The sequence below is a fragment of the Rhinopithecus roxellana genome, chromosome 20, assembly GCF_007565055.1.
Source record: "Rhinopithecus roxellana isolate Shanxi Qingling chromosome 20, ASM756505v1, whole genome shotgun sequence".
NCBI classification, from domain to species: Eukaryota; Metazoa; Chordata; class Mammalia; order Primates; family Cercopithecidae; genus Rhinopithecus; species Rhinopithecus roxellana.
In genome coordinates, this window is record NC_044568.1 from 62,737,040 (window position 1) to 62,979,910 (window position 242,871).

General features: G+C 46.7%; 3 protein-coding genes and 1 non-coding gene across 9 annotated transcripts; 3 read left to right on the forward strand and 1 right to left on the reverse strand.

The window, feature by feature from the left end:
• The first annotated feature begins 11,997 nt into the window (after window positions 1-11,997).
• Window positions 11,998-166,448, forward strand: CFDP1 (craniofacial development protein 1). Of its 3 annotated transcripts, XM_010382975.1 has the most exons (7): window positions 11,998-12,237; window positions 33,252-33,369; window positions 35,272-35,491; window positions 36,078-36,205; window positions 60,667-60,786; window positions 156,383-156,541; window positions 165,637-165,969. In XM_010382975.1, the coding sequence occupies exons 1-7, from the start codon at window positions 12,174-12,176 to the stop codon at window positions 165,725-165,727; spliced, it is 900 nt and encodes a 299-aa protein (XP_010381277.1). In that variant the 5' UTR covers window positions 11,998-12,173; the 3' UTR covers window positions 165,728-165,969. The 3 variants fall into 3 exon arrangements, with proteins under 3 accessions (XP_010381277.1, XP_030780267.1, XP_030780268.1); XM_030924407.1 differs by lacking the exon at window positions 156,383-156,541 and having other exon boundaries at window positions 165,637-166,448; XM_030924408.1 differs by lacking the exons at window positions 156,383-156,541; window positions 165,637-165,969 and adding an exon at window positions 89,359-89,446.
• A 7,388-nt stretch (window positions 166,449-173,836) lies between these two features.
• On the forward strand, window positions 173,837-173,940 carry LOC115895320. Its single transcript, XR_004055531.1, has one exon. It is a non-coding gene; the product is annotated as a U6 spliceosomal RNA (small nuclear RNA).
• A 22,227-nt stretch (window positions 173,941-196,167) lies between these two features.
• BCAR1 (BCAR1 scaffold protein, Cas family member) lies at window positions 196,168-233,549 on the forward strand. 4 transcript variants are annotated; one of them, XM_030925063.1, is made up of 7 exons: window positions 196,168-196,352; window positions 219,152-219,772; window positions 225,474-225,635; window positions 225,811-225,927; window positions 226,678-227,775; window positions 228,702-228,791; window positions 232,553-233,546. In XM_030925063.1, exons 1-7 carry the CDS (start codon window positions 196,341-196,343, stop codon window positions 233,063-233,065), a joined length of 2,613 nt encoding a protein of 870 aa, XP_030780923.1. In that variant the 5' UTR covers window positions 196,168-196,340; the 3' UTR covers window positions 233,066-233,546. The 4 variants fall into 4 exon arrangements, with proteins under 4 accessions (XP_030780923.1, XP_030780925.1, XP_010381275.1 ...); XM_030925065.1 differs by lacking the exon at window positions 196,168-196,352 and adding an exon at window positions 197,559-197,810 and having other exon boundaries at window positions 232,553-233,549; XM_010382973.2 differs by lacking the exon at window positions 196,168-196,352 and adding an exon at window positions 210,610-210,790.
• Window positions 233,550-237,313: 3,764 nt separating this feature from the next.
• LOC104677859 (chymotrypsinogen B-like) lies at window positions 237,314-242,431 on the reverse strand. Its single transcript, XM_030924453.1, has 10 exons — window positions 242,359-242,431; window positions 242,176-242,206; window positions 241,928-241,977; window positions 240,354-240,504; window positions 239,367-239,472; window positions 239,190-239,269; window positions 239,014-239,092; window positions 238,601-238,781; window positions 238,045-238,178; window positions 237,314-237,533 (listed from the first exon to the last, which is right to left on the reverse strand). Exons 1-10 carry the CDS (start codon window positions 242,429-242,431, stop codon window positions 237,372-237,374), a joined length of 1,047 nt encoding a protein of 348 aa, XP_030780313.1. The 3' UTR covers window positions 237,314-237,371.
• Window positions 242,432-242,871: the final 440 nt, after the last annotated feature.

Genomic DNA, 242,871 nt, shown 5'->3' on the forward strand with positions numbered 1-242,871 from the left:
GCACTCTGGCTTCTGATTAAAAATAGCCAGTAGGAGAGTCTCCGAATCTACTGTGATTCTGGAGTCTGCCCAATTTGGAAAAAAAAAAAAAAAGAAAGAAAGAAAAAGTCAGGAGGACCAATTTGCCAGGGAAACTCACAGAAAAGAATTACAAAGAGATCACAAAAACTGGATATTTTCTTTTGACTAATTAGACCACTTATGGCTGGGCACAGTGGCTCACACATGTAATCCCAACACTTTGGGAGGTCGATGTGGGAGGACTGCTTGAGCCCAAGAGTTCAAGATTGGCCTGGGCAACATAGCGAGACCTTGACTCTACTGAAAAATAAAAAAAAATTAGCTGGGTGTGGTCCCAACTGCTCAGGAGGCCAAAGTGGGAGGATCACTTGTGCCTGGGAGGTTCAGGCTGCTGTGAGCCGAGACCACGCCACTGAACTCCAGCTTAGGCCACAGGGCAAAACCCTGTCTTCAAATAATATTATTGGCCAGGCACGGTGGCTCAAGCTTGTAATCCTAGCACTTTAGGAGGCCGAGACAGGAGGATCACGAGGTCGGGAGATCAAGACCATCCTGGCTAACACGGTGAAACCCCGTCTCTACTAAGAAATACAAAAAAACTAGCTGGGCGAGGTGGCGGGCACCTGTAGTCACAGCTACTCGGGAGGCTGAGGCAGGAGAATGGTGTGAACCCGGGAGGCGGAGCTTGCAGTGAGCTGAGATCGTGCCACTGCACTCCAGCCTGGGTGACAGAGCGAGACTCCGTCTCAAAATAAATAAATAAATAATAATATTGATTTTGACAATTAACTTATCAAAACTATAGTGACATATACACAGACAGAAACTTATGAGTTACAATGCAGCCAAATATTCTTAACAGATACCCTAACAAGGAGCTCAAATCTTTCTTCCAAGCAAATTGTAAAAAATTCTGGTTTTCTGTTTAAAGAGCTATGATTTTCAAAAGTATCCCTTCAGTTTAAGAAATCTGGGGAATTGGTATCTTTTCTTATGGGAAACGATTTCCGTCATCTCTACTGAAGGATGCCTCTTACTGAAAAACGCCTGTTGAAGGAGTTCTTGCCTAAAACATTCTTTGGGTATAATTTCATACGCTACATATATGGGCCAGTAGTTAGTGGGCCCCTCCTCTTAAGTGCTAAGTTTTGAAATACTGATACATGATTAAAATGTTAGACATTTTTCACTGGAGGTAAGACCAAAAATTAGGGCATTTTGAAATGTGTCTTTGTTTCTGTTTCTTGTTTGATATATTTTGATTATCTACTCTTTTTAAAAACTTCACATATAAAAGGTATCTTCAAATTACTGAATGTTTCATCCATCCCAGTAAGTGAAGTATTCTCTAGTGAATAAATATATATATGGACTTTAAATAGATTGAGTGGTGTAGCTTGAAATGTTTTCAGGGAGAGACTATTTGAATGATAGGGAATCTCTTTGATTTTTTCTTTTTTATGTCTCAAATATATAATTATTTGGGGGTGGTCACTCAGATGGGAGAATATCGGCAATTGTGTTGAACATTTTACCTTACATAGTTTTGAAAATTTTTGCCAAAAACTGATTTCTTAGAAACATCCTCCCCCACCAGCTATGCTTTTTGTTTGTTTTGTTTTGTTTTGTTTTGGGAGACAGAGTCTTGCTGTGTCGCCCAGGCTGGATGGAGTGCAGTGGCACGATCTTGGCTCACGGCAAGCTCTGCCTCCCGGGTTCACGCCATTCTCCTGCCTCAGCCTCCCGAGCAGCTGGGACTACAGGCACGTGCCACCATGCCCAGCTAATTTTTTGTAGTTTTAGTAAAGACGGGGTTTCACCGTGTTAGCCAGGATGATCTCGATCTCCTGACCTCGTGATCCGCCTGCCTCAGCCTCCCAAAGTGGTGGGATTACAGGCGTGAGCCACCACGCCCAGCCTATGCTTTGTTTTTTAAAAAATAAATGCAAGAGAGGGAGGGAGGCAGCCTCCTAACCATAAAAGCTGATTTCTTGATTGGTTTTTTTTGAGATACAGTCTTGCTCTGTCTCCAAGGCTGGAGTGCAGTGGCTTGGTCTCGGCTCACTGCAGCCTCCGTTTCCCTGGTTCAAATGATTCTCCTGCCTTGGCCTCCAAGTAGCTAGGATTACTGGCACCCATCCCAAGACTCAGCTAATTTTTGTATTTTTAGTAGAGACAGGGTTTCATCATGTTGAACAGGCTGGTCTTGAACTCCTGACTTCAAGTGATCCACCTGCCTCGGCCTCCCAAAGTGATGGGACTACAAACATGAGCCATCGCGCTTGGCCTTCTTGATTCATGAATGTGGGATTTTGTAGTGAAAACATTTATGAAAACTTAAGTTCATACACAAGAGCATCATGAATATTTTAAGAGAGGTGTCTGTGCTTTTTTTTGGCCACAAAATATTACTTCTTATGAAATGTTTACACTAGGTGAGGAAAAGTTCATTAATTACCTTTAAACCATTCCTTATTTTTTTTAAGATTTTAAATTGTATTTTGGCTTTTGCCTCCAGTATCCTTTCTGGTTGCTCTGGTTTGAATTAAGTTCCTATTATGCTGCAGCACACATCAACCTTCCCTAAGTAACCATTTCCTGGAATGTGAAACGTTGGTACCATTAGCAGACCATACACAGAAATGTCCTGTACTTGCATTTATTTTTTGTGCACTCTGTAAGGCTGGTTGTGACTAAATTCAGCTTAACTTTTTATATTATGTTATTTCACTAATTGCTACAGTCAAAATGATCAAATCTTTGTACAATAGAAAATTATTTAAATTTTATTTTTCTACTGACATTTCTAATTCTAGTGTAAATGTTTATCAATAAAAAATTACTTTCAATTCTGAGTTGGAATTATATTTCTTTTTTGATGGCTAATGAGTTTAATCTTTTGTAATAAAATTGCCTTCAGTTTTCATTTTTTAAATAATGTCTAACATGTGTAACTTTTTTTATGTTCTACTTCTTATTTATGATAAAATTCTTATTCAAAGTTGTGATTAAACAGTACTTACACATGAATGTGAAATTCTTATTAACTGCTTCCTGGGCCGTATATTCCCATCCAGAAGCTTTTGTTTGATTCTATGCAGGAATAGGTGAGTATTGATACAGGTTGTGAAAATGTATTTAATAGTCAGTCCGCATGAAGAGAAGCTTCATGTTTGGTTAATTTAACACCCTTGGTGACATCATAAATCTCACTATTATGTCCATTTTCAACAAATGGGACTAAGTTGGGTAGTTTACCTCGTGGTCACAAGATTGCTGCAGTTGCAGCCATTGCAGACACACACAGTGAATGTCTGGCAGGAGATTGCCCATTCATTCCTTCTGATTTTCTAAAATTGAGGTTTAACATGCAGTAAAGTGTACAAACCTTAAAATGTATAGCTTAATGTATTTTACATATATATATGCTTACGTGACTAACAGATCAAGAGACAGAATGTTTGTAGCACCCAGAAAGATACATGCAGAGTTCAGCCAGAAGCCCCCAAGACTGTATATGTATCTGGGACCCAAAAGGGGAGGAATTTGTCTTCAAAAAATGGTGATACCCTAAGGTTGGACAGTGGAAAGAGACAGTGGAAGATGGGGACCATAGGTGCTGAGCTTGGCAGGGAGGAACCCTAAATTATTGCCAAGAAAACAGAACAGTGAGCCAGGAATCTTTAGGGAGCTGGAGGGATTTGTGCTGTGGCCAAGTGGAGAGCTCTGTCCGAGGGAGTCAGCTGTTGCTTGGCTCCAGCCTGTTTCTGCTTTGTTCAGTGATTAACCCAATCTTGCCAGATACTCATTTTCAAGAGAAGCTGGAAATCTAGGTTACTGTTTGAAATCTCTCCATTTTTAAGTGTTAGCAACTAATTTAAACTTGTGTAAAACACTTTTATTATTTATTTATTTATTTAGAGACACAGTCTCGCTCTGTTGCCCAGGCCGGAGTATAGTGGTACTATCTTGGCTCACTGCAACCTTCACCTCCCAGGTTCAAGTGATTCTCCTGCCTCAGCCTCCCGAGGAGCTGGGATTACAGATGTGCGCCTGCACACCTGGCTAATTTTTGTATTTTTAGTAGAGACGAGGTTTCACTGTGTTGGCCAGGATGGTCTCGAACTCCTGACCTCAAATGATCCACCCACCTTGGCCTCCTAAAGTGCTGGGATTACAGCTGGGAGCCACCTGTAATTGTGCGCCTGGCCATAAAACACATAAGTCAAACAATACATGATTTTAAGCTGGATTTTATCTGGTCACCAGCATTTTTTTTTTTCATCTCAACTTTTAGAAAGTAATTCCCACTCTGATTACCCTTAAAGTGGTCTGAAACTCTAGTTGTAAATCTGAACAATCACATGGAGTGCTAGGAGAAATGGGGGCTGGGGAGTGTCTGCCAGAGAACGTAATGGCTCCTGTTCCCCAGACTCACAGTGACGGGGCAAAAGGCTACATTCTGATTTGTTGCTGTAGGACACCATTTATGCTGTCCAAGGTAAATGAGGCCAAGAATGGTCAACTCCCAAATACTGGGTTCAAATTTTACATCTATTTTTCTATTACTCTACCATAAGAAAAGTGTGCTTAGGCCAGGTGCGGTGGCTCATGCCTGTAATCCCAGTACTTTGGGAGGCCGAGGCAGGTGGATCACCTGAGGCCAGGAGTTCAAGACCAGCCTGACCAACATGGAGAAACCTGGTCTATACTAAAAATACAAAATTAGCCACATGTAGTGGCGTATGCCTGTAATCGCAGCTACTTGGGAGGCTGAGGCAGGAAAATCGCTTGAACCCAGGAGGTGGAGGTTGTGGTGAGCCGAGATCACACTATTGCACTCCAGCCTGGACAACAAGAGTGAAACTCTGTCTCAAAAAAAAAAAAAAAAAAAAAAAAAAAAGTGTGCTTAAATGGATCATAAACCTAAATGCAAGAACTAAAACTCTTAGAAGAAAACAAGTGTAAATTTTATGATCTTGGCTTAGGTAAAGCTTTCTTAGATACAATTCCAAAAGCAGAAGGGAAAATAAACAAAAATAGATAAATTGGACTTCATCAAAATTAAAAACGACTTTGAAGGACCCTTCAAGAAAGTGTGAATAGCCAGACACAGTGGCTCATGCCTGTAATCCCAGCAATTTGGGAATCCCTGGTGGGAGGACTGGTTTAGGTCATGAGTTTGAGACCAGCCTGGGTAACATGGCAGGATTCTTTTTTTTTTTTCTTGTGGTGAGACAGAGATTGACTCTTGTTGGCTCACCGCATCCTCCGCCTCCCAGGTTCAAGCGATTCTCCTGCCTCAGCCTCCCAAGTAGCTGGGATTACAGGCATGTGTCACCACGCCCGGCTAATTTTGTATTTTTAGTAGAGATGGGGTTTCACCCTGTTGCCCAGGCTGATCTTGAACTTCTGACCTCAGGTAATCTGCTCGCCTCAGGCTCCCAAAGTGCTGGCATTACAGGCATGAGCCACTGCGCCCGGCAGCAAGACCCTATCTTTACAAAACATATATATTTTTAAAAGTTAGCTGGGTGTGGCTGTGTGCACCTGAAGTTCTAGCTACTCAGGAGGCTGAGGTGGGAGGATTGCTTGAACCCAGAAGTTGGAGGCTTCAGTGGGGCTATGTACCACTGCTCTCCAGCCTGGGCAATACAGCAGGATGCTGTCTTTCAAAAAAAGTTCAAACCTCACAAAATAGGAGGAAATATGTTCAAGTCACAAAGGACTGGACCAGCCTGGTGGTGGACCAACTGGACCAACATAGTGAAACCCCGTCTTTACAAAAGGTATAAAAATTAGCTAGGCGTGGCCAGGCACAGTGGTTCACACCTGTAATCCCAGCACTTTGGGAGGCTGAGGCGGGCAAATCACAAGGTCAGGAGTTCGAGACCAGCCTGGCCAAGATGGTGAAAGCCCGTCTCTACTAATAATACAAAAATTAGCCAGGCATGGTGGCGCATGCCTGTAATCCCAGCTACTCGGAAGGCTGAGGCAGGAGAATCGCTTGAACCTGGGAGGCGGAGGTTGTGGTGAGCCAAGATCACGCCATTGCACTCCAGCCTGGGCGACAAGAGCAAGACTCTGTCTCAAAAAAAAAAAAAAAAAAAAAAAATATTAGGCGTGATGATGTGCACCTGTCGTCCCAGCTACTCAGGAGGCTGAGGTGGGAGGATTGCCTGAGACCAGGGAGGTCGAGGCTGCAGTGAGCCATGATGGCACTGCTAGACTCCAGTGTGAGTGACAGTGAGCCACCATTGAAAAAAAAAAATCAACAAAAAGACAACGCCATTTTAAAATGGGCAAAACAGGCATGGTGGCTCATGCCTGTAATTCCAGCACTTTGGGAGGCTGAGGTGGGTAGATCACTTGAGGTCAGGAGTTCGAGACTAGCCTGACCAATATGATGAAACCCCATCTCTACTAAAAATACAAAAATTAGCCGTATGTGGTGGCTCACACCTGTGGTCCCAGCTACGTGGGAGGCTGAGGCAGGTGAATTGCTGGAACCCAGGAGGCAGAGCTTATAATGAGCTGAGATCACACCACTGTACTCCAGCCTGGGCAGCAGAGCAAGACTCTGTCTCAAAAAAATAAATACGAATAAAAAGGGCAAAACATCTCAAAAGATATTTCTCCAACGAACATATACAATGGTCAATTAGGACATGCAAGGATGCTTAACTCCATTAGTCATCAGGGAAGTACAAATCAAAACTACAGTGAGATGCCACTTCATACCCACTAGGATGGCTAGAATAAAAGAGGGCATTGGCAAGGGGATAGAGAAATTGTAACCCTCACATGCTGCTGATGAGAATATAAAATGGTACAACTGCTTTGGAAAACACTTTGGCAGTTCTTCAAAAGGTTTTTTTTTGTTTTGAGACGGAGTGTTGCTCTGTTGCCCAGGCTTGAGTGCAGTGGCGCAATCTCAGCTCACTGCAGCCTCTGCCTCCTAGGTTCCAGCAATTCTCCTACCTCAGCCTCCCAGGTAGATGGGATTACAGGTGCATGCCACCACACCCGGCTAATTTTTGTATTTTTAGTAGAGACGGGGTTTCACCATGTTGACCAGGCTGGTTTTGAACTCCTGACCTCAGGTGATCCACCTTGGCCTCCCAAAGTGCTGGCATTACAGGCGTGAGGCACCACACCCGGCCTCAAAAGTTTTTTTTTTTTAAGTTATTATATGATCAGGCAATCCCACTTACGATATACCTAAGAAAAATGAACTTTGAAAATGTCATGCTAAGTGAAAGAAATGAGGCCTCAAAGACCACATATTGTCTGATTCCATTTATATGAAATAAATGTTCGGAATAAGCAAATCTATAGAGGCTGGTCTTTGAGGAGAAGAATGAGCATGAATGGGGAGTGAGAAACGGTTTATTTTTGGGGCAATGAAAATGTTCTAAATGGATTTAGTGATGATTGTGCAAGTCTGAATATACCAAAAACGCTTGAATTGTGCACTTTCAAATTTTATTTTATTTTATTGAGTCGAAGTCTCACTCTGTCACCCAGGCTAGAGTGCCACTGCGCCTGGCCTGAATTGTGCACTTTAAATGGGTACATTTTATGGTGTGTGAATTGTGTCTCAATAAGGCGATTTTTAAAAGTTTGCTGGTATAGAGCCATTGTAATGTCTTACTAATCACACGCATGTCTCGTCTATTCCTTGATTCACAAAAGATTTATTTCTTGATTTCCTGGATTTACAGACCCAGTTTAGTCCAGAGTATCAATAAGGAGCAATTTCAGCTGACAAAAACTCATATCTGTATATAGGATAAACAAATAGTTACTGGGCACGGTGGCTCACGCCTGTAATCCCAGCACTTTGGGAGGTCGAGGCAGGCGGATTGCCTGAGGTCAGGAGTTTGAGACCAGTCTAGCTAACATGGTGAAACCCCATCTCTACTAAAAATACAAGAAAATTAGCCAGGTGTGGTGGCGTGTGCCTGTAATTCCAGCTACTTGGGAGGCTGAGGCAGGGAAATTGCTTGAACCAGGGAGCGAGACTCCATCTCAAAAACAAACAAACAAAACCAAATAGTGTGGTAGTCATTGATGTCTCTTCTGAATTTGCTTCTGATTGTTACCTCATAAATAGATCATTAAAATGTTTTAATCTGAAGAAATAGTAAAGATTATATATGGTTGCACTTCCATATGGTTTAACTTGAAGGGGTTCGTGTGGATGATAACTGCATTCCTGAATAGTCAATTCTTTGTATTCACAGTTGTTATATCTATAAAGTTGTCGAGAACATTGAATTAGCAAAAACTGAACCATGGCTCCTGGGTGAAATACAGGGTTAGGCTCCTGTGAACTTCTGGTCAACATTTGTGTCAACTGATCAGTATGTAACTTTGTTTTATGTGTGTTTCTGTTCAAAGACACCTTATTTAATATGTATTTCTTAGAAATAATCTGCAGTATTTACAATAAAATTTCAATGACAGTAGTTTGGTGTAATGTACTCTAGTGTACTGAGACTGTACTACTTTTTTTATTTTTTTTTATTTTTTTTTTGAGTCAGAGTCTTGCCCTTTTGTCCAGGCTGGAGTGCAATGACATGATCTCAGCTCACTGCAACCTCTGACTCCCAGGTTCAAATGATTCTCCTGCTTCAGTCTCCCTGGTAGCTGGGATTACAGGCGCCTGCCACCACGCCCAACTAATTTTTGTATTTTTAGTAGAGACAGGGTTTCACCATGTTGGCCAGGATGGTCTTGAACTCCTGACCTTGTGATCTGCCCACCTCAGCCTCCCAAAGTGCTGTGATTACAGGTGTGAGCCACCACACCCGGCCTGTACTACCTTTTCATTGTCACACACAGAGTATACACATATAGTACCCATATAAACAGCATAACACACCGTACAGTTCCCACAGTAAACATGTACACTACTTTGCACACATACTGTATACCCTACAGTACAGCAATACAAATAAAGTGAAAAAGGTGGAGCACCCTAAGTTTTATAAAAATGTCAACTAAAATCTTATGGTTGATGGAGCTGCACAATGTGGTTAAACCTCTCGACCTTGGCTTGTGCCACAGAAACCAGGGGAGGGGTGAGTGAAATTTATTCTGCAGAAGAGGAAGAGGGTGGCAGGTGAAACACTGGCATTTCTACCTTAGGAGTCGGCTCTTGACACTTGTTGAAGGAGTGGGCAATCTTCTCTCCCAAACTGGCTTGGGAAATTGCATTAACCTTGCCTGCTTGGCTTTTCTGCCTGAAATCTTGAAGCATCTCGGTATAAGGGGCAAACGCAGTGGAGGCCAGGCGCTTAAATTTGAGGCTTCGATAAAGCATAGGGTCACACTCTTCCATGTCGATAAAAGCTTTTTCCAAGGCAGAACTCCATTCCAGTATTTTGGCTGCTGTGAGAGGGACAATTCTGGAGGTCTCCGGCGGACTTTCATGGCCATCCTCTTTATCAACTCCAATGCCTTGTTTTGCCATCTCATCCAGGTCTTCGTTGGTTCCACTGCCTTCTCTGCCAAAATCTCCTCCGTATCTCCTTCATGTCATCAAAGCCCTCTCCACTTATCTGCTGTGCCATAAGCATTATGTCTCTGACACTGTTCTCTCTCTCTCTCTCTCTCTCTCTCTCTCTCTCTCTATATATATATATATATATATATTTTTTTTTTTTTTTTTTTTTTTTTTGAGATGGAGTCTTGCTCTGTCGCCCGGGCTGGAGTGCAGTGGCCGGATCTCAGCTCACTGCAAGCTCCGCCTCCCGGGTTTACGCCATTCTCCCGCCTCAGCCTCCCGAGTAGCTGGGATTACAGGCGCCCGCCACCTCGCCCGGCTAGTTTTTTGTATTTTTTTAGTAGAGACGGGGTTTCACCGTGTTAGCCAGGATGGTCTCGATCTCCTGACCTCGTGATTCGCCCGTCTCGGCCTCCCAAAGTGCTGGGATTACAGGCTTGAGCCACCGCGCCCGGCCTGTTCTTTATATTTTCTGTAACACCTTAAAAGCCTTCAAAATTCTCCACGCAGTCTGGCCAAACATTTTCCCAAGTTATTGACAGTAGCCTGACCAGTGCTCCCAGGTTGTGCCGACATAATCAATAACGTTGAGTATAGTGACCGACTTCCAATATTCCAGCATGGCAGTTTCCTTGTTGGTCCTGAGAGCCTCACAGGCCTTCGTATAAAGCTCCCTTGTGTAGTGTGCCTTGAACGCTTTTATTATGCCCTGACTGAGTGGTTGAATGACAGACTTAGTGTTTGGGGGCATAAAAAGAACTATGTTGGGTTGTGCATTTTCAAGTTCTTTGCAGCAATGGATTGTCGCATTATCCAAAATTAATAAAACCTTGAAGGCACCGGGCGCGGATTACAGGTTTATGCCTGTAATCCCAGCACTTTGGGAGGCCAAGGTGGGCGGATCAGGAGGTCAGGAGATGGAGACCATCCTGGCTAACACGGTGAAACCCCGTCTCTACTGAAAATACAAAAATTAGCCGGGCATGCTGGTGGGCGCCTGTAGTTCCAGCTACTCGGGAGGCTGAGGCAGGAGAATGGTGTGAACCCGGGAGGCGGAGCTTGCAGTGAGCCGAGATCGCGCCGCTGCACTCCAGCCTGGGTGACAGAGCGAAACTCCGTTAAAAAACAAACAAACAAACAAAACCTTGAAGGCAAGGTTTCTGCCCTGGAGATAGTGTTCAACTTCTGGGATGAAGCAGCTGTGGAACCAATCGGACATCATCCACACTTTTCTGTTCCAACTCCAGTGGACTGGTTCCCGTATTTCCCGTTAAGTGCTTGTGGATTTGGGGTTTTGTACACCATTAGGGGTTTGCACTTAAAGTCGCCCTTGGCATTGGAGCACAATAACAAGGGTGCATGATCCTGGCATGATTTAAAGCCAGGGGCTTTGGAGGCCGTTTGCATTATGTAGATTCGTTTGCCAACATCCTTGTAAAATAAGCTAGTCTCATCCTCATTGAAAACCTGCTCTTCCACATAACCCTTTTCCTATATAACACTTAGCAAGTATTTTTAAAATTCTTCCGCAGCCTTCTGATCTGCAGAACTCGCCTCACCAGCAAGTTTAACATTTTTTACCCGTATCGCCTTTTGAAACGCGCGAGCCAGCCAGCACTCGCCGAGAAAGGTTTAGCATTTCTCTGGCCCTGGGTAACGTGACCATAGATATCTTTGGCTTTCAGCCTCACAACAGTGCTGTCCACTACGTTTTTTTTTAAATCGGTCGACATCTCATGAATCCACAAATTTAGCCGCTTTTCCATCTTTTCCATAGCTTCATCACGCACGATGTAGGTCACTTCAGCACTATCCGGAGCGGCCTCACGGACAGATCGGTGAATTTCCTTTTCCTTTTTCTTGATGTACCGGATTGTCGACTCGTTAACATTGAGCTCATTGCCAACAGCACAGTAACTCATTCCTGATCGGAGCTTATCCAACACGCGGACTTTCTCCGTAAGGCACGTCACTGTCTTCCTTTCGCTTAGGAACACCGGCCAGAGCTTCAGCACCACACTTGGGGGCCATTTTAAACAGCAAAAGCACCCACAAAAAGCAGAAAAAAAAAGTGTCAGTAAACAGACTGCGGAAAGGACTCTGTTTACAGCACGGGAGGTGCAATTAGAAGGCGGGGCTTCTGCATAGTTCAAACCTCAGCTGCGAACCTGTACCTCCGCCAACTCCAAATTTTCACCCTCTGCGCATGCCCGGGAAGAACCCCAGAAAGTACCGTGATGATTGATTTTAGGGTTACAAATACATTTTAGCAAATAAGTGAATTTGACATTACGAACTAATGATTAATGAAGGTCACCTGTATTTCCACAGATATGTAATTTTAAGCAGATTTAGTAAATGAAGGCGGCGAGGCAGCGCCGAAGACTACAAGTCCCAGCATGCACCACGTCCGGGCGGGTTCGGGCTCCCAGTGAGGGCCTCAGGGACGCCAGCCCGCAGGCATCGGCCGGAAGTGTCGTAAGGAAACCACGTAGTACTCTCTGCGCATGTGCAAAGCGCTGTCGGGGCCGCCCTAGCTGCCGTCGTCGCTGCTGGGACTCTATGGTCTCTCCCTAGAGCTTTGCCGTTGGAGGCAGCTGCTGCGGTCCTGCGAGTTTGACCGGCATCGAGCGGCAGCACCATGGAGGAATTCGACTCCGAAGACTTCTCCACGTCGGAGGAGGACGAGGACTACGTGCCGTCGGGTGAGCGATTCCGCCTGAGGCGAGAAGGGGATTGCCCCGCCCCTCGCCTCACGTGAGGCGCGCTCTGCCCCCACGGGCGTCGTCCCCGTGGCCCAGGTGGTCCCGGGGGCGCCCGTTCTCGAGCGTCCGCTCCGTCAGGCCCCTCATCCTCGGCCGCCCCGGCCCGAGGCGTGTGCGCGTGGCGGTTCCGTGCCGCCCTCCCCGTGGGCCAGCTCCGGCCGCCGCCCCCTCTTGCAGCGCGGGAACCGGCACATGAACACGGCCCTGTCTCTAGGGATGCTCGTCGGTCAGCCCCGAACGACACCGCTGCTTCGGAAGTCGGGGAGGCAGTCCGATCGGTGGAGGTTTTCTTCAGCCCTGGCCGGAGAGAGCTGCTGGCCACCACCCCGTCCAAGATAGAGCTGTCTGCTCTCCCCCTAATTGTTAGAAAGTTCTGATACGAAGTTCCCCCTGTGATGCTTTTTGCCTTATTGTGACGTCCACCCATGCTCCTCTCTCAGAACTTTCTTTTCTTAGGGATCTCAACCCGAACGGGGCGACAATGAATCTTAACTGAAGAAACCTACTTGTTACCCCTTCTTGGTCTGCCCCAGACATACCCATCTCATTGAAAGTATCTTCACCCATTCAGATCCTCAGTTGAAAGACTCAACAAACCAGAAACAGACTAACAAAACCCAACCCAAGAGTCGTCCCTATTCTCTTTGTTTAATTTCGTTCTGTTCTGTTTTATTTAGTTTTTAAAGACAGGGTCTTGCTGTTGACCAGGCTGGAGTGCAGTGACGCGATCTTGGCTCACTGCAACCTCAGACTCCTGGGCTCAAGCGATCCTCGCGTCTCAGCCTCTGGAGTAGCTGGGACTACAGGTGCAGGCTGCCACGCCCGGCTAATTTTTTGAAGTTTTTCTTTTTGTAGAAATGGCATCTTGCTATGTTGCCCAGCTAGTCTCGAACTCCTGGGCTCAAGTGATCCTCCCACCTCGGCCACCCAAAGTGTTGGGATTACAGGCTTGAGACACCGCGCCCCGGCTAGTGAAGTAGTTCTTTTTTTTTTTTTTGAGACGAGTCTCGCTCTGTCGCCCAGGCTGCAGTGCAGTGGCCGGATCTCAGCTCACTGCAAGCTCCGCCTCCCGGGTTTACGCCATTCTCCTGTCTCAGCCTCCCGAGTAGCTGGGACTACAGGCGCCCGCCACCTTGCCCGGCTAGTTTGTTTGTATTTTTTAGTAGAGACGGGGTTTCACCGTGTTAGCCAGGATGGTCTCGATCTCTTGACCTCATGATCCGCCCGTCTCGGCCTCCCAAAGTGCTGGGATTACAGGCTTGAGTCACCGCGCCCGGCAGTATTTCTAAAAGGCACGTTGAAAACTAGCCATTCCATGCCTGGCGCGGTGGCTCACGCCTATAATCCCAGCACTTTGGGAGGCCGAGGCGGGCGGATCACGAGGTCAAGAGATCGAGACAACATGGTAAATTTACCCCGTGTGTACCAAAAACACAAAAATTAGCTGGGCGTTGTGGTGGCATGCGCCTGTAGTCCCAGCTTCTCAGGAGGCTGGGGCAGGAGAATCGCTTGAACCCGAGGGGCGGAGTTGCAGTGAGCCGAGATCACGCCACTGCGCTACAGCCTGGGTGACATGACAGGGTAAGACTCTATCTCAAAAAAAAAAAAAAAAAAAAAAAAAAAGCTATGCATTCCCATCACCCCTCATCCCTATTTAATTTAATATTCCTCAGGAGAAACTTCTTTCCACTTTGTGAATTTGGTGTTGTACTATTGTGGTCTATTGATTTAACCTATGTATAGTAGGTATCATTTTTATTACCTCGTGACCTCCTTCCCCTCACCCCTAACACACCCACAAGCTTCCACCTTCGGGGCCTCCCCAACTCCCTAGTCTGCCATTGTACCTGTGTTCAATTTTGGTTAGATCAGTATTCAGTGTTTTTTTTTTTTTTCTTTTTCTTTTTTCTTTTTTTGTTTTTGAGACAGTGTCTCTCTGTTGCTCAGGCGGGAGTGCAGTAGCGCGCTCTCTGCTTAATGCAACCTCCACCTCGCCAGTTCAAGCAGTTCTGCTTCAGCTTCCTAAGTAGCTGGGCTTACAGGTGCCCACCAGGACACCCGACTGATGTTTTTTTTGTTTGTTTGTTTTGTTTTTTTGAGACAAGAGTCTCTCTCTGTCTCCCAGGCCGAGTGCAGTGGCGGGATCTTGTCTCACTGCAAACTCTGCCTCCCGGGTTCACGCCATTCTCCTGCCTCAGCCACCCGAGTAGCAGGGAATACAGGCGCCCGCCAGCACACCCGACTGATTTTTTTGTTTGTTTGTTTGTTTGTTTTTGAGACGGAGTCTCGCTCTGTCGCCCAGGCTGGAGTGCAGTGGCCGGATCTCGCCGCACTGCAAGCTCTGCCTCCTGGGTTTACGCCATTCTCCTGCCTCAGCCTCCCGAGTAGCTGGGACTACAGGCACCCGCCACCTCGCCCGGCTAGTTTTTTGTATTTTCTGGTAGAGACGGGGTTTCACCGTGTTAGCCAGGATGGTCTCGATCTCCTGACCTCGTGATCCGCCCGTCTCGGCCTCCCAAAGTGCTGGGATTACAGGCTTGAGCCACCGCGCCCGGCCGATTTTTTTGTATTTTTAGTAGAGACGGGGTTTCACCATGTTGGACAGGCTTCATTCAAACTCCTGACCTCAAGTGATCCGCCCACCTCGGCCTCCCTAAGTGCTGGGATTACAGGCGTGAGCCACCGCGCCAGGGCCAGTGTTTTTTTTTTCTAATGACAGTGTGAATAAACATCCTGTTATAGCTGAACCGTATGTTATACAGATTACTTTTCCTGCACTTCTTGTTTTCTCTGGTGCTAATAATTGCCATTTTTTGTTGTTACGTAGCTGTCTATGTACTTACTGCTGTAAACCAAAAATAAAATTCTAAGGCCCCCCAACCATCTGAATGGGCTTCCTCCCTAGCCAGGGCTCTTAACATTTAACCTCAGAGGCTGTTTTGGGCCATAATGGGAAGTGAGGGCTGAACCTGCCTCATTATACATCTCGAACATTAACATCGACACAGACTTTAAGGCTGATAAGAAACATTTTGCAACCTATTCTCTCTGAAGCCTGCCAGCTAAAAGCTTCATCTGTATGATAAAACTCTGTTCTCAGCCGAGCAGTGGCTCAAGCCTATAATCCCATCACTTAGGTAGGCAGAGGCTGGTGGATCATTTGAGGTCAGGAGTTCAAGACCAGCCTGGCCAACATGGTGTAACCCCGTGTCTACTGAAAATATAAAAATTAGCCAGGTGTAGTGACAGGCACCTGTAATCCTAACTACTGGGGAGGCTGAGGCACGAGAATCTCTTGAACCCAACAGGCGGGGGTTGCAGTGAGCCAAGATGGTGCTTCTGCACTCCAGCCTGGGTAACACAGTGAGACTCTATTTTAAAAAAAAAAGTGGCCCAGTGCGGTGGCTCACCCCTTTAATCCCAGCACTTTGGGAGGCTGAGGTGGTTGGATTGCCTGAGGTCAGGAGTTCGAGACCAGTCTGGCCAACATAGTGAAGCCCCGTCTCAACTAAAGATATAAAAAAATTAGCCGGGTATGGTGGCATGCGCCTGTAATCCCAGCTACTTGGGAGGGGAAGGGGAATTGCTGGAACCAGCGGGGTGGGGGTTGCAGGGAGGTGAGACTGCACCACTGCACTCCATCCTGGGCAACAGAGTGAAACTCTATCTCGAAAACAACAATAACAACAACAACAACTCTCCACAACCTCCATCTTAACCCAGATATTCTTTTCTGTTTAGGCAAACTCAACCTGTTGCCAACAAAAAAATGTTTAAATTTACCTATAGCCTGGAAGCACTCCCACCCCCAGTTGTTCCGTCTTAATGGACCAAACCACTGTATTTCTCAAATGTATTTGATTGATGTCTCATGCCTCCCTAAAATGTATAAAACCAAGCTGCACCCCTACCACCTTGGGCACATGCTCTCAGGACCTCTTGAGGGCTGTGTCACGGGCTTGGTTACTCATATTTGGCTCAGAATAAGTCTCTTAATATATTTTACAGAGTTTGACTCTTTTCGTCAAACTCTACTAATTTGACTCTAAACTTTTAGAATTGTCTAAATCATCTCCCAAAATATTTACATTCATTAGATTTTCACTTTAATCTTTTGAAACAGTCTTTGCCTTCTGGCCTCCACTTTGTCTTGGTTACCTTCTATGAGTGCTCCAGTGTATTTATTTATTTATTTAGAGATGGAGTCTTGCTCTTGTTGCCCAGGCTGGAGTGCAGTAGCGTGATCTCGGCTCACTGCAACCTCCACCTCCCGGGTTCGAGCGATTCTCTTGCCTTAGCCTCCTAAGTAGTGGGATACAGGTGCCTGCCACCACACGTGGCTAATTTTTGTGTTTTTAGTAGAGACAGGGTTTCACCATGTTGGCGAGCCTGGTCTTGAACTCTTGACCTCAAGTGATCTGCCCTCCTTAGCCTCCCAAAGTGCTGGGATTACAGGCGTGAGCCACCATGCCTGGTCAGGAACATTTTTCTGGGACCTTGAATGTCTAAAAGTAACCATGCCCCTCAGGCTTGATTGATTGTCTGTTTAGTACAGAATTCTAGGCTGGAAATAATTTTCCATCAGAACTTTAAAGGTGTTGCTTCATTACTTTCTAGATTCCCATGTTGCTGTTAATAAATGTTTTATTACTGATTTCTGCTCAATGTATAAGATCTGTTTGTCTCTGGAAGCTGGTAGAATATTCTCTTTATTCCCATTTTCTTTTTTCTTTGTTTTTTGAGATGAACTCTGGCTCTGTTGTCCAGGCTAGAGTGCAGTGGCAGCATCTAGGCTCCCTGCAACCTGCACCTCCCAGGTTTAAGCGACTCTCCCGCCTCAGCCTCCCGAGTGGCAGGGACTACAAGTGCATGCCACCACGTCTGGCTAATTTTTGTATTTTTGTAGTAGTGATGGGGTTTCACCACGTTAGCCAGCCTGGTCTCGAACCCCTGACCTCAGATGATTGATCCGCCTGCCTCGGCCTCCCAAAGTACTGGGATTACAGGCGTGAGCCTCTATGCCTGGCCTGTTCCCATTTTCTAATATATCACCATGATATATCTTGGTATGAGTGTTTTCAGCCATTTTGCCGAGCCTTCTGAGAACTTTTTTTCCTAGAATTTTTTTTCTTTTCCTTTCTTTCCTCTCTCTTTTTCTTTTCTTTTCTTTTCTTTCCTTCCTTTTCTTTTTTTTTTCTTTCTGTCTCTGTCTCCCTCTCCGCCCTTCTTTTTCTCTCTTATTTTATTTTATATATTTATTTTTGAGACGGAATATAGCTCTGTCACCCAGGCTGGAGTGCAGTGGCACGATCTTGGCTCACTGAAACTTTCATCTTCCGGATTCAAGTGATTCCCCTGCCTCAGCCTCTCGAGTAGCTGGGATTACAGGCGTGCGCCACCACACCTGGCTAATTTTTTTTTGTGTGTGTGTTTTAGTGGAGACGGGGCTTCACCTTGTTGGTCAAGATGGTCTCGATCTCCTAACCTCGTGATCCACCTGCCTCGCCCTCCCAAAGTGCTGGAATTACAGGTGTGAGCCACCAAGCCCAGCCAACTTTGAATATTTTTATAGCATTATGTTCTTTCTTCTTTTGGAAATGCAGTATCAGCATTTCACATACAATTTTTAACTTACATACAATAAAATGTACTGTTTTCAATGTAATATTCTCTGATTTTTGTCAAACGCCTAGAATTGTGTAACCACCACCAAAATGAACAGTTTCAAGCCTCCAACCCTCTAAAAAAAAAATTCCCTCTGCTACTCTTTGTGGTGGAACAACTCTCCCTCACCCCTGGCCTCAGCCATTAGCAACCGCTGGTCTGTTTTCCATCTTCATAGTTTTGCCTTTTTCAGAATATAATCTAAATGGAACCATAACAGTAGGTAGCTTTTCGTGTCTGGCTTCTTCCGTTTAGCATAATGCATTTGAGATTCACCTGTGTTGTTGCACACGTCAATAATTAGCTCCTTCTGCTGTTGTGTGGTAGTCCATTATATGAATATACCACAGTTTATTCTGTATTTGAAGGACACTGGGTTGTTTCCTGGTTTTTTTTTTTTTTATGATTACAAATAAAGTTGTTTATAAATATTTACACACAGCTTTTTCTGTGAACATGGATTTTCATTTCACTTGGGTCAATATCTATGAGTGGGATTACTGGGTTTTGTAGTATGTGTATGTTTAACTTTACAAGAAAGTGCTAAAATTTTTGTGGTGTGATTACTGTTGGCAACATGTTTGAGAGTTCGAGTAGCAACTCTTGAACTCTTGAAGTGCTTCATCCTCAACAGCACTTGGGGTGGTCAGGTTTTTTTTTTTTTTTTTCTAGCTAATTTCGGGCCAGGTGCAGTGGCTCACGCCTGTAATCCCAGCACTTTGGGAGGCTGAGGGGGTGGGTCACAGGGTCGGGAGTCGAGACCAGCCTGGCCAATATGTTGAAACCCCGTCTTTACTAAAAAATACAAAGAATTAGCTGGGCGTGGTGGTGTGCGCCGGTAGTCTCAGCTACTCGGGAGGCTGAGGAAGGAGAATCACTCAAACCCAGGAGGCGGAGGTTGCAATGAGCCAAGATCGCGCCACTGCACTCCAGCCTGGGCAAGAGAGTGAGACACTGTCTTGGAAAAAAAAAAAAGAAGAAAAAAATTAGCTAATTTTTCCTTTAGTTTGCATTTCCCTAAGGATGTTGATTCTCTTTTCATGTGCCTATTTGCCATCATTTTATCTTCTTTGGTGATGTGTCTTTTGAATTATTTGTTCATTTAAAACATTGGGTTGTTTTCAGTTTTGGAATTATATATTCTGGATATAGTCCTTTGTCAGATATTTGTTTTGTTTTGAGACAGAGTCTCACTGTTCCCCAGGCTAGAGTACAGTGGCATAATCTTGGCTCACCACATCCTCTACCTGCCAGGTTCAAGCGATTCTCTTGCCTCAGCCTCCCGAGTAGCTGGGATTAGGTGCTTGCCACCACACCCAGCTAATTTTTGTATTTTTATTTATTTATTTATTTATTTTTGAGATGGAGTCTCGCTCTGTCGCCCAGGCTGGAGTGCAGTGGCCGGATCTCGGCTCACCGCAAGCTCTGCCTCCCAGGTTTACGCCATTATCCTGCCTCAGCCTCCCGAGTAACTGGGACTACAGGCGCCCGCCACCTCACCAGGCTAGTTTTTTGTGTTTTTTAGTAGAGACGGGGTTTCACTGTGTTAGCCAGAATGGTCTCGATCTCCTGACCTCGTGATCCGCCCACCTTGGCCTCCCAAAGTGCTGGGATTACAGGCTTGAGCCACCGCGCTCGGCCAATTTTTGTATTTTTAGTAGAGACAGGGTTTCACCATGTTTGTCAGGCTGGTCTCAAACTCCCAACCTCAAGTGATCCAACCACCTTGGCCTCCCAAAGTGCTGTGAGTACAGGTGTGAGCCACCGCGGCTGGCTGCTTTGTCAGATATTTGTTTTGTAGTGTTTTGTCTCTGTGCTTGTCTTTTCATTCTTTTAATAGTGTTTGCAGAGCAATTTTTGTTAGTGGTTTTTTGGAAACAGAGTCTTGCTCTCTTGCCCAGGCTGGAGTGCAGTGGCATGATTTCAGCTCACTGCAACCTTTACTTCCTGGGCTTAAGCAATTTTCCTGCCTCAGCCTCTGTAGTAGCTGGGACTACAGGCATGAGCCACCATGCGTGGCCTGCAGAGCAAAAATTTTAAACTTTGATAAAATCCAGTTTGTCAAATTTTTCTATTATGGACTGTGCTTTTGGAATCATGTCTTAGAACTCCTTTTTGCCTAACTCTATTTTCCTATGTAAAAGTTATATAGTTTTACTTTTTTATTTATTTTTTAAGACGGAATTTTGCTCTTGTTGCCCAGGCTGGAGTGCAATGGCATGATTTTGGCTCACTGCAACCTCTGCCTCCTGAGTTCAAGCGATTCTCCTGCCTCAGCCTCCTGAGTAGCTGGGATTGCAGGCATGTGCCACCGCGCCTGGCCACCATATACATTGTAGAATCACTTTGTTCATCTCTCCAAAAAGTATCCTACTTGGATTTTGTTTGGAATTCCATTGAATCTGTAGACCATTTAGGGAAGAATTGACAGTTTAACAATCTTACATTTTACACTATGAATACAGTATGTATCTTTTTTTTTTTTTGTCTAAAAAGTTTTTATTTCCAGTTGTTTGTAACTAGTATATGGAAATACAATACAGGTTCTGCATACTAACCTTGTATTCTGCAACCTTGCTAAACTCATTTACCAGTTCTGGAGGTTTTTGTAGATTCTGGGATTTTCCACACAGACAGTGATGTCAAATGTGAATAGAAACAGTTTTATTTCTTCCTTTCCAATATGTTTACTTTTTATATTTATTTTGCTTGCCTTGTTATACTTTATACTTCCAGTATGATGTTGAATAGGAGTTGCGAGAGGGGACATCTTTGCCTTTTTCCCAATATTAAGGGGGAAAAGAAATTAGTGTTTTACACTGGATGTGGTGTTAGCTATAGGTTTTTCACAGATGGTGTGTGTGTCTGTCTGCCTGCCGTTTAAGCGCTTTAGCATTGAGTAACTTATTACTAACTCAGTCACCTAACACTATGTGGTATGTGCCAATTGTGCTCTGCATTTTACTGATGAAAAAACTGAGGCACAAAGTCTAAGCAAATTGCTGGAATTCATCCAGTTAGATAGTAACTGAGCTGGAATGTTAACCTTGGCAGTCTGCATATATTGTCCCTCAGGATTCCTTATCATGTTAAATAAGTTCCCCTCTGTTCCCCATTTTCAGAGAGGTGAATTTTGTCAGATGCTTTTTCTCTATCTATTGATTTAATTACGTGTGGTTTTCCTTTTTTGTGTCTGTTAATATGGTGGATTATAATGATTGATTTTCAAATTTCTGACATACTTATTTCTGGGAGACAGCTCACTTGGTTAGGATATATTTATACATAGCTGGATTTGGTTTGCTAATGTAGTCAGCCTTCTGTATCTGTGGTTTCCACAGCCATGGATTCAACCGACTGCAGGTAGAAAATATTTGGAAAAAAGCTGGCTGCAGTTGCTCACCCCTGTAATCCCAGCGCTTTTGGGGGCCAAGAAGTGTGGATCACTTGAAGCCAGGAGTTAAAGACAAACCTGGCCAACATGGTGAAACCTAGTTTCTACTAAAAATACAAAAATTAGTCCCAGCTACTGGGCTGAGGCACGAGAATCGCTTGATTACCCAGACTGGAGTGCGGTGGTGCAATCACAGTTCACTGCAGCCTAAAACTCCTGGGCTCAAGTGATCCTCCCACCTCAGCCTCCCGAGTACCTGGGACTACCGATACACACCATCATACTCACCTAATTTTTTATTTTTTGTAGAGACGAGGTCTCTTACCATGTTGCCCAGGCTGGTCTGAAACATCTGGCTTTGAGCCATCTTCCTGCCTTAGCCTGCCAAAGTGCTGGGATTACAGGTGTAAGAAAAACATGGATTTGTTTGTTTTTAAAAGAAACAGGGTTTTGCTCTGTCACCCAGACTGGAGAACAGTGTCAAGATCACAGCTCAGCGAAGCCTTGAACTCCTGGCCTCGAGCGATCCTCCTGCCTTAACTGCCGAAAACGTGTTTTTTTTTTATTCACAGTTTTAAGACTCTCTAAGAGGATGGGTGCGGTGGCTCAGACTTGTAATCCCAGCACTTTGGGAGGCTGAGGTGGGTGGATCACTTGAGGCCAGGAGTTCAAGACTAGTCTCACCAACATGGCGAAACCCCGTCTCTACCAAAAATACAAAAATTAGCTGGGAGTGGTGGTGCATACCTGTAGTCTCAGCTATTGGTGAGACTGAGGCAGGAGAATCACTCAAACCCGGGAGGATCGTAGTGAGCCAAGATCGTTCCACTGCACTCCAGCTTGGGCAACAGAGTGAGACTCCGTCTCAAAAAAAAAAAAGAGGCCGGGCGCGGTGGCTCATGCCTGTAATCCCAGCACTTTGGGAGGCCGAGGTGAGTGGATCATGAGGTCAAGAGATCGAAACCATCCTGGCCAACATGGTGAAACCCCGTCTCTACTAAAAATACAAAAAATTAGCTGGGCATGGTGGCAAGTACCTGTAATCCCAACTGCTTGGGAGGCTGAGGCAGGAGAATTGCTTGAACCAGGGAGGCGGAGGTTGCAGTGACCTGAGATCGCACCATTGCATTCCAGCCTGGGTAAAAAGAGCGAAACTCCGTCTCAAAAAAAAAAAAAGAAGAAAATATTTGGGAAAAAAATGGGTGGTTATATCTGTACTGAATGTGTACAGACTTTTCCTTGTCATTGTTTCCTAAACAATGCAGTATAACAGCTATTCATATAGCACTTATATTAGGTGTTGTAGGTAATCTAGAGATGACTTAAAATATGCTAGATTATATGTAAATATGACATCATTTTATATCAGGGACTTGAACATCTGTGGGTTTTGATTTGGGGTGGGGGAGATCTTGGAACCAATTCCCCAGAAATGTGGAGGGACAGCTGTATTTTGTTGAGGATTTTTACATCTATGTTTATGAGGGATTTTGATTGTAGTTTTTTGGTAATTTCCTTGTGTGGTTTTAGTATCAGATAATGCAAGCCTCATAAAATGAAGAAATACAGTCTTTGTTTCTTCTAGGGTGATTTTTTATTCACCCTGTATGCTTGTTTAGGGTTTTATTATGTAAGAGGCTTTCTCAGATTTATAGTGATTCTTAGCTGGTTTGGCTCATATTTACGCTTGGGGCACTAAAAAGGTGATTGGAAGTGCTGAGTCTTTGGATAAGATTTGTTCCTTTTGTGCCTACATTGTCTACAGGGATGTTATTCTGCTTCTTACTGTCTTTTTTTCCCTCATAGTAACTGCATGGAATTTGATCTTGAGTTTTTGGGGGGTTTTGTGTGTATAATTTAAAATTTGCTTATCTCTTACTGTTGCAGGACTTTTCCATAGTTTAGCTAAAGACGGAGTCCTTGTCTCACAGCCACGATAATTTAGGCTCGCAGATAATTTGAAGCGTGAGTAAAACAGGGTTTTATTGGGTGACAAGGGAAAAAAGGGGGAACAGGGACTCTGCGAGGCTAGAGTTCCTGCTGCTGCGCTTCCTGCCTCACAGCTTTGAATCCCAGGTTCCACACAGGAAGAAGAGGGGCCAGGCTCCTTCCCGCTACAAAGAGCAGGAACCTCTGTGGCTCCACCCCAGGGTGCATTCCTCCCAGTCCGCTGGCTGGCTGGAGCTTCTCCCGGAACCCCCTCCCACATGGCTGTCTCACTATTGAGATTAAGCATCTTTTTACATGTTTAAGATCCAGAGCCATGTGCATCTACTTGTCTGAACTGTCTACAACATTTGCCTGTTTTTATGATGAAAACAGGCAAAAGTTTTCAAAAATAGTGCAGAGCTTTGTACAAAATTAGAAAATGCGTATATAAAAATAATTACAGTTGAATTACCTAGAGACCATCAGTGTCAATCTCTTAGCGAATACTCTGATTTTCTTTGTACACCTAGGTGTAGATATTTGTATTTTTTTCCTCAGCCTGCAATTGTGTTTACTTACATCACTTTTCAACCTGCTCTTTTCAGTGTACAGTCTCTACCCATTTATTTTAGTAAATGTTTTATCTTACATACAGATCATACTCAAATTTTCCAAAATGGTTATAGCTTGTGTGTTCAAATCACAGTTGAGTTCAAGACTACACATATTATCCAGTTGTTCCATCCTTGAGTCTCTTTTAATCTAGCACACTCCCCTGTCTATAATGACATAGATTGCTGAAAAAGATCAAGCCATACGTCCTGCAGCATGTTTCACCTCTTGGATTTGTCTGGTTATTCCCTCATGGCATTGTTTTAGTTGTTCCTTTGTTCCTTTAGTTCTCTATAAATCTGAAGTTAGATCTAAATGCTCGATGGGTTCCAATGAAATATTTTGGCTAGAATGCATTATCAATGGATGTCTGATGTTTGGATAGCATCAGAAGATATAATATCAGGTTGATAACTATAGTGGTGACTACTAAATCAGGGTGATGACAGTCTGATCCCTATGTTGTATACTTGTTTTTTCCTTTGGAACTTTTAGAACTGGAAAGTATTCCATGTGACAGTATACTTAATGGTTAAAACTTAAATTGCTTTTTAATTTTTTTTTTTTTTAGATGGAGGTCTCACTGTGTTGTTCAGTCTGGACTCAAATTCCTGAGCTTAAGAGAGCTTCTCAGGCAGCTGAGACTACCTGTTACCTGAAAGGGGGTCCAGATCCAGACCCCAAGAGAGGGTTCTTAGATCTTGAACAAGAAAGAATTCGAGGGAAATCCATACAGAAAAGTAAACAAGTTTATTAAGAAAGTAGAGGAATAAAGAATGTCTACTCCATAGACAGAGCAGACCCAAGGGCTGCTGGTTGTCCATTTTTATGGTTATTTCTTGATTATATGCTAAACAAGGGGTAGCTTATTCATGCCTCCCCTTTTCAGCCCATTTAGAGTAACTTCATGACATTGCCATGGCATTTGTAAGCTGTCATGGCGCTGGTTTTGGTGGGTTTTAGCCGGCTTCTTTACAGCAGGCTGTTATATCAGCAAGGTCTTCATGACCTGTATCTTGTGCCAACCTTCTAGCTTACCCTATGACTTAGAATGCCTTAACCTCCTGGGAATGCATCCCAGCAGGTTTCAACCTCATTTTATCCGGTCGCTATTGAGGATAGAGTTGCTCTGGTTCACACACCTCTGGCACACCCAGCTTCTTAAATTGCTTTTGACATCACTTGATAACCCTTGCCTAAACTACTACTGTCATTAGAGTTTGAGAAGTGATGTTTTTCTAATTCTTTGTTCTTCTATATTTATTAGTTGACATTTTTCTGTAAAGTGTAGCTTTCCTTTATCAATTGGAACAGTATAAATGTTTAATTCTTTTCCCTTAATTACAATTTTCAAAATAGGTAGTAATTTTAAATAGCAGTCTAAAATGGTACAATTTTTTTTTCTGTCTTTTTTTTTTTTTTTTTTTTTGAGACAGAGTCTTGCTCTGCCGCCCAGGCTGGAGTGCAGTGGCCGGCTCTCAGCTCACTGCAAGCTCCGCCTCCCGGGTTGACGCCATTCTCCTGTCTCAGCCTCCCGAGTAGCTGGGACTACAGGCGCCCGCCTCGTCGCCCGGCTGGTTTTTTGTATTTTTTAGTAGAGACGGGGTTTCACCGTATTAGCCAGGATGGTCTCGATCTCCTGACCTCGTGATCCGCCCGTCTCGGCCTCCCAAAGTGCTGGGATTACAGGCTTGAGCCACCGCGCCCGGCTTTTCTGTCTTTTAATATCATGAGGGGCTCACAGATTTTTTTTTTTTTTGAGACGGAGTCTCGCTGTGTCGCCCAGGCTGGAGTGCAGTGACGCGATCTCGGCTCACTGCAAGCTCTGCCTACAGGGTTCATGCCATTCTCCTGCCTCAGCATCCCGACTAGCTGGGACTACAGGCGCCCGCCACCTCGCCCGGCTAGTTTTTTTGTATTTTTTAGTAGGGACGGGGTTTCACTGTGTTAGCCAGGATGGTCTCGATCTCCTGACCTCGTGATCCGCCCGTCTCGGCCTCCCAAAGTGCTGGGATTACAGGCGTGAGCCACCGCGCCCGGCCTATGGCTCACAGATTTTTATTGATTCAGTGTGTTTTCATTTTCTAACAATTACCTGTTTTAATGTTCAAGTCTTCACTGCTTTGGCCAGTAGGAGCTCTTTCAAGCTGGATCCTGTATCCTTTTAATTTGATCTTTTTTATTATTATTTATTTTTTATGAGTCAGCATCTTGCTTACTGTAGCCTTCAGTTCCTGGGCTCAAGAGATCCTCCTGCCTCAGGCTCCCCAATAGATGGGAACTACAGGTGTGTGCCACTATGCCTGGCTAATTTTTTAAAAATCTTCTGTAGAAACAGGCTCTTCCTCTGTTGCCCAGCCTGGTCTCGAACTCATGGGCTCAAGCATTCCCCCGCCCCATACTCACTCACCTTGGCCTCCTAAAGTTGTGAGATTACAGGCGTGAGCCACTGCACCTGGCCTTGATCTATTATTTTTAAATAGCTTCCTGGCTTTCTGGCACAGAAAAATGTCTGGTTTTACCTTGTGCTTTCTTTGCCTCAGACCTGAAATGAGTTTTTTTTTCCTCAGGGAGCCTTTCTGTGGTAAATGGCCTCAACTTTGAACTTTAGAGATGCTTGATGTTACCAGAATGATGTAGTTTGTGTGCCATTTGTCTAGTGGACAAAACTAGGAAATACTTATCTTAAAAAGGGTTCGAATTCATATTGATATTTTTAATTCTTTTTTTTTTTTTTTTTTTTTGAGATGGAGTTTCACTCTTGTTGTCCAGGCTGGAGTGCAATGATGTGTCTCAGCTCATTGCAACCTCTGTCTCCCAGGTTCAAGTGATGTTCCTGCCTCAGCCCCCCCGAGTAGCTGGAATTACAAGCATGTATCACCACACCCAGCTAATTGTGTATTTGTAGTAGAGATGGGGTTTCACCATGTTGGCCAGGCTGGTCTTGAATTCCTGACCTCAGACCATCTGCCAGCCTTGGCCTCCCGAAGTGCTGGGATTACAGGCATGAACCACCATGCCCAGCCTTTAATTTAACATCTGCGTTTTCACTTATTTAATTTTATTTATTTTTGAGATGGAGTCTTGCTCTGTTGCCCAGGTTGGAGTGCAGTGGTGTGATCTAGACTCACTGCAACCTCCGTCTCATGGGTTCAAGCAGTTCTCTTGCCTCAGCCTCCTGAGTAGCTGGGATTACAGGTGTGCACCACCATGCCTGGTAATTTTTTTTTTTTTTTTTTTTTGAGGTGGAGTTTCGCTCTTGTTGCCCAGGCTAGAGTGCAATGGCGCAATCTCAGCTTGCCGCCACCTCCATCTCCTAAGTTCAAGCGATTCTCCTACCTCAGCCTTCCAAGTAGCTGAGATTACAGACACGCCACCACGTCCAGCTAATTTTTTTTTTTTTTTTTTGTATTTTTAGTAGAGTTGGGGTTTCACCATGCTGACCAGGCTGGTCTCAAACTCCTGACCTTGTGATCCGCCCGCCTATGCCTCCCAAAGTACTGGGATTACAGGCATGAGCCACTGTAATTTTTGTATTTTTAGTAGAGATGGGGTTTTGCCATGTTGGCCAGGCTGGTCTAGAACTCCTGACCTCAAGTGATCCACCCACCTCAGCCTCCCAAAGTGCTGGGATTACAGGCGTGAGCCACCGCTCCTGGCCAATTTCTTTGATTTTATAATTGTGTCATTTCTCTTATTCTGAAGATCTGGATTCTTAACATGATTGATTACTTGCTTTAACCTATGATATAAAGGAAATAGTTTCAAAATACCAACATTGATGTTACTACACAGAGTAGAACTTTTTTTTGTCTTTGGAATGCATCTTGATGAAGATGTGTAGTCAGAATACTGTTTTCAAAGTCCTGGGAATCTTTTGTTTATGTTGTTATTTTATCATTTTGGTATACAGTTATGTTTATTTATTCAAACTTTTGAATTTAAGGGATTTTCAAAGTTCTGTAGAGAGATAAACATAGTGAACTCTTGCTTCTACTCTGTTTTATCTTGACCCTTATAAGGAGCTGTTTTCATTAGTTTCTTGTTTATCCTTCTAGTGTCGCTTTTTCCGTATACAAACAAATATAAGCATATTCTTAATTCTTCCTTTTTCCTCATCCAAAGCTGGCATATTTCACACACTGTTCTTTTGCTTTTCCTCTCCTTTTTTTTCTCTTTAACTTAAGAGTATATCTTGGAGGTAAATACATAGAAATTCTACACATTGCATTGTAATGACTATGTGGTATTCCATTCTTTAGATGGACCATAGTCTTTTCAGCCAGTCACTTACTGTGAGACAACTTGAGCTGTTTCTAATTTTTTGCTATTACAAACAGTGCTGAGTGAATAACCTATTATATATTCTGGGATAAAAGTGGGACTGCTGGATAAAAAGGTAAATACATTTGTGTTTCTTTGTATTTTGGGGTGGTTTTTGTTTTTGTTTTTGTTTTTGAGACAGGGTCTCATTCTGTCACCCAGGCTGGAATGCAGTAGCATGTTCATGGCTCACTTCAGCCTTGACCTCCTGGGTTCAAGTGATCCTCCGTTCAGCCTCCCAAGTAGTGGGAACCAGAGGCGTGCCCACCGTGCCTGGCTAATGTTTAAAAATTTTTTGTAGTTACGGGGTCTCACTGTGTTGCCCAGCCTGGTCTCAAACTGCGGGGCTCAAGCAATCCTTCCACCTCAGCCTCCCAGAGTGTTGGAATTACAGGCATGAGCCACTGTGCCTGGCCCTGAGTTATTTCTTTATTTTTATTTATGTATTTATTTATGTATTTATTTATGTATTTATTTATTTATTTACTTATTTATATTTTGAGACAGGGTTTCATTTTGTCACCCAGGCCGGAGTAGAGTGATGAAAACATGGCTCACTGCTACCTCAGCCTCCCGGGCTTAATCAGTCCTTCCACTTCAGCCTTCCAGGTAGCTGGAACTACAGGCACAGTTCAGCAGGCCTGGCTAATTTTTGTATTTTTTGTGGAGACAGGGTTTCACCATGTTGCCCTGGCTGGTCTCCAACTCCGGAGCTCAAGAAATCCTCCTATCTTGGCCCCACAAAGTGCTGGGATTACAGGCATGAGCCACTTTGCCCAGCTCTGAGCTTTCCTTATATTTACAAAAATCTGAAATACATATATATATAATATATATATATGGCAGAGTATCACATGTACAGTTTAAAGAATACTAATCAAATGATACTTATGTACCCACCACCCAGTTTAATAACTAGAATATTTGTACCGTTGACATTGACATGTGCCTTGCTTTTCCTTTTTTTTTTTTTTTTTTTTGAGACGGGGTCTCCCTCTGTCGCCCAGGCTGGAGTGCAGTGGTGCGATCTCGGCTCACTGCAAGCTCCGCCTCCCAGGTTCATGCCATTCTCCTGCCTCAGCCACCCGAGTAGCTGGGACTACAGGTGTCCACCACCATGCCCAGCTAATTTTTTGTATTTTTTAGTATAGACAGGGTTTCATCATGTTAGCCAGGATGGTCTCGATCTCCTGACCTCGTGATCCGCCTGCCTCGGCCTCCCAAAGTGCTGGGATTACAGGCGTGAGCCTCCGTGCCTGGCTGCCTTGCTTTTCTTTATAGATTTACGACCTACCTAAATACAGTTTCAAAATATGAGTAGCAAGCAAAACTAGCTATGTAAGGAAAGGGTAGTAGTGCTGGGTATCTTAGTATTTAGCCTTAGTATTTATGTTGGTCGCTTAATATTCCTGATTTCCTTAAAGTATCTATATGTTCTCCAGCTATGCTTGGCATTCCGTAATCCACACTCCTCCAGGATACAACCTTCAGATTTTGCTTGGGTGTTGGGTGCTAGGGGTGGGTGCTGTGGTAGAACTAGTTGCCCATCGCTTAGACCTGTGGAGAGCCAATTGCCTCTCTTACAGCTTTCCCCTGGTTTGGGGGAACTCACCTTTACCTCTGGTCCCAGTGCCTTTTGAGGATTTTGCGTTGCATATCAACTTAGGCTTTTTCTTTTCCTAAGTCTGCAAGCAATTGCTGCTTACTCTCCAGGTTCTGGAAATGTGTTGCTGTTGTCTCCTTACCATTTCTTACCAGTATTGTAGGTTTACGTGTTTCAAAAGTCCTTTTGTGCTGCTGATTTTTTTTTTTTTAAGACAGAATCTCACTCTGTTGCCCAGGCTGGAGTGCAGTGGTGCCATCTTGGCTTACTGCACACTCTGCTTCCTGGGTTCAAGCAATTCTCCTGCCTCAGCCTCCTGAGTTGCTGGGATTACAGGAACACGCCACCGTGCCTGGCCAGTTTTTTGTATTTTTGGTAGAGATGGAATTTCAGCATGTTGCCCAGGCTGGTGTTGAACTCCTGACCTCAAGTGATCCGCTCTCCTTGGATTCCCAAAATGCTGGGATTACAGGTGTGAGCCACTGTGCCCGGCCTTGTGCTGATGATTTTACTTGAGGTTCAGGAGGAAGTAAAATTAACATTTGTGTGTTCAGACTGCTGTCTTAACCAGGAACTCACTGCTCTCTTCATGAAACACTGTCACTTAGTCCTTGGTGTTTAGGATACCAAACAGAATTCCATTTTGGATATTGATTGTTTCCACCTCAGCCCCAAATGCTTATTCTCCAGATTTTCACACAGCTGGCTCCTTCTGATCGCTTTTTAAAAAATTTTAATTTATGGCCGGGCGTGGTGGCTCAAGCCTGTAATCCCAGCACTTTGGGAGGCCGAGACGGGCGGATCACGAGGTCAGGAGATCAAGACCATCCTGGATAACACGGTGAAACCCCGTCTCTACTAAAAAAAAAACTACAAAAAACTAGCCGGGCGAGGTGGCGGGCGGCTGTAGTCCCAGCTACTCGGGAGGCTGAGGCAGGAGAATGGCGTGAACCCGGGAGGCGGAGCTTGCAGTGAGCTGAGATCCGGCCACTGCACTCCAGCCTGGGCAAGAGAGCGAGACTCCTTCTCAAAAAGAAAAAAAAAAATTTAATTTATGTATTTATGTTTTTGAGACAGGATCTTGCTTTATTACCCAGACTGGAGTTCAGTGGTGTGATCTTGACTCACTCCAGCCTTGACCTCCCAGGCTCGAGTGATCTTTCTACCTCAGCCTCCTGAGTAGCTTAGACTAGAGGTGTGTACCACCAAGCCCAGCTAATTTTTGTAGTTTTTGTAGAGAGAGGGTTTCATAGTTGGCCAGGCTGGTCTTGAACTCCTGGGCTCAGGTGAACCACCTGCCTCGGCCTACCAAAAGGCTGAGATTATAGGCGTGAGCCACTGGTCTATCTTTTTTTTTTTTTTTAATCTCTTTTATCATTGCTTTAGTTTTCATGAGCTTTTTTATTTGTTTTGTTGTTTTTCTGAATTATTTTAAAAGTCTTATTTTTATTCCATGGACACCACAGTTTCTCTTATCTCTTTGAGGATAGTAATTACAAAGCCTTTTTCCTTAAGTTTTTAGTCTGTCCTCCTCCCCACCCCCTCTTTCTGCACTAATTTTGTTTCCTCTGAATTCCTTTCTGTTTATCTTGGATCTTGCCTTTCATGTTGGAGGCTTTTCTCACGTGTTTGGTGGTCCTTGGTACATTATGAGTGAAGTATTTAAAAGTTGATTGTAGGACATGTGTGGTGGCTTATGTCTGTAATCCCAGCACTTTGGGAGGCCAAGGCGGGCGGATCACCTGAGGTCAGGAGTTCCAGACCAGCCTGGCCAACATGGTAAAACCCCATCTCTACTAAAAATATAAAAATCAGCTGGATGTGGTGGTGCACTCCTGTTATCTCAGCTGCTCAGGAGGCCAAGACAGGAGAATCACTTGAACCTGGAAGACAGAGGTTGCGGTGAGCCGAGATCTCGCCAGTGCACTCCAGCCTGGGTGACAGAGCGTCTCAATAAACAAATAAATAAAGCTGATTGGATGTACAGGAGTATCAAAACAGTACTGTTTGTAATGACCAAACTGGAAACAACCTAGTTGTGCATCAACAGGAGAATGAATAAACAGATGGTGGTATAGTCATACAATGAAATACTATTTACTATTTAGGAGTGAGAATGAATAAACTACAGCTACATTGCAACAATGTGGATGACTTTCACAAACAAAATGTTGAATAAAAGAAGCCAGACACAGAAGAGTACACACTGCAGGCTCCTGTTGAAAGTTCAGAAGCAGGCAAAACTAACCCATGACGTTAGAAGTCAGGATATTGGTTCCCTTTAAGGGTAGTTTAGTGATTAATGACTGGAAGGGAGCACAGGGGGCCTTCTGGGATGCTGGTAATGTTCAGTTCCTCAAGCTGGGGCCCTGGTTATGCAAGCGTGTTCACTGTGTGTCATTCCATTGAACTGCATATTAGATTTATGTGCTTTTTGGTGTGTACACTTCAAATGAAAGTTTATATGAAGTAAAAGAGGAAAAAAGTAGTGGAATCTCTGTGTGGGCAGGGCTGGTTTATTGACTGGTACCACAGCATGTGGTCAGACATCCAAGCAACACTCTTTTGTTGGGGACCCTTGAATGTCAGTGTCTGAAGATGGGACATGGGTGTTTTTGTTCTTTCTGCTATGTTTAACTGGAAGTCTTTAGGTTTCCTTTTAAACCTCTTTTATTGAGAAGACAAAGTGTTTTTTAAATTAGATTTGAAAGATACCCAAGATGAAGTAGTACATCTTGTTTGAGAAACACATTAGTAGAATTGGAATTTCTGTTCATTCACTCATTCATTCAGCAAATACTTAAAAGTCAAGTTGAACAGGGTTTATGTCCTCTTGGAGTATATAGAGCATAGCAGAAATTACCAACATTAAATATAAGTGGGATGAGTTATGGAGCGGAAATAGAGACTGCCATACAAGCCTAGGATAGAAGAACATAGGGTAGTCTTCAGGGGCAGAGAAGACTTCCCCAAGGAAATGATGTTTTCGTTAGGTGAAGAATGGAAGAATAGGGGAAAATTCACTTTTTTTTTCTTTATTTGAGGCGGAGTCTTGCTCTGTCCCCCTGGCTGGAGTGCAGTGGCGCGATCTTGGCTCACTGCAAGCTCTGCCTCCTGGGTTCACGCCATTCTCCTGCCTCAGCCACCCGAGTAGCTGGGACTACAGGCGCCAGCCACCGCGCCCGGCTAGTTTTTTGTATTTTTAGTAGAGACGGGGTTTCACCGTGGTCTTGATCTCCTGACCTTGTGATCCGCCAGTCTCGGCCTCCCAAAGTGCTGGGATTACAGGTGTGAGCCACCTCGCCCGGCGGAAAATTCACTTTTTCTTAATGAAAATGTCTTGGTGTGAAAGCTTGTATTAATGAAAGTGTCTCATCTTGATGTGAAAACCTTTATTCCTGTCTGATCACCCTGTTAATGTGATTTCAGGTGGAGAGTATAGTGAAGATGATGTAAATGAATTAGTGAAGGAAGATGAAGTGGATGGTGAAGAGCAGACACAGAAAACCCAAGGGAAAAAAAGAAAGGCCCAGAGCATTCCAGCCAGGTGATGCTGCCCTCAAGGCCCTTAGAAGTTAGGGGCTATTGTCACAACCATCCTGATTGCTAAGATTTATCTGATGATAGATTTAATGAAGCCAGAGTTTCTAATCCTTTTCTCTTTGAGGGAAACATTTGCTGTTATTTTAGGATTAACTTCTTGGTCTCTGGAAAGCTTTAAAAATTTTGAACTTTAATGTAAAAAAAAGTTTATAGGTAATATGTATATATGGTTAAAACAGAAAATTCAGTCCCTAAAAAGATGTTTACCCTGTTCCTAGCCCTTGTTGCTTTGCCTCTGAAGAACTATGCTACCAGAGATAGTCTGTGCATGTAAAAGCATATATGTCTATATTTTCTTTCTTCCTTTCTTTTTAAGAAAAAAATATAAATAGTAGCATACTCTTTTTCTCATTTTCATTTCTCTTTATTTCACATCTCGGAGATGGTACCATGGCAGTATCTCCTCTTTTTCATAGTATTACAGTATATGAATAGGCCTTACTTTATTTAGGCTTTCCTGTATTGAGGTATGTTTAGATTGTATCTAGTCTTTACTACAACAAACAAGACTGCAGTGAATATTCTTTTTATACATGTATACAAAGTATACATAAATACATAAATGTATATAATGTATACATGTATAAATATATCTGTAAATGAAACATTTAGAAGTGGAATTGTTTGATCTAAGGTTATATATGCAAGTAAATTTAAAAAATACAGATATTAGCAAATTGCCTCACATAGGCCTGGTATAGGCTTATGTTCCCATGAAAATTATGAAAATTCTGACAGGCTATTTAACTTAGATAAGGGCATCTTCCATAGAAGTCTTTTACCTCACTTGGGTGTTTCTGTCTTCCTGGGCATTGAAGCAAAAAGCAGATTATCATTTATGAAAAGGCAAAAAGAATTCTAGGTATTAGATGGATTCGCCTAAAGTCAAAATAGTCTAAGAAGCAATGTACTCTTATAAGTCTTGGGCCCAGTTTTTTTGGTTTTGAATTTTTTTTTTTTTTTTTTGGAGACAGAACCTCACTCTGTTGCCCAGGCTGGAGTGCAGTGGCGTGATCTCTGTTCACTGCAACCTCCGCCTCCTGGATTCAATTCCCTGCCTCAGCCGCAGAGTAGCTGGGATTATAGGCACCTGCGAACACGTCTGGCTAATTTTTGTATTTTTAGTAGAGACGGAGTTTCACCATGTTGGCCAGGCTGGTCTTGAAGTGCTGACCTTGTCTCATCTTGATGTGATGAAAGTTTATATGAAGAAAAAGAGAAAAAAGGTAGTGGAATATCTGTGTGGGCCTTGGCCTCCCAGAGTGCTGGGATTACAGGCGTGAGCCACCTCGCCTGGCCTGTCCTTGAAGTTTTCTGTATTGCAGCTCTCATGTGTTCCGAAAGTGGGAAGAAACATGGATTTTTTTCTTTTTCCTTGAGAACTCTTGGAAGAAATAGTGGAAATAAAGTTGAGGCTCTTCTCAATAGAACTTGTTCTACAAATGGAGTAGCTTTAAAAAGTCACCAATGTCTGGCACATAAAGTATGTTCTTAGAATATTCCTCCTGGGCAGATTAATTCTGTGATTAGGTGATTTGGATGGTTTCTTTGTGAAAACAGCTGGTCCTGATTTAGAAGGAGAACGCCATACTTTGATTTTAAGTGACTGGAGAAAAGTTAGCAGTAAGAGCTCAGTTCTTTTTTTTTTTTTTTCCTCAATTCTTTTTTTTCCTTCTACAAAATTTCAGCTTACCTCTTCTATTCACCTCTTCTACTCATTAATCAGTAGTCCCAGAATTTAAAATGTTCTCGGGTTTACAAGATTGTGTTTGGGATTGGGAGAGGGATAACTGAAATCATTTTGCGCTGTCTGTCTTTCCTTTTCCCTGTGACTGCTGGTAATTAGGAAGAGAAAACAAGGTGGCCTCTCATTAGAAGAAGAGGAAGAGGAGGATGCCAATTCAGAATCTGAGGGAAGCAGTAGTGAGGAGGAAGATGAAGCTGCAGAGCAGGAAAAAGGCATTGGATCAGAGGATGCAAGGAAAAAGAAGGAGGATGAACTCTGGGCCAGCTTCCTCAATGATGTGGGACCAAAATCAAAAGCGCCCCCAACTACACAAGTTAAGGTAAGTTGAGAGATTAATAAGGTGAATGCCTCTCCAGAAACACCCTACATTACTGACATTTGAAGCCTACGGAAATCGACCAGATGCCTTTTGCTAACAGTTGTACTAAGTGAAAAGCAAAGCATTTCCTATGGTAGGAGAATAAGCTTCTCTAATCATATAAATTTCCAATAGGCCTTTAACTAATTAGAGATGAGACATTTAAGAGTAGCTATAGGCTGAGTGCAGTGGCACACGCCAACAATCCCAGCACTTTGGGAGGCTGAGGCAGGCGGATCATTTGAGGTCAGGAGTTTGAGACCAGCCTGGTCAACATGGCAAAACCCTGTCTCTACTAAAAATACAAAAATTAGTTGGATGTGGTGGTGGTTGCCTGTAATCCCCTACTTTGGACACTGAGGCAAGGAGAATCACTTTAACCTGGGAGGTGGGAAGGTTGCAGTGAGCCAAGATTGTGTTACTGCACTCCAGCTTGGGCAACAGAGTGAGACGCTGTCTCAAAGAAAAAAATAATAAAAAGTAGCTATAAACAATATGGTTCATCTTTTGGTGAAACTGATTACATTTCTTGTTTTTTTTTTTGTAGAAAGGAGAGGAGACTGAAGAGACAAGTTCAAGTAAATTGTTGGTAAAAGCAGAAGAGCTAGAGAAACCTAAAGAAACAGAAAAAGTTAAAATCACCAAGGTGTTTGATTTTGCTGGTGAAGAAGTACGGTAAGTTTCACAAACTTTGAAACTAGTGTTTTTAAAAATGAGCGTCTCTCTCTAACTGGTTTTAGCCATCTATCCTCATTTCAATCCATCATAATATTTTGGGAGAGTTATATTTGAACTCAAGGAAAACTGACTCTATAAATTATCAGGGAGCATGAGAAAGGTCCTTTCACATATAGCAGTGTAGTTTTTGAGCTTTACAAAGTGGTCAGCTGAACAGAAGCAAGGGAATATAAGAGTTAAGTATTTTGTTCCACTTGATCATTGCCATGTTTTGTGACTTTTGTTAAGTCATGTTTCCCTTTATTACTTTCCTTGACTGCAGTCTGAGCCCCATTGAAGTCTCTGAAATCAGATAAGAAAATACAAGGAGACAAATTTGGTTTCAGTATTATTTTCTTTTTCTGAGACGGAGTCTTGCTCTGTAGCCCAGGCTAGAATGCAGTGGCATGATCTCAGCTCACTGCAATCTCCCCCTCCTATATCCCATTTCAAGCAATTCTCCTGCCTCAGCCTCCTGAGTAGCTGGGATTACAGGCACACGCCACCATACCTAGCTAATGTTTTTGTAGTTTTTTTGTTTTGTTTTGTTTTTGTTTTTGTGTTTTTTTAGATGGAGTTTCACTTCCGTTGCCCAGGCTGGAGTGCAGGGTGTAATCTCGGCTCATTGCAACCTCCACCTCCCAGATTCAAGCAGTTCTCCTTCCTCAGCCTCTCGAGTAGCTGGGATTGCAGGCGTGTGCCACCACGCCCAGCTAATTTTTGTGTTTTTGGTAGAGATGGGGTTTCGCCATGTTGGGCAGGCTGGTCTTGAACCCCTGACCTCAGGTGATCCACCTGCCTCGGCCTCCTGAAGTGCTAGGATTACAGGCATGAGCCGCTACGCCTGGCCTTTTCTTTTTTTTTTTTTTTTGAGACAGAGTCTTGCTCCGTCGCCCAAGCTGGAGTGCAGTGGTGCGATCTTGGCTCACTGCAAGCTTCACCTCCTGGGTTCACACCATTATCCTGCCTCAGCCTCCCAAGTAGCTGGGACTACAGGTGCTTGTCACCACGCCCTGCTAATTTTTTTATATTTTTAGTAGAGACGGGGTTTTACTGTGTTAGCCAGGATGATCTCGGATCTCCTGACCTCAAGTGATCCGCCCGCCTCGGCCTCCCGAAGTGCTGGGATTACAGGCGTGAGCCACAGTGCCTAGCCATGTTTTTGTAGTTTTAGTAGAGACAGGGTTTCACCATGTTGGCCAGGCTGGTCTTGAACTCCTGACCTCGTGATCCACCTGCCTCGGCCTCACAAAGTGCTGAGATTATAGGCGTGAACCACCGTGCCCTGCCTCAATATTATTTTCTTACCTTAATAATATTTTTCCGATTGATTAATAAGGTTTATTTACCATAGGTTAAGTAGGGGCTTAATGCCTTGACCGGGTTAGTCTCCTGGTTGTTAGGTAAGAGCCACATACCTGTAATTTCCCCTCCCCCATTTATTTCAATTTTATTATGTGAAAATAGCAGATTTGTAATTTAGAACTAAATGAGAATAGAGAAAGTACCAATCAATAAATTTATGGGCGGTCACATTGATTTTCATTGGCAGTAATTAATTAGACCTGTAGGCTCTCTGAAAATACAATTTTCCCTAAAATTGTTATTCTTAAAAATAATGGTTTCAATGATTATTTATCTAGTGAGGGTATATTTATGAAAAAATTGACATTATCAGTGTTTTTGTTTTGTGTTTGTTTTTGTTTTGTTTTTTGTTTTTTTTTTTGAGAAAGGGTTGTTTTTGAGAAAGGCTGTGTTGACTAGGCTGGTCTTGAACACCTGGGCTCAAGCAATCCTCCAGCCTCGGCCTCCTAAGTAGCTGGGACTTCAGGGTTGTACTACTCTCCCTGGCCATTATCACTTTTATAAATGGTATGGAACAAAACTTTTTATTATTAAAAATTTCTCTCTAACTTCTTCTGAAAAAATGTCACACTTACAGAAGTGTTGCAAGAATAGTGTTAAAACAAACACCTACATACCTATCATCCAGATTCACCACTGGTTAATGTATTGCCTCTCTCTCACCATTTGTATCTGGGTTTTTCTTTTGTTTTGGCTGAACCATTTGAGATTTACTTGTAGACACTGTGACACATCAGCCTTTAATACTTTAGCACGTGTCTCCTACAACCAAGGGCATTCTCCATTGTAACACAATATAGCTCTCTAAAGTTAACATTAGAGCAGATTGCTATCTATAGTGAAGGACCCCAACTTAAAATTTTCAATCTATTGCAGATCAGTACTTTTCTAAAAACACAATACAAAGGAATTACTAGAAAAACAAATATAAAAGATAACTAACGTTTTACTAAGATTCAGCAGATACCCTACTACCTCTTTTTGTGGCCGTGGGGCTCAGGCTGCAGCACCACAGCACTGTGTGCGTATAACTGGGGCCACCTGCCCCCTCCAAGTGTGGGCCTTTTAACCTCTATCGACAGGTGTGGGGGGAAAAAAAGGATTTAATAGATATAACATTACATTTCAATGCATGTGGTCAAAACGAACTGCAGACAAGAAAAAGGAAAGAATTACATAACTATGCAGGCTGTTCATGGAAAGTGTTAATATACGGGGAATGACTGTTACCTTTCATTCTGTTATCAAGACAAAAAGCTGGCCTGGCATGGTGGCTCATGCCTATAATCCCAGCACTTTGGGAGGCCAAGGTGGGTGGATCGCTTGAGGTCAGGAGTTTGAGACCAGCCTGAGCAACATGGTGAAACACTGTCTCTACTAAAAATACAAAAATTAGCCGGGTGTGGTGGTGCACATCTGTAATCCCAGCTACTTGGGAGGCTGAGACAGGAGAATCGCTTGAATCCGGTAGGCGGAGGTTGCAGTAAGCCGAGATCGCACCACTGCACCCCAGCCTGGGCAACAGAGCGAGACTCTGTCTCAAAACAAAAAATCAAAAAGCTGAGTAAAATATCAATTCTCAGTATTAAATGTCAGACGCACACTTTGAATAAGCATTATTTTGTTTTTATTACTATTATTTTTTTGAGATTTATTACTATTATTTTTTTAGAGTCTTGATCTGTCACCTAGGCTAGAGTACAGTGGCATGATCTCGGCTATCTGCAACCTCCGCCTCCCCAGTTCAAGTGATTCTCTTGCCTCAGCCTCCAGAGTGGCTGGGTTTACAGGTGCCTGCCACCATGCCTGGCTAATTTTTGTGTTTTTAGTAGAGATGGAGTTTCACCGAGTTGACCAGGCTGATCTTGAAATCTTGACCTTATGATCCACCCTCCTCGGCCTCCCAAAGTGCTGGAATTACAGACGTTAGCCACTGCACCCGGCCCACTGTTTATATTAATATTTAAAGTTTTAATTGTGATGAAAGACCTTATTTCTTTATTGTTAATCTAAATTGTATTGATGACTCTGCTCCTCCTGGTGGATAATTTATATGTAAATTATTTCTTTGTTGGTTTTCTCCTTCCTGCCTTCCATCCACCATTCCATCTTTCACACACACAAAAATTTTTTTTTTTAACATGAAATCTGCCAGGGTGTAACACAGAGATACTTTCATGGGATCAGAAGTATACATTTTAAAGCAGTTTCATTTAGTTCAGAGTTTTCGTTTTTGCCTTTATCCAGAATGAATCTGGATAAAAGTAAAAAATGTACTGTGTTTCGTTTCCTTTCCCTTCCTTCCCTTCCTTCCCTTCCTTCGCTTCCTTCCCTTCTTTCCCTTCCTTCCCTTCCTTCCTTTCTTCCTTCCTTCTGTCTCCTTCCCTCCCTCCCTTCCTTTGTTTCTTTCTTTTTTTTTTTTTTTGAGACAGAGTCTCTGTTTATCACCCAGGCTGGAATGCAGTGACACAGTCTCAGCTCACTACGGCCTCAATCTTTAGGACTCAAGTCATTCTCCCACCTCAGCCTCCCGAGTGGGTAAGACTACGGGCATATATCACCACGCTTGGCTAATTTTTGTATTTTCTGTAGAGATGGGTTTCACCATTTTGCCTAGGCTGGTCTCGAACTTCTGGGCTAAAGTGATCCTTCTGCCTTCGCCTCCCAAAGTGCTAGGATTGCAGGTGTGAGCCACCAGCACCCTGCCTGTGATAGTGTTTTCAAAGTTTATATTAAATGCTTCATTAGTAGCCATTTTCAATAATTTATCCCATCAAGTTATAATTAAATTTAAGTTATATTTTAGTGAAAGAAAAAAGGAATTCTGGAAGCCCGAATTTCCTATACATGAATTCTTTTTTTTTTTTTTTTTTTTTGAGACAGGGTCTTGCTCTATTGTTCACGCTAGCCTCAACCAACTACAAGGCTCAATTGACTTCCCCCGACCTCAGCCTCCTGAGTAACTGGGGCTACAGGCATATGCCACCCGTGCCCATCTAACTTTTAAAATTGTTTTGTAGCAATGTCGTCTCACTGTGTTGCCCAGGCTGCTCTTGAACTCCTGGGCTCAAGCGATCCTGCTGCCTTGGCGCCCCAAAGTGCTGGGATTACAGATGTGAGCCACCACACCCAGCCATGTGTGAATTTTTTTTTAATAGAAAGTACAATTCAAAACATTCTATGAAACATGTTACTTTATAGAAACACCACTTTTCTAGGCTTCTATCTTTCATTATTACCCGTATAATTTATTTGCTACTGAAAAACATGTTAAATTACTTTCTTGCCTGGAACTACTAGGATTATTTTTTGTTTTTTAGAGACAGGAGCTGTCTCACTCTGTCACCCAGGTTGGAGTGTGGTTGTGCAATCATTGCCTACTGTAACCTTGAACTCACGGACTCAAGTGATCCTTCCATTTCAGCCTCCCACCACACCCTTCCAAGTGAACATCACCACAACTAGCTAATTATTTTATTTCATTTATTTGTTTGCTTGTTTATCTATCTATCTGTCTGTCTGTCTGTCTGTCTATCTATCTATCTATCTGAGACGGAGTCTTTGTCATCCAAGCTGGAGTGCAGTGGTATGATCTCGGCTCACTACAACCTCTGCCTCCCAGGTTCAGGTGGTTCTCCTGCCTCAGTCTCTCGAGGAGTTGGGATTACAGGCATCTGCCACCACACCTGGCTAATTTTTGTATTTTTAGTACAGATGGTCACCATGTTGACCAGGCTGGTTTTGAAATCCTGACCTCAAGTGATGCTCCCGCCTCAGCCTCCCAAAGTGCTGGGATTACAGGCGTGAGCTATCACGCCCGGCTTATTTGTTTATTTTTATTTATTTATTTTTTTTTTATTTTTTGAGATGGAGTCTTGCTCTGTCACCCAGGCTGGAGTGTAGTGGTGTGATCTCGGCTCACCACAACCTATACCTCCCGGGTTCAGGCTGTTCTCCTGCCTCAGCCTCCCGGGTATTTGGAATTACAGGTGCGTGCCACCACGCCCAACTAATTTTTGTATTTTGAGTAGAAATGGGTTTCACCATGTTGGCTAGGCTGATCTTGAACTCCTGACCTTGTGATCCACCCGGCTTGGCCTCCCAAAGTGCTGGAATTACAGGCGTGAGCCACTGTGCCTGGCCTATTTGTTTATTTGTTTATTTTTAATATTGTATTTAATTTTTTTGAGACAGGGTCTCACTCTGTTGCCCAGGCTGGAGTGTAGTGGTACCATCATGGCCCACTACAGCTGTGATCTCCCAGGCTCAAGAGATCCTTTCACCTCAGCCTCTCTGATACCTGCAAGACCAGCTTGGTCGGGGAGACCCTAACCCGGTGACACTGGAGGAATTAAAGACACACATACAGAAATACAGAGGTGTGAAGTGGGAAATCAGGGGTCTCACAGCCTTCAGAGCTGAGAGCCCTGAACAGAGATTTACCCACATATTTATTAACAGCAAGCCAGTGATTAGCATTGTTTCTATAGATACTTGATTAACTAAAAGTATGCCTTATGGGAAACGAAGGGATGGGCCTAATTAAAGGAATAGATTGGGCTAGTTAACTGTAGCAGGAGCATGTCCTTAAGGCACAGATCACTCATGCTATTGTTTGTGATTTAAGAATGCCTTTAAGTGGTTTTCCACCCTGGGCGGGCCAGGTGTTCCTTGCCCTCATTCCTGTAAACCCACAACCTTCCAGCTTGGGCGTTAGGGCCATTATGAACATGTTACAGTGCTGCAGAGATTTTGTTTATGGCCAGTTTTGGGGCCAGTTTATGGCCAGATTTTGGGGGGAGGGCTGCTCCCAACATGTCCCCCTTCTTTTTTTTTTTTTTTTTTTTTTTTTGAGACGGAGTCTTGCTCTGCCGCCCAGGCTGGAGTGCAGTGGCCGGCTCTCAGCTCACTGCAAGCTCCGCCTCCCGGGTTTACGCCATTCTCCTGTCTCAGCCTCCCGAGTAGCTGAGGCCCCGAGTACAGGCGCCCGCCTTGTCGCCCGGCTAGTATGTCCCCCTTCTTTGATTTGCAAATCGAATAAAAGCAAAGGCAGCTTTGTCAGGGTGAGCTACTTCTCACAGGAGTCAGGATCCACATCTGCAGACTGTACAAAGACAAACAGCATAGATTAAAAACACATCATTGAAATCACAGAGCTTCCAAGTGTTTTTATCCATTTTCAGCTCCTTTAAGCACTCCAGTTCCTGGCATTAAGGTCAAGTGTGCCTGGGATGCTTTAAATATTTTTTCTTTAATTTTGCAATATCCAAAGACAAGTTTGCAGAGTGTCCTTCTAGAGGCTTTTTTATTTCTTCCCTAATTTTGATCTTTTTTTTTTTTTTTTTCTGAAACGGAGTCTCGCTCTGTCCCTCTGGCTGGAGTGCAGTGGCGCAATCTCGGCTCACTGCAAGCTCCGCCTCCTGGGTTCCCACCATTCTCCTGCCTCGGCCTCCTGAGTAGCTGGGACTACAGGCGCCCGCCACTGCGCCTGGCTAATTTTTTGTATTTTTAGTAGAGACGGGATTTCACCGTGGTCTCCATCTTCTGACCTTGTGATCCTCCCACCTCGGCCTCCCAAAGTGCTGGGATTACAGGCGTGAGCCACCGCACCCGGCCAAATTTTGATCTTATTAAGAGCATTTAATAGTTTCCACAAATCCTTATGTTAAGCTCCTAGAGTGGACCATATCATTTGAGGTTGAGGTGCCACTATACCGCCATGTTTCCAGATAATAGGAACTTCTGCTGTACTTCTTATCATTTCTGCAATCTTACCGTTTTGTTCAGATCATCTTAACGTAGTGTGACCGAGGCACGCAGACTGAGAGGTGCAATTTAAGCTAAACATCTCCTTAGGGGACCAATTAATGATTCCATAGGAATTGTTGTGCAGCACCTCTGCCTGTTCTGCAGTGCAATCTTCCTAAACAAGTACATTCATTTTTTTCTTTTTTTTTTTTTGAGAAGGAGTCTCGCTCTGTCACCCAGGCTGGAGTGCAGTGGCTGGATCTCAGCTCACTGCAAGCTCCGCCTCCCGGGTTTATGCCATTCTCCTGCCTCAGCCTCCCGAGTAGCTGGGACTACAGGCGCCCGCCACCTCGCCCGGCTAGTTTTTTGTATTTTTTAGCAGAGACGGGGTTTCACCGTGTTAGCCAGGATGGTCTCGATCTCCTGACCTCGTGATCCGCCCGTCTCGCCCTCCCAAAGTGCTGGGATTACAGACGTGAGCCACCGCGCCCGGCCTACATTCATTTTTTTCTAACTGAGTGTAATCCTGTTTACAAATAGGTTTTTGAGGGTGGTATGCCTTAATTATAGGAGCAGATTTATTATGGTAAATACTGAGATCAGAAAGCATGTGTAACTGTGTCATAGAATGATTGCATTCAGGCATTACTGCTAGCCAAGATTGATAAATATACCCAATAAGTGTAATTGTTCTCTTCAGTCCTTATTGAAGGAATATTCACGACAGTGGTGATAACCGCTATCATAGCTACCATTAAATTACTCGTTGTGACTGGTTATCCCACTTTCCTCAGGTTTTCTTCCACCATCTGTGACAGCTTCTTGATCTGTCCCCAGGTGGGTGGCTATGTTCGATGGGTGTTGCTCATGACAGTTGGGGCCGTCGTCAGCATCACTCTCGACATGGCTGCAACCGGGTGGTCCTCGGGATCCACCCGGAGTCTCTTCCTCGGCATCTGTCTCATGATAAGGTTTCAGGTGTCTTGATGGTATCCAAATCGGCTGTTGATTTTTGCCTGGAGAAATACAAGCATAACCTCTACCCCAAGTTATTATTTTACCTATTTCCCAACTTTTTGTTATTGGATCTCGCCACCAAATCAGTTGTTCTGTTTCTGTCTTTGCAGGTGGTTTCTGTAGATGCTGTTCATGTGCTGATAACATCTGGCCTTTGGGCAGGCTCAAAAAATTTTAAGTTAATAATGCTGGGTTCAGTTGCATCTGTGGGGTTCTATATACTCTGTCTCCCGATTTCTGCTTTTGCAACTGCTGTTTTAGGGAGAGATTCATTCTTTCCACTATGGCTTGTCCTTGAGAATTGTATGGGATACCAGTAATGTGTTTAATATTCCACATAGAGAAAAATGTAGCTAGAGCTTGGCTAGTATAGCCTGAGCATTATTTGTTTTAATAGAAGCTGGAATGCCCGTCACCACAAAACACTGCAAAAGATGACATTTAACACAGGCAGAAGACTCTCCTGATTGGTATGTAGCCCGGACAAAGTGAGAAAAGGTGTCCCCACATGCATGTACATAAGCTAGTCTCCCAAACGAGGGAACATGTGTGACATCCATTTGCCAAAGAGAGTTAGGTTCCAGTCCTCGAGGATTAACTCCTCCTGTAAAAGGTGAGGAATGTACCATTTGGCAAGTTGGGCATCGCTGGATAATAGCTTTAGCTTCCTTCCAGGTAATGCTGCATCTACATTTGAGACTAGAGGCATTAACATGGGTTAAATTGTGAAAATGTCTAGCATTAGATATTGCCTTAGCAACTAGGTGATCAGCCATTTGATTCCCTTCAGTCAAAGGTCCTGGAAGAGGTGTATGAGCCCTAATGTGAGTGATGTAAAAAGGGTGCATTCTACTCCTAACTGCTGTTTGCAGCTGGGTAAATAAAGTCATTAGTTGTTCATCTGTATGAAATTGTAGCTGAGCATTTTCTTTTTTTTTTGAGATGGAGTCTGGCTCTGTCACCCAGGCTGAAGTGCAGTGGCGCAATCTCAGCTCACTGCAAGCTCTGCCTCCCGGGTTTACACCATTCTCCTGCCTCAGCCTCCCGAGTAGCTGGGACTACAGGTGCCCGCCACCACGCCTGGCTAATTTTTTTGTATTTTTAGTAGAGATGGGGTTTCACTGTGTTAGCCAGGATGGTCTCAATCTCCTGACCTCGTGATCCACCCAACTCAACCTTCCAAAGTGCTGGGATTACAGGCTTGAGCCAGCATGCCCGGCCGAGCATTTTCAATTAACTGTGTGGAATGAACCACGTATGAAGAATCAGAAATCACATTAAGAGGCATATCAAAAGCAGTCAATACCTCAGTTACTGCTACAAGCCCTGCTTTTTGAGCTGAAGTATAGGGCGTCTGGAAAACTTTACTTTTCGAGCCAGAATAAGAAGCTTTACCATTACTAGACCCATCTGTAAGACAATGAAAATGCTTAGCAGGCTGCAGGTTGTTTACTGCAGGAATTGTAAATGCAAACTGTTGACAGTCTTGCTCAGCTAAGGGGACACTAAAGAAATAGTCTTTTAAATCTGTGACTATTAAAGCCCAGTTTTTTTTGAATTATAGCAGGAGAAGGCAATCCTGGCTGTACTGCTCCCATAGGTTGTGTAACTGAATCGATGACTCTTAAGTAAGTTAACATTCTCTGTTTACCTGATTTATTCTTAATTACGAAAACTGGAGAATTCCTAGGGGAAAATGTTGGAGCTATGTGCCCATTTTTTAATTGTTTATTTAAATGTCTCTAAAGCCTCCAGTTTCTCTTTACTTAGAGGCCATTGTTCTATCCAAATTGGCTTATCTGTTAACCATTTTAAAGGTATAGGTTCTGGAGGCTTAAACAATGGCCGCCATCAAAAATTATTTCCTAATCTTTGGCGGGAACTTTGTTTTTCTACTTTAAGTGGCTCTTTCAAACCTTGCAAATTTTTTTCTAGTCCCATAACAGGGACATACCCCATTTCATGTATCGTATGTTGACTTTGAGGGCTATCTAATTGTTCTAGAATTAGAACTTGTGCTCCCCATTGTTGTAATAAGTCTCTTCCCCGTGAATTTATAGGTACAGAAGTTATAATTGGTTGAATAGTCCCAGATTGTCCATTGGGCCCTTTACAATGCAAAATATAACTACTTTGAAATACTTCAGAGGCTTTACCAACTCCAACTATGTTAAATTGAGTGGCTTGAATTGGCTACACAGACGGCCAGTGCCGTAGAGAAATGATTGAAATGTCTGCTCCTGTATCTACCAAACTTTTAAATTTCTTTCCTTGAATAGTTATTTCACAGATAGGACGTTTATCAGTAATTTGATTTACCCAAAAAGCTACTTTGCCTTGTTTATTTGTGCTTCCAAATCCTCCTGTTGGTTTAATTTCACTTTTCTCTGTTCCTACATATGGCACAGTCAGGAGCTGTGCTATGTGCTCTCCTGTCTGCTTTCCAGGGAACAGGTAGATAAAAAAATTTGAATTTCCGCATTGTAATCTGAATCAGTGACTCCTGTATGTATTTGTATCCCTTTTAAACCTAAACTCGATCTTCCCAAAAGTAATCCTATTGTCCCTGCTGGCAAGGGTCCACAGACTCCTGTTGGAACCTTTTGCGGTGGTTCCCCAGGCAGAAGGCTCAGAGCTCTTGTGCAGCATAAATCTACTGTGGCACTACCGGCTGTGACGGGGGACAGACATTGTACAGGGGTGAGGGAATGGCCTGAGCTGGAATTGCCCCGGTTTAGAATGGGGCCCAGGATGGGCCCCTCATGATGTTTCCTGAAATCGGGTTCCCATGTTTATCAAACTTAGAGTGACAATGATTAGCCCATGTTTTCCTTTTTTACATTTTGTACATATTTCAGGATCAGTAGTTTTCTTTTTTCCCCTGTCTGGCAGCCTGACTTGCTGATTTTTTCTACATTCTTTTTTAATATGACCATGCTTCCCACAGTTAAAACAAGCTTCAGGAAATGGAGTATTTCCTTTATCCACTCTCAGTCCTGCCATTGCTTGTGCCAACAAAGTAGCTTTATGCAGATTACCTCCAATACCATCACAGGCCTTGATATAATCAACTAAATGTGCTTTCCCTCTAATAGGTCACAGAGCAGCCTGGCAATTGGAATTAGCATTGTCAAAAGCTAATAACTGCAACACTATATCCTGAGCAGCCAAATCTGCAATCATCTTTTTGAGGGACTTCTGTAATTGAGCTGTAAAATCAACATATGGTTCTCTTGGTCCCTGTTTTATAGCACTAAAGGAAGGGTATTGTTCTCCACCTGAAGTGATTTTTTCCCCAAGCTCTAATGCACACTCCTCTAAGCGGTTCTATGGCATCATCCTGCAGGACCACTTGTGCATCTAAACCAGCCCAGCCGCCAACCCCCAAAAGTTGGTCTGCAGTTATATTAATTTGAGGTTGGGCCTGGGCATTGCGAGCAGCCTGAATGGAAGCTTCATCTGCCAACCAAGTTTTAAATTGTAAGCCGGAGCTAGACAAGCTCGAATAAGAGCATCCCAGTCAGTAGGAATCATCCAACTGGAAACAGCAACATTCTTTAACAGTCCCTTTAAAGGAGAACCTAGTCCATACTGATTTATAGCTTGTTTAAATTCTTTGAGCAATTTAATGTAAGGCTCAAATGTAGCTATAATGTTTCCCTGTTGATCAGGGGGGTGTATTCTAACAGGGAACTGCCAAGCCTCTATATCACTCTCTCGTCTAGCTTGCTGAATTCCTGCCTGAATAGAACTAAGAGCGGTTGCTCGAGGTGCTGCTTGAACAGTCACTGGGGCAACTACTTTTTGCCCAGTGTCCTCCAGGAAAGAAAAATCTTGAGGGTCTTTTTCTTCAAAATAATAATGAGGGAGTGCAGAAGGGTAGGGATGAACCTCTCCTTCCTTTGCCACTTTAGCTTTAGTTGATAAACATGCTCTGTAACCTCTTCTGTTACTTCACTATACTCTCGTTCCTCCTCATCATCAGTGTGAAAAAGTTCCAAGGTGAAACAAACCAGACCCCACACCTGTCCGATTGTTACCCTGACGCTTCCGAGCTCCCCTTCTTACTCACTACGGTGATTGCTTTAAGAGTACTTGGGTGTCCTCCAGCTAGTTTTCTGTTCCAACCGTCGCTCTGGTGACCCTTCGACCTGGATTCGTGCCCCATGTTGGGCGCCACTTGCCGAGACCAGCTCGGTCGGGGAGACCCTAACCCAGTGGCACTGGAAGAATTAAAGACACACACACAGAAATATAGAGGTGTGAAGTAGGAAATCAGGGGTCTCACAGCCTTCAGAGCTGAGAGGCCCGAACAGAGATTTACCCACATATTTATTAACAGCAAGTCAGTCATTAGCATTGTTTCTGTAGATAACTTGATTAACTAAAAGTATCCCTTATGCGAAATGAAGGGATGGGCCAAATTAAAGGAATAGGTTTGGCTAGTTAACTGCAGCAGTTCTGTGCTTAAGGCACAGATTGCTCATGCTGTTGTTTGTGGCTTAAGAATGCCTTTAAGTGGTTTTCCACCCTGGGTGGGCCAGGTGTTCCTTGCCCTCATTCCAGTACACCCACAACCTTCCAGCTTGGGCATTCGAGTCATTATGAATATGCTACAGTGCTGCAGAGATTTTGTTTATGGCCAGTTTTGGGGCCAGTTTATGGCCAGATTTTGGGGGACCTGCTCCCAACACCTGGGAATATAGGTATTGGCCACCATGCCTAGCTAATTTGTTTTTATTTTTTTGAGACAAGGTCTCCCTATGTTGCTTAGGCTTGTCTTGAACTCCTGGGCTCAAGTGATCCTCCTGCCTTAGCCTCCCAAAGTGTTGGGATTACAAGCATGAGCCACTGCACCTGGCCTATTTTATTTTTTTGTAGAGATGGGGTCTTGCTGTGTTGCCCAAGGTGGTCTTGACCTCTTGTCCTCAAGTGATCGTCCTGCTTTGGCCTCCCAAAGTGCTGGGATTACAGGTGTGAGCCATCACGCTCAGCTGACCATCTGCATAAATTTTCTTTTCTTTTCTTTTCCTTTTTTTGTGAGACAGGGTTTTGCTCTATCACCCAGGCTGGAGTGCAGTGGTGCAGTCTTGGCTCACTGCAGCCCATGCCTCCTGGGCTCAGGCAATCCTCTCACCTCAGCCTCCTGAGTACCTAGCACTGTAGATGCATAGCACCACGCCTGGCTCATTTGCTTTTTTTTTGAGATGGAGTCTAACTCTGTCACCCAGGCTGAAGTGCAATGGCACAATCTCAGCCCACTGCAACTTTACCTCCTGGGTTCAAGCAATTCTCCTGCCTCAGCCTCCTGAGTAGCTGGACTACAGGCATGTACCACCATGCCTGGTTAAATTTTTTTTTGTATTTTTAGTAGAGAAGAGGTTTCACCTTGTTGGTCGGGCTGGTCTGGAACTCCTGACCTCAAATGATCTGCCTGCCTCATTCTCCCAAAGCGCCAGGATTGCAGGCATGGGCCACCATGCCCAGCCTGTTGTGTTTTTTGTATAGCTGGGTTTACCCAGGCTGGTCTCAAACTCCTGGGCTCAAGCCGTCTCTGCCTGCCTCGGCCTCCCAAAGTGTTGGAGTTAACAGGCATTAGCCACCATGCCTGGCACCTGTATAAATTTTAAAAATTACAATTGATTAACAATTGAAATGATTGTAAAAAGTTATAAAAATAAATGCTTACATTTTATTACATTTTTAGGCTTTAGTTGACAAAATAATTCTAAAATATCACACACATTGTAATGTCCTACTGCATGTGACTGATAATTCATATCACATGTGACTCACCTTGCAAATGTGACATAACTGAATTTGTACTCTGTTTAATGGAAGGGCCGACTGCTCATGTCTTGAGTATTGTGACATTGTCAAATTGCTGTACAAGTTTCTAAATACTCACAGTTTCTGTGCCCATCTCATCTTGGACCAATAACAGGTAGTTTTGCAGTCAAAACTTGAATAGCACTGTATGCAAATGATTCCATTCAGTTTTTCCCCAGTTATCCCAATAATGTACTTTATAGCTGTATTTCTTGTGCAATCCAAGATCCAATCTAGAAGTCCAGTGCGCTGTCCGTTGCACTGTGGAGCCACCTCTAAGATCCAATCTAAGATGAAAACCATAAGTGGTCTTTTGTTGTTGTGATTGTTTTTGCATTTGGTCTTTTTAAACTCCTTGTACTTAGAACTGTTTTTCATGCCTTTTCTGTATTTCACAGCCTTGGTTTTAAACTTTTTGTTTTTTGTTTTTTAAGAGTCGAGGCCATTTGTATTGCATAATGTCCCTCAATTTGGATTGCTGCATTGTTTATGATGAGCTTCAGATTAATTATGTTAGACAAAAATACTACATTGATGATGCTTCTCATCCATCAAGAGACTCAACATTGATGGGGATAAGTTAGGCCACCAGTATCTTAAGACAGTACCTTCCAGAATTCTTCATTGTAAGGCACCCTTTTCCTTGGTAATTAGTTGTTTTCGTGATCCATAAATATTAATAATAATGATTATTTTGAGACAAGGTCTTTGTTGCCCAGACTGGAGTGCAGTGGTGTGATCTTGGCTCACTGCAACCTCCGCCTCCTGGGTTCAAGTGATTCTCCTGCCTCAGCCTCATGAGTAGCTGGGATTACAGACACCTGCCACCACGCCTGGCTAAATTTTGTAATTTTAGTAGAGACAGGGTTTCATCATGTTGGCCAGGCTGGTCTCGAACTCCTGACCTCAAATGATCCGCCCACTTTGGCCCCCCAAAGTGCTGGGATTACAGGCGTGAGCCACCATGCCTGGCCCCATAAATAATTATTGATGATATGAATTAGTAATGTATTTTACTGCCTGAAATCATTCTGGAAGCTATTGAGTTGTCCATCCAGTAGGGGACCAACAGAACACTGACAGTATAAACTTTTAATAGTCTGAAAGTCCTATAAACATAATATAGAAAGTATATTAATGTATCATTAGGAATATAGATTTAAAAGTTTTTTTGAAGTCTTTTTTGGCTTGAATTATTTTCTATGTGTTATGTAGACTATCTAAGAAAGATTTATTTATAACTTCACCAGTGGCCCTCACACAGAGTGTACAAAAAGCTGGTGAATAACTGTTGCTGTAAGAAGTCGTTAGGCTGGGTGCAGTGGCACATGCCTGTAATCCCAGCACTTTGGGAGGCTGGGGAGGGAGGATTGCTTGAGTCCAGTAGTTGAAGACCAGCCTGGGCAACATGGAGAAACTCCATTTGTACAAAAAATATAAAAATGGGCCGGGCGCGGTGGCTCAAGCCTGTAATCCCAGCACTTTGGGAGGCCGAGACGGGCGGATCACGAGGTCAGGAGATCAAGACCATCCTGGCTAACATGGTGAAACCCCGTCTCTACTAAAAATACAAAAAACTAGCCGGGCGACCTGGCGGGCGCCTGTAGTCCCAGCTACTCGGGAGGCTGAGGCAGGAGAATGGCGTGAACTTGGGAGGCGGAGCTTGCAGTGAGCTGAGATCCGGCCACTGCACTCCAGCCTGGGTGACAGAGCAAGACTCCGTCTCAAAAAAAAAAAAATATATATATATATATATAAATTAGCCAGTCATTGTGGTGTGTGTCTATAGTCTCAGCTACTTGGGAGGCTGAAGTAGAAGGATCCCTTGAGACCAGGAGGCAGAGGTTGCTGTGTGCCAAGATCGTGCCACTGAACTCCAGCCTGGGTGACAGAGTGAGACCCTGTCTCAAAAAAAGTCATAAATTTTCAGTCAAATTAAATATTGTGGACTTGTTAATAAATACTAAGATAGTTTTGTGCCATAAATTTCCTATTTCAGGTTTGAAAACAAGTGGATGGTAATTTTTTTTAAATGTACTTGATGGGTATTCAGGGAGTCTGCTGTTTTCATAATTTGCCAGGAGAGGGCAGCACCATGTCTATAAAAAACAAATGAGTATGGAAGCACTTTTTTCATATAAATTACATTATATTTCAAAATGATGCATGCTTATTACTTTAAAATTCATACGTTACAGAGATATATAACATGAAAAGTGAAAGTTCTGTAACTCCCTTCCCCTAAAGAAAACAAAAACCCTGTTAATAGTGGGCATGTTGACAGGATTTTTTTTTAACTTAAATTATTCACACTTAAATTTAGGCATTATAAGGAATTCTCATGAGGGGACTTACGAGATCTGAATTTTCATTGATAACCAGATACAAATTTGTTGTATGGATTTGAGCATACGTTTTAATTTCTTCATGTAATTATTTTTGTCTCTGTATCAAGTTAAGAGCATTACTATATCTTTAAGAAATGTGAGAAGAGCTAGTGATGATGGGAAGGAATTTGTAGGTCTAAGTGTAAGGTAGTGTTAGCACAAAGTTAGTCTTGGGTTTTCTAACTGTATTTTAATGTTAAATTTTGGACTTTGGTCATTTCATTTTGTTTTTGTCCCCACTTGAAAAATGTTTAGCTTATTAACCTAGGGGAATGGGGGAATATAGTGTTTTGTATTCTGCCCTATCACATAACCAGCTGAGCCAGTTAGCTCAGACTTTCCTAAATGATTCACCTTTTGGAAAAAGCCAGTCATGGAAAGTTTCTGCCCAAATAAAGACTTTCAGGGAGTTCTGAGTAAGTAAAAATAAAGTTAAAATGGAATTTCTGCTGAGAACACTTGAATTAACTATTGCTAATAATAGGCCTTTTCCTGTCAGGGTTCCCTCTTGTGCATTACAAGTGGTCTATAATAATTTAACTGTTCACAGTTATAAAATAACTGTGAAGATATTTTGATAGTTGAATCCCTTATTGCATCCCTTATTGCTTGTTAAAAGTGGAGTTGTTCTAGGCATACTATCAATGAAGAGTAATCTGCTAGTATTACTTGGTGTCAGTTACTGAAGTTCCTGAAATATATATACCAGTGTTTCCTAGTGAATATAGATGGGACTTTGGCACTAAGAAATTATGAGAGATACTCCCACAGTTTATACTTTTTCCATGCTGCTTTTATGCCACTTACTATATACCATGTGTTACCATGACTTGCTTTCATGGTTGACTGTTCTGCTGAACTGTGAGCTCCTTAAGAACAAAAGTCATGCGGTATTTTTTTATGTGTTCAACATCTAACAGTGCTTGGAGCTAGGTCACTTTTCAGAAAATGTTGACCTGATTGTCTTAGGTGACTCTTTCCAGTTTTGTCATTTCTATAAAGGTAGTAAAAAACAAAAGCAAACATGAATTACATAGAAGCTACTTTTCCTTAAGCTATCACTTAGGTCATTTGATTTCATCTTCTCTATCACCAACATTCTAAAACTTCACAGTGATTTGCCTTAATGTGAATCTTTTTATTTTTTATTTTTTTGAGATGGAGTCGCGCCCTGTCACACCCAGACTGGAGTGCAATGGCATGATCTCAGCTTACTGCAACCTCTGCCTTCCGGGTTCAAACACATCTCCTGGCTTAGCCTCCCGAGAACCTGGGATTACAGGCACCTTCCACCACCCTCAGCTAATTTTTGTTTGTTTGTTTGTTTGTTTTTGAGACGGAGTGTTGCTCTGTTGCCCAGGCTGGAGTGCAGTGGCGTGATCTTGGCTCACTGTAAGCTCCACCTCCCAGGTTCACGCCATTCTCCTGCCTCAGCCTCCCCAGTAGCTAGGACTACAGGCGCCCGCCACCTAATTAGCCCGCCTGGCTAATATTTTATATTTTTAGTAGAGACAGTGTTTCACTGTGTTAGCCAGGATGGTGTCGATCTCCTGACCTCGTGATCCACCAGCCTCGGTCTCCCAAAGTGCTGAGATTACAGGCGTGAGCCACCATGCCCAGCCAATTTTTGTGTGTTTTAATAGAGACAGGGTTTCACCATGTTGCCAGGCTGGTCTGGAACTCCTGACCTCATGATCCGCCCACCTCGGCCTCCCAAAGTGCTGGGATTACAGGTGTGAGCCACCATGTCCAGCCGGATGCTTTTAAATTGGCTGCATCCAGTGTTCTATGGCTCTTTTTATAGAAGCTCATCCTTCACTTCTAGGACGTTTTCTTTTTTTTTTTTTTTTTTTTTTGAGATGGAGTCTCGCTCTGTCGCCCAGGCTGGAGTGCAGTGGTGCGATCTTGGCTCACTGCAAGCTCCGCCTCCCAGGTTCACACCATTCTCCTGCCTTAGCCTCCCAAGTAGCTGGGACTACAGGTGCCCGCCACCACGCCCGAGTCATTTTTTTGTACTTGAGACGGGGTTTCACCGTGTTAGCCAGGATGGTCTCAATCTCCTGACCTTGTGATCCACCTGCCTCGGTCTCCCAAAGTGCTGGGATTACAGGCGTGAGCCACTGCGCCCGGCCATAGGACGTTTTCTTTTATTGTTTTTAACTTCCCCCTATTTTCTGTTTTTGTGAAATTCATATTAGTAGATTTGATATGACAGGCCAGGGCAGGCTAGGCTGAGGTAACAAACTCAGCAACTCAGTAGCATAATACAGTACATTATTTCTTACTGGTGTAAAGTCCAATGTGAGTTGGGTAGCATTCTATCTTGTAACTCAGTTGTATAGAACACCTAGGCTTCAGGGTTGCTCTGGCAAAGGAAGAATGAATACATAGATTTTCATGTAATTCCTCTGTTTTCAGAATGGACTTCAGCCATGCCTTTTGAGTCTGGAACTTCTGTGGTTTTCATTTCTCCAGAGTAATGGGTTCTGCTGAATTGGGGATGGGGTAGAGCAGTAGCCTGTGGTATGAGGTGCTGCTGAAGGAGATCTGGGACCTAGTTGCTCCTGATGGAGAATTCCAACTGGTTTTAGCCCTATTCCTTTCCTCTGCCTCGAAAGGTTCCTGGTATCTCAATTTAATGAGCCTTTCTAGGGTACTGTAGTACACATTGGCTTGCCTGTTTTTGGCCATTCCACATACCTATAGGCTTAGGAGATCAGAGAAAACAAAAACCAAAGCCAGTTATTACTTGTCTACTTGCTTTCTACTTTCTTTCTTTTTTTTTTTTTTTTGAGACAGGGTCTCACTCTGTTGCCCAGGCTATATATAGTACCACGATAATAGCCAACTGTAACCTTGAACTCCTGGCTTCAAGCGATCCTCTTGCCTCAGCCTCCCAAGCAGCTGGGACTACAGGCGCACACCATGATGCCTGGCTTTTTTTTTTTTTTTTTTTTTTTTGAGATGGAGTTTTGCTCTTGTTGCCGAGGCTGGGGTGCAGTGGCACAATCTTGGCTCACTGCAACCTCTGCCTCCTGGGTTCAAGCAATTCTCCTGCCTCAGCCTCCTAAGCGGCTGGGATTACAGGCATGTGCCACCACGGTGGCATGGATAATTTTGTATTTTTAGTAGAGACGGGGTTTCTCCATGTTGATCAGGCTGATCTCGAACTCCTGACCTCAGGTGATCCACCCGCCTCAGCTTCCCAAAGTGCTGGGATTACAGGCGTGAGCCACTGCGCACAGCCGATTTTTAAAAAATTTTTGTAGAGACAGGGTCTTGCTGTGTTGCCCAGGGCTCAGGTAATCCTCCTGCCCTTGGCCTCCCAAAGTGCTGGAATTACAGGCCCGAGCTACTGCACCTGGCTGCTTTCTACTGTCAGAAAATTTGGGCTGGGCACAGTGGCTCACGCCTGTAATCCCAGCACTGGGAGGCCAAGGCAAGAGGACCGTTTGAGCCCAAGAGTTTGAATCCAGCCCAGGCAACATGGTGAGACCCTGTCTTTAAAACATAAAAAAAGAAGATAATTCTGTTGGCATCCCTTTTCTATTACACTTCTTCTCATTATCCTTGTGTAGTTTCATCTTTTTAAACTTTACCACTATTTAGTAGGGTTTTGGCAGGATTGGAATAAAGCATGTGTTCAGATTACTATATGTAAGTGGCAGCTTCTGCTTGTTCTTCACTAGCTGATCTGCCCCAGATTCTACCCAGAGCAAGGAAATTTAAAGCTACCCTTTCTAGTTTAGTACTCTGGAACCCTGCATTAAGCCTGAGATTTGGATGTGGGTTTATTTTGTAATTTTTAAAACAGTGTAAGAAAGCACCTCAAAACTTAGTGACTTTAAAAAATAATTGTTTTATTTTAATTTCTCTTGATTCCAGGGGTAGCTGGGCTCAGCTAGGCTGTTCTTCCTCAGGGTCTCTTGTACAGTTGTAATCAGATAGTGGCTAAGTGTGGAACCACTTCACAGGTTTCCTTACTCCCATGTCTGATGCCAGAGCTAGGAAGGCTCAAACACCTGGGGGTTGGTACAGGCTTCTCAGACGTCTGCCTCTGTGTGATCTTCCTATATGATCTCTCCAACATAGTGGCTACAGAGTAACCAGATTTGTTTTGTGGTAGCTTGGAATTTCTTTTTTTTTTTTTTTTTTTTGAGACGGAGTCTCGCTCTGTCGCCCAGGCTGGAGTGCAGTGGTGCGATCTCGGCTCACTGCAAGCTCCGCCTCCTGGGTTCACACCATTCTCCTGCCTCAGCCTCCCAAGTAGCTGGGACTAGAGGCGCCCGCCACTGCGCCCGGCTAATTTTTTGTATTTTTAGTAGAGACGGGGTTTCACCGTGGTCTCGATCTCCTGACCTTGTGATCCGGCCGCCTCGGCCCCCCAAAGTGCTGGGATTACAGGCGTGAGCCACTGTGCCTGGCTTGGAGTTTCAAAGGTACATTCTTGAGAAGGACGGAGACAGGGACAGACAGACAGAGCGTGCCAGGTGAAAACTGTATCTTTTATTCGCTAGCCTCAGAAGTCATGTCGTGCCACTTCCACAGAACTCTTTGAGTTGAGACAGCCACAAAGGCCTATTCACTCTCAAGGGGTGATGACACAGACTTCCCCTCTAACTGGGGTAGTATCAGGTTTCTAGAAGAGCATATGGGGATGGGAAATTTGTGGCAACCATCTTTGGAATATACTATCTGCTATAGGGTTCTCTATAGTATTTGCTGCTTAATCTCAGGATAGCCTTGAATAAGTAACATAACCTTATATTTCAGTTTTCTTACTCACAAAATGTAAATGTGTCAGTCAGCTCTTGCTACACTAGTGCTGCGTAGCATACCATTCCAAAACTCAGTGATATACAATGATAAGCGTTTACTTGTTGCCTGTGTTCCTCTGAGTATCTGAGATTGAGTAATTTAGACTCAGCTCAGCTCAGCTCCAAGTTGCTTGTTTGTTGGATTCAGGTCTGCAGCATGTCTTTCTGCCATTTTGGACCAGCAGCCCGTTGAGGTGTATTCTCCTTATGACTCAAGGGACGAATTCAAGGGGCAGGAGAAACAGCACAAACATGTTTAAACTTCTCTTCCTCTCAGATCAGCTAATACTTCATTGGCCTTTGAAGCAAGTCATGTATCCAAGCTCAGCATCAGTGGAGTAGGGAAATATTTTGTTTTGTTTTGTTTTGGCTTTGTCCTTTTATTTTTATTTATTTATTTATTTATTTGAGATGTAGTGTTGCTCTGTCGCCTGGGCTGGAGTGTGGTGGCGGGATCTTGGCTCACTGCAACCTCTGCCTCCCGGGTTCATGCGGTTCTCCTGCCTCAGCCTCCCGAGTAGCTGGGATTACAGGCGCCTGCCACTATGCCCGGCTAATTTTTTGTACTTTTTTTGGTAAAGACAGGGTTTCACCATGTTGGCCAGGCTGGTCTTGAACTCCTGACCTCATGATCTGCCCGCCTTGACCTCCCAAAGTGCTGAGATTACAGGCGTGAGCCACTGTGCCCGGCCCGTTTTTTTCTTTTTGAGACGAAGTGTTGCTGTGTTGTCCAGGTTGGAATGCAGTGATGCTGTCTCAGCTCACTGCAACCTCTACCTCCCAGGTTCAAGTGATTCAGCCTCCAAAGTAGCTGGGATTACAGGCACGCACCACCACACCCAGTTAATTTTTGTATTTTTAGTAGAGATGGGATTTCATCATGTTGACCAGGCTGGTCTTGAACTCCTGACCTCAAATGATCTGCCCACTTCGGCCTCCCAAAGTGCTGGAATTACAGGCGTGAGCCACCATGCCTGGCCCTGGGCTCACTATTATAGCACATCCCAAAGTTCTGGTATTACAGGCATGAGCCACTGTACCTGACCTGGTTTTAAAACAAAAAAACACCGGGCACATTGCCTCACGCCTGTAATCTCAGCACTTTGGGAGGCCTAGGCGGGTGGATCACGAGGTCAGAAGATCAAGACCATCCTGGCTAACGTGGTGAAACCCCGTCTCTACTAAAAATACAAAATAATTAGCCGGGTGTGGTGGCGGGCACATGTAATCCCAGCTACTCGGGAGGCTTAGGCAGAAGAATGGCGCGAACCCAGGAGGTGGAGGTTGCAGTGAGCCGAGATCGCGCCACTGCATTCCAGCCTAGGAGACAGAACAAGACTCCATCTCAAACAAAAACAAACAAACAAAAAAAAAACAAGAAAAAACTTATCAGAGGGCTACAAAAGAAGCCACTGCTGCCGGCCATAATAGATTGCATTTAAACAAAATTCCTCAGGTGTTTTTGTTAACCTGGAAAGCCTAGGCAGGGATTAAACATTTCTCCTTCTCTCTTTATCTGAATTCTCAGGTACCATAAATACCTTTATTTGAGCCGTTAGGACTCAGTTTTAGTGAAGATAATTTTTTCAGATTTGAAATTAGACAAAATTCTCAGTCATGTTGCTTTCGTCCATTCTCAAATTATTGCTACTTTAGCCAGTTTTAAGGTATTTTGTTTCATCTTTGGGTTGTTTTGGATATGAAACAGGAGCCTTCTGCAGAGTCTTCTCTATTTATTTGTTTATTTTTGAGACACAGTCTCGCTCTGTTGCCCAGGCTGAAGTGTAGTGGCGTGGTCTCAGCTCACTGCAACTTCCACCTCCTGGATTCAAGCAATTCTCCTGCCTCAGCCTCCCGAGTAGCTGGGATTACAGGCGCCTGCTACCATGCCTGGTTAATTTTTTGTATTTTTAGTAGAGACAGGGTTTCACCATGTTGGCCAGGCTAGTCTCGAATTCCTGACCTCATGTTCCGCCTGCCTTGGCCTCCCAAAGTGCTGGGATTACAGGCATGAGCCACCGTGCCTGGTGGCCTCTTTTTTTTTTTTTTTTTTAACTCTTGTTTTTCTCCTTGAAATAGTGCCAGCCTAGGCATTATTTCCCAGTTCTATCACCCATATTCCATCTCCCCATCTCAGCTTTCACTGGGCCTTTAAGTCTGAGTGCTAATCTGCATGTGGGGTGCAGTGTGAGGGTGTTTTTCAGCCTTCACATCAGTAACCCAGCATGGAGATTTAGTATTTTTTTTTTTTTTGAGACAGAGTCTCGCTCTGTCGCCCAGGCTGGAGTGCAATGGCGTGATCTCGGCTCACTGCAACCTCCGCCTCCTGGGTTCAAGCGATTCTCCTGCCTCAGCCTCCCTAGTAACTGGGACTACAGGCTCCCACCACCACGCCCACCAAGATTTAGTATTGACTGCTACAGTATTTCATGCTGAGAAGTCATGGAGGGGAGATAGACTGCATTTAAACAACATTCCTCAGGTGTTTTTGTTAACTGGAAAGCCTAGGCAGGGATTAAACATTTCTCCTTCTCTCTTTATCTGAATTCTCAGGTACCATAAATACCTTTATTTGATCCTTTAGGACTCAGTTTTAGTGAAGATAATTGTTTCAGATTTGAAATTAGACAAAATTCTCAGTCATGTTGCTTTCGTCCATTCCCAAATTATTGCTACTTTAGCCAGTTTTAAGGGATTTTGTTTCATCTTTGGGTTGTTTTAGGGAGATACAATTTATACACATTCTTGTTTCATTTGTTAATTTTAGTGAGGGAGAGTGTCTTTTTTTTTTTTTTTTTTTTTTGAGATGGCGCCTTGCTCTGTCGCCCAGGCTGGAGTGCAATGACGTGATCTCGGCTCACTGCAACCTCCGCCTCCTGGGTTCAAGCGATTCTCCTGCCTCAGCCTCCTGAGTAACTGGGACTACAGGCTCCCACCACCACGCCCGGCTAATTTTTATATTTTTAATAGAGACAGGGTTTCACCATGTTGGCCAGGATGGTCTCGATCTCTTGACCGCGTGATCCGCCTGCCTCGCCCTCGCAAAGTACTAGGATTACAAGCATGAGCCACCGCACCCAGCCGGGAAAATGTCTTTATTGAAAGTTATTGTAGTAAACTTTTATCATAACGCTGAGCATCCAGAATTTATTGAAAGCCCAGTGGATCTTTTTCTAATTGTCTTTATTCCCTTTTCTAGCTTGTTTCTTTGTATTTATTCTTCTTGTAAGCTTGATGTCTTTTTTCCTTGGCACAGGGTGACTAAGGAAGTGGATGCTACATCTAAAGAGGCCAAATCCTTCTTCAAGCAGAATGAGAAAGAAAAACCACCGGCTAATGTCCCTTCAGCTCTGCCGTCACTCCCTGCTGGGTCAGGGTGAGTATTTGAGTCTCAGTCCCTGATGTACTTGGCACGTTAGAGAAGCTTTCAGTGCAAATACCTGCTTTCGCTGCAGATCAGACTCCTTGCCTGAGAGAGAGAGAATTATGATGCTGCTTTGCCTTTGCTGCAATGTTTACCAGAATGGAAGATGCAAAGGAAAATTAGCCATAACTTTCTCAGGAGGATTGCTTGAGCCCAGGAGTTTGTGACTAGCCTGGGCAATACATTAAGACCCTGTATCTTAGAAAAAAAATTAGCTGGGCATGGTGGCTTGCACTTGTGTCCCAGCTACTGTGGAGGCTGAAGCAGGAAGATCACTTGAGCCCAGAAGGTTGAGACTGCAGTGAGCTGTGATTGTGCCACTGCACTCCAGCCTGGGTGACAGAGAGAGATCGTGTCTCTTAAAAAAAAAAAAAAAGAAGAAGGAAGAAAATTAGCTGTAGCTTTCTTATTTGTTGCCAGCCTTAAAGAAGTCCTAGTTTATAGGATTGAACACAAAGCTGAACATGTAAATTTTACATTTAAAAATAATACTTTTCAAATGAACATATCAGCCGCCTTCAGAACTTTTCATGAAGATTTGGGTTGAACACTCACTCCCATCCTCTATGATTTCAGAGGAACATAAAAAGATCAAAGATGATTTACAAATAATTTTCTTAACACATTGTCAGGAACTTAATAGTTTTTCTCCTTTCATATTTTTCATATTACTTGATTTATTTTTAGCTGAAGGCTAGAATTATTTCTTTTTGGCAGAAGTAAAAATTTTTTTCTTAACCTAAATGTGAGAAGTAAAGTATTACACTAAATCAGAGAGACTTAAGACTTACCACAGGGAAGTGAACATAGACCCATACTATGGATAGCCCTGACTACCTATCTGACTCCTGTAGAGAGTTCTGCATAGTCTCTTACACTGGCTTCTGTGGCCCTTCAGTCAGATATTGTCCCCTCTTCCTTCCCTCCTTGAGCATACCTGTCATTGCTATGAGCAGTAAAGTTTTGTTTCACGTTTTGTTTTTTTTTTTTTTTTTTTTTGAGTTGGAGTCTTGCTCTGTCGCCCAGGCTGGAGTGCAGTGGCGCAGTCTTGGCTTACTGCAAGCTTTGCCTCCTGGGTTCTTGCCATTCTTCTGCCTCAGCCTCCCGAGTGTGGTGGCGGGCCCCCACACCCGGCTTATTTTCACTAGAGATTAGGTTTCACCATGTTAGCCAGGATGGTCTCAATCTCCTGACCTCGTGATCTGCCTGCCTTGGCCTCCCAAAGTGCTGGGATTACAGGCGTGAGCCACTGCACCCGGCCCCACATTTTTAAAAAGAGCGTTGATTTTCCTATTGGACCGTGAGCTTTTTTAGGGCGGGCCTTCCCCATCTTTGCAGCCCTGGCTCTAAACAACAGAGTAATACTAGTGTACTCTCTTAGGTTGCATATACCCAGAAATAGACCCTGAGATAAAGGTTTAAGTGCATGCCATTTATATGAGAGGTGATTCCAGGAAGCCCCAGTAGAGAGGTACAAGAGAGGAAAGAAGCCAGTAAATGTTGAGTTATCAAGCAGGTGACTGCTGGTGGTGGCTGGCACTCATTCCTGCTGGGAAACTTAGAGATTGGGAAGAACACAGTGAGGGCTGAGGAGGGTGGGATGTTTAACCTCCACTGCCCATCGGACATTGGCTCAGAGCTGCTTCCTCACATTCCTTGCCCTGTGTCCTCAGGCTGGGAGCTGCAGGTGCTCGCAGTAAGATGCTGCTCTCAGCATTTACCATGGCACTGAATGCCAGGACATGTGGATGGGGCTAGTTCCTCAACTGTTACATCTTTATCTGCTTCATACTCAAGATATTTCTCTCCCACTGAGCAGAAGTCATGTAGTAGTTACACAGAAACCTAAGGAGGAAGAGGATTTGATTGCTTGCTACCACAATAGAAATGACATAAAATCAGATGAAGGCAGCTGTAGAACAGAATTCTACAGACCTGCCCTGTTAATACTCTAGGCAAGTACTTTGTACGCTGTGGTTTGGAATCATCAATTAAGAGAAAATATCAGAGCACATCACATGTAGTAAGAGTAAATACTGTTTTCCAGCTTGGCCAACATGGTGAAACCCCATGCCTACTCAAAATACAAAAATTAGCTGGGCATTGGTGGCACTTGCCCATAATCCCAGCTACTTGGGAGGCCAAGACAGCAGAATCGCTTGAACCCAGGAGGCAGAGGTTGAAGTGAGCTGAGACTGCACCACTGCACTCCCGTCTGGGCGACAGAGGGAGACCTTATCTCAAAAGAAAATAAATAAATAAATAAATACTGTTTTATAGAACTTTTTTTTTTTTTTTTTTTTTTTTTTGAGACGGAGTCTTGCTCTGTCGCCCAAACTGGAGTGCAGTGGCCAGATCTCAGCTCACTGCAAGCTCCACCTTTTGGGTTCACGCCATTCTCCTACCTCAGCCTCCCGAGTAGCTGGGACTACAGGTGCCCGCCACCTTGCCCGGCTAGTTTTTTGTATTTTTTAGTAGAGATGGGGTTTCACCAGGTTAGCCAGGATGGTCTCGATCTCCTGACCTTGTGATCCGCCCGTCTCGGCCTCCCAAAGTGCTGGGATTACAGGCTTGAGCCACCGCGCCCGGCTTTTATAGAACTTTTATTTCAGTTATTGATATGCTTATGTTTGGCAACAAGCTGTATTTATTTTTTGTTTTTTTGAATTGGAATCTCACACCGTCGCCTGGACTGGAGTACAGTGGTGCAATCTTGGCTCACTGCAACCTCTGCCTCCCGGGTTCAGGTGATTCTCCTGCCTCAGCCTCCCGAGTAGCTGGGATTACAGGCGCGTGCCGCCACGCCTGGCTAATTTTTTGTATTTTTAGTAGAGATGGGGTTTCACCATGTTGACCAGGCTGGTCTCGAACCCCTGACTTCGTGATCCACCCCCCCCCCCCCCGACCTCCCAAAGTGCTGGCATTACAGTCCTGAGCCACCGTGCCCATCCAGCAAGCTGTATTTTTAATGAAGATTCGGATTTTTAAAATTTGAAGCTATAGGCTGAAACAGGTTTTTAGCTTTATATTTATTGTATTGTTTGAAGGGGGTTCTCTTCAGACCAGTAACTTTATTTATTTACTTTTTTTTCGAGGCAGAGTCTTGCTCTGTCGTCCAAGCTGGAATGCAGTGGCGTGATCTCGGCTCACTGCGACCTTCGCCTCCCGGGTTCAAGTAGTTCCCTGCTTCAGCCTCCCGAGTAGCTGGGATTGCAGGCGCCCGCCACCATGCCCGACTAATTTTTGTAATTTTAGTAGAGACGGGGTTTCACCATGTTGGCCAGGCTGATCTTGAACTCCTGACCTCGGCCACCTGCCTCGGCCTCCCAAAGTGCTGGCATTACGGGTGTGAGCCACCACGACTGGCCGCCCAGCCAGTAGCTTTCAAACTTTCTTGACTGCCACCCATCATAAGGAATACATTTTACATTATGCACTTGTACAGCTATAAAAATAGGCATGTAAAAAGGTGAGATAAAAATTTGGTGAAATATTTATGCTTACTGTGTATAATATGCTCTGATTTTCTGTTTTACATTATTGTGTATAGAGATGTCATTTTTTTTTTTTTGAGACGGAGTCTCACTCTATCGCCCAGGCTGGAGTGCAGTGGCCGGATCTCAGCTCACTGCAAGCTCCGCCTCCCGGGTTTACGCCATTCTCCTGCCTCAGCCTCCCAAGTAGCTGGGACTACAAGCGCCCGCCACCTCACCCGGCTAGTTTTTTGTATTTTTTAGTAGAGACGGGGTTCACCGTGTTAGCCAGGATGGTCTCGATCTGCTGACCTCGTGATCCACCCATCTCGGCCTCCCAAAGTGCTGGGATTACAGGCTGGAGCCACCGTGCCCGGCCAGAGATGTCATTTAAAAAACTGTTATGACCTGCTGAATTGATTTCACAATCAACTACAACCTGAATTTGACAAATACTGCTCTAGATTAAGTATGGAATTAGCCTTCAGCAGGTGATTAACAGTTGCCAGGTTTGTATATGGTATTATTACAGTGTTTCTTGCACTTATTAAAAGTGTTACTATGAACGTTACCTCTGGGTATAACCACCAGATGGAAATAAAGGCAAAGAAGCTCTTCTTAGGTTTCTGGTTAGTTTCAGCTAACACAGTTTTTACTTCTAGTTTCCTTGGATATTTCTTCTTAAAATAATCCCTGTTGATGCTTAGAGATTCTACTTGGAAACTATATGTTTTAGAAAATACTCTGCTACTATAATTACAAAAATAACTAGAGAATGGAGAAATGGCAGCTTAAAATCAGCTTATTTGAGTCACTCATGTAGAAATCTCACTGCTTGTCATATCTGTGCCTGCCTTTCTTAGAGCTAATAGCCTTTTTAGAATAAGAAATCTGCTGAAATGATATCTGTATTAGGGAGATCCAGCAGGAAACAGATGGCATTCTCAAATACCATACTTTGAGGCGAGTTTAATAACTCACAAAGTGGTGGAAAACCACGGGGATACAAATATTGGTGTGGCCTCCCTGGGGCTGGTAATAATGAGACTCTATTACTACTCCTAGGCCTGAAAGGGCAAGAATGGGAGCAGTTAATGGCAGGGGAAGACAGAGTTAGGTGGAATGGACCTCCTAACAGGAGCTGAGACCTTCTGTTAAGTAATGGACTTCCCCCAGAGGGAAGCCAAGGGAATAAATACCCAGATCTGTTTCTTCTCTCTCTGCAGCCTCTTAGGGAGCTCCATTGCCCACTGAGACTTATTAAAGAATATTCCGATACTTGTTGAAACTGTGAGAACACTTTATCCAAAACTATTGCAATGGTGTCAAGACTATCTCTAGGGGAGAGAGAGAGGGCTCAACTCTGAATACAGCAAAAATAGCTGGGGATTTTTAGCAGAATCCGGAGGCAGGTGGTCAGTGGATGGAAAATTACTAAGAGGAGACATCAAGGATAGGGGTATTCTTGCTTAAGGCACGCTAGTGTGATCAGATGTCAAGGGTAGGGGATTCTTTCTAAACTGACAGCACAGAATTCTTTCTAAAACTGGGCTCTGCAGGCCCAGCAAGGGCAGGGGCCAATTTCAAGCCTTAGTTGAGAAGAGGGCTTAGTTGAGTCTGCCTAAAGTTTGGTTTAAGGAGAGTCTTCATCAGGCTATCCTTACAGAACAGCTCCTAGAGCAGAGAGCCATGTGGGGAAGGGTATAGAGGGAATCTAGGGGCCAACCAGGAGCTATCTCAGGAGCTATACAAGTGAAATATTTTCAGTAAAGAATGCTGACTCCCTTATAAACAGGGTAAAGTGAAATTTGACCAAAATCAGTTTCTTTGAAAGCCCTGATGGAACATAACACATTACAAAGGTATGTCTGCCAAGTGCCTGAGTAAAAGTCCTCAGAGTTGTACATGAAAATGTACATGTTTAATTATGATACTGTGAACCTTGGATTTCCGAGTAAATCCAGAATGACCTTCAAGGTTGGTATGCTCATTTTTATGAAATGCATCTCAGAAAGCTTTACAATTACAATTGTGCTTGGGAAGAGACGGGGCCAAGAGGAATTCAGCTGATCTGGGGTAACTGAGTGGGCACATTTTATCAGTGTAAATATTAGTATCTGTCAACACACTCCACATGCAGGGTATAGAAAGTCTTTTCAAGGGAAGGATCTACAGGAATAATCTAGTATATTAAAAGAAAATTATCTTAATGCAGTCAAATTTTTTTCCCACAGAGTTTTTTTCATTTTGGGAGCTGCTTCAGTTTATAGAAATTGTCCTAAAGAAACACTTAATTTGTTTATTTTCCTCTAAACAGATTTAAGCAATACAGGAAAACCAGAGCAGGAGAGTAAAACATCCTGTCCCACATCTTTTGCTAACATAAGCACAGATTCAGAAATAAGAACAGATTTAGAGGAGCAAATGTTTGTAACTGAAAATGCATTTCCTCCATGTGTTTAAAATAGCACACTGCTTAGGCTATAAAAAGCCAAAGTTTATGTTTTGGGAATGGAATAAGCCCAATTTTAATTAGAGGCAGGAATCAGACTACTAAAATTACTCTCCTACATTTGGTAGTAAAGCACAAAGCTTAGTGTGTCTAAATTCCCATGGTCTTGTCATTCCATGCTCTTGATCCGCCTCTTCCCTCAGTCCCCAGTCCTTACTACCAGTACTGTTAGCTACTTGCATCTAGTTTTCTCAACATTTGCTGGTATCTGGCTGGCCAGGCTTCAACCCCACATTTGCTATCTATTTTCAAGCCAACATTTACTATTTACTTTATTCCACCAGCGGGCCACCATCAGTGTCATTAAAATTTGTAATCCTACCCTTAGGCATTGACTTGTTTAATTAAGGGCCTGCTGTTTAGCTGCCTCTTTATAGATTGAGAATGACCTAAAGCAATATAACTTAAGAGGGAAAGATATCATTTTCCCATGTAGTTTTAGCCTTCTTGATCTATGGAGTGAAAAAAAAAGAAGGCCTTCATGTTGAGTCTCAAACAACATCATAGGTGATGTCAGTGTAGCGATGTTTTCCCCAAAGATAGAAGACACAGAATCCCTCACAGTACCATCCTGAAGATACAAGACCCAGACTAAGGACTGAGAAGACAGTAATGCTGACCATTGTGGTTTGCCAAAATTCAGTATATGTAATCAGTCACCAGAAATCTTTGGTTTTTGAGCAGAGTCTTCCTGTCTGAGCAGCTAACGGTGTGATCTCTCCCAGTCTCCACATTTGACCAATATTTTAAACTCTAGAAAGTTGACATAAAAATCTGGATTACTGGCTTTTCTTGAGAATTGAAAATTTCTGCCACTAACTTCCCTCTTCACCTGTGGTAACACTGGGTTGGCACAGAGTAGATGGGATTTGCCCTTTTGTAGTCCCTACTCAGTGGCTTTACTCATTTATATTACCTGCATAGTTCCTGTAGGCAACTGTTTTTCCCACTCTAGAGTAATATGTTTCCCTTTGATGACCATGTTAATTTCGTTTTGGAAACACTTTGTTCTCTGGATTAAATACCAAACATACTGTCTTCTCAGATTGCAGGTTAAATATTCTTTACCTTTATTGAAAGAATAAATAACTCCTATTTATTGACTGCTTCACCACATTTAAGGCAGAATTCTAAATGTTTTACATATATTATTTCACTTAACCCACATAAACATTCCAAGATGTAGGCACTAACTTTGTGCCCATTTCACAGATCAGGACACTGAGGTTCAGAGAGGCACCCTTCACTCGTTGAAGTTACATAGTTGATGATTGGTCGAGCTTGGATTTCAGCCCAAATCTATTTGAGACCAAAGCCTGGGCTCTCAGCCACTTTGCCATTGCCACTGCTCTTTCTTATCCTCCTGATAGATTTTTTGTTGTTGTTGTTGTTAAAAAGAATCTCTCCTCAATTGCATAACTGATGAGGGACTCTTTGAAAGCTATTTTGTTATTTTTGAAGAAAGTGAGAGGACTGTTTCCCCCCTTTTCCTTTGTAAGCTTTTCCTCATTAATATAACCATTTTCTATACTTTTGTTTCATTCCTGTCTCAAGAAAGTGAAGGTCTAGCACATTTAAAAAAATGAGTTCCAGGTGTGTTTGTACATTGATACCTGTCAGCAGCAACAGTGAAGCTGTGGACAAGATGTGATGTGGGGAATAGTGGCTATTACTGTTTCTAGAGGGTGATCATCTCCTACTGAGGTATGAATCCTACGTTGTGGGCAACTTATATGTTGATGGAGAGCCAGGTAGGAGTATCTTTGCCCAGCTTGTGTCAAGTGCATTTCTTCTGGTGGTCATTTGTTCCAGGATAGGACTAGCTAGAGATAGCTTTTAATAGGATGTTACAGGAACTAGTGGTGACAATGGAAATGATTGATTTTAGCAGCTCTGGTGGTACTGTTGTTATCTTACTTATCGACTCCAGAATGACGTGGTTTGTGTAGAAGTAAGAATACCCTGTACCTAACTTTCGCCTTCATGTTCTTCAGTGGATGTTAATACCCTGCTTCATTTGTTTTTAACTTATTCTTGATTTGTTTTAAAATAAGCCTTTATAGGTATTGCAGGTACAGAGTAAATAGATTAGGAATTGAATAAGGAAAATAATTTTTTAAAGATTTTCCCGTGAATATCTGGAGTATTTTGAATCTTTTAAAGGCAATTTCATTCACATTGTTGATTCAAAGCTCTTATTCCAGGCTAAACTAATAACTGAGGTAAGTATGAATGGAGACTCAAGTGATATCCTTTTGGGAGGGAAGAGGATATCTGACAATTCGTATCATGAAATAAAGTCCTTGCCAATCTGAGCATCTAAATGAGACTACAAACGTAGAAAAGTTTCTCTCTTTTTTTTGAGATGGAGTCTTGCTCTGTTGCCCAGGCTGGAGTGCAGTGTCTGGATCTCGGCTCACTGCAGCCTTCATCTCCCAAGTTCAAGTGATTTTCCTGCCTCAGCCTCCCAAGTAGCTGGAGTTACAGGAGTCTGCCACCATGCCTGACTAATTTACTAATTTTTGTATTTTCAGTAGAGACGGGGTTTCACCATGTTGGCCAGGCTGGTCTCAAACTCCTGACCTCAAGCAGTCCACTTGCCTCGGCCTCCCAAAGTGCTGGGATTACAGGCGTGAGCCACTGTGCCCGGCCAAAAAGTTTTCAAAGCTAAAGCTTTTTTCATTTGTGGTCACCAGGATGATGTAACCTCTGTCAGTTTGGATTGAATACCTACAGCAAATACTCTGAACCTAGGAATTATCTGTAGTGATTTTCAAGGTTGCCTGGAGTTAAATAAATTCTAGTGTTCTTAGAAAATTCTATGAAGAGATGAAATTTATTACACATAGCAGCCTTTTTCCTTTGCTCTTAGCCTCAAATTATAGTGCCAATAAGTTTCAAACATCTATGGTTTTAAGACCCAGATGTCTATCAGGATCACAAACTTTTTTTTTGTTTTTTTAAATTTTACTTTAGGTTCCGGGATACATGTACAGAACGTGCAGGTTTGTTACATAGGAATACATATGCCATGGTGGTTTGCTAGGATCACAGACTTTTAAAACTTTATTTTGTCATATTCCTGTACCCTTGGTTGTGCCGAATTGTCTTGGTGAGAAAAATGAGTCAGTTAAATGCTTTAGGTGCTTCTTGGATGTGTAGGGAAGAATAGGTATGTGAAGTTACGATAGTCATACAGTTTACTTAGTATGATAATATAAATTGATTTGGGAACAAGAAAATGAAGACCTTCATTTAAGAAGATGATTATGGTACTGTAAGAATGAAGTGAAAATATTTTGGTTAACTTTTAAAACAGTGATTTATTATTGTTTCATAGGACTTTAACTTCTTTTAGTGTACACTAGAGGGCAGAATTCCACCTGAAACGATAGCTCGTCTTGGCCAAGATCCCAGGAAGCTTTAAGCAGCATTCTTAAGATTGGGTAAAAGAGTGTTGTACATTTTTCTTTGCCTAATTAGATTAGTCTCTTGGTATGAGATTTCTATGTACTCTGCAGTTTCTATTTTTTTCTTTTATTGGAATTTATTTTTTTCAACTCTACCATTGTGCTTAGAAAATGAGAAATGATTTTTCTTCTTTCATTTTTTTCTTTGGAATACAAAAACTCTTTTGTTGTTTTGAGTTTTTTTTTTTTTTAATTACAAATAAGAAAGTAAAAATGACCTGTAGTCCCACCACTTAAATTTTTTCAGAGAGAAAGCAGTGAAAGTTCCTTTCTGCCTGTCCAATTGTTAATTGTCATCCCTAGAAGCTGATAGCTGTTAACTGATGATCAGTTTTGTGCAGATCCTTCCCTGTGCTATGATAATATATTGTATTCATATATATTAATGTTAGTCACAAGACTCTCCATTCATACTTATCTCAGTTACTAGCTAGCTTGGCCTGGAATAATATCTTTGAATCAAGAATGTGAATGAAATTCCCTTTAATAGATTCAAAATATTCCAAGTATTCATGGGAAAATCTTTTAAAAATTATTTTCTTTATTCAATTTCTAATCTGTTTACTCTGTACCTGCAATACCTATCAAGGTTTATTTAAAAATAAATTAAGAAGTTAAAATCAATGATCAGGAAAAATAATATATACATATATATTGTATACATACATATGTATTGCATTCATATATACTTAAAACAAAAGTGGACTTGCCCTGTCTGTACTGGTCTGCAGTATATATATATATATACACATATATTTAGTTTCTTCTTGCAACTTATATTTTTACCTAACAGTCTATCTTGGGCATCTCTACAGGTTCAGTATAAACATCTATATTTGTTTATGCCTGCCTGGTACTCTATTTTGTGACTGTTCCATAATTTGAGTGCCCCTTCTCTTATTGATGAACATTTACTAGTTTTCCAAATTTTACAGTTATTGATAATTCTGTGGTAATTCTTAACACGTAAGTTTTTCATGTTCTCAGGCTGTTATTTCTGAAGGACAGAATTTTCGAAGTGGGATTGCTGGGTCATTGGATATGTGCATCTTAAATTCTAATTGCTGCTGAATAGGCAGTAACAATTTGAAGTCATGCCAGTATTATGTGAGAAGACCAGTTTCCGTACAATTACCAATATGTATTTATTTGCATTTCTCTACAATAATTGTAGTAACTGTATCTTTATAACCTTTTGGTTTGTGTGGTGGTTAAATTTTTTTTTTTTTTTTTTTTTTGAGATGGAGTCTCGTCTGTCAGCCAGGCTGGAGTGCAGTGGTGTGATCTCGGCTCACTGCATCCTCTGCCTCCTGGGTTCAAGGAATTCTCCTGCCTTAGCCTCCCAAGTAGCTGGGATTACAGGCATGTGCCACTACGCCTGGCTAATTTTTGTATTTTTAGTAGAGATGTGGTTTCGCCCATGTTGGCCAGGCTGCTCTCCTGACCTCAGGTGATCCACCCGCCTCAGCCTCCCAAAGTGCTAGGACTACAGGTGTGAGCCACCATACCCAGCCAAAATTTTTCTTCTTTTGAAAACGCGGGCTCGGTGGCTCAAACCAATCCAGCACTTGGGAGCCGACGGCGTATACGAGTCAGGGATCGAGACATCCTGGTAAAAGAACCCCACTCTACCAAAAATACAAAAACACTCGGCGAGGTGGCGGGCCCTGTAGTTACTTGATGCGACCCAGAGGCGGAGTTGTCAGTGAGCTGGATTGCCACTGCCTCCATCGGCGACGAGCGAGACTCGCCTCAAAAAAAAAAAAAAAAAAAAAAAAAAGAAAACTGTACAAACAGACTTTTTATTAAAGTAATACTATTTTGTGCATTTGTCAAATGTTACGGAATGAATAAATTAAGGTTTGCATATTACCTGTAGGTAGTTTCCATATTGTATCAAATGATCAAGGTTAATTAATCCTCAGTCATTTAAGAGATCAGGTTAAAAAAATCTAAATTTTATAAACACAGGTAAATTGTGAGCCAAATTTGGGGCTGTATCTTGGTTTTTTTTAAGACGGAGTCTTGCTCTTTTGCCAGGCTGGAGTGCAGTGGCACGATCTCGGCTCATTGCAACCTCCACCTCCCAGGTTCAAGCAATTCTCCTGCCTCAGCCTCCCAAGTATCTGGGACTACAGGTGCCTGCCACCACGCCTGGCTAATTTTTGTATTTTTAGTAGAGACAAGGTTTCACCATGTTGACTAGGATGGTCTCAATCACTTGATCTCATGATCCGCTCGCCTCAGCCTCCCAAAGTGTTGGGATTACAGGCGTGAGCCACCGCGCCCAGCCGGGGCTGTATCTTATTGATCCTTTGCAAATGCTATGTGCTGCTTCACTCTTAGGTTCTTTGTGTTGGAAGGTACTATTTCAAAATGTTTCAACATCAGGGAAGAATGTCATTCATCCTAATCATAGCAATCAGTGATTTTTATGTTCTGATTAAGGTTCTTATAAAGGCAACTTGCTGCCATTTCCTGAATGGTTCTGATTGTACAGAAAGATTCATATTAGATAAATAATTTGGATTGAGGAATTCTTCTTTTGGGAGAGGCTGAGCAGCTGTGTTTTAATTATTTTGGTCAAGGACTGAAAATCAGGCTAATCTGAAGTCCAGCACTTGACTATATTCAGTTACTTGAATTTTGGATTCTGCCACAACCCTATTACCCAAGCGAACTTACGATAAATTTAAGCTGAAATAATTTAAAGCCAGGCTAATATTTTCCCATCATTGAGGAAATGGAAGATTCTAATCAAACACTCGTCTTTAGACCTAGTAATTCTGGATGCTTAAGACCGTAAAACATAACCTTTTGATTATTAGCATTTCCTTGAATTTGAAATGTAGTACAATTTTAACAGTTGCTAATTTGAGAATGCACAGGAAAAACTCATGCTTTGCATTGGCTTCTGCTTTAAACTGAGATCCTGTAGTCCTAGCTGCTTGTGAGATGATGTGCCTGTAGGAAGTGGAAACAAAAGGAGAAGAGTTTTCCCTACAGTCAGGTACAACATGACATGACTTGTTTGGCCAGAAGAGAGAATTAGGAAGGTCCAAGAAATATCATGTACAAAACGCTCTTGATCTTGGTCTCTTGTATAGTGTTATTTGCTTCAAAGCAAAAGTTGGAGGACGTTTCCTTTAGAACAGTAACCACAAGTATCACGTCTGCTTTTCAGCCATGTTTCTGTGTTGCGCGGTGGGGTTAACTAAATCCAAGTTTTTGATACTATTTCAGAAGGGCACACTGATTTAGCCTGTGTTGGACCAGTCTGACCTCAATTTCTCTGTCTTGATGTGGTGAAACCAGCTTTCCTGTTGGGCTAACTTGGGTCAGCTGTGTGTTTCACAGTATCCTGCCAGCCTAAGCCAGGCAGAATTTCAGCTGTGTAAAGGCTTAGATTATGAAGTATCTATCTGTGTTTATAGAATATATTTTTTAAACCTTTTGAGGTAGAACTTTTAACACCATAATGAAAGAACTTTTTTTTTTTTTTTTGAGACGGAGCCTCGCTCTGTCGCCCAGGCTGGAGTGCAGTGGCGCGATCTTGACTCACTGCAAGCTCCGCCTCCCGGGTTCACGCCATTCTCTTGCCTCAGCCTCCTGAGTAGCTGGGACTACAGGTGCCCGCCACCGCACCCAGCTAATTTTTTGTATTTTTAGTAGAGACGGGGTTTCACCGTGGTCTCGATCTCCTGACCTTGTGATCTGCCCGCCTCGGCCTCCCAAAGTGCTGGGATTACAGGCGTGAGCCACCGCACCCGGCCATGAAAGAACTTTTAACACCATAATGGAATCAGTGTTTTCGAGGGATACTAGGGAAGGTTTGTGAAAAAGGCTTTTATTTTGCTTATATTTTATCAATCACTCAGGAAATTAGTTGGCAATGGAAAATGGAACACAACTCTGTGCCAATATAGTATGTCATCTAATTGTGGTACCCTATCTCAGAATACCCCTTCTCGGTAAGACTGGTATGCCTCTGAGCTTTTTTTTTTTTTTCTTTTTTTTCTTTTTTGAGACAGGGTTTCACTCCCATCACCCAGGCTGGAGTGCAGTGGCAAGATCTCAGCTCACTACAACCTCTGCATTCTGGCTCAAGTGATCTTCCTGCTTCAGCCTCCTTAGTAGCTGGGACTACAGGCATGCACCACCATGCCTGCCTTATTGCCTCTGAGCCTTTTCTGTGTTTGTTTAGGGTTTTCCCAAGATTCACAGGCCTCTTGCCTTTATGCATCTAATAATGTCATCAGCCGGGTGCGGTGTCTCAAGCCTGTAATCCCAGCACTTTGGGAGGCTGAGACGGGCAGGATCACAAGGTCAGGAGATCGAGATCATCCTGGCTAACATGGTGAAACCCTGTCTCTACTAAAAAATACAAAAAACTAGCTGGGCGAGGTGGTGGGCGCCTGTAGTCCCAGCTACTCGGGAGGCTGAGGCAGGAGAATGGCGTAAACCTGGGAGGCGGAGCTTGCAGTGACCTGAGATCCGGCCACTGCACTCCAGCCTGGGCGACAGAGCGAGACTCCGTCTCAAAAAAAAAAAAAAAAAAAAAAAAAAAAAAAAAGTCATCTACTGCTACAGCTTTAACCGTCTTTTCGACATTGATGATTCTCTCTCTGCTCTGTCCTTTCAGTACTGCTTTTCTCCTGAGCTCCAGACCCATATCTCTTGCTGCATTGGAAGTGATTTATTCTGAAACCCCTTGATCCACAACTGGTCCAATATTTAACTCATTTTCCCTAAATCCTCCCATATTACAGAAGTGAAGAAACCAAACCTGTGAAATTAAGTAGCTTGCCAAAGAAAGAAAACCTGGACTGGAATCTGAGGCTTCTTTCCAGTCTAGTGTTCTCATCTGCTGGGCCAAAACTGCCATTGTTGGTGGAGGGAGAATGTACCACTATTTTCCTCAATAGTAGTTGAGTCCCAACCTCAGTGTCACCTTTAGTTTTTCCCTTTCTTGTCTCTCCCCTTAGCCCCTAACTGCCCAATCCAGTGAGTTTAACTTTACTTTCAAGATGTCTCTAAGTATTCATTCATATCCCCCTCCTCTCATTTTATCTCCTCTCTCATTGACTTTTTCTGGGTCTTATATTCTTTCTTTCCTTTTTAAAAAAAGTATTTTAATTTTAATTTTTTTTATTGAGACAGGGTCACTTTGTTGCCCAGGCTGGTCTCCAACTCCTGCCTTCAGGCATTCCTCCCGTGTTGGCCTCTGAAAGTGCTGGGATTACAGGTATAGGCCATTCCTCCTGGCCCTGGGTCTTACATTCTGAAGCATCTGTTGCTATGTAATTAAAATATTTTCTAAAGTCTTTTGAAAGGCTTGGACTGTTGTAATCATTTCCTAAGTTTACATAAAGCCTGTAATCACTCTTCCTCTCTCTACGTGCCACTGCTAGGGTAATTTGGCAGAGATTTAGCTTAGATAGTGTCACATGCTCAAAAATTTTATCTTTGTTGTCTGTTAGTAAGTTCTAGTTGATTTAACTGCTACTGTCTATTGCTAACTCCCAAAAAAATCCTTCAGTTCACTGTCAATATTTCCTTTTATGTTTAATATGTTTTTACTCTTTAGCGAGGTTTTATCTGTGGTGTGATCTTATATGACCTGGGGTTAAAGTTGTTTTTCTTAAAAGTGGGGATGAATTTGCTTCTTCTAGATGCTCTTGTCTAGGCCAGTTTTTATGTTAATTCTTTGGTTTGGAGTGCCTGGAACATTCAGATATTATAATTGAAAGTATAATTTTGAAGCCCAGATCTATGTGGGTTGCAGGCGCAAGGTTTCATTCTGATTCTTAAAGAGAGATTTTTTTTCCTACCCCCTACAGCCCAAAGCTTAGATACACTTTCTTCTCTGTTCCTTGAGCTGTTACATGATTTTTTTTTTTCTAACTCGATCCTTTCATTGAGGATGCATAGACTTTCCACTTTTAGTCTTAGTTCTAGTCTCTACTGCCTGTAAGCTCAAGACCATTTTTATTATCACGTGGCAAATAAAACCCAGACTGGAAGTTGTTGAAACTGTCTTCCCCCACCCCACCCTACCCACTGTAACCACTATATCAGCTTATGTGCTCTACTGTGGTTTTCATTTCCTTCTTTGATCCAAACACCTGGGGATTGCCTGTTCTTTCTTATGAGTTTAGCTATACACTTAAAATAATTTTTAGTATATTTTATCTAGCATTTCTAGATCTTTATCTGGAAAATGTTTCGGTTACCTTAAGCATCCATCTTGCCTAAAATAGAAGTTCATTGGCTTTAAGTGCAGATACCCTATGTAGCTTTTCTTTCTTTTTTTTGAGATGGAGTTTCGCTGTGTTGCCCAGGCTGGAGTGCAGTGCCTCAATCTCAGGTCACTGCAACCTCCACCTCCTGAGTTCAAGCAATTTTCCCGCCTCAGCTTCCTAAGTAGCTGGTAGTACAAATGTGTACCTGTATGCCTGTCTAATTTTTGTATTTTTAGTAGACACAGGCTTCCACCATATTGCCCAGGCTGGTCTCAAAAACTCCTGGGCTTAAGTAATATGCCCATCTTGTCCTCCCCAAGTGCTTGGATAGGCATGAGTCACTACGCCCAGCGATCCCTTTTTTTTAAAGGGTACTTTAAAAAAAATAAATAAACCTTTCATTTTGAGAGGTTGTATACTCATGTGTAGTCATATAAAATAATGCAGAGATTCCTTGTACCTTTGACCCAGTTTCCCCCTATGGTACTATCTTATAATATTAACTGGGATATTGACATTGACACATATAGTCAAGATATAGAACATTTTCGTATCTGCTGAGATTCCTCATGTTCTCTATAGTTACATACACTTTCCTCCTGCCCTCACCCCGTCCTTAACCTCTGGTAATCACTAGTCTAGAGATTTCCCTTTTGGGAGTTTTTAAATGACAAATTGTTTCCTTAATAGTTACAGGGCTCTTTCATTTTGATTGTCTTATTGTTTGTCATTTTTGAGGAATTGGTCTACGTTGTCAAATTTATTTGGGTAGAATTCTGCATAATATTCTCTTATCCTTTTGATACCCGTAGTGATATCCCATTTCATTCCCTCCGATATTGGTAATTTGTGCCTTCTCTCTCTCTTTCTTTTTTTTGGTCAGTCTTGCTAGACATTCGTCGATTTTATTGATCCGTTCAAAGAACCAGCTCTTTGTTTCATTGATCTTTCCCTATTGTCTTTGTTTTCAATTTCATTCACTTCTATAATTATTTCCTTGCTTCTGCTTGGTTTACCTATATATTGCTCTTTTTTTAGTAGGTTTTTAAAGTTGGAACTTAGATAATTGATTTGAGACTTTTCCTCTTTACACTGTATGTATTTATTACTACACATTTCCCTCACACACTGCTTTAGCTATGTCCAACAATTTCTGATACATGTATGATTTTATTCCGTTCATTATTTTTTATTTCCCTTGAGACTTTCTTTTTGACCCATGCATTATTTAGAAGTGTATTGTTTCATATCCAAGTGTTCAGAGAGTTTTCTGTTGTCTTTCTGTTGTTGCTTTCTAGTTTGATCACGTTATTGGTGAATACATTCTTTGTGATTTCAACTCTTTTAAATTTGTTGATATTAATTTTATGGGCCACTGATACTAATTTTATGTCTTGTATATTCTATGGACACTTGGAAAGACCAGTATCTTTGCTTTTACCCCAATATCTTTTAAATAAATTCTTTTTCTGTCAGCCAGTATCTGTATCTTGTATCTAAAAACTCTAATTACTACCCCTTTGCAACTGCATTTGTTTAATAGCCTTTATTGTAGCACTAACTATCCCATACTCTCTAATCGTCAGTTTGCACCCTAGTCTCCGTCACTACACTGTAAGCTTGAAGGCATAGATTTTGTCTTTTTGGTATGTGTCCAGCCTGCTACGTGGCAAATAATTTATAGTATTTGATTAAGGAGTAAATGAATTGCTTTTTTTAATGATCACCATTTTTTAAAACTTTGATCTGTGGAGATTTAATTCTTATCCTTTTAGTTTTGTCTATTTTGTCAGTTTTCATCTTAAAAGCAGGGTGGTTTTGGTTTCATAGCTTGTGTTCAGCAAGTAACTGACCCCAGAAACAGACTGTAAATGTCTATTATATGATTGGAATGACATTTTATTTCAGCTTAATCATGCCATAGTTCAAGTAGAGACATGTGAGAAGTTCCTGAGTCATTCCACAAGACCTATTTTGCAACTCCTGCTATTTCCTTTATTTCAGGTTGACTTGTCCTCTAATTGTAGAAGTGCTGTTTCTACAGCAATGCAGTTTACAATGCACATCCCTGTCAGAATGTGCAGAAACCCTGCTATGTTGCCTGGAAGCCTTGTTTTCCAGTCAGAAAGGAAGTACATGGTATTCCCTCAGCCTTTCCTGCACTTAACTTTGGGTTGCCTTGTGGATAACAAGAAACTCTTGGTTGTTTTCTTTTCTTTTTTTTTTTTTTTTTGAGATGGAGTCTCGCTCTGTCTCCCAGGCTGGAGTGCAGTGGCCAGACCTCAGCTCACTGCAAGCTCCGCCTCCTGGTTCACGCCATTCTCCTGCTTCAGCCTCCCGAGTAGCTGGGACTACAGGTGCCGCCACCTCGCCCGGCTAGTTTTTTTTTGTATTTTTAATAGAGACGGGGTTTCACTGTGTTAACCAGGATGGTCTCGATCTCCTGACCTCGTGATCCGCCCGTCTCGGCCTCCCAAAGTGCTGGCATTACAGGCTTGAGCCACCGTGCCCGGCCTCTCTTGGTTGTTTTCTACCATAGATGGCTGGGTTAAAATGTATCTAAGGGATTTTGATGTATAATGTGCCCTGTTACTACAGTGTTCAGGCTGTGGCTGGTGACTGCTAGCAAAGTTGCTGCATGGAAAAATGTAGGGGACATTACAGGAATGTGGGCTAAACATTCTGCCACTCAGCATGAAATTCTATTTTTTGCTAAGGCAGTTTGGGGCAATTGCCTGTTTGTGCTTTGGAGGATTTTCTTATGGTTTTTACTGCCTGTGAGAACACAGTAGAATTGAGTGAACCTGGAGAAGTGGAGAAGCAAACTGTTGACCTTTCTGAGTGGTTTCCCTGACCTTCAACTAGGAGCATATTTAGTAACTTCATGTTTTTCTTCCTTTGGAACTAAATTGACTAGATTGTACTTGAACACAAGGAGTCTTTTTCGTATCTTCTCTCATACTTAGTTTCTTCTTTGCCACCTTTTTCTTTTATTTCTTTTGTTACTTCAGCTGGAAGCCTTGTTATGTGGACATTCATTGGAAATATTCAAGAAAGAGATGAGTTCTAAATAGAGCAGGATTTCAGAGAGACAAGGATATCATCTTAATTGTGATTGGTCAAGTAAATTGAAGAGATTTGTGTGGACTCACACCAATATAGTGGTAGAAGAATGATGGAGAGCATTTTAATGATAATTACACTCCACACTTCAGTATTTTCTCAGTCTTCATGTATTCATCTATTCATCATGTATCAAATAGCATTCATTAAGTACTGCTTTTTGGTTTCCATAGCATTTGACTTTTATGACAGTAGGTAGGTTCATTTTCACAGGGGCCTTAAGTGTTCAATTCAATGAGTTTTCACAATGGCCTACATCCGTATAACTGATACAGGGCACAGCCATGCCCCTAATTGGGGCTTAGCCCTGGAGGGTCTTGGCTTTGCTCAGGAAATAATTCAAGAGCTAGCGGGTGGTAGAAGAAGATAGCTTTATTGAAGCGGCAGTGTTACAGCTCCTTGACTGCTCCTGCAGAGCAGGGTTACCGCATAGGCATTGTACTGAGAGTAGCAGTAGCAGCTCAGGGCATTTCTGCAGTCATATTTATACTTACTTTTAGTTACATGCAGATTAAGGGGCAGTTTTTGCAGAAATTTCTAGGAAAAGGGTTGTAACTTCTGGATCATCAGGTCATTGCCATGGGAAGGGGCGGTAACTCTCAGGTGTTGTCATAGCAATGGTAAACTGACATGGCACACTGGTGGGTGTGTCTTGCAGAAAGCTGCTTCTGCCCCGTACCTTTTTTAGCTAGTCATCAATTTGGTTTGGTGTCCAAGCCCCGCCTCCGGAGTCCTGTCCTACCTACTACTTCATAGCCACTATCCAAGATAAGGTATAGTATGATTCCATGACCCCAGAAAGTTCCTTCATGCCCCTTTCCAGTTGCTTTTGCCCTATGCTCTTTGCCCCAGGCAGCTACTGATTTTTATTATGATAGATTAGTTTTGCTTTTCCAGAACGCCATGGAAATCAAAGCATACATTTTTTAACTTTTTGTGCCTGGATTTTTTTTTACCTATAGTGAAAGAACATGTATTTGAGACTCATCATGTTGCTGTGTATGTCAGTGGTTCATTGCTTTTTATTTTTATTGTTCATATATACCACAGTTTATCCATCTATCCTGCTGATAAACATATGGGTTATTTCCAAATCTTTTTGAAGACATATGTTTTTATTTATCTTGGGTACCTAAATACCTAGGAATGGAATTGCTAGGTCATAGAGTAGATATGTGTTTAATGTTTTTGTTTGGGTTTTGATTTGGTTTTTCTGAGACAGGGTCTTGCTCTGTCACTCAGGCTGGAATGCAGTGGCATAATCATGGCTTACTGCAGCCTGGAACTCTAGGGCTCAAGAGATCTTCCCACCGCAGCCTCCCGAGTAGCTGGTACTATAGGTGCACACCACTGTGCCTGGCTAATTTTTAATTTTTTTTGTAGAGATAGGGTCTGCCCATGTTGCAGGCTGGTCTCAAACTCCTAGCTCAAGCAGTCCTCCTGCCACAGCCTCCCAAATTGCAGGGATTATAGGCATGAGCCACAATGCTCAGTCTTAATGTTATAAGAAACTGCCAAACAGTTCCCCAAGATGGTTGTACCATTTTATATTTCTGCCAGTGACGTATGAGGGTTCTACTTGGTCCATACCCTTGTTCACATTTGATGTTGTCAGTCTTCTATTTTTTTTTTTTTTTTTTTGAGACGGAGTCTTGCTCTGTCGCCCTAGCTAGAGTGCAGTGGCGTGATCTCAGCTCACTGCAGCCTCCACTTCCCGGGTTCAAATGATTCTCCTGTCTCAGCCTCGGAGTAGCTGGGACTACAGGTGGATGCCACCACACCTGGCTAATTGTTGTATTTTTCGTAGAGATAGGCTTTCATCATATTGGTTAGGCTGGTCTTGAACTCCTGACCTCATGTGATCTACCCGTCTTGGCCTCCCAAAGTGCTGTGATTACAGGCATGATCTACCGTGCCCAGCCTTGTCAGTCTTTTTTATTTTGGTAAGTGTGAAATGGTATCTCCTCTGATTTTAGTTTGCATTGCTCTGAAAACGAATAATAATGGCATCTTTTCATGTGTAAAGGGACTCTTCAGTCTTACCCATTTTTATTGGGTTGCTTCATTTTGTTATTTGTTTGTAGGAGTTCTTCATTTCTTCTGAATACGGATAGTTTGTCAGATGTAAATGCTGTGAATTTTTCTTAGTGTTTATCTTGCCTTTTTTTTTTTTTTTTTTTTGGTGGTGTGTTTAGATAAGCAAAGTTTTTAATTTTGATGTTCAGTTTGTCTTTTGCAGTTAGTGCTTTTTGTGTCCTAAGAAATCTGCATATAAGGTTGAGAAGATTTTGCCTTTTTTTTTAATGGTCCTGGCTTTGATGCTTAGGTTTTTTTTTACCTTGAATTAATTTTCATATATGGACACATTTAGGTTTTTGTTTTTTGGAAACATAGAAGTAATATATACATGTTCTTATAAAAATTCAAACAACACAGAGATATAGAAGACAAAATGAAAGTTAATAATTTGGTGGGGTTTTCGTAAGGTCTCCACTGTTCAGTAGAGTAGTCACTAGCTATATGTGGCTGTTGAACACTTGAAATGTGACTGGTCTGAACTGAGATGTGCTATAGGTGTAAATACACACTAAATTTTGAAGAATTAGTAAGAAAAAATCAGTCAAGTTTTATTTCAGTTACATTGTTGAAATAGTAACATTTTTGACATATTGGGTTAAATGTATTAAAAATAATTTCACTGGTTTATTTTTATATTTAATAGGGCTACAATACATTTTTAAACTATGTATGTGGCTCCCATTTTATTTCCGTGTTTTTTTTTTTTTTTAAGAGATGGAGTCTCACTGTGTTGCCCAGGCTGGTCTCAAACTCCAGGGATCAAGTGATCCTCCCTCCTCAGCCTCCCAGAATGCTGGGACTACAGGCGTGAGCCACTATGCCACGCCCATTTTATTTCTATTTGATAGCTCTGTTCTAGACCTTTCCCTAAGCATTTAGTAATCTATGTATATGAATGTGTATCTGTATGAGATACTTTTTTGTTCACATATAAGTGTTTTTATTTATATAAATGGAGTCATCTAAGCCTATTTTCCTGAAGTTTGTATTTTTTGCTTGAAAATACAAAAAAAATGTATATTAACCTATTTCATCTTATTTCCTATACATTTATCTGATTCTTGTTAATGGCTAGCATAGTGTTCTACAATTTATTTTATTTTATTTTTTTGAGACAGAGTCTCGGGAGTGCAGTGGCGTGATCTCGGCTCATTGCAACCTCCACCTCCCAGGTTCAAGCGATTCCCATGTCTCAGCCTCCCAAGTAGCTGGGATTGTAGGCACCCACCACCACGCCTGGCTGATTTTTGTATTTTTAGTAGAGATGAGAGTTCATCATGTTGGCCAGGTTGGTCTTGAACTCCGTACCTCAGGTCATCCACCTAGCTCGACCTCTCAAAGTGCTGGGATTACAGGCATGAGCCACCGAGCTTGGCCAGTTCTGTAATTTTCAAAACTGACTCCCTATAGGGACTTTTAGGTTATTTATCATTTTCTTTCTGAGAAACAGTATGTTTGTAAAGATTGCCTCATGTTTAGAAAGATGATACAATACCTATCAGAATTTTTTTCTCAAATGAAAATGCTTATTACAACTAGGATGAGTAAGTTATGTAGAGGAAGTCAAGGCTTCCCTCGTAAGGGACAAAATGGCTTCATATCTAGAGCAGAATACAGTTTCATAGCCAGGAGTTTCAGACCAGCCAGGGCAACATAGGGAGACACCGTTCATACAAAAGAAAAAAATACAGTCTTTAGGGAAGCAAACCCTTTGAATATAGTGTATACCTCTAGCTGAAATTCAAACTGTGCCTCTCTTTTGTTCATGATTAGATACACAGTGAGTTTAGGTAGAATGGGGCATGGGCAGGAGTCACAGAGAAAAAGATCCCAGTGTTCTGTATCTTATCTTAGAGACATTTATATTGCCCACTATGTGAAAGTTCTTTTGAAAAGCTTCCCTCTCCTCCAGTTATTTTCTTTCTTGGTACAAAACAACCTTTTTCATGTTTATAAAACTTGGTATAAAGCCAGTCATTTTGTGGGAAGAAAGTCCAATAAGAGAATGAATCTGTGAGCATGAGCAAGAGTGAATGAGATGAGATTATTTAAATATACTTTGACCAATTTAACATCTGTGTGTGTAAGTGTTGAAATGGGTAACCATGTTACTTCCAAAAACGTGGCTTGGGAGTTAATGCCTTCTTTTCGCTTAGCACATGTAACTGGATAAACCGAGACTTAAGTAGCTTTTAGGGGAAGGAGGGAAAGTAGACAGATGGGAGTAGCTGCTCAAGCATAGGTGTGTCAAGCAAACTGTCACCCTTTTATCTCTGGGCCAGAGTTGTTTCAGTTCCTACACCAGGAATCAAGTGTACGATCTGCTTCCATGCCGGGAACTCCTTTAAAACAAGAAGATGATGAATTTTTTTCTTTTACAGTTGATAAAGTTAATTTCCCTTTTCAGTTAGCAGTTTGCCTTTAGAATTTTGGAACTAAAATATTCCTTGCTAAGGCTTTTATTTTCCCCTCCCTCACATGTACTCTGGGTTATTTAGGATTTAAATTAGACATTCAAAGGGTATGTATTTGTGTGTGTGTGTGTGCATTTTCTTTTACCTCCGTGAGTGACAGCAATACCAGGAGAAAAGTTAATACTTCATCTTGCCAAAAGATGATGGTTTTTTTTTTCTGTCATGAAACAAAACCTGGGAGGAACAGTTGAATGAACTTTGCAAGCAGTTGAGCAAGTAAATTGGCTTCCAGACGAAACCCTGGATTGAGTACATCTGGAGTACCTCACTTAGGTTTTCTGTTGATTCTTTCAGGAAGAAGAAATTTGATGCCTAGAGCTTGGTCTGTTTTTTTGTTTTTAAGTTCTAGTTCTGGTTCGATTTCGGAACCAGTCTGCAGGCAGCTCTGCATTGTCTCCTTAGAGAGCTGGAAAATTCCACTGATCTAGATCCTTTGGCAGCAAGCTGACATTTTGTTGAGGCTGGTCAGCACTCCTGGCTGGAGTCTTGAAATTGTGTGGGTGTGTTTTTGCTGCCCATTGTTGAGTTATTCATGAACAGATATGAAAACCATATATAGGCCGGGTGCGGTGGCTCAAGCCTGTAATCCCAGCACTTTGGGAGGCCGAGACGGGCGGATCACGAGGTCAGGAGATCGAGACCATCCTGGCTAATACGGTGAAACCCCGTCTCTACTTGAAAAATACAAAAAACTAGCCGGGCGACGAGGCGGGCGCCTGTAGTCCCAGCTACTTGGGAGGCTGAGGCAGGAGAATGGCGTAAACCCGGGAGGCGGAGCTTGCAGTGAGCTGAGATCCGGCCACTGCACTCCAGCCTGGGTGGCAGAGCAAGACTCCGTCTCAAAAAAAAAAAAAAAAAAAAAAACCATATATATCCGAATTTTGTTACCACTAGATGTGATGAGTTTTTCTTTTTGATTATTTGGGGATTCTTAGTTCGTTGTCAAACTCTTCAGATTAAAACTCTTCTTATAGCTATTACTTTGGACTTCTTCTGTTTTACAGTATAGGGAAGAGAATGCTGTCATGGATATTATTGGATCCTGTTTTAGACATAGGTAGAGTATTATGTATGCCTTTGACTTGAACAGGCTTGCCTGGTGCAAAATAATAGTTTTACTTAATTCTTTTAGCTGTAAAATAAGTATCGTAATTCCTATTTCATAGAGCTGTTTTGAGCATGAAATAAGGTGTCTTACTACACTTCCTGGTACGGAAGGATGCAATGAAAATTAGTAATTTTTCCCTTTTTCCCCTTTTTAAATAACAAGGTTAATCTTCACTTACTAGTTCATATTAGGACAAGGAAATTATGAAATCCTCAAGGAAACAGACAGCAGACTTAACAAATAAATGAAACTTAAAACTATTAAAAGCCTATAAAGATTTAATCAGCTATTCATCCTCTTCCTACTAAATGAAACCTTTGAGTTAGAGGAGAATATACCAAGACTGAAATTCACTTACTTTTCTTTCCTCTGATTATTCTAATATGTAACGAAACACTTGAGAGGTTCTCAAAAAAGACCAAGAGATTCTTCCTATGAATGTTAGGCTATAGTAATATTTTCATGCACTAAAATATATAAACCTGTATTCAGAAAAGAGCCTGAATTAGCAGAACAGGAATTTCCCAACTACAAAGGAAGCATAACCAAAGGGCTTAGAGATTAGTTTTTAAAAACATTTGAATATATAAGAACTTTGTTCAGTTTTTTTTTAACCCTGCCCCCCATTCAAGTTTCTTAGTCTGCTTTGACATCACCATTTTTTTAATGTGCACAGTTTTATTTACTTAAGACATTAGCCAGTGTTTAATCATCTTTAGAGAGATATATAATTGATTATGAAGTTGTATCATATTATGTTGACATTACTTAAAATGTTTTAACTTGTATTTGTCCTAGGGGACATTTGGCAGTGTCTAGAGACATTTCTGGTTGTATAACCTGGGCAGGGCAGGGGATGCTACTGGCATTTAGGGGGTAAAAAGTTTGAGATGCTACTAAACATCCTGCAGTACAAAGGACAGCTCCTCAAAACAAAAAATTGTCCTGTTCAAAATGTTAGTAGTCCCCAAGTTAAGAAGCCCTGCGAAACACTACAGTGAAGTCCACATGAACATGTGATTGTTTGTTTTTTACAGTTCTGGAATTGGCTTTTTTCTGCATTTGGCACAGTGTATGCTCATATAGGGCATATTGGATGAATGAATAAACTACAAAGTAAGATAGATCTCAACCTGAATTTTGTAGTAAACAAGTCCTTTTGCAAGTGAGTTGATTTCTGCAAATGGACCTTTAATTTTTGTTTAATTCTTTTTTTAAATTTTTGAGACAGCCTTGCTTTGTCACCCAACCTGGAGTGCAGTGGTACGATCTTGGCTCATCACAGCCTCTGCCTCCTGGGTTCAAGCAATTCTTGTGCCTCAGCCTCCCAAGTAGCTGGCATTACAGGCACACACCACCATGCCAGCTAATTTTTGTATTTTTAGTAGAGATGGGGTTTTGCCATGTAGGCCAGGCTGGTCTCGAACTCCTGACCTCAGGTGATCTGCTCTCCTCAGCCTCCTAAAGTGCTAGGATTACAGGCAGTCAGCTACTGCACCCTGGCACACATTATTATTATTTTATTATATTTTAAGTTCTAGGGTACATGTGCACAACATGCAGGTTTGTTACATATGTACACATGTGCCATGTTGGTGTGCTGCACCCATCAACTCATCATTTACATTAGGTATATCTCCTAATGCTATCCCTCCCCCTACATTATTTTTTAAATAGAAAAAATTTGGGCCGGGTGTGGTGGCTCACGCCTGTAATCCTAGCACTTTGGGAGGCCGAGGCGGGCGGATCACGAGGTCAGGAGATCAAGACCATCCTGGCTAACACGGTGAAACCCCGTCTCTACTAAAAAAATACAAAAATTAGCTGGGCGTGGTGGCGGGCGCCTGTAGTCCCAGCTACTCGGGAGGCTGAGGCAGGAGAATGGCGTGATCCCAGGAGGCGGAGCTTGCAGTGAGCTGACTTTGCGCCACTGCACTCCAGCTTGGGCAACAGAGTGAGACTCTGTCTCAAAAAAATAAAAAATAAATAAAATAAAAAATAAAAAATTTGGCTGAGCACCATGGTTCATGTTGGTAATTCCAGCACTTTGGGAGGCCGAGGTGAATGGATCACCTGAGGTCAGGAGTTCGAGACCAGCCTGGCCAAAATGGCAAAACCCCATCTCTACTAAAAATACAAAAATTAGCTGAGCATGGTGGCAGGCACCTGTAATCCCAGCTACTCAGGAGGCCAAGGCAGGAGAATCGCTTGAATCTGGGAGGCAGAGGTTGCAGTGAGCTGAGATCATGCCATTGCACTCCAGCCTGGCAACAAGAGCGAAACTCTGTCTCAAAAAAAAGAAAAAATTAATAAATAATGGAAAAAATTCAAGGCCAGGCATGGTGGCTCATGCCTGTAATCCCAGCATTTTTGAGAGCCGAAGTGGGTAGATCACTTGAGGTAAGGAGTTCAAGACCAGCCTGGACAACATGGTGTAACCCTGTCTCTACTTAAAAAAAAAACCCAAAAAAACAAAAATTAGCTGAGCTTGGTGGTGCAGGCCTGTAGTTCTAGCCACTGGGGAGGATGTGGCATGAGAATCGCTTGAACCTGAACCTGGGAGGCAGAGGTTGTAGAGAGCCAAGATCGCTCCACTGCACTCCAGCCTGGGTGACAGAGTGAGACTCCGTCTCATAAATAAATAAATACAGTAAGTAAAGTGTGGGTCAAACAAAAGAAGGCCAGTTTGGAAACTCTGGTTTTTTAACCTGTTGTTGAGACTCTGAGCAGTAGAGAATAACCTCGTCTTACTTAGTTTTCTTTGTTTCTGGTAGACAGGTTTGCAAATTGCTTTTCCAGTTTCATCAAAAGAAATAAGTGTGGGCACATACATCTCTATCAATAGTCTGTTTAGATTATTGGAGAATAAATAGGCAACCCACTGCAAAACCTTGTGTCTACATGTATATAATAGTTAAAGCAGAAGCCCGCATCTAGCTAGAATTCTACATAGCAATATATGGGTTTTTTGGCTTTTTGTTTTTTTGTGGGTTGTTTTGTTTTTGGTTTTTTTGAAGCAAACTTTTGCTATATTGCTGAGGCTGGTCTTGAACTCCTGGGCTCAAGTAATCCTGCCTTGACCTCCTAAAGTGCTTGGATTACAGGCATGAGCTGCTGCGCCTGGCCTGCAATATGTATTTTAAGCTACTTTTTAAATTATTCTCTAAATAAAAAGAATTTCTCCTATGCTTGATGAAATCAGTCTTATTTACGTTCAAAAACTATACTGAGGAGAGGAGGACTATATTTACTTTGGACTTTTGAGCATCTCATTTACACATATTACACATACATTTCTGATCTGCCTATTTTTAACCAAACCTTGAATTTGATACATTAGCTGATTGGCTACATAAATGTTTTGGGTCTTCATAAAGCAAGACATATTTGTGCTAATTCTGGAATATTTTATTCCATTTTATCCTTACTTTGTTTAAATTGTTGAAAAATGTAAAAAGGAAAGTGCTGAATACCCATAGTGAAAATACTTTAAGTTTCAGAATCCTTAAAAAAGCAAGAAAACTTTTTATTATGAAAAATTGCACCAGCCTGGGCACATGGCAAAACTCCATCTCTACAAAAAATGCACAAATTAGCTGGGCGTAGTGGCACGTGCCTGTAGTACTGAAGTGGGAGGATTGTGTGAGCCTAGGAGGTTGAGGCTGCAGCAAAGCAAGGTGTCACCACTGCACTCCAGCCTCGGCTGGAGTGAGACCCCGTCTTTAAAAAAAAAAAAAGAAAAGAAAAAGAAAAGAAAATATCAAACATATACACAAAAGTAAAGTGTAAGGTATAATGAACCCCTGTACCCATCACAAAACTTCAACAGTTATCAGTGTTTTGCCAGTCTTTTATACTAAGTCCTTTGTATGTGTTATCAAGTTGAATACTCAAATCTTTGCAGGTAGATATTACTATACCCCTTTTATTTTTTAATTGTGGAAAATTTCATACAATAGAGAGACTAGCATAATGAATCTCCATATGCATGTAACCCATCTTCATTACTTAACACATGTCCCATTTTATGTCATCTATGATAGCTCTCCATCCACTCCACCAGCAAAACCTCCACTGAATATTTTGAAGCAAAACTTTAACGTGATGTCATTTTAGCTGTAAATATTCAAGTGTATATCTCTTAAAAGTAAGTATTCTTTTAAAAGCAATTCCCATTATTACATCTAAAAATAACAGTAATTTCTTGATACCAAGTATTTAGTCAGTGTTCATATTTCCTTAATTGTATCATAAATTTTTTGTTATAGCTACTTTCGTTGAGTCAGGATGTAAAAGGTCCACATATTCCATTTGAGTGTTAAATCTTTTTGTTTTGCTTTATTTGTATGAGATGAAATTTTCTCTGTGGCCAGAGGGCAGTGATGCGATCTTGGCTCACTGCAACCTCTGCCTCCTGTGTTCAAGTGATTCTCCTGCCTCAGCCCCTTGAGTAGCTGGGATTACAGATGCCCACCATCATGTCCAGTTAATTTTTATACTTTTAGTAGAGACAGGGTTTCACCATGTTGGCTGGTCTGGTCTCGAACTCCTGACCTCAAGTGATCCACCTGCCTTGGCCTCCCAAAGTGCTGGAATTACAGGCATGTAATTCGGTCTGGCTGTTAAGTTTTTTGGTTTTTTTTTTTTTTTTGAGATGGAGTCTCACTCTGTCACCTAGGCTGGAGTGCAATGGCGGGATCTTGACTCACCGCAACCTCTGCCTCTTGGGTTCAAGTGATTCTCCTACCTCAGCCTCCCAAGTAGCTGGGATTACAGGCACCTGCCGTCACGACCGGCTAATTTTTGTATTTTTAGTAGAGATGGGGTTTCACCATGTTGGCTAGGCTCGTCTTGAACTCCTATCCTCAGGTGATCTGCCCACCTCAGCCTCCCACAGTGCTGGGATTACAGACATGAGCCACCACACCCAGCTGACTGTTAAGTCTTTAAGTCTCATTTCATGTCTCCCACCGTGCCCCCTCATCCCTAGCAATTTTTTTTTTTTTTTTTTTAGTTTTGGAGTACGTGTGCAGAATGTGCAGGTTTGTTACATAAGTAAACGTGTGCCATAGTAGTTTGCTGCACCTGTCAACCCATCCACCACCTAGGTATTAGGCCCAGCATGCGTTAGCTATTTTTGTTAATACTCTCCCTAAGTTTTTCTATTGTCTTAAACAACTTTCTTGGGTGGTGGTGGGGATTTATCATACCATAAAATTCATCCAAATGCAAATGTATAGTTTAATAGTTTATAGTTTTTGTTTTTTTTTTTTTTTTTTTTTGAGGTGGAGTCTCGCTCCTGTCCCTCAGGCTCTCTGCAACTTCTGTCTCCCAGGTTCAAGTGGTTCCCCTTCCTCAGCCTCCCGAGTAGCTGGGATCACAGGCATGCGCCACCACACCCAGTTAATTTTTGTATTTTTGGTAGAGACGGGGTTTTGCCATGTTGGCCAGGCTAGTCTTGAACTCCTGACCTCAGGTGATCCACCTGCCTCGGCCTCCCAAAGTGTTAGGATTATAGGCATGAGCCACTGCGCCCGGCCTATAGTAAATTTTTTAAAGTAGTAACTTTCATCATGTACAATTTCATTTTAGAACACTTCTGTCACCCAAAAAGTTCCCTGCTGCCCATTTGCAGTCAGTTCCTGCTCCCATCTTCAGCCCCAAAAGATGGGAGCCCTCCAGACAACCACTGATCTGCTTTCTGTCTCTGTAGATTTGTCTTGTCTGGAAATTTCACTATATAGTGTTTCAGTGTCTATCTCCCTATAATGGTTTTTTTGTTTGTTTGTTTTTGAGATAGAGTCTCACTCACTCTGTCTCACTCACTCTGTGCACTCCAGGTTAGAGTACAGTGGCACGATCTCGGCTCACTGCAACCTCCGCCTCCCACATTCAAGCAATTCTCTTGCCTCAGCCTCCCCAGTAGCTGGGATTACAGGCGTGTGCCACCACACCTGGCTAATTTTTGTATTTTTAGTAGAGACAGGGTTTCACCATGTTGGCCAGGCTGATCTCGGGCTCCTGACCTCAAGTGATCTGCCCACCTCGGCCTCCCAAAGTGCTGAGATTATAGGTGTGAGCCACTGTGCTCCCTATAAGGTGTTTTTGAAGTTCATCTAAAAATTAATGAATGAAGATCTTTGGGGAACTCATCAATTTCCCATTTGTTAGTGCTGAGCAGTTCTGGACAATTGCCAGAAGACAGATGTCTTCTTGTGTAGTGTATATCAATAATTCATTCCTTTTTTTTTGCTAAATATTCTATTTTATAGATATACCACATTATACTTACCCATCCATCAGTTGATGGACACTGGGTTGTTTTTACTTTTTGGCTTTTTGAATAATGCTGCTATGAACATTTTGTGTACAGGTCTTTATGTGGACATGTTTTCATTTTCTAGGGTTAATACCTAGGAATGAAATATGCTGACTGGTAAATTATTTGCAAATAAATTTTAAGGAATTGCTCATTGTTTTCCAAAGTGGTCACACCATTTTACATTCCTGCCAGCAGTGCATGAGGGTTCCTATTTGTCCACTTCGTCATCAACAGCTGGTAGTGTTGGCCTTTTTGATCTACCAGATGGGTAGTAGTACTTCATTGTATTTAATTTGCATTACCTTAATGCCAAATTATGTTGAGTAACTTTTCATGTGCTTACTGGCCATTTGTATATCTTCTCTGATGAATTATGAGTTGTATATCTTCTTTGTTTTTTTGTTTGTTTTTTGAGACAGGGTTTCACTGTATTGCCCAAGCTGGAGTATAGTGAGGCATAGTGGCCTTGAACCCCTGGCCTCAAGTGATCCTCCCACCCTAGCCTCCTGAGTAGCTAGTACTACAAGCACAGGCTACTATGCCTGATTGTGTATCTTATTGAGTTGGGGCTTCCTCCCTCACTTTCCAGCTGTTCTGACAGCCAGACTTAGTACTGTCTCCTTAACCCATGGAGAAGCAACTTTCTGCTTAAGTTTTAGTCCCTCTGTGCCACAGAGACTGACTAATCTCACACAGTCAGTCCCCTTCTCTCAAAGGTTGAATCCACTCCAATTTCTGCCTGGCTTTGGTTGCTCTCCAGTGCCTTCAAATAGGCAAGAATTTTCTATATATGGGCCAGAGTATATGGTTATCTATCTGAGGGAGGGTTAGTCCCAAAAACTGCTTTATTACTATGTTATTCCATTTAATAATAGCTTCTCTTTTGACTCAACACAGATGTGTTTAACCTTGCCATTCAACTTCAGTTATCACATAAAAGTTATAATTACTTTCTGATTTGTAAGATGTGTATGGGCTTGGAGTAACTCCACATATTAATATACCAAATATTTAAGATGCTATGGAAAAACAACTAGCCAGTCACCATGGTGAAATTTGTGTTGTGTTGATAGCCAAATAATCCACAACACATTATAGCCACAGATAAGTAACTTGATTTCCTTATCAGCATCCATCTATTTAAAATACACTAAAAAACATCTCCCAAAATGATGCAGTTGAATGACCAGTGTTTAGCAGTGTTTAGCACTTGACATACATTTATAAATGTTTAGTGGTTCTCAAACTCTTTGATCTTAGGACTTCTTTACATCCATATCAATGATTGAGGACTCCAAAGAGCTCTTAATACCTACTGATATTTACAGTAGTAGAAATTAAAACTGAGAAATTTAAAACTTTAACTTATTTTCAAATAACAGTGGTAAACTCATTACATGTTAACATAAATAGCATATTTTTGTGAAAAATAAGTATATTTTCCAAAACAAAAAAAATGTCGTGAGAAGAAGGGAATTGTTTTACATTTGTACAAATCTTTTAAATATCTGTCTTAATTGAAGATCACCGACTCTGCATCTTCTTCTCACATTGCATTAGCTGTCAGAGCAATAATACCATCACCTACCATGTAGCCTCTGGAAAAATCCACTTGTGACAGAATACAAGAGAAAAAGGCAAATAATGTCTTCGTGTTGTCATGAAAATAGTTTTAACCTTTTCAGCTCCCTGAAAGTATCTCCCGTCTCTCTGGGGTCCCTGAACCGCACTGAGAACTGCAGGTTTAACATATCTCTGGAAGGATACTCAAGCAATTAAGAACAGTGTTTGTCTTGGGAAAAGGGGGATTTGGCAGTTAAAAGACAGCAAAGGGTAGAATGGAGGCTTATTTTAAAATACCTTTTGAGTATTTTACTTGGTACGTTGAAAATGAATTGTTAAATAAAGCCCTTATCTTCCTTCTGGCAGAAAGGTGCTTAAAGTAATTGTTTTTGTTTTTGTTTTTTAATTTCACTTTAGACACATAGATCTAGAGGGGAGAAGTACCTCAGAGGACACATCTCCAATCTACATGAGGTTCCCACTGGCATGAACCTTCATAGCCCCTAGTTATTTTCTGTAGCACCTACCTCAACTTATAATTGTATGGCTCTGTGTGTGTGTGTGTGTGTGTGTGTGTGTGTGTTTCACCTCTTTTCTGTCCCACTAGACTATTACCTGAGGGCATGAATCAAATCTGTTTTGCTCACTATTCTCAGTTCAGTACTTGGTTCATAATAGTTTGTTAGTAAATATTTATTGAATTAATGAATGAGGATCTTTGGGAAACTCCTACCAATTTCATGTGTCAGTACTGAGCAATTCTGGACAGTTGCCAGAAGACAGTTCTTGACCAAACACCTGTTTTTGCATAGATAAAATGCTTCTTGGCTGGACATGGTGGCTCACAGTTGTAATCACAGCACTTTGGGAAGCCAAGGTGGGTTGATCATTTGAGATCAGGAGTTTGAGACCAGCTTGACCAACATGGTAAAACCCCGTCTCTATTAAAAATACAAAAATTAGCTGGTATGATGGTGGGCACCTGTAATCCCAGCTACTCGGGAGACTGAGGCAGGAGAATCCCTTGAACCCAAGAGGCGGAGGTTGCAGTGAGCCAAGATTGCACCACTGCACTCCAGCCTGGGTGACAGAGCGAGACACCATCTAAAAAAAAAACAAAAAAAAAGATGCTTCTTGTATTTGTTCTTATTCCTCTAAAGACTGTGCACTAGACAATCCGTAAGTATTAATAATCCATTTAGGAGTGTCACAAGAGGGGATGGCAAAATGCTTGTTTTTTTTTTTGGGTGCTCAGACTTTCATACATTATCTTTTTACTATTTCAAAGATTTCTTTGTCATTCTTTGGTTGTTACGTTTTTCTGTAGGAAAACAAAATAGTATTTTTTTTTAAGACCTTGTTGGATTTGTCAAACCTGACTCCAGTGCCAGGATAAAGAGCATTATACTAACTTAACACTTACTTGTATTTGAATGAAGTTGGCCAAATGCTTACATCTGTTTCCTGGTGGTGATTCTTTCAGTATTCTCAGTTCACATGCCACTGGGTCGTCAGAAGACAAGTATCTGGATTTCAGAGCCAACAGTTTGCTTTTAAGCTGCAAGGCCCTCCGTTGCCGTAAGATCTGCCACTGCCACAACAAAACCTCAGCTGGAACTTGTGCTGCAGCCATTGAGGTCTGTTCATAGACCTCCTGCTCTCGCTTCTGGTTCCATGTAATATTGTTTATAAAAAGAATTAGTGTCTGTTCTGTGTAAAACAACACTGTGGGGCAGAAGCTTTGCAGTCAGTAGTAAGAGGGGCCACCGCGAACTACAGTTTCATTGTAAAGCAATTCTTCTCCCTCTTAGGAAATATAAATTTAACTTAAGCTTGCTTTTATAACAACTGAAGGAATGAAGAGCAAAGAGTAGTGTTCTAGAGGGTACCTTAACTTACAGCTTGTGTTGTAGGTCAAGATTGTCTGCATTATTATGTTACATGGTTTCTTGAGCTATGGTGAGCATATTTTCCAAACCAAAAATCAGCACACCTATTCTGACAATATTTTTTAAAGTCAAATGTAATTATACATTTAGAAATAAAATTAAAAGTTGAGACTGTCCAGGAAAACCCAGAATATAGGGATGCCTTGCCTGGAAGACAAGAGGTTGACTCCTTAAAGGAGGAGTATGCTGAACTTTAAACTTCACTCCACTGGCCTTTGAGCAGTGTTGATAACAGCCCTCCTACAGCTGCAGCTGGGCCTTGTCTCTCTGCCCAAAGTAGGATGCAACACCATAGGCCATAGGCAAGACCACTGATCTGTATGGAGACTTGATTTTTAGTATGAAGGATATTTTTTGCCTGGCCTTGAAGACTGTAGGGCAGACATGGAAAAGGAGATGACAGTACTAACCCAGGACTGTCCCATCTGACGTATTACCCAATTTGTGTAGATCTTGCAATCTAGGAACTAGCAAGCATTCGATTGCGGCAAAAGCATCTCCCAGTGAATAACTTCATTGAATTCTTGGGTTTTTCTGAGTTCCTTCATTTTGTACAAATGACTTCCTGTAGGTATGGGAATTATTGGTCAAGATAGGCTCTTTTGCTTTGTTTTCCTGAGGCCATGCTTTCAGCTCATGCCATAGCTGCATACTGCAGATAGGAGAAGGAAGAGAGTGAAAAATAATAAAAAATACTTCTGAAAACAAATACAAGGAAACCTGGGACCCAAAGAGGAAACAGACATTGAGAAATTCAAAAAGAAACCAGACAAGGAGAGAACATGTTCATGTGTTCAGAGTTGTTTTCTACAGTTTATTTATGGAGGGTACAAGTGCCTTTTGACAGTTCTACTGTGTATTGTAAAACAACTTTTTTTTTTGTTCTTTGAGCTTTTTACATGGTTATCCCTTCCTAAGTTGATTTTTGTGTTTTTTTGTTTTGTTTTGTTTTTCTTTTTGAGACAGAGTCTTACTCTGTTGCCCAGGCTGGAGTGCAGCAGCACAATCTCAGCTCACAGCAACCTCCATCTCCCAGGTTCAAGCGATTCTCATGCCTCAGCCTACCGAGTAGTTGGGATTACAGGTGTGCGGCACCACGCTCGGCTAATTATTGTATTTTTAGTATACGTGGGGTTTCACTATGTTGGCTAGGATGGTCTTGAACTCTTGACTTCAAGTGATCCACCTGCCTCGGCCTCCCAGAGTGCTGGGATTACAGGCATGAGCTACTGTACTTGGCTTTAAGTTTAAACAATGTCTGGCTTGCCTGGGTGTAGTGACTCATGCCTGTAATCACAGCACTTTGGGAGGCCGAGGCGGGTGGATCACTTGAGGCCAGAAGATCAAGAGCAACCAGGCCAACCTGGCAAAATCTCATCTCTACCAAAAAATACAAAAATCAGCCAAGTGTGGTGGTGCGCGCCTGTATTCCCAGCTACTGCAAAGGCTGAGGCAGGAGAATCACTTGAACTCAGGAGGTGGAGGTTGTAGTAAGTGAAGATCACGCCACTACACTCCAGCCTGGGCCACAGAGTAAGACCCTGCCTCAGAAAAAAAGAAAAGAAAAGAAAATTGGTGAATGGGTGGAATGTTTGAAAGGATAGCCAAAAATGTGTCTTAACATTGGGTGATGTTTCTAGAGATGGTGTGGAAGATTAACTGCTGTTTCTTACTATTTCTTTTTTAAAAAGAATTCTTATGTGAATCTTTTTAACATCTTACCTGTAATATTTTTATGGTTTGTTTAATGGTCAGTTGTTCTTGAAAATTAACGTTGCTTAAATATTATATATACATTAATTTAACGTGGCTTGTTCTTTTAAGCACTTTAAACATCTTAACAGATAAAATATAAATACAATTATTAATAAGACTTACTCTGTGTGGTTTGGGGTAAACTAGTGGCAGATTTCCAGTTATCTTGATTTTCAACAATTTCTACTAGAAGGGATTTTATTCAGCCACAGAAAGGTTGTTGTTATGTATGCTCTGTTTTTGTCTTTAACTTGTGCTCCCATTGGGAGTTACTGAGATGTGAGAAGAGGGCTAGTATTCCTTTCCATGTGCAAAAACCCATTTTAGACCCTCTGGTGCTAAATTATTTTTACAAAATTAGTTTTGTTTCGGTTTCTTTCAGTTAACCATAGTTATTTTCTTTTTGAAGCTCAGATTGTCATGGATTGGCTAATGGCATTATCTTTGAGCTGATTCCTTTGCCCTTTTGACACTGACTCTGGCAGTCTGAAAAGTATTCTTACTTTCTGGCAGTACTAGAAAATACCAGAATGGTCTTTATTGTTTTTTTGCCCCAAGACATGGAGTCATCTCTCATCTAGGTTCCTGGTTCCTTTAGTGGTAGGTAATATTAGAAACCAAAATCTGGGCTGAGCACAGTGGCTTATGCCTGTAATCCCAGCACTTTTTGGGAGGCCAGGATGGGAGGATTGCTTGAGGCCAGGATGGGAGGATTGCTTGAGGCCAGAAGTTCAAGACAGCCTGCCCATAGTGAGACCCCCTTCTCTACCAAAATTTTAAAAACGAGCACACATCTGTAGTCCTAGCTATTGGGAAGGCTGAGGCAGGAGGATCATTTGAGCCCAGGAGTTCAAGGCTGCAGTGAGCTAAGAAGGTGCCACTGCACTCCAAACTTTAGCCTGGGTGACAGAGTGAGACCCTGTCTCAAAAAAGAAAAACACCCAAAATCTGGATTCAAGGAAACTCACGAAGGGTGGTGATCAGTGAAACTTCTGTTGTTGCTGTTAAACTAATTTTAGTGACAACTTTATTATTTTTTTAATTACAAGATATTTTCTACATGCGAAAAATATAAATCAGACACCCATGCACTTATTACCTAGCCTTCTTTACATCTCCTTTCATCCCCAAAGAGGAAAGTAACCACCATATTAAATTTTTTTATCATTCTTTTCTTCTTCTTCTTCTTTTTAAAGACAGAGTGTTGCTCTGTCGCCCAGGCTGGAATGCAGGGGCGCAGTCTCAGCTCACTGCAACCTCTGCCTCCTGGGTTCAAGGGATTCTCCTACCTCAGCCTCCCAAGTAGCTGGGATTACAGGTGTGTGCCACCGCGCCCAGCTAAATTTTGTATTTTTAGTAGAGATGGGGTTTCACCGTGTTGGTCAGGGTGGTCTTGAACTCCTCAAGTGATCCACCCACCTCGGCCTTCCAAAGTGCTGGGATTACAGGCATGAGCCACTGTGCCCGGCCTCTTATTTTCCTTTATAGTTTTTTTTTTCTTTTTTTACCACTTACGCGAGTACCCCTAGATAGTTGTTACTTGAATTTGCTTGTTTTTGAAGTTGAAATAAATGCCATCTCGCAGCATGTATTTTTCTGTGACTTACTTTTCACTTTACGTTATTTTGAGATTTATGTTGATGCAGTAGCACAGTAGCATCCACTGCTTTATTATAGTTTGTTGTATGAATATGCCACAATTTTTGTGTTTTCCTGTATTATTTATAGTTTTTTGCTATTGGAAAAATACTGCTGTGGACAGTCCCATACATGCTTTTCTGTGCATATGTGTAGGGGTTTCTCCAGGTTGCCATGTTTGTAAAGTGTTTTTACATGAGCCCATAGTAAGAAATATAGTTTCATCGTGACTCCAGTATACCCACACACACTAACCTACACATGACTGAAACAAAAATTTTATTACACTTGATGTATAATAAAATGAAATGCAGTACTTAGTGTAATGAGGTAAAAATATAACACTATTTCATTAAAATATGGCTATGATCCTCTAAATTGATTTGGGACCCATTGAGTAACAACCAGCAATGTGCAAAACTACCGTAAGAACGAAGTTGCTGGCTGTAGAATACGTTTAAATGTTAACCTAAAAAGATTATGTTGATTGTTTTTCAAAGTGGTTGAACTAGTCGTAACATCAGGTGAGAGTTCCTATTGCCCCGATCCTTGCTGTTGGTAGGCTGTTCTGAGGGTCTCATGGTTATAAAATGGCATGTCCTAGAATTTGAATTTATATTTTCCCATTACTAGTTGGATTAGCTAGTGAGGAGACAGGAGGCACAGGTGGTATTACAGTGTAGTGGTAGAGGTACGCACATGGTGTTTGTGAAAACTAGAGATTAAGGCACCTCCCTGATCCTGGGGCAGTCAGGGAGAGTTCTACAAATAAGGGCTTTCAGAAGGTTGCTATAAGAAGGCATTTAGAATTTCAGAAGTCATTTCTGACCTGAGTTCTTCCTAGGTAAAATTCTTTCTACTATTAGAGTATACTGTGGTGTTTATCTAATACAAGGTAAGTTGGAACTCTTTTCTTGGATCTTGAGAGAGGTCTTTGAATATCTGATGAAAATTATGGACTTGCCTCCCAGAAAAATATTGTGCGTGTGTGTGTTTGTGTTTGTGTAAATTTGACATAAAATTTTAGCATGTTCTTGGTCATTCTAGGACCTTCCAGGGAATGGATAGTCAATGAAAAGTTCCCAAGGACTCTTAACAAAAGAGACAGCTATTACTTTGTTCTATCTAAATCTGGGTTGTTTACTCTGCTGGCTTGAGACCTCTTTTCTCTTTCATTCCGCCCCCACACCCCTTAACGTGGTAACCTTCCATAGACATTCCATATGGCCTGCAGCTTTGCGTTGGTGGCAGAATTGAGTTGGTGTCCATCATGGGTCCCCAACATAGAGAGCGATGTGTCACAGAGCCATGAGTCACAGAGCCAACATTAGGAATTTGTCACAACCAACAAAAATGAAGCTGGAAGCAACTAGTAAAAGAAAGACCCTAAGACCACCCAGATAGAGTAGATGGGATGCTTGTTTTCCCTACATATGAAATGGTAGATTGAACCAATTTTATTTATGTCTTAATGGACAGGTTAATCCAGTAGCCTTGAGGCCTTGGTGACACCTTGGTAACTGATAAGAGTTACGTGGACTTCAGATATACACAACCCAATTTGTGCATGCTACTGATAGAGCTAATAGGTGGTTATAATTCCACATGTGTAAATTGATCTTAAAACAAAATTTGTTTATGCTTTCTTTATCTGCCACAAGAATTTTTCAGCTGTTTTCCCTAAGGCTTCTTTTATTCATCTCATGCCAGGTTTTAGAGTCTGTCCCACTGCTTTGGCTCCGAGGAACTTTATTCACTACAAGCAGTTTGACCCAATACCCAGTCAGGGCATGACACTTAATTAGATGCAATACTGTCTTCTGAGATGCCCCTAGCTCTTCCCTACCTTCCAGCTGAGTCCACAAGTCTGAAATAAAGCTGTATTATAAGGACTCTTGTGTTCGCTTTCTGACATTACCTCCCTCCAGAAGCGATCTTTTATTTGATTTGTTAAGAGGTATGTGTGGGTAAGTCACAAAACCAAGTATTCCAATCTCTATTGGGAGTTAAGTGTTTTAACAGGTAGAAAGTATACATGATTCAACCAAGTAGAAAGCTGTTGTCTCTCAGCGGATCTTTTTCAGCTTTCTTTGGAGAGTTGCCATTAGCAATGCAAATGTTAAGTTTGATAGCACAACAAATAAAACACTGAAAACTATAGATGTTACTTATAAAACACTGGCACTCAGAGAAATTGGGTTTGGTCAAGAAGACAGTGAAACATTTCCCTGTTGGGCCAGAGGCTGTTACGTTTTGCTCTGAATTCAAAACCTGATATGTCTCCAAATTTGCTTAGGGCTGTTATCCTGGAAAATAGAATCTGATAGAAGGCGAGCACTGGTACTTAGTGCAAGGTGGAGGTGATCATGGTTAGGACAATTGCATACAGGTCATGACTACATTGAAGTCTCAGGAAAGATTGGTTTAGTGATTTGGCAAATCTGAGGCATGAGTTTTGGGTGGTTTTGTTGTTTTGTCTTATTTTTCCATCCTTTAAGAGTCTTAGGGGAAAACAACATCATTGAATAGACTAACCTAAAAATTCAGCACTTAATCTGCTTCACAGCATATTAACCTCTGCAGAGCTTTGCTATTTTGGAACCAGTGGTGTGAGTTATTCTCTGTTAATAAGAATCTGGCTTTCTTTTCCTATTGGAAAAGAGGCTTGTGTGCATGTTACTCTGACTCAGTAGTTCTCAAACTTTTTGTTCTCAGGATCTCTTTACACTCTTCAAAATTATTGACTGGATTATAAACTGTTGTTATTTATAGTGTAAGAAATTAAAATAAACTAGTATATTTTAAAAATCTAGAATAGCATTGTGATTTTGTAAATTTTTTTTTTTTTTTTTTTTTTGAGACGGAGTCTCGCTCTGTCGCCCGAGCGGGAGTGCAGTGGCCGGATCTCAGCTCACTGCAAGCTTCGCCTCCTGGGTTTACGCCATTCTCCTGCCTCAGCCTCCCGAGTAGCTGGGACTACAGGCGCCCGCCACCTCGCCCGGCTAGATTTTTGTATTTTTTTAGTAGAGACGGGGTTTCACCGTGTTAGCCAGGATGGTCTCCATCTCCTGACCTCGTGATCCGCCCGTCTCGGCCTCCCAAAGTGCTGGGATTACAGGCTTGAGCCACCGCGCCCGGCCTGTAAATTTCTTTAATGTCTGGCTTAATCGAAGATAGCTGGAGTGTCAGATCTTCTTTTCCATTCAGTCTGTTTTAATCAGTTGTTTTGGCTGAAGTATATGAAGAAAATTTACTCTCACTCAGATATGTAGTTGGATAAGGAAGGAGTATTTTAATAGCTGTTTTGATAATTTTGGTTATCCTTTAGTGATACTACAGGATGTGAACAGTGATGTAACAGCATGCATTAATCATTTCAAAACTACTGGTTACTGGGTTATACACCTCTTCTAAGGTTGACTAATTTCATTAGACGTTCTCAACAAGTCACATTCATTAATATCTGTGCCAATCAGAAAAGTCTTTATAGGGAAGCTGTTTAGTTCATGGTGGTAGGCAACAAGTTTTCCAAAATTCTAAAGCTCAGAATTTATCACTGCCAGCAGATACTGTCAGGTGTTGGACAGACAGACATTGTTCAGTTTCGAGAAAAGAGAAAATGTCTGTCAAATACTTAAGTATGAATAACTATAGTTTATCTGCCGGTCATTTTTTCAGGTAAAAATGGTGTTCATGAGGAAAAGTAGATAATTCAACTTGCAATTCAGTTGTACAGATGGAGTCCTGGAGACTCCCACTCTTGGCAGAAGTGCTTATGATCGCTTTCATTTTCATAAAAAGTAGTTACAAGGTACCTAGTTAAGAATCAAGGTTTAATAAATTACCTCATTTTATGTAAAATATTTATTTTACTTAATAACTTGCTGCTTCATTCTTTTTTTTAATAAAAAACTTTAGAATAATGTTGCATTGAATATCTGAAGAGATTATTATGTCAGAAAAGCTGCTAAAATGACATGGAGAGTTCCCATATGTAGATGTGCCTCATCTGATGGCACTGTGCTTTACTGTGCTTCACAGATACTGTGTTTCTTACACATTGAAGGTTTGAGCTGAGCATGTCTACCAGTGCCATTTTTCCAGCAGCTTGTATTCACTTCATGTCTCTGTCCTATTTTGGTAATTCTCATAATATCTCAAATTTTGTCATTATTATTATTATGGCGATCTGCAGTCAGTAATCCTTACTGGTATTATTGTAATTGTTTTGGAGCACCATGAGCCACACCCACATAGGATAACAAATTTAACTGGTAAATGTTGTATTCCCTGAGACAAAACAATATTGAAATTAGGCTAGTTAGTAACCCTACAGTGACCTCTAAGTGTTCAAGTAAAAAGAAGAGTCACATCTCTCATTTAAATCAAAAACTAGAAATGATTTAAAGTTAGTGAGAAAAGCATGTTGAAAGCCAAGACAGGCTAAAAGCTAGGCCTCTTGTACCAAACAGTTAGCCAAGTTGTAAATGCAAAAGAAAAGTTATTGAAGGAAGCTAAAAGTGCTACTCCAGTGAACATACAAGTGATAAAGTGAAACAGCTTTATTGCTGATCTGAAGACAATTTGAATGGTCTGAATAAGAAGATCAAACCAACCACACAACATTCCCTTAAGCCAAAGCCTAATTCAGAGTAAGGGCCTAACCCTTCAATTCTATGAAGGCTGAGGGAGGAGAGGAAGCTGCAGGAGAAAAGTTTGAAGTTAGCAGAGGTTGTTCATGAGATTCTTTCCTTAGAAAGAAGCTGTTTCATCAGCTGCAGGAGCTTAAACCTGTAACCCCAGCACTTTGGAAGTCGAGGCAGGTGGATCACTTGAGGTCAGGAGTTTGAGACCAGCCTGGCCAATATGGTGAAACCCCATCTCTACTAAAGATACAAAAAATTAGCTGGTCATGGTGGCATGTATCTGTAATCCCAGCTACTCAGGATGCTGAGGCAGGAGAATCGCTTGAACTCGGGAGGTGGAGGTTGCACTGAGCTGAGATTGCGCCACTACACTCCATCCTGGGTGACAGGGTGAGACTTCGTCTCAAAAAAATAAAAACTAAAAATAAATAAAGTAATTTTAAAAAAGAAAGAAGCTGTTTCCAGGCTGGTTGAGGTGGCTCACGCCTGTAATCCAAGCACTTTGGGAGGCCAAGGCGGGTGGATCACTTGAGGCAAGAAGTTCAAGACCAGCCTGGCCACATGGCAAAGCTCATCTCTACTAAAAATACAAAAATTAGCCAGGCATGGTGGCACACGACTGTAGTCCCAGCCACTTGGGAGGCTGAGGCAGGAGAATTGCTTAAACCTGGGAGGCGGAGGTTGCAGTGAGTTGAGATCACGCCACTGCACTCCGGCAACAGAGCAAGACTCTGTCTCCAAAAAAAAAAAAAGAAAGCAGCTGTTTCCGTAACATGGAAGTACAAGATGGAGCAGCAAGTTCTGACGTGGAAGCTGTAGTAAGTTATTCAGAAGATTTATCTAAGATAATTGATGAAGGTGGCTACACTAAACAACAGATTTTCAGTGTAAGTGGAATAGCCTTTTCTTTTTCCTTTCTTCTTCTTATATTTTTTAAACAGCTTTCTGTTGGAAGAAGATGCCATCTAGGACTTCTGTTAGCTCGGAAGGAGAAGTTAATGCTTGGCTTCAAAACTTAGAGTGATAGGCTGGCTCTCTTGTTAAGGGCTAATGTAGCTGGTGACTTTAAGTTGAAGCCAGTGCTCATTTGCCATTCTAAAAATCCTAGGACCCTTAAGAATTATAATCTACTCTGACTGTGTTTTTTAAGTGAAACAACAAAACATAGATGACAGCACATCTGTTTCCAGCATAGTTTCCTGAATATTTTAACCCCACTTTTGGGACATACTGCTCAGACAGAAAGATTCCTTTCAAAATGTTACTGCTCATTGACAATGTACCCAGTCACCCATGTGCTCTGATGGATGTGTACAAGATTAATGTTGTGTTGTTTACTGTTAACATCCATTCTGCAGTCCATGGATCAAGGAGTAATTTCAGCTTTCAAGTGTTACTTATTTGTTTATTTTCACTCCTGGCAAACTGTGATGCTCTTACTACTTAAGAAATACATTTAATAAGGCTATAGCTGCCATAGATAGTGATTTCTCTGCTGAATCTGGACAGAGTTTATTGAAAACCTTCTGGAAAGAATTCACTATCCTAGATGCCGTTAAGAACATCTGTGATTCATAGGAGGAGGCCAAAGTATCCACAGGAACAGGAGTTTAGAAGAAGTTTATTCCAACCCTTATGGGTAACTTTAAGGGGTTCAAGACTTCAGCAGAGGAAGTAACTGCAGATATGATGGAAATATCAAGAGAGCTACTATGAGAAGTAGAGCCTGTATTAGTCCATTCTCACGCTGCTATGAAGAAATAGCCGAGACTGAGTAATTTGTAAAGAAAAGAGATTTAATTGACTCGCAGTTCCGCATAGCTGGGGAAGCCTGGGGAAACTTACTGTCATGGCGGAAGGCACCTCTTCACAGGGTGGCAGTAGAGAGAATGAGTGCAAGCAGGGGAAATGCCAGATGCTTATAAAACCATCAGATCTCAGGAGATTCACTCATTATGACGAGAACAGCATGGCGGAACTGCCCCCATGATTCAATTACCTCCACCTTGTCCTGCATTTGACACGTGGAGATTATTATAATTCAAGGTGAGATTTAGATGGGGATACAGAGTCAAACCATATCAGAGCCTGAAGATGTGACTGAATTGCTTCAATTTTATGATAAAACTTTGACAGATGAGGAGTGGCTTCTTATGGATGAGCAAAGAAAGTGGTTTCTTAAGATGGAATCTACTCCTGGTAAAGATGCTGTGAACATTGTTGAAATGACAGCAAAGGATTTAGAATATATATTTAGTATTGTATAATGTATATATTTAGTTGATAAAGCAACAGCAGGGTTTGAGAGGATTGACTTCAGTTTTGAAAGAAGCTTTACTGTGGTTAAAATGCTATCAAACAGCATTGCATGCTACAGAGAAATCTTTCATGAAAGGAAGAGTCAATGTGACAGACTTCATTGTTGTTTTATTTTAAGAAATTGCCACAACTACCCCACCCTTCAGCAACCACCACCCTGATCAGGCATCAGTCATCAACACTGAAGCTAGACCTTCTACCAACAAAATGATTTTGATTCACTGAAGGCTCAGATGATCATCAGCATTTTTAGCAATATTTTAAAATGAAGATCTGTACATTGTTTTTCTTAGACATAATGCTATATTACACACTTAATATTGACTGCAGTGCAGTGTAAACATAACTTACATATACACTAGGAAATCAAAAAATTTGTGTGGCTTACTTTACTGTGATATTTGCTTCATTGCTGTGGTCTGGAACTGAACCCAAAATATCTCCTAGTAGGTGTGCCTGCCTGCATGTGTCGCCCAGCTTTCTCTGATGTTAACATCTTATATTTGGCAGTGGTACATTTGTCAAAATTAAGAGATTAACAATGGGACAGTACTATTATCCAAACTCCACTCTTTAGTATAATTTCCCTTTTCCCCACAAGTGTCTTTTAGCATGTTATTCCAGGATCCAGTTCAGGATACCCTGTTGCATTTAAGCAGTAACTTTTAAAACAGCACTTTTTCCCTTTCCCCACCACATTTAAGAAAACAAGTACATTTTAGACTTACAGAAGAGTTGGAAAGATGGAACAGTGAGTGCCATGTACCTTTACCCAACATCTTGCATAGCCATGGTGCATTTGTCACAACTGAGAGACTGACAGTGCCACCACGTTTTTATACATCATGAGGACACTTCTCTTGGAGACACGTCTTGGATTTTTTTTTTGTTGTTGGAACACCAAGGCTGTGAGACTCACGCTCATATGACTATAAGGCTAGAGTTAGGCAGACCAGGACTTCACATTCGTCCCTGGCCATATCCTGCTGTATGGTCTCCTTCAACTTCTTTCTCCACAAATGAACAAATGCAGACCCATGAGAGAATGTGCGAGTATGTGGCAGGTACTCAGCAAGTAACTACACGTGTTCCTTGATATATGATGGGATTATGTCCCAATAAATGCATTGTAAGTTGAAAATATAAGTTGAAAATGCATTTAATATACCCAACCTACCAAACATCAAAGCTTGGCCTAGCCTACCTTAAATGTGCTCACAACACTTATATTAGCCTGTAGTTGGACAAAATCATCTAACACAAAGTCTATTTTATAATCACGTGTTGATTATCTTATGTAATTTATCAAATACTGTACTGGAGGTGAAAACCAGAATGGGTGTATGGGTACTCAGAGTAGTTTCTACTGAATGCATATCACTTTCACACCACGATAAAGGCAAAAATTTGTAAGTCAAACCATAGTCAGGGACATAGTTTTTTCTGTTCCCAGAAAAGGGCTTAGAACAGAGATTCAGTAAAATAACAACAAGCTTTAAAACTGAAGGGGAAAATGGTTTGAAAACTCTGCTAAGGAATTTTTTGTCATTATTTCTTTTAATATCGTGGTCCATTTTTAAAATCTACTTCAGTAATTAACCATTATGATTATTTATCACCTGAATTCCTACCTACCCCGCCATATGGTTTTGAAGCAAATCTCAGATATTGTATATAATTTTACCCATATATTTTTGATATATATCTAAAAATATTTACCCATAAACATTTCAGCATGTATCTCTTCTTTTTAAACATAACTACATGCTATTGGCATACCCCAGAAAAAGTAATGTCTTCATGATATGACCAAATACCCAGTCAGTGTTTAAATATCTAATTAGTCTAATAAGTTTGGTTAATTGTTTACAGTTTGTTTGGATCCAGTGTGGTCCATACATGGCAGTTGGTTGAAACTGCCTCTTAGTCCTTTTTAATCATCAGATTTCTATTCCATCTTTTTTTTGTTTTTCTACTTGGAATGTATTTGTTGAAGAAACTGAGGATGTTGCCCACATCCTCATGGGTTTTACTGGTTACATCCTCATGGTAGAGTTTAACATGTTCCTCTGTCCCATGTATTTCTTGTAAATTGGTAGTTTTATCTAAAGACTTGACTAGATTTCAGTTTCACATATATATTTTTCCTTATCAAGACTGTATTAGAGTGATGTTCTATTTTGGGACACATAAAGTCTGGTTTTCTTTTTTTGTGATGTTAGTAGCTGTTGATGATCCTAGATACACTTATGGTTATGAAATGATGGCAGTCTAGTTTTATCATTTCTTCATTTATTTGTTGTAATGCTTCTAAAGATAATAAATCTCATCTCCTCTGTTTGGTTCCCAATTCATATAGGAATAAAAATTTTTTTTTTTTTTTTTTTTTTTTTTTGAGACGGAGTCTCTCTCTGTCGCCCGGGCTGGAGTGCAGTGGCCAGATCTCAGCTCACTGCAAGCTCCGCTTCCCGGGTTCCCGCCATTCTCCTGCCTCAGCCTCCCGAGTAGCTGGGACTACAGGCGCCCACCACCTCTCCCGGCTAGTTTTTTTTTTTTGCATTTTTAGTAGAGACGGGGTTTCACCATGTTAGCCAGGATGGTCTCGATCTCCTGACCTCGTGATCCGCCCGTCTCGGCCTCCCAAAGTGCTGGGATTACAGGCTTGAGCCACCGCGCCCGGCCTCTTTTTTTTTTTTAATTGGGTGGTCTTTTTATGGATTTTTAAGTTCTTTTATTTTTTTGAGACAAAGTCTCACTTTGTTGCCCAGGATGGAGTGCAGTGGCGTGGTCTCGACTCACTGCAACCTTCGCCTCAAGGGTTCAAGCGATTTTCCTGCCTCAGCCTCCCCAGTAGCTGGGACTACAGGCATGCACCACCATGCGTGGCTTATTTTTGTATTTTTGGTAGAGATGGGGTTTCACCATGTTGGCCAGGCTGGTCTCAAACTCCTGACCTCAGTGATCCACCCATCTCAGCCTCAGAGTGCTGGGATTACAGGTGTGAGCCACAGAGCCCAGTGAATAAATTCTTTCATTTACCTTTTCTTTTCTTTCTTTTTTTTTTTTTTTTTTTGAGAGACAGTCTCACTCTCTTGCCCAGGCTGGAGTGCAGTGGTGTGATCTCGGCTGACTGCAACCTCTGCCTCCTGGGTTCAAGCGATTCTCTTGCCTCAGCCTCCTGAGTAGCTGGGATTACAGGCACGTGACACCATACCCAGCTAATTTTTGTATTTTTAATAGAGACGGGGTTTCACCATGTTGGTCAGGCTGGTCTCAAACTCCTGACCTCAAATGATCCACCTCCCTCAGCCTCCCAAGGTGCTGGGCTTATAGGTGTGAGCAACCACGCTTGGATATTTACCTTTTCGTATCCTTTTATTTTCCCAATTCATTTAGGAAAGATAAATATTTTTCCTTTCATTTTCAAAATGAGTTGGTACACTAACCTCCGTAGTAACCGATTTGTATTTTTTTATTATGAACTCATGAATTTAAACATTTGGTGTTGTTTCAGTCCATTGTGGTCATTATCCTTATTGATTCTCAAATTGTTTTATATTTGACAAATAAGTTCTTCAAATTAGTAAGTTATTTTGATAGTGACCTTAATAGTTTTTGCTAGCTTCCATGCCTGCATGGCGTAACAAAACATTCCAGGCTCCTTTTGTACATTTCCTGTCCCAGACCTGGTATTAGTCATCTAATCTGGAAGCCCTGCTTTCTTTCTGTGGGAAACATTATTTCCAGACATTAGGGATAAGAGTGCCAGTTGCTACTGAGTTGGTCATTGTTTCAAAGATTTATCAATACATAGAACAAAGAATTATATTTTCCTTTGTCCTATGTTTATGTCTTCACTTTAGAAACAGTACAGCTACTTCCAAGTCAAGTTTAGAACTCTCAGGTTATCTTAAATCTGCAGCGTCTACCTTCCTAAGAATAAAACACTGGAATGATGAAATGTCACATAAATATCCATTTATTTTATTTCACAATACATACACTCACCTGTTGTATGTATGATTAGTACAAATTGTTTAAATTGGCTTGTTGTGCTTTGGTTTTTTTTTTTGCAGTTTTTTTTTTGTCATTAGATTTTATTTCACTAGAAATGTATAGTCAAATTTCTGTGTTCTAAAGTCACTTGAAGTAGTTTTTCTGTTTGTAGTAATGTTACCAGTTGGACACATTAGATTCATTTATTTTTGGGAATTGCTTTTGTTTCCATTTAAATTTTTATTTGTCTTGCGTATCTTGGATTAACGGTAGTAGACCATATACAGTTTTCTCTACTTTAGTTCATTTGAGAGTTTCCTCATTTATTTTGTTTTCAGATGCAAAGTATTTCATTGTATGAATTACCAGAGTTTGTTCAATTAGTTTTCTTTGATAACATTTGGGTTGCTTCTAGTCTTTTGTTATTACAGTCTTGCAATGAATAGTCTTATGCTTGTATGTTTTTGTGGTTTCTGGCAAGGATTTCAGTGTAATTTAAGGCTATCCTCTACTTAAGTTATGGCCAATTAAGTGTCTGATTAAATGTCTGTAATAATTTTAAAATAACAATACTTAATTTAAAAAAGCTTATAATACATAATTATTCATTAGAGAAATGCAAATCAAACCACAGTGAGATAATACTTCACACCCACTAGGATGATTATGATTTAAAAAGATGGAAATAGCAAGTGTTGGCAAGGGTATGGAGAAATTGAAACCCTCGTACCTTGCTGGTTGGATGGAGAATGGTGTAGCCACACAGGAAAAAAGTTTGGCAGATTCTCAAAGTTAAATGTAGAGCTATATACAACCTAACAATTCTATGCATATACCCACAAAAAATGAAAACATATATCCACACAAAAACTTGCACACATATGTTCATAGCAGCATTATTCATCCAAAAAGTAGAAGTACTCAATGACTTTCAACTGATAAATACAGATGAAGAAAATATATGTCCAAACAGTAGAATGTTATTCAGCTATAAAAAGGAACAAAATACACTTAACTAGAATAGAAGGAACTTCCTCAATCTGATAAAGGGCATCCATGAAAAATCCACCACTAATATCATACTTAATCATGAAAAATCGAATGCTTTTCTACTAAGATAGGAAAAAGACAAGTATGTCTACTCATGCCATCTCTATTCAACTTCGTATTGGAGCTTCTAGCCAGGGCAGTTAGACAAGAAAATGATACAAGAGGCATCCAAATTGGAGAGAAAGGAGTTGGACTATTCACAGATGACATGATCTAATATGTAGAAAATCCTATACAATCCACTAAATAATGATTAGAACTAATAAACAATTCAGCAAAGTTACAAGATACAAGATCAATATGTAAAAATCAACTGTATATATTTTTTAAAGACAGTCTTGCTCTGTCACTCAGGCTGGGGTACAGCAGCACAAACACAGCTCACTGCAGCCTCAACCTGGGGTCAAGCAATCTTTCTGCCTTAGCCTCCCAAAGTGCTAGGGACTATATGTCTTTTTTTTTTTTTTTTTTTTTTTTTTGACAGGGTCTTGCTCTGTCACCCAGGCTAGAGTCCAGTGGCACAATCCCGGCTCACCGCAACCTCCACCTACCAGGTTCAAGTGATTCAGCCTCCTGAGTAACTGGGATTACAGGCGCCGGCCACCACGCCCGACTAATTTTTGTATTTGTAGTGGAAGTGGGAGTTCACCATTTTGGCCTGGCTGGTCCTGAATTGCCCTCAAGTAATCCACCTGCCTTGGCCTCCCACAGTGCCTTGGGATTACAGGTGTGACCCACCACACCCAGCTTAGGAACTATATTTCTGTAAACTAGCAGTGAACCATCCAAAAATGAAATTAAGGAGACAGCCCTGGTGAAGTGGCTCATGCCTGTAATCCTAGCACTTTGGGAGGCTCTAAGAGGCTGAATTGCTTGAGGCCAGGAATTTAAAACCATCCTGATTAACAGAGTGAGATTCCAACTCAACCAAAAAGCACCCAAAAAAACAAAGTTAGCCAGCTGTGGTGGCATGCCCCTGTAGTCCCAGCTACTCAGGGTACTGAGGCAAGAGGATCGCTTGAGCCCAGGAGTTTGAGGCTGCAGTGAGCTGTGATCATACCACTGTACTCCAGCCTGGGTGGCAGACAGCAAGACCCTGTCTCTGAAAACAAAAATTAAATGGAGACAGTTTCATTTACAAAAGCATCAAAAAGAATAGGAATAAGTTTGACAATAGATGTGCACGATTGTATGCTGAAGTCTACAAAATACTGTTCAAAGAAATTAAATCTGAGTAAAGACATTTAATGTTCATGAATTGAAAGATAATATGGCAACACAGACATGATTCACATAAGAGCTGTATCTTATGATGTGCAAATTATATCAATACAAAAAAAAAGCTTGCAGTAAATAATTACTGCAGTAAAATTTGAATTTTAAAAATATAGGGCCAGGCGCGGTGGCTCACGCCTGTAATCCCAGCACTTTGGGAGGCCGAGGTGGGCGGATCATGAGGTCAGGAGATCGAGACCATCCTGGCTGAAACGGTGAAACCCCGTCTCTACTAAAAATACAAAAAATTAGCCAGGCGTGGTGGTGCGTGCCTGTAGTCCCAGCTACTCGGGAGGCTGAGGCAGGAGAATGGCGTGAACCTGGGAGGCGGAGCTTGCAGTGAGCCGAGCCGAGATCGCACCACTGCACTCCAGGCTGGGCGACAAAGCGAGACTCCATCTCAAAAAAAAAAAAAAAAAAAAAAAAAAATATATAAAGTGAGCCGAAAGAGGAAAAAACAACTTATGGTCTACTGCAGGTTTTTAATATTAAATGAACGTTTCTTTCCCATTCAAGATGAGCCACAAAAGCAGAGCCCAAGAAATTTTAGGCTTTGGGCTTAAAATTGATTTTTTTGTTTCTTGTTTTTAAATTTTATTTTGAAATAACTTTAGATTTACAGAAGTGTTGTAAAGATAGCACAAAGTTCCCATAAGTGCTTTACCCAGCTTCTTCTAATGCTAACATCTTATATAACCTTAGTACATTTATCAAAACTAAGAAATTAACATTGGGAGCCAAGCATGGTTCAAACCTGCAGTCCCGACTATTTTGGAGATTGAGGAGGAAAGAATGCTTGAGGCTAGAAGTTTGAAGTTGCAGTGTGCTGTGATCACTCCTGTGAATCACCACTGCACTCCAGCCTGGGCAACATAGTGATCGAGACCTAGAAAGAAAGAAATTAACATTGGTTAATTTAAAAAAGAAAAATTAACATTGGTACAGTGCCATTAGCTAAACGATAGACTTCAGATTTTGACAGTTTTTCCACTAATAATCATTTGTGTTCCAGGACCCAAACCCATTTTCCACCTTTAGTTAGTTGTCATGTCTCCTTGGTCTCCTCCCGTCCCATGACAATTTCTCAGACTATATTTTTCATTATATTGCCTTTGGAAAGTGCTGGTCAGGTATTTTGTAGAATGTCTCTTCATTTGGGTTTGCTTCGTGATTTTTCGCATTAGAATGAGGTTATGGATGTTGGAGAGACCACCAGAGAGGGGACTTGCCCTTCTTATCTCATATATCAATGTATTACTGATGTATTACAGATGTTAGCTTTAATCATTTGGTCAAGGTGGAGTTTGTCAGATGTCTCCACTGTAAAGTTTTCCCTTTAAATTTATGGTTTTATATTGCTTTTTTCTTCTCTTTTTTTTTTTTTTTTTTTTTTTTTTTTTGAGATGGAGTCTCACTCTGTTGCCAGGACTGGAGTGCAGTGGCGCAATCTTGGCTCACTGCAACATCCGCATCCTGGGTTCAAGTGATTCTCCTGCCTCAGCCTCCCGAGTAGCTGGGATTACAGGCGCCCGCCACTACGCCCAGCTAACTTTTTATATTTTTGGTAGAGACGGGGTTTCACCATGTTGGCCAGGCTGTTCTCGAATTCTGACCTCATGATTCACCCACCTTGGCCTCCCAAAGTGCTGGGATTACAGGTGTGAGCCACCGCACCTGGCCTGTTCTTCCTTCTATTTTTAAGGTCACTTTGGATGCATTTTCATGGTATTAATAAAGAAATGCAGACCCTTGTTACTGAACTCCAGCTCCCAGGATGCATTGTGACACCAACTACTTGCGGTCACATGGAAGGACAGACAAGACCATCTCTGTTTTCCCAAGCAAAGCAGAATTGTTTTTCAGGAATGGGGTGGGAGAGTCCTGTTAACTAAATAGATTTTCAAGTTTTGATTAGGCACCCCACAGGAGAGGAATGGGGCAGGGTTATTTTCAGAGTTTGGATGGCATATCAATTCCTTATAATAGGTGTTGACTTTTTTTTTTCTTTTTTTAGTGGAAGATTGTAGAGCTATCTTGGAAAATCAGAGTATATCCAGTATTGATTATATAAAACTTAGTTTATTGTTGCTTCCTTCATCCTGTCTGTCCACCTGGTACTCTGTACAGTGGAGAGTTTATCCCTAGAGAATTTCAGCACATTGACATTCCTGGTCCTTGGGCTACTTCATTTACATTTACCTACAGCTTTGATGTCAGAATCCAGGACACAATCTCACCACCTTTCTGTTACTAGCATTACGCATGTGCTAGTAAGCACTGAGGATTCAGCAGAATTTAAGCACGGTGAAGTACTAATGGGAGATGCATTAGGAGTACTGAACATTGACATCTGAGCCATTACTCCGTGTTGCTCACACTGCCATCCAATTCTATTATTTTTCACTTTACATACGTTCAGATTTCTTCGTGAGTAGAGACCAGGAAGCCTCAGAGCTCATATCTAGAAGACCTTGATTATATCCTCTGGTGCAGCCTCAGCTTAGTCACCGATGACATGACCAGGTCTTACAGCAAATGAGCACCAACTTAGGACCCATTATCATGTGCCTTGAACATTTTTCAAGGTTTTCAGCATTTTTCAAGATTTTAAATTTGACTTAATGATATTCCTCATGGTGGTCTAATTGATCACAGTAAGAAAACAAATGATGTTTTGTTTAATAACTCATGGCATGAAAAAAACACATGATCTTGATCTCTTACTATCAAACTCTCTCGCAGATTTTGGGATGTTCTTTTCTTTCTTTTTTAAGAGACGGAGTCTCTGTCATCTAGGGAGGAGAACAGAGACATGATTATAGTTGACTGTAGCCTTGAACTCCTGGGTTTAAACAAGTCTCCTTCCTCTTGCTCAGCCTCTCAAGTGCCAGGACTACAGGTGCACAGCCACTATGCCCGGATAATGTTTTGTTTTTTGTTTTGTTTTTGAGACAGAGTCTTACTCTGTCACACAGGCTGAAAGTACAGTGGTACAGTCTGGGCTCACTGCAACTTCCACTTTCCACATTCAAGCGATTCTCGTGTCTTAGCCTCCTGAGTGGCTGGGACTACAGGCATGCACCACCATGCCCAGCTAATTTTTGTATTTTTAGTAGAGACAGGGTTTTGCTATGTTGGCCAGGCTGGTCTCAAACTCCTGACCTTAAGTGATCTGCCTGCCTCAGCCTCCTGGGATTTATAGGTGTGAGCCACTGCGCCCGGCCTTTGTTTTATTTTTGTAGTGATGGGGTCTTGCTTTGTTGCCCAGGCTGGTCTCAAACTCTAGGGTTTAAGTGATCCTCCTGCCTCAGTCTCCCAAAGTGCTGGGATTGCCCAGGCTGGTCTCGAACTCTTGGGCTTAAGTGATCTTCCCACCTCAGTCTCTTAAAGTGCTGGGATTACAGACATGAGCCACTTTACCCAGCCTGAAGATGTTCTTTCTTTTTTCTTTCTTCCTTTTCTTTTTGAGTTGGAGTCTCCCTCTGTTGCCCAGGCTGGAGTGCAGTGGCACAATCTCAGCTCACTGCAACCTCCGCCTCCTGGGTTCAAGTGATTCTCCTGCCTCAGCCTCCCAAGTAGGTGGGACTACAAGCATGTGCCACCATGCCCAGCTAATTTTTGTATTTTTAGTAGAGACGAGGTTTCACCATATTGGCCAGTCTAGTCTCAAACTCTTGACCTTGTGATCCACCCACCTTGGCCTCACATAATGCTGGGATTATAGGTGTGTGCCACCATGCCCGGCCAGGATGTTCTTTCTAAATTACGTTACTTATGGGCTCTTTGTAAGGGTTGTTATTCCCTTTCTGAAGATTTGTTTTGAGTAGCTTTTCATTCAGCTTTTCTTTTCTTTTTTTTTTTTTTTTTTGAGACGGAGTCTTGCTCTGCTGCCCAGGCTGGAGTGCAGTGGCTGGATCTCAGCTCACTGCAAGCTCCGCCTCCCGGGTTTAGGCCATTCTCCTGCCTCAGCCTCCCGAGTAGCTGGGACTACAGGCGCCTGCCTCTTTGCCCGGCTAGTTTTTTGTATTTTTAAGTAGAGACAGGGTTTCACCGTATTAGCCAGGATGGTCTCGATCTCCTGACCTCGTGATCCGCCCGTCTCGGCCTCCCAAAGTGCTGGGATTACAGGCTTGAGCCACCGCGCCCGGCCCCTGCTTTTCTTCTTATTTTAGTTTTTCTTAGGTGAATACACGTCTACTGAACATAAGCTATAATATGGTTGTTCAGTCATGAATTGTACCTATATTTTATAGATATTTTTCTAATGGGCATAAGTCCCATGATTTTGTTTTCTAAAGCAATTAAAGTGATTTGACTCCTGATTTCCTTTGTTTTCTTACTGTGGTGAAATACACCTAACATAAAATTAACCATTTTAAAGTGTACAATTCAGTGGCATTTAGTACATACACAGTGTTGTGTAGCCATCACTCTGGTTCCTTTTTATGTTTGTGTATAGCAGTGAAAAAACATGCACAGTCCCTCAAAGCCTTGTATACACTGACAGAGCAAGCTTTTCATCAGTTTCAGAATTTATGCACTACCGCCAAAGTTAGTTTCATCCAGCAGCCAAGCAATTCATCAGTTGGATTTTAAGTAACTGGTTTATTACAGCTTGTTGTCATACAGTAATTGCACTAAATAAGACCTCTAAAATTATTCATGCTGCTTTAATTTGGGAATGGGGGAAAACTGATTCCTACTGGAGATCCTAATTTTAGTATACATGCTGCTGAAGCGAGTACCCTACTAGAGATTCTTAAAATGTCACAAGCAAATGCCTTTTAAAAATTCTGCATGAAATGTTGCATGCTTATGTATTGCCCAGTCTACTCAACTATCAAATTATCTACAGAATTATTTCCTTTTCTTTGCCTTCTTAGGAAATCAGTCTTTCATGCATGAGATGACCCTGCATTGATTAACAGAGTTACAGTGAGTGGTATGGCAGGAAAGAGACTAGGGCTAGTCAGTACTAGGATGTTGACAATTTTCAGTTTATTGGCCAAGATGGTTCTGAAACTTATTGCCTAGTTTACTTTTGGAAGTTTGTAAAATAATTGAACTAGTGATGAAGTCATGAATCCTTTCCCAGGCTTCCTCAGGTGCCCTGGGGCCTTGTGTCCCCCAACACGCCAAATGACTGGTAGCTGTTTTGTCATATACATACATTTTCTCTACAATTCCTTTCCATCTTGGAACTGTTCCATAAGCATTTGTTCCTCATCTACATCATGTGGAACTACACCCTTTTTGCTGGAAAAAAATGGAGTTAACACATTTAGTGTAAGGAAACCATAACCTGGCTGTTCCCAGACCCCTTGAGGACTGCTCAGAGGTGGAATCCTCAACAAAGGAACTGCTGTTAAGCAAGAGAGAACATGTGTGTGTGGAGAAGCCTGCTATCTAGTGCCAGCAGCATTCTGTTCTCTAGACAGCTAAAATGTAAAGGAATTTTTGCTGGAACATTTTTTAACATGTTTAGTGTCATGTAATAGAGTCTTTCAGTTTAGCCCAGGGACTTTTTTTCCATTTTTCTGAGGACTAAGCAAGTCTCTGTCTTCCCCAAGAACAACCAGAAGTTGGTACCTATGGGGTTTGTTCACTGATGGTCCTGATCTTAAATCTAGTTGTTTTCTTCTAGGGAACTCAGAGTGCCTTACTAGGGAGACTGCCGTCCTCCTTGCAGCAGATCGGCAATGACCCCATTGGATGGAGGGTATGCCATCTCACCTAGGGCAGACTCCTCAACCTTAGCACCGCTGATATTTGGGCTGGATAATTCTTTGTCCTGCGCATTACTGCATGTTGAGCAGCATCCCTAGCCTTACCCACTAGATGTCTGTAATATCTCCCCAAATTGTGACAACCAAAAATTTCCCCAGACAGTGCCAAATGTTTCCTGAGGGCAGAATCACCTAAGGTTGAGAATCACTGCCCTCTGGTTTCTTCCAAAGGCAAGAGGAAGATTCCTGATTCTTAACCTAGCCACCTAACCTCAAAATATTTGTTCTTCCCCCAAGTCAGAACCTAGAGAAAGGATGTCTTTTCCACTGTAGTATGCACATAGAGCCCACGTGTGTGGATGTACAGGGCCAGGCAGAACTCTAACTCTGCATTTGGCTTTGGCTACCACTAGGGACGGGAAATGATGAGCCAGCAGTGACCTCCTGACTACCTGCCCCCCTTGTTCCAAGTAAACAAACTTTTACAGCCTTTCTGTTAATGAGTCAGCTGGTAAAGAAAACAATCTCCTTTTCCAGAGTTATTCTGAAGCTGAGACATGGCAGAGTTTTGGACACATAAGTTCCTATTTTACTGACTTTTTCTTCCTGGCGAATGAGGAAGGACACTAGTGCAGACAGGAGTGCCAGCAAGGATTTGTGACTGTAGCAAGTAGTAGTTTTTTAAAACAATACATCCCAGATTTTTCCAGCAATGATCATTTGAAAGAACCAGTGTTCTCTACATCTTAAATTAAAAAGTAAACTTCAATGTTAACAGAGGGTTATAAAATCATTGGCATAGCAGAAACCACAAATCAATCCTGACAGTGAATTTTTGGCAGTGTGCTGGCCTTTGGAAACATCTGTTGGTGTGGCCTGTGATACTCAGGTATGAGGTACATCCTTAAAGCATTTAACTTGGAATGTATGAACTATACAAATATTTGGAATTAATAAAATGCCATTGGAGTTTTAGAAGAGAAAGAGACGACAGGGACCTGCTTCTTTTGCCAGAAAGTGAAGTTCAGAGAGGCAAAGGACCAGAAGAGAGTCAAAAGACCTAGGTCTTTTGATTGCTCCAGCTAGAGTTATTTTTCTGTGGAACCACGCTGCCTCGTTACCTGGCTGCTTGACTACAGCAATAAACTAAGCACAGAAAGGGATCCTAGAAACGGTGGAAAATGCCATAACAGGAAGGGGAAAGAGAACAGGATAGCTTGGCCTCCTCCAGAAATGCTGTGGCTGGAGCTGTGGAAAGTGTGTCAGCATTGCAGGGTCAGGACTTTTTTTTTCTTCTATACTCTGCTGAAACCTTCTGCTGTCAAAGAAGCCTTCCCAAATGGCCAGAGCAATGGCAAACATAGGATTTCCATTTATAATCCCCTCACTGAAAGGGTTCCCTCAAAGTTTTGCTTTAAACTCTCTGCTAATCTGCCAGTCTCTTATTTAGAGAAAAACTACCAATCTTCTCTTGACAGCCTCAAGATAATCTATTCATAGTTTCCTTCTTCCAAGGTAGATGCTAGGAACAAGATTACAAAAGAAAACCTTTCTGAACATTATAGCAAAGCCAATTGGGTTGCCGTAGGGTTATTAATAACTTTGAATCCCACTGTGGACTAGGAATAGTAGGTCCCAGAGAAGAACAGCAGCCATCAAGGAGAATTGTAGCTGGTGGTATGTGGTGCAGGTGGACGAGTGGGCCATTACTGCTGCAACTTGCCTAATTTATTGCAACTTGCCTAATTTACAGCCATTAACATTTACATAAAAATTCACTTAAAAACTGGTGCCTTGTCAGTAAAACCCAGTGAGATACACATAACATCATTAGGAATAATTAACTGAAGAGGGAAAAAAGCATTAGAAAGGGCTCTGGGAGTGGAAGCAGTGTGCATGCCCAGTGTATCTTTGGGCCAAATGTAATGCCGGCCTGAGAGAAAAATGGTCATCATGAAAATATTTTTTTTCTTCCAAGTCAGGAAACAGACTCACAATGGAGTCTACTTCTCTGCTTGGAATTTTGAGATGTGCAGGAAACAACCAGCCATTACCAGCTGAGGTTTTCCTGCTGATAAATGAACCATGAGGCCACAGTGACCTGTCTTGTTAATGAGTTAATGAAGAAGCTGGTCCTCGCATTGACCTCATCCTTAAAAGCTTTCTGTAGAGCTGAAACAACATTCCTCTCATGTATGAGTTAACTCTTTTCTTACTCAGCAAATGAGAAACAAAAGACAGAAAAGAATCTGTGACAGAGAAGTAGAGCGTCTATCAATGGGCTTTTCTTTCTTAAGTTTTTTAAAACTTTAACTTCACTTGCAGAAAGAAATTTCATCCAAAAAATAGTTCCTCTTATTGCAGAACCTTAATAAAACTGGTTTTTCATTTATGTTCTATTTACCCTCAAGGCACTGACATTTATTGAAGAATTTTCCCCTCTGATAGGAAACTTTTTGGAGTAGAGCAACATAAGTGGTTTGAGTTTATGTAAATATTTTAGTGTGGAGGGAAATAAAGAGAAATTTTTACTTCGGTAAATAAGTGTTATTAACCAAGCATCTTATTAAAGGAAGCAGATCCTGTCTGTAGCTTACTAGAGAAGAGAAAGAATAATCTCCTTTAAATTGGGTTATATTTGAGTAACCAAAGATGAATTCTTCTTCCAAATTATTTCTTCTCTTAGTGATTGATTGTTGGTGATGTCCCATAATTTGAAGGAGGCCCCAGGGTTGTTGTCCATATCTCTGTTACAGGAACATCATAGGAGCATTGAGGTTCTGGAAATGTGATTTTATCAGTTGATTAGATTGTGATGAATTGATTCATGACAATCATAAGGCTGATGTTACATTTGTTTTAGAAAACTCAAATGCTTGCTTATTAACTTACAATTACTATTTCACTAACTGGAGGAGTTTGTCCTATTGAGGCATCCCAAAACTAGTATGAGAAAATCATAAAGAAACAAAACCAGAAAAATCATAAAAAGTAACAGGAAGATTTGTTTGGTAAGCAAAGCAAAGAAAATGGATTGAAGACATCTTCTCCATGTGCCATTTAAAGATTTTTAAGGAATCTTTGTCTTCCACTATAAGATCCTTGGTATTAGTGGTTCATATCTAGAACAGCTTCTACCTGGTGAGTGCTAAAGGGCTCCTGTTAAGATGGTTCTCGAGTTGGCAGGCTGAACACGTGTCATATGTATGCCCCAAATCCCTAATATATTAGGTATATGTCCTAGCAATGCTAGAAGAAAAGAAGCATCCTGAGAAGTCTAGAGATACGAGGAATTCCTAAAGGGCAGAAGGCTGAGGGAATCAGATTAAAGGTGGAAGTCAGAGTCCAGAAGCCCCACATATCCTGCCCTTCCCCTGTAACCAATGGAGATGGGCGGTGGTGAAGTAATGCAGCATTTACACACCGAGGATCTAGACAGTCATGAGCAAGCACATAACAGTCACCAAACATTAGCGGGAAACCATCATCATAAAAGAAACACCAAACTGAAGAAACTGAAAAGCTCACATTGGAGGATCCTTATAAGTAGAACATAAAGAAGACTTGAAGATAAGTGAATTTATCCCTCAAAGGGATAAAAAGAGAATGCTGCACTCATGAAATAAGAAAAAAGAATGATTTTTATTTCCTAGACCTTGGAAATAAAATGTGATCCTTTAGTTAGAACCTCATTAAAGGGTTGAGTAGCAGAATGGATACAACTAAAGGAAGTAAGTGAGCAGGATGAACGAGCCAAAGAATTGTCCTAGAATATAAAATAAGACAAAGAGATAGAAAGGCTGACAGAAAAGTGAATATAATAAGGAGGCTCATTTCAGAAGTTCCAGTGTTCATCTAGTAGGAGTTCTAGGAGGAGACAGAGACAGTGGAGGAGGGAGCAAATAACCCAACAAAAGAACGGGAGAAAATTTCCCAGAACGTAAGAAAAGCAAGAATTTGGGCCGGGCGCAGGCGGCTCAAGCCTGTAATCCCAGCACTTTGGGAGGCCGAGACGGGCGGATCACGAGGTCAGGAGATCGAGACCATCCTGGCTAACACCGTGAAACCCCGTTTCTACTAAAAAAATACAAAAAACTAGCCGGGTGAGGTGGCGGGCGCCTGTAGTCCCAGCTACTCAGGAGGCTGAGGCAGGAGAATGGCGTAAACCCGGGAGGTAGAGCTTGCAGTGAGCTGAAATCCAGCCACTGCACTCCAGCCTGGGCGACAGAGCGAGACTCCGTCTCAAAAAAAATAAAAATAAATAAAAATTTAAAAAAAAAAGAAAAGCAAGAATTTGTAGATTGAAAGGGACCACTGAGTGCCCACTGTGAAGTTATGAGTTTAAGAAGGCTCAAATTGTACACATAAATGGAAGCTTCCAGAGAGAGAAAACTGGCCAGCCTATAAAGTATCAAGGATCAAGTGGGCATCAGAGTCTTCTGGCAACACACAAGAGGATGATAAAATAACATATTCAGAGTTCTGAAACAGCATAGTCCAGAACCCAGGAGTCTGTACCCACAGAAGCTATCCCTTAGGTATTAAGGGCAAATGAAGACATTTTTCAGGTGTGCAGGAACTCAATTTCTCACTCATAATCCCTGTTTTATAGAATTATCAAAGGGATGTTTTCCAGAGAAATGAAAGGGGGGATCAAAAAGAATTGATGAGCAAAAAAACAGAAAATGCATTAGGTCAGTAACCGTCTGGAAGGTGAGCAGCTCCACGCTCTCAACGGCAGTGACATCTCTAAACACACTAGAAACAGCCACCCAGAAGTTCTCATCCATGCTGTGCTCTGATATCCATCGCAGTTGTCAGCAGAAATCCAGTCCTCCAGATCATGCTCATCTTTAAGATGTCATCTGTACTCTGCCCTGAACATTCCCTGAATTGACCCCTCCCTATCCTCTCATTCTGTGTACACACTAGAACCCATTGATTCCTTTCAGTTTCTGCTTCCTTGATGAATGATCCCTTTACCTTCTTGCCTTCTCTGAAATGGCCCAGTGGTTCCCTGGAAACACTGCCACCTGCAGCAGCCTCAGGCAGAGGCTCTTTTTTTCTCCCGTGCTTCACGTTCCCGAAGAGTGAGAGGTGAAGTAAATGTCTCCCTTGTAACCCATCATTGCTTACAAATTCTCCCTCTCTCCTGGATTTGCCATTGAGTTCAGTGGAAGTACAAAAGTATCCAAGCTAAGAAGGGTATGAGGAAATGAACAGAGAACAGAACCTTTGAAGTAAAAGTTGCAGCAGTTTCATTGGGTATGAGAGAATGCCGTGTGAATAAGTGGCTGAGCTGGGTGAAAGACACAGTTGATTGGCTCTGAGAAGGTTGAAAAAATTGAGGCCAGGTTTGGATCATCTGTGGATGCTGAAGTCACTTGAAAGAGAGGAAAAGGGAAAACAAGAGCAAACCCCTCCCAAGCGCTGAAGTCAGTCAGTGATACGGTTTGGATTAGTGTCCCACCCAAATCTCATGTCCGATTATAATCCCCAGTGTTGGAGGAGGTGCCTGGTGGGATCATGGGCGTGGACTTCCCCCTTGCTGTTTTCATGATAGTGAGTTCTCATGAGATTTGGTTGTTTAAAAGTGTGTGGCACCTCCCACTTCTGTCTCTTCCTCCTGTGCCACCCACGTAAGACACGCTTGCCTCCCCTTCTGCCGTGATTGAAAGTTTCTTGAGGCCTTCTCAGCCATGCTTTCTGTACAACCTGCAGAACCGTGAGGCAATTAAACTTCTTTTCTGTATAAATTATCCAGTCTCTGGTAGTTCTTGATACCAGTGTGAGAACGGACTAATACAGTCAGTGACGGGATTGAGTGACTGGAGAAGTTAGTTGTGGCAGCAATAAGGAGGGGCAAAGGGCAGTAAAGCCTAATGGCCTGCGCCTCAAAGTTGCCCTGTGTTTGGCTAAGAAAAAAGGAGGGAGAGTTTGGAAGCAGCGACTCCACCATCCTTACAGTGCCAGTACCCGTGGATCCTGCCTGCCTTGTGGTACTGCCTGTGGCCACTGCTCCATCTTTGTGCCGGGCCTCGCTCCCTCTGCCAGTGTCGTCATTCCTGCACTTAGTCCCTCTCACATTGCTGTCTTCTCCCTTTCAGCTGGATTATTCGCATCAGCGAGCAGATTCCACCGCCTCAGTAGGAAGTTCTTTTTTTTTTTTTTTTTTTTTTTTTTTTTGAGACGGAATCTCGCTCTGCCGCCCAGGCTGGAGTGCAGTGGCCGGATCTCAGCTCACTGCAAGCTCCGCCTCCCGGGTTCACGCCATTCTCCTGCCTCAGCCTCCCGAGTAGCTGGTACTACAGGCGCCCGCCACCTCGCCCGGCTAGTTTTTTGTATTTTTAGTAGAGACGGGGTTTCACCATGTTAGCCAGGATGGTCTCGATCTCCTGACCTCGTGATCCGCCCGTCTCGGCCTCCCAAAGTGCTGGGATTACAGGCTTGAGCCACCGCGCCCGGCCTAGGAAGTTCATTTTAACTGAGACAACATCCTTCAAAGGCTTAGAACAATGATATATTCATAAATTTTGTTTAAAACTTGTGCATGTCAAAGACCGCCATAAACAAAGACAGCAAACCAGAAGAAAACTATCTGTAACTCAGAGCCAAACAAGGTGCAGATTTCCATAAGATCCCCTGCAAATCAGTAAACATGGGAACTGTCCAGTTTTTAAAGGGCAGGGGACCAAAAGCTCGCAAGAAAGGAAATACAAATGACTCTTACACATTAGAAAAGATGCTAAATTTTGCAAATAAATAGACAAATTTAAATGACAAGGATGTGCCATTTTTCACCTATTGGCAGAAATCCTAAAATAACACTGTTTTGACAAGGATGTGGCTATCCATGTTTGTAGTGGCACAGGATTACCATTGGCAGTCCAGCAGTAACCGCTGTTGAATAAATTATGGCTCTTCCCTACAATGGAATAACATGAAGCTTTAACAGAATGAGGACATGTTTTCTGTGCTGATCAGGAATGATCCCTGAAATATGTAGTAGATAATTGAAAAAGCTAGGAGCAGAATAGTGAAGGGGCATACAGCCATTTAAGTTGTTAAAGAGCCGTATATGCATTGTTGGACGTGCAGGAAAGGAAGAAGTGGAGGGCCTTCTCCTGGCTCAAGCCAAACTCTCTTTTCTGTTTCTGACCAGGTTGTGCTCAGGATCACTGTCTGTTCTTGCTGCTTACAATGTTCATCTCTCTCGTTTTCATGCTGCTTCCTACCTATCTCTCATCACTGAGCTCTCAGCTGTCCCTTCTCAGAGAGGCCTCCCCGAGCACTCTAGCTGCAGCACAACTTCCCTGCCCCCTTAACTCGTGTGCCTGCCAGGGTCTAGCATCTTCACACAGGTTCCTGTGCTACCTGTCTGCACCACAAGGATTCTGCTCCTTGAGGGCAAAGTGTCTTGTTCTCTGCTGTATTTCCACCTCCTAGAACAGTGTCTGTCTGGCTCAGAGAAAGTGCTCAGTGTTTGCTTAACAAAAACTATAATCCTAAGTGATAGTGATTCTGATGATGGTGGGAGGAAAGAAGACAAGAAAAGTGCAGAGGGGCAGCAGCAATTTTTTCCCCACTTATTTGGGGGAGGCTTATATTAATTTCATTTCGATGATTTTCATCCCCTTCTAATTGTCTTCCCCCCAATTCTGTCATCATTTTGAAGTCAGTCATCTATTTTTTGTGTTAGATCGAGCCCCTACTATATCCTTGGTATTTTTTACTCTTGCTTGCAGAGCTTTATTTCCAAACGCAAATGTAAGCTAAATATATGGAGATTTGTCACAAATGCTTATAGATCAAGTAGGAAATCAATTGTAGTGGGGAGATAGTCTGTGAACTGTTAATGACTGTGTATGCAGAGAATCTCTCTGGATGGACACGTAAGAAACTGGTAACAGTGGTTGCCTTTGAGAAAAAATAATTTGGTGGGGAAGGAGACAGGTGGGAGATTTTTTTCAGTGGGTCCTTTTTTGATCATTTTGAATTTTGACCATGAATATAAGCCAAATAAAGGTTTAAGTTATTTTTCCCCCCTAAGGGCAAAGGGGCACTGACAAGACATCTAACAAGTTATTGTGTCATGTTCTAATAGCTCAAACATGTAATTGTAAATCAAGATACCTGAGGGCATTTGAAGCCCAACCAGGAGGCAACTTACCACATTTATGAGCTGGCAAGACTAACCTGAAATAGAATGATCACAGGATTAGGTAGGTCCATGGACTGTAACCCACATGAAGAATAATTTTAGGGGTACATGATCCATTTCTCTGCCTCCATACACATGCCCTTAGTCTATCAGTTGACCTACCGAATAGATGTTTTGCTTTGTCTCCAGACTTTTCTTTTCTTTTTCTTTTTTTCTTTTTTCTTTTTTTTTCTTTGAGGCAGTGTCTTGCTTTGTCACCCAGGCTGGAGTGCAGTGGTATGATCTCGGTTCACTGCAACCGCAACCTCCAGGGTTCAAATGATTCTTGTGCCCCAGCCTCCTAGGTAGCGGGGATTACAGGCATGTACCACCACACCTGACTAATTTTTGTGTTTTTAGTAGAGACTGGATTTTGCCATGTTGGCCAGGCTGGTCCTGAACTCCTGACCTCCAGTTACCCGCCTCCGTCAGCCTCCCAAAGTGCTGGGATTACAGATGTGAGCCACTGCACCTGGCTTCTAGACTTCAATTTCACAAGGTTTTAGCTTGTGCTTTGGTTTCTTCATAAGTCTTGTCTTGACAGATTTCAACATGAATAGTAAAAGAGGGGCAAGAGGCTTATGCCTAAGTCACCTTTCTCCCTTCCTTCCTCCTTTATTCTGATAGAAACCTCCTCCACCCTCTGCACTGCCTCCTACTGATGGCTTCTGCTTGGTTCTAGGTCAACTGGCCATCTAGTAGCCTATTTCTGGGGCTTGCATCCCAGGGAAGTGCAGGTATTCTCTAGAGCACTTCGGGCTGGCCGGATTGTCTTGACAGGTGGGACTGTGCAGTTTTATCCTCATTAACCATCGTCTTTCCCGGTCCTTTTCACCCGTTGTTTTAAAGGGTTTTGTTGTGATTAATTAATTACAGAAGGGAAAAAAGGCAAACGTTTGCTTAGCTGCAGGGGGTAAGGTGCTGTGAGGAAGAGGCAAGTCAAGTCATGGATGTGTGGGAGGGGGTGGGGCTGGCAACGACTGGCCCTTGCAGATGATTTGTGAGGTAGCTGGTATTTCCATACCTCTGTTGCATAGAGGCTCTGGCAGAACATTAATGATTAATAATGCTCACAGCCTCTCACAGAGTTACATTGGTCTCTCTGTGTCTCAGTCACTGAAGTAGAAAATGTGAAGGAGTGATATATCCAGGGTGGGGGCAGCCCACACAGCAGATGAATTAGGAGTGCAGCCCAGAAGTCTTGGCATCTTCACGCCTTGCTCTAACCACCATAACTTCCTTCCTTATTTTTGAATTGCTTGTGGAGAGAGCAAAAAAACTAATGGGCTATCTTAAAAACCAGAATGTGGTATGAAAGGCTTTACAGACTTCCTTTCTTCATATTTTTTTACTTCCCTCTATTTCAAAAAATAACAATTTCTGGTTTGATGACAATCTGTGGCATTTCAGGACTTCTCTTCCTAATTCTTATTTGACAGAGCCATTTCCTGGGATCAGCGTTGGCTTAGCAGCACAGCATATATCTGAAAGGGGCATCCATCAAATATTTTTGTCTTTTAAAATTTAGCCTGCAATAAGTATAATGGTTCTACATTTGCTAAGATAGAGAATTGGCTTCTAAAAGCAAATAGTTTAAAGAAGAAATGCTGATCATTTTGTTTCTTCGAATCTGTAACATTACTACTTTTTTCCTTGTTTGTTGACTTGGTAGCCATGCAAATAATTCTCCTTCTGCCCATCAAAAGATGTCATTAAGCACATGAATAGGCCAGGCGTGGTGGCTCATGCCTGTAATCCCAGCACTTTGGGAGGCCAAGGCGGGCAGATCATGAGGTCAGGAGCTAGAGACTATCCTGGCTAACACGGTGAAACCCCATCTCTACTAAAAATACAAAAAATTAGCCAGGCGTGGCGGCCTGCGCCTGTAGTCCCAGCTACTCGGGAGGCTGAGGCAGGAGAATGGCGTGAACCTGGGAGGCAGAGCTTGCAGTGAGCTGAGATTGTGCCACTGCACTCCAGCCTGGGCGAGACAGCGAGACTCCGGCTCAAAAAAAAAAAAAAAAAAAAAAAAATGAACGTGAATAGGCTGGCTGGGCCCAGTGGCTCACGCCTGTAATCCCAGCACTTTGGGAGGCCAAAGCAGGCAGATCACCTGAGGTCAGGAGTTCAAGACCAGCCTGGCCAACATGGTGAAACCCCGTCTCTACTAAAAATACAAAAATTAGCCAGGCATGGTGGCGGGCCTTTGTAATCCTAGCTACTCCAGAGGCTGAAGCAGGAGAATCACTTGAACCGGGAGGTGGAGGTTGCAGTGAGCTGAGATTGTGCCACTGCACTCCAGCCTGGGTGAAAGAGCGAGACTCTGTCTCAAAAAAAAAAAAAAAAAATGAATAGGCAAGCCACAGACAGAAAAAAATTGTAAAATATATATCTGAAATATGTTTTTATATATAAATATATATAGAATTGACTCAGTAATAAAAAAAATAGCCAACCCTTTTTTTCTCCTCCCCCGAGACAGGTTTTCTTGCTCTGTTGCCCAGGCTGTGGTCTACTTCTAAGTTTTCATCTGAAAGAAATGAAAACATCTCTACAAAAGCTATACAAGCCTGATAGCGTAAAACTGGAAACAACCAGGTGTCCATCGATAGGAGAATGGATAAACAAAGTGTGGCAATAACAAGGAACAACCCATGATACACACAACATGGATGAACTCAAAAACATTGTGCTTCATGAAAGAAATCAGACACAAAAGAAAAAAATACCCTATTATTCCATCTGTATAAAGTTCAAAACAAGGTAGAACTTATCTATGATTATAAAAGTCAGAATAGTCATTGCTGGAGGGTGGGGAATTGACTGGGAAGGGAACTTCTGTGATGGTGGAAATGTTCTATATTTTGACTGTGGAGGGGTATACATTTGCCAAAACTGATAGAAGATAAACAGTACCTTTAATCTGTGAGTTTCAGGCTGGGCATGGTGGTTTACACCTGTAATTCCAGCACTTTGGGAGGCCAAGATGAGAGGTTTGCTTGAGCCCAGGAGTTTGAGACCAGCCTGGACAACATAGCAAGACTCTGTCTCTACAAAAATAAAAATCAAAATTTTAAAAATTCTGTGCATTTCACTGTATATAAGTTTTGATGCCAAGTCAAGGGAGGGGAAGACCCTGGGAAAGATGGAAATGACTGAGCCATTGGCCACTCATCCTTCTCCCCTGCTGTCCATGCACGAATCCTGATGTGGAGAGAGAGACACAAACTGCATTTAGCCCCCATTGGAACAGGGCAGGTGCAGAAGCAAGCAGCGCCTTGTGGCATAGAAGGCCTGTCCTGAATAGCTGTGAAATAAGTCCCATTGCCCATTGAAGTATCCCTGGTGAATAAGGCCCACTTTTTTTTTTTTTTTAATAATTGGAATTTGCTTCATTTTATCATAAGGACTGGCCTGTCTGCCTCAGAGGCAGCCTTCAGAATAATGGCAAATTGTGCTACTTGGACTCAGTGTACTGGAGGATGTACAGTGGAGCTTGATAATTAGTAAAATGAAAGACACTCTCATTTTACAAGAGTTGTAAACTCTTCATGTCTAGTTAACAGCATACAGAATTACCAAGAAATAAATATGATTCTGCATCAGCTTTTCCAATGGAAAAGAGCAATAAATTGAGTGTTTTTTATAGAGTTCAAAACCAGCTGTAGAAGAAAGACCTCTCCATCCTGGCCTTCCCTCTGTCCTGAAGCCAGACTTTCATCATTTGTTTTTGCTTTTGTTTTGAGACGGAGTTTCACTCTTGTTGCCCAGGCTGGAGTGCACTGGTGCTCTCTTGGTTCACTGCAACCTGCGCCTTTTGGGTTCAAGTGATTTTCCTGCCTCACCCTCCCGAATAGCTGGGATTACAGGCATACGCTACCACACCTGGCTAATTTTTTTTGTATTTTTAGTAGAGACGGGGGTTTCACCGTGTTGGTCAGGCTGGTCTTGAACTCCTGACCTCAAATGATCCACCCGCCTTTGCCTCCCAAAGTGCTGGCATTATGCGCATGAGCCGCCATCCCACGCTGATCATTATTTTTGAAAACTAGCCTCAGGCTGTCTTTTTTTTTTTTTTTTTTTGAGACGGAGTCTCACTCTGTCGCCGGGGCTGGAGTGCAGTGGCCGGATCTCAGCTCACTGCAAGCTCCGCCTCCCGGGTTCACGCCATTCTCTTGCCTCAGCCTCCCCAGTAGCTGGGACTACAGGCGCCCGCCACCTCGCCCGGCTAGTTTTTTGTATTTTTTTAGTAGAGACGGGGTTTCACCGTGTTAGCCAGGATGGTCTCGATCTCCTGACCTCGTGATCCGCCCGTCTCAGCCTCCCAAAGTGCTGGGATTACAGGCTTGAGCCACCGCGCCCAGCCTCAGGCTGTCTTAATGACTAGATCCAGCTGACCTAAATTGAGTCCACAGCCTTGCCCATTTCAGTTTATCTCCAAGCCATAATGTGTGGATAATTACTGAGGTAGTCATGTGGGTCATTGAGGAATATCAGGAACTTAAACAGTGGCCTTCAACCCTTAGTGTGCTGCTAGTGAAATGCAAATACTGGGACCCTGTTCCCTGAGAATCTTGGGGTCAGGGAAGTAACCCTAGAGTTTGCATTTCTAATAACCTCTGGGGATTCTAAAGCAAGTGGTTCTTAGCACTGGAAAACACTAAAAAATATAACAGGTGTTTGGGGGAGAAGGAGGAAAGAGGAATTCATTCTTGGTATTTATCAGGGACTGTCAGGGGCCATAGCTCCTCAAAAACGGGAACCAGGCTTACTCTCTGTATCCCTGGCATCAGCATGGTTGCTAGCACTGAGTAAGAATGTAAGACATTTTGAGTGAGTAAATTAATTAAAACAAATGGATAAATGACCTATACATAGGATGCTATCAAATACAACTCTCTTCAGGTACTTTGATGTTATAAAAAGGATTGCACATGTAGAAAATCTTAGTTATGAATAAATAAGAAACATGTTAAGTGACAACAGTAGCAGAGATAAAACAGCACATGTTCAAAATTAGGGAAGTCAGTGAGGCAGGAGGATTGCTTGAGCTCAGGTGTTCAAGGGTGCCATGAGTTATGATCATGCCACTGCACTCCAGCCTGATTACAGTGAGACCTTGTCTCTTAAAAAAAGAAGCAGCAGCAGCCAAGAGATGGAGATTGATTAAGTCAAATTGGTTATCAGGGATTTTTTTTTTTAACATCAAATTCATGCAGATGCGTAATTTGAAAAGTCAGAATGTTCTATACAATTGCCTGACTCAGTCCAGGGTCTACTTGCCAGTGGCATTCACTTTAAACTCTTAGCTGTTTCTTTTGGTATTTTTGTCCATATTGTAAAATTCTGTGCTTAGGCTGGTCGTGGTGTTTCATGCCTGTAATCCCAGCGCTTTGAGAGGCTGGGGCAGGTGGATCACCTGAGGTCAGGAGTTCGAGACCAGCCCAGTCAACATGGGGAAACCATGTCTCCACTAAAAATACAAAAATTGGCCGGGTGCAGTGGCTGTCATGCCTGTAATCCCAGCACTTTGGGAGGCCAAGGCAGGCGGATCACCTGAGGTCAGGAGTTCGAGACCAGCCTGTCCAACATAGAGAAACGCCGTCTCTACTAAAAATACAAAAAATTAGCCGGGCGTGGTGGTGCATGCCTGTGATCCCAGCTACTCGGGAGGCTGAGGCAGGAGAATTGCATGAACCCAGGAGGTGAAGGTTGCGGTGAGCCGAGTTTGCGCCAGGGCATTCCAGCCTGGGCAACAAGAGCGAAACTCCATCTCAAAAAAAAAAAAAAAAAAAAAAAAAAATTAGCTGGGCATGGTGGCATGTGCCTGTAATCCCAGCTACTCCGGAGGCTGAGGCAGGAGAATCGCTTGAATCCAGGAGGCGGAGTTTGCATTGAGCCAAGATCACACCACTACACTCCAGCCCGAGCAACAAAGTGAGAGTTCGTCTCAAAAAAAAAAAAAAAATTTGCTTATTGTACTGCTATTTCTTTATTTATCATTATTTATTGACTTCCTCTTCACTCTAGCTTTTTTTTTTTTTTTTAAGACAGTTTCGTTCTTATCACCCAGACTGAGGTGCAATGGCATGATCTTGGCTCACTGCACCCTCCGCCTCCAGGGTTCAAGTGATTCTCCTGCTTCAGCCTCCTAAAGTAGTGGGGATTACAGGTACCTGCCACCACGCCCAGCTAATTATTTTCTTTTTTTTTTTTTTTTTGTATTTTTCGATGAAACAGGGTTTCACCATGTTGGCCAGGCTGGTCTCGAACTCCTGACCTCAGGCAATCCACCTACCTCAGCCTCCCAAAGTGCCGGGATTGCAGGCATGAGCCACCATGCCTGGCCATCACTCTAGTTTTAAAAATGTACTAATTCCTGGCTCACACCTATAATCCCAGTGCTTTGGGAGTTCAAGGCAGGAGGATTGCCTGAGGCCAGGAGTTTGAGACCAGCCTGGGCAACATAGTGAGACCTCCGTCTCTTAAAAAAAAAAAAAAAAAAGGCCAGGCGCAATGGCTCACGCCTGTAATCTCAGCACTTTGGGAGGCCAAGGCAAGTGGATCACCTGAGGTCAGGAGTTCGAGACCAGCCTGGCCAACATGGTGAAACCCCATCTCTACTAAAAATACACGCAAAAAATTTAGCCAGGCGTGGTGGCGGGCACCTGTAATCCCAGCTACTTGGGAGGCTGAGGCAGGAGAATCGCTTGAACCCTAGAGGTAGAGGTTGCAGTGAGCCAAGAATGTGCCATTGCACTCCAACCTAGGCGACAAGAGTTAAACTCTGTCTCAAAATAATAATAATAATAATAATAATAATAATAATTTGGCATTGACCTGATTACATGTGTATATTTGATTGGCTGGATGATTTTCTGTCCCCAGCACAAATTTTTTTTCCAAACTCTTCAACAAAGCCATAAAATCCTTCCGAATACTCTTTCTACCATACTTTATATTTGACTGTAGTCTATACTATTCTACTATATTCTATAATTTGTCAGTCCCATCCTTCCCCTTCTGTCTCATTTCCCATAACATCCCTCTGGAGCCTTCCATCCTCCTGCACAAGTCTGGCTCTTTGTTCTCTTTGCTTTCTGTGCAGCTGTTGTTCTGGGACTGCCTTTTCTTCCTCTTTGTGGAGCTCTGTTTCTTGGATTCCATGTCTTCCTCTTCCAGGTTTATTCCCCTGTTTTGATAGAACTCATCCTCTAATAACTTCCTCAGGAAAAGGTTTATGAGAGCTAAATTTCTGAAACCTTGCATGTCTAGAAATGACTTTTTTCTCCCTTCACATGTTATTTGTGGTTTTCTGGGTATAGCGTTATAGGTGGAAAATGCTTTTCCTTCAGAATTGTGAGGCCATTGCTTCACCGTCAGTCTTCTAGCTTCTAACGTTGGGAAATCTGAAGCTATTTGGATGTCTTGAGTCTGTATATATGACCTCATTTTACCCCTCTCTTTGGAAGATTTTAGGCTCTTCTTTTTATCCCTGACATTCTTACCAGGCACCATGGTCCCCAGCGGTAAGAAGCACCAGTTCCTTTTTGCATCTTTTTCCAGCTGCTGTTAGTCGCCTTACCTGTTCACTGTGCTTCCCAGCTCCGACCACTGAACAAGAGAGGAAGTTTGTGTCTGCATAATTCTCTTACCTTGCCATGGCAGGATGTGACAGCTTTAGGGAGTGGCCATCTTTTCTGCAGCTTAGCTTGCTGCCTGTAGCAAATTTGTACACCTAAATTAATTCTTTCTGGCAGATTCTGACGAGGAGTTGTTCAGTTGACTGAGTATTGAGTGAGATAATTGCTCCAATTATGTCCATCCACTGTTGGTTTTTAGCTTCCAGAGTGGACTAAGGCATTGCTCCTGGCCAATAACGTGGTAGTGTACATGACTTTAAAACTAGCCCTCCAAAACCAAACAAACAAAAGCAACCCGGCTGCAGTGTAGCCAGTGACAAGGGGAAAAACTCATTTGGCACACCAGAGTCTTTCAGTAGATCCCCTGATTTGGTTGTTATAGAGCTTCATTTTCACGTAAAATGACTCCAATATCACTTTTCCACAAAATTCTGTTTTCATGGACCAAAAAACAAAGAAAAATTTGTCCAGACTTCTCCTTAATTCTGTTCCTTATTTGTTTGTCAGCTAAGATATCTTAAACCCTGTACCTCAGATTACGGTTTATGACAAAATTGTTGAACGTTCTGCAGGCTCTCATGGGAGGTGCCTAAGCCAGCCTAGGACAAATTCCAGGCTATTGACAGCCATTCAAGAGTGTCTGTTGCAATTAATAAATGGTTCCCTGTGCTTGCTCTGAAATACTTAGTTCCCCTGTAGAAAACCTAGCTAGCTTGAGTAGCAACTAAGAGGTTAGCCAATGCGGAGTTGTTACTTTAATCGGTATCACTTCACTGGGATTTATAATGTGTGACATTGATATGGTTTCCCAAGATCCATACATTCTTTCAACAAATATTTTTTGAGTGCCTACCAAGTGCCAGGCACCATGCCAGGTGCTTGGGTTATATCAGTGAACAAAATAGACATTTGTTCCAGCCCTTGTAGAGTTTCCAGTACAGCAGAGAAATAGACAGTAAAAGAATAAGCATAACAAATAAATCATGGGGTACATTAGAAAATGCTAAGTGTGATAGAGAAAAGACAATCAGAGGAGGGGAGGAGGATCAGGTATGTGGGATGAAGAGGAAGTTTGCAGTATTAAATAGGATGGTCAGCGTAAGCCTCGTTGAGAAATGGAGATTTGACCAAAGACTTGAAGGAGGTCAGGAAGTTAGCCAATGTGATAACTGGGCAGAGAGTCATTGGGCAGAAGGGGTAGCTTGAGGCAAGGCCTCTAAGGTGGATGCATGCTTGAAGGGGACTGTACAAGGGGCTGTACTAGGAGAGGAGGTCTGGGAGGTAAGGACTGGACAGATGTTGTCCCCCACAACTAAGATGTGCAAGGCTATAAGCAGAGCAGAGTAGGGCACTCAAGGCTGTTGGGTATATAAAGCTGGAGTTAGAGTCTGGGCTGAAGGTAAGACATTTGGGGGTCATAGGCATACAAATAGTATTTAAACCATGGGACTGGATACAGTCACCCAAAGACTGGGTATAGATGGAGAAAAGTTCAAGGACTTTTTCCATGCTAGAAGACTCCCAGATGCCATCAAAGAAGATTTCTCAAAATTTAAAGTTTGTGGAGAAAGAAGCCACCAAAATTTAAAATACACTTTGCTACCAAAGATGACTTAGCCTCAGAAAAAGAACAAGCGACTTCTAAGTCCCAGATCCACTAATCTCTCCTAGCAGCAGCAATTTTTATTTTTATTTTTATTTTTATTTTTTTTTTGAGACAAAGTCTCACTCTGTCGCCCAGGATGTACCACCACTCCTGGCTAATTTTTGTATTTTTAGTAGAGACGGGGTTTCACCGTGTTGGCCAGGCTGGTCTCAAACTCCTGACCTCAGGTGATCCACCTGCCTTGACCTCCTAAAGTGCTGGGATTACAGGCATGAGCCACTGTGCCTGGCCAGCAACAGCAATTTTTAAAATTTCTTTCTGGATTGTAGAGTGAGTTTTTTTCATAACACGAGGATAAGAGTGAGGACGACAGGAGGTATTGATGATCTGCTGTGCACCAGGCATTATGCTAAGTGCATTCACACACATCTCAGTGCCTATTGCCTTATTCTGGCCTTCTCTATCCCACCTTGTCCCCGTGGCAAATTCTTTCTCATCCTTCAACTCTCAGACACCTCCCCCACCCTCTCTATAGCTTTCCCCATCTCAGACTCATGCTCTACTGCACTTCCTGTGTAGTGGTTTTCTCCTAATGTAATTGCTTATTTGTGTATCTGTCTCTTGTGACTAAATTAAATGAGGGTAAGAAATCTGTCTATCTCCAGTGGCCAAAAAAGAGTCTGGCACACTGAAGGCACTCAAGGATAAGGGCTGAGTTGATGAATATCTCATTTAATCATCACCCTGCAAGGTAGTTCTTATTATCTTCATTTTACTAATTGGTTACTTATTTGAGCCTCAGAGAAATTAACTTGCCCAGAGTAAAAATAAATACAGTCACACACCACTCGTGTGTTCATGGTGATGCTGGTGTAAACAAACCTACCATGCTACCAGTCATATAAAATAGAATAAACAGCTATATTACTGTTTTATGTATTTATAGTGTACTTATTATTTATTTATTTATTTATTTATTTATTTATTTATTTATTTTTTGAGACAGAGTTTCGCTCTTGTTGCCCAGGCTGGAGTGCAATGGCACGATCTCGGCTCACTGCAACTTCCACCTCCTGGGTTCAAGCAATTCTCCTTCCTCAACCTCTAGAGTAGCTGGGATTACAGGCACGTGCCACCAGGCCCGGCAAATTTGTATTTTTGGTAGAGATGGGGTTTCACCATGTTAGTCAGGCTGGTCTTGAATTCCTGACCTCAGGTGATCCACCTAGTGCTGGGATTACAGATGTGAACCACCACACCCGGCCCTATAGTATACTTCTAATTGTTATTTTAGAGTGTATTCCTTCTACTTGTTAAAAAAAAAAAAAAAAAAAAAAAAAAGTTAACGTAAAACAGCCTCAGGCAGGTCCTTCAGGAAGGATTCCATATGAAAGCATTGTTGTCATAGGGGATGGCAGCTCCAGACCTGTTGTTGCTCTTGAAGACTTTCCAATGGGACAAAGTAAGGAGGTGAAAGACAGTGATATTGATGATCCTGACCCTGTGTAGGCCTAGACTAATGTGTGTGTTTGTCTTAGTTTTTTTTTTTTTTTATGTTAAAAAGTAAAAACAATGAAAACATTTTAAAATAGAAAAAACCTTATAGAGGCCGGGCGTGGTGGCTCAAGCCTGTAATCGCAGCACTTTGGGAGGCCGAGACGGGCGGATCACGAGGTCAGGAGATCGAGACCATACTGGCTAATATGGTGAAACCCCCTCTCTACTAAAAAATACAAAAAACTAGCTGGGCGAGGTGGCGGGCGCCTGTGGTCCCGGCTACTCGGGAGGCTGAGGCAGGAGAATGGCGTAAACCCGGGAGGCGGAGCTTGCAGTGAGCTGGGATCGCGCCACTGCACTCCAGCCTGGGCGACAGAGCGCGACTCCGTCTCAAAAAAAAAAAAAAAAAGAAAAAAGAAAAAACCTTATAGAAACAGGATATAAAGTTTTTCTACAGCTGTGCTGTTTTAAGCTAAACATTACCACAAAACAGTCAAAAAGTTTTAAAAGATTAAAAAGTTTATAAAGTTACAGTAAGCTAAGGTTAAATTTTTATTGAAGAAAGAAAAATTTTTTAAAATAAATGTATTGTAGCCAAATTGTACAGGGGCTGTGAAATCCCACAGTAGTGTGCAGTAATGTCCTTGGCCTTCACATTCACTCACCACTCACTCACCGACTCACCCAGAGCAACTTCCAGTCCTGCGGGCTCCATTCATGGTAAACGTCCTATGCAGCTGTACCTTTTTTTTATCTTTTGTACACAGGTTAAGTATCCCTTACCCAAGATGCATGGGACCAGAAACATTTCAGATTTGGGATTTTTTTTTTTTTTTTAGTATTTGTATTCTACTTAGTGGTTGAGCATCCCAAATCTGGAAATTCAAAATTCGAAATGTTCCTTTTAGTGTCATGTCAGTGCTCAAAATGTTTTGGATTTTGGAACATTTTGGGTTTCAGATTTTTGGGTTTAGGATGCTCAACTGTACCATATTTGTACTGTACCTTTTCTAGGTTTAGATGTGTTTAGGCACACAGATACTTACCATTGTGTCACAGTTGCCTACAGTACTTAGTACAGTAACATGCTATACAGATTTGTAGCCTAGGAGCAATCAACTTTACCATACAATGTAAGAGTATAGTAAGCTATACTATCTAGGTTTGTGTAAGTACACTGTATGATGTTGGCACAGCAATGAAGTCACCTAACACATTTCTCAGAACACAAGCAACACATGACTATAAATAAAAATTGATTAAGCGGAAGGGACAGGTTTCTACACTGACTGCAAAGCCACTGTACCCAAGTGCTTTAAAAACACAGATCCGAAATACTGTTGGTGATATCTGGGACTTCACTTTTCAAGCAATGCTCAGATATTCTAATATTCCTGTGTAAAGACTACATTTCTGATTCTTCTTACAAAATGTATGCATAACCGTCATGTAGAAAACAAATTAGGAAAGTTTAAATGTGTTTCCTATAGGAGGCTGTGATAGATACCAGTTGAGAGATGTGTTGTTTCTTCTGGATGCTTATATATAATCTTAAATTTATGGTTTAAACAGGGATGTCCAAGGGAGAAAATAAGAACAGTCATGGGTGCTTAGTTTCTATTTCTGGGTGGGCCAATAACGCCCCTTCCTCACCCCTCTTTTCCGCTTATCACTACAGACAGAAACTAAAAAACATGGCTTCAGGCTGCTGAAAGCCCAAAACAATAACAGAATAAGGCAAGTTGAACAAGCTTGGTTTAAAGTATTACCTGAGAGATAGGTAAATCTGTTGAAACAGAAAGTAGTAGTTGCCAAGAGTTGGTTGGGGGAATGAAGAGTAACCGCTACTGGATATAAGGGGCTTTTTGGCAGTAGTGACAATTTTCTAAAATGAGATTGTGCTAATCAATATACTAAAAACCACTGAGTTGTACCATTTTAAATAGGTGAAATCTTTAGAATGTGGATTACATCTCATTAAAGCTATTATAAAAGTATTAGCCAGGCTGGGCGCTGTGGCTCACACCTGTAATTGCAGCACTTTGGGATGCCGAGGTAGGAGGATCCCTTGAGCCCAGGAGTTCAGGATCAGCCTGAGCAACATAGTGAAACCTTGTCTTGTAATAATAATAATAAAATAATAATAATAATAATAAATTAAAATATTAAAGTATTAGCTGCTAGCTGAGCGAGGCATGATGACATGTGCCTATGAGTCCCAGCTACTCAGGAAGCTGAGGCAGGAAGATCACTTGAGCCCAGGAGTTCAAAACCAGCAAGATCCCATCTCTTAAAAAAAATGCTAGCTGAGAATAAGAAATAATAAGTCATCAGATTTTCCAGCATTCTTCCAGAGTACAAGTAAATTTAGTAGCTTATATTTAGGTTCTTGTTTCTCTTCGTTCTTAGAGGGAAACTCTTCCTTGGTGTGACTGAGGTCATGTTTTTGGATTTTGTTCTTTTATTTGCATGAGTCGCCCTCCTTTCAGTTGTTTCATTCACATGAGACCATCAGTGTCCCATATTCTGAGCCCCGTTCCTTCATCTGAACACTGAGAACAATGAACATGCTCATGCAATCCTTGCAGAGTTGCCAGCTGAGCCTCTCGGTGACTGGAAGGCCATAACAAAGTCACTGGTCCCCAGGAGAGGGTGTTAGTCACACAGTCTCACAGTTTGGGGTGAGGAGCTCCGGGTCCGAGGCCTTGCTATCACAGCAGGGAGATCATGATGCCAGGTTTCCCAAAGCAAATGGATAATACACAGGGAAGGATCAAGGAATAGAAGGGTCTGCCCTACTTTCGTTGATTGCACTTGATTTTTTTTCTTTTTTTAACTAGTATTCCTTCAGTCTATGCTGGCAGAGCCAGCCAGCTTTGTTTCTACAGACCTTCGTCTGCCAGCCAGTGAATGCTAAAGCATCTTTTTCAAACTTTGTGGCCTTCAATCATAGTTATACGTTTTACATTATGACCCAGTGTGAGTCATGGTCACATAAAAGCGCATGCTCCGAGAGGTTCTCAGAATGCAAAGAAACTGGACTTGTTCAAGGGTTTGTACATCAATCTAGCAGTAGGGATGGGTGACATGAACCTTGGAGGACAAACTACATTTCTGAATGAAAAGGCTGTTTTAGCAACCCCTGGCTAGTAGATTAAGGAAAGAAACTCTACTTACTGTTTTTTCTTGCTCTAGAGATGGAGGATGGGAATTCTTTTTTTTTTTTTTTTTTTTTTTTTTGAGACGGAGTCTCGCTCTGTCTCCCAGGCTGGAGTGCAGTGGCCGGATCTCAGCTCACTGCAAGCTCCGCCTCCCGGGTTCACGCCATTCTCCTGTCTCAGCCTCCCGAGTAGCTGGGACAACAGGCACCCGCCACCTCGCCCGGCTAGTTTTTTAGTATTTTTTAGTAGAGACGGGGTTTCACCGTGTTAGCCAGGATGGTCTCGATCTCCTGACCTCGTGATCCACCCGTCTCGGCCTCCCAAAGTGCTGGAATTACAGGCTTGAGCCACCGCGCCCGGCCGGGAATTCTTTTTGATGGTCAGTGATGCCGTGGGTAAAAATCTTCCATTTGTTAAAGAGAAACGATGTTGTGGTTTACAGATGGCTCAGCTGTGGTTAGCATCTATGAAAACCATTTCCCTGTATGCAGTAAAAAGAAAGTTTTCTGCTTTCAGTATCAAACTACGTGAGAACGAATATTTCTTTGTTGAAATCCCTTGCATTGCCTTAGCAAAGTGACACTTAGGGCTCATGCTTAAGTAACCCCATTATTGTGATCACCCTTGTATAGATCATTGCTTCCTAAGGGCCCTTTAAATCCTGGGTTGTGAGGGGTGGCACCACAGGAGGAACGCTGATGATGCTGTATCCCAGCTTTGTAAGGAGAGGTGGGAGCTGCCTCTGGAGGAAGAGAGGCAGGTTGGGATCTGAGCCTCATTAAGTTTCCCATTGATGTTAGTAGAACTGTGGCCTGTAGGAAGCCAGAGATGCTACCCTGGCAACTGAATGAGCAAGCGATGTTGTGGATGCCACTGAGAAAATAGATTTGGGAGTCAGGACCCTAGCAGGAGTGCCAAGTGCTGAAAAATGACCTTCACCACTTCAGCCTCCTGTAATGCAAGGACCATAAAACACACTCCGCTCCAACCCCAGACATAACTTTGAGGTGTCAAGAATCACAGCTGTGTCCAATGTCTATCTCTCGTCCTCATTTGGAATTTTACATTCTTATTTAGTAGCAGTGAGAAGTTTGGGGCTGGGCATGGTGGCTCACACCTGTAATCCCAGCACTTTGGGAGGCCGAGGTAGGCAGATCACAAGGTCAAGAGATTGAGACCATCCTGGCCAACATGGTGGAACCCAGTCTCTACTAAAAATACAAAAATTAGCTGGGCATGGTGGCATGCGCCTGTAGTCCCAGCTACTCGGGGGTCTGAGGCAGGAGAATCGCTTGAACCCAGGAGGCAGAGGTTGCAGTGAGCCGAGATCGCGCCACTGCACTCCAGTTTGGCAACAGAGACTTCATCTCTTTTCTTTTTTTTTTTTTTTTTTTTTTTTGAGACGGAGTCTCGCTCTGTCGCCCAGGCTGGAGTGCAGTGGCCAGATCTCAGCTCACTGCAAGCTCCGCCTCCCGGGTTCACGCCATTCTCCTGTCTCAGCCTCCCGAGTAGCTGGGACCACAGGCGCCCGCCACCTCGCCCGGCTAGTTTTTTGTATTTTTTAGTAGAGACGGGGTTTCACCGTGTTAGCCAGGATGGTCTCGATCTCCTGACCTCGTGATCCGCCCGTCTCGGCCTCCCAAAGTGCTGGGATTACAGGCTTGAGCCACCGCGCCCGGCCAGAGACTTCATCTTACAAAAATAACTAAGTTTGGTATTAAGAGGGAGTAATTTTGCAAAATGTGTTCAGCTCATATGAGTTTCATTTTAAAACCGTGTGCTTAATGTGCCTACTCATTTCTAGAAAGGGGCAGGCATGGCTCGTTTTAAGAGAGGTGTCTATGATGTAAGGAATTATTTCTGGTTTGACTGAGGACACCCCTGTATCCTGAAACTTTAGCCTGGTCTCAACCTGAGAGGTGCCCAAGAATTGAAAATTTATGTTAACATCCTCAGGTTGTGTTATGAAGAGACAGAGACTTGCATCCCTGGGAGAAAAAAGAAAGCTGAATGTCTAAAAGCAGGATGCTGATGTTTAAGAAAGCATGCCAACTCCCTAATCAACAGTCAGCCAAACAACCCACCACTGAGGCACATTGATCCTCTGCCCAGTGCTTTGTCTGTCCTGTTGACTTAGTTGGAAGGATGTGCTATTTGCCTGGCCATGTTGTCCCTCATGGGAACGATCAGGGGAGTGTTCGTGAGAATGTGTGGCTCCAGACTAGCGCAGACCAGTCACAGTCACAGCACAGCGCAGTTCTCCTTGAAAGGGGTCATTGGCTTTTTTTTTTTTTTTTTTTTTTGTGATACGGAGTCTTGCTCTGTCGCCCAGGCTGGGGTGCAGTGGTGCACTGGAGTGCAGTGGCACTATCTCGACTCACTGCAACCTCTGCCTCCCAGGTTCAAGCAATTATCCTGCCTCAGCCTCCTGAGTAGCTGGGATTACAGGCGTGCACCACCATGCTTGACTAATTTTTTGTATTTTTTTGTAGAGACAAGGAATCTCACCATGTTGGCCAGCCTGGTCTCAAACTCCTGAACTTAGGTAATCTGCCCACCTCGGCCTCCCAAAGTGCTGGGATTAAGGGGTGAGCCACCACACCTGGCCAGGTCATTGACTTTTAATGCCAGATGCTCACTCTGCCTCAGCTTTTTTTGGCCTCTGCAGCTGTAACTGGTGGTAGCCCACATGGAACCAGTATCTGGAAAATAAGCTGTGTCTTCCTCTGTTGAGCTCCCAGGGTTCTGCATAAAGAAAGATGTCATTATGGTCTTTGTTAGAAGCTGTATTTAATAATTCCTTTAAAATTGGGTCTCAGAAACGTAAATTGTCTGTATTGGTCAGTAAATTATTCTCCCCAGCTGTGTCTAATCATACACATTAAAGCAACAGCAGTTTGCACCTCAGGGGCAAAGCATCTCCTCCCCAGGCAGAATCTAGTTTCCATTACACTCAACATTTCCTCCTTGGAGAGCCCCCTGGCCTTCTTTACTCCCACACTGCTGTGAAATGGTGGAGTGTCCTTCTCTGCTTTGCCAGGACTCCCCCACCATGGGAGTGGTTCAAAGAAGGAAATTGCTAGAGTAGAGGCGGGAAGGGCTGCAGCATTATCTCTTTCCCGGGGAGGAGATGAAACCACATTTGAGTGGACAAAGGGGAAGGGAAATCCAGAAGTATTATTTCCTTAGAGGTCTGGCGGCAGGTCAGAAGAGGTTTTCTTTGCTGCTGACTTCATGTCATTTAACCCTCATGCGTACCAGGCACCAGGCCTTGAGAAGAGTCTCCACTCATCTAGGTGAGGGCCTCCATGTTGGCCAGAGAGGACTCTGTCCTTGCCACTTGCCTGTCCAATCTAGGACACTGCTGAAGATCCCATAGCCCTTTGCCTTTTCTCTAGTTAACTGCTCTTTTACTTTTTAAAGACTTTTTTTTTTTTTTGAGACGGAGTCTCGCTCTGTCGCCCAGGCTGGAGTGCAGTGGCTGGATCTCAGCTCACTACAAGGTCCGCCTTCCAGGTTCCCGCCATTCTCCTGCCTCAGCCTCCCGAGTAGCTGGGACTACAGGCGCCCGCCACCTCGCCCGGCTAGTTTTTTGTATTTTTTAGTAGAGACGGGGTTTCACCATGTTAGCCAGGATGGTCTCGATCTCCTGACCTCGTGATCCACCCGTCTCGGCCTCCCAAAGTGCTGGGATTACAGGCTTGAGCCACTGCACCCGGCCTTTAAAGACTTTCTTTTCTTTCTTTTTTTTTTTTTGAGACCGAGTCTCTCTGTGTCGCCCAGGCTGGAGTGCAGTGACCGGATCCCAGCTCACTGCAAGCTCCGCCTCCCGGGTTTACGCCATTCTCCTGCCTCAGCCTCCCGAGTAGCTGGTACTACAGGCGCCCGCCACCACGCCCGGCTAATTTTTTGTATGTTTTTTAGTAGAGACGGGGTTTCACCATGTTAGCCAGGATGGTCTCGATCTCCTGACCTTGTGATCCGCCCGTCTCGGCCTCCCAAAGTGCTGGGATTACAGACTTGAGCCACCGCTCCCAGCCAAAAGACTTTTTTACAGCTAGAGCTTTACTCTCCTTTGGAGATTTCCTGAATATTTGTATATTTGTCCTTCAAATAGGACTTTTTTTTTTTTTTTGAGACAGGGTCTCATCCTGTTACCCAATCTGGAGTGCAGTGGCACAATAACAGCTTACTTCAGTCTCGAACTCCTAGGCTCAAGCGATCCTCCCTCCCTGGCCTCCCAAAGTGCTCGAATTATAGGTGTGAGCCAGCACACTGCCTGGCCTTTCAAATAGGATTCTTTACTATTAATTTACTCTAATCTGTCTGTAGACATAACCAAAGACGTTATAGAGTGAGGCGTAAGAAGTAAGAAGCGGTCAGAACTTCCTGAACTTCCTGAGGGTATTATCCCACATATTTTACATGAATTGCAAACTAATTACAGAGGGAAAATGTACCTTTACAATTGAGAGTTCTGGTAGTCACAGCCTTACCAAAGGGATCACACTTGGCATCGCCAGGATGGGCTGACCTGACACTAGTGCCCCTGATGATAGTTCAGTAAGAAGTACCCAACTTCATCTTTTTAGCATCCTTGGCAAAAATATTTAACCTGAATCTGGTCATAGGAAACAGATAAATCCAATGAGCAACATTCTATAGGTCAACCAGACTGGACTCTTAAAAATTAACAAGACACCGAAGACCAAAAATCAAAACAAAAACCAAAAGCAAGAGACTGCTAGATTACAAGATTAAAAGAGACTAAAGAAATTTTCAAATGTGATGCATGATGAGAGAGAATGGGGAGCAACTGACAAGGCCATTTTGGGAGGTGCGTTGAAGGAAATTTTAACCTGGACTTTATATTGGACTATATATTGTGTCATTATATCAATGTTAAATTTTTTTGGGTGTATGCTGGAAAGTGTCCTTGGGAGACACATGCTAAAGTGTGTAGAGGTGAAGTGATGCAATGACTGTACACAGCCACAAAAAAGTAAATTTATATATAGAAAGAAAAGTTAGGCCGGGCGCGGTGGCTCAAGCCTGTAATCCCAGCACTTTGGGAGGCCGAGACGGGCGGATCACGAGGTCAGGAGATCGAGACCATCCTGGCTAACACGGTGAAACCCCGTCTCTACTAAAAATACAAAAACTAGCCGGGCGAGGTGGCGGGCGCCTGTAGTCCCAGCTACTCGGGAGGCTGAGGCAGGAGAATGGCGTAAACCCGGGAGGCGGAGCTTGCAGTGAGCTGAGATCTGGCCACTGCACTCCAGTCCAGGCGACAGAGCGAGACTCCGCCTCAAAAAAAAAAAAAAAAAAAAAAAAAAAAAAAAAAAAAGAAAGAAAAGTTATATGTGGCAAAATGTTAACAATTGAATCTAAGTGAAGCATATTTAGATAAATAGTGGTTCTGTTTTCAACTTTTCTTTCAGTTTGACATTTTTCAAACTATATAGTTGGGGGGAATTTCGCACCAGACCATACTGGAATTCCTCACCAGACCATAATGGAATTCTTGTACATAACCCTTCCGAGTTACCACCTTAAGGTTACAAAAACGAAGAAGAAAAAGCAAGAGCCAGCCTCAAGGCTGATTAATGCCAGCACCCATTTCTCATTATTGAATATCATTATTATAAATTGCTCTGCTAGCAAACCCTTCTCTTTTTTTCTTTTATTTTATTTTATTTATTTATTTTTTTTTTTTGAGATAGGGTCTCACTCTGTCACCCAGGCTGGTGTGTAGTGGCATGATCTCGGCTCACTGCAACCTCCGCCTCCCAGGCTCAAGCAATCCTCCCACCTCAGCCCCCCAAGTAGCTGGGACTACAGGCACACACCATCACATCTGGCAAATTTTTTGTAGAGACGGGGTTTTGCCATGTCGCCTAGGCTAAAGCCTTTCTTTAGGTTGGCCAAATGATGGCCCAATTATGTGATGCTTTTGTGGGTCCAGGAAACACATTTTTGCTTTAATAACATTTTCCTGGCCGGGTATGGTGGCTCACACCTGTAATCTCTGCACTTTGGGAGGCTGAGGCAGGTGGATCACTTGAGGTCAGGAGATGAAGACCAGCCTGGCCAACATTGTGAAACCTGCATCTCTACTAAAAATACAAAAGTTAGCCAGGCATGGTGGCAGGTGCTTGTAATCCCAGCTATGTGGGAGACTGAGGCAGGAAAATTGCTTGAACTCAGTAGGCAGAGGTGGCAGTGACCCGAGATTGTGCTACTGCACTCCAGCCTGGGTGACAGCGAGACTCCGTCTCAAAATAAAAATAAAAATTTCCTTTATTTCCTTTTATTTTTCCTGAATGATAAAAGATAAATTGAGCGTATAAATCCAGTACCTAGAGAAAGAGTAGTCATTTATCATTTTTCAAAACAGCTTATAGGTATAATTCCCATACTAGTCTACAGTTAAATGGCTTTTAGTATATTTGCAGAATTATGCATCACTACAACTTAGGACATACTCATTATTCCAGAAAGAAACCCTGCACCCTTTATCTGTCATTAGCTGTCAGCAACTACCACCCCCAACTCCTAACCCCATTTCTCCTTGACCCTGGCAACCCTTAAACTACTTTCTGTGTAGGTTTGTCTATTCTGGACATTTCATATAATGGAATCATACAATATATGGTCCTTTGTTCCTGGCTTCTCTCACTTAGCATAATGTTTTCATGGTCCATCCATGTTGTAGCATGTATTGGCACTTCCATGTATTGGTATTCCTTGTTGTAGCCCATTAAGTAACTTATCTTACTGCCATTGAAGGTAGTTATTCACTTCCTTTTCTTTCTTTTCAAATAGACAAATATAACAATGAACAAGGCCAGGTGCGATGGTTCACGCCTGTAATCTCTGCACTTTGGGAGGCTGAGGCGTGCAGATCACCTGAGGTTGGGCGTTCAAGACCAGCCTGACCAACATGGCGAAACCCCATCTCTATTAAAAATGCAAAAATTAGCATGGTAGCGGGCACCTGTAACCCCAGCTACTCGAGAGGCTGAGGCAGGAGAATTGCTTGAACCCCGGCAGCAGAGGTTGCAGTGAGCCAAGAGCATGCCACTGCACTCTAGCTCGGGCAACAGAGCAGGGCTCTGTCTCAAAAAACAAACAAACAAAAACTAACACTCATTTGACTTTAAGACATCTCATTTGCTTTGGTTAGGGACAGCAACTCAAACTTTCAACATGAGATTCTCTGTGGAATTTCTTTTATGTAATTCAAGAGAATACATGCAAAGAGAGAAGACAGCTTGATGATGTTTTGCTTTCTGAAGAACCAAGGCATGTTTCACCATATAACTTCCCTCAGAGGCAAGAGTGGAATGAACACTCGCACACCTTAAAACTCACATGCCAACCGGGCACGGAGGGAGGCTCACGTCTGTAATCCCAGCACCATGGGAGGCCCAAGCGGGCAGATCACTTGAGGCCGGGCCTTATGGCGACCAGCCTGGCCAACATGGTGAAACCCTGTCACTACTAAAAATACATAAATTAGCTGAGTGTGATGGTGGGTGCCTGTAATCCCAGCTGTCAGGAGGCTGAGGCAGGAGAATCGCTTGAACCCAGGAGGCAGAGGCTGTAGTGAGCCGAGATCACGCCACTGCTCTCCAGCCTGGATGACAGAGCGAGACCCTGTCTCAAAAAAACAAAAAAAACTCTCACATGCTTACCTGGTAGCACAAGTTCTTTTACATCTTCCTGCAGCATTTCTCTCTGCATTATATGCATGAACCAAGCATCACAGATGTTTTACATGCACCAAGGAAGGGTGTGGAAGAGGATCTGCACTTTCCTAACACTTATCAAATGTAGAGCTTCTCTGAAAGGTCTGAAGTAAGCAGAGTAATAAACACAAACAACACATTACTCTTTGTGGGCAAGAGACCCAAAGCCACTGAGTTGGTTGGTTGCAGTGGAACAATAGACCAGTAAAGGACTGTTCTTCTCAGAGAAGAATGTTAGCTTTCTCTTGGTCCTTGTACTGAGACTGCCCAGCAGGTCAGTTCGCTTGTCCCAGAGAAAAAGTCCATTTCCGTGTCACTTGAGAGCCCCAATCCCCATCTGACATTCTCAAAATGAATGCCCTTGATTATAATAGAGACCAGGAGTCTGTGCATTTAGAGTACCTCTACTGCTTTTGGGAAAACAGTCCTTGTCTTAGTAATTACAAACGGATGGTGGTATCTTATATAGGAAGAGCTCTTCATTTAAATAGAACCAAAGTCAGCTAAAATTTCTTAGTTCTCCTTGACAGTCAGCTGAGAGGCCAGAACAGGGCAGAACACACCACACCTCCGCTCAACAACACATGGAAGGAAGGGTTGGCAAGGGCTTTCTGTAATATGTTTCAGGAGATACTAGAATTCAGGACTTCTGTCACTAAAATAGGTATGTTTCAGACACATGTTATAAAGATATAGAGCAGCTGAAATCAAATCAGATAAATGTAAGTGCCCTTCATTATTGGCTTAGCAAAGAACAGTAGAACTGAGGAATAAATCATTTTCTATTTGTATAAAAACAGTAAAGCTGTTGCTATTTGCCAGCTTTTCTTTTTGCCTTTTGCTGATAGATGGCACTTTTTTTACTGGCACTGTTATCAACTTTATTAATAGATTTAAAAGTACTGGCAATTTTTCAAGCCACAAGAGGTTTAAAATATTTGGAACTTGTCATACTTCTGGTTTTCTGCTTTCCTGAGGCCGTTGACCCATAGAGTACTGTCAATACAGTGTTGAGAAGTGAACGGGAGTTAAACTACCTCCCTAATATGCCATCAGTGGCTTCCAGTCCATTTCCTTGAGTGGTCTAATCTTGGGCTTTGGGGAGATTACTTAGAGATTTATACAGGTGGGTAGTGAAATTTGCCCAGGGATTTGAGTTGTACTTTTTAGTCTTATGGATTTTAGCTAATTCCAGAGAAAATGTGAAAGAGAAACCCTGGTTCCAGACAGACAACCCTCAACAAAGAATTAGCTTCATAAGCTTGCTTTCTTCCTGTTTCTTAGAGAGTGCCAAGCCAGTGTCAGACCTTCCATGGCTCTGGACAATATTAATAGTTCATGAATGAGCTACAAAAAGATTCATTCCTGATGGGTGCAGTGGTGTGAGCCTATAGTCCCAGCTACTTAGTAAGCTGAGGCAGGAAGATTGCTTGAGCCCAGGAGTTCGGGGCCAGTCTGGGCAACATAGCAAGACTCTATTTCTTTAAAAAAAAAAAATTGTAAAGGTCCATTCCTACATTGTAAGCAGATGACAAATACTAGGGAAACTGCGTGTCTCTGCCAAAGAATTTTTGTTCCAAATAAGTTACATTTTAGTGATTATCCAGGCTGTTAGATGGAAGGCATAGACTTAATCCAGCCTTCACTTGTTGAAGTTTAGAGTAAAGGTCAGTGGTGTTTCTGTACACGTGTTAACCCTATCCTTGCAGTCCACTTTTGGTACTGGTCTGTCAGTTCAAGTGTAGTGTTGAATATTTTGTTATGAGAAAAATAGTCTTTGGGTGAGTCCATTGTCAAATCATGGGGATTTAGTCCATTAAAAATGTAATAGATTGGGCCGGACGCAGTGGCTCAAGCCTGTAATCCCAGCACTTTGGGAGGCCGAGACCGGCGGATCACGAGGTCAGGAGATCGAGACCATCCTGGCTAACACGGTGAAACCCCGTCTCTACTAAAAATACAAAAACTAGCCGGGCGAGGTGGCGGGTGCCTGTAGTCCCAGCTACTCGGGAGGCTGAGGCAGGAGAATGGGTAAACCTGGGAGGCGGAGCTTGCAGTGAGCTGAGATCCGGCCACTGCACTCCAGTCCGGGCGACAGAGCGAGACTCCGCCTCAAAAAAAAAAAAAAAAAAAAATGTAATAGATTGGACATAGTGACTCACACCTCTAATCCCAGCACTTTGAGAGGCCAAAGTGGGATGATGGAGGCCAGGAGTTCAAGACCAGCCTGGGCAAAATAGCAAGATCGTTGTCTGTACAAAAATGTTTTTTAAATTGTCTGGGTTTGGTCACATATGTGTATAGTCCCAGCTACTCGGACTTAAATCTAGCACCAAGCAAGGTGGAAAAGACAGTAGTCTGGGCATCAAGAGCACTGAGTACTAATCCCAAGTCTTCTGCTATAAACTTGGGCAGGTTTCTTAACCTTTTGGAGTTTAGTTGACTGATCTATAAAATAAGGAGGTTGGACTAAACATCCCTTCAACTCTTCTTCTTTTGTGCCCTCATAATATGTGGTTACAGTTTGCCTGTATGTTGATCTGTCCTCCACTGGATTTTTGTTTTGAAGCCGAAAATTAAGCTTTATATATTTTTATATCCCCATTCTGAGCACAGTGTCTGGTAGAGAGTAAGTTCTCAGTAATCTCTGTTGGATGAATACAATGAATGAATGACTCTGAGTTCCTTTCCAAACCTATAATTCTATTCTGTGAGATGGCTGGGTACCTGGGGATGATTTTAAAGATCACCAGGAAAGATCTTCCTACCATCTTCACAAACAGTTGGTAAGCCCTGTCAGCCTTTCCACTTGGCAAGTTACTCTCCCAGCTCCTTTCCACTGCCTCTTTTAAACAAACAGCAGGATCCCAGGCATTGCTGAGGATGGTCAGATAGAACAGTGCTCTTGCTACAAAATCAATCGGTTGGACAAATCCAAGTCCATGCTAATGGACATGGAACAAAGTAAACAAGTTACCATAATATCTCTATGACAGACTCAACAGGATGAAGTTTATTGTTTAGTTACAATGACATTTTTGTTAAAATTACATTTCTTTTGCTAAAGAGAAGCAGAGTAAGTTCTAGAAAAATTATCATTATAAACTTTGAACCTAGAAAGGAAAAACATGACCTGTCATTTTACATTCTGTGTCTCTTTTACTTTTCTGAGTTTCTTTTTTTTTTTTTTTTTTTTTTTGAGGCGGAGTCTCGCTCTATCGCCCGGACTGGAGTGCAGTGGCCAGATCTCAGCTCACTGCAAGCTCCGCCTCCCGGTTTACGCCATTCTCCTGCCTCAGCCTCCCAAGTAGCTGGGACTACAGGCGCCCTCCACCTCGCCCGGCTAGTTTTTGTATTTTTAGTAGAGACGGGGTTTCACCGTGTTAGCCAGGATGGTCTCGATCTCCTGACCTCGTGATCCACCCGTCTCGGCCTCCCAAAGTGCTGGGATTACAGGCTTGAGCCACCGTGCCCGGCCTTTTCTGAGTTTCTTAATCAAGGTCTTGGTTGGTGTCTGGTGTTATGATAGGTCTTGGTCTGGCATGGTGGGAAGGGAGTTGAAGATAATTGCTGATTGATGGATAACTGAACAAAATACGCAAGAAAGATAAGCTTGGAAAATAAGTGTCTCTTTCACCAGTATGAGCTGCACTCAGCCACGCTCTCTTATGGCATGGAAGCTGGCTGGTGAAAGCAAAGGCCACATTCCTTGAACAGGATTAGTCTTTACATCAAATTTATGGTAGTAAGGTCAACAAAGTCACGTTATGTTCAGGAGGAGGTGGTTGCAATGTCATTGTGACATTGGAAACATCTTGGTAATAACATTCCAGAGTCCCTCAGCATAACATTCGGGATGTAATCTGGGTGAGCAAGTGCATGGTGCATTTCTTCGAACTTTGACTTGCAGCAGGTGGGTGAGGAGTCTCTTGACTCAATGAAGTACCGTCATCTGAAGGGTGGTCTGTTAAAGCAGACTTTCTGGCAGTACCTTGCCCTACGGCTTAGGATCCAGAACAAAGAAACCAGTGGTTCTGTTGGTCTGGAACTGGATTGGTTCTTGATGAAAACAAATCTACAAGGGAATTCTGACTTCCCCATTCCAATATACACAGCTGCCAGACGCCTGGAGAGCCAGTGCTGGTTTGTCCCCTGCTAGCCACAGTTCTCAGAGGTTAGGTATGTGGCTGAAGTAGGTTTTCCTGTGTTCTTTCTCAGAATAGGGTCAGCGGCCCCTGCCCAGATACTGATTCTCTCCTGCCTTGGCTTCCTGAAAGCCTGGTTGATGTACCTTTGTGTCAGAGAAAGGGGCAAGGTCACAGTAAATCTGCCTTTCTGAAAGCTGTGCTGAAATGATGCCAGGATTAGGACACTGAAACCCCTGTCAGGGTGGGAGGGTGAGTGGGAGGGCTCAGAACCTTGAGGGAGCCCACACACCAGGTTCTAGGAAGAAGCTGCTGGTCTCCTGGTTATGATGAGCCCCCCTGTGTGTTCTGGCTGCTGCTATCAGTGTGTCATTCACTTTGAGTTAGTCTCAAATAAAAGACATATCATTTTGCTTTACAGACTATCACATTAGGACATCTTACACCATGTTAATGACCCAGTGAAAGGAGAGCTGGAAGCCTTCCCCAAAAGCATAATAGCACAGTTGACATTTTACTGATGTTTTATGGTGAGCAAGCCAAAGGGGTATTACGGTTTTTTTCCTTTCTGGAAACCTCTCACTGCTGTGCATCAAAAAATCAAGTTTCTCCTAGACTTCTCAAAGTAATTCGTCAAAAAGATGGCCTAACCCAGGAATACCACTGGAGCTGTAGGCTGAAGGGGAGAGGTGGCATACATAGCCTGTGGTGCTGCCCAAATTAAATGGCGAACCCTGGGCTGTTGAGAGCTGATGGAAGAATAAAAGTGAATTATTTCCTGTAAAATCTTCAGTGTAGAAGTGCTCTAAAAACTATTTTGTCCTACAAAGATCTGATTCTCTTCCATGAATTGGTTCTGTAATCCAGGTGACATGGTTGACTTTATTGAGTGCTCATTGTTCACAGAACTCTGTCAATGGGTAGAGAGGTTTGGAGACACAGGAACTTAAATCACAGAAAGATAAGACTACACGAGGAAAATAATTTTTCTCCTAAAAGCCTTAGTTAGATTCCCCTCAAAGCAGAACGTAAGACAAGGATTTTGAGTGCAGAGAGTTTATTTGGGAAACGATCCCAGGAAGCAGGTGTGAGTGGTGGAAAGAATGACACAAAGAAGAAGGAAAAGTTAATATAAGAGTACAATTCCTGTTCTCACTCATAGGTGGGAACTGAACAATGAGATCACCTGGACTCGGGAAGGGGAACATCACACACTGGGGCCTATCATGGGGAGGGGGGAGGGGGGAGGGATTGCATTGGGAGTTATACATGATATAAATGATGAATTGATGGGTGCTGACGAGTTGATGGGTGCAGCACACCAACATGGCACAAGTATACATATGTAACAAACCTGCACGTTATGCACATGTGCCCTAGAACTTAAAGTATAATAAAAAAATAAAATAAAATAGTACAATTCCAAGGCCACAAGGACTTGATGGCACCAGAATTTCTGAGAAGCATTCAGGGCACCTCCTGCAGCTCCCTTGTGAGGGGTAGGAGCTGGCCATTTAACCACCAGCTTTTGTGTTCCTTCAGGCTAGTCCCAATGGCTTGAGCTCCACCACTGCCCAGGCAGTACTTGTGGCATGCAGGCAGGCTCAGAGGAGATCCTGCAGCCAGAAATGGAAAGTCTTCAGGCATATGCTTTTGGTGGGGTGTTGTCAACAGTGAATGAACCTGCACTTGCCCAGAACCATCTAGTACAGCTGCAGCCGAAATAGAGGTTCACAAGCATCTAAAGAAAAATTAGTGTTCCCATATGAAAAGAACTGGTATGATAGAAATACCAACAGGGGCACCTAACCCAGAGATGAGGGAAGGCTTCCTGGGGGAAGTGGTTTTTTTTTTTTTTTTTTGAGACGGAGTCTCGCTCTGTCACCCAGGCTGGAGTGCTGTGGCCGGATCTCAGCTCACTGCAAGCTCCGCCTCCCGGGTTCACGCCATTCTCCTGCCTCAGCCTCCCGAGTAGCTGGGACTACAGGCGCCGCCACCTCGCCTGGCTAGTTTTTTGTATTTTTTTTTTAGTAGAGATGGGGTTTCACCGTGTTAGCCAGGATGGTCTCGATCTCCTGACCTCGTGATCCGCCCGTCTCGGCCTCCCAAAGTGCTGGGATTACAGGCTTGAGCCACCGCGCCCGGCCGGGAAGTGGTTTTAAAGCTGAGATAAGGCTTGATATGGTGGCTCATGCCTATAATCCCAGTATTTCGGGAGACCAAGGCAGGAGGATTGCTTGAGTCCAAGAGTTTGAGACCAGCCTTGGGCAACATAGCAAGACCCTATCTCTACAAAACATAAAAAAATTAGTTGAACGTGGTGTCACACACCAGTAGTCTCAGCAACTCAGGAGGCTGAGGTGGGAGGATCACTTGACCCAGGAAGGTTGAGGCTGTAGTGAGCTGTGATTTCACTGCTGTACTCCAGCCTGGGTAACAGAGTGAGAACCTGTCTCTAAAAGAGTAAATACATAAAAATTTATTTTAATTATTATATTTTAAAAAGAGGTCAATGGGCCTGGCCTCAGTGGCTCACACCTGTAATCCCAGCACTTTGGGAGGCCAAAGTGGGCAGATCACCCGAGGTCAGGAGTTTGAGACTAGCCTGCCCAACATGGCGAAACCCTGTCTATTAAAAATACAAAAAATTAGCCAGGCGTGGTGGAGGGCACCTGTAATCCCAGCTACTTGGGAGGCTGAGGCAGGAGAATTGCTTGAACCCGGGAGGTGGAGGTTGTAGTGAGCCGAGATCATGCCACTGCGTTCCAGCCTGGGCAACGAGAGAAACTCCAGTCTCAAAAAATAAAAATAAAATAAAAAGGAGTCAGTGAAGAGACATTTAAGCAGAAAGACATGATAAGCTTTGTGTTTTGGAATATTCAGTCTAATTACAGCATGTCAGTAGATACCAGGATAGAACCATTGAGTGAGGATGGGGAAAAACAGGTTAGGGAGACAAGTAAAGAGGCTGTTTAGTTATCCAGGTGATATAAGAATGAGAAGTCGGGTAGTAGCAGTAAGGAAGATGAGAAGGAAAAAGATTTGAGACACAGTAAGTTTCCATATCCCCACTCATGGTCCATTCCTGGTAAAATGGTGAAAGAGAAAGTGTGTGTGTGTGTGTGTGTGTGTGTGTGCGCGCGCGCATGACATTGTAAGAGTTGAGTTGTCTAGAAAACAGTGCTTAGAAGATATGAATTGAAAGTTCATGAAGAGCTGTTGGAGTTCTCTTAAGCAAACTGGGAAGTAAAGTAACTAAAGAGAAAATCTCTCCAGTCACTTCTCATCTGGAGGTGAGATAGTGCAGTGCAGACTGAGAGTCGGGAGAGGTCTTGCTTTGTCCCGGATCTGTGTTGTCTATTGCTTTGACCCGTGTTTTTTCATTTAACCTCTCTGAACTTTGTTTATTTGTCCAACTTAATACAAAGATAATGAAGCTTGCCCAGCCTATTCTGAGTTGATCTTAAGCTCAGCATGTACTGGGGTGTGACCCAAACAGGGAAGCTGACATCCTTTCTACTAAAGTTAATAGAATGAGAATGCTTAGGGTCATTGTTCAGTCCCAGCAGTCTGTTGTTCAGTGTGGACGTTGACCTGTTGGCTCACCCTAGGCACAGGGGGTGAGTGGTCGTTCACCGTGCTGTGCGGCAGGGACGTGGGGTTTCAGAATGGGTTAGGGTGATACTAGGTTGTTTCAAAGGTGATCCCTTCCAACGCTGAGACTGGGTCCTGTGTCACAAGCCTTAGTAAGAGTTAGATGAGATCATGGCTACAAAAGCACTTGGAGAACAAACATTCTAGACAAGTAAAGGTATTATTAGCAGTAGACCATTTGACATTAGTTCATGGTTTTTAAATGTTTAACTTTCTTGCATATCCCCATGAGGCAGAAAATAACTTCCAAGTTCCTACATGCTGGTAGATGATTTCGTTTCATTTCATAAAGAGACCAAACCTTCCCTCATACCATCTTAACTGCATTTTGCTTTTCTTACATTATCTCATATGTTTAATAATGACTGGAAATATTTGACTTGCCAAGACTTGAATTTGGGCGTCTGGGGTTTCTCCCACTGTCCATGATAGCATCACCAGCAAGTGGAGCACAGGCTGTACATTCTGCATGTGAGCTTTCAGAGTGAGGAATGTTCTCTACCTCCTGGGAAAAACCAGGGCCCAATTCACAGGAGTTGAAAGGAAACTGATTTCAGAACCCTTTTACAGTACTGTGACTTTTCACTCATCAGTGTTGGGAACTGGTTCTCTTTCTGTTAAAAGAACCCCCTGGGGCTTTAAGCTTAAACGATGACAGTGACTCAGAGTGGCTCATGCTTATTACACCTTGATGCTGTGCCAAGTGCAATTTTAGCCCTTTACATGTAAGATACACCACAGCCTGTGAGTAAGCATTCGCTTTGTAGATTAGGAAACCAAGGAACATGCAGTAAATAACTAGCCTAGAGTCACACAGTTAAGCTGGAAGTTGGACCTTGGCATGTGACTCCAAAGCCCTGCCTGAAGTGCTGCTCCTCCCCTCCTTGCAAGCAGAGACCTGCCACACAGAGCCTACAGAGGTCTGAAGGAGGTAGGATTTCCTGTTCGCAGCTCAGGAGAGCAGACAGTGGTGTTAAGCAGGAAAAGCACATGAGAATTCCAGTTTACTTACAGTGCTCTCCACACCAGGAAGGAAATGCCCCAAATATGAACATGACTTCCACTAAGATAAATGGCTCCAATCTAGGGGATTCCCATGTGCAGCAGAAAAACTGTTAATCTGGAGATCAGAGTTTTTACCTGCTACCTCTTTCATATTTTCTTTCCTTAGGTTAAAAAGATCAAGTGGCATGAGCAACCTTTTGGGGAAAATTGGTGCCAAGAAACAGAAAATGAGCACCCTTGAGAAGTCCAAACTGGACTGGGAGAGCTTCAAGGAGGAAGAGGGGATTGGTGAAGAACTGGCTATCCATAATCGAGGGAAAGAGGGGTAAGAAGGAGTAGGTTATATGCCTTGGAAAATCCTCAGAACCCTGAAATCAGGAGACAGACTGCCCACTGTAAGCAAGCAGGAGCTTTTCATGATGGAACTAAAAATGTGAGCACTTTGGTTTGTCAGTAAGGCTCTGTTCCAGTGTGAGGCAGGGCCCGTCACTGGGAAGGCCACTGCGGGTGGAGGGAAGGCGGGGCATGTGAGGTGTACTCTCAGGGCCAGTCACGTCTGCCAAGCTGAATTTGCTGAATTACAGCTCCAGTGAACTATAAGTTGCCTAGTGGTTGGATCTGGCCCACGGTAGCAGCCTTGGCCTTATCTGAATCATTTGTCCTTCTGAGAAGCCAAACTAGTTCAAATCCTTCAAAAACAGAGCCAGTGGAGTGCCTAGATGTTGCATTATTGTGACATTTTTTTTTGTCTGTGTCATCATGGCCCAGGGCAGGGCTTTACCCTTGGCTATAGCCTGTGTGATAGGCCAGGCCCTCAGACAGCACCACAGGCCATCACTTGCACCTCTTTCTCTTCACTGTGGAATACAAAGAGGATGTTCATAACCTATGTATTCAGTTGTAAAAAGGGTCCTTTCCTTGTCATATTTGTCTTGCTGGTGATTAAACAAAACATCAAGAAAGAAATGGTGACCAGGCATGGTGGTTCACACCTGTAATCTCGGCACTTTGGGAGGCTGAGGCAGGCAGATCACTTGAGGTCAGGAGTTCGAGACCAGCTTGGCCAACATGGCAAAACCCCATCTCTACTAAAAATACAAGAATTAGCCAGGCATAGTGGTGCACACTTGTAATCCCAGCTACTTGGGAGGCTGGGGTAGGAGGATCACTTGAACCCAGGAGGTACGGAGGTTGCAGTGAGCCAATATTGAACCACTGCACTCTAGCCTGGGTGACAGAGCAAGACTCTGTCTCAAAAAGAAAGAAAGAAAGAAAGAAATGGTGTTCATAAGTACTTAGGGACCTCAGAAGGCACTAAGGAAGTTACCACAGAAGTGACTTCATGGCTCAAAATCAATAGTCCTCACCCCTAGCCATGAAAGGAAATGTTGAGTGTCCCACTCAGAGAGCCCTGGCTGCTCAGCAGCTCTGCCCCTCACCAGTAAGCTCTTCTCCAGCAGCATGCTGGACACCTCTGAGGCTCAGCTCCGTCACCAATGAAATTGGGATAATGATACCACCCTCACTATGTGGTTGTGATGATCTCATGAGATAATACATGTATTGCTTATATATATGTAATATGCATAAAGCACTTTACGGAACACCTGTCACATAAAGGCTCGCATTAAGTCCAAGTCATTCAAGTTTTTTTTTAAGAGAGACTCACTATGTTGCCCAGGATAGTCTCAAACTTTTGGGCTCAAGCGATCCTCCTGCCTCGGCCTCCTATGGAGCTAGGACTACAGGGGCACATCCCTGCACCCAGCTCATTCAGGTTATTAATGATAGGCAAAGGATTTATTTTGGGAGGGGTCATATTTCTAAATTAGGCTTCAAGATTATCTAAATGAACCTGGAAGCTGACCAGTTTTTTTTTTTTTAACATTATTTATTTATTTAGAGATGGAGTCTCACCCTGTCACCCAGGCTAGAGTGCAATGGCATGATCTTGGCTCACTGCAACCTCTGCCTGCCAAGTTCAAGCAATTCTCCTGCCTCAGCCTCCCAAGTAACTGAGATTACAGACATGCGCCTCCATGCCTGCTAATTTTTGTATTTTTAGTAGATAGAGATGGGGTTTCACCATGTTGACCAGGCTGGTTTCAAACTCCTGACCTCATGATCCACCCGCCTCGGCCTCCCAAAGTTCTGGGATTACAGGCATGAGCCACTGCACCCAGCCCAAAAAAAAAAAAAAAAAAAAAAACATTTTAAACAGCTTCATAAGCTTGTTTCACTAGCAGACTTCTAGGTCAGTCTAAGCTGGAATGCTACAGGACAGGGAGAAGGAGCCAGAGTGATCGGGGAAGGCTCCGGATGAAGCGCAGTGTTGTCTCTTCACGAGTGGCAGCTCTGACATGTGCCCCAAACCTCTCCGTTCAGATTCAGCTCTAGTAACTTGCAGCTCCGTCCTGTTCTCCACTCTTGCCCAGTGATCTGAGACAGCAGAGGAACTATCAGTGTGTGCTACACATTATTGCTTTTCTGAATATTGATTATTTGAGTTGGACAGTGTTGACTCTGCTTGAGTTAATAGAGGTCTTAGAAAAGTAAGGAGTGCTGGGAGCAGTGGTTCACTCCTGCAATCCCAGCACTTAGTGATTATTGTGGGAATTAAATAAGTAGAGGAAAGGCCGGGCATGTTTATCAATAGGAGTCCTCTCCCTTTTCCATGAGTCCTATGCTCACTTTTCTTTCTCCCACCTGCCATTACTGACCCCACCATACCTCGGGCCTTACTGGAAAACTAGATGCTTTATTCCATTAAGTTTCTTCTTGATGTGTTCCTGCCAACTCTTCAGGAATATTTTCCACAGTGGTGGGAAGCAGAGCTTGGTGGCATCTCCACCCAGACTCCCTGGCTGGCTTTTCTTCCTTCCCTGGGCCTTTAAACTTGGAAAGTCCCAGGGCTGGGCCCTGGGCAGCCATCTCTTCCTCCCCAGGAAAGCCCACAAGTTGCAACTTGCAGCTGCCATTCTTAACTGAAGACTCAAAAAAAGTATCCCCTCCCCTGACCATTCCACTAAGGTCCAGACTTACATTTCAGCTGTTAGTTGACATCTCCTTCTGGTTGTCCAAGACACATCAAACTTAACTTTCAAAACCAAATACTTGCTTTCCCTCCATAAACAGAACCCTCACTCCTCAGAATTCTTAGAAAATGGCACATCACTGTCTACCCTACTGTTAAAAGAAAAACTTGGGGCTGGGCATGGTGGCTCACACCTGTAATCCCAACACTTTGGGAGGCCGAGGCAGGCAGATCACCTGAGGTCAGGAGTTCGAGACCATCCTGGCCAACATGGTGAAACCCCCGTCTCTACTGAAATACAAAAATTAGCCGGGCATGGTGGTGGGCACCTGTAATCCCAGCTACTTGGGAGGCTGAGGCTGGAGAATTTCTTGAACCCAGGACACAGAGGTGACAATGAGCCGAGATCATGCCATTGCACTCCAGCCTGGGCAACAAGAGCGAAACTCCGTCTCAAAAAGAAAAAAAGAAAAACTTGGGCTTCATCCTTGATTTCCTGTCTTTCCACCAACATCCCACAATTTCAGTTGATGGTTCCATCACAAAATACTTCAGCTCATTTATATTCGTGCAGCCCCACTACCACCACCCCAGTACAGGCCGCAGACATCTCCTCCGCTCCCTGCTTCTACCTCTGTACCCTTTCATCCATTCTCCACCCAGCAGCAGAAGCAGTCATTTAAAAATACCAATTTTCATCTCTTCCCTGCGGAACACCCCCCGGTAGCCCTTCAAATCAGTGTTAGCCAGGCCCTCTCCGAGCTGTCCCCTGCCTACCTCTGTCCTCTTCTCCCCCAGCTCGCTGCAGGCCAGCCTCACTGTCTCTGTGTAGTGCTCCTCCCCCGGGAGGCTCTGGTTTGTCATCCAGGGCTCTACACGGATGGCATTCTAGAGTACTCCCAACCCAAGGAACCCTCAGTCACATTACCCTGTTTGGTTTTCTCCGTGACATTTACTGTCATCTGATGCATGTTGTCATGTTTTGTTCATCTATGGTAAGCCCCTGAGGGCAACATCTTGTTCCCTATTCTGTTACCAGCCCAGAGCAGGTGCTGCACCATGGCAGTGTCTAAACACCCATCCCACTAGCTAGCAGATAGTCATAGCTTTTGTTTGGCAGTCTAGTAGGATTAGAATTAACTGCCCAGAAAAGAAGAGCATAATACGTCAGAATGATGTTTCCATCCAGGCGTCATTTCAGTCAGAAGAGTTGGTTGAAGTACCTGTACTGGAGACAGTCATCTGTCCGGCAAAGAACTACTGCTTTTCCTCTGAGCTCCAGACTCCCAGGGCCCAGTACAGCATTCCAGGATCAGAGTCAGCCCTGCAGTCCTGTAACCCATTACACAGGTATCTTGGTGGTGATCAGCAGCAGCAGCTTCGCATCTAGGAGTGCTAAGGCAAGGGCCGACTGACTTAGGAGGAGGAATCCATGCACAGAGAAGAGAAATACTGGCTGATGCCAGCGCTGCTGTCTGACCAATCCATTGAAGTTACCATTGGAGACCAGGTGTTTTTGTGAGTTGGAGAGACATGAAGGAGGGACTGGAGAAAATAATTTTCTTTCTCTAAAAAAATCTATTTTCATGACCCCTCAGAGTCACTCTTTCAGAACCAGCACAACCTGGAGGTGATAGGGGAAGAAGGCAGTGGAGAAGAAACTTAATTAGAATCACCGCCCTTCCAGTCTAACCCTTGAGATGTTTGCAAGTTAAATCCTCCGGAAGAGGGGAGATGTATTATTGGGCAAACTGCTTCTTTCAACTGCATTTCTCAGGATAGCAAAGTCCATATCTCTGTACATCATTCCCAGAGCCTTATTCTAGCCTCGGAGTGCTTCCATAGCCCATTGCTTTGTGGTATTGGAAAATGCATTTACCCACTTTTTGTCCTGTGTCTGTGCTGCCTTGAATGGTCACTTGGGGAACAGAATGCTGGCTTTGGGCAGCGTGATGATAATGCAGCCTTAGTGTGTCCTTAGTGACTGCCTCAGGTTTCCCTCCACTTCCCTATGCTCTCCCTTTTCCTGACCAGCGGTGCAGGAGGCATCTCAGGGATTTCAGCCAGGGTGACCACATCTGATCAGCACTCTGTTGGACCTTACCACCCTCAGAGGCCCTCTGTCCTCCTGCAGCGTGGGTGCCCAGATACAGGTTGAATATCCCTTATCTGAAATGCTTAGGACTGGAAGTGTTTTGGATTTCATACCTTTTTCAATTTTGTAATATTTGCTTTTACATCATCAGCAATCTTGGGGATGGGACCCAAGTCTAAACACAAAATTCATTTGTTTTATATGTGCTTTATACACAAAACCTGGAGGTAATTTTATGCAGTATTTTAAATAATTGTGTGCTTGAAACAAAGCTTGTGTACATTGAACCATCAGAAAGCAAAGGCGTCAGGTGTGGAATTTTCCACTTGTGTCTTGTTAGTGCTTTAAAGGTTTCTGATTTTGGAGGAATTCAGATTTCAGATTTTTGGATTTGGGATGCTCACCTTGTACTGACATGTTCACTAGTAGCATTTTCTACCCTTCTCTTGTCCTCTTCCATTTCTCCCTCCCTCTTCATTGGCCTAGATCTCAGGGAAATTGGTGGCAGATAAATAATTTGGGTTGGAAGATTCAAAAGATGTCAGAGCCTGTTGTGCCTAACCTGGTTCTAAAAGGAAAAACTAGAAAATCCCTTAGGTTCTTAGCATATTTTATTAAAGAAAGTGAAGAGCCTCTTAATTGGGCCACAGAAGGCAATGGGAGCAGAAAGGGATGATGCACCCCCCACTACTGGGCTTCCCTGTGGACTGGGCTGAGTCATGCTGGGCCCCCAAAAGGACTGCTCACAGGCCAGAAAAGCACCCGGACACATCAAGAGCAAGAGCCATGATTCCCATTGCACTTGTCCTCAGGTGGGTCTGTTCTGGGACCACGACCCACTTAAAGTGCATGAAAACGTCCTGAGTCTCAGTGGCCACCTTTGAGGAGGTGGCCTTCCTAATGAGCCCTTCCTCTTTTGGGGATATTTAGTCTCTCGGTCTCTGTTCCAGTTGCCCTGGGTTTTGAGGGTCTGTAGAGGTAAAGTCAAGTCAGAAGAAATGTGAAGCAAGACCGGGCAGAATGACTCACGCCTGTAGTCCCAGCACTTCGGGAGGCTGAGGCAGGCAGATCACTTGAGGCCAGGAGTTCAAGACCAGCCTGACCAACATGGCAAAACCCCATCTCTACTAAAAATGCCAAAAAAAAAAAAGAAGAAGAAATGCGAAGCAAGAACCCCAAGCCCATGACAACTTCCATAGCTATTTTTTTGTTTTATTGTATACAAAGCACTTCTCACAGTTTCATTGTATTGCCAGAGGGTTATTGTAATTGTTATTCCTGTTTTACAGAGAAGGAAAAAAAAGGCACAGAAAATTAAGTATCTTGCCCAAAGTCACACAAAAACTAAATGTCAGAGCTACTGTCATCCTTAGCACCTTTTCTGTCTCTTGGCAGTGGGAGAGTATATCACGTAGTTTTGTTCATGGTCAGCTCTTGGCAGTAAACCAAGGCCATCACAGGCATCCTGTTAGCAGCTGCAGATAGCTGTGAATCGGGGAATAGTCGCCAGACCTGCCTTGATGGCCTTTGTCTGGGTTGCCCTTGAGAATTCAGTTGCATCCTGCACATGTGCCCCTCGTTGCTGCCTGAGGCCTCCCTAAACCTGAACTCCGACTGCACCTGCCTGTTTAGCACCCAACCTGGGCTTCACTCTTGATAGTCTCAAGGTTAGCTGGACCCAACACAGCTTCTGGGAACGTGCAGGACCTTTATTCATACCCAGTTAGCATCCCTATTTAAGTGTCACTTGTTATTTACAGGAAAGTCAGGGCTGGGCCCAATGGCTCTCACCTGTAATCCTAGCACTTGGGAGGCCAAGGTGGGAGGATCGCTTGAGCCCAGGAGTTCAAGACCAGCATGGGCAACATGGAGAGACCCTATCTCTACAAAAGATTTAAAATTAGCCAAGTGGTATGTGCCTGTGGTCCCAGCTACCTGAGAGGCCGAAGCAGGAGGATTGTTTGAGCCTGAGAGGTCAAGGCCGCAGTGAACTGTGTTCGCACCACTGCACTCCAGCCTGAGCAACAAAGCAAGGCCCTGTCTCAGAAAAACAAAGTCAGGAAGAAAGACCCCAAATGCTTAAAGCCACATACTTACTCCTTTCCTCCACCTGATCTCCCAGACAGGTAGCACTGGAAGATGGCTCTTGAAACATACCCTAAATTCCTCTTACACCCCCGGGCCAACAACAGCACAGCAAGATCTCATGCTGAGGCTCACCTCTCTTTTTTCTGCTAGCACTTCCAAGGGACAGTTAAAGTTCAGTGCTGTCAAAATCCTGGTCCCCATGGCAGTGAGCCTCCCTGGGGCTGGTGGGGCTGGGGTGGAAAGATGACCAGTTGTAGTGAACCTCAAAATGTAGTGAACCTCAAAATGGCCTCTCAGGCCATTTTGGTTAGCAGCCCCCACTTGAGAATCACGGGTCTCTTAGTGGGAGGTGGGAAGTGAGTTTGTTGTTAGATGTCTACACTTCCCTACCTGTCTCCCCTTTTTCTCTTTTTATCTAAAGACTGCCAGGGACTCTGAAGTTCGAATTCAACCAGGCAGCCTGTATTTTTATTTGTTGAATCTGACAACCCTAACCCCAGGGACTTTTATCAAACCTGAGAGCAGGCCCTGTCATTGTGTTTCCAGCCATTCTGGCCTCATTGACGGTTTTGACACAGCAGCTTAGTATCTGAGCCAGACCAGGTGTTTTGGTTCCTCACTGCTGAAACCGTAAGTCCAGACTTGGGCCATCTACTATCCTCAGGAGCCTGTTAGAAGCTGGCTTCCTAAAACCATGGTGACAATATTACCTGCCATTTTATTGAGCATCTTTTCTGTGCCCAGTGTGATGTAGACACTATTTTATTTAATCCACACAACAGTCCTTCAGAATGGAGTCGACTAGCCATTATTTATTATCATTATTACAAATTAGGAAACAGAACTAGCAAGGTTAAGTGACTTGCCCAGAGTCACACAGACAGCAAATGACAGGACTCAGACCTCCAGCCCTCTGGCCTCAGAGCCTGTACATTTCTGGCCAGCCCTCCAGAAGTGTCAAGGTAGTCAGGCCTAGCTGGAAATGAGGTAGGATGATGGATGGTACTTCCCAGGATGCCGCTGGGAGGGAAAGCAAGGCCCTGGACTCAGCAGGGGAACACAGGTTCCTGAACCCCGTAGCATTCTCACTATAAATGTAATGACTTTGTAATGACAGATGCACATTTTCCACAGTGCAACAAAAGAAAAATTAGTGCAGAGATTCAATTATGTCTCCCATTTTCGGTGGCAATTTTTGCTCTCTCAATAGATTAATTAGCAGCAGAGATCTCCTCCCCCCAGGCAAATCGCAGCACACTTAATGGCGAGGAGGTGCATTAAGATGCAGCTGTGTCTCATTAAGCAGCCAGCCTCGCTCCCAGCAAGCACGCCTGTGCTTCAGCCCTTGCTGCTTTCCCGTCCTGCTTTCCCATCCTGCCTGGAGGACAGAGGGAAAGTTTGCTGAACCCAACCAGATTTGGGAGCAGAGTGTCCACCTTTCAAGGGGATCCTGTATGTGGACTACAGGCCACAGAGGCCTTAACCTCATTCTCTTAGAGGAATTTAGGGAAAGAGTTCTCCTGTCATCTTAGCAGAAGCAACCTAGACCCAAACAGGGTGGAGGATACCACGGAGAGGAGAAAAGGGTGAGGGGGGAAGAAAAGAGCTCAGAGCAGTTAAATCGCTTCTCAAGTGTGCAGTTTATGAACCTCAGCTCACTTCATCTTCACAGCAGCCCTGTGAGGTCATTTTTACTGTCTTCTTTCCTTCATTACCACATGCCCCCTTTTCACGTTTTGATGTATGTACGCAGGAGGCATAGCTTACTCTTACCCACCAATTCAACACACCACTAAAGCCAAGAAATACAGCATCACCATGCTGCTGTATAGAAAAGTGAGGCTCTAAGATGTTCATTCCTTTGCCCAGCTAATAAGTGAGCTAGAGCTAGGACTTGAACCCACGCTTGTGTAAACCTGTGTTCTTTCTTCTTACCTTAAAGTCCTGTTAGAAAATTGTAGCATCTTCCTGCCACCCAGCCTCTGGTATACTTTCCCTTTGATAAGCTGTTGCCTTCCTTTTATTTTCACCATCCTTGTTTAGACCAAATGTGAGTGGTTTGGATTGTACTGGAAGAGTCATGGGTGGTCACTCTCGGCACCATTTACTGTAACTTAGTTTATCCCTGGGGCACGGGACCATGCAGGGAAGGAGTTTCTCCTACTGGATTCTACTGACAAACACTGTTTTCATCTTCTTCTAGGTACATTGAACGGAAAGCCTTCCTCGACCGAGTGGATCACAGGCAGTTTGAAATTGAGCGAGATCTCAGGCTGAGCAAAATGAAACCTTGATGTTACGGGCAAAATCAAGAGCAGCTTAATCCTGTTTACAATGTGAGCTTTTTGTGCGTCTGTGAAATGTTTTCCAGTGTTTCTCATCATCTGTTTCCCAGCAAGGTCTTTTTTTTTTCTACATTGAAGTTCTGTCTATGTATCTTAATCACAAATGGTTTCATTCACTTTACTTTTAAAAATTTGTCCTTAAATGAATAAATAAAATAAAAGTTGGTCCTGTGAGAGGATGATGAAGATGACGACCTCACTCACCTTCCTTTTATTCTGCTGCAAAGTCCCACCCAGTTCAAGACAGCACATCCCAGGTCTGTCCAGGTTGGCAGAGGTCTTGCCAGGCATGGTGAAGAGAGCTGACCAACCTGGGTGTGAATTTTCTGGGACCAAGAGGCTCTTTCTGCAGCCAGCCTTGTCCCGAAGACCTAGAGGAGGTGGCTCACTAGAGTAACTGGAATGCGAGGCCCCTTTGCAGCTTGTTCTCATTTCCACTCGGGCTTCTCTCCTGATCTCTCTCCTGAATGGATTCCTACTGATGCCATGTAAGGCTGAAAAGAAGGATACAGTATTGCTGAATTAGCTATTTTTCCCTTCAGCCTTTTTCCTCTTCCCAAAGAAAAGTTAAATTCAGATATGCTCCCACTTCAATAGTTCATTAATTTTTAGTTTGTCAGAGAATATTCTGAAGGATTTTCTTTTTTATACTCATAAGAAAATGTAAATTCCAAACTTCCTGCTGAGAGTTAGACATTCTTTGCAGAACAGCAGGGAGGAGAGTAACAAATCTTCAGTGAAGAGGGAAAGGGGGATAGAGAGCATTCATATTAATAAAGCAGGAAACTCCACAACCTGCTCCTGGTGTGTGTGCCTGCGTGTGCACGTGTGTTACTCGAGTAACATGACAGGTTTGGGTGATGACAGGATCCCTAAGACTGCATTCCATTTCTTGCTGGACCAGCTCTGTGGCCCTGACCACAGGTCATTTTTCTGTGCCTCCATTTTCTGGTCTGCAAATGGCATGAATAACACCAGTACCTCCAACGGGTGGAGTAAGCTAACAACACACCCGGCGGGTATGAGTACTAGTTTATGGCAGGTCTCCCAATCGAGGCCTCTAATGTGGTGAGAATTCATAGCAGCAAAGACCCGACTGTCAACACTAGATGGTTATGGGCTATGGATCTTATTACTCTGAAAGGTAGTTTACAAGTTAAATTTGAACACAGTGTCTATTCACATCCCCTCTGATAAATAATTCTAAGTGATTATAGAGCATTTCAGGCCAGCGTCACAACAGGCGGCCTGCGAGATCTTAGTTATGGTCCCAAATGGGACATAAGAATAACAGAGGAAGGTAGGCGAGGTGGCTCATACCTGTAATCCCAGCACTTTGGGAGGCTGAGGCAGGTGGATTGCTTGAGCTCAGGAGTTCAAGATCAGCCTGGGCAACAAGATGAAACTCAGTCTTCACCAAAAATACAAAAAGAAATTAGCCAGGCATGGTGGTGCGTGCCTGTAGTCCCAGCTACTCAGGCAACTAAGGTGGGAGGATCACTTAAGCCCTGGAAGTTGAGGCTGCAGTTAGCCAAGATCGTGCCATTTCACTCTGACCTGGGCAAAGGGAGTGAGACCCTGTCTCAAAAACAAAAAAAGAATAACCTAAGAGCTGCCAGTATTTTGATGAGAGGACATCCAGACCTTCAAGAGGTAGCAGCCAAGATTTGATGTGAATGTCCTCCCACATGGTACTCTCTGGCTCATCATCCGTCATTCACCACCATTTGGCAACTGTTTCCCTAACTTTTCTCTGGAGTTCTGAGTCCCTCTTCCATTGCGTTTCACAAAGTTCTTCATCTCAGCAGCCAGTATCTCAGCAACACGTGAGCTGGCGCTGTCGCTGTTTGAAAAATGATCCGGAATCCAATAGAATGAATGGTGCTGAGTTCGTGGTAAGTTAGGGTTTTTCTTTTTAGCCAGTGTTAACACCTGTGAAGCCTAAGGGATTAAGACAAAAGCTGCAAAGCCTGCTGGGTTCTTCTTACAGGTGGGTTTGCTATTCCTGTTTTGCTCCAAGCCATGAAGAGAGAAGTCAGGTGTGTCAGTGAAAGTCATAGCTGTGTGCTTGGGCCCTGCCTGTCTTGTTCAGGATCCAGCCCCCACACAGGTTTCTCCATCTGTACCTGTTTTCAGTTAATGTCACAATTCTGGAGAAAGGTTGGTTCCTTTCTGCTGTCTCTTGACTGGTGCCCCTTTTCCCAGCAGTGTTGCTGCCCACATCTGACTTCCACACAATCACCCATTACCTCTCCATGAGTCTTTTAGAAAGCCCCTCTAGTCTAGTCTTTTTTGACAGATTCTGGCTGCCTGTCAGGGAATACATGGCTATTTGCATCAATCCTGTTACAGGTGCCCTGTTTCCCAATTTGTAGATCCCTAGTTCGGAGTCTCACACTTTGCCACTTTGTGCTGTTTGCCTTGACTTCAGCTGTCACTCTCTTGATCTACATGGAACCTCTTTAAAAGCCTCCTGTACTGACCTCACTTCATCTCACTAATGAACTGCTTCCTCTGGCTGATACATATGCATCTGTGTGTATGTATTATGTACACATGTGTCATCTTACAATGAGAGTTCATATCAGACTTTCATTTATGTTTCAGTGGCCATACCTGGGTCATTGAACTACTTCTACCTGTAGGAAAGGCTGGAAAAGTGAGTGTCATGGAAAACAGGCAAGGATGGGGGTAATTAGGAGTATGTAGTAGGTCAGCTAACCAGTGTACCTGGCACATTCAAGTCTTTGTTATAAACCAACGGGCTTTTCTCTATTTGTTCTTTAAAATTGCCCCAGGCTGGGCACAGTGGGTCATGCCTATAATCCCAGCACTTTGGGAGACCAAGACTGGAGAATCACATGAGCCCAGGAGTTTGAGACTAGCCTGGGCAACATAGTGAGACCCCATCTCTAAAAAAAAAATAAAGTTTTAAAAATTAGCCAGTTGCACTGGCACATTTCTGTAGTCTCAGCTACTCGGGAGGCTGCGGTGGGATGATCAGTTGAGCCCAGGAGGTTGAGAGGTTGCAATGAGCCATGATCACACCACTGCACTTCAGCTGGGGCAACAAAGAAGACTCCATCTAAAACAAACAAACAAACAAACAAAAAATGGTCACAGAGAGGCAGATAGGTAATTAGGTAGGTAGATAGATAGGTAATAAGATTAGACTAGATAGGTTAGATTAGATTAGGTGGTCCCAGAGTGAGACCCCATCTCAATAAATAAAATTTTCCCAGAGGAGTGGGTGGGGTTTATTGAAGCTGGGAGAGGAGTATATTAGATTTATTTTACTATTCTCTCTACTTCGATATAGATTTGAATTTTTCATAATGTTTTCTAAATTGTCACAGGGAGGCCAGGCACAGTGGCTCACGCCTGTAATCCCAATACTTTGGAAGGCCAAGGTGGGTGGTTCACCTGAGGTCAGGAGTTCAAAACCAGCCTGACCAACATGGTGAAACCCCATCTCTACTAAAAATACAAAAATTAGGCCAGGCGCGGTGGCTCAAGCCTGTAATCCCAGCACTTTGGGAGGCCGAGACGGGCGGATCATGAGGTCAGGAGATCGAGACCATCCTGGCTAATACGGTGAAACCCCGTCTCTACTAAAAAATACAAAAAACCAGCCGGGCGACGAGGCGGGCGCCTGTAGTCCCAGCTACTCGGGAGGCTGAGACAGGAGAATGGCGTGAACCCGGGAGGTGGAGCTTGCAGTGAGCTGAGAGCCGGCCACTGCACTCCAGCCTGGGCGGCAGAGCAAGACTCCGTCTCAAAAAAAAAAAAAAAAAAAAAAAAAAAAAAATACAAAAATTAGCCAGATGTGGTTTGCACGCCTGTAATCCCAACAACTCAGGAGGCTGAGGCAGGAAAATCACTTGAACCCAAGAGGTGGAGGCTGCAGTGAGCCAAGATCGCATCACTGCACTCCAGCCTGGGCGACAAAGTGAGGCTCCATCTGGAAAAAAAAAAAAAATTGTTAGAGGCTCTAAGGAAGGACTTTGATGTGCTCAGGCTGTTCTAGGAGAGTGTGGACAGCCTCCCAGGGCTCACCTCCCCACCCTGCAAGTCTCACAATGGCCATGAGTGTGGTAGAGGGGACCCTGGTCCAGGAAGGAGGTCCTCTCTGGCTCCTAAGATCCTGTGCCTGTTTTTCTTTTATTTTCTTTTTTTTTTTAGACAGAGTCTTGCTCTGTTGCCCAATTAGTGCAGTGGCATGATCATGGTTCACTGTAGCCTCGACCTCTTGGGCTCAAGAGATCCTTTCACCTCAGCCTCCCAAGCAGCTGGGACCACAGGTATATGCCACTGCACCCAGCTAACTTAAATTTTTTGTATAGATGGGGACTCACTGTGTTGCCCAGGCTGGTCTTAACTATGCCTGTTTTAACAACTTGGAAACCAAGCTTTGCAGATTCTGTGTCACCTCATCTTCCCAGACTCTGAAGGACTTCCTCTGGCCCCTTCTTTTTACTTCTTACTGGTGTGGATCAAATTCAAGGGACAGGGGAATTGGCCAGCAAGACAGGGTCCTTGGGCATTGGCAGTGGGTATCTGCAAATGGGTGGCTGTTTCTTGTACGTGTAAGCCAGGCCCCAGGAGGCAGGAGTCTTCTTAAGCCCTGCCTGACCATCCCCAAGGGCTGGGTGCTGTGGCTGCAGAAGGGAGCAGGCCTTTGGCACCAGCCAGTGACCCAGGCAGAGGACCAAGCAGGTGGGTGTCCATGGGGGTGCCAAGAAGGGGATGGACCACTCTTGGGTATTCCTGTTGGTCATCTGTGCTGCCTGAGCCCATCTGTGCCCTCAGTGGGACCTGCCTTCTCTGCCAGCATTGCTACCTGTCCCACCCTCTTCCTACCTCATGCTTAAAGGACTGAGCCTCCTCAGCAAATGCCTAGCCTTTCTTAGTGGACCCACTGAGACCAGGCTGGTGGGTGGGACTGATTAAAGTGTGTTTGCCTTCAATCAAGAATCACCTTTTTGGCCAGGCACGGTGGCTCACACCTGTAATCCCAGTACTTTGAGAGGCTGAGGCAGGCAGATCGCTTGAGGCCAGGAGTTTGAGACCAGCCTGGGCAACATATAGCGAGACCCTGTCTCTACAAAAAAATTGAAAATTAGCTGGACATAGTGGTACATGGCTGTGATCCCAGCTACTTGGGAGACTGAGGTGGGAGGATCCCTTGAGCCCGGGGGGTCAAGGCTATAGTAAGCTGTCATTGTGCCCTTGCACTCCAGCCTGGGCGACAGAGCAAGACCCCGTCTCAGGAAAAAAAAAAAAATCACCTTTTTTTTAATTACAAGTCTGATTTGAACCATGACAGACACTATCCTGCCCAAAGTGACTAATATTTTATCTAGCTCTCACATCCACATTTAGTGAAAACTCATCTATCTAACTCCCAAAGGAAGTGATGTCCCTTTATCCAGGAGTTGGAAATTGTCAAGGAAACTGTTTGCAGGAAGTGGGAAGTGGAAAGAGTGAGTCAGTGCTAAGAGGTGTTTGGCAGCCTTCTGCAGGGCACAGTGCTTGTCCCCTGCTGTGGTGTGAATGGCTGACAACGACAGTCCAAGGACACCTTAGCTGGTCCTGCGGAGTCCAGAGACTCCCCTGGAGTTGACTTTCCTGGCCTTGCTCTTGTCCTCTTCAAGTCCCAAATGGGTGTGTCAGATTTCCAGGGCATCTGGTACCTTCTCATTACTGAAAAAAGCTGTCCTAAAACAGGATAATGTCAAAAATAAAATAAGCCTCTTGATGTGCTCTGCTCACCTATTTTCTGAGGAACGCAGTGCTCTAATTAGGAACTCTGCATAAGGTCTCTAGGGGCAAAAGGGGCCACATTAAGAAGGAAATCCTGAGTGAGCTGTACACTGTCAGCGCCCATACAAAGGTGCTGGGCTAAGGCCTGACAGACACTTAGCTGGCACCTGACTTCAGAACTGGGTAGTACAGGTTAGCTGAGTGGCTGGCACTGCGAAGGCTAGGAGACCTCCTGGGCAGGAGTGGAGTGATGGTGCTTCTGGTACCTGGGCATGGTACCAGGCTTTCCAGGTGCCATGCTGCCTCGTGGCAGGAGAACAGAGGTGGTGTGGTTGGTGTGGCGAGATGGGAGTGTGTGGTGTGGCGTAATGTGGTGTGGTGTGGTGTGATGTGGTCTGCGGTCTGACACGGGGTGGTGGAAAGGGCCTAGAACAGACTTTTAAGAGCAGTCTTCTGCTTTTTGGTATCAGTCCTTAGCCAGATCTGGAATTGCTCAGGCATGTTGGGTAAGACTTACGACTTTTTTAATTACCAAAAAGCACAGGTGAACAAACAGGAATTGGGCTGAGAATGGTGGGCTCCTGGGAAGGATCAGAAGTTTTTAGCTTCATCAGCAAACGATTGGTTGGTCCTGTGTGCCAGGTGCTTCCTGGCACGCTATCTTGTTAGATCCTCTGCCCTTTCAGAGGAGGAAACTTGCCTGAGGTCATCCGGTAACACAGCCAGGGCTGCACACACATGGCATGGCTGGGGGGCAGGATGTGGGAGGGAGCAAGATTAAACAGCCTCTCTTCACCCCCTGGATCCCAGCGCCATGTTGGGAAGGAAAGACCTGAGGGCAAGGAGACAGAAAAACCAAAGGTTGAGAAGGTTCTTGCAGATGAAGAGAATGGCACCTGCCTGCTGGTACCGAATTTTTGTGTCAAGAGTTCTTGACACAAAATGAGATGAGCTTAGCTGAGGCACCCTGGCCTCAGCTCTGGTACTGCCCAGTCTAGGGCAGCTTCTGACCCACTCTCTGCAGAGGAGAGGGGGTGCTACTGAGAAGTCCTTACCTAGGACTCCAGCCTTGCTTCAGACAGGCCTAGTGGCCAGGTGTCACCCACATCTAAGCTCTGCTCCATGGTCACGTTTCTGTGCTGAGCGTTTCTGAGTGGAGGGTGTTGCCTTCTTCCCTTTGAGACACTACTTGGGGTTAGGGAGTGAAGGGAGGAGATACCCAGATGACTGCAGCCACTTGGTGTGTGGGAGGTTTTGCAACTCAGGGACATTGAGTGCCACTCCCCTGCCCCGCCTTCTCTGGGCTGGAGATTCCCGTCTTGGCCTCTTCTGCTACTTCTTCTTTTGAGACAGAGTCTCGCTCTGTGGCCCAGGTTGGAGTACAGTGGAGCGATCTTAGCTCACTGCAGCCTAAGCCTCCCTGGGCTTAAGCAATCCCGCCACCTCAGCCTCTTGCGTAGCTGGGACTACAGGCATGCACCACCATGCCTGGCTAAGTTTTATATTTTTGGTAGAGATGGGGTTTCACCATGTTGCCCAGGCTGGTCTCCAACTCCTGAGCTCAAGCAATCAGTGTGAGCCACCACGCCCAGCCTGCTAAGTCTTTTTTACTATTGCTTTTGTTTATGCCCTCCTAGAGCAGCTTAAGTCCAAAAATACTACCAGATGCAATCTTCGTGCACAGCCAGTTGACCCCAACAAGGAAACTGGGATGGAGAAGTCCAGCAGGGTCGCACCACAGAGCCCCTCCTTGGGGCCTCTCTCCCTGCTATGCAGCCAGCTTTCATTGTTTGTGGTCTCAGAAAGATGATGCATAGGCTGAGTCTGTGCTCATATAAGGTACAAGGTGGCTGTGCTAGGGAGGAGGAGGGAGAGAAACTAACGTAAGGAGAGTGCTATCAGGTCAGACACATGACTTGACATCCTGCCTCTAACCCTCCTATCTCTGGGATCCGGCTAAATCCCTCCTCCCCTGCGTCTCGGATTCCTCACCTTGGAAAGATTGCTGAGGATGGTGAATAATCCTGCTCTGCCTAGCTCACAACACTTTATTAAGTGAAATACACCATCCACGTTACTGTAATTAAATTGTGCCCCTGAGTCCTCCTTCCCCAAGACAGCCAAACTTGTAGGAGTATAAATTAGTGCCACTTTACAGAGCACTTTGATAATGTCTAATAAATCTGGAGTTGTACCTGGCCCCGGATGCAGCAACTGTACTCCTGAAATACATCTTGGAGAAGCATCAGCATGTGCACAAAGAGACAGGAGTACAGGTTAAGTACCCCTCATCTGGTGCTCACTTTGGCAGCACATATACTAAAAAAAAATGATGCAGAGAACATTAGCATGGCCTCTGCACAAGGATGTGATATGGTTTGGCTGTGTCCCCAATCAAAGCTCATCTTGAATTGTACTCCCATAATTCCCACGTGTATGGGAGGGACCTGATGGGAGATATTTGAATCATGGCGGTGGTTTCCCCCATACTGTTCTCATGGTAGTGAATAAGTCTCACGAGATCTGTTGGATTTATCAGGGGTTTCTGCTTTTGCATCTTCCTCATTTTCTCTTGCCTCCACCATGTAAGAAGTGCCTTTCGCCTCCTGCCATGATTCTCAGGCCTCCCCAGCCATGTGGAACTGTTAAGTCCAATTAAACTTCTTTTTCTTCCCAGTCTCAGGTATGTCTTTATCAGGAGTGTGCAAATGGACTAATACAGGATGACATGCAAATTCATGAAGTGTTCTATTTAAAAAAAGAAAAGAAAAAGTATCCCTTATCTGAAATGCTTGGGACAGGAAGTGTCTCAGATTTCGGATTTCTTTGGATTTTGGAATATTTGCATTAGACTGATCCAGCATCCCAAATCCAAAAATCTGAAATCCAACATGCTCCAATTAGCATTTCCTTTTAGCATCATGTTGGCACTCGAAAAGTTTCATATTTTGGAGCATTTTGGATTTGAAAGCTTAACCTGGGCCGGGCGCGGTGGCTCAAGCCTGTAATCCCAGCACTTTGGGAGGCCGAGACGGGTGGATCGCGAGGTCAGGAGATCGAGACCATCCTGGCTAACACGGCGAAACCCCGTCTCTACTAAAAAATACAAAAAACTAGCCGGGCGAGTTGGCGGGTGCCTGTAGTCCCAGCTACTTGGGAGGCTGAGGCAGGAGAATGGCGTAAACCCGGGAGGCGGAGCTTGCAGTGAGCTGAGATCCGGCCACTGCACTCCAGCCTGGGCGACAGAGCGAGACTCCGTCTCAAAAAAAAAAAAAAAAAAAAAAAAAAGAAAGCTTAACCTGTATTGATAATTATAAAAACTTGGAAACTACTGTAGAGGAGGAAAAATTTTTCTTCTACTCTATTTATTTATTTATTTATTTATTTATTTACATGTACGTGGGTGTCCTCACAAGAAACATGAAGACCCAAAGAAACAAGAGTTGAAAGCTCATATACTGAGTTGGGCAAAGAGTAGTAAGTGTGACAAGATGAAAGGGCCTGAGCTAGGGGAGTTACATTGGTTGAAAAAGTGGGAAGATACAGGTTTGTTAACAAGGTTCACACAGATTTCTCTCAGCCTTTAACTTCCCCTCCTTGGTGATAAGAGCATCTCTTTCCTTCTGGTATAAGAAGGATACATTGGGTCAGGCGCTGTGGCTCACACCTGTAATCCCAGCACTTTGGGAGGCTGAGGCGGGCGGTTCATGAGGTCAGGAGATCGAGACCATCCTGGCTAACAGGGTGAAACCCTGTCTCTACTAAAAATACAAAAAAATTAGCCAGGCGTGGTGGCAGGCGCCTTTATTCCCAGCCACTCAGGAGGCCGAGGTAGGAGAATGGTGTGAACCCAGGAGGCAGAGCTTGCAGTGAGCCAAGATTATGCCACTGCATTCCAGCCTGGGCAACAGAGCAACACTCTATCTCAAAAGAAAAAAAGAAGGATACATTGGCTGGGCATGGTGGCTCATGCCTATAATCCCAGCACTTTGGGAGGCTGAGGCAGGCAGATCACCTGAGGTCAGGAGTTTGAGACCAGCCTGGCCAACATGGTGAAATCCCATATTTACCAAAAACACAAAAATTAGCCAGGCGTGGTGGCACACGCCTGCAATCCCAGCTACTCCAGAGGCTGAGGCGGGAGAATCACTTGAACCCAGGAGGCAGAGGTTGCAGTGAGCCGAGATTATGCCACTGCACTCCAGCCTGGGTGATAGAGTGACACACTCCGTATCAAAAAAAATAGGCCGGGCACGGTGGCTTACGCCTGTAATCCCAGCACTTTGGGAGGCTGAGGTGGGCGGATCCCAAGGTCAGGAGATCGAGACCATCCTGGCTAACATGGTGAAACCCCGTCTCTTCTAAAAATACAAAAAATTAGCCAGGTGTGGTGGCGGATACCTGTAGTCCCAGCTTCTCGGGAGGCTGAGGCAGGAGAATGGCGTGAACCCGGGAGGTGGAGCTTGCAGTGAGCCGAGATCACGCCACTGCACTGCAGCCTGGGTGACAGAGTGAGAGTCCATCTCAAAAAAAAAAAAAAAAAAAAAAAGAAGGTTTCATTTCACATGACAATTTCATCTGTTTTTAAAGAAAAAGAAGGACGGTCAGAGTGTCCTTACACCTGTTTTTCAGGTGCCTTTTCTTAAGAGACAGGTTCTTATTCTGTCTCCTAGGCTGGAGTGCAGTGGTGCGATCATAGGTCACTGCATCCTCAACTTCCTGTGCTCAAGTGATCTTCACATTCAGTCTGCTAAGTAGCTAAGACTATAGGTACATATCACCACGCCCAGATAATTTTTTTGTTCTTTTTAATAACAGGGTCTCACCATGTTGGCCAGGCTGGTCTCGAACTCAAGCAATCCTCCCACCTCAGCCCCCCAGAGTGCTGGGACTACAGGCATGAGCCACCTCACCAGGCCACAGGTGCCTTTAACTCAAAATAGTCAATAGGCCAGAGTGGCATATTTTGGGGTGGCATGTCGTGAACACCTTCACAGCCCAGTGCCTGCCAGGAGAATGGGTCAATTGTAAAGCAGTCACAGAATGGTATACGATTTGGCAGTGAAATGCACAAGCGGGCGGCTATGTGCATCAACACAGACGAACCTTGTAAGCAGCATTGATGCAAAAATCAAATTGCGAAAGACCTGCCATACAATCCCAGTTGTACAGATTTTAAAACATGCAAATATAGTGGTATTGGTTGCCCACCCTTGTGATGTATAATTCTATACACTTTAAAATGGTTTTATGATCTGTGGGTCAGAACATGCATGTATGTATATATATAGTGATAAACCTTAAGCTCAGCATTGGGTAAGGAATGCCATATGATAAGAGATCAAAAAAGAGCTTTGGGCCAGGCGCGTGGCTCATGCCTGTAATCCCAGCACTTTGGGAGGCCAAGGCAAGAGGATCCCTTGAGTTCAGGAGTTCAAAACCAGCCTGGGCAACATAGTGAAACTCTGTCTCTGCAAAAAAATAGGGGAAAAAAAAGTGAGCTGGGCATGGTGGTGCACACCTGTGGTCCCAGGTACAGGAGGGTGAAGTGGGAGGATGGCTTGAGCCCAGAAGGTGGAGGTTGCAGTGAGCCAGGATCACGCCACTGTACTCCAGCCTCGGCAACAGAGCAAGACCCTGTCCCCCCCATTAAAAAAAGGAGCTCTGGGCCAGGCACAGTGGTTCACTCCTGTAATTCCAGCACTTTTGGAGGCTGAGGCAGGAGGATCCCTTAAGCTCAGGAGCTTGAGACCAGCCTGGGTAACAGTGAAACCCCATCGCTAAAAACAATACAAAAAAAAATTAGCTAGGCATGGTGGTGTGTGCCTATAGTCTCTGCTACTGGGGAGGCTGAGGTGGGAGGATGGCTTGAGTCCAGGAGGCAGAGGTTGCAGTGAGCTAAGATCACACCACCGCCCTCCAGCCTGGGCGACAGAGCCAGACCCCTGTTAAACAAACAAAAAAGGAGCTTTATTTACAGCTGTGGTTTTATATCTTAAATTGGGAGGTAGTGACACAGATTTTTTTTTTTTTTTTTTGAGATGGAGTTTCCCTCTTGTTGCCCAGGCTGGAGTGCAATGGCACGATCTTAGCTCACCGCAACCTCCACCTCCTGGGTTCAAGCAATTCTCCTGCCTCAGCCTCCCGAGTAGCTGGTATTACAGACTTGCGCTACCTCGGCCGGCTAATTTCATGTATTTTTAGTAGAGACAGGGTTTCTCCATGTTGGTCAGGCTGATCTCAAACTCCCGACCTCAAGTGATCCACCCGCCTCAGCCTCCCAAAGTGCTGGGATTACAGGCATAAGACGCCGTGCCTGGCTGTGGCACAGGTATTTCTTATATTATTCATTATATCTATTTATCTGAAATAGTTCAAGATAGCTTTGTTTCGATGAGAGATGAGCCTCACCTCAGAGAAACTTGCGTCACCCCAGTCAGCCTCCTTTCTGGAGGCCCAAGGGAGGAGCAGCTCAGGATGGATAGGTTGCCATGGTGATGGGCTTGCTGGGCATCAGGGAGCTTTCCAGCGTGATCTCCTCCAAGTGGCATCTGGAGCATTTCCCAGGAGATGAGTGACTCACAAGTAGCCTGCCAGGTGCCCCCCTTTCTTTCTCTAAAAAGCAGGTTTTGAGGGGCCGGGGAAGCCAAGGGGGCTGGGCCAGGCCACGTGCCCCTCCTCAAGCAGCTGCACAGTGGGATTGCCCCGCCAGCTGACGATGAGAAACTGACTGAGTCAGTCTCCTCCCAAAACATGGCTGTAACAGATGCTCAGAGGCAGGGCATGAACAGGCCATATGTTAGAAGGATGCTGCACAGGCCTCGACTTGTTAGATGCAAAATAAATGGTTCCTGATCTGGATAAATGAGCTTGAAATGTGAAGACACCAAAACGAATTACACTCAATGTCTGGATTTTCTGGCGGAAGTTATGGAGTTGCCTGTCTTCAAACTGCCCCATATGCTGAGCTGTCCCTGGGCCTGTAGGCCCAGGCTGTGCCTTGAACCTCCTGTGAGTACCTTATCTCAGTGGGAGGTGTGGCCAGATCTCCTGAGGGTGTGCAGGAGTCTTACTGGGCAGAGCCCTCCTCTCCCAGGCCCACTGAGCAGCCCTATTCATCTCTGAATGATTTCATGCCTTCTACTGAACACATTTGCATTATAACCTGGGCCTGCCAGAGTTTGAGGCACCCCAACTGACAAACGGAACACTTTTTTTTTTTTTTTTTTGAGACGGAGTTTCGCTCTTGTTGCCCAGGCTGGAGTGCAATGGCACGATCTCGGCTCACCGCAACCTCTACCTCCCAGGTTCAAGCGTATCTCCTGTCTCAGCCTCCCTAGTAGCTGGGATTACAGGCATGTGCCACCATGCCCGGCTAATTTTGTAGTTTTAGTAGAGACAGGGTTTCTCCATGTTGGTCAGGCTGGTCTCAAACTCCCGACCTCAGGTGATCCACCCGCCTCGGCCTCCCGAAGTGCTGGGATTACAGGCATGAGCCACCATGCCCGGCGGAACACATTTTTTAAGCTCACTGGGTGCCTAAGGGCACTGTCTGCAGCAGGCTGAACCCTCCCTGTATCGAACACCCCGTCAGGTTGTCTCTAGCAGGCTCACAGTTTTGTTACCACTCTGCAATTGTGCTCCATTATTGGCCCCTTGAATTTGAAGTTCAAGGTCCTGAGTCATGGGAAGGAAAACCTGCCCATTTCCCAGTCACCATTCCCCCCACATCCCAGCCCTCCTGTACCAACAGGGTCCGATGTGTGCCCTTGAGCCGTCTATAGACAACTGAGCTAGAGATGACCGGAATAAGCATTATCATTATAAAGGCTTATTTTGTCTGCAATGCAGTGGTATTTTCCAAAAAAAAATTGCAAATACCCCATGTGTTGTAATAAAAAAAATATGACTCACCCCTGTAATCCCAGCACTTTGGGAGCCTGAGGCAAGAGGATCATTCTAGCCCAGGAGTTCAAGACCAGCCTGGGCAACATACCAAGATCCCATCTCTAAAAAATCAAAAAATTGCCTGGGCGTGGTGTCGCGTGCCTGTGGTTCCAGCTACTCAGGCAGCTGAGGCAGGGGAATCACGGCTGGGAGGTCGAGGCTGGAGTGAGCTGGGATCATGCCATTGCACTCCAGCCTAGGTGTGCAAAAGCAAGATCCTGTCTCAATTAACTATTAATTACTTATTTGGCTTTTGTATTCCTGGCACAGAGCTCCTAAAACCCTTGGAATTTACTGTCTTTTGTGTGCTAATGAGAGACCATCGCTTATCATAGGGGAGCCCTAGATAGCTTCAGGATGGGGACTGGGTGCCAGAAAACCAACCACATGATTAGAGGGACAGGACTTTCAGCCCTTCCCTCCCAGCCTCCAGGGTGGGGAGACGGGCCAGAGATGGAGTTCAATCGCCATGGACCAGTGATTTAATCTATCATACCTATGTAATGAAACCTTCACAAAAACCCAAACCCCCTTGCCCCCCCAAGTCTATGGGGACAGAGGCTACCACACTCAGGACCCTTCCAGACCTCACCTATATACTTCATCTGGCTGTTCATTCTCATCCTGTATAATAAACTGCAGTGGTGAGTAGAGCACTTTCCTGAGTCTGAGTTATTCTAGCAAATTATCAAACTTGATAGGAGTGTGGGCCTAGTGGCCCATGCCAGTAATTCCAACAGTTTGGGAGGCCAAGGCAGGAGGATCAGTTTGCATCTAGGAGTTCAAGACCAGCCTGGGCAATATAGTGAGACCCTGTCTCTGCCAAAAAACTTAAAAATTAGCTGAGCATGGTAGCTGTGTTGTCCCAGCTACTCAGGAGGCTGAGGTGGGAGGACTGCTTGAGCCCAGGAGGTAGAGGTTGCAGTAAGCCAAGATTGTAGCACTGCACTTTAGCCTGGGCAATAGAGCAAGACCCTGTCTCAAACAAAACAAAACAAAAAAGCCCAATAGGAAGAAGGCTTCATGGGAACCTCCAAATTTATACCCAGTTGGGCAGAAGTATGGGTAGCCTGGACACCCCATTTGTAGCTGGTGTCAGAACTGTGGGCAGTCTTGTAGGACCAAGTCCTTAACCTGTGGGGTGTATGCTAATTGTGGGTAGTGTCAGAATTGAATTGTCGGACATCCAGTTGGTGATGGAGAATTGGTTGGTGGTGGGAAAAAACCTCGGAGCCCTTTTTGTCTAACACTTCCTTTAAGGCAAACAACTGACACAGGCAAATTGAGAGGCAAGGCAATTAGTGAAAGACACCCACATCAGATGCCCAGATCCTAATCCCTGCGCTGCTGACCAGCTGGTGCCCTTGGGCACATGGCTTGGCCCTCTGCCTCCCCTGGCCTGTCTATAAAATGAGGGGGTTGATTAAATTATCACTGGGGCTTAACACTAGGAATCTCCACTTCTGACAAGCAGCCAGGTGATTCTTCGGCACTCCAAAGCTTGAGAACCACTGCTTATGACCTCCTTAGCAGTAAAATAATTGAAAGGCCTCCAGCTATGTATTTAGGAAAATTACATCTTTCTTTATCCTTGCCACTTCAAATAACTCAAATTCCTAAACTGCTACACCAGCAAAGCCACAATGAATAAGCCAGCCTAGGTTCCATCCCCGATGTCTGCTGAGACTCACCTGCAGGAACTTCCTCCTACTTTCCAAAGAGCTTGGCTGAAGTCTCCTAAAAGTTGTTGGGGTTGGCGTCCGGGCATGGTGGTTCACGCCTGTAATCCCAGCATTTTGGGAGGCGGAAGTGGGCTGATCGCTTGAGCCCAGGAGTTGTGAGACCAGCCTGAACAATATAGTGAGACTCTGTCTGTGCAAAAAAATACAAAAATTAGGTCGGGTGCAGTGGCTCATGTCTGTAATTCCAGCACTTTGGGAGACCAAGGCCAGTGGATCACCTGAGGTCAGGAGTTCAAGACCAGCCTGGCCAACATGGTGAAACTCCATGTCTACTAAAAATACAAAAATTAGCCAGGCGTGTTTATGTGTGCTTGTAGTCCCAGTTGCTCAGAAGGCTGAGGCAGAAGGATCGCTTAAGCCCAGAAGGAAGAAGTTGTAGTGAGCCGAGAGCGCACCACTGCACTCCAGCCTGGGTGATGGGAGTGAAACCCTGTCTCAAAAAAAAATTAGCCAGGCATGGTGGCACACACCTGTAGTCCCAGCTACTTGGGAGGCTAAGGTGGATCACTTAAGCTAGGAGGTGGAGGTTGCAGTGAGCCAAGATTGCCCCACTGCACTCCAACCTGGGTGACACAGTGAGACTGTCTCATCCCAGCACTTTGGGAGGCCGAGACGGGCGGATCACGAGGTCAGGAGATCAAGACCATCCTGGCTAACACGGTGAAACCCCGTCTCTACTAAAAAAATACAAAAAATTAGCCGGGCGAGATGGCGGGCGCCTGTAGTCCCAGCTACCCAGGAGGCTGAAGCGAGAGAATGGTGTAAACCCGGGAGGCGGAGCTTGCAGTGAGCTGAGATCCGGCCACTGCGCTCCAGCCTGGGCGACAGAGCGAGACTCCGTCTCAAAAAAAAAAAAAAAAAAAGAAAAGAAAAGAAAAAGTTGTTGGTAACTGGGAGAAGCAGGTGAAGTCAGGCTGGGAAGCAAGTGAGAAATTCAAACAACAAAATCCACTGAAGACCCAACAAATACAGCTGAAGAGACAACACTTTCCTGCCAGGTGGGCAACAGATGGTAGGACCCACGTGCACACACACTCACAACAACGAAGCCGAGTTTGCAGTGTGTCAGCTAGGTTGCCCTGCCTCTTGGAGAAGACCCAACTCCCACACACCACACTCCTGTCAAAACAAGCCCTGTGCTAGGCAGATTCTCCCCACTCCCACTCCTGCCAGCTCAGCCAGGGGAGCCCCGCTGGGCTCTTCCTGCCAACCTGAGTTCCACTGGCACTCCTCTTACCTCCTTTTTTTCTCCTCCTGATATTCCTCTGCTGTTCTGATGGAGAAGAAATCTGTTCATTGAGAATTTGAAAGCAGAAAAATGAGAGAAAATTTAAATCTATAACCTGCCTAACAGAGAAAACTACTGTATACACTTTGGAATATTCTTTCCACCATTTTTTATGTGTTTAATGTGTTTTTCATACCTTTTTCTTTTCCTTTTTTTTTTTTTTGAGACAGGGTCTGTTACCTGGGCTGCAGTGCAGCGCTGTGATCACAGCTCACTGCGTCCTCTACTTTGGCTCAAGCGACTCTCCTACCTCACCCTCCTGAGTAGCTGGGACTATAGGTGTGCACCACCACATGCGGCAAGTTTTTGTATTTTTTTGAAGAAACGGGGTTTTGCCATGTTCCCCGGGCTTGTCTTGAACTCCTGGCCTCAAGTGATCTGCCTGCCTTGGCCTCCCAAAGTGCTAGAATTACAGGCATGAGCCACCACGCCCAGCCACCCACACCTTTTCATAGCATACTTGGGATTTAGTGTACCTGTGCAATTCAATACAGAAGTCACTAACCAAATGCAGCTCTTTAAATGTTAGATTTGTTAAAATGTAAAATTCAGTTCTTCAGTTGTGCTAGCCCAAGACATCATGTGTTCATTAGTAGCCTATGGTTATTGTCTATGGAATAAGGGACCAGGCAGGTGCAGAATGTTTCCATCATCACAGTCGTATCAGCCTGCACTGGTGTGTGCAGTTTTAACCAAGTGTTACACGCTAAGCATTTCCCCATTTACGTAAACATTCTCAACATTGAGTACATTATTATTATTTTTTTGAGAGAGAGGGTCTCTGTCGCCCAGGATGGAGTGCAGTGGCACGATCTCAGCTCACCGCAACCTCTGCCTCCCAGGTTCAAGCGATTCTCCCACCTCAGCCTCCTGAGTAGCTGGGATTACAGGCATTCACCACCGCGCCTGGCTAATTTTTGTATTTTTAGTAGAGACAGAGTTTCGCCATGTTGGCCAGGCTGGTCTCGAACTCCTGACCTTAAGGAATCCACCCTCCCAAAGTGCTAGAATTACAGGTGTGAGCCACTGCACCTGGCCAAGCACACAGTTTTTTTTCTTTTTTTTTTTTTTCTTTTTTTTTTTTCTTTTTATTTATTTTTTTATTTATTTATTTTTTTTGAGACGGAGTCTCGCTCTGTCGCCCGGGCTGGAGTGCAGTGGCCGGATCTCAGCTCACTGCAAGCTCCGCCTCCCGGGTTTACGCCATTCTCCTGCCTCAGCCTCCCCAGTAGCTGGGACTACAGACGCCCGCCACCTCGCCCGGCTAGTTTTTTGTATTTTTTAGTAGAGACGGGGTTTCACCGTGTTAGCCAGGATGGTCTCGATCTCCTGACCTCGTGATCTGCCCATCTCGGCCTCCCAAAGTGCTGGGATTACAGGCTTGAGCCACCGCGCCCAGCCTATTTTTTATTTTTGAGACGGAGTCTTGCTCTGTCGCCCAGGCTGGAGTGCAGTGGCCGGATCTCAGCTCACTGCAAGCTCCGCCTCCCGGGTTTACGCCATTCTCCTGCCTCAGCCTCCTGAGTAGCTGGGACTACAGGCGCCCGCCACCTCGCCCAGCTAGTTTTTTGTATTTTTTAGTAGAGACGGGGTTTCACCTTGTTAGCCAGGATGGTCTCGATCTCCTGACCTCGCGATCCGCCCATCTCGGCCTCCCAAAATGCTGGGATTACAGGCTTGAGCCACCACGCCCGGCCTGCACACGGTTTTTAAAGGCTGCAGAGCATGCCATTTGTGGTTGTGCCATGGTTTATTTTACCGATCTTCCACCACTGGCCATTCAGGTCACCCACTGTTGTGATTATGAATGACGCTGTGGTGCACTGCTTTAGCCCTTAGATCATTTTCCACATCCCTGATTCTTTCTAAATTACTTCTACAGGTGAGTTTGTTGTGTTGGGCAGGGCACGTATTTTCAAGCCCACAAAATGGAATGCCCAGCTACCTCCCATAAAGGGTTCTCTCATTTAGACAGGGCAGGTGTGCCCCTCTCTGCTTATGTGAACTCTCTGAGAGGAGAGGACTCATCGAGGAAGCCCTGCCTACCCGTTTGAGCAGAGAGCCGGGTGCTTTGGGAGAGACTTGTCTGAACTAGGAGGAGAATGGCCATCCAAGGAACAGACTGGAGTAGATTGTCCCTGAATTCCAGAACCTTCTGCCATATCAGCCCAGGGCTCTGTCTCTAAAGGCAGCATCTGGACGGGAGGGATATGCTGCCCCAAGGACCAGGATTCATTCAAGCCCAGCCTTGTGGTGCATTCATCTGTGAGTTGCTGTGAATGTATTTTCTGAATCCCTCTATCCTCTCACTTCTCAGGGTAAGTGAGTTCTGTTCCACTAAAAAGGAGGGTTTTCCGGGCTCGGTGGCTCACGCCTGTATTCCCAACACTTTGGGAGGCTGAGGCAGGAGGATCATGAGGTCAGGAGTTCAAGACCAGCCTGACCAACATGGTGAAATTCCATCTCTACTAAAAATACAAAAATTTGCCACGTGGTGGCGTGCACCTGTAATCCCAGCTACTCAAGAGGCTGAAGCAGGAGAATCACTTAAACCCAGGAGGCGAAGGTTGTGGTGAGCCAAGATCCCACCACTGCACTCCAGCCTGGGCAACAGAGCGAGACTCTGGCGTGGTGGCTTACGCCTATAATCCCAGCACTTTGGGAGGCTGAGGTGGATGGATCACCTGAGGTTGGGAGTTGGAGACCAGCCTGACCAACATGGAGAAACCCTGTCTCTACTAAAAATACAAAATTAGCTGGGCATGGTGGCACATGCCTGTAATCCCAGCTACTCAGGAGGCTGAGGCAGGAGAATTGCTTGAACCTGGGAGGCAGAGGTTGCGGTGAGCTGAGATCACACCATTGCATTCCAGCCTGAGCAACAAGAGAGAAATTCCGTTCCAAAAATAAATAAATACATACATACATAAAAATTCATAACCTATATTATAGCCAAGTGATGGAACCAAAAAAAAAAAAAAAAAAAGATTCTCCAAGAGAGGTGTTTTAACTTCCCCCAAAAACAGAACCTGCTATTTGAATAAGTTAAAGTTGCCACCTGTTTCTCTGAATTGTATTGCAGGCTTTTTGTTTGTTTGTTTGAGACAGGGTCTCATTTTGTCATCTAGGCTGGAGTGCAGTGGTGGGATCTTGACTCACTGCAGCCCCAACCTGTCAGGCTTAAGTGATCCTCCCGCCTCAGCCCCCAAAGTAGCTGGTACTACAGGCACACACCATGACACCCAGCTGATTTTATTTATTTATTTATTTATTTATTTATTTATTTATTTATGAGATGGAGTTTTGCTCTTGCCCAGGCTGGAGTGCAATAGTGCAATCTTGGCTTACCACAACCTCCGCTTCCTGGGTTCAAACAATTCTCCTACATCAACCTCCCAAATAGCTGGGATTTCAGGCATGCACCACCATGCCCTGCTAATTTTGTATTTTTTTAGTAGAGATGGGGTTTCTCCGTGTTGATCAGGCTGATCTTGAACTCCCGACCTCAGGTGATCTGCCCGCCTCGGCCTACCAAAGTGCTAGGATTACAGTCGTGAGCCACCGCGCCCGGCCTGACACCCAGCTAATGTTTTTTGGTATTTTTTGTAGAGAAGGAATTTTACCATGTTGCCCAGGCTGGTCTCTTAACTCCTGACCTCAAGTGATCCTCGCGCTTTGTATTCTAGTTTTAAACTTTGAAGAATTTAGGGCCTTTTTGTTACTTATGAATACAAAAGACATGTTATTAAATGGATTGCTACTTTTAAAAAATTTCATACTTTTGACCCAGTAATTCAATGTCCAGGAATTTATTCTCAGAAAATACAGTAATCAGATTGCAGAGAAAGATCCACTTACAAGTATACTCATCTCAGCATTATTTGTACATTATTTGGCCCAAAATGGAAAGAACCGCAACACCCACATGCAGAGAATGGTTAAATCAGGTGTGGGAATCCTGTACAATGAATGATTGATTATTTTACAGCCTCTGAGGCCAGGTGCATTGGCTCATGCCTATAATCCTAGCACTTTGGGAGGTTAAGGCGGGAGGATTGCTTGAGGCCAGGAACTCAAGGCTGCAGTGAACTACGACTGCACCACTGCATTCCAGCCTGTGTGACAGAGTGAGACCCTGTCTCTAAAAATAAAAAATAAAAAGGAAAGTTATTCATTGAGCCCCTACTATTTGCCAAGATGATTTCAGCCCTCACGGAGTTTATAGTTCACAGGAGCAGATAGACAGCTATCAAATGCACAAGTAGCTATACAATATCAGGAAGTGGTAAATACCACAAATAAAAATTCCTCCCACTTGTTGGTTTCCATGTACCCAGCCCTGTTCTAAATGTTTTACCTAGATTGTCTCATTTAATCTTCGCAGCAACCTATGACAAGATAATATTTCCATTATGACCAAAAATAAATCAGGGAAGGCCTCCTGAGAAAGCAATCTTGAATAGACCTTGAAGGAAGGAAGGGATGCATCAGAGGGGACTCTGGGGGCCCGTATCAAGGGCAGAAGAGCAGTGCAAAAGCCCTGGACAGGAAGGCACCAACTTGAAGCCAGCAGGGTTCAATCTAGCAAGACTAAGTCATGAAGAGTAGAGTTTGCAACCCTCGCTGCACACGAGAAGCACCCAGCCAGGGAACTATATTATTATTATTTAAAATATTGATGACTAGCTGTATGTGGTGGCTCATGCCTGTAATCCCAGCACTTAGGGAGACTGAGGTGGGAGGACTGTTTGAGCCCAGGAGTTAGAGACCAACTTGACAACATAGTAGGCCCCGTCTCTACAAAAAAAATTTTTTTTAATTAGCCGGGCCTAGTAATGCACACATGTAGTCCCAGCTACTCAGGAGGCTGAGGTGGAAGGACCGCTTCAGCACAGGAGTTCAAGGCTACAGTCAGCTATGATCACATCACTGCACTCCAGCCTGGGTGACAGAGCAAGGGCCTATTAAAAAAAAAAGACGAAGAAGAAGAAATTGATGGCTGAATCCTACTTCCAGTCCCACTCAATCAGAACACCTCTGAACGTGTCTGAAATGCCCCAGTGATTTTAACGTGCAGCCTGGGGCTGGGAACCACACATGTCAAGCCTTGTAGATCTCTGGGTTTTATTCTGAGTGGACAAAGAAGACATTGAACAGTTTCAGCAGGAAAGGGACATGGCCTAATAATTTTTCTTTCTTTGAATTACTTAAAGGCAGCCGGGCGTGACGGTTCACATCTGTAATCCCAGCACTTTGGGAAACCGAGGCAGGCACCTGAGGTCGGGAGTTCGAGACCAGCCTGACCAACATGGAGAAACTAAAAATAAAAATTTTAGTTTCTACTAAATTTTAGTAGTTTCTACTAAATTTTAGTCTCTACTAAAAATAAAAATTAGCCGGGCATGGTGGCACATGCCTGTAATCCCTGCTACTCAGGAGGCTGAGGCAGTAGAATTGCTTGAACCCGGGAGGCAGAGATTGTGCCATTGTACTCTAGCCTGGGCAACAAGAGCGAAACTCCATCTCAAAAAAAAAAATTTCTTAAAGGTTCTGCAGAAAAGCAGTTTTAGGGGCCCAGGTGAAGGCGGGAAGGCCAGTTGGAGGTCATTGTCACGATCTGACGTGGCTTGTACCAGAGTGTAGACATGGAGGTGAAGCAGCAAGATGCTTGATCTACTTTGAGGTAGACCCTGGGAGGTGAGCCGCCCCTGACTCATCGTTTAAACTCCTGTTCAGGGCCACCTCCTTCAGGAAACCTCTGCCAATCCCTGGCAGGCCAGGAGGAAAGGCCCCACGACTGCGGCTACTCTGTCGGAGTCCATCTCCGCATATCTAGGCCTTATCCTGACTTTCACGGGGATGTTTCCCAGATGGAACAGTAAGACCTCAGTGAGCATCGCTCCATGGCATCAGGAGTTCTGTTATTTGGAAAATGTGCAGCTCTGTCTGGAATCTTCTGCCAGCCATTTCCCTGTCAAACACTGAGCCCAAGGGCCTTGTATAAAGGCCCTGCTCGAGGTTATCCAAGAGACCAGAACTTGAGCCAGCCTCCAGCATCCTAACTAGTCTGTCGTCTGTTCAGTCCCGTGGAGAACAGGGCATCCTTCCGGAGAGGTGGGGCTGTCTGCTGCCGTAGTGGAGCTCCAGAGGCAGAAGTGCAGTCTGGTGGTGTGACGCTGGAGAGACTGAGTCAGACCACAACCCCCACAGCGTCAGTGTTTTTAACTGAGAGCTTCCTGCATACCAAGTGCCGAGAACAGCCCCATACACCTTATACCTGAGTCCTTCCAGGGCTTCAGGAAGTGGATGCCGTGTGTCCCAATCAGGGCCACGGTGGTGCACAACTCCAGGGGTGCCATTCACAGAGCAAAATAGAGCGGCCACTCCCTGCAACGTGATGTACTTTGCTGCTTTCTCCTTCCTCCCTCCTTCTCTGCCTCCGTCTCTCCCTCCCTCTCTCCCTCTCTCCCTCCTCCCTCTCTCTCTCTCACTTTCTTTCCTTCTTTCTTACCGAGTCTCGCTCTGTCACCCAGGCTGGAGTGCATGGTGTGATTTCGGCTCACTGCAACCTCTACCTCTTGGGTTCAAGCTATCCTCGTGCCTCAGTCTCCCAAGTAGCTGGGATTACAGGTGCACACCACCACACCTGGCCAGTTTTTGTATTTTTAATAGAGATGGGGTTTCGCCATGTTGGCCAAGCTGGTCTTGAAGTCCAGACCTCAGGTGATCTGCCCACCTCAGCCTCCCAAAGTGTTGGGATTACGGGCGTGAGCCACCGCACCCAGCTTCACTGCTTTGTGGATCCCTGTTTTACAGATGGAGAGGAAACATGCTTAGAGAGTATGAAGATCATGCTGAAGCTTACACGGCAGGACCAGAACCAGGTCAGCCCCACCCCACCCTGCCCTGCCGCTGGAGGTCAATGGTGACAGGAGCCTGGGTTCCTGTCAAAGTGCAGACCTCACTCCCCACAGTGAGTTCCTTCCTGTTTTCACAAGGATTGTTCTCACTCCCAGGGAACAGCGAGATTCTCCTAGTGTCCCCTACCCCCCACTGCAACCCTGGGTGGACCCTTGGCCTCGGGCAACATCACAGGGCAGCTGCCGGGGATGCCTGGCATTCAAGCCTTGCTGAGAACATGAAACTGCTGCTCTGGGGACTCGCACTGGTGACCCCAATGTGGCAGCCGCTCTCTCGGCTCTTTAATAATTTAGAGAATGCATACAATTCAGCGGGCAGTTTCATCTCTGGGTTCAGAAACACAATGCCCAGGGGATTGCTGCCAGTGAAGAGTGAAATTTCACTTGTCACAGTGACCGAGGACGTGAGCCTGTTCCTGGAAGGGGCTCTGGTCTCTGGGTGTTTGTGAACATCCTGGAAGACAGGAGGCCAGCAGCCAGCGTGCCAGGAGCTTGAGGGTCTGCCCCAGCTCAGCTCTCCAAAGGTGGGCCTTCCTGCGAATCCCTTTCCCCCTGTCTCTTGCCTGTAGGGGAGAGAGAGGGGGCTGCACAGACTGGTGTGTGTGGCTCCACATTTGCGTTTGATGCCTAGTTGCACCCCTGACCCCAGCCTCCCTCCATGTCAGCCTCTGGGAAAACTCTTGCACCAGGCCCCAGAGGGTCCTTGGGAAACTTTCCAGGACACTTGCAGTTCCTAAAACTTGGCAATTGCCTTTTTCCCTTAAAAAAAAATTATTCTTTGTCGGCTTGGTGGCCTATAGTCCCAGCACTTTGGAAGCCATGGCAGGAGGATTGCTTGAGCCCAGGAGTTTGAGACCAGCCTGGGCAACATAGTGAGACCCTGCCTCTACAAAAAACAAAAAACAAAATTAGCCAGGGGTGTGTGCCTGGGGTCCCAGCTACTTGGGAGGCTGAGGTGGGAGGACTGCTTGAGCTCATCGGAGTGGAGGTTACAGTGTGCTATGACACCACTGCATTCCAAGCTGGGCGACAGACTGAGACCATGTCTCAAAAAAGAACAAAAAAAAACAAAAATTGGCGGCCAGGCGCAGTGGCTCATGCTTGTAATCCCAGCACTTTGGGAGGCTGAGGCGGGTGGATCACGAGGTCAGGAGATTGAGATCATCCTGGCTAACACGGTGAAACCCCTTCTCTACTAAAACTACAAAAAATTAGTCGGGCATGGTGGCAGACGCCTGTAGTCCCAGCTACTCGGGAGGCTAAGGCAGGAGAATGGCGTGAACCCCGGAGGTGGAGCTTACAGTGAGCTGAGATTGACCACTGCACTCCAGCCTGGGTGAGAGAGTGAGACTCTGTCTCAAAACAAAACAAAACAAAAAACAAAAATTGTTCTTTAAAAAAATTACACTTGAAAACATGATGTTAGGCCAGGCACGGCGGCTCATGCTTGTAATCCCAGCATTTTGGGAGGCTGAGGCGGGTGGATCATGAGGTCAGGAGATCCAGACCATCCTGGCCAACATGGTAAAACCCCATCTCTATTTAAAAATACAAAAAATTAGCCAGGTGTGGTGGCGGGCGCCTGTAGTCCCAGCTACTCGGGAGGCTGAGGCAGAGTAAGACTCCGTCTCAAAAAAAAAAAAAAAAAGAAAAGAAAAGAAAAGAAAACATGATGTTAAGTAAAATTAGCCAGACACAAAAAAACAAACAATATATGATTGCACTTATCCGAGGTACAGAGAATAAGCAAATTTATAGAGACAGAAGTAGAATGGGGATTACCAGGGACTGAGGGGCTGGGGAGTGGGGAGTTATTTAATGACTACAGCATTTCTGTTTAGGAGATGAAAACGTCTGGAAATGGACAGTGATGGCTGCACATAATGGTGAACGTACTTAATGCCACGGAATTGTACACTTAAAAATGGTGAAAATGGTAAATTCTGTGTTATGTATATTTTATCACAATTTTAAAAGTATGTTTACTATAAAAACAAAATATTGCTCAAGAGGCCTGGTGCAGTGGCGCATGCCTGTAATCCCAGCACTTTGGGAAGCCTGAGGAGGGAGGATCACTTGAGCTCAGGAGTTTGATACCAGCCTGGGCAACATGGTGAAACTCCATCTCTACCAAAAAAAAAAAAATAATAATAATACAAAAATTAGCAGAGGGTGGTGGTACATGCCTGTAGTCCCAGCTACTTGGGAGGCTGGAGTGGGAGGATCATTTGAGCCCAGGAGGTCGAGGCTGCAGTGAGCCGTGATAGCACCACTGTACTCCAGCTTGGGAGACAGAGTGAGACCTTGTCTCAAAAAAAATAAAAATAGGCCAGGTGGGGTGACTCATGCCTGTAATCTCAGCACTTTGGGAGGCTGAGGCAGGTGGATCATGAGGTCAGGAGTTCAAGACCAACCTGGCCAACATGGTGAAACCCTGTCTCTACTAAAAATACAAAAATTAGCCAGGCATGATAGCAGGTGCCTGTAATCCAGCTACTCAGGAGGCTAAGGCAAGAGAATCGCTTGAACCCAGGTGTCAGAGGTTGCAGTGAGCCAAGCTGGTGCCATTGCACTCCAGCCTGGGTGACAGAGTGAGGCTCCGTATCAAAAAAATAAAATAAATGTCCATAAATCCATACTGATATAAATAAATGATTGAATGCATAAATAAGTGAGGGAGAATAGGCAACCTCTCATCCAGAATTCCAACTCATCTCTATAGAGAGTCCACCCTCAGGAGGTAGAACATAGGGACTCCCTCCTCCTTGGCTGTGGATGGCAGACAGGAACTTCCTTCCAAGGAGAACCCTACAGAAAGCAGGGGAAAAAGAGTCGCCTTACAGTGGAGACCCCTGACAAACACTCCCTCAGCCAGGTGGTCAGCGTGAGCCTCAACAGTGATCATACGTCATGTTGTCAGTATGCACCCCGAGATGATGGGATGAAAACGGCACTTGACCTCTGGGGTCTTCCTCCCCGAAACCCACAACCCAGTCTAATCGTGAGAAAAACATCAGAAAAATCCTAATTGAGGGACATCTATAAATGTTTTATTTCATTTTGTAAATGTTTCCAACACACCTCAGAACTGTCAAGGTCATCAAAAACAAAGTCTGAGAAACTGTCACAGCCCAGAGGAACCCAAGGAGACGTTGAGACCTTGGATGGGATCCCAGAACAGAAAAAGGACATTAGGTAAAAACTGGAGAAATCTTTGGCTGGGCACAGTGGCTCACGCCTGTAATCCCAGCACTTTGGGAGGCTGAGGCAGGTGGATCACTTGAGGTCAGTAGTTCAAGACCAGCCTGACCAAAACTGTATCTCTACTAAAAATACAAGAAAAAAATTGGCCGGCGCGGTGGCTCACACCTGTAATCCTAGCACTTTGGGAGGCTGAGGCGGGCAGATCATGAAGTCAGGAGTTTGAGACCAGCCTGACCAACATGCTGAAACCCCGTCTCTACTAAAAATAAAAAATAAAAATAAAAATAAAAATTAGCCGGGCACAGTGGCGCTCCTGTAATCCCAGCTACTCAGGAGGCTGAGGCAGGAGAATCTCTTGAACCCAGGAGGCAGAGGTTGCAGTGAGCTGAGATGGAGCCACTGCACTCCAGCCTGGGCAACAAAGGGAGACTCCATCACAAAAAAAAAAAAAAAAAAAAAATTAGCAGGGCATGGTGGCATACCCCTGTAATCCCAGCTACTTGGGAGGCTGAGGCAGAAGAATTGCTTGAACCCAGGAGGCAGAGGTTGCAGTGAGCCAAGATTGTGCCACTGGGGTCCAGCCTGGGCAAGAAGAGGAAAAAAAAAAAAAAAAAAAAAAAAAAAAAGGAGAAATCTGAATCAAGTGTGGCCTTCAGTTAACAAAGATGTATCAGTATTGGTTCATTACTGATGCTACACGTCCCATGCTGATGTGAGATTTTTTTTTTTTTTTTTTTTTTTTTTTTTGAGATGGAGTCTCCTTCTGTTGCCCATGCTGGAGTGCCATGGTACGATCTTGGCTCACTGCAACCTCTGCCTCCTGGGTTCCAGTGATTCTCCAGCCTCAGCCTCCCAAGTAGCTGGGATTATAGGTGCACACCACCATTCCCAGCTAATTTTTGTATTTTTAGCAGAGATGGGGTTTTACCACCATGTTGGTCAGGCTGGTCTTGAACGCCTGACCTCAGGTGATCTGCCCACCTTGGCCTCTCAAAGTGCTGAGATTACAGGCGTGAGCCACCGCTCCCCAACTGACGGGAGATTATTACTAATGTCTGGTAATCATTGCACTCTCCCAGGGCAGGAGCTCCTTTGCCAGAGAAGTCCCTGGTCACCTGAAGGTGGGTACAGGGAGAAAAAGAGCTACTTCCCAGCCCTCAGCCCCTCTAGACATGGCAAGGCCCTGGGGACAGAGGCCAGCTTGGGTGTTGGAAGAGCTGGGCATGAAGCTTGTCTCTACACAGATTTACTCCATGGCCAGGTCCAAATTCCTTTCCCTCCAGAGGCCAGGGACAACAATAGTCCCGGTGTGAGGGCCTTGCTCAGCTCTCAAGGACCCTCTCAGGGCGCAGGCGCCTGCTCTGGCAGCCCAGCTGTTGCTACTGGTTGGAACTGCCAGCCTTGAAGCCCCAGAGGCTCTTCCCTGTAGGACGGAGTGAGTCATCCTGGGATCATTTGCCTGCCAGGAGTGGGTGAGGGAGGAGCAGCTGCGGCCTTCACAGACACCTGGTAGTGTCAGAAGAGGGCATGCACTGCCCTGGTGAGGCTCCTCTGGCTGCCCCCAGGCCCACACCCAAGGATCCCTGCCTCAGAGTAAGTGAGTGCTCTAGCCAGGGTCCCCTCTCACCCTGCTAAGGGCTGGGTTAGTGATGCCCTACATAAGTAGCTGCTTGGGTGGTTGGAGGCAGGACAAGATGTGTTGGAGGGTCCAGCTCCATCTGTGCCCCTCCCTTGGGTTCTCCTTTCCCTGTACCCAGGCAGGTAGAAGGGATCTTTCTCCGCCGCCCGCCCCATTCTGGCCGGGGCACCTAGAGATAGGGGAGATGGGAAAGGAGACAGAAACTGTGGGCCCCAAGTAGGAGCGAGGGAGGGAGGCAAGGTCTAGGCAAGGAGCGAGGAAGAGGGCCAGGGTGGTGGTGAGTGGGGGCATCGGAGACAGCGGGGCATGTGGCCAGGAGCCCGGGCGCCAGGCTGAGCTGCTGCTCCCAGCTCAGGAGCCCCTGTGCCAGCTGGATGCGGGCGGGTGGGCACGAGCAGGGCCACGTGCCAGACATGCACAGAGCGCCCTTTGAGGAGGTGGCAGCTGTGGGTCCAGGCCCCCCTTCTCTTGCTGTGGCCCTGCTTGGCCCCTCCACCAATGCCTTGCTGAGCACTGGGCTGTGGACGCTAATGTGCACAGTTGGGAACCCCACCCAAGAGGTGAAGGGGCAACCATACTAAACCGGAGCAGGGAGGTACACCCCATCATTGCCAGAACAGGGACTTGGGTCTCTTGTGGGAGGCCTGGATTTCCCTCTTTCTTGCATAACTCATACCCCCTCATTGCTACTGGCCTCTTGGGATCCTCCCCTGGACACTCCTGGAAAAAAGATCAAGGCTGCTTGCCCCTTGGGGAAAAAGGCCAAAAACCCAGTCGGTGACCTGCTACTGGGGGCTTTTGGGAGCTGGGGGAAGTCAGCCTCCTGCCTGGCTCTGCTTCCTCCATCCAGCCACCATGGCCTCCTGGCACAGCGTCCCTGGCAGACAGAAGGGCCCGCCCCCCACATGGGCACCCACACAGAGATTCCCTAGGCAGCTGGAGCTCTCTGTCTGCCCCCAGGTCCCCGCCATGAGCCCCGGCTGTGGCCAACCAGCCTCATGGAGCTGGCTCCGTCTTTACTCCCTGTGGTGGGTAGCGCTGACCTCTGGGACACTGCTCTGGACCCCAGCCCCACTTGCTCTAGATGCTCACCCACCGTCCCCAGGCAGCAGAACAGAGGGGTCCGACCCCTGGTCCTTCCTTTGGGTGGGTGAGGGATCTCAGTGCCTGGGTCTATGAAATGTAGGCAACAGCAAGGCCCGTGGGCAACAGCAAGGCCTGCCTGGCAGGGGTAAAGGGATGGGGATGAACATGCATGTGCCCGGTGGCTGCGGATGCCATGTGTGGGCACCATGGTAGATGCGGAACAGCTGAAATTGGGGGTGTTTGGCCTGGGGAAAGGAAGTCGCAGGCCCACGAAGGCTTGTCTTCCAGCCTCTGGGAGGACGATGGGCTGAGGGTGGGCTCAGGAGTGGGGGTTACAGGGACACAGGAAGCCAGGCCAGATGTCACTGTCAGGGCGACTTCAGGATGATCCAGACTGTTTCCGGGGAGTGGGGAGCTCCTCTTCCCTGGGGGTCTCGCTCTCAGGTGGGGGAGGGCAGAGGGGCTCCCGGAGGCCTGCTCTGCTGCCCCGCGATCGCCTTCCGCCGGCCGACCCCTCCCCCGTCTGCGCCCGGACCCAGGGCCTAGGAGGCCGGCCAGGGCCACAGGGCAGACGCCCAGCTCCCGGGGACGTGCAGTGTTGGGGGAGGGAACTGCTTAGGCGACCTGGAGCTGGTGCGACTGGAGGTGGCCTGCAAGGGATGGGCGAGGAGCAGAGGAGACCGCGCCTCCCCGCCGCGTTGGGCCGACAGAAAAAGGCCAAGGTCTGGGGTCCTCGCCTTTAACGTGGCCCCGGCCGCGGAGACGGGGGGGTGGGGCCGGGGGGGCGCGGCGCGGGCGGCGCATGCGCGGCGCGGCTGGAGCCGCCGGACTGTCCGGCGTCCGGGATCGCTAGGGAGCCCGAGGAGCCGGAGAGCGCCCGGACCCCTCGCGGGGGCTCTGAGCGGCGCGGGCGGACCCGAGCCCCCAGCTTGCGGGCGCCGCTGCCCACCAGGCCCCGGGGGCGACGGCCAAGATGTCCGTGCCGGTGAGTACCGCGCCGCCCGGGACCCCGGGCCGGCTGTCCCCCGCCCGCCCGCTACCTCCTCTCGCCGCCCGCTGCGGGCCTGATGCCGTGGGGGCTCCCGGACTGGGGGTCGTCTGACTGGGGCCTGCTCGGCCCCGGGGGAGAGCGCACAGTCTCGGGGAGCCTCCCACAAGCCGGCCTGTATGCCCCAGCCTTTCCATCCTCTTTGAGGAGAGCCGGGTCGGGCTGGGGTCCGTGTTGTCCCCTCAGGGAGCCCCCCAAGATGGCTGGGTTGGGAAGGCTCTTTGTTGGTCCGGGAAACCCCTGGGACAGCTGGGCCAGGCGGGAGTCTGCCGCCCGCCAGGACCCCGCAACAGGACAGTTAGGCCTAGCGGGTGGGGTCTCTGCCACTCCTGGGACTCCCCTCCGGGACTGCCGGGCTGGATGAGGGGGTGGGAGGCCTGTGCTGCCCCTGCAAGACCTCCCTCGGATTGCTGCCCTGCGGCGCTCCCGGGACCCCCCCCCCCCCGGTGGCCAGGTTGGGGCGCGATCTCTGCCAGTCACCGGAGCCACCCCTCCCCCAGGACGGCTTGTCTGGATGGGAGCCGTGCCTGCCCTCCACAACCGATGCGCTCACTTTCCTGGGAAGTTTTCCTCCCGCCGCGGAACCCCCGGGGCCCTGACGCCACTTCCTCCCCGCTGGCCGTGGGCGTTTTCTGTCCGACACCCCCTCTTCCTGGCCGGGCAGCCTGGGTTTTGGCAGACCCCCGGGCCATGGTTCCACACTTGGGCACTGGCATCTCTGAGCATCTCAGTCTCATCTCCTGAGGACAGCAAGTGATCCTGGCTACCCTGGGTGACCAGGCCTCACATTACAGATGGACAGACTGAGGTGGGAGGCGGACACCCTGGCGTCCTGCCAGGAAGGGACACCATCCGCACCTGGTGAGCTGTGGCCTCCAACCATCGTTTCCCTGCCTTGTTCGGGGATTTTCCCTCCAGAGCCCTGTCCACTCTGGCCTTGTTTCTGGAACTGCTCCTCACCCGGAGGACCCCATCCTTTCCATGAAGCAGGCAGTGGGGGCTTCCTGGCAAGTGGCCTCTTCATTAACTACTCCAGAGTGTGTGCAGATGACTGGAGGGGAGGCTGACCAAGTGCAAAGCATCGTTATTGCGGAATTAAAGAGCCCGCTTGCGCCCACCTCCAGAAGTGGTAATGCAGTTACAGATGAAAAAATGAGAGCTTCCAGACTGTGTTGAAGTAAACCCCACCATCCATTCTGGTTCAGAGCATAATCGCCTTGTCTTCAGAAAGAAAGAAAACAGAGCATGCCTACCAAGCCCTTCCTCTCTTCTGCTCTGCTCTCCTGGAAAGTTCTGGACTTCTCTGGCCCAGGGCCTCAGGAGACTGGCCAGCCCCGCTCCTGTGGGCACTGGACAGACGGACAAGGTGAACCACCTGAGCCTGCTGGAGGGCCGGTGTCCCAGGGCAGTAGTGATTAGGGAATGTCACTGGCCACATCCGAGCCTGGGTGGACCTCTATGGGGAGGTCCCCGTTTGCTTTGGTCTGGTTGTCCACAGTCAGAACCAAGTTCTGGACACAGAGTCTGGAATGGCACCCTGACCCCTTGCCTTACAGGACTTTGGGCAGCCTTCTTTGGCGCTGTGCCTCATCTGTAACAAGAGAGGGACGGCGGGCTGGGTAGGACTTGGACAGATAGGCACTGTTGTGGGGACCTGCAACCTGGCCAGATCATCACGGGCTCCGAGTCACCTCGTACCCTCTCCCTTGTAGTCACAGCCCAGAAGAATTCTGCTAGGGGTGGGCAGGGGTCGTCGCCATCTGTCCGTTACGTGCCTGGCTGGCAGATCACCATGGCTCTCTCTCCTGGGACCTTGGGCAGTGTGTGAGGTGGTGGGGCCAAGAGGAGAATTCATTTTTGGAACAGTCTTGAAGTGTTCGAAAAATTGCTTTCATGTGCTGAGGAGGCCCTGTGGAGGCTTCCAGACCAAGCCGCCTGCTCAAGCCCTGCCCTTGGAACCCAGAGTGGTGACTGCTCAGGGACACGTCTGGGTTTTAAGCACACCCATTCATTTGGGCAGTCTTTTCCTAGATGGGCTGACGCAGGCACTTTGGCCCACAGAAATAAGATACTTCAGAAGGGGGTGGGAGGGGAAGCAGGGTGAGAGGTTGGTGGGCTGATTGTACGGGGAGCAACCCCATGAGTGTTGGGGCAGGGGGCACGTCGGGGGTCAGCTGGTGTCACCTTGTCATTTGACTCACGTGGAGTCCCAGACCCAGACAGGGGAAGGTGCCAGGGCGTCCCAGCTCCCTGCTCAGTGCCCCTTCCTCTGCTCCAGGCATAGAGCGGTGCAGTGCTCAGGCGGTACCTGGACACCCCATGCGTATTCCCATGCCTTCCTCTTGGGCATGGCTGCCCAGCGCCCTGGGCCTGTCTCTTCCCGCAGCTGAGAGGACACATTTGGAAGGAAATGTGCCACCCACCTCAGACCTCTGGCTGGCATTGGCTTGGAAGTCCATGTTTAGGGGTGGCAGGTGCTGGCCACACCCGGCCCCGCCAAGTGAGAGGCCAGCTTCCAGTTGCAGAGAGGCCTCCCTGCTATCTGTTCTGCCTCTTGCTTCCCATCTGCGAAGTGAGTGCGGCCACTCCAGCTCCTCCTGTGCTCCTTCACTGAGGGATGGCTCCTTTCAGGGATGCTGCCCTGTGTGCCGGACACGGGGCTCAGGGTCTCACAGGCCCACAGATGGCCTGTGTCGTGTCTTGCCAGGGTCACATGGCCAGTGAGAGGTGGAGCCAGGGTGGGAGCCAAGTGTGGCAGGATCCACAACCATAAAATGACCATCATCCTGCATGGCCTCTACCTGTGGGGGCCGCAGCCTGTTGAACTGTGAACGGCAGCCAACCCTCTACCTATGGCTTCCCAAACGTGAGTTTGCGTCACCCCTTCTGCGTCCCTGGGTGGCAAGGCAGCTTTGGGCTCAGAGCAGGGAGCACCCAGGGTTGTGTAGCACGGTAGGTCTAGTCCCAGCCAGTCCCAGCAGTGGTAGATGGAGATGAGTGGACCAGCCTGCATCTGGTTTAAACCTTGGCCAGCAATCGTGGGACTGGCTCTGTGCCAGGCAGTGGTGTGAGAGGGAGAGCCGCCCAAGGAGCCATGAAGGGCTGGCCTGGGCAGCCAGGCAGTGGACAGAGAGAGTGGGAAGAGGCAGTGTCCATTTTCAAAGTCCGCAGCTCAGGCGCCACCACCCTGCCGCACCCTCTCCGGCCACTGGGCCTTGGCTCAGCCTGTCCCTCCCTCTATAGGAAGTGATCCCCAGCTGGCTGCCTTCTTCACCAGGTCATTCCCGTTCACCTCGAGCTCTGCAAGCCTGAGGTCTCAGCCACTCTCCTCAGAGCCTTGCTTGGGGCTGAAAGGGGTTCCTGGAGAGGCTGCTTCGGGGTGGGGAGAGTGTTTTGGTGGGTCAAGGGCGAGGGCTCTAGAGTGAGCAGTGTTGGCTCTGTGCCTTGAGTGAGTTACTGAACCTCCCTGAGCCTCAGTTTCCTCCTCCATGTCATGGGGATGTTAACAGTACAGAGCTCCTGGGGTTTTGTGAGAACTTGGTGAGGGGTGCCCAGAGCTGTTAGAAGGAGGGTAATTAAGTAACAGCAGCTACTGCTATGGAGATTATTGTCTTTATGTGGCCATGGTTGGCTAGTGCAGTGGCCCAGACCCCATTTCTGACTCCTGGGCAGCCAGCATGGGGAGGAGGCTGGGCTGGGCCCAGACTGATTGGCCTCTGCCCCCAGGGTTCCATGGCCCTTTCTTTATGGTCAGTGTGGTTTCCGCCAAGGCCTTGGTGGTGGGATAACCCTGGCCTTTCCCCTGCCCGGGCGTGGCCTGCAGGACCCTAGCCTCTTGAGCCTTGGATGGGCAGGTCCTTGTCTTCCTCCCATCCAGAGAGAGTGACCTGCACTGGGGCCACCAGCTGGCCCATTGCATATAGGCAGCTGCTGCCCTGCTCCAAGTGCCCCCAGGAATGAGGCAGCATTGCAGACCGCGGGAGCCACTGCAGTGGTGCAGGCCTCTGCTCAGGTGTGGTCTGCAGCAGCTGGGCCAGCACAGAGCAGGCAGGGCCTGGAGGGAGGCTGGTTCCACCTCTGCCTGAGGATCATGGCTCCTTAAGGGAGGGGCCTACAGCCGGGAGGGTGAGTGGGGGGCCTGGGTGATATCTGCAGACCTCCCCATTTCCTACCACTGGTGCCCTGGTGTCCTTGAGCCCATACCACCTTCCCTCTGTGTGCTTACCTTCACCCCTAGCCTTGGACTTGGCTTCACTACAGCCCTGCGTGTGTCCTCCTGGCCAAGCCCCATTGTTTCTGTGGCTCACTCTCAGTCCTTGTGTGCTGGGCCATTGTCTCCCTCTCTTCAGGAAAAAGGAAAAGAGTTCTGGGGGACAGGTTGGGGACCTCAGTAGAGGTGTGGAAGGTATGCTTGCTTTGTTGAGATGGTCACAAGTTGCGGCTCTGAAGTTAATCTCTTCTCCAACAGGGATTAGAGACTGGGAAGGTTTTTCAGTCATTTTAATTTATTATTTAAGCCCTGCCAAATTCCAAGAAGGATTTGAAGCATATTATAGCAGAAGACACAAATAGTCTGGGATCATGAAAAGATCTGGAATTATGTAATTTATTGTGAAGGAGGAAGAATTATCCCAGAAAGCCTGGGCTCAGTAGGCATCCAAATTTAACTTGAAGCTCCCTGATGGTCAGGGCAAAAAGAGTAGCCTGGTGGGTTTGGGCTTGCAGTGTCTATTTTTGGTATTTGTAATGCCATGTATTTTTTCTTTGCTTTTTTTTTTATTTGTTACCAGTCGAAACTCTTATTGAGGTAAATTTTACATGTTGTGAAATGTGCAGATGTTAAACATACCATTAGTTGGATGAGTTTTGATTACTATATAGACTTTCATGTAGCCATCAATCAAATCAAAATAACAAATGTCTCCATCACCTCAGAAAGTTCTCAAAAGCCCCCCTTACAGTCAAGATTCTATCACCCTGGCTTAAGTTTGCCTGTTCTTAAACTTTCTGCAACTGGAAGCCTACAGTAGATGCGCTTTGGGGTCTGGCTTTTTTCTCTTTTTTTCTGAGACAGAATCTCACTCTGTCACCCAGGCTGGAGTGCAGTGGCAGGATCTCAGCTCACTGCAACCTCTTCCTCCCGGGGTCAAGCGATACTCCTGCCTTAGCCTCCCGAATAGCTGGGATTATAGGTGACCACCACTATTCCCAGCTAATTTTTGTATTTGTAGTAGAGATAGGGTTTCACCATGTGGCCAGACTGGTCTCGAACTCCTGACCTCAGGTGATCCACCCGCCTTGGCCTCCCAAAGTGCTAGGATTACAGACATGAACCACCAAGCTCGGCCAGGTCTCCTTTTTTCATCGAGCATATTGGTTTTATTCTTTTTTTTTTTTTTTTAATAGATGGAGTGTCATTCTGTTGCCCAGGCTGGAGTGCAGTGGTGCGATCTTGGCTCACTGCAACTTCCACCTCCTAGGTTCAAGCGATTCTCCTGCCTCAGACTCCCAAGTGGCTGGGATTACAGGTGCCCATCACCACGCTGGCTCATTTTTGTATTTTTAGTTGAGATGGTTTCACCATGTTGGCCAGGCTGGTCTCGAACTTCTGACGTCAGGTGATCCACCTGCCTTGGCCTCCCAAAGTGCCAGGATTACAGGCATGAGCCACAGCGCCCAGCCCCAATAGTTTATTCTTTTTTTTTTTTTGAGATGGAGTCTCACTCTGTCCCCCAGGCTGGAGTGCAGTGGCACGATCTCGGCACACTGCAAGCTCTGCCCGGGTTCACACCACTCCCCTGCCACAGCCTCCCGAGTAGTTGGGACTACAGGCACCCTCCACCATGCCTGGCTAATTTTTTGTGTTTTTAGTAGAGATGGGGTTTCACTGTGTTAGCCAAGATGGTCTCCTGACCTGGTGATCCGCCCGCCTTCGCCTCCCAAAGTGCTGAAATTACAGGTGTGAGCCACTGCGCCTGGCCAGTTTTTTCTTTTTTGTTGCTGAGCAATGTTCCAGTAATAGATGTGCCACAAGATATTTCTCCATTCCCTTGTGGATGGGTATCTATCTCTACCTTCAGTGTGCTGTGTCTGTGTCTGAGTCTGAGTCTTGCTGTGTTGCCCAGGCTGGCCTCCTAGACTCAAACGATCCTCCTGCCTCCGCCTCCCCAGTAGCTGGGACTGAGCCACTGAGGCCAGCTTGTGCTGTGTGTTATTAAGTACTGGAACACCAGCACTATTGTTGGCAAAATACCCCATTTAAGTATTTTATAAAAACCGATATCCAATTGTATGCCTTGAGATCTGTGCCCCCACATCCTGGATCTACCAGAGTTACTTGTTTGCTCAGAAAGTGATATGACCACACTCCTCCCTGTCCCATCCCTCACCAGGTGTCTTAAAGTTTGAACTGCCTTTTCGCAGCTTATCTGGGAGGTTAAGTGTCTTAGGCTGTGGAGTCATCTATGTTTCTGCCAGGGACAGTGACAACTCCAGAGGGTCCTGGTTGGGAGGTTTCTAAGGAGAGCAGGAAGCGGGAGAGGATGGAGCAGAAGCTGCCTGTGTCCCTCCTCCTCCTTCCCAGCCTACGCAGATTGCTGGGCTCTCTCTTCTTTTTACCCCCGGCCATCTGCCAAGGCACCCCTCCAGGCAGACACTCCGGGCTGCTTCTGCCCCAGCACTGGAATCCCCAAGCCCAGGAGGCATGCACCACTGAGCCAAGACTGAGGAGGGCAGAGGGAGACTCAGCCCCGGCCCCCAGCGTCTGGGTTTCTTCTGTGTGTTCCTGAGGCCACCCTGGCTCTTCACACCGAAGGAGCTGACTTGCCTCTGCTATTTTTACAAATCTTTGCTGTTATTTTTTTCTGCATAATGAGCCTTAGCAAAAGATTCACCCATCTGCTCAAATGTCACCTCTGCAGAGAAGCCCTCAAGTACCTTGCGTAGAACAGCTTCCCCCATCCCTCTGCTGTCTGCTTTGCAAGCGTTTATGTTTGTGCCCCTTAACACACACCTTGGAGTGTGAGTTCCCTGAGGACACAGCTGTCCTTTTACACAGCAGTGCTGCCAACAGTTAGACCTCAGTCAGGAGGCGCAGATGCACGAGTGTTGCTTTATAATGTGCATAAGGAAAGGGACTGCAACCAGCCACTTCCTGCTTTCCCCAGAGCAGTCCAAGAGGAGACCCTGCCTGCCTCCAGTGTTGGCGGGTGGCTCTGGGGGCAACAGAGCTCCAAGGAAAGATTTTGCCCCCGTCTCTCAGACAAGGTGTCAGGGAAGGTGAGGGATGTTCAGGGCATCTGAGGAGCGGTGTCTGTGCAGCCTATAGGGAGAGCAGGGAGGGCTTGGTTGGGGGATGGATTTAGCACATGGGGTAGGCCAAGGGAGGGTGTGCCCTGGTGCCCAGCGGGTGGGGCCAGTGTATGACGGCGCAGAGTGTGGGTGTGCTGCGGGCAGTGGGACACTAGGGTGCCACTGTGTGCTTTCAGGCCACCTGTGCCATCAGTCTGTTGGTGGTAGGTACATTTAACAGATGGGCAAACTGAAACCTGAGCAGTACAGTGACTGGCTGAAGGCCCAAGGCCAGTTGAAGTCATTAATATCTGCTCTCTTCCTCTAGTCTAAGCCTGGGTCTCCCAGGGCAAAGGAGCCTTTATCTGTAGGCTGGCGTAGGCTCCAGTGGGATGCTCAGCCTATCCCCATGATGCTGTCTGTCCAGGGAGGGAGAGAAAGCATTGCTTTTCCACCAGGCACTGTGGCTCACGCTTATAATCCCAGCACTTTGGGAAGTCAAGGCAGGAGGATCACTTGAGCCCGGGAGTTGGAGACCAGTCTGGGCAATATAGTGAAACCCCATTTCTTTTTTTTTTTTTTTTTGAGACGGAGTCTCACTCTGTCGCCCAGGCTGGAGTGCAGTGGCCGGATCTCAGCTCACTGCAAGCTCTGCCTCCCGGGTTTATGCCATTCTCCTGCCTCAGCCTCCCAAGTAGCTGGGACTACAGGCGCCCGCCTCCTCGCCCGGCTAGTTTTTTGTATTTTTTAGTAGAGACGGGGTTTCACCGTGTTAGCCAGGATGGTCTCGATCTCCTGACCTCGTGATCCGCCCGTCTCGGCCTCCCAAAGTGCTGGGATTACAGGCTTGAGCCACTGCGCCCGGCCGAAACCCCATTTCTACAAAAAAATTAAAAAATTAGCCAGGCATGGTGGTGCACACCTGTAGACCCAGCTAGTCAAGAGGCTGAGGTGGGAGGATCGTTTGAGCTTAGGAGGTTGAGGCTGCATGAGCTGTGACTGTGCCACTACACTCCAGCCTGGGTGACAGAGACCTTGTCTTTAAAAAAAGGAAAAAAAGCATTGCTTTCCCTATGGCTGCCACAGCTCTGTCTTCTCTGTATTCACTCTTTCCATCACTGCCATGCAGAGCCTCCAGGGTCCCCTCTTGTGACTCCACTGGCCCCTGGCCTGCTGACCCCAGAGTGGCCGGGTGGGTGTGGGCACCTGTGTTCTGCGGAAGCAGCCAGGAGTGGGCAGCAGATGGTGTGTGAAGTCACCCCCTCCGCCCAGTATGCTGGGGCTGGTTGCCATGGGAGAGCAGATGGCTGGGCTGGGTTGGGCTGGGGAGGCCTCCTGACCACACCCTCATCCCTGCCCACCGGCCAGTCAGCGGAGAGCTGGGCAGCCTCCAGCCATGGAGCTTCCTCTCTGAGGATGAGGACAGAACTTGCCCCTTTGCCCCTCTTTCCCCCTTCCAGCCAGGACTGAGCCCCTCTCTTTCCCCTTCCCCCCTCCCCCAGGCAGTGCTGAAGGGCCGCCTCTGCCATAGGGCGCAGATGCAGGAGGGGGACCTGGTGGTCAGCAGCAGGGCAGAGCGCACATGGCCCCTCCTTACTGCACACAGGGGCGCTGCTGGTCCAGGAGGACCTGTCTGGAAGGGCCCTGTGCTGGTGTCCGCCCCACCTGCCAGCCCCAGGAGGCTGGGCAGGAGGAGAGAGCTGAGAGAGGAGGGTGCACAAGAGGAAGGGGTCACTGGGGTGGGCTGAGAGCCTCTGAATGGCGCCCCGGGGCTGCCTTGCTGGCCCACTCCAGCCTTGGGCCGCTGGGAGCTGTGCCTCTTTCTGAGGCAGGTACCTCCGGCAGGGGCCTCTGCTGCTTGTTAATTTCCAGATAATTTGGAAAGTTGTGCTGCCTCTTCCAGTGCTGTTCCTGACAGACCTGAAGTGGAGGCGTAGGGCTGGATTTACTGGGATGCGGGCCAGGACTTGGAGTGCAGGGAGGCCCCACCCCATCCCTGTGCTGTGTCCCCTACCTGGCAGCTCTGCCCACACACCTTGGGTGCTGCCCTTGACCCCGGGTCTCTGGGGACTGGCCTCGGGCATGCCAAAGGGGATGACCACTGGAGGGATTTGGCTTCAGGCTGTAGGGCCCGCCCACCTTCCCATAGTCAGAGCCGCTACTGTAATGACAAACCCTGCCCCACAATCACTCCACCCTCGAGAGCAGGGAAGGATGGGAAAGCCCTTTAAGGCAACAGCTCCAGCTTGAGTCCTGAGTGAGCACACGCTCTGCGGTCTGGGGTCACTCGGGGTGCTTTCCAGCAGGCACATGCCTGGGTTATGAGGTGGAGGGTGCGAGCTCTGCTGCCCGCGAGAGCTGTGTGGGGCATTGCCCTTCTCTCTGCCTCCAGGTAGCTGTCGTCTGTCCTGGTACCAGGGCAGCAGTGAGGAATGGCTGGTGTTGGGGTGTGGGCTGTCCGTTCTGGGTGTGACAGTAGGCTCACCTCTGTGCTGTCCACAAGGGTTCCATGCCCTCGCCTGGGTTTTTTTGTTTTTTTTGAGATGGAGTTTCGCTCTCTCGCCCAGGCTGAAGTGCAATGGCGCGATCTCGGGTCACTGCAAAGTCCGCCTCCCGAGTTCAAGCGATTCTCCTTCCTCAGCCTCCTGAGTAGCTGGGATTACAGGCATACGCCACCACGCCCAGCTAATTTTGTATTTTTAGTAGAGACGGGGTTTCACCATGTTGGTCAGGCTGGTCTTGAACTCTTGGCCTCAGATGATCTGCCTGCCTTGGCCTCCCAAAGTGCTGGGATTACAGGCATGAGCCACCGTGCCCGGCTGTTTTTTGTTTTTTGTTTTTTTGAGATGGAGTCTTGCCCTATTGCCTAGGCTGGAGTGCAGTGGCATGATCTCAACTCACTGCTACCTCCGCCTCCTGGGTTCAAGCGATTCTCCTGCCTCAGCCTCCTGAGTAGCTGGGATCACAGGTGCTCACCACCACGGCCAGCTAATTTTTGTATTTTTAGTTGGCCAGTCTAGTCTTGAATTCCTGACTTCAGGTGATCTGCCTGCATCGGCCTCCCAAAGTTCTGAGATTACAGGCGTGAGCTGCCTCGCCCGGCCTCTCCTGGGTTTTGAGCTTGCCACTGTGAGTGTCCAGCCTAGGGGGATGGCGTCAGCTCTCATTGGCCCTCCAGAGATACTGTTTCTTCCTGTTCCTGGGGCTGGCAGTGCTCACCTCCGGCCTCAGGAAATCCTCTCCTGCTGGCGCTCCCAGAGCCAGCCATCAACCAAGCCCACCCTCACTGCTGCTGGGAGGCCAAGGCTGGGAGGCCAAGGCTTTAGGAGGGGAAGGGCTGTGGGCCTTTACACTGTTCAAGCCAGTTTTAGCCTGCTCTTTTCACTTGAGTTTGTTGTAAGCATCTTCTTGCATTATTTCAGTCTTTGGAAGAGGCCATCTAATAGCTGCAAACTATTCTGTTGAGGGCTGTGGTTTGTCTCACTGGTCCCCTAGAGTTGGCATTGATATTATGCTCCACACTTTGCTGTCATAAATGCTGCAGTGGACATTGGTGAACATCGAGCAAGAAAACTTCTTCTGTGCATTGGGTCTGTCCTGAAGGCAGACGTCAGAAAGTCCAAAGAGCAGGAACCCTATCCCAGACTTTTCTTTCCACTTGGGTCCAGTATAACCCCCTCCACTCCAGACACTTACTGTCCTGGTGTGCTGGGTCCACCTGTTTTCTGTACAAACAGCTACTCCAGGCCCTGAGGGGTTGGAGACATCCCTTCCAGCCTGTGAGCTCATCTTGAACCTGGCTGGAGGTGCCAGGCCACTCCTGGGATGACACAACTGTCTGGGAGGGCCCTGTGCTGGTGCCCTGGCCACATTATCTGCAGCTGTCTCCCTTGGTCCGGCAACAACCTCTCCCAGCTCCTTCTCATCCAGGGCCTCTCTCCTTGCTGCCAGTCCCACTGTGTGTGTGCGCATGCATGTGTGCTGTGTGTATGCAAGTATGTGCCTCTGCCCTTATGTGTGACTTAACCACTGCCATCCTCCAGACTAGGGCAGCCTCAGATTTCTTCACACAGCCAGCACATCCCATGAGGGCCACCTCTGAGGTCCCATCCAGTCAACAATATTTACTGCACCCCTTCTCACCAATGGGGCTAAATTTCAGTGGGGTGGGGGTGGTGCTGGCCCCAGTGCTAAACTCATATTTATTGGGGAGGAGGGTGCTTAGGTCTCAGCTGCCTGTCCTTTTGCAGTCTGAGTGTGACAAGGGTCTTTGGCTTTCTGAGCCTGGAGTGCTGCTGTCCCTGTCCCTAGATTCCCTTCCAGCTGCAGGGTGGGCTGAGGTCTAGCAGCTCCATTTCTTCCCTGGCCCAGTCTCCTCTGTTCCCCGAAGTGTGTGGGATGGGGCAGTGGTTGCTAAACTGGGTCTCAGTCTCTTCCTGTGAAAAATGGTCCTAGGCCGTGCGCAGTGGCTCACGCCTGTAATCCCAGCACTTCGGGAGGCTGAGGCGGGTGAATCACTTGAGGTCAGGAGTTCGAGACCAGCCTGACCAATATGGTGAAACCCTGTCTCACAAAAACCCAAAAAACAAACTGGAGCTAATGGTGAGCCTGTATTGCAGGATTGGTGTGTGCACAAAATAAGTGCATGGGCATAGGGTCCCTGGCACTGGCTGGGCGTGGAGGCTCTGCTGGGTATGTGGGGCTGCATCCCTGTCCTTGACAGCAGAGGTCCGGGAGGACTGGACTGGGGTGGGGTAAGGTTCTGCCCCCTATACCCCAGCGAAAGCCTGCCCAGTGGGTGCTCCTTCCCCACCCCCCAGCTACATCCCCTTCAACACAGTGGGGCTTAACTCCTGGGGCCTTGTTTCCAAAGCGGAAATGCCATTCTGGGAGGCACAGGCTTTGGGAGGAGGGAATTTAAGTGGAAAACGAGCAAATTTTTGAAATGCCTGTGTCGGAGCCTGTTCCCTTTGCTGCCTCCCGCTCACACCAGCAGCCCCACCCCCAGTGCTGCTCTAATCCAGCTCCTGGGGGAGGAGGGTCCCATCCCCCAGGGTCCCAGCCATCCACCTCCTCTCTGCACCCCCCGCCCTTGGCCAACTAGGATGGAGCAGGGGCCAGCTCCCTTGAGGGCCAGGCCTTTTGTGTCCCTGCCCGTCCCTGCAGAGACTCCTGCCTGGAGCCCTGCCAGCAGGGCACTGTCTGCCCATGAGGCCTGGTCTCCCTCCCCACAGAAGTGGAGGCCCAGGGATCACCTGAGGCTCCTGAGGGTCCCGCTGGTTCAGACCTGCTCTCTGGGAAGCTGGTTTATGTGCCAGCCAGGCTGAGGAGTGGGTGGCTGGACAGGGTCGGTGCAGGAGGGGCGGGGCACAGCTCTTGGGAACAAGCAGGAGGAGATGCTCCAGGCAGCCTCCCTGAAGGCTGGCTCCTCTTCTGAGGTGAGGTGGGCTGTGTCGGGGAGGCATAGGGTGTTGGCGAGCTGTTCTGTTCCTCCTGAGGACTCTGGGTCACGCTGTGTCCCATCCCACTGGTCCTTCCTCACCCGCTGTGCTGTGAGTTCTGGCCAATGGTTCCCAAGCCAAATATTGAGGAAATGCAGACGTCCAGTTTTTTGGGAGGGGTGGGATGCAGGAGTCTGCTTTTAAACAAGCTCCCCAGAGCACCTGAGCAGCCAAACCTTGGCTGCCCTAGCCTCTTTTCAGATGAGAAAGGAGCCCAGAGAGGGGAGAGGGCCTGCCAAGGCGGCACATCTCGCCAGGTGCTGTGTAGGCTGAGCCTTGGGTGTCAGGCAGAGGGGCAGCTGCAGGCCCACCTAGGCTTATGTCTGTCATAGGCCATGCTTGAGAATTCTCTGCTACGTGAAGCGGGGTCTCCCCTGCTGCTTACCTGCCACTGGAGCTGCCTCATGGCATCCCCTTGCTCAGCCAATGGCCCAGGATTGTTGACTGAGGGTCCTGTCTGGTCTGGACCAGGCTCGTCCTATGATCTCCCTGCAGATTGTACATCCCTGGCCTGGCCCAGGGGCTCTGGCACCCTGGTTTTGCTGCAGGGGGTGACAGTCACTGACCTGCAACCCAGCAAGGGGCGACTCAGGAGAGCCAAGGTTGTCTCCACTCCGATTCCCCTGGGTGATTCTTCCTTCTGTCTCCCTCATTCCCCCAGTGCACCCCTCCTACCCCATGTTGCTGAAGCAGATGAGTTGGAGCAGGACTCAGGAGGGTACTGGGCCCAGGTTTTAGACTGACCGTAGGAATGAGTAATGAGAGGAGGCAGATCAGCTCAGCTGGAGTCCCCAGATGTCGGCACAATGCAGGGGAAGGTAGGTGCTGCCCGTGAAAAGTGCTGGGTTGAGAGCTCGCCAGCCTCCTTGCTTGAGGCTTCATTTCCTAGGGTCTTTACACGGTGGGCTCGTCTACAGTCGGAGCTGTGGTGGTGGTGATTCTTCTCCTGCTGGCTGGCGCACGCCCCCTCCTCTTTCCCACTAGATTCAGATCTGAGTCCCACGGCCCATGGACACGCGATGAATGCCCTGGGGTTGGTTAGCGGGAAAGACAGAAGTCGACTTGATGCCGTGGCTCGGCTCTGGAGGAGGAAGGCAATCCGGGCAGCCTTCCCAGAAGTGGAGGCATTTGCAGAGGCCTTCGGTGCGTTCTCGTCCGGGTGGAAGGCGGGGACTTGGATTTGTTGGAAAGCGGTGTCCTGCGCCCTAGGCTGGAAGCCTGGCCTCGGCCAGGGGCCTGGAGCCTCGGGGTGGCGGGTGGGGGGCGGGGCGGGGGGCGGCCCCTACTGGGCGGGCTTCTGTCTGCGCTCCCGCGCCCCCGACAGGCGGCTCATTTGCATGGAGAGCGGCGGCGGCCAATGGGCGCGCGCGGCCGGGCATGCTGGGATCGGGCTGGGCCGGCTGGGCCGCGGCGGCTGGCGGATCGCGGCTTGACCGGCTCTGGGTGGCCGAGGCGGCAGCTGCGCGGCGGCAGCGAGGCAGCTGTGGCGCTCTCGGAGCCCCGAGGGCACGCGGCCAGAGCAGCTCAGTGTGCGCCACCGCGGGAGCCGGGGCCCCAGGCCCACTGAACACCATGAACCACCTGGTGAGGGCGGCAGGCGGGGCCGGGCCGCGTCTGGGCTTCGAGGCGGCAGCCCTGCCGGCTCCGGGGTGGGCGCGGGCTGGAAGGGGTTAAGCGAGCGGCATTTCCTGCCGGACCTGCGGGGCCTGGGAACCGCCGACCGGGGTCCGCGGCCCCGCGACCTCCTTCCGCCCTGGTCGGGGAGCCGGGAGTTAGGAACCGCGGGGGCTCCGGAGCCTGCGCGCCTCGGGGGCGTTGGCGGGGCCGGGCGCGGGGGCCGCCAACCGGCAGGAAGATGCCTCTGTCGGGAAAGTGACTGGCGGGGCCCGCGCTCCGTGGCCGGCGGCCGCCTGCTGTGTCACCTTGGGCCTCTGCGCCCTGCCTCCGAGCCTGTTTCCTCGGCTGCGAGGAGGGAACGTTGAGCCTCGGGCGGGTGGTCCGTCTGGTGTGGTGTGGGACTGCCCACCGATCCCGGAGAGGGAGGAGCTCCGGGGGACCGAGGCCGGGCGGGCAAGTGCGTGGCGCCAGCGAGGAAGGCTGTGATGCCGGAGCACCCGGGTCCGGTTAATGATTCACTCCGGCCGCCGGCGCCGGGTTCCGGGAGCGGAGCGGGGGTGGGGTCGGGCGCGCCGCGGGCTTTGCAGCCCTGCACGCCCAGCGCCGGTGGAAGCCGGGTCCTGGCTGGCTACAGGAGTCCTAGCTGCACACGAGAGTCGCGGGAGTGGGCCGGGGCCGGGTTCTACAATGTGGACGTGAAGGCTTTGGAGTCCCTGGATGGGGGACCCGCAGAGCTAGAGCAGGGGCGGGGCTGCCTCTCGGGGGTCTGAGAGGCTGATTGCTGGGCCGAGGTGAGGGAGCTGGGAAAGCTGAGATTTGCCTAGGGGTGCGGGGTGAGGGGCTTACGACCCGGAAGATGGGGTTTCGAGTTCCAGATCGGGAACAGCAGCTCCTTTTCCCACCACAAGGCTCCCGCTCCCTCCTAAGAGTCCCTGGTTTCCTTTCCCGCACTCCTCCCGGGTCCCGCTGCGTCTTTGGTCACCTTCTCAGAATGACCATGGGTTGATTTCCTTGCTGGATTCGGCCAGGTGAGATGTTTCCCATCGCCCTGGGCCGGGGCACGCCCCCTCTTGTGCCCATTCCTTTCCCTCGGTGGAGAGTTGGGTGGTGGGGACTGGCTGGCCTGTGAGAGCAAATGTCGGGGTGCCTGGAGAATCGGGGCCCAGGTACGGGGGCGGCGGGGCTGTGGGGAAAGGAGCTTTGGGGAGGAGCTGCTGACGCTTCCTGCTGGCACTGCTTGCCTGGGAGCTGGGTGGAGGCAAGGCAGGGCAGGGCAGTTCCAGGTTCTGCCAGGAAAGTCACCTTGGGCTGGGGCAGGAGGCTTGGAGCCTCTGGCCGTTACTGTTTGTCCGAGCAGGAGGGTGAGCACTATGGACTGGTACCATGGCCCCAGGTCTGGGCGAGGGATGGAAATAAGGACAGTGCCACTAGGGTCTCCTGTCTGTGCAGGAAGGGCCCTGAAACAGCTCTTCAAGTCCCTTTCCCATTATACGGATGGTGCAGATGGGGACACTGAGGTACAGAGAGACAGTTAGTTGTCCTCAGAACTGGATCCAGAACCTAGTCTCCTGACATGGCCCCCAGTGCAGCACCACATGTGGCTTCTGAATTCCCAGTCTGGGATTGAGGGAGCTCTGGTCCTTGGGGGACCACTATGCTGTTTTGGGATTATCAACTTGGTAGGGACCCTCTGGTTCCAAGGCTGTGCCTTTGTGGCACTCTGCTGGCATCTACTGTCCCTTTAGTAGGTCCTACCACCCTTTTCTCCTGAGCCTGGACAACTTCTTCCCTTGCCCTCAGGAGCCCACAGCCAGCTGAAGCAGCTAGAACCAACCAGCAGGGGAGGTGCGCTCCAGGGGGGCTTCTTGGAGGAGGCAGTATTGGAGTCAGACTTGAAGTGTGGGGCGTGGGGGTTGGGTGATAGGGATGTTTGTCCAGCAAAGACACTGGGCAAGCCTCTTCTTCAGCCCCCAGAAAAGGGGCTGCAAGGTGGTCTCCCTGTAAGAGGGTGGCGCTCTGCCCTCTGTCAGGCCCTTCCTGACCCTCTGAGTACAGGAGAGGCCCTGGCTCCACCTGCGTCTTGCTGCCCTGATTTCCTCCCACCTCTAGGTGCTAGTCTGGGGCAGAAGTAGGGTGAAGGGGCGGGTCCAGCCTCCTTGATGACACAGTTGGGGTTGGAGGTGGGAGCTACCCCTATTCTGGGCCTGGTGCTGTCTCTGAAGTCAGGGGTCAGCCTCACACTGAACTCTCTGCCAAAAGTCCGAATCACAAGCATGAGCTCCAGCAAGTCCACTTGAGTGAACCCCACTGATCCTGCCTGCAGGGGTACAGGCCTGGGGCCTGCCAGCTGTCCCCACTGTCCGTGGGGTGTTTTGGGTTGTAGGTTCCATGTCCTGAAGCAAGAGGGCCCTCCCTGTGCCACCTCCTCTGCCCAGCCTCTTAGGGACAGTGCCTGGGATGCCCTGGCAGGAGTAGGGGCTGGGGCGTGCTTCCAGACCATAGCTGGCCTGGGCATAAAGGCATCTGCTGTGGCGCTGCAGTGAAAACCAGGCTGTGCTCTGTGCTTGTGTCGGGGCACCCTTGGCAGTGGCCACCCCACAGGTGGCTTTTTATTCCCTCCTGCTGCTGAGTGTCACGCGTGGGGCTGAGGGCCTGCACACCTTCCCTGCCTCATCCTCTCCGAGGTTTCACACCCTACTAAGGCGGGCAGGACAGGAGCCATGCTCCCCTGGGGTGGCTCTGGAATGTGGGCCCCGCACATAGGCTATGTGATCTGCCCATGCCCTTGCTGCCTGCCACCCGGGCACCCAGGACTTGAGCCCAGACCCTGGCCACCCAGTTGTCTGTGGGAGTATTAGGGGAAGATGCCACTAAACTGGCAGGTCCTGGTGTTCCACCCAGGATGGGGACGTGGAGGAGGGAAGAGGAGGTGCCCCTCAGAGCTTGAGGCCAGGGCCAAGTGGGGTGATCAGGACCCCTCCAGGTGGGTCCCGGGTGCGGATGGCCAGTTGGGCGCACGCTCATTGGGCCTGCATCCGTTGGCCATGGAGGCTCTTTGGGACAAGCAAATAGAATGCTCCAGAAATAAACTTGGCCCAAGTTTGTGACGGTTCTGGGTATGAAAGAAACCAGTGTTTCCCAAGTGCCTGCTGTGTGTGAGGCTCTGTGCTGGGGCGGGTGCATGTGTATGTTGGGGGTGTGGACAGGAGGGGTGGGAAAGGCCCGTGACATTTCCTCTCATGGTTTCCACGAACCCAGGCATCACCCCTGGGTGGAGATAAAGTGGAGCCACCCAGCTCTACTGTGTCTCAGCGCGGGGTTGGCCTCTGCTGCTTCTGGACTCAGTGACCCTGGACTGTCAGGGAGCTTCTGAGCCTTGGTTTTCCTGTCTAATAAGATGGAGGTATTTCTGTCTTATGGGGTTGTGTTGAGGGTTAAATGAGCTGGTGGCTGTGAGGGAAAGAGCTCTGCCTCCGGCAGGGAGAAACTGTGCTGTTCTTACTGTTGTGAACCTAGTGACAACTGTGGTGGTATTACCCGTTTCCTTGTCTGCCCCCAACCCCGGCGTCTTGGGCAGAGACCGGGAGTTCTTGCCATTTTCTCCCAGCTCCCACCTTGTGCTGGCTTGTGGGTGCTGTGCTGAGGTCACATTTGCTGGGTGAAAGGGTGCAGGCCAGATGTGAGCCAGGCCTGGCCAAGAGGTTTTGGTCAGCGGTGACAGCTGCAGTGTTCTCTGCAGTTGGCTCGGGCTGGCCCTGCTCCTGAGAACTCCTCGGTTGTCCCTTCTGGCAACCAGGGAAGGCTCCTTGGAGCAGCAGCATCTCCCCTTACCACTCCCCGACACCAGCTTCCCCCCAACCCAGAGTCAGAGTTTGGGGACAGCCACAGCATGTCCAGGGCTTCCAGGGCAGCTGGCAGAGCCAATGAGGAGAACCCAACACCCATCCGACGGCTGCAGCTCTCCCTGACGTGTGCCACCCACAGCCCTGGTCCCAGCCGCTCTGCTTCTCACGGCCTGCCTGCCCAGCCCGGGTGGATCTGGTGCCCAGGCAGGTCCCAGGGACACAATGAGGGCCATTCTCAGAGCCAGGCAGAGCCTGTGGGGCAGTCCTGTCAGCTCCCATGTACAACAGCTGGGATATTGTTTGAGGAGTGCTGGCATCAGGCTGGGGATCTCCTCCTCTGGCCCTGCCCTCTGGGATGAGCGAGCCGTGGAGGGCCTTCCTAGGTTCCTCTGGTGCACATACCCTGGAGCTACCCTTCTGAAGGAGGTAGACTTGTCCTCCTGTCCCAGGTGCCTGGGGTCCAAGGGTGTGAATCAGGCTATGTCAAGACATGCTGGGTGGTACTGTGAGGTGGGGGCCAAGGGAAGGGGGTGTCCCAGGAGGAGCCTTACTGGACGGGATGATAGTCCAGCAGGTCCTGAAGTGGGAGTGGGGTGTGGCAGGAGTGAGGTACCAGAGATTCAGCAGCCTCCACTGTGTCTTGGACGCAGGTGACTGACAGTGTCCACCTGGACTGGCTTTGCATCCCATCTGAGGTCACAGTTGTATCCCTTGAGAACTTGGGCAGGAGCACCTGACTGGCCCAGCTTGGGTCATGCCCTAGGCCCAGCAGTGCAGGAGGCCAGGAAAGTAGGCTTAGGGAGACTGGCCTCTCCTCTAGTTTGGAGCATGGCAGGGGTTCCGGGAGAGGCTGCTCGGGGGGAGCCTGCGAGCATGTCCAGACCAGGAATGCTTGAGGTGGTGTGCGCTTTGCTCATCTGGACTTATCTGGCCATGGGAAGCTGGTTGTGTGGATGACGTTCACTGAGCTGTGCACGCATCATCCATGGAGTCTGGCTTGAGTCCTTCTGCTGCTCCAGGGTCACAGCCTGCCTCCCTGCTCCAGCCCCCTGGCTGAGGCCCTTCCTCTGCCCCATGCTCTTCCCAGACAGGAATCCTGTGGAATGTCATCTCTTTGGGGAGGCCATCTCTGAACCTGTATGCAAAGGCCTTCTCCCACATTATTTTTGGCACCCCACTTTCTTCCCCGTGAGAGCAAATTGTTTGCTGTCTTTCTGTCCCACTACAGTATAGGGCCCGTTCAGACAGAGGCCTTGTCCACTAGGCCTGCACTATCTCTGCAGAGCCCGGCCGAAGCAAGGGCCAGGCGAATCTTTTGTTAAAAGAACAGTGTGCACTGGGCACAGTGGCTCACGCCTGTAATCCCAGCACTTTGGGAGTCCGAAGCTGGAGGATCACTTGAGCCCAAGAGTTGGAGAACAGCCTGGGCAACATAAGGAGACCCCATCTCTATACAAAATTAGCCGGGCATACTGGTACGTGCCTGTAGTCCTAGCTACCTGGGAGGCTGAGGTGGGAGGAGGCTGAGGTGGGAGGATCGCTTGAGCCTGGGAGGTGGATGCTGTGAGAGCCATGATCGTGCTAATGGGCTATAGAGCAGGACCCTATGAAACCAGGGCTGTCATCCAGCAGAGAGGATCTAGGTGCTCAGAGAGGCTAAGGGATTTGCCCGAAGTCCCACAGCGGGGCCCAGGTCTGAGTCTTAGCTACTGCCTAGTGAGGAGGAAGGAGTGCGTGTCCTTGGGGAACAGACGGGGAGGCAGAGAGACCCAGAGAGGCGGGGCCCTGGCCAGCTGGAGTGGTCAGTTGTGTACCAGCAGCAGCAGCGTCCAGAGCTCAGGCTGGGCGGGGGCACACCAGCTGACGCAGGCGGGGGAGCTCCTGGTGCCAGGCGCCCGGTGCCACGTGCCCAGCCTGTGAGGTGCTTCCCAGCCTGGCTTCAGTGGCCCCAGACTGGGCTGCGGCCAATCAGTGAGCTCATTCCAGGAGGGGTTGGACCTTGAGGCCAGAGGCCACAGCCGCTCACCTGGGCCGGACTTTCCCTCCCTGCCGGGCCCTTCCCTCTGCAGAGCCCTCGGCCTCCCTGCCTGTGCTCCCTCAGTCTCCCTGAGTGCCTGGCCCTGCCTGGCGGGGCCTCTGCCAGCCTTTCCTGGGCCGCCCTTCGAGGAGGTGAGGGGCCTTCGCAGGGCGGTCCCCTCTGTCTAAACCCCCACCTTCTCTGACTTGGCTGGAGGGGAATTTTCCTGTGACTCACTCTGCTGGCACTTCCTGTGGTCACCAGGGCAGGGGCTGGGGGACCTGGAGGGGCAGCTCTATGGTGTGTAGGGTCACTGGGGGAGGGTGACCCGCCCCCTGATGGGCTGTGATTCCCAGAGGCAGGCTGCAGACCATATTTGGGAAATGCTTGTCTCGCTGGCTGCCTGGAATGGGGGCCCTGAGCACGGGTGGGCTGCAGGACAGCCCCTGCCCTCCCGCTCCTCCGTGGGGCTCTGGCCCCTGGACCCGCCGCAGTGCCTGTCCCATTCTGCCTCAGAGCCTGGGACACAGTCCACTGTTTTCTTTTTTTTTTTTTCTTTTTGCGTATTTTTTCAGCCCCGAAGCAAGAAACACTCATTCCTGAAAAACAGGAAGAGAAAGTGTCTCCATTGTCTCAGACATTTCTGGAGTCGTCCTGACCCTCTCCTGTCTTTACGTTTCACAGGATGTTTTCTTGAGGCGTGCTTTTCACTTGAGTTCCTTTTTCATTCTGTTGTAATTGTGGTGTGAACAGTGTTGCAGCCATCCAGGGCCTCTGCCCTTGCACTCACCTTGGCTCTGATGTGACTCCACCTGGGCCTGCCTTCTCCGAGCTGCCCCCTGGCTCCTCCCTTGGGCCTTGCTCCTCCTGGCTCCCCACACTCTAGCCTCTGGCCCTTTTAGGGACTGGAGGCTCCTAGCTGCTCTGGAGAAATAGGCTCCCAGCTGATGACGCCCACCCAGGGCAAATGAGCCGTGGGGTCTGAATGTCTGCTCCTGGGACCTGGGGTACCTACTGCCTACTCAGGCTGCTTGCCTGGTGTACCATCGCCCTCTGATGCCGGCCAGGGAGACGGAGCTCAGAGGGGTTCTGTCCAGTCCCTGCTGGTGTAGGGGAGGCTGGGCCCTAGGGACTTGGAAGAGGTGTCACCCCCACTCTGCCCCAAGGCCCAGGCTCCGGCTTCCTGTTTCTGCCCAAGGAGGCGCGGCCCTTTCTTCCTTGTTTCACTCCTTGCAGATGGAGTCCAGAAAATGGAACTTGAGCCCAAGTGGGGATGGTCACACAGCTACTGGTTGGCCAGAACCCAGGTCCCATTTCTGAGTCAGTCTCGACCAGGCTGCACGTCTAAGACCCCAGGAGACTCCAAGAAGGGACTTTGCAGGGCAGCCCAGACCTGAGACCAGGCTGGTGGGGTGGCTGGAGCCCAGTCAGGTCACCACCCAGCCGGCCTGGCACTTTTCTCAGACTCGACTTCCCTGTGTGTGAAGTCTGGGGCCCCTGTGGAACCCATGTAGCCTTCGGCCGCCCTAGGAGGGGCTGCAGCCCTGGCCTTGTCTCACCCCTTGCCTCCCTCACACCTGCTTTCTGCTGGAACCGACCACACCCTCCAGCCAGGGACCCTCTGTCTCTCTGGGCCCATCTTGCGCCTGGCACCTCGATGGGGTGGCAGCAGCAGCAGCAGGGGCGAGGACGCATGGGCGTGGCGGGAAACTGCAAGGCCTCCCTGCCTGGGCTCTTGTGTCCCAGCAAGACTCTGCACCTGCCCTCACCATCGCCCTCATGCCTCTGATCCCACAGCCTCTTCCAAGTCCCTGTCGGACTGCTTGGCTCCTGGGCCACGTGGAGGACGTGCCCTGTCCTGGGAGGGTTTGCTGAGGGCAATGGGGCCAGGACCGGGAGGGCGTGCCTCCTGTTTGCTTCCCAGCCTTGGGGAAGGTGTTTGAAGTTTCTAAATTAATTACTGACTTTTTGGATTCTGGGTAGATGGACTTTGTTAAGGAAGCTTCCTTTCATTTTTGTTCAGTTTTTTATCCTAAGAAGCTGTCCTTTTTGTCAGATTATTTTTGTGCATCTCAAGAGAGAACCATTTGCTTGTTTTAACTTGGCAGCATTGTCGTTGTTACTGCCGCTCTCCCTGTGTTGGTCCAGGTAGCAGAGTGGCCTTGGGTGGGGCTTTTAGGGGTATCTTGAGGGTCATCCCTGGAGTTTTGGTGGTGGCAGTGGTCAAGAGGATTTTAAGGTGCTCTACAGGTGCAGTTGAAAGAAAGGCCAGGATCAGCTGGGCCTTTCTGCTGGAGAACAGGTGGAGACATTGGAGGCAAAGGCACAATGATCTCACCACAAACTCCACTAAGTTATTTTCCCAGTGTCAAAGCTGGGCACCTCCCCAGATGGGGCAGGAGCTGGGGATCCCCCCACGCCCCATGCACATCCTCCTGGTCTCACACCTGTGTCCTCTCTCCCCAGAACGTGCTGGCTAAAGCCCTCTATGACAACGTGGCCGAGTCCCCGGATGAGCTGTCCTTCCGAAAGGGTGACATCATGACGGTGCTGGAGCAGGACACGCAGGGCCTGGACGGCTGGTGGCTCTGCTCGCTGCATGGGCGCCAGGGCATCGTTCCTGGGAACCGCCTCAAGATCTTGGTGGGCATGTATGATAAGAAGCCAGCAGGGCCTGGCCCCGGCCCCCCCACCATCCCGGCCCAGTCTCAGCCTGGCCTCCATGCCCCGGCGCCTCCAGCCTCCCAGTACACGCCCATGCTCCCCACCACCTACCAGCCCCAGCCTGACAGTGTCTACCTGGTGCCCACTCCCAGCAAGGCTCAGCAAGGCCTCTACCAAGCCCCGGGTCCCAGCCCTCAGTTCCAGTCGCCCCCAGCCAAGCAGACATCCACCTTCTCGAAGCAGACGCCCCATCACCAGTTTCCCAGCCCTGCCACAGACCTGTATCAAGTGCCCCCAGGGCCTGGAGGCCCCGCCCAGGACATTTACCAGGTGCCACCTTCTGCTGGGATGGGGCATGACATCTACCAGGTCCCCCCGTCTATGGACACACGCAGCTGGGAGGGCACGAAGCCCCCGGCAAAGGTAAGGCTGTCCTGGCACAGTCCTGCAGCCCCACAGGTATAGGCCCAGGCCCTGGTTTCTGGGCACAGAAGGGCCCAGCCACCCTCAGTCACTGGCCGTCCAGGAGTGGCTGTATGTTTGGTCTGGGGTCAAAATGGGAAGTGAGTATTTGGGGAGTGTTCATTTGTCTGGGGAAGATGGATGTGAATGGACCCAGAGGAGAGACGCCCCACTGGCCTCAGCCAAGCCGATCTGAGTAGTGGTGTCACCACAGGGATCAGAATGTTGAGGCATTCCAGCGGGCAGGCAGGGCTTGGCACATGGGCCCCAGCAAAGGAGAGGCCAGCTACTTCATGTTCATGCACTGCCCTCTGGGTTTACGTGTCAGCCTCTAGATGGGGTTCCAGCACGTCTTCTGACCGCCCCTGCCTCCATGGGCCAACCCCTCTCCTCTTATGGGGGATGCTAGGGTCCAGTGGGTGCTTACGGTGATCTGGATGTGACTCCTGGGAGGACACTGCCCCTGGAATTGCTAGAGGAGGGCTACTCTGAGAGCTTCCTGAGCTCTTGCCAATGGGTTGCTGGGCCTGGGAATAATACCTCTGGCCTCCAGACCCTGAGCCCACTCCCCAAGTCCACAGGCCCCCTGCCTCCCAAGCTTACCTGCCTATAGGAAGGAGTCAGAACTGGAGAAGGTGGCAAGGTCCACTGGCTGCAGCAGGAGCAACCTTTTCTCACATTTGATTGGTCCGTTCCCCTTGTGCCAAAGCCCCCTCGAGAGCTGGGGTGTGGAGTTTCCAGGCCTAGACGTGGAGAGGGTATCTCAGGGTCTCTCGTCTTCTCCTGCCTGCTTCTTAGGGCTCACCAGGAAGACCTGAGAAACCCAGCCCATGCTGCTGTCTCAGCACTCCTGGGGAACATAGCAGCCCAGGCTGTTTGGGGTCAGCTTCCCAGGACCCAGGCCAAGCCTTGTTTTTGCTGTGTCCCGTCTAGAGCCACCTGTGTCTGGAGAGACGCTGGCCAAGTGGACACTCAGCCTAGGGCTAAGGTGGAGAATTCATTGGTGCCAGCTGGGCAGCAAGTCAGCAGGGAGTCACCTCCACCCCTGCCCATGGGTGGCCTGGTACCCAGGAGGTGTGGCTGGAGGACACTGGCAGGTGGGACTCCATGGACTTGGGCCACCAAGCCTGGCCACCAGGGGAACCTGGGTCACTGGCTCCCACTTCCTGCTCTACCTGCTCCTTCAGCCATCTGGTCAGACGTGAGCCTGGCTGGCGTGAGGCTGCCTGGGTGGGGCTGCTCCCACACTGGCTTTAGCAAGAGGAGCAGGGTCCTGTTATCCCCTGGGGAGGCGGCAGGGAGCAGCGTCCTGTGGGGGAGCCTCAGACCATGGTCCATGTATACCCACACTCCACACAGATGAACACACGTGCATGATACCTGTACCCCACAGGTACAGACACCCATGCACACACCATATGCACAAACACATGCGCTACATGAATGTGCATGAATATATGCACATATCTGCATCCCATACCCCACAAATGGACACACCTATACGCCCACACATGCACACATCATATGCATGAACACGTGCACACCCAAACCCCGTATGTGTAAACACGTGCATACACACCCCACACAGACACGTGTACGTCCACACATACAAAGCATGCGCACCCACCAGTATCCCACAAACATGTACAAATGCATGTGCATATGCACACACACACACAATCCACGCTCCACATGCCCCAGGGTCAGGCACACCCCCTCTCCTCCTCTCCCACCTTTGCAGTGAAGCTTGTCCTGGTGCGGCTGGAAGCCCTGTGGGCTGGGGAGCAGCAGCGAGACTCCAGACAAAGCCTGGCCTCGAGCCTTTGTTTTGGCAGCTATTCTGTTTCCCTCTCCGGCAAGGGGCCTGCTCTCAATTGCATCAGGGGCTTAACCAGCTGGGTCCTTCTCCGTCCATGCCCACTGGTAGAGCTGCCCAGGCCTGTGCCCCAAAGGCTCTGACCTGGCTGATGGCCCAGGAAGGAGAGCCCTACGTCCTGGGCCCGGTTGCTCTCCCCTAGGAAACCTCCCCCAGTCTTGATTGTGTCTGCTTGTATTTTATGGTCACAAAAGCAATGCTTGTTTGCTGTAGAAAATGCATAATGTATGGAAAAGTCTGGAGATGAAATTTTCCAATCGAGGTAATCACTGGGAAATTCTGGCATATTTTGTCTAGCATCTGCCCTGTGTTTCACAGATTTGTACATGTAGTTTTGCATTTCAGAGTTGAAAATCCAACATTAGATATCAAAAGAATTTTGTTGCATTCTTAAAGCTTCTCCTTGAGCCGCCTTGGACTTCGCTGGGTTGCCCCCTCTGCTGGGACGGGCCCTAGGCAGTTTCCAGTTGCTCGTGTCTTCAGTACAGTGGCACGGCAGTAACACCTGGCTGCGGGACATCTGTGTCCGAACCTCCATATCCTCCCCTTTAAGTGGCCTGCCCCTCAAATGCCTGGGAAACTGAGTCTCCCAGTTCCAGGGTAGTGGTTGGCTGGGCTGACAAGGAGCCCTTGCCAGGATGGCGTGTGGGCAGGATGGACACTGGCTCTCAGGAAGCCAAGAGGGTGAGTGACAAGGGTGGTGGCCAGGAGGGTCAGACCCCTGGGGCCTGGAGCAGGGTCCAGCGGGTGCTGAGGTGGGAGCCTGGTGGCCCGTATGGCTGGGGGAGAAGTGAGGGCCACACTGGCGTCGAGACTCTTTGGGCCTCTTTGGGCCGGGTGTGGGCTGTAGGAATCTGAGGGCATAGGCTCTTTCATGGGCAGGTGGGACTTCCCGGGGGAAGGCATCTGTGGGAGGTCACTCAGGTCATGACCCTGGTCAGTACCCAAGGAGACAGGCATGGCGTGGGGTCAGGTGTGCACGCGGTCCTGTTGGGCCTGAGTTTCACCCTCCTCGCCCTAGAAGCTTCATCTTGCCCCAGGCCCCCATGTGCTGGGACCTCAAGCCAGGGGGCCTGGAGCTGGGGAGGGAGGGGAGCGGGCTGTGGTGCTGGCCCCTCAGGCCACCATGACCCAGGTCGGGTGAGCCCCTCGCACTTGGGTGTGTCCCAGTGGCTGTGGTCACAGCGCTCCTGTGGTGCTCCATTTCCCGAGGAGGAAACGAGGCTCCTGAATGGGGACCTGGGGATGCCAGAGCCAGGAGCCAGCCCAGGTCAGGAGTGACACCCATTTTGCAGAAGGGGGAGACCAGCCACTGAGCTCCAGGGTGGGGGCCCACCTTGTCCCCTTCTTCTGACCTGACGCCTGCCTCTTGGACCTGACCTGAGTTCGGTCGTCCCCCTGCTTGATGCCTGATCCTAGGGGAGGAGAGGGGCAGCACCCGGGCCCTGGTGTTGCTTGGGTTCTGTGCGTGCACCTGGCAGTTGGCCTGTGTTGTGTTTTCTCTGCGTGTGTGTCAGAGACCATGTGGGTCTTTTTTTTTTTTTTTTTTTTTTTTTGAGATGGAGTCTCGCTCTGTCACCCAGGCTGGAGTGCAGTGGCCAGATCTCAGCTCACTGCAAGCTCCGCCTCCCGGGTTGACGCCATTCTCCTGCCTCAGCCTCCTGAGTAGCTGGGACTACAGGCGCCCGTCACATCGCCCGGCTAGTTTTTTTTTTTTTTTTTTTTTTTTTTTAGTAGAGACGGGGTTTCACGGTGTTAGCCAGGATGGTCTCGATCTCCTGACCTCATGATCCGCCCGTCTCGGCCTCCCAAAGTGCTGGGATTACAGGCTTGAGCCACCGCGCCGGCACCATGTGGGTCTTATGTCAGTGTCTGTGCCTCTGTCCCCTCCTCCTGGGCTCTGGCTGTGTTCCCCTAACCCCCAGGGGACCTCCAGGGCCTGCTGGTGGGGTCTCAGGTGTGTAGCAGGGTGGCCTGTGATAGCAGTGTCATTCGCCTAATGAGCTTTTTCCACTGGTGGCTGCCTTGCTCTGTTTTTCTAACAGAAACATTTGGTCACTGTGGCTGCCTACTGCCACCCGACTCAGCTCCAAGAGTGGCAGGCAGCCGTTTGCCTAGGGAGGCTGGCCTGGGTCCAGCTGCACCCCTGGGCCTCACCGCGTGAGGTTGGGACGGCCACTGGCGGGGTGCTCTTGGAGGATGCTCACGCCTCCCTCCTGCTGGTGCTGGGTCCAGGCTGAGCCTTGGGGCTGGGTCCCCACCTGCCTTTGGGAGGCTGGGAGGCCTAGAGAAGCCTTAGGCCATGCCTCAAGGCCCAGCCAACCTGCCACGTCCCTCCGCCCCGCCTGCCCCACTGTTGGCAGGTCCCCGCGTCTAAAAATAGTTCTGGAGGCGACTCAAGTCTGGAGCGCGTGGAGGGAGATGAGTCTGGAGAGGCAGCCGCCAAATCCACTCTCAGACGCACTGGAGGGGGGTGGCCCCGCAGAGGCCCCCAGCCTGTGGGGCTCTGCTACCAGACGCGCTGGAGACCCAGTGGGCCCAGCTCTGCTGCGCTGCGGGGGCCTCTACCAGGCCTGGGGCTGCTGGGGGGCGCTGGGCGCCTCTGCCGCCCCCATGCCCTGCACCGCCTCACAGCACCCTCAGTGAGCAGGGCTGGCTGCCTGCCTGCATTGGGAGGGCCTCTCGGGGTTCAGGGGCACTGGGCCCGAGGGAGAGGCTGCTTTGGCGCTGCTGCCCTGGGGGATGTGCAGGGAGGCCCTGAGTCAACCCTGTCCCAGACATCCCCTTTGATGAGGGAACAAAAGGTCTTTCAGTGGAGAGAGCTGAACAGGGAGCCTAGTGGTGGAGGCGTGTGGGCGCAGTGTGCCAGGGGCTGGAGAATCCCACCAGGGAGGCCTTGTCCTCCCCAAGGCAGGGAGGCCTTTGGGGAACCAGGCTGCCTGGCATGGCCCCTACCCCCTTCAGGCCATTGCTGGTGAGGGGCAGCATGGCCCTGGGCAAGCCCTTGTGCTGCCTGCCTTGGCCACCCTGGGCTCTGGACCAGGGTAAGAGAACCTGGGGAGGGAAGGGCTGGCCCTGGACCTGCGTCCCCCACTAAGCCTCATCCTTTCAGGTCGCTGGGGATCTTACCTGCTGCAGGCAGCTCCCCCGGGGCAGGCGCGGCAAGGCGGGGCAGCCTTGGTTCCAGCTGCTGTGCCCCCCAGCACACGCTCAACTTGCCCCTCTGCTCCTGTCCTCCAGAGTCTCCCCATGCTGTGCTGTGGGGCAGGGGGTGCTAGGCTCTGTCTGGTCCTGGGCTGGACGCAGTCCCCTGCTGGGCCGATCCTTCTGAGGAGGCTACAGCTAGGTGGTGTGGGCAGCAGGCTCCGAGGCCTCCGATGTGACCTCTCGTCCTGCGGGGCTGGGCGCCCCAGTCATGGGGGGTTCCTTGCCTGTGGGTAGTGCCCTCCAGAGCCAGGGCCCCAGCCCCTCACCCCACCGGTGTCCCCCACCGTCATCAGCTCACACCCATACTCGTCTGTGGAGCCTTCCGGGTCAGCAGACTGTAGAGATGGTGGTGTCCTGGCCCAGGACCGGGCAGCTCTGAATAAAACCTGGGGTTCTTGCTATACCCAGCACTGCGTTCCGCTGGAGGAAGGTCAGAGGGTGCAGAGGGGCTTAGAACTGGCATCCCTTCCACCTGGTGTGCCCTGCCCACCTCCCAAAAGGATGTGGCTCCCAGGTGTGAGTGGAGCCTCCCTGAGGGCCGGTTCGAGGGCAGCAGTGAAGTCAGCTCTCTGCCCCCAGGTGGTGGTGCCCACCCGCGTGGGGCAGGGCTATGTATATGAGGCCGCCCAGCCGGAGCAGGACGAGTACGACATCCCGCGACACCTGCTGGTCCCGGGGTCACAGGACATCTATGATGTGCCCCCGGTTCGGGGGCTGCTTCCCAGCCAGTATGGCCAGGAGGTAGGTGTGGGGTGTGCAGCAGGGGGAGGGCAGGGCGGCGAGTCTGTGCCTCTGCTTGACCCTGGGCAAGGAGCTGCATCTTCTCAGCCCTGGCCAGGCCTGGGGGTGGTGCTGCAGGGTTTCTGCCTTTCCCATTCCCCCCGCGCCATTAACCCTGCACTGTTTCTGCCCCCAGGTGTATGACACGCCCCCCATGGCTGTCAAGGGTCCCAATGGCCGAGACCCGTTGCTGGAGGTGTATGACGTGCCCCCCAGCGTGGAGAAGGGCCTGCCACTGTCCAGCCACCACGCGGTGAGCAAATGCCAGGGCCAGGCTGAGACTGTGGGGTGTCTGGGTGTGTGCACTGGGGTGCTGACCAGTGTCTTCGGGGCTCGGGGTGGCAGCAGGAAGAGACTGGCTCCAGACCCGGGTTCTGCTCCTCACTGGATCGTTGACAAAAGAGGAAACCTAGCTCTCTTCTGAGCCTCAGCTTCTTCGTCTGTAGAACCGCCTGTGGCAAGGCCTTCCCCATGAGCTCCTGAGAGGGTATCTGCAAGGTGACCACAGGGTGTGTCATGTCACCTGAGATACTTCCAAGAGTGAAGGGGGGACTAGTAATTATGTGGGAGCATCAGGGACAAACCAGGACTGTCCGGGGCAAACCAGAATTTGGTCCCCTGATAATATTTGCAGAGCTCAGTCACACACCTGCTGCAGAGTGGAAAGTTCACACGTGGTGGTGGTGATGAAATCATGATATGATGGTGGTGGCAGTGGCAGTATGAGAGTTAACCTTTCAGTGAGTCTGAGGTGACACAATTATGTGAATTAACACGTGGAATTCCTTGAGAGGAAGCTCTCCCACCTTCAGGTACAGGGGTGGTCACCTGGCTCTAGAGCCGGCTCGTCCCAGAGCTGTCATGGATGGGAATCGTGAAGGATGTGTATGCCGGGGCTGCGTGTGTGCCTGTGTGTGTGTACATTTGTGTGGCTGGATACTGCCCCCAGCCTCGGGTGGGCAGATGGACGGATGGACAGCCTTGACTGCTGCTTGTTCCCCAGGTCTATGACGTTCCTCCATCGGTGAGCAAGGATGTGCCTGATGGCCCGCTGCTCCGTGAGGAGACCTACGATGTGCCCCCCGCCTTCGCCAAGGCCAAGCCCTTTGACCCGGCCCGCACCCCACTGGTGCTGGCTGTGCCCCCTCCAGACTCCCCGCCAGCCGAGGACGTGTATGACGTGCCGCCCCCGGCTCCTGACCTCTACGACGTGCCCCCTGGCTTGCGGCGGCCTGGCCCGGGCACCCTGTATGATGTGCCCCGTGAACGGGTGCTTCCTCCTGAGGTGGCTGATGGTGGCGCGGTTGACAACGGTGTCTATGCGGTGCCTCCCCCAGCTGAACGTGAAGCCCCGGCGGATGGCAAGCGCCTTTCGGCCTCCAGCACTGGCAGCACACGTAGCAGCCAGTCCGCATCCTCCTTGGAGGTGGCGGGGCCGGGCCGGGAACCCCTGGAGCTGGAAGTCGCCGTGGAGGCCCTGGCACGGCTGCAGCAGGGTGTGAGCACCACCGTTGCCCACCTTCTGGACCTGGCAGGCAGCGCCGGTGGGACTGGGAGCTGGCGTAACCCCTCTGAGCCACAGGAGCCGCTGGTGCAGGACCTGCAGGCTGCTGTGGCTGCCGTCCAGAGTGCCGTCCACGAGCTGCTGGAGTTTGCCCGCAGCGCTGTGGGCAATGCTGCCCACACATCTGACCGTGCCCTGCATGCCAAGCTTAGCCGGCAACTGCAGAAGATGGAGGACGTGCACCAGACGCTGGTGGCACACGGTCAGGCTCTCGACGCTGGCCGGGGAGGCTCTGGAGCCACCCCTGAGGACCTGGACCGGCTGGTGGCGTGCTCGCGGGCTGTGCCCGAGGACGCCAAGCAGCTGGCCTCCTTCCTGCACGGCAATGCCTCGCTGCTCTTCAGACGGACCAAGGCCCCTGCTCCAGGGCCCGAGGGGGGTGGCGCCCTGTACCCCAACCCCACTGACAAGACCAGCAGCATCCAGTCACGGCCCCTGCCCTCACCCCCTAAGTTCACCTCCCAGGACTCGCCGGATGGGCAGTACGAGAACAGCGAGGGGGGCTGGATGGAGGACTATGACTACGTCCACCTGCAGGTGGGTGCCGCCTGCCCAGTCCCGGCTCCTCTTCTGCCACACGGGGCTCCGGTGCTTAGGGGGAGATTTGTTCCCAGCTGGGCCTGGTCCCTGGCAAGGCCCTGTACCCTCCTGTCATTCTGACCTTCCTCACCACACATTGGCCCCATGTGCTAGCATGGCTGTGTCATCGAGTCCTTCGTTGAGTCCCTCGGGCTGGTGTCTCCGGTGACCAGCAGCAGTGACTGTTGTGTGTTGGGAGACAGATCTGCAGAAATGTGTACGCAGAGAAAGATCCTCTGAGGGTGGGGGAGCAGCAGGAGGTGGTAGGAGGTGGCTGGGACTGCTCCTCCCAGGCCAGGCCCTGGAGCAGAGGCCTGGGTGCCAGCCGGGTGGGAGTCCCGGTGAGGAACATTCCAGGCTGAGCTGGGCCAGAGAGGCATCCAGGAGCAGGGAACAGGTGGCCAGGCCTTTAGGCCAACAGGGAGAGATTGGGTTTGATTCCTGGTGTGGGAGCCTAGGCGGGCAGGGTGGAGCTTGTGGCCTTTCTGCAGGTGGCCAGCCCTATGCCCAGTCTCTTCCTGGACTGGCAGGCGGTGAAAGGGGTGGCCAGGGCTGCTTCCTAGGAAGCCACCGTATCTGTCCCTGCATGTGCCAGCCTGTGTATGTGTATGTGTGTGTGGGGCTGTGTCCCCTCATGGGCCAGCCTGAGGGGGGGTGTGTGTTTGTCCCCACGTGTCAGCCTGGGGGATGTGTGTCTGTGTCTGCCCCTGCCCCTGCATGTGCCAGCCTGTTTCGTGTGTCTGTGTGCGTGCGTGCGTGCGTGTGCATGCGCGCGCAGCACCACCTGGTGGCCACTCAGCTCACTGCGCCCCCCACGGGGCTGGCCTGCTCTTCTGGCTCAGAAGAGAACTGGCCTCAGTGCAGCCCCTGTCTCTCCCCTCCAGGGGAAGGAGGAGTTTGAAAAGACCCAGAAGGAGCTGCTGGAAAAGGGCAGCATCACGCGGCAGGGCAAGAGCCAGCTGGAGCTGCAGCAGGTGAGGCCCTGGAGCAGAGCAAGGCCCTGCCTTGCCCACTGACCCCCTGAGCCCTCAGCTCTTGCCCCGCAGGGCCGACCCCGGGTCCCCAACTTCTCCCCACACATTGTCTGGTAGCTCTCAGAGCTGGGCCCGGCCCACCACCCCGCTGCCTCCTGACCATCTTCATCTTTTCATTTGGTTTATTTTAAAGTTGTCAAGAGTAATTGTTGGAGACGTTTAGGGAGTTAGAGAGTGGGGTGAGAGCAGAAAATAGACCCTCACAGCTGCCGTAGGCTCGGCACGGGCTGCTTCTGCCTTGCTCCCTCCTCCAAGCTGCTCCCTGCATGTCCGGGATGGTGTCCTGTGGGCATCCGACTCTTCTGTCCCAGCATCTGCCGTGGCGTTAAGCATTCTTTGTGGATTCCTTCAAAGGCCACATAGCATCTATTGAATGTTTGTATTGTACCCACACTTCCTTAGTAGTATTTTTTTTTTTTTTTGAGACAGAGTCTTGTTCTGTCACACAGGCTAGAGTACAGTGGTGCAATCTCGACTCACTGCAGCTTCAACCTTCTGGGCTCACGTGATTCTCCTGCCTCAGCCTCCCCAGTAGTTGGGATTACAGGCGCCTGCCACCATACCTCGCTGGTTTTTGTATTTTTTGTAGAGACAAGGTTTCACCATGTTGCTCAGGCTGGTCTCAAACTCCTGGGCTCAAATGATCCACCTGCCTTGGCCTCCCAAAGTGCTAGGATTACAGTGTGAGCCACCACATCTGGCCGCTTATTATAAATACACTGCTATGTTTATATGCTGACATATTAATAGACTTTTCTTCATATTTTGAATCATTTCCTGAGGGTAGGAAAGAGGTATGTAAAAAAATATTAAGGGAGCTTTATTCTGATGATGAAGATAATTTTAAAAGTGAAAATACAGGATAGTACAAAGTGAACATAAAAATATCACCCGTCAAAGCTCCCTCGCCCACCTTCTGGGCGTCAAGGAGGTGGCAGAGGTGGGGGCCTGAGACCCACGACGCACAGCGGCAAGGCTGCAGCTGTCTCCTGAGAGCTTGGTGAGGATCAGTGAAGAGTGGAAGATGCCCGGGGAGTACCTGGCACATAGAGACACTCAGGAGAGGCTAGACATTGACATCTCAGAACGGTGGCCGGGTGGGAGGGGTGAGGGCTGAGAAATCACCTGTTGGATACAGTGTACCCATATAACAAAACCGTACCTGTACCCCCTGTTAAATCTATTACAACACCCAAGAAAAGAATAAATGTCACACCTGTAATCTTAACACTTTGGGAGGCTGAGGCAGGAGGATCACTTGAGGCCAAGGGTTTGAGACCAGCCGGGCCACATAGTGAGACCCAAGTCTCTATATATTAATAAAAATTAATGGCTCACAACTGTAATTCTAGCACTTTGGGAGGCCAAGGCGGGCAGATCACTTGAGGTCAGGAGTTTGAGACCAGCCTGGCCAACATGGTGGAACCCCATCTCTACTAAAAATACAAAAATTAGCTGGGTGTGGTGGCATGCGCCTGTAGTCCCAACTACTTGTGAAGCTGAGGCGATAGAATCATTTGAACCCAGGAGGTGGAGCTTGCAGTGAGCCAAGATCGCGCCACTGGACTCCAGCCTGGGCGACGGGTGAGACTTTGTCTCAAAATAAATAAATAAATAATAATTGTTTTAAAAACCTGAATGTTGAGGCGGGCGGATCACCTAAGGTCAGGAGTTCGAGACCAGCCTGACCAACATGGAGAAACCCCATCTCTACTAAAAAATACAAAAAAATTAGCCGGGCATAGTGGCACATGCCTGTAATCCCAGCTACTTGGGAGGCTGAGGCAGAAGAATTGCTTGAACCCAGGAGGCAGAGGTTGCAGTGAGCCGAGATTACACCACTGCACTCTAGCCTGGGCAACGAGTGAAACTCCATCTCAAAAAAAAAAAAACCTCCTGAAATATCAACAATATATATGTCTATATCTCCGTCTGTAGAGAGAGAACTCTGGGATCGCTGTGTTTTCAGAAGTGGTCATGTGCTGTATCCTTCCTGTGTGTGCCTCCAGCACTGCACCAGTTCCCTGCTGTTGGACACTTAGGCTGTTCCCAGAGTTTTACTTTTGTGAACAATGCTGTGATGAATACAAGTCTTTGCACTTATCTGATCAATCACTTAGATAACTTGCTAGGAGCTGGATTAAAGGCCAAGAATATATGTGAAAAACTCTAAAGATGTAGAATCCCAAAGCCAAGGACATAAAGTCCATGTTAAATGCAAGCCCATGGAGAGTTACTCATGAGAACATCTATTGCCCCATTTTTGTATCAGTGAAGAATCTGAAATCTCCACCCGCAAAGTGTCTAATAGGAGAGTATTAGTTTAATAAAGTATGGACATTTGTGCAGTAGGATATTATATAACTATTAAGAGTTGTCAAAGAATAAAAAGGGCTGGGCGCAGTGACTCACGCCTGTAATCCCAGCACTTTGGGAGGCAGAGGTGGGAGAATCATCTGTGGTCAGGAGTTTGAGACCAGCCTGGCCAACATGGTGAAAGCCCGTCTTTACCACAAATACAAAAGTTAGCTGGAGGTGGTGGCACAGGCCTGTAATCCCAGCTGAGGCAGGAGAATCGCTTGAAACTAGGAGGCAGAGGTTGCAGTGAGCTGAGATCGTGCCACTTCACTTCAGCCTGGGTGACGGAGCAGTACTCCCTCTTTATAAAAATAAAAATAGTTTTGAAAAAAAAAGACCCACAGAGCTTGTTGCCTGTGCTCTGTAGGCCTCACTGCAGCCTCGACTTCCCAGACTCAAGTGATTCACCTGCCTCAGCCTCCCAAAGTGCTGAGATCACAGGCATGGGCCACCTCACCCTGCCTCACCAGAGCTTTTCAAAGAAAAAAAGTCGAGTATGTATCTCACTGGCTAAGAGAACGGAGAGATGAAGGATTTCACCAAATAGCTGCCTAAGAGGGACAGTGCCAGGTTCTGAGTGTTAGGAGGGGGAGGTTTACTATTGGTTTTGCTCATTGTGGCTTGGAGCTTTGCGCCTAGGGTGGGACAGAGCTTACCTGTCCTGAGTCTGGGTGTGGCTGATAATTTCCAGGGCCATAGCGGCTTAGTGAGGACACGTCGTCCCCTTCAGCTGACTCCCAGGCACAGGAGTGGGAATGTTAACTTTGGTGTGTGGTTCTGGAAGGTGATGGTAGCAGAGGTTCTATTTAGGGGCGTTGGATTACAGGTGATGTCTTCCTTTTTTCTGTTTGATATATTTGAATCTTTTTATAATGTGTATGTTACTTTTGAACTAAGGAGAAAATTTTTTTAACTTTCTGTTTTGAAATATTTATAGATTCACAGGAAGTTGCAAAGATAGGGTCGAGGGATCCCCAGTGCCCTTCAGCCAGTTTCCCCAGTGCCACGTCTCAAGTCACATGGGACAGTACCCAAGCCAGGACGGTGACCCCCCCCCGACCCCAGGCAGCCACTTTTCTGTTGTCCATCTTGTCATTTCAAAACTGTTCAGGGCACAGAGTCTGATCTTTGGAGATTGGTGGAAAGGTAACTGAACAACCTCCAGAAGACTGGCCATGGGCCTGGGTCCCGTCCCCGGGAGAGGAGACTGCGTTTCCCCACAGTCCCGTGCGCTCTGAGTAGCAGACCTTTTAGAGAAGCCCAGCCCAGGGTGCCCAGGTCTTGGCCTGTGGTTCTGACTCGCCCGAGAGCCTAACCCTGCTCCTGCTTCCCTCCCGCCCCAGCTGAAGCAATTTGAACGACTGGAACAGGAGGTGTCGCGGCCCATAGACCACGACTTGGCCAACTGGACACCAGCCCAACCCCTGGCCCCGGGGCGGACAGGCGGCCTGGGACCCTCGGACCGGCAGCTGCTGCTCTTCTACCTGGAGCAGTGTGAGGCCAACTTGACCACACTGACCAATGCCGTGGACGCCTTCTTCACCGCCGTGGCCACCAACCAGCCACCCAAGATCTTTGTGGCGCACAGCAAATTCGTCATCCTTAGCGCTCACAAGCTGGTGTTCATTGGGGACACACTTTCACGGCAGGCCAAGGCTGCTGACGTGCGCAGCCAGGTGACCCACTACAGCAACCTGCTGTGCGACCTCCTGCGTGGCATCGTGGCCACCACCAAGGCCGCCGCCTTGCAGTACCCATCACCTTCGGCTGCCCAGGACATGGTGGAGAGGGTCAAGGAGCTGGGCCACAGCACCCAGCAGTTCCGCCGTGTTCTAGGCCAGCTGGCAGCCGCCTGAGGGCTGTGACCCCAGGAGGGAGGCAGGGGAGGGGCATGGTGGTCCCAGCTCCCTGGCTCCCATCTCAAGAGTCGCTGCGCCACAGGCTTAGAGACAGGACCCCAGCTCTGCCTTGGGCCTGGTGCCCTGGATGCCCAGGAATCTGTATATATTTATGACTGGGCAGGGTGTGGGGCCGTGCCTCCCCAGGAGCCGAAGCCCAGGGGTCGGCCAGTGGCCTTCCCCAGCATGCACCACGGGCCCGGGGCGGGTCACCAGGCAGGGTCTGGAGTGTGAGGGCCCCGCAGCCTCCAGGACCTCTTGCTGCCCCGAGGTCTGAGCCTGGCCCCGCGAGGGTGCCGTGTCCCCTGACAGGGCCAGTGCAGTTTGGTGTGTCCTCCGCCTTACCAGGAGAAGACCCTGAAGAACTAGAACTAGTTTTCATTATTGGTTTTCCAATCATTTGACTAATAGTCCATTTAAATAAAGTTTTTAAAATGAAGAGCAGCTGCCTGAGGGTGCCAGATGAGAGCACCCCGGGGCAGGTGACGTTTCCAGGGAAGGCACCCGGGGGCAAGTGCCATGCATGGCATCTCCCAGGAGGGTGGAGGAGTGGGTCTCTCCAGAAAAAAACCAAGGGACACTGAGGCTGGGTGCCTCCTGCAGGTGGGGTGAGGCCCTGGGAGCCAGGGCAGAGCCTGGGCCCAAGAGAGGACTTGGGGTCAGTGTCGGAGCTGCAAGGTCTGGGGCCCAGAAGGCACAGCCTGGGCGTGGCCCCCTCGAGCCCTAGGGAGCTGCCACAGCAGCGAGCACCTGCCCATGCCCACAACTGGCGTCTGGAGCGAGGGCAGATCGGGGCAGGAGCAGCTGCAGGAGGGGACAGGTTCCTGTGAGCCGAGGACACCATCAGGGGCTGCATCTAGAACTCTGCTTAAAAGAATCTCATCCCAGCCTGTGGAACTCCCGAAGCACACGCGGAATTACACGTGGATCTGGCTTCCAAGCTGGGAGGGAGGGGCCTGGAGAAGACCTTTGCCCTGGGCAAGTGTGTGCCCCCCGTGGCTCCCCCACCCAGCAGCCCAGATGGAAGGTCCAGGGTGCCCAGAACCCCTGGTGCTCCTCCCAGCCCTGACCATTGTGCATGTCAGCATGCGCCATGGTTTCCCCATCTGTATGAAGAAGGGGGTAGTACTGGGTGATCCTCAAGCCCTCCTGATCTTACCTCTACAGAGGGGTCCCCATGACAGCATCTGTCCCCTCAGCCACGTCATGCTGGGCCTACCCTCCTTGGTGAGGACACAGAAGTAAAGGTGTATGCAGTTGCTCTCAGTGGCTTTGTGTTTTACACAGATGTGGCGTAGGGAGGGTCTCAGCCTCCACAGCTTCCCAGGCATGAACTTCATGATGTGGGCATGCACGTCCGGTGAGAACGGGAGGTGCTGGTGCTGCTCCAGGATACAATGCCCTCCAGGGTCCATCCTGGCAGGCAAGGGCTGCCGGAGTTGCCCTGCAGGAGGGAGAGGATGTGTCGCCAGGCCTGAACTGGGTGCCAGGGCCTGGGAGACGCTGACCTGGCGGAGTCCAGGGAGGGATGCAGAGAAATGGCAAGCATGGGTGCAGGGGGTGTGCCAGGGCCCTGAGGCCTGGGTTCACGTGGCAGCCCCAGCTCTGCCATGCACACTGCTGGAGGGAGCTGGGGCAAGTGGCTTTCATTCCTGCCGGGCGCCATTCATCCTGTGAGCTGACCTTCCAGCTCGGGGCTGGAGAGAGGAGGAAGTCCCCGGGCAGCCTCACCTGCCTGGTTCAGGAAGCCGTGAGTCTGAGGCCTGGCCCTTGTAAGGCCTGGGAAGGAGGCAGAGAGGAGTGGGGAGCCCAGACCTCCATCAGGACTGGAGAGTCCTGGAGTACACTGAGAAAGGAACAGGAATGGGACTGGACAGGTGAGTCTTTGGAGACTGATGGAGAACAGCCCGTGGCATGTGATTTTTAATGATTATCTTTCCATGTTTTTCTACAATGAGCAAAACTTTATCATTGAAGACACCTGTCAGGATGCTTGCAGACGCTTTAACACTTGGGAAGGAAAAGACAGCTGGGAGAGGCAGGTGCCCATGGGCACTGGCAGCCAAGGGTGCAGGGTAAGGCCCAGGCCAGCTGAGTAGGGGCCCCTGTATCCACTTACCACCTCTCCCAGAGGCTGGTTTGTCCCATGGTGGCGTCACGAGCCACCTCTGCCTGCCTGTGTGGCCTTGCGTTAGCCATCCTTAGCACCTGGAAGGCCTCTGGGTGAGAGCCAAGGTCAGATGCCCCGGCCACCACACGGTGGCTCTTCTGGAGAGAGGGTGGCAGACGGGGCTTGCGCTCGTGAGGGTGAGCCCCGCTTGGCCACTAAACCTCATGGTGATCTCAGGACATCCCTTTCTCACTTGGGTCTCAGTTTCCCCACCTGCACAGTGAGGGCACAGGACCTCCCAGATTTGCCCAAGCTGTGATCCGGGTGGCCTGAGGATGTGCAAAGGTGGAGGTGGGGTGCACGGCCCAGGGTGGGCGTCTCCTGCAGGCTCTGCCTGTGGCCAGGGAATGGGGGTGCTGGTTCCCCAGCCTGCAGTTCATTTCCGACCCTTTTCCTGCTGGTTGCAGGGTGTAGTTGGGGTTGGGAAGAGGGGGTGAGTGCCATTCCCTGACACCTGGTGGGTCCCAACTCCTCAAGCTCAAGCCTCACCTGACCCCTAGTGGGCAGCGGTGACCACCCAGCCCCCGCAGAAGTGGAAGCCAGTTTTGCACTGGGAGGATAGGACTGGCAACTCCCACAAGGGCAGGAGGGACCTGAGGGGCGAGGGCTGTGTAATCCTAGCACTTTGAGAGGCTGAGGCGGGAGGATCACTTGAGGCCAAGAGTTCAAGACCAGTCAGGCCACATAGTGAGACTCAAGTCTCTATGTATATATTAATAAAAATTGTTTTAAACTTCCCCCCACCTCTAGTTTGGCCACCACCCAGGGTACGCCCCACTGCATGGGCAGGACCCCACTCTGATCCGCAGGGACACCTGCCAGGCCCAGGAGCTGGGGATGGCATCCTCCCCATTGACGTCCTGGGTAGGACACTGAGTCAGGGTGGATGGTGGGGACCCTGCAGCCTGGGGTTGGGGCAGGGCAGCCGGCAGTTGATGGTGTCCTTAGGTGCCACTGCAGTGCCCTCAACCCCCTCCCCTGATCGCTGTGCACCCAAGGGAGTGTCCGTCCCTCTCCAAGCCCCGGGTGCTGTGACGTGATGGCTGGATCTCCCTGGGGCCTGAGTCAGTGACTGGGGTGGATTGGGATGTGGGGCCTGGGGACACACAAACCCAGGAGGCCGCCCAAGTGCAGAGGGTGCAGAGGGTGCAGGGGCTGGGGGTGGGGGGTGAGCAAGAGGTGGGATGCAGGAAACCCTCGGGAGGCAGAATCTGCAGGGTGTGGGGGCTAAGGAAGGGAGGAGACAGATGCCCCAAGCATGGCTGAGGGAGCGGGGGTAGTGGCCAGAGGGGTGGGAGCCAGCTGGCAGAGTGTGAGGAGGAAGGGGAGGAGGATCTGGCCATGGAGGATGTGGTGCCCCCGTGTAACATGGCACAGTGCGATTTTTTGCTTCTGGGCATTTGGGGCTGGGGATGGGCGTGTTTGACCTGGGGCTCCCAGCCTGCCTGAGCCTCAAACTTTCAAGAATCACTGCAGAGACAGGGAAGCCCAGCGATCCAGAGAAAGGCCATGGGGTGTCAGAGGGTCCCCATCCTGTCCCCTGAGCCCACCAATCATGGCCCACCTCGCCACCACCCCCCTCCTCAGCAGTCCTTGCGTTGATAACGCTCCTGGCTCCAGCGTGTCTGGCAGCCCTAGGAGTGGCCGTGGGAAGATTCCTTGGAACGGCAGGTGTGTGGGGCCAGAGTGAGTTCGTCCCCCTTACTGCCCACGCCCCCTTGCAGGGCCCTGAGCAAGGGAGCAAGCGTGGGTGGCGAGAACCCTGCCACCGGGGGGCAGGTGCTGAGGATGGCGGCCAAGGTCCTCCCGGTCCCCACCAGCCACATCCCCCCTCTGTCTCTGCACCCCTTTTTATCTGCCTGTGTGTTTCTGGCCACTCTTCGGGAAGCAGGAGCCTGAGTGGTGGGAAAGGCGACTAGGGAAGGGTCCTCCCAGACGCCGCCCATGCCTGGCCTAGCCCAGCCCAGTGGGGGCCCAAGTTCTGGAGTGGAGTGAGGCTTTGGAGGCCCCAAAACAGGAGACGGACAGCACCGACGTGTGCTCCATGGGTTTATTGAAGTTCTGTGGGGAGCAAGGTCTGAGGGAGCCACGGGCTCACTTGGCAGCCAGGATCGCCTGCACCCAGGGTATGAGCTTGGTAACATGGGTGTACACACCAGGGCTGGAGGTGGAGCAGGTGCCACTGCCCCAGGACACAATGCCCACGAGGGTCCAGGCTCTGTCCTTCTGGCAGACCAGGGGGCCGCCTGAGTCACCCTTTGGGAGAGGGAGAAGGGGACTTGGATCTGGCAGCCCGGACAGACTGGTCCCAGGGGCCACTGGACATAGTTCCCAGAGTGCAGGCCAGGACCCTACACACAGCAGCGGCTCAGCATGTGCGTTGCATGGGTCACGAAAGACTCCAGCCGCTGCTTGTGTGGTTCATGCCCCTGGAAGCCTGAGCCACCCCGGAATGGGGCCCTTTAATGGAAGCTTAGTAAAGCTGGTTTGACCAATAGGAGGAAGAGCCTGGTGGGGCTTGCCAAGGGGTCCTTGTGAGGGAGGGAGGGCTGCTGGAACCTGCTGGCCTGCTGGGATCCACTGCCCAGGTTGTGCACTGCACAACTCCAAGGGCCATTGGCTCTGACATTGGCCATGGAATTTTGCAACAAGGTGAGTCTGACATCAGGAAGGAGTAAGGTTAGTAGATGAGGGCAGAGGGGTGGGGAACCCGGGCCTCCCCTGCACCCCACTCGCCTGGCCAGGGCCTGGGCAGGGCCAGCCTCACCTTGCAGGAGGAAACACCGCTGGCCCCAGCACAGATCATCTCATCGGTGATCTCGCTGCCCCAGAACTTCTTGCATTCGGCATTGGACAGGAGGGGCAGGGCCGCCTGCTGCAGCTTGTCAGGGATCTTGTTGGCTGCAGGACAGGAGGAGGGTCAGGGCCCCTGGGCTCACCCAGCCCACTTAGGAGGGAGAGACCCGGGCCGACACGCCTGCCCTCCCCTGCACCATCACCACGATGTTGGGTACGGCCCCTGGAGCCTCAGAAGCGCCTGTGGGACAAAGGGGGCCTCGGCCCTGCCCGGGTGGGAGCCCCGCACTGCGACTCCAGGCAGGTCAGCCAGGGCAGGGCTCACCTGGTTGGGCACTGCTCAGAAGCCCCCTGTGGAGGCTCCTCGTGGTCCGACCTAGATTTTATTTGCATTTGGGGAATTTTAAATTCAGAGGATTTTAGATAAAGGGACAGGTAAGAACGTGTTGGAATTTAGAGCCAAACGGTCACGGGGGACTCCACGGCCAGGCAGCCCCGACCCCAGAGGCAGCCCCGCGGCCCCTCACCGTTGTACTTGGTCTTGCCCCAGCCTGTGGTGACGCACACTGTCCCCGCGGGGAAGTCATCGTCGGCGCTGGGCAGGCACACGGCGGACACCGTCTGGGAGAAGACGGCGGGTGTGGCCAACTTCAGCAGGGTGATGTCATTGCGCATGGTGAAAATGCTGAAGCTGGGGTTCCTGAAGACCTGGGGGTGGGGGCCAGAGTGCCGGGGTGAGGCCCTGGGAGGAGGCAGGACCTGCAGGCTTCAAGGACTCCGACTCCTTCCCTAGTGCCCGTTAAGGAGCTGTCCATCCCCAGGGCCGGAATGGGAACCACGAGGCCGACCCGGCCCCACTGGGCACCTGTCCCTGAAGCCGCTAAGGGGTCTCCCCCCATTGCCCGCTGCCCCTGCCTTCTGCTGCACGGGGCCTGGGTACCTCAGCGATCTTCAGGACCTGGATGTTCTCCTCATCAGAGCCCTGGTCAAACTCCCCGACCACGACCACGTCGGAGGTCCTGGGCAGAGCATTGTGGGTGAGCAAAAAGAACATGCCCTGCTCCCCTCCCACCCAACCAGGGCTGGAAGCAGAGCCCGAGGCTGCCCGGTCCTCACCTGACCCCGCAGTGGGCAGCGGTGACCACCCAGCCCTCGCTGATGAGGGAGCCTCCGCAGAAGTGGAAGCCAGTGTTGTCCTGGGAGGAAGATGGGGAGGGTCAGCAACTCCCACCTGGCGGCACCCCCAGCCTGGCCCCTACCCAGGGTGCCCACTGCCTTGCAGAAGCCCCTCACCTGCAGGGACACCTGCCAGGGCCAGGAGCCGGGGACGACGTCCTCCCCATTGACGATCCTGGTCAGTCCGCTGAGCTGGGGGGGGGGATGGCGGGGACCCCGCAGCCTGGGGGCCGGAGTGGGCTGAGGGGTGGGTACCACTCATCTAGGTCTCAGTGCTCCAGCCTCCTCTCACTCCCAACTCTTTTCCAGTCTCTGGGATCTAGGCTGGCTCCCACATCCCCTCCTCTGAGAAGCTGGCCCTGGCTCTCCTCTCCCCAGTGCTGGAATCTCCGGGTACAATTGAGTCCAATGCACTGGACTGTGGGCTGCTGAGGAATGGGGTGTTGACCCCTCCTCAGTTCAGAGAAGTCACACAGGTGGAGCGTGCAGTCCCAGCACTCACGCTGGGAGGCCAGACTCTGTGGATTTGAACCTGGCTCCCTCCCTGCCCAGCCAAGCCACTCAGTGTCCCCATCAGCAAAGTGGGGATCACACAGTTTCTGACCTCACAGAGTTGGAAGAGTGAGCAGGCAGAGCGCCAGCTCTGCGCCTGGCACCCGGGAAGTGCTCAGTAAGCAGGAGTTTAAAAGGGTGAGGCTCACCTGAAAGGTTTGGACTGAACGGTGCCAAGCCCCAGCTGCCCACACGCTCACCACTCAAGCCTGTACTGGGGCCACTGACTGTTGGCAGGTTTCCTGAAGGCCTCAGGGCGGCCCCCCAGACACCCACCTCCTCCCCTGGGAGCCTCAGGTCGGTTGGGGGTGAGGAAGGGGAGCGGGACTCCTCAGTTCCTGAGCTCCGAGGTGGCAGCTGAGCCTGGGAGGGAAGCTATGACCTGGTCCAGGCCTTGCAGTGCCCACAGCAGAGATGGAGCCGGTGACTCGCCCAGGCCCACACTGCGGTGCACAACTAAACTGGGAACTGGGACCCTGCTGCCCCTTGCTGGCCTCGGGGCTGGGAGTGAGTGGAGACAACCCTTCAGCCTCCACAGGGCCCGACACTCACCGAAGGCGGTGCCCAGGAGGGCCCAGCAGGAGAGGATCCAGAGGAAAGCCATGGTGCCACTGGCGGGGGGGTGGGACGCCTGTCTGTGGGTCCCCGTTGTAGCCCTGTGTGCCGGCTGTTATCTGGAGATCTTGGGGTGATAATCCCTTCCCTGGGAGTAGGCAGGATGTGTCAGTGCAGGGCTGGCCAGGGAGCCTGGGATGACAGCAGCTGTGGCCTCAGCTGAGCTGGGCTAACCCAGGTGGCCTTTTACCATGGCCTTTCTCCTCCAGGCCCAGGCTTGGGCAGGGGCCTGCCTCCAGGGACTGAGTCCAGCAGCCCCAGGTTTGAGCCTCAGCTGAGTCTCTTGTGCTCTGCAAATAATTGATCTTTTCATGGTTTGAAAACCCCTGGGCAGGCTGGGTGTGGTGGCTCACGCCTGTAATCCCAGCACTTTCGGAGGCCGAGATGGGCGGATTGTGAGGTCAAGAGATCAAGACCATCCTGGCCAACATGGTGAAACCCCGTCTCTACTAAAAATACAAAAAATTAGCTGGGCATGGTGGTGGGCGCCTGTAGTGTCAGTTACTTGGGAGGCTGAGGCAGGAGAATGGCGTGAACCCGGGAGGCAGAGGTTGCAGTGAGCCGAGATTGCGCCACTGCACTCCAGCCTGGTGACAGAGTGAGACTCCGTCTCAAAAAATAAATAAATAAATAAAATAAAACAGGAAAAAAAATCCTGGGCAATGTGACCAAGTAGAGGAGAGACTAGGGGAGCAGGCCTGTGCCCCGTGGTGTAGCCAGAGGCTGGGATGCAGGCACTCCCCGGGTCCCAGGGGATGGCTAAGGAGGCTCAGTGAAGGCCCAGTTGACATCTGTGTTGGACACTGGGCTGTGTACAGGGGAGGGGTAGCTGCCGGCTGTCCTCGTGCTGGGCCACCCTTGCACACAGGTGCCAGCACACCTGGGCCCTGGAGCCAAGCATGTGGCATCAGAGGGCAAGACTGGGCCTAGGGCCTGATGAGAACTGATGGAGGCTGAACCTCAAGCCAGCACATGGGCAGGGACACCTGGTTCCTGGTGTGGGTGGCAGCACGGGTGGTGGAGCCCTTTCTCAGCAACTGGGAAACTGGGGAGGGAGAAATTTTGGATTGAGGCTGCCAGGTGGAGGGCAAGTTCCCCAAAATGCACAGGAAAAGGGTGCCTCGTGGCTGTTTTTAATTCCACCACACTGATGACTGCAGCATGTGTGTTTACAGCACGGGCTTTGGGGTCAGGCAACTGTGGAGCCGTGGCAACTACTTGCTGTCTCTGATCCTGTATGTAATTAAGGACGTTTAGAGTATGGGTCCCATGACAAAAGAAAGAGCCTTCTTGAGCACGAGGACCAGGCCAAGCACACAATCCATGCTGGTGGGGCCCCTACATTCCTCTTTCTTGAGTGAATCGCCTGTCCAGGCCCTTTGCTCATTCTAGAAGGTTGTCTGGGGACAGAGGGGTGGGCAGGCACCAGCCAGGATGGGGCGTGGCCTGGTCTGGATGAGACACACCCACCTCTGCACACACATGGGCTCCTCCTGCCAGCCAGCGCCCACCCAGCCGCCGGAACAGCTGAACAAAACAAATTCCTGCCTGTAGCAGCTGACTAGGGGAAGAGGCTGGAGAGTTTAGGGAAAAGAGTCAAGTTTTAAAATAAGTAAAATATACACACCAGCAGCTAAGGAGTTTTTATTATTACTGATACTGAGGCCGGGAGGGCCTCACTCTGAAGGCAACATTTAAGCAAACAGCCTAGGAGTTTGTGGGAGCAGCCCAGAGCATCCTTGGAGGACAGGAAACGAACCTGGGGTTGCAGGACCCAAAGAGGCTGCGTCCTAAGGGCAGCGAAGGGCTCAGAAGTCAAGGGGGCAGGTCCAGGAGGGCCCTAGAGAAGATGGTACTAGAGCCTCGGGGGCAGCCCCTAGCTATACGCTGGCCGGGGCAGATGGGGGAAAGGGCGCAGCGGCCGTGCCTCGTCAGCCCTCACCTGGCCTGAGTGACCCGTGGTCCCAGCTATGTGGCCTTGGGAGCTGACGGCTGGCCAGGACCCTGCCTGCCATGTCCCCAACCCCACACAGGCTACAGAGGCTTATGGGAACTGTGCAGCTATAGCAGGGGTGGGGGACAGGCACGCACAGGTGTCCCCACTCCACTGCTCCTGGGGATGGGACCCCCCCAACCCACACTGCCCTCCAGCGCCCCCATGGGATCTGGACCCGAGCAGTGAGGAAGGAGCCCGGGGACACTCAGGACAGATGAGACACACGCGAGCCGGGGCCCAGGTGGGTGGGGGAGGCAGAGCCATGGCCTTGGCCAGAGTGGGAGCAGGAAGGATGAGCTGGGGGTCCCCACGTGCTGCAGCCTCCTGGCCACCTCTTCCTTTACTTATGTTGAAACGCCCCCACTTAAAATGCATATAAAGCCAGGTGCAGTAGCTCATGCCCATAATCCCAGCACTTTGGGAGGCCAAGGCAGGAGGATCACTTGAGCCCAGGAGTTC

Excerpts from the sequence above, each read along its gene's own strand:
- CFDP1 (XM_010382975.1), top strand. The coding sequence starts at position 12,174 with ATGGAGGAATTCGACTCCGAAGACTTCTCCACGTCGGAGGAGGACGAG. Across the intron at positions 12,238-33,251 it reads CGAGGACTACGTGCCGTCGG|GTGGAGAGTATAGTGAAGAT; the intron begins GTGAGCGATTCC and ends ATGTGATTTCAG. Across the intron at positions 60,787-156,382 it reads TCACTCCCTGCTGGGTCAGG|GTTAAAAAGATCAAGTGGCA; the intron begins GTGAGTATTTGA and ends TTCTTTCCTTAG.
- BCAR1 (XM_030925065.1), top strand. The coding sequence starts at position 197,661 with ATGCCTACCAAGCCCTTCCTCTCTTCTGCTCTGCTCTCCTGGAAAGTT. Across the intron at positions 225,928-226,677 it reads CACTGTCCAGCCACCACGCG|GTCTATGACGTTCCTCCATC; the intron begins GTGAGCAAATGC and ends CTTGTTCCCCAG. Across the intron at positions 227,776-228,701 it reads ATGACTACGTCCACCTGCAG|GGGAAGGAGGAGTTTGAAAA; the intron begins GTGGGTGCCGCC and ends TCTCCCCTCCAG.
- LOC104677859 (XM_030924453.1), bottom strand. The coding sequence starts at position 242,431 with ATGGCAGGCAGGGTCCTGGCCAGCCGTCAGCTCCCAAGGCCACATAGC. Across the intron at positions 239,270-239,366 it reads CCTGGCAGGTGTCCCTGCAG|GACAACACTGGCTTCCACTT; the intron begins GTGAGGGGCTTC and ends TCTTCCTCCCAG. Across the intron at positions 238,782-239,013 it reads AGGTCCTGAAGATCGCTGAG|GTCTTCAGGAACCCCAGCTT; the intron begins GTACCCAGGCCC and ends CCCCACCCCCAG.